We start from the raw sequence: 285,228 nt of genomic DNA, 5'->3' as shown, positions 1-285,228 counted from the left end.
CCATTTGTAAATACCTATTCCAAAAGATGTGCCAAGTAGACAAAATAACTTGGCCAGCTGACGCAGCCAGGCTTTGTCAGAGCCACTCTCCCACCCCTGCTGAATGACGCGTACCAAATATAACTACTGCCACTTCTAGATGTCTAATCTGATAGACTGAGGCTCAATTGTACTCCTTAAGGAAACCAACAGGTTACTTGGTGACCAGTTGACTGCACTGTGAAGAGGTTTGCTCTCTCAGGAACAGACACTGATTCCAGGTATAGGGATTGCCTTTCCTGCCTGCAGGACCTTAGTAGCGCTATTCTCTGGGTGCTTAATCCACAGACATGTAATCCCACATAACACAGTATCTGACCAGAAAACTCTTTCCATCACAGGAAGTAGAAGGAGGGGCCACAGATGGGGTCTGCGGGCCACATCGCTGTGTAACCTCAAAGCAGCTGGATATACATGAAATATTGGGATAGCCAGTTAGAGACACAGCAGAAGCTCCATCACGGAGGTGATACACTGCAGTGATTGATGCCAAAAGCTTAGGTGCTTGGCACACTGGTGCTGAATCACATCTCGGAGACAGAGTTTTGGGTGATGCAGAAAAGGATCGCTTTATTGCTTTGCCAGGCAAAGAGGAATTAATGCCCTCAAGAACAAGTGTCCCAACTTGGGGAAGGTAGTGACAAGTTTTCTAGCAATTGTTCACAGAGGGTATGATCAGCTGGTAGACTTTCTTCTGATAAGTTGGTGGTGAGCTAAGTAGGAGTGAGTCCATGTTGTCAACCTTCAGGTCTGACTAGTCTGAGTCTATATGCTTGTGGGCAGCATACCATCATGAATCATTAACTTCTCCCACCTGGAGGGGGTTTCAGTATTTGCAAAATAGCTTAAAGATTTTGTTGTGTGTATCCTTTGATGGGGAAATAGGACTTTGCTCCAAGGCTGCTCTTGACTGTTTGCTTCTCCCTGGTCTCCCATTCCCTTCCATCCCTAATTAACAATGGCTTGAATCTGCCCATTGGAGCTCAGGAAGCTCATGGAGGCTGACTGAAGGCTGTTTCCTATAATCAAAGAAATGGGGGCTTAAAGACCTTGTGCTCAGGAGCCCCACAGAGCTCTGCACCATATCATGATGACACCTCTCCAGGACATCAGAGCATACCGCTTCGATCAGGTAACATAGCACTGTGCTGTGTCCACCGTAGAAAGAATACTTGTATCTTTCACAATGGGTGGACGTGTGAGTGACCCCAGTTAGTATCATCCCAGTGACCCACTGGGGAGGAAGAAACTTTCTTCTCCCTTCCTAGGTTCTTCTGGTTGGTCTAATAATTAAACTGACATGAGACAAATTCATGAGAAAATTAAGCAAAGACTTATATATATATAAAACTTGGAGTAACAGGCAAGTTTGGCCTTGGCGTACAGAATGAAGCAGGGCAAAGGCTAATAGAGTTTTGCCAAGAGAATGTACTGGTCATAGCAAACACCCTCTTCCAACAACACAAAAAAGACTCTACACATGGACATCATCTGATGGTCAACACTGAAATCAGATTGATTATATTCTTTGCAGCCAAAGATGGAGAAACTCTATACAGCCAGCAAAAACAAGACTGGGAGCTGACTGTGGCTCAGACTGTGAACTCCTTATTGCCAAATTCAGACTTAAATTGAAGAAAGTAGGGAAAACCACTAGACCATTCAGGTATGACCTAAATCAAATCCCTTACATTATTATAGTAGAAGTGAGAAACAGATTTAAGGGACTAGATCTGATAGACAAGAGTGCCTGAAGAACTATGCACAGAGGTTCGTGACATTGTATAAGAGACAGGGAACAAGACCATCTCCAAGAAAAAGAAATGCAAAAAAGCAAAACGGCTGTCTGAGGAGGCCTTACAAATTGCTGTGAAAAGAAGAGAAGTGAAAAGCAAAGGAGAAAAGGAAAGATATACCCATTTGAATGCACAGTTCCAAAGAATAGCAAGGAGAGATAAGAAAGCCTTCCTCAGTTATCAATGCAAAGAAACAGAGGAAAACAATAGAATGTTTTCTTTTCTAGTTTCTAGAAGACTAGAGATCTCTTCAAGAAAATTAGAGATATCAGGAAACATTTCATGCAAAGATGGGCTCAATAAAGGACAGAAATGGTATGGAACTAACAGAAGCAGATGATATTAAGAAGAGGTGGCAAGAATACACAGAGGAACTGTACAAAAGGGATCTTCATGACCCAGATAATCACGATGGTGTGATCACTCACCTAGAGCCAGACATCCTGGAATGTGAAGTCAAGTGGGCCTTAGGAAGCATCACTACGAACAAAGCTAGTGGAGGTGATGGAATTCCAGTTGAGCTATTTCAAATCCTAAAAATGATGCTGTGAAAGTGCTGCACTCAATATGCCAGCAAATTTGGGAAACTCAGCAGTGGCCACAGGACTGGAAAAGGGCAGTTTTCATTCCAATCCCAAAGAAAGGCAACGCCAAAGAATGCTCAAACTATCACACAATTGCACTCATCTCACACGCTAGTAAAGTAATGCTCAAAATTCTCCAAGCCAGGCTTCAGCAATACGCGAACCATGAACTTTCAGATGTTCAAGCTGGTTTTAGAAAAGACAAAGGAACCAGAGACCAAATTGCCAGCATCTGCTGGATCATGGAAAAAGCAAGAGAGTTCCCGAAAAACATCTATTTCTGCTTTATTGACTATGCCAAAGCCTTTGACTGTGTGGATCACAATAAACTGTGGAAAGTTCTGAAAGAGATGGGAATACCAAACCACCTGACCTGCCTCTTGAGAAATCTGTATGCAGGTCTGGAAGCAACAGTTAGAACTGGACATGGAACAACAGACTGGTTCCAAATAGGGAAAGGAGTACGTCAAGGCTGTATATTGTCACCCAGTTTATTTAACTTCTGTGCAGAGTACATCATGAAAAATGCTCGGCTGGATGAAGCACAAGCTGGAATCAAGATTGCCGGGAGAAATATCAATAACCTCAGATATGCAAATGACACCACACTTATGGCAGAAAATGAAGAACTAAAGAGCCTCTTGATGAAAGTGAAAGAGGCAAGTGAAAAAGTTGCCTTAGGCTCAACATTCAGAAAACTAAGATCATGGCATCCAGTCCCATCACTTCATGGCAAACAGATGGGGAAACAGTGGAAACAGTGTCAGACTTTATTTCTTTGGGCTCCAAAATCACTGCAGCCATGAAATTAAAAGGTGCTTGCTCCATGGAAGAAAAGTTATGACCAACCTAGACAGCATATTAAAAAGCAGAGACATTACTTTGCCACCAAAGGTCTATCTAGTCAAAGCTATGGTTTTTCCAGTGATCATGTATGGATGTGAGAGTTGGACTATAAAGAAAGCTGAGCACCAAAGAATTGATGGTTTTGAACTGTGGTGTTGGAGAAGACTCTTGAGAGTCCCTTGGACTGCAAGGAGATCCAACCAGTCCATCCTAAAAGAGATCAGTCCTGAATGTTCATTGGAAGGACTGATGTTGAAGCTGAAACTCCAATACTTTGGCCACCTGATACGAAGAGCTGACTCATTTGAAAAGACCCTGATGCTGGGAAAGATTGAGGGCAGGAGGAGAAGGGGACAACAGAGGATGAGATGATTGGATGACATCACCCACTCAATGGACATGAGTTTGAGTAAACTCCGGGAGTTGGGGATGGACAATGAGGCCTGGTGTGCTGCAGTCCATGGGGCTGCAAAGAGTGGAACATGACCGATGGACTGAACTGAACTGACTGAACTTTTGCTTGTTTTAAGTCTTTATTGAATTTGTTATAATATAGCTTCTCTTTTTACATTTTCATTTGTTGGCTACAAGAGATATGGAATCGTAGCTTCTGGACCAGGGATTGAACCCACATCCCCTGCATTGGAAGGCAAAGTCTTAACCACTGGACCATCATGGAAGCCCCCAAGAAAATTAAGCAGTTTAATAACATGGATATGTTGGATTCAGGCTTCTCAGGTAGTGCTACTGGTAAAGGACATGCCTGCCAGTGCAAGAGACATAAGAGACTCGGATTCAATCCCTGGATTGGGAAGATCCCTTGGAGGAGGGCACAGCAACCCACTTCCAGTACTCTTGCCTGGAGAATCCCACGGACAGAGGAGCCTGCCGGGCTGCAGTCCATGGGGTCACACAGAGTGGGACACGACTGAGTGACTTAGCACGCGTGCATATGTGGACGATACCTTGAAAGAGACTTGGGAAAACTAAGTAACTCCTCCAAATAGCTGAATCCCTCACCTCAAATACCATCTTTAGCTTAAGATAAAAGAGGATGTTGAGGGTGGTGGTTTGGAACTTCAAAGGGGAGGAAGGCAATTCACATAGAAATGGAAAAACAAATATTTGGTAAATAAATGTTTGCTGGGTCACACAGAGACAAGGGGTCACAGAATGGACTCTGATCTCTAGGCCCTGTTTAGAGTTCCCCCACCAGCCACAGCCTGTATTCTTTACAGGTACCTCTGGTGATAGCCGTATTCCAGAACATACCCTCAACTGAAATTTTTTTAGGCAGTTGTGGGAAGGTCAGAGCTTCTTCCTGAGTCTTTTGGATCTTAATTATATTCAGCTGGAAATGATCCTCATACGAAGGAGATATTTTGGGGGTGTCAAGTGTGGGTCTCCTACAAACCCACTGGTCTTCCACTGTTCCTCACAAATCTGGGCTCTGCAAAATTAGAGGTCTTGGTCCCAAAAAGGGCACATTCTTGCCTGAGGATACAGCAAATGTCCCACTGGATTGCACATTATGGCTGCCCCCAGACACTTTGACCTCCTGATGGTCAGAGACCAGAAGTAAGATAAGAAACGACTGTCTTATCAGGGGTACCTTGACACGGTCAGCAGGAGGAAGTAGGGCTGCTGTTAGAAGGGGGAGGGAGGAATATGCGTGCACTCCAGAGACTTATTTGGGTGTCAGCTGGTACTTTTTGCCCAAGTGTGACTGAGAGTGGACAAGAAAAGAGCAGCAAAGTGGTCTGTGGAACGAAGGTCTGGGATACCCACCCTGGTGGACTACTGCGACTCACCTAGGGTGAGGGGAATTGGAAATGGATAGTCATCAAAAAGTCTACAAATGCTGGGCAGGGTGTGGAGAAAAGGGAACCCTCCTACACTGTTGATGGGGATGTATTGAATAAATTGGTTGCAGCTACTATGGAAAACAGTAATGGAGGTTTCTTCAGTTCAGTTCAGTTCAGTCACTCAGTCGTGTCCGACTCTTTGTGACCCCATGAATTCCAGCATGCCAGGCCTCCCTGTCTATCACCAACTCCCGGAGTTCACTCAGACTTGCGTCCATCGAGTCAGTGATGCCATCCAGCCATCTCATCCTCGGTCGTCTCCTTCTCCTTCTGCCCTCAATCCCTCCCAGCATCAAAGTCATCTCCAATGAGTCAACTCTTCGTATGAGGTGGCTAAAGTACTGGACAGCTTTAGCATCATTCCTTCCAAAGAAATCCCAGGGTTGATCTCCTTCAGAATGGACTGGTTGGATCTCCTTGTAGTCCAAGGGACTCTCAAGAGTCTTCTCCAACACCACAGTTCAAAAGCATCAATTCTTTGGCGCTCAGCCTTCTTCACAGTCCAACTCTCACATCCATACATGACTACTGGAAAAACCATAGCCTTGACTAGATGGACCTTAGTCGGCAAAGTAATGTCTCTGCTTTTGAATATACTATCTAGGTTGCTCATAACTTTTATTCCAAGGAGTAAGCGTCTTTTAATTTCATGGCTGCAATCACCATCGGCAGTGATTTTGGAGCCCCCCAAAATAAAGTCTGACACTGTTTCCACTGTTTCCCCATCTATTTCCCATGGAGTGATGGGACCAGATGCCATGATCTTTGTTTTCTGAATGTTGAGCATTAAGCCAACTTTTTCACTCTCCTCTTTCACATTCATCAAGAGGCTCTTTAGTTCCTCTTCACTTTCTGCCATAAGGGTGGTGTCATCTGCATATCTGAGGTTATTGATATTTCTCCTGGCAATCTTGATTCCAGCTTGTGTTTCTTCCAGTCCAGCATTTCTCATGATGTACTCTGCATGTAAGTTAAATAAGCAGGGTGACAATATACAGCCTCAACATACTCCTTTTCCTATTTGGAACCGGTCTGTTGTTCCATGTCCAGTTCTAACTGTTGCTTTCTGGCCTGCATACAGATTTCTCAAGAGGCAGGTTAGGTGGTCTCTTAGAAAATTAAAAATAGAACTACCATATGGTCAAACTGTTCCACTCCTGGGCATATATCTGGAAAAGATGAAAGTTCTAATTTGAAAAGATACGTGTACCCCAATGTTCTTAGCAGTACTATTTACAATAGCTAAGACACGGAAGCAACCTAAGTGTCCATCAACAAATGAATGGATAAAGTAGATGTCGTACATACAATGGAATATTAACCGTAAAAAAATGAAATAAATCTATTTGCAGCAACACAAATGGACCTAGACATTATCATACTAAGTAAGTCAGAGAAAGACAAATATTGTATAATATCACTTACATGTGATTCTAAAAAAGAGCACAAATGGTCTTACAAAACAGAAACAGACTCACATAGAAAATAAACTTACGGTTACCCATGGGGAAGGGAGGGAGGGATAAATGGAGAGTATGAGATTAACAGATATACACTACTATATATAAAATAAACAACAAGGATTTACTGCACAGCACAGGAAACTATATTTAGTATCTTGTAATAAATAACAGAATCAAAAAAGAATATAGATATATACATATGTATAACCAAATCACTTTGCTGTACACCTAAAACTAACACAATATTGTAAATCAACTATATTCAATAAAATAAGTCAAAAGAAAAAGAAATGGATAGTGGTGGAAGGAAATGATGAGGACCAGTTGCAGTTTCTACAACCAGCTGCAGAGGCAGAAGCTAGCGTGTATGCTCAGCCACTTCAGTCCTGTCTGACTCTTTGCATCCCTATGGACTGCAGCCCGCCAGGCTGCTCTGTCCATTGAATTCTCCAGGCAACAACGCTGGAGTGGGCCCAAGCCCTTTTCCAGGGGAGCTTCCCAACTCGGGATCAAACCCAGGTCTCCTGCACTACAGGCAGACTCCTTACCATCTGAGCCACCAGGGAAGCCCTTCACTTCATTAACTTCCCTCCTCTAAGTTTCTTTCCAGGAAGAGTGGCCCAGTGAGCCCTGAGGAAGCTGCTCCCTGAGTACAGGTGGAGAAACAAGAACCACATGGCGCAGAGGGTGGACATGGCATCACTCAGATTTCCCTTCAAGCCAGGACTTGCTCCGTTGCTGCAAGGAGCGTGTTTAGCTGAGGGCACCCAGCTTCCACTCTCAGGCTTCACCTCAGTGACTGAGCTGAAGTTCTGTACTTTTCCAGTGGCCCCTGCCAATGGCCATCTCGGACAGCGGTGTGAGGGCCTAGGCTATCTGCCTGAGCCTAGTCTCCTGCTCAAGCTGGACTGGCAGAGACTTGGTGAAGTCTACAATGAAGCCTGATGGCTCCCACAGACCGATCTTGGCTTCTTCCCTTGACTTTCTTTGGTGTTACCCTCCCAGCAATCTTCTGTATTCTTAACTCCGTAACAGTGTCTGCTTCTTGGAGAACCCAACCTGCGACAACACAAATTTCCTAAATCTCTGCTTTTTTCCTCTCCACAGCCCCTTACTTTTGTCTCTCAGATCTTCAAACTGAGCAGAATTTTATATCTCTATTCCCAACCACTCTCACCAAACTCTATTCTTCTCCAGTCTCCTATATACCTGTCCCAGCATTTAACCATGGATTCTCTTTTGTTTTAATGTTTGTTCATCTCTTCCCAAACATAAGGTCCTTGACTGCAGGGCTGATTTCTTAAACTTCTATATGTTCATGTTACCGAGTCCAAGCTCACTCTGCTCCTTGCATAACAGGCCAATGAATCTAAGAGACAGGTGTTGAGGCAAGGAATATGACTATATTCCGAAAGCCAGCTGAGAAGATGGCAGACTAATGTCTCAAAATAATCTTCTTCTCGGGGTCTTGATGCCAACTTCTTTTATAGAACTAGAGAGAGACGCATTGAGGAACTGAAGTCAAGAGGCAGAACAGAGGAGGAGAGGTGGTGAGGAAGTAAAGTGAAAAAAACCATCAATCTTGAAAAACATCTCTGGGAATGGAATGGCCAGCCTTTGGAAGGGATGTGTTAATCTCCTTTTTACAGGTGGGCAGGGTCAGATTATCTCTCTATCAACTGAACAAAGACACTTTAGTTTAACAGTCAGGCAGAGGGTCAGGGGCCATTGAGGCAGGCCATTATGTATGATTATAATAACAACAGCAATGAAAAGCAAGTCAAAGAATCAGTTCTAACACGGAGTTAGAATTGATTCTTCTTTGAAACATTCAGAATGACTAAGTAAAGTAAGAGCCACAGGGAAGATACTGTGGTGAATTTAACTAATTTCATATAGAAAGCTCTGTCCATATGATTATACGTGGAATCTAAAAAAAAAAGGTACAAATGATGAACTTATCTACAAAACAGAAATAGAGTTAACGATGTAGAAAACAAACTTATAGTTACCAGGGGGTAAAGGGGGGAGGGATAAATTGGAAGATTGGGATTGACATATACACACTACTGTATATAACATAGATGACTAATAAAGAACTACTGTATAGCATAGATAACTCTATTTAATACTCTGTAATGGCCTATATGGAAAAGAATCTAAAAAAGAGTGGATATATGTATAACTGATTCACTTTGGTGTACACCTGAAACTAGTTGTAAACCAACTATACTCCAATACAAACGTTAAAAAAGAGAAAAGAAAACCCAGTCTGTGGGAATATGTCAGACCACAAATCAGGCCAAGTGAATCAAAGGCAACTATAAAGTAACAGCTAGAAGGAACACAGATTTTGGCTGGTTTTCATACCGAAGTACTGTATTTCTAATACACTGGTCATCAGTCATGAATTACCAACCTGAGAGTGCCCATTCATCATTCTGAAGAATTTTTAGTTAGACTACTGAATTCTGTCATTTAAAAAAAAGCCTTATGACTTGTCTGATCAATGACGTTTCACTCAGGGGTGCTGGGAGGAAAACCTTTTTCCTATTCCAATTTGAATCCAGTCATTCAGTTCAGTTGCTCAGTCGTGTCCGGCTCTTTGCGACCCCATGAACCACAGCACGCCAGGCCTCCCTGTCCATCACCAACTCCCGGATTCCACCCAAACCCATGTCCATAGAGTTGATGATGCCATCCAACCATCTCATCTTCTGTCGTCCCCTTCCCCTCCTGCCCTCAATCTTTCCCAGCATCAGAGTCTTTCCCAATGAGTCAGCTCTTTGCATCAGGTGGCCAAAGTATTGGAGCTTCAGCCTCGACATCAGTCCTTCCAATGAACACCCAAGACTGATCTCCTTTAGGATGGACTGGTTGGATCTCCCTGCAGTCCAAAGGACTCTCAAGAGTCTTCTCCAACACCAGAGTTCAAAAGCATCAATTCTTTGGCTCTCAGCTTTCTTTATAGTCCAACACTCACATCCATACATGACCACTGGAAAAACCATAGCCTTGACTAGACGAACCTTTGTGGCAAAGTAATGTCTCTGCTTTTTAATATGCTATCTAGGTTGGTCATAACTTTCCTTCCATGGAGTAAGCGTCTTTTAATTTCATGGCTGCAGTCACCATCTGCAGTGATTTTGGAACCCCCCAAAATAAAGTCTGACACTGTTTCCACTGTTTCCCCATCTATTTCCCATGAAGTGATGGGACCGGATGCCATGATCTTAGTTTTCTGAATGTCAAGATTTAAGCCAACTTTTTGATTCTCCTCTTTCACTTTCATCAAGAGGCTTTTTAGCTCCTCTTCACTCTCTGCCATAAAGGTGGTGTCATCTGCATATCTGAGGTTATTGATATTTCTCCCTGCAATCTTGATTCCAGGTTGTGCTTCATTTAGCCTAGCATTTCTCATGACGTACTCTGCACAGAAGTTAAATAAGCAGGCTGACAATATACAGCCTTGAGGTACTCCTTTTCCTATTTGGAACCAGTTTGTTGCTCCATGTCCAGTTCTAACTGTTGCTTTCTGACCTGCATACAGATTTCTCAAGAGGCAGGTCAGGTGGTCTGGTATTCTGATCTCTTTCAGAATTTTCCACAGTTTATTGTGATCCACACAGTCAAAGGCTTTGACATAGTCAGTAAAGCAGAAATAGATGTGTTTCTGGAACTCTCTTGCTTTTTCCATGATCCAGCAGATGTTGCCAATTTGGTCTCTGGTTCCTCTGCCTTCTCTGAAACCATCTTGAACATTTGGAAGTACACGGTTCACATATTGCTGAAGCCTGGCTTGGAGAATTTTGAGGATTACTTTACTAGCATGTGAGATGAGTGCAATTATGCGGTAGTTTGAGCATTCTTTTGCATTGCCTTTCTTTGGAATTGGAATGAAAACTGACCTTTTCCAGTCCTGTGGCCACTGCTGAGTTTCCCAAATTTGCTGGCATATTGAGTGCAGCACTTTCACAGCATCATTTTTAGGATTTGAAATAGCTCAACTGGAATTCCATCACCTCCACTAGCTTTGTCCGTAGTGATGCTTCCTAAGGCCCATTTGACTTCACATTCTAGGATGTCTGGCTCTAGGTGAGTGATCACACCATCGTGATTATCTGGGTCATGAAGATCTTTTTTGTACAGTTCTTCTGTGTATTCTTGCCACCTCTTCTTAATATCTTCTGCTTCTGTTCTGTCCTTTATTGAGCCCATCTTTGTATGAAATGTTGTCTTGGTATCTCTAATTTTCTTGAAGAAATCTCTAGTCTTTTCCATTCTATTGTTTTTCTCTATTTCTTTGCATTGATCGCTGAGGAAGATTTTCTTATCCCTCCTTAATATTCTTTGGAACTGTGCATTCAAATGGGTATATCTTTCTTTTTCTCCTTTGCTTTTCGCCTCTCCTCTTTTCACAGCTATTTGTAAGGCCTCCTCAGACAGCCATTTTGCTTTTTTGCATTTCTTTTTCATGGGGATGGTCTTGATTCCTGTCTCCTGTACAATGTCATGAACCTCCATCCATAGTTTATCAGGCACTCTATCAGATCTAGTCCCCTAAATCTATTTCTCATTTCCAGTGTATAGTCATAAGGGATTTGATTTAGGTCATACCTGAATGGTCTAGTGGTTTTCTCCACTTTCTTCAACCATTGGGTTTTGCAAATTAACTGGCAGTAGACAGGTTAAAAAGAGAAAGGAAAAAAATAAAGAGAGAAAGATTTATTTAGCATTGGTGGGGGGAAGCTTCCAATAATGGAAACTTCCTAGAATTGCCTGAAATCACTTTATATATCTCAATTAACAAAAGGGTTTCTTTTTTAGAACTTCATTAGAGGGGTAAGGCAATGGTACCCGACTCCAGTACTCTTGCCTGGAAAATCCCATGGATGGAGGAGCCTGGTAGCCTGCAGTCCATGGGGTGGCTAAGAGTTGGATACGACTGAGCAACTTCAATTTCACGTCTCACTTTCATGCACTGGAGAAGGAAATGGCAACCCACTCCAGTGTTCTTGCCTGGAAAATCCCAGGGACAGAGGAGCCTGGTGGGCTGCCATCTATGGGGTCACACAGAGTCGGACAGGACTGAAGCGATGCAGCAGCAGCAGCTGCAGAGGGGTATGGAAGGTTCTATCCGGTTTTTTAATGCTAACTGCAATGGATATTCTGTCTGCAGGGCAATTGGGTTAGCAGGAAACTCCCTTGGAACGGGGTGAAAGGTAGCTGCATTTTCTGGAGGCTTTTGCTTTACTCAGACTAAGAGAAATTCAGATAAATTTATTTCTGCATCCTCTGTAGCTCAAACGTTTTCACTTTAATCTCTAAACAGTGGCTCAGATGGTGAAGACTCTGCCTGCAAATGTGGGAGACCTGGGTTCGATCCCTGGGTTGGGAAGATCTGCAAAAGAGAACCCACTCCAGTATTCTGGCCTGGAGAATTACATGGACAGACAAGCCTGGTGGACTACAGTCCATGGAGTCCCCAAGAGTCAGACAGACTGAGCAACTTTCACTTTCACTTTTTTCTTTTATACCAACTCTGCGGGCTTAAGGGAGTCCCCACCGAAGGGGAAAAGATCGTGTCCAAATATTCAAAGAGAGGATATCTAGCTTAAGTCCTGGGATCTGTCTAAGTATGCCCGACGGTGACTAATTGCTATCGGAAATTAAGCCGTGCCTGGGGCACCTCTGTTAATGGTTATAGACTGGCAAGAATGTGTCAAGAAGTGGTTCTTCAAAGAACTCAAAAAAAGGTGAAAAAGCGGGAAAGCAATAATGATTGTTCTTGGAGAAGGTCCGGTGCTGAGACAGACACTACCCAGTGGTCTGAGCCAGGCAGACCTCAATCTGGAGTCTGGGGGCCAGATTTGGGAAACCTTGGGTAGTATTCTGGCTCCAGCTGTTGGCTGTTTGCTCAGATTACTTCCTGGAGGAGAGTGAGGATAATACTATCTAACTCGTGGAGCTGTGAAGATTACTGATGCTGAAGCTGAAGCTCCAATACTCTGGCCACCTGATGTGAAGAGCTCAATCATTGGGAAAGACCCTGATGCTGAGAAAGACTGAGGGCAGGGGGAGAAAGGGGCGACAGAGGACGAGATGGTTGGATGGCATCACCGAGTCGATGGACATGAGTTTGGGCAAACTCCAGGAGATGGTGAAGGACAGGGAAGCCTGGCGGGCTGCAGTCCATGCGGTCACAGAGTCGGCCTGAGAGACTGAACAACAACAGCTAATATCGGAGGCAGGGCGCGGGGCTCAGAGCAGGCGCTCTCTTGGGTCCGTTCTTTCCGGGGATGGGTGGGGTAGAGAACAGAGGGCTCCTCAAGAGGGCTCCCAAGACTCGCGTCATTCGCCGCTTCGTCTGGCTTATAAAAGCTCTGCCGGAGCCGAGAGGTTATTTTTTTTTTTTCCCCTTTTAGTTTCTCTTCTTTCCAAAGAAGCCTCTCGGCGCCCAGCTGGGGAACCTGACCCTCCAGGAGACTGGAGACGAGGGGGCAGCCGTCCGGTGGTCTCCACGGTCGCCCACAGACAAGCCCGCACTTGTTCGCTCTCTTTGCACGAGGTAGCCGTCGCGATCGGCTTTTGATCTGACGCAGGGACCGGGGTCGGTGAGATCTGGCCTCTCGACCCGAGCTTTTCGGAAACCGAAACCGACAGGCTAGGCTAACGGGCGGCGGACAGCGCACGCTCGCTCGCTGGCCCCGGGCGCGCCCAACCCGCGCGGCGCCCGCCCCCCGCCTCAGGGACTCTAGTAAGTTTCGATTCTCCCGGCAGCCGAGTCCCGCGCGGAGGTCAGGCCAGTATAGCGCGCCATGGCGGACCCCGGGGTGTGCAGCTTCATCACCAAGATCCTGTGCGCCCACGGGGGGCGCATGGCCCTGGAAGCTCTGCTCTGCGAGATGCAGCTCTCCGAGGCGCAGCTCTGCGAGGTGCTGGAGGAGGCCGGGCCCGACCGCTTCGTGGTGTTGGAGATGGGCGGCAAGGAAGGGGTCACCCGGTCCGTGGTAGCCACCACTCGAGCCCGGGTCTGCCGTCGCAAGTACTGCAACAAACCCTGCGGGAACCTGCACCTCTGCAAGCTCAACCTGCTGGGCCGGTGCCACTATTCGCAGTCGGAGCGGTGAGTGCCGTGAGCGGGAGGGGCGGCTTCCCCGGGTCCCGGCTCTGGGAGGACGGTGGCTGCTGCTCTGGAGGGGCGCGCCCTCGCTGGGACCGCGCTCCCTATGCCTCTGCCTTGCTTCTCGCGGGGCCCGCGCTTTGTCTCTTGGAGGTTTCCTCCCCTCCAGCGTCGTCGGACCTTTCCTCCAGTATGGCTAGGGCGCTATTGCCCCGGTGAAGACTACGATGAACTCCCCACTTCCATAAGGGTCTGTCTGCAATGCGGAACACCCGGGGTCGATCCCTGGGTCGGGAAGATCCCTTGGAGGAGGGCAGAGCAACCTCCTCCAGTACTCTTGCCAGAGGAGCCTGGGGGGCTACAGTCTCTGGAGTTGCAAAGAGTCGGACACGACTGAGCAACTAACACTTTCGCTTTTCTCGTAAGAATAAATTTCTTTTGGGCATGCCAGGTTCTAGAGGGTTTGGAGGCAGGTTTGGGAACCACCGAAAATGCCTCCACCCTCTGGAAACTTAAGTCTCTCCCTCTCGGCTACCTTACCCGCTAGGGCTTTTTGTGTGGTCTTCCCAGACCCCCAGGCGCGCCTGGCCCCTGGGATCTGTCTCCATCGCGGCGCCTGCGGGGCTCTGCTTTGGCCCTCCATTCCTAGCCACCTCTCTCCCCCCTCTTATTATCCCTTTTTTGATACCTGACTCTAGACCGCTCCACCGGACCAGAATGGTCCTATTCAAGGTTACCAACGATGGGTCCGCTCACAGATCCTTCCTCGTGGTCGCTTACAGATCCTTCCTCGTGGTCGCCAAGGTGGCCTGAACATTTGGCCAACCACCCTTTGACCAAACCACTCTTGGGACCACTTTGAGACGGTGCTGCAGTGTCTCCCAGGCAGCCGCTTCTGTGTTTCCACTTGTTTTGTCTCCTGAATATAGGTGTGCCCCAACGTTTGGGTTAACCTTTTTGATGGGCCTGTCTTCCACTTCTCTCCCCAAAAGCCCTGACACCACTGGGTTCAGTTGTCACATTGACAAAGATGGCTCCCTTGTGTACTTCCGCAGGCGTTTAGTAGACTCTAGGTTCTTCATCTCCAGGTGTCTGAGAAGTATCTGCGTCTAAATATCATACCAGTCGGAGTCAAACCCATTTTCTTTCCCCCAGGGCAGGGTTTCCGACACTCCCCTCAGCCTCTTCTTCCTCCTTCACATTACCTTAACCATTAATCAGTAAGTCCTTTCATTGAGCACTCCTAAGCCTTCCCTTTCTATTTCCTACTTTTCAATCTCGCTTCTAAATGACTGTCTTGTTGAATTAGTGAATGATTTTCTCTGACCACAGTCTTTCTCCCCATCTTTCCTATCTGTATGTACTTCTGCTAAATTGTTTTTCTTCATGTAGCATTTGTCACACTTACTCCCTCCTTAAAAACTGTCAGTGGTGTCTTAGTGTCCAAAATGGTGGGTGGTCTTCAAACTTCTCAGCCTGCACATATTCAGCAAGAACTTTAGATTTCTCACTCCCAATACTTGTGTGATAAAACATACAAGACAGAGGTTGTAAATGGATGAGATTAGATGAGATTATTTTTTTTTAAATTTGTTTAGAGCAAAATTTTCAAAATATGCTCCGTTGTTATTAAAAAGAGATATTTATTGTGTTGCGAGGCAACAATTTGAAAGTCTGTTTCTGAGTTTTAGGAAGGTATGAGTTTGGAAGAAGTCATCTAAGTCAGTAACAGATGAAACCAGGAAGGAGGAAAAGAGGGTAGAGATTAAGACAAAAAAAAAAAAAAAAAAGGAAGGAACATTCTAGTGCTCTACCAAATAACAACGGGGATGAAAGGCTTTGTAGTCTTTCCTGTTTTGTTGTGAAAAATTCTTCACCAGTTAGTGCTGGCTTTTAGTTTTAAATACGTAAGCTTCTTGTCTTTACATTTTTTTTTACTATGAGTATTTTCAACATACGCTGAAGTAGAGAGGAGAGAATGATGAACCCCTATGTACCCATAGTTTCAACAGTTTTCAAAGTAAGGCCAGTCTTGGCTCATTTATTCTCTCCTTCCCATCCCCATTCCCAACACCAATGTGTTATTTTAAGCCAAATGCCAGAGTTTAGTTGCTTTGTAAAATACTCTAGTATCTCCAAGGATGAAGGACTCTATTAATATAACTGCAGTGCAATGATCACTTTTTTTACAATTATAATTTTAATATCATATAATATCCAGTTGGTTTTCAAATTTCTCTGACTGCTGTATATTTGGACTTGCATTTACAGGGAATAAAACCTGTGCAGACATAATCCATAATTGTTTTAATATGTTGCAATATATCTAATATATTTAGAAACTTAGTTTTATCACCCACACTACATTTAGAAACTTTAGTTTGTTTCTTTATAATTATTATTCTTTGTTGTTTGAAACATCAAAACTGTTTTAAGTTCATCAATTGGGTAGTTGACCTGCACTTTTCTATATTTTAAAAGTGGAATAATATGTACTATATGAATAATATGGTCTGTAGGAATAATTTAGTTTATGCAAGTTTGGGTGGATTTTCTGGAGAATTCATGAAAGTCTTTTTTCTTTTTTTTAGTTGAGTGATAAAGTCTTATTTCTTAAGTGTATTGGTCTAGTCATATTTTTAAATTGTTTATATATCACTTTTGAGTTTGAGGATTAAGAAGTTTTAATCCATTAATGTAAATCATGTCCTCATAATAAGGACCATTGGAGAATTCTTTTTCTTTTGCCTCAAAGCCTAGAAAATATATTTTTGCCCCAAGTATGTTTTAAAATATTCTCCCTTTCTTAGCAACTTATAAAACCTTATCTTCTAAAAGATGGGTTTGACGCAGGGGAGTCTAAGGGCTTTTTTTGTGGATTACAGGGTGATGGGCTCTGTTGACCAATCGATGCCCATGTTGAGATTAACCTTTAGTTCAGTAACTGTTCTCTGTTTGCGTGAGGACTGTTTGCCTTTTGCTGGCCTTATAAATTTTCCTCTGTTTTACTATTATTTATAGATTGGATTTCTCCTATAAATTCTGCAGTTCTGATCTTTTAAGTTGCTTTTAGCTAGACATTTTAGTTGATGACAGGGCTTGCTTCAGTTTCAGTTTCAGTTTAATGTGAGGAAACTCAGGCCTAGAGCTGTTTAAAATTTTACCAAAGGTCACATAACAGCTGACAAAGTTAGTGTTGAACCCAGATCTACATAACTTCTTTTTTAAAAAATATTTGTTTATTTACTTGACTGCAGTGGGTCTTAGTTGCAGATTTCAGGATCTTAGTTCCCTGACCAAGGATCAAACCCAGGCCCCCTGTACTGAGAGCACAGAGTCTTAGCCATTGGACCACCAGGGCAGTCCCCTGGAGAACTTAACTTAGCTACTGGCATTGTCAAGTAGCTATAGGAAGTGTGATCTTTCATTAATTCAGGTTCAAGACATTTTTTGTAAGCATATTTTCTGTTTAACTGTTTAAAGCAGACTGAGTGCTTTCAACTAACTTTGCGGCTTCTGCTGCTGTGGGTGTATCCTCTGGGCTCTTCCTGTTTGTGTGACTTTCCTGTTTGCGTAATTGAAACTTTGGGTGGGGGTGGGTAGATAGGAAGAGAATGAATCAATTATTCCATAAATTAAAAAAATTGCAAAGAATAGTATAACAAGCATCAAAGTCTATATATTCTGAGTATATTCCAAAAGCTACACTATATAAAACAATATATAGTATAATAAGCTTATAATTCACCTCTCAGAATAAATATTTACATTTTTCATTTTTGCTTCTTTTATTTTAAAATAAAATGAAAATCATAACATCGCTAAGGTTATTGTTTTTTTTCTTTTCATCTCATTTACCTCTTTCCCCAGAAACAACCTCAGTCATGATTTTGGTGTATATCCATGATTTTAAAATTTCCTCTCATCTATGTTTTTATTCATATACAAAATGTAGTGTTGCTTTACGTGTTTTAGAATTTTTACTCAGTGTCATGTTTTGAAAATCGATTCATGCTGTTATACAGATCTAGTTTATTCATCTTAACAGCTGTATAGCATTTCATCATATGATTTGTACCTATTCCTGCAATAATGGACTTTTAGAATATTTCTAATTTTCTGCTACAAAGAAGCATGCTGCCAAGAGGATACTTGTCTCTTGGTGCTCATGGCAAAAGCTTCTCCAAGGTATATCATTGTGCTATGCTGTGCTTAGTTGCTCAGTCGTGCCTGACTCTGCGACCCCATGGACTGTAGCCACCAGCCTCCTCTGTCCATGGGGTTCTCCAGGCAAGGATACTGGAGTGGGTAGCCATGCCCTCCTCCAGGGGATCTTCCTAACCCAGGGATTGAACCCAGGTCTCCCACATGTCTGGGGAGTTCTTTACCGTCTAAGTCACCACGGAAACTCATTAGGAAATGGAATTTCTGGGTTCAGTGTTTGCTTCACCCTTTGCAGATTCTGACAATCAATGTAATAAAAATATTTTTACCTTGAAAGTGTTAGTTGTTGGGTCATGTCTGACTCTTTGTGACCGCATGGACTGTATGTAGCCCACCAGGCTCCACCGTCCGTGAAATTTCCCAGGCAAAAATACTGGAGTGGGTTGCCATTCCCATCTTCAGGGGAATCTTTCTGACCCAGGGATTGAACCTGGGTCTTCTGCATTGCAGGTAGATTCTTTACCATCTGAACCATGGGGCCAATTGACATTTTCATGTTTGGTAGTCTCACTTTCCTGATTTTATAGACGATTAGCACTTGGTATTATCAGACTTTTTATTTTCTTTTCCTTTTAACTCTTTGACTGCACCTCGCAGCATGTGAGATCTTAATTCCCTGACCAGGGACGGAACCGCTGCCCAAACTTTGTATTTGTGCTAATCTGAAGGGTATACAATTGTATCTCATTGTTTTAATTTTAAAATTATTTTCTTATGAAAGTTTTAAATATGTGTTATTTGCTTATGACACTATATACATACAGTGAAAATCTGTGTATCCACAAATCAGCTTCAGAAACAAAATATTACCGGTTAAAAGCCCGGAATTCTCACCTTTGATCAGTTCAGTCTAGTCGCTCAGTCGTGTCCGACTCTTGGCGACCCCATGGACAGCAGCACGCCAGGCTTCTCTGTCCATCACCAACCGGAGCTTGCTCAAACTCACATCCTTCGAGTCGGTGATGCCATGAGATGGTTGGATGGCATCATCTTTCATTATCTCCCTCATTTTACAGGTGATAACTAGTGGTAAACACAACAGCTTTCAGTTTGTGCACATTTAGGATATACAATGTAGTATTTTGTCAAGGAAATGGCAACCCACTCCAGTACTCTTGCCTGAGTCCCAGGGATGGGGGAGACTGGTTGGCTTCCATCTATGGGATCGCACAGAGTTGGACACGACTGAAGCGACTTAGCAGCGGCAGCATACATTGTGTAGTGATTCCCTCTATCAAGCTGATTAACCTATTTATCACCTCATCTATTTACCCCCCATTTTAAAAAAGTTTATTTATTCATTTGGCTGTGCTGGGGTCTTAGTTGCAGCACGTGGATCTTAGATCTTCATTGTGACATGCGGACTCTGAGTTGTGGCATGAGGGATCTAGTTCCTTGACCAGGGATTAAACCAGGGCCCTGCAAGTCGGGAGTGGGAAGTCTTAGCCACTGAGGCCACCAGGGAAGTCCTATTTACCCCCATTTTTTTAAATGATGAGAACATTTAATAACAACTCTCTTAGCAAGTCTCAAGTATACGATGTTTATTATCAACTATGGTCACCAAGCTGTACCTTAGAGACCCAGAACTTCTTCTTCTTATAGGTGAGGGTTTGTACTCTCTGACCAACGTCCCTCCTCCTCCACTCAAATCCCTGGCAGCTACCATTTTATTCTCATATTTGATGTGTGTGACTTTCTTAGATTCCGTGTGCAGGTGAGATCATGCAGTTTTTGTCTTTCTGTGTCTGGCTTATTTCATCTAGCATAAGGTCTTTTAGTTTCACACATGTCAGAAATGGCAGTTTGCTTGTGTTTATGATTGAATAACGTTTCATTTTGTGCATCTAAACCACATCTTCTTTATCCATGCATCTGCGGATGCACACTCAGATTGTCTCCATGTCTTGGCTATTGTGAATAATGCAGCGATCCACTTGGGAGTGCAGATATTTCTTAAAGATACTGATTTCATTTCCTTTGGATATACACCCAGCAGTGAGATCACTGGATCATATGTTGTTCTATTTTTAATTTTTTGAGGAACTCCATTCTGTTTTCCATAATGGCCATACCAGTTTACAATCCCACAACACGGTTCTGCATTTGATATTTATTTTCCCCCACATGTTTATTATCTTTCTACACATGCATTTATTTCTAAGCAATATTTAGGATTGTTTTGCCTGTTTTCAAGGCTGTAGATTACATCAGTGATTGGGTATGCAAATATTTGCTTTATTTCATCTTGTTTGCACAACTTAATGTTTGAGACTCACTCCTGCTAACAAAGCCCTGTTTCTATACACCTTGTGGCCTGGGCAAGACAAATTTCTGCCCTGTGCCCGCTGCTGTATGGTCCTAGTTCTAGCCCAAGTCTATACCTACTCACCTTTTGAGGAGTCTGTGGAGTTAAGGAATCGTGCTCATCTGGACCCAGTGGCCTCCCTCCAGGGCCCTCCCCCTCCCCCTCATCGTTCTAGACTATGCTGTGGATTCCCAGAACCCTAGAATTCCCAAGCCCATTTGCAGGGCCTGAGTGGGCCTCTCCCCTGTGTCATCCGACATGCAGAAGGAATTTGGATGTACAGGCTGGTATGTTCATCGCCTCTGTCTGATGGCACTAGCAATGTGGGACAGAGCCTGATGGGGAGAAGAGAAGTGATGGGCTGGAGGTGGGAGCCAGGGCTGACTTTCTTCATTCTACTGTTAATATATTCTATCACAGAACTCAAAGGAGTCTGAGCGTTCTAAATTTGAACTTGGCCTTCCAGGTCATTATGAAAGTGCGTTTGTCAAGTTAGGAAGAGAGAACATATTTTATTGAACCATTTCTTAGCTTGATTAATTACTTCTAAGTGCCTAGGTACTTGAGTTCTGGATTGGAAAGATTCCCTGGAGAAGGAAATGGCAATCCACTCCAGTATTGTTACCTGGGAAATCGTGTGGACCAAGGAACCTGGCGGGCTACAGTCTGTGGGGTCACGAAAGAGTCAGACACGACTTAGCAACTAAACAACAGCAACTCGGGCCTCCAAACCCCATCATTTTAAGAGAAGGACTGCTCTAGTTCTTTCTTTTATAAACAATGCTTTCTTTTGTACAAATGTACATGATTTTTGTATCAGTTTTCTTGTTATTAAAATATAGGTTGTTTTCAGTTTTTTGTTATTATAAACTAATAATTTGGAATATCTTTCTTTGTGTATACATGGAAGAGTTACCTAGGTATCTAGTAGCAGAATTCCCATGCTTAAGTTTTAGGGGCCAATACCAAATCTCCAGGTGTGCACACCAAGTTTTAGTCCCACCAGGAAAATATGAACATTGCTTTGTTTCACATCCTTGCCAATTGATGCCATCAAATTGTGCCAGTACAAGGAATGTGAAGTTGTACCTCATTATGGTTTCAATACTTTCATATTTTATATATTGTTAGTTTATATATTGTTTATATAAATTTATTGTTTATATACTGTTAGTTTATATATTGTTACTCTCTAGCACTTTTAAGTCATACTGCTTGTTTTAAAATTTCTTTTTTAAAGGTTTTATGCAGTTTTTTAAAGTTTCTTTCCATTTAGAGTTATTACAAAATATTGACCCTGTTCCCCATTTTGCACAACATATCCTTGAGCCTGTCTTACACCTAATAGTTTGTATCTCCTACTGCTACATTTCTCCTCCCCTTACCCCCACTGGAAACCACTCATTTGTTCTCTCTGTGTCTATGAATCTGCTTCTTTTTTTTATATTCACTGTTGTATTTTTTTAGACTCATATATATGTGATATCACACAGTACTTTTCTTTCTCTGTCTGACTCATTTCAGTTAGTGTAAAGTCCTCCAAGTCCTTCTGTGTTTCTGCAAATGGCAAAATTTTGTTCTTCTTTATGGCTGAGTAGTGTTCCATTGTCAGAGAAGGCAATGGCACCCCACTCCAGTACTCTTGCCCGGAAAATCCTATGGACGACAGAGCCTGGTTGGCTATAGTCCATGGGGTCGCGAAGAGTCGGACACGACTGAGAGACTTCCCTTTCACTTTTCACTTTCATGCATTGGAGAAGGAAATGGCAACCCACTCCAGTGTTCTTGCCTGGAGAATCCCAGGGTTGGGGGGGCCCTGGTGGGCTGCCATCTATGGGGTCACACAGAGTCGGACACGATTGAAGCAACTCAGCAGCAGCAGCAGTGTTCCACTGTGGTATTCCAAAGTATACTACATTTTCTTTATCTGTCTGTCTGTTGGTGGACACTTTGGTTTCGTCCATAACTTGGCAATTGTAAATAGTGCTTCTGTGAATATCAGGTATGTATCCTTTTAACTTGGTGTTTTTGCTTTTTTCAGGCATATACCCAGTAGTGGAATTAATGGATCATGTGGTAGTTTTTATTTTTAGTTTTCTGAGAGACCTCCATCCTCTTCTCCAGAATGGTTGCACCAATTACATTCCCACCAACAGTGTATGAGGGTTCCATTTTCTCCACATCCTTGCCAACATTTGTTGTTTGTGTTCTTTTTGATGATAACCATTCTGACAGGTGTGAAGTGCTATCTCATTGTGATTGTGATTTGCCTTTCCCTGATAATTAGTGATGCTGAGAATTTTTTCATGTGTTTGTTGGCTATCTGTATTTCCTCTTTGGAAAAATGTCTATTCAGTTGTGCCCATTTTTAAATTGTTTGATTTTGTTTTGATGTTGAGTTGTATGAGCTGTTTACATATGTTGGATATTATATACATTGGCTATTCATCCCGTATTGGTCATAGTGTTTGCAAATATTCTCTCCTATTCAGTAGGTTGTCTTCTCATTTTGCCGATGGCTTCCTTTGCTGTGCAAAATCTTTTCAGTTTAATTGGGTCCCATTTGTTTCTTTTTGCATTTATTCCCTTTGCTTCAAGAGACAGATCCAAGAAAAATACTGCTATGGCCTAATGCTTGTTTTTTAAGTTTGTCTTACGTGGTGTCTGATTCTTGGCAGTTGTTTCTTATCTGCATTGTTCTTTTTCTGTCCTCTTAGCAATATATTTTTGCCTGTAATTGCTTTTATTGTATTTTGTTTTTTATTGTAAACTGTACAGTTCAACAGCAATAAGTACATTCACGATGTTGTGCAACCATCTCCACTTTCTGGTTCCAGAACATTTTCATAATCCCAAAAAGAAACCCCACACCCATCCATGGGCACACCTCATTCTTTCCTCTCCACAGCCTCTTGTAACCTCTAATCCACATTCTGTTTGCATGGATTTGGCTGTTTTGGAAATTTCCTGTAAATGGAATCATACAATATTTTTCCTGTTGTATCTGGCTTCTTTCACTTAGCACAATGTCTTCAAAGTTTGCTATTTACTTCTGCATGTTACATGTCTTTTGTGAGGGTATATACGCAGGAGGAATCTCCCTGGAAGTTCCCTTTGTTACTAATTGTGCTCTTCCCGTGGAGTCTTCCTGACATTTTAAATAAGTGATTAAAAAAGAATCTGATAACAAAATATTTTCTGCTTTTTACTTAATGTAGAGGTGACAGAATTAAACATTTAAGTATAGATTTGTTTACATAAAAAGGTTCTAATTTGATTACTGCTCCTGACCACATTTATTTCCAAACTAGTATCTGTGACCTTTGGGCTTCTCCGCTAGCTCAGACGGTAAAGAATCCACCTGCAATTTTGGAGTCCTGGGTTTGATCCCTGGGTTGGGAAGATCACCTGGGGAAGGGATGGCTATCTACTCCAGTATTTTTGCCTGGGGAATCCCATGGACAGAAGAGCCTGGCAAGCTACAGTCCATGGGGTGACAAAGAATCAGTGATCTTTACCTATAGACTACTTTAGAATTGGCAAGGTCCCAAGATGGTTTTAGAAAAGGAATAAAAGAAGAACTTCAGATCTCAAGTCCAGTGAGAAATCAATTTAACCAAATTGGGGCACAAAAGTTGGACTCAGTTTGGGAGAAGAAAGTGGAGACCTCATTCATGATTTTTGAATGCTCCCTCACTGAGAAAAAAATTTTAATATGTTTCAGACCAAGGACTTACCTAGTGGTCTAGTGTTTAGGACTCCAGGCTTCCTCTGCAAGGGGGGGCCAGTTTGATCCCGGGTTAGGGAACTAAGATCCCACATGCTACATAGTATCTCCTGCTCTTCACTGTCTTCACTTGCTATGCTTTTTCTCAGTCCTGATGTGGACTTAGGGCAATGATGCCAAACTTTTGCTGCACATTGGAATCACTTGAGGAATCTTTTAAAGATACTGGTGCCCAGGTCCTACCCCTGGACGTTCTGATTTAATTGGTATAGGGTATGACTTGGGCATTGGGGTTTTTTTTAAAGGCCATGGGTGGGGCTTCCCTGGTGGCTCCGTGGTAAAGACACTGCCTTGCCAATGCAAGGGATGGGTGTTCGATTCCCAGTCTGGGAAGATCCCACATGCCTTGGAGCAACTAAGCTTATGCACTGCAACTGTTGAGCCTGCGCCCCAGAGCCTGTGCTTTACCACAAAAGCAGCCACGGTAATGAGAAGCTCTCGCACCACAGCTAGAGAGCAGGCCCTGTTCTCTGCAGCTAGAGAAAAGCCTGCACAGCAACCAAGACCCAGCACAGCCAAAATAAATAAAGACAATTATTAATAATAATAAAAAAGGCCATGGGTGGTTCTAATGGGGAGTAGAGTTTGAGAACCTCAGGACCAGAGAAGTAGGTCAACCTGGGGAGCTTGTCTACAGTGTGTGGCACCTGTACAGTTTGCCTTACTTTTGGTACAATCAGAGATTACAGTCAGTTCCTCCGCCCCGCGCCACAAGCAGAGATTACAGTCAGTTCCTCCGCCCCGCGCCTCTCCCATTCTGGGAACCTTGGCCATCTGCACCTGCGGCTCACCACAGTCAGCGGTCAGGGGGCGCCTCATCTTTGCAGCCGGTATACTCTGGGTAACACCGTCGTGGTTAAAGCAGACCCGTTTCTTCGGCTCCACCCTTTCCCTTCCCGCACCCTGTTCCTTAGACTGCTCCTGTGTTCTCCGCTGGTCTACTCTGGTTTTCCCCCATCCGACTAGGAGTTCCAGATTTGGTGAATCATTCCTGCCTCTAGTAACTGGCAATCGAATCTCAAACATCAGAGGTATAGTCATATAGAGAATAGGAGTCTCATGACTTGGATACTTTTCAGGGTTGGTTTGACTGATGCCATTTTACTCTGTAGACTAATGTTCTCTAGATTTTTATCTTTCACAGGTCTTGGTTTCTTTCTCGCTTGGCTGGCATCGTGGTGAGCTATTTCCTGTGTTCTACACAAACTGACTAGCTCTTTGATTCTGTCCACCCTCCCCCCATGAGGTGTTGGGGAGCAGAGCAGGTGAAAGGAAGAGGTGTTTTGATACAAACAACTGTTGAAAAACAAGACTCTCTAGAGAATGGGCGTGTGGAGACAGTGGGGGAAGGAGAGAGCGGGATGGATTGAGAGAAGCACTGACATCTATGCACGACCACGTGCAAATTCGATAGCTAGTGAGAAGCTGCTGCGTAACACAGGGAGCTCAGCTCAGGGCTCTGTGATGACTTACAGGAGTGGCATGGGAGGGCGGCTCAAGAAGGATATGCGTATGGCTGATTCATGCGGCTGTACAGCAGAAACTAACGCAACATTGTAAAGCAATTGTATTCCAATTAAAAACACAAACTGGGGCTCCCCTGGTGGCTCAGTAGTAAAGAGCAGGCGATAAGGGTTTGGTCCCTGGTCTGGGCAGATCCCACATGCCTCGGAGCAGCTAAGTTCATGTGCCTCAGCTATTGAGCCTGTGCTCTAAAGCCCATGAGCTGCAACTACTGAAGTCTGGGCTCTCTGTCTGTGCTTCACAACAAGAGAAGCCACCACATTAAGAATCCCTTACAACTAGAGAGTGGCTTCTGCATACCACAACTAGAGAAAAGCGCTTGCAGTAGCGAAGACCTAGCACAGGCCAAAAAAAAAAAAAAAAAAGAGGGAGTGAGCAAGAAATTAAATTATTTTTAAAAATAAAAATAAAGTAAAACCAAGACTCTCCCTAAGGTTATCGTTTTCTCGTTGGTCTGGTTTGGGGTTGACCCTATGTTTATTGACTTGCGAAGTGCCAGAGCTCACACGTATGAATATCTAATTCAGGAACCTAGCTTCCAATTTCATCCAACAGGCCCAACCAGCAACTCCCAGCCCTGACTGCACACTGAAATCATCTGGGATCCCACCTCTTGTCAAATTAAATAACCGTCTCTGAGGGTGTGGCCAGGCTTAGGTATTTCTCAGCACTGCCCAGTTGGTTATTATGTGTAGCCAGGGATGAGAACCTCTCTGCAGGCTAGACCTCATCTGTGGTTGGCGGAGCACTTCCTGCCAGGGTTAAAATAACCTTTCATTCCATGGCTGGAAGAAAAGAATGAAAAGATCATTTGTTTTTAGGCTTTTGGCTTGAGATTCCTGAGAGACCTTCTTGCCTCTCCCAAGGCCACCTTCGCTCTTTTTAGAAAAGTTATCATTTCCTATCCCAACTCATGCTGTTTGAAGTTTATCTGCTCCAAGGGCAGGCAGCCTTCTGCAAACCCTTGTCTCCCCCTGGGCAGCTCATAAGGGCGTATGGGTGAGCTCTTTTCTGTGTTGGGAGGTGGGGAGTCCCATGGCTGTGAGTCAGCCTTTTGTTGGAGGAGGTCACCTTGAACATGCTTATCTAGGTGTGCCCTTTGGTCCAGCAGCATTAGCATCACCTAGGAGCTTGTAAGAAGTGTACACTCAGCCCTTATCCAAGACCTCCTGATCAGGAGCTCTGGGGGTGGTGTCTAGCAATCTGTGTTCTAACAAACCTTCTCAGCGATTCTGATGTGAGCTAGAAAGTTGAGACTCACTCTGTAGGTCTGGGACAGGGCCTGAGAATTTGCGTTTCTGACAGCCTCCTAGGTGATGCTGATCGGAGGACTTCACTTTGAGAACCACTGGTTTTGAGAACCTCAAGAGGCCTTGGGAGATTTTCACACTGTTTCCTGGCTAAAGCCTCGTAGCCAGTATTAGGGACCTGGAACTGAGACAGAGTGATCAGAAGAAAGTGAGAAGGAAGCGTCTGCATCTTAAACCTAAACATGACCTCCATCAAGCCCTGACCATGACAGGTTTGGCTGACGGTTGAATCAGTCAGCTGCTGAACTTGTCTCCTCAATGCCAATCATGAGAAACAGTTTCTTTTCTTTTCTAAAAAATAATTTATTAGATGTTCATATTTGCTTGATGAAGTACTAGACATAGCCTTTATGGATCTGGCAACTGCCATAGAAAATAGACTAGCATAAGTAAACGTGCTCAGTCGTGTCTGACTCTGCAACCCCATGGACTGTAGCCCACCAGGCTCCTTTGTCCATGGGATTTCTCAGGCAAGAATACTGGCGTGTGTTGCCGTTTCCTATTCCAGGGGATATTCCTGACCCAGGGAGCGAACCCTTGCCTGTTGAGTCTCCTGCATTGGCAGGAAGATTCTTTACCAAATGGCATCACCTGGGAAGCCCAAAATAGTTTCATTTTTTCTTTTGGCCTCGCTAAGATGCATGCAGGATCTTAGTTTTCCAATCAGGAATTGAAGCTGTGCCCCCTGCAGTGGAAGCATGGAGTCTTAACCACTGCACGGCCAGGGAAGTCCCAAGAAACATTTTCTATCATTTATTGTGTCCCTCCTACACCATATTCTTCCTTGGTAGCTCAGATGGTAAAGAATCTGCTTGCAATGCAAGAGACCCAGGTTCGATCCCTGGAGAAGATCTCCTGGAGAAAGAAATGGCAATCTACTCCGGTATTCTTGTCTCCCGTGGACAGAGGAGCCTGGTGGGCTACAGTCCATGGGGTTGCAAAGAACTGGACACGACTGAGCTGCCAAACAATAATAGCAACAAGGGAACAGTAACTGGGATGGTCTAGCATGGCTTTCTTTTTTTTCTTTTTGGTTTGGAAAATTTTCAGTCCTGTTTGTTTTTATTTTTCCAGATTATGTTTTTAATTTTCTTGAGTTCTGAGTTCAGTGATGAGCTTTTCCTCTTATTTGAGTCACCTTTTATTTCTCATGTTACCTAGCCTCAGTTTCCCAAAATAAAAAGTAGAATATTTCCTCATAGGTTATAAATAACAGATCCAGTACCTGTCACTTAGAAACTATGTGATGAGTGTTAGCATCCGTACTTCTGGTCTTATTTGCATGCAAATGGGCTAAGTCACTTCATTTGTGTCTGACTCTGTGGACTCTAGCCCACAGACTCCTCTGTCCATGGGATTCTCCAGGCACGAATGCTGGGGAATGTTGGGGATCTTCCCAACCCAGCCATAAAACCCGAGTCTCTTATGTCTCCGGGATTGGCAAGCAGGTTCTTTACCACTTCCCAGTGCCACCTGGGAAGTCCTTGGTCTTAGTCACTCCCCAGATAAGTGAGTGAGAACTGCCCCACTTTTTTGAAATTAGGGTGGAGATAAATCCTCTAAGAAGCTTGGAAAAGTCTAGGAAATGTGGGAAAACAGAGCAGGGCCTCCCAGGGATGGAGCTGCAGGTCAGAACCCAAGGCTAGATATGACATGCTGCTGACTGAAGCTGGGTTCAGGTGAGGATTATAGAATCTAGAGGAATGAATAGTTTGCCTGAGGATGGAGATGAGAAATGAAGAGTGATCTGGGCCCTCAGACAGGCAGCATCAAGGACACAGCCAGCACCATGTGTGCTGCCTGAGCTCCTCCTATGGGCATGAGTGTCTTAGGTGGGCTGGGAAAGCCCAGACTCTTGGGGCTCCAGGCAGAGGGCTTCTCCATAGGCTTGCCTGGTTGCCTTTAGTTATTTAGAGGAAATACTGACTTCCAGGACCTTGGAAGTGCCCCACTGCCCCTTGGCAAGGGCAGAGCAGGTGCAAGACAGGTAAGACCGAGGCTGTGTGTTGCTGGAATCTGGAGAGGGGCTGGGTCTTCAAGTATGACTGTAATCCGGCCATAGGTGAGGTACAATCGTCTTGGTACTGTGACCACAACATCTGGACTGAAGCTCAAAGGAAAGAAAGGTTCTTAATTCCTCCCACCTACCCCTGTCCGATATCTCTGAGCCAGAGGGTAGAAGCTGCCTAGCGGTGGGGTGTTTCAGTGAGCTCATTTTCTGCTCCGGACTGAGAGGGTCATTAGCGGCAATGCCCAGGGGAGTAAGAAGTCTAGAGTAGGGAGGCTCACACATGTCTGGTAAAAGCTGTACTGGAGGGGTTTCCTGCTTTGGGGTGGAGGCTGGGCCCCTTCCTGCTGTAGAATCTCTTCATAGATGGCCCCCTCCCGTGATGGTTGGGAAAGAGATAAGGTGTAGTTTTGCATAGCTGCTGAGGGCTCTGGGGAGTGGGGGCTGTGGGGGAGCAGTTATCTGAAACCACAAACCCCAAGAGCAAGCAGAGAGCTGATGTCAGCTTTATCAGGGAGTGCCAGAAACACACTAAAAGCCAGGGCTCCTGGTGAAGAAAACCAGGAGAGTGCACGCCCTAGAAAATGGCTGGGATACAGGCTGTCAATAGAGCCTGACCACCTGCCCTTGACTTTTGCATGAAGCAGGGAGTGTGGGAGGGCTGGCTGGGTTTTAAGGGCTCAGGTGGCAGCTGCCATGGTTGTTGATTCTGACTTTTCTTTGGGGGTTCCTACAGCTAGATCCAAAAGCAATGCCAGAGTGTTTCAGAAATGCCTTACACAGACAGTAGCATTTGAATAGTGACTTTCAAAGACCAATTCTTAGAGAATAACTTTTATGTAGGTGTTTACATTACAAAAATCACTGTCAATTTCAATAAGATAATTTTGCAGTCAGTTGCATTTCTGTTTACAGTGACAACGAAAAACAATAGTGACAACTGATTTATGTTTAATATTTGGGAAATGAAAGAGAACTATGAAAAGAAAGATTTTAATTCTCAGTAAGGAAAATAGCATAAGACTTGAATAAATGAAGAGATATTTTCTGTCCTAAAATCAGAAGATTTAAAATAGTAAGATGACATAATATCTAATCTAATGTATGGAGTTAAGACAAATTAGATTCCATATGATATTTTGTGGAAATTGACAAAACGATAATACAGTTTCTATAGAGAAAATAATACTTGAGCATATTAAGGAAATTTTTGAAAAGAACAGATAATAGGATAAATTATTCTGTTAATATTTAAAATGTGGTACAAAGAACATTTATATTGTATGATATCAGATGCAAAGCAGAATAGTAAATTGATAAAAACATAATAAGGATTCCCTGCATTCTAAATTTGCTAAAAAGTTAACAAACAGTAGTTCTGGACAACAAAATAGTAAGAAAGGAATCACATTCAATAGACATTACTAAGAAAAGATATAAAGCACGTCTGTCCTCTGATGCTGGTTTTCAAAATAAGCTCTAGATATTTTAAAGTTGAAAATATCTTTTTTAAAAGTGAAACAAAATGATATAGTTATCCAGCTGTGGTGGAGGAATTAAGTTTTCAAGTATTAAAACAGTGGGCTAAATTACAAGTGGTGAATTGGAAGGATCTGATTGTATAAAAATTGAGCAATAGAAAGCTTAATAAGTTCTTGATAAAAAGGGAAAAGTGCAAAACTATTTGAAATAAACAAGGCTGGTACAGATTAGTATTAAAAATATAAAGAACAATTATAAATCTATAGATAAACAGTTAAAAGATATGAACAAATAGTATAAGAGGAAATATGAGCATCAAACCTACATTTGGAATATTTCAGTCTTGCTAATAATTGAAGTGCAAATTAAAAGCATGAATCTGTTTTCTTACTTAAGTAGCAAAAGTGATAAAACTCTATATTAATGTGCTTGGAGGGAAAGAGACACACTCCCTAGATTTACTAGCATGTTTTCTGCAGAGCAGGAGATCAAAATGAAACACCAACCACTTAGGCAATACTCTCAAGAAAATAATGTGAAAGAGGAAAGGTTTATAAAGGTTGTATAGTGAAAATCTGGCCATGACCTAACCACCTGACAATTTGATAATGGTTGTACAAACTGGAAAATATTAAGATCCCATCACATTAGCAACTATTAAAACCATAAATCTGAGGATGTTGGTGTTATTATAGGGAATGTACGTATATAAGTTAAGAAGTAGAAGACATTTGTTAGGTGAACATTGCTAATTGTCAAGTTATGTTTGTCTGATGAAAACATCAGTGCTGTCAGCGTCTCAGTGCTTGGTCTAATAACTCAGTGCTTGTGGGATGTCAGTGTGATTATGATTTGGGGGTCTTGTTGAAAGGCAGATTTTGATTCACTCGAGCTGGGGTGGAGCCTAGGATATTCTAAATTTGTGATAATGGTAAAGCTACTGCTCCCTCCACATTTTTAAGAGCAAATGTTTAAATCTCTGCCATGCAGTCTTGTGGCCACTAGTCATATGAGCCTATTCAAATTTAGATTAATTGAAATGAAATGGAAAATTTAGTTTCCTAAGTCTTACTACCTATATTTCACGTGTGCGTTAGTCATGTCTGGCTTACATCTCAGAAAGCTCAGATTATAGAACAAGTCCATCATCACAGAAAGTTCTGTCAGACCTAAATCATCAGTCTTAAAGTGAAGGGGATTTTTATCACTTTCTTGGTAAAGTTGTTTGAAATATGCGATGACAAGCTTGTTGCATTCCTTTGTGGTCACAAATCACATAGGTATACATTCATAGAAGTGATAAAGCAAGGAACAGTTTCATCTAGTTTAGTTTGATCAGTGAAATTCTTTTATCCCATTGATTTTATTGTCATTAGGATGTGTTATCCTAATTATTATTTGCCTCTCAATGAGCAGTCATTTCCACTAAATTGATTTCAGTTTCTTTGCTATTTTTTCCTCATCTTACGTAATTAACGTATACTAGAGGAGATGGCATCACTGACTCGATGGACGTGAGTCTGAGTGAACTCTGGGAGTTGGTGATGGACAGGGAGGCCTGGCATGCTGCGATTCATGGGGTCGCAAAGAGTCGGACACGACTGAGTGACTGAACTGAACTGAACTGACTGAGAGGAGACGTTTAAAGAAGGATTGCAATAAATTAAAGCATAACGTGTATGTTGTCAATCAGCTATACTCCAATACAAAATAAAAAGTTTAACAAAAAGAATACATGTGTATAATTTATGAAGAGCTCCTCATATTCTCTTTTCCTATCTACGTGTTTCATCAGTTTATATTTTTAAAGTGTATTCTTGAAGCTGGACCAACCTTGTGTTAGTTACCCAAGGATGTGGGCATTGATTTTCACTTGAAAGGTTTCCTGGATGATTGCTTTTTCTTTATTTTCTGTGAAGTGGAAATGCTGACCATTGTTATTTTCTTCCAGGAATTTATGCAAATATTCTCACGAGGTTCTCTCAGAAGATAACTTCAGGGTCCTGACAAACCATGGGCTCTCTGGACTGAACCAAGAGGAATTGGCGGTGCTCCTCCTCCAAAGTGACCCTTTTTTTATGCCCGAGGTAAGTTCTGATTCCTCAGTTTGAAAAGCAAGCAGAATGCCTTTGGCAGTGTGGTGTCCTGTGTGTGTTGGAATGGGGGCAGAGAAAACCTGGACCAGGGCTCAGCAGGTGGCAGTCAGCAGGTGGCTGTTGCTAAGTGACCTGGAGATTCCAACAGTTTCCTTCTTATTTGAAGTTTAATAAGTATTTGAGTCTGGAATTCTCCTCCCCTGGGCTGCTAGGGGACCCTATGCAGCAAGTGTGATCTGAAGAACTAACAATAAGACTAATTGATGCCTTACATCCGAGGGACTTCCTGGAAGAGGTGGGCTTTGAAGCAAGATTTCGGAAGATGACAGGGTACATTGCTTGAGGCTAAGTTGTAACAAAGAGATCTCAAAATGCAGTGATTCAAGTAAAATATTACTTTGTTTCTCCATCTCTTGGTAGTGTAGATCTGAGGTCACCAAACTACTCCATGGACCACATCCCACCTGCCGCCTGTTTTTGTAGTTTAATTGGAACACAGTCACACTCATTCATTTATATATTGTCTATGACCGCTTTCTCATACAAGAGTGAGTTGAGTATTTGCAACAGAGATTGATGGCCTGCCAAGCCTAAACTATTTACTATTTGATCATTTATGCTAATAGTTTGCTGACTTTTGGTCTTGCCTAGAGGTAGGCAGGCAGGTAGTCTGATGGTCAGGCAGCTGAATTCCATGATGTCATGTAGGGACTCAGGCCAGTAGATCAGCCTTGTTATCTTATATATAATAGATCTGTTTTATTACTGGACCAGTAGATGTCTCTGTTCTCTTTTAACATGTGGCTTCTTCCCCATGGTACAAAGAGGCTCTTCTCAGTGTCATCATTTTTCTAGCCAACAGGAACATAGACAAGGAGTAAGTAAAAAACAAGCTGCTTCCTTTTTAAAAGGATGTGACTTGGATATTATATCTCATTCATTGTATGCTCCATCTCACGCGCCAGAACTTATCACATGACTGCACTTAGGGAGAAGGCAGGCTGGGAAATGTAGTTTTCTGGCTGGGTAACTATGTGCCCAGCTAAAAATTGGAAGCTTCTATTATTAGAAGAAGGATAAGAATAATCTCAGATAATTAACAGTCTCATCCACCTAGGAATATTGACTTGAAAATCAGATGCTGCTGCTTAAAGAATGGTATCTGAGAATGATCTCAGAAAAATCCTTGTGTAAGGAAGTTAGCCTCACATTGGAAGAGTGGTGCAGAAACGTAATGGAAGCCTCAAATTGAGAGGGTGGAAGGGACTGAGATAAGATAACAAGGTTGAAATTCGGTCGTGCTTTTATGTATGACAAGATAGCTATTAGGGACTTCTGGAGGATTAAACATCTTTTGACTCTAAGCTCAGTGTGTTTCCCTGAGGACTTAGGAAAACTTAGGACACGTGGGGTGATTTTGTGTTGATTACTGAACTCAGGCAAGATAGGAATGCAAGACACTCTGTAAAAATGTCTTCAGAGAGGAAGGGTGGGGGAGGGATATTTAACTATATATAACTCACTTCCCCAGGCATTCTTTCATTTATGAACTTGAGTTTCTCTCTTTTATTCTCTCTGTTTCCAGGAACCCAAGGTTCAGAGGTCTTATCTTAGGATCTCTATGGCCCTTGGCCTATGTGCCAGCCAGCCCAGTCCTTCCTGGCTACCAGTATGGGGAAAATGCCTTACACCCTAACTCGTTAAAGGTCGCATTGACCAACAGAGGCACCCTCTCCTTTCCCTTTCATGTGAAAGAATGACAACAGTTGAACGCTTGTCATGACTCTTGAGAGAGTGTTGCCCGGGGTCCAACCTAGTGTTAAACTTGAAGGGTTGGAAACGTCACTCACCAGGTCAGCTCTCTGCTTCTGTTCTCCAGAATCACCAAGGACTTGCTATATCACATCCCTGGAGAATAAGAGGAGTGGCGGCTCTTCCTTTCTCTAGGAAAGAACCTACTGGATGGTGCTGTTGCTGACTTAGCCCAGAAAAAGTCCATTGACAAAAGTGCTGGGAGGCTTCTCGTAGGAGGATGCTGACTTTAATCACACAGAAAGTCTGAAGTGTCACCTGAGGCTCCCTTACCGTACTCATGGATTTTAAGAATTCAGAACCCGTGATTAGAGGGTAGGGTGGAACAGTTTGTGCTTGAAGTTTATTTTTAGCTGATAACTTAATTGCCTTTTACCACCTATTGGGGTAGAATCACAGATTAGCAGACTGCATTGCTTCCTGGGACCAGAAGTCTGAGAAGCTGGTTCCTGTGATGGGGAATCAACTAGAGCACCGATGACATAAGTCTCTGTTTGACTGTTCTGGGCAAGAGTTGTCTCTGTAGGAGTGTTTTAACTTGGGGGAGTAAGGCGGAGTATTTTCAGGGTTTTAGCAGGGGAGGGGAGTGGTCAGCCAGAGTTCAGCTAGTTCCAAGGATAGTTGATCAAGGATGGTTCCTCCATGTCTCTAAGTTCTGCCTTTGCCACCAACTACCTATGTGATCTTGGACAAGGCATTTCATCCTTCAGGGTCTCACTTAACTGTTTGCTTTGCAGTCAATCAGCTAACACTCAGGAGTGCAAGGGTAGCACTGAGTTAAATCCTGAAGCCACTGGTGGGCAAGGCACACGCCTGCCCTCAAATACCAAACACGTTCACACTATTCCACTTTGCTTAACCTGTGAGAACATAAACGCATAAACCTGAACTTCCTGGTATATAAACATGGATAATTGAAGTACATTTATTAAAAGGGAGAAATGGGTCTCATTTGTTCTGGCAGGAGCAGTCTTTCTTAAACATCAGAATAGTACTAGGAATGTTAGCCAAAGTATCATTTGTGAAGTTGCTAATAATCCTTGTTTGACTTGAGCCCCGAGAATTCTGGCTCTCAAGCTTTAGTGTGGGTCAGAATCACCAGGAGTGTTTGTCAAACCCAGATTGCTGGGCTTCTCTGGCCATTCTGACTGTAGATACGGGGAAGGACCCAAGGGTTTGTATTTCTAGTTAGTTTTCAGTTGGAGCTGATGCTGTTGGTCCAGGGACCACACTTTGAGAACTGTTGGCCAAGAGTCTCGATTCTGGCTCCTAGACTCTATCACAATAATATGTATTTGCATCAGGTTTAGAAGTTGTTTGTATGGCTCAATCATGGTTAGTTAAATCCATGTCTTTCCCACCTGGATACACCACAGTGGCCCATGTTGATCTGGTTTGCTCAGAGTCTGTTGAAACAACTTACAAATGCTTTTGTGTTTAAGCCTCTTTGTGTAACGACTCAAACATTTGCATCACATTTTGTATTGTGCTCAAGACATTATGTATTTTATTATTTAACCTGCTCCACAACATGGTTAGGTGAAGGGAGCAAATATTTTTGTCTTTTACAGCAAGGGCAAGAGGCTGGGAGTAAGTAAGTAACTCAGATGTGAAGTCACGTATAGCTGCTTCCAGCTGCAGACTTCAACCAACATCCTCTAGTCCTGTATCACATAGTTTGGCCTCACTGATGATATACTTCTCCTGCTCTCCTTTCAGTAAGAATTACATCTCTGTAGAGCTAGATATGTAGATATACCTATTTACATATAAAAATGTTCAACTATCACTTGGTCTTTTGAGAAACTGTCACATTCTGCCCAGCTCCCAGCAGCTTGAAGGTAAGACCTCACATCCTTTCTTTTCTTTTTGACTGTACTACGTGGCATGCAGGATAACATGTGCCCCCTGCAGTGTTCTTCTATTTGAAGATGGTCTTTTAATTGAAGATGTGTTGATATCCAAAGGTGGGCCTTCCTCTTTGGGATTCCTTTATATGTAGGGGTCCCTCTGGGTCCTGTTTTGTTCTATCTATAGCTGGCCATCTTATATTGATTCTTCCAAAAGAGGTTAATAAAAGTCAAGTTTCTTTAAGTTAGTTTGTAGGCCTCTTCTTCCCCCAAATAAGTCACTGACTGAATATAACTCAACAGAGATTACAGAGTTATACACATACAATTTTTTTCCTTAGATATATCTCTGCTTCTGCTCATGTGCTCAGTCGTGTCTGACTCTTTGCGACCCCATGGACTGTAGCCCACCAGGCTCCTCTGTCCATGGGATTTCCCAGACAAGAATACTAGAGAGGGTTGCCATTTCCTTCTCCAAGGGATCTTCCTGACACAGGGATTGAACCTGCGTCTCCTACAGCTCCTGCATTACAGGAAGATTCTTTACCTGCTGAGTCATCAGGGAACTTTATATCTGTGCTTCTGTTTTTTCTTTTTCTTTCAGGAAATAAGAAAATATGCATTTTTTTTCTTACCAGGAAGTAAAAAAAATGCATTTTTATTTTTTATTTATTTAATCAATATTTATTGGTGTATAGTTGTGTTAGTTTCAGGAGTGAATCAGTTATACCTATACATAGACCCAACCTGTCCATCCTAAAGGAAATCAGTCCTGAATATTCATTGGAAGGACTGATGTGGATGCTGAAACTCCAATATTTTGGCCGCCTGATGTGAAGAACTGACTCATTTGAAGACCCTGATGCTGGGAAAGATTGGGGGCAGGAGGAGAAGGGGACGACAGAAGATGAGATGGTTGGATGGCATCACTGACTCAATGGACATGAGTTTGAGTAAACTCTGGGAGTTGGTGATGGACAGGGAGGCCTGGCGTGCTGCAGTCCCTGGGGTCGCAAAGAGTCGGACACGACTGAGCCACTGACTGAACTGATACATAGATCCACTCTTTTTTCGATTTTATTCCCATATAGATCATTATATTTACACAAACTTTCCTTAACGTGTGGCATATAGAGAAACATGTTTTCTTTCTGGTTCTTGTTTCTTTCTTCTGTAGATATGCAAGAATTATAAGGGTGAGGGTGGAAGACAGATTTGTAACCAGCAGCCCCCGTGTGAAAGACTCCACGTCTGTGAACATTTTACCCGAGGGAACTGTGGTTATGCCAACTGCTTCCGGTCCCATAACCTGATGGACAGAAGGGTGCTGGCCGTCATGAGGGAGCACGGGCTGAGCTCAAGCGTGGTCCAGAACATCCAGGACATCTGCAATAGCAGGCACCGCCGGAAGAAGCCCTCAGCGTGGAAAGGTAAGCTTGGTGGCCTTCTTAACAGGATAAACGGAAATAAACAGAAATCACAAGGAAAGGGAATCTCTACTTACCCTCACCCTACCTCATCATGTAAAACTATTTTCACTTTCAGACCTTGTCGATATGCATACACAATTTTTACATAATTATGATCATAGTATATGTGTGATTTTGCAGTTTGATTTCATGCGATTCCATGCATCCACACCACACAAACACACTTCACACTGGGGCACGTTGCCAACATATAAGGGACATGTGTCACACACCATTTGTGCAAACCTCATGTACATACACATACACCCCTCACATGTCCACCACGTAGGCATATCACACACACACATGCACACACTTCACAGAAACATATATGAACCCCACATATAAACATCACATGCAAGCACACCACACTTTTTGCACACACGAACACACGCAGGCTCATTCCCTCCCTTCTCTTTGCTTCCCGGGGCTGTGACTTAAAATGTTTCTAGAAAGAGGTCAATTTTTTTTTTTTTTTTTTTAATTTTGGATATCACTGACTTAAGCTTGGGGGCCAGATGAACAACTCTGGATAATTCCAAGCTTCAGTGAAATCAGACCTTTCCTTATTTTCTTTTTTTTTTTTGTTGTTTTAGGTATTGTGACTTCTTAGCTTAGGTATGATTGTGTCAAAATATGGGTGAACTCTTAGTGATTTGGGGGCGCTCGTCTCTGATGAGCACTAGTCTATCTCTCCATTCACCCTAGCGGTGAATGTGGACTTGAAGACTGTGGACAGCCCCACCTAAGACAGCGGGCATTTAGGAGCTGCGTCTAAGTCCCATGAGAGAAGCTGAGAAGAGCCAGAGTTGGCTCAACCTTTATCCTAGGCCAAAGGTGGTATTTTCTGCTGGGCTGGCAGGAAGGGGGGATTCTTCCACCTTGTCAAGATTTTCACACAAATTAATTTTTTTAAACTTTTTATTTGATTTTGGAGAATAGTCAGTTAACAATATTGCTATAGTTTCAGGTGCACAGCAGAGGGACTCAGCCTTATATATACAGGTATCCATTCTCCCCCAAACTCCCCTCCCGTCTAGGCTGCCATGAACACTGAGCAGAGCTCTCTGTGCTACACAGTAGGTCCTTGTTGGTTATCCACTTTAAATATAGCAGTGTGTATATGTTGATCTCAAATTCCCTAACCATCCCTTCCCGCCATCCTTCCGCCGCTGGTAGTCATAAGTTCCTTCTCTAAATCTATGAGTCCTTTTCTGTTTTGTGGATAAGTTCATTTGTATCATTTCTTTGAAGATTACCCATATAAGGCATGTCACAGCATGGTTCTCCTCTATTTGACTTCCTTCACTCTAGTGTGAAGTAGTATGACACTCTAGGCCCATCTGTATTGCTGCAAATGGCATTTTCCATTGTAGATAGGTACCGCATCTTCTTTATCCTTTCCTCTGTCAATGGACGTTTAGGTTGCCTCCATGTCATGGCTGGGCTTCCCTGGTAGCTCAGCAGGTAAAGAATCCGCCTGCAATGCAGGAGACACGGGTCCAATTTCTGGGTTGGGAAGATCCCCTGGAGGAGGAAATGGCAACCCTCTCCGGTATCCTCGCCTGGAGAATCCCTACGGAGAGCAGCCTGGTGGGCTATAGTCCATGGGGTTGCAAAGAGTCGGACACGACTGAGCGGCTAAACACAGCACGGCTCAGGTCCTGGCTGTTGCAAGCAGTGGCAGCGTTTGACTCTGCAGGATTGCCGAATGACAGTGCCAGGTTAATTCACCGCTTCTCCAGTGTGAACGTTTAGGGGTCCGAGGTGGAAGGAGTGAGATCCCTAAAAGTGGTCATGGGGAATCCCGGAAAAGATTTTTAGACCTCCAAATATACTTACCCACAAAAACATCTGAACTTCTTTTGCCTGCTGACGAGGTCCTTCCTTTTCTTCTCTCCTGCTGACACTGTTTCTGCTTTACCCGACTCTCACTTCACCCGGCCCCTCTGAGGCCGAACGGGAGGCGGGTACAGAGTTAGTGACATTAAAGCTAACTTTTGTTGTTTGGTTTTTCTTTCCCAGCTCCTCCTCCCCATCGTAGAGACCCAGCATACAGAGCGAGGAGTAGGAGCAGAGACCGGGGCAGCGAGGAATTTCTTCCAGCAGCTTCAACTCCTGCCCAGAGGTCCTGCTCAGCAAGCCCAGAGCCTGCTGGCCACCGCGGCTCTGTCCCGAGTGATGGGCCTGTCGAGGATCTTGCCCACAAATTCTCGCATCTGGGAAGTCAGGAGTGTCCCCCGCCTGCCTCCGTCCCGTCTGCAGCTGTTGTTCTCAGAGGAACCCATCAAGGGGGAGGAAGCCAGAAGCTTGCAGAGAACGGCAGCCCAAAGGATCTTTTCTATGGGAATCATAGTGATTTGACACCAGCCTTCAACTGGAAGGGCCCTGCGTCCTGGCAGAATGACCAGGACACCGGTAAAAAGAGTTGGCTTTCCTCCAGTCCAGCCTTCTCCTTCTCTCCTCCCGGTTCTCCGCAAACACCTGAAACCATCACCACCAGAAAGAGCACCGCTGTCCTTTCCTCGGACCATGTGAATGCTGAGTGCAGGAGTGGGAATCAAGACAGCCAGCATTTCCCGCTTTTTGATAATAAGGCTGATGGCATGGCCGTAGATACCACCTCCACGAGACTGGCAAATTACCAAACCCCAAGCAGTAGTCAGAGAGAAAAATCGTTACCTAGGAATCCAGACATCGGAACACCTCGGAGTCATCTGCCCACCGCTGGCAAGATAACTGGGGATGGAGCCGCGGCCTTTGTTAACGGTAATCACACAGAAGAGACCTTCTGGGCTAGTCAGTCTGTCCACAGTGCCAGTAGATGGATGGATAAAGTGATGGATAAAACTATCGATTCGATGTAGGTAAAACTGGTGCCACTGAGTTTGGCTTCATGGTGGCAGTCAGAGGAAAGAAAGATGTGTTATGCTCTGGAATTCGGGGGTTAACAAGCAGGTCCTGCCCACACGTGGGGAGCCCTCTGCCCCCGCACAAGGCAGCACTTGCTTTCCCCAAGGTCCCTTCTTTTTCTTCTGTATAAACATAATATTTTATACGAGGATGTTATAATATTATTAATAATTGATATTAATGTAAGTAAAGATACTGCAGTTACACAAAGAAATGTATAATGAACTTTTCATTTATATTCTTTAATGTTTTTCTATACCTAGTTTGTTTATAGCTTAGGTGATACTGCATAAGCAATTTTTTATGTTGCATACACTTTTTTACTGATTTATAATTTGGCACGTCTCACCTTGGTACAAGGATTCATAAACATCATTTTTACCAAGGTCCCTTCTTTTACACCTTCCTTAAGCAACAGAGCTGCAGCCTATGGGACCCATGGTCAGAACGCAGCTCAAATCCCTGTTACCCATGCCAGTGAGATGACAAGGCGGGCTCCAGGCTGGGTTCCGTGTGATCACTGAGGGACAAAGAGGGGCCCCATGTCTTGTGTTTGCGTAGAGTGGCCACGGCTGGTGGTTTCTCTTTGGATGTTCCTTAGCAGTACTAAAATGCAAAGGGTTTGGGTTGAGCAGTGGTACTGATGAGGACATAGGAAGACAGAAGGACCAACCCTAGAACTGTGTAGAGTAAGTTGCTCCATTTATTTGAGAACGGGAGTAGTTCAGCCATGGTTTAAGAAAGCAGCATGACATGAAGTAACCCTGACTTTGATGTTTGTTTTCATGTCTGGGCTCTCATGAGCAGTACATGAATCTTAGGAATTTTCTTGAACCTGGCCCCCATTTCAGATACTCTTTCCCACTGTTAGACCAAGTGTCTTGTTTTTTGGTTTAAATGTTACAGTTCGCTTACATGCATCCTCCCTGTCTTGTAGATTCTGTACCTGAGGCTGCCAGTACCATATCGTCCAGGATGAAAGAACACAGCTCAAACGAAATTTGTCTTGACCATCTGTATAAGAGTTGTCAACTTAGTGAGTAACTACCTTAAGGACTTTCTAGAAGCAGAAACATTATTAATAGCAGTATGGCTAGCATTTATTGAGTGCAGTGTGTCGAGCGCAGTGCTGAGAATCTTACATGCATCTTCTTTAACCTTCAAGTCAACTTTAGGTTCTGTTGTTAATTCATTTTACAGATGCACAAATAGAACTTGGGTTTTCACCCCAAACCACTTCACCACTGCGTGATATTATACTTTCTCCTTTTACAATTCAGTTTTAGTTGAACTCTTACACTTAATCAGGGACCCCTCTTTTTACATACTAAAACCAAACAGAAGTAGCAGTTGTTGTTCAGTCACTAAGATGTGTCTAACTCTTTGTGACCCCAGAGCCTGCAGCAGCCAGGCTTCCCTGGCATCTGTTTACTGTTCGTTCTCCCCAAGCCTCCTGTAGAACTGTTTCCCACGGGACTGCTTGGGACACAGCACTTCCCTGTCACTCCTGCACCACGCTGTTCCTTTCCTGTCTCTGCCCCAGGCCTACGCAGCATGTCTGATTCATTTGTTTGATCACTTAGTGGTCTTAGAGTCATTCGCCTTGTGTCTGAGGAGGAGATTCTGCCCTGTGTTCTCTAAATCAAAAATCTTTAACTTTAACAAAATTTATTTTTAACTAAGATAAAACACATCACATAGATTTTACCATCTTAACATTTTTAAATGTATTGCTCAGTAGGGTTGCTGTGCAACCAATCTCCAGAACTCTTTTCATCCTTTGAAACTGAAGCTCTACCTCAGTTCAGTCGCTCAGTCTTGTCCAACCCTCTGTGACCCCATGGACTGCAGCATGCCAGGCTTCCCTGTCCCTCACCAACTCTCAGAGCTTACTCAAACTCATATCCATTGCGTCGGTGATGCCATCCCACTGTCTCATCCTCTGTCGTCCCCTTCTCCTCCCGCCTTCAATCTTTCCCAGCATTAGTTCAGTTCGGTTCAGTTCAGTCACTCAGTCGTGTCCAACTCTTTGCGACCCCATGAACTGCAGCATGCCAGGCATCCCTGTCATCACCAACTCCAGGAACTTAATCAAACCCATGTCCATTGCATCAGAGATGCCATCCAACCATCTCATCCTCTGTCGTCCCCTTCTTCTGCCTTCAATCTTTCCCAGCATCAGGGTCTTTTCCAATGAGTCACTTCTTCGCATCAGGTGGCCAAAGTTTTGGAGTTTCAGCTTCAACATCAGTCCTTCCAATAGGTATTCAGGACTGATCTTTAAAACAGCAACTCTGTACCTATTAAACAACAGCTCCTCATTTCCCCCTTCTGGCAGGGAAGCCCCTGACAGCTGCCATTTTGCTTTCTGTCTACGAATATGACTCTTCTATGTCCCTCATATGAGTGATCTCACACAATATTTGTCTTTTCTGACACTGGCTTATTTCACTTAGTACAGTGTCCTCAAGGTTCACCCATATTATAGCCTTTGTGAGAGTTTCCTCCCTTATGAAGGTTGAACACTATTCGATTGTATTCTATCCCATTTTGTTTATCCACTCATCCACTGATGGGCACTTGAGTTGCTTCTACCTTTTAGCTATTGTGAATAATGCTGCTAGGAACACAGGTGTACAAATATCAGTTCTTGCTTTCAGTTCTTTTGGGTATATACCCAGAAGTGGAATTGCTGGATTATGTGGTAAATCGGTGTTTAAGGTTTTAAGAAACTGCCACACAGTTTTCTGTAGCTGCCTGTATCACTTTACATTTTTATCAGCAATGCACAAGGGCTCCAATTTCTCCATATCCTTGCCAACAATTGTAAATTTATTTTTGTTTGGTTATTTATATCAGCCATTCTAATGGGTGCGAGGAAGGTTATATTTTTCAATCAGTTAAATTCCTGGTGGTGACATTTCAAAATGATTTAAACAATGCAAATTGTGAAAAATAGAACTGTTTTCTGTTCTCCTGTATTATGAGCTTCTAACATTAATTCATTATTCAGCAAGCAGTCATTGAAAGGGCATCCTTTGCTTGCCTACTCCTCTGCCAGTGAAGCAAGCAGACATAAGCTTAACACTGACAGAGGCCTTTCTTCAGTAAGTTCATCATTAAGTGAAAGTAGCTCAGTCGTGTCTGACTCTTTGCAACTCTTTGAATTCTCCAGGCCAGAATACTGGAGTGGGTAGCCTTTCCCTTCTCCAGGGGATCTTCCCAACCCAGGGATCGAACACAGGCCTCCCGCATTGCGGGCGGATTCTTTCCCAGCTGAGCCACAAGGGAAGCCCGAGTTTAAAGGTGGGCATCAAAACATCCACAGATTTGGGAATTCCCTGGCAGTCCAGTGGTTAGTCCAGTCTGTGTGCTCTCACTCCCAAGGGCTTGGGTTCAATCCCTGGTCAAAGCACTACGATCCCACAAGCTGTGCAGTGTGGCCCAAAACAAACAGAACATCCACAAATTAGAGAACTAATACAGCACAAACTGTGTCTAGAGCACTGGTTGAGGAAACATACACAAGTCAGGTCAGAAGAGCACAAGATCAGTGGGGGAATTCTGGAAGAGATGAATTCCAGGCCAGGGCTTCCTAGAAAACACACCGGCAGTTGCCTCCAATAGAGAGCAGTTTGTCTCAATAAATGCATATAGAGGGAGGTGCAGAAAGGATAACTGGAGAAGAGAGTGGCAACCCACTCCAGTGTTCTTGCCTGGAGAATCCCAGGGATGTCACGACTGAAGCGACTTAGCAGCAGCAGCAGAAGAAAGGATAACTGTAAATTTCTAATGACCTCAGATTTCCATGTGGGTAATATGGTTCTTTTTTTGAAGGTGAGAGGAGAAGGGGACAACAGAGGATGAGATGGTTGGGTGGCATCACCAACTCAATGGACTTGAGTTTGAGCAAGCTCCGGGAGTTGATGATGGACAGGGAAGCCTGGTGTGCTGCAGTCCATGGGGTCGCAAAGACTTGGACACGACTGAGCAACTGAACTGAACTGAACATGGTTTTTGGGGGAGTGGAGAATTTTATTTTCTGACGAGTCTACATGGGTAGTAAATGAATGTGGAAATAGGGGCTTGAGATGATGCAGGTAGGGGCTGGCATGAGCACAGGTGTAGATGGAAAGTGTGCCTACAGGGCTGGTAGGGTGAGAAAGGCAGGCCTTGATGGGGAGAGTCAGCAGTGAACTTGGTCGAATTGCTCAGACCTCGTTTCTATCTTTGTAGAGAGCTGCAACAAAGTTCATTTTCACCTGCCCTACCGGTGGCAGATGTTACTTGGAAACAGCTGGGTGGACCTTCCGTTCATGGAGGATATTGAGAAGGCCTTTTGTGACCCCAAAAACTGCAGGTAAGTGGGTGGCAGGTCTAGCTTGTGAAATCTGCAAGATCATCAAAGGGGAGCCTAGTGCTGTGCTCATGGGAAGAAGAAAAAGCAGTTTTCCTTCAGAATCCCATTCAGGTTAACTCTTGAGATTAAGATGGCAAATGACTTCTGAGTTAATAAAGATAAAGGAATAGGTGGGCAGGTTTGAACTCACCCAGAGCCTGGCTAATATGAGGGACGCTGGGAATATTTGCTAACTCAGGTGAAATAAACAGGGACACAAGTATTTGTTCAGTTAATATTTGTCTGAACAACAAAATGCATAGGTTGGTTTGCAAACCTATGAGCTCAGAAGAGCCTTTGGCTTAATCTCATTGTTTGAGAAAATGATTTGAGTCATTTCATATAGTTCTAAGGAAGAATTTTGTTATACACCTCAGCATTTTATACCTGCCTCTCTATTTGCTATTTTCTCTACCCTGGAGGTTTCTAAAAGGCTACTTTATATTTATGTTGCTGTTAGGGCTGATATGGGTGATACTACGCATGACCATATTTATAAGCTGCATCCTACTTTATAAGGAAATACTTTAGGAGGGAAAATAAGGACTTGTCACCGTGTTCAAATTTAGTGAATCTCTGGTGGAGAGTGTGTTGCTGCATTGTGCCACTAGAGGGTGGTGTCAGCTATTTTGTTTCTAGGTATGTGTCTCCTACCAGGTAAATCTGAAGCAGGGTTTTTCAACCTTAGCACTGTTGACTTTGGGGCCCAAATAATTATTTGGTTTGCTGGAGTATTTTAGCATCATCCCTGGTGTCTACTCACTACATGCCAGTTGTGAGAAACAAAAATATATTTTGACATTGTCAATGTTTCCTGGGTCTAATATCACTCCTGGTTGAACATCGCTGATCTAGGAGGTATTTTGTAGAGCAGTAACTCTCAAACCTTTTGGTTTCCGGAGCCCTTAATATTCTTAAAATGTACTGAGGATCCCAGTGATTTCAGTTTATGTGGATTTATAGCTATTGATATTTCAGTTCAGTTCAGTCGCTCAGTCGTGTCCGACTCTTTGCGACCCCGTGAATCCCAGCACGCCAGGCCTCCCTGTCCATCACCATCTCCCGGAGTTCACTCAGACTCATGTCCATCGAGTCCATGATGCCATCCAGCCATCTCATCCTCTGTCGTCCCCTTCTCCTCCTGCCCCCAATCCCTCCCAGCATCAGAGTCTTTTCCAATGAGTCAACTCTTCACATGAGGTGGCCAAAGTACTGGAGCTTCAGCTTTAGCATCATTCCTTCCAAAGAAATCCCAGGGTTGATCTCCTTCAGAATGGACTGGTTGGATCTCCTTGAAGTCCAAAGGGCTCTCGAGTCTTCTCCAGCACCACAGTTCAAAAGCATCAATTCTTTGGCGCTCAGCCTTCTTCACAGTCCAACTCTCACATCCATACATGACTACTGGAAAAACCATAGACTTGACTAGACGGACCTTAGTCAGCAAAGTAATGTCTCTGCTTTTGAATATGCTATCTAGGTTGGTCATAACTTTTCTTCCAAGGAGTAAGCGTCTTTTAATTTCATGGCTACAGTCACCATCTGCAGTGATTTTGGAGCTCAAAAAAATAAAGTCTGACACTGTTTCCACTGTTTCCCCATCTATTTCCCATGAAGTGATGGGACCAGATGCCATAATCTTTGTTTTCTGAATGTTGAGCTTTAAGCCAACTTTTTCACTCTCCTCTTTCACTTTCATCAAGAGGCTTTTTAGCTCCTCTTCACTTTCTGCCATAAGGGTGGTGTCATCTGCATATCTAAGGTTATTGATATTTCTCCTGGCAATCTTGATTCCAACTTGTGTTTCTTCCAACCCAGCATTTCTCATGATGTACTCTGCATAGAAGTTAAATAAGCAGGCTGACAATATACAGCCTTGATGTACTCCTTTTCCTATTTGGAACCAGTCTGTTGTTCCATGTCCAGTTCTAACTGTTGCTTCCTGACCTGCATACAGATTTCTCAAGAGGCAGGTCAGGTGGTTTGGTATTCCCATCTCTTTCAGAATTTTCCACAGTTTATTGTGATCCACACAGTCAAAGGCTTTGGCATAGTCAATAAAGCAGAAATAGATGTTTTTCGGGAACTCTCTTGCTTTTTCCATGATCCAGCAGATGTTGGCAATTTGATCTCTGGTTCCTCTGCCTTTTCTAAAACCAGCTTGAACATCAGGGAGTTCACGGTTCATGTATTGCTGAAGGCTGGCTTGGAGAATTTTGAGCATTACTTTACTAGCATGTGAGATGAGTGCAATCATGTGGTAGTTTGAGCATTCTTTGGCATTGCCTTTCTTTGGAATTGGAATGAAAACTGACCTTTTCCAGTCCTGTGGCCACTGCTGAGTTTTCCAAATTTGCTGGCATATTGAGTGCAGCACTTTCACAGCATCATCTTTCAGGATTTGAAACAGCCCAACTGGAATTCCATCACCTCCACTAGCTTTGTTTGTAGTGATGCTTTCTAAGGCCCACTTGACTTTACATTCCAAGATGTCTGGCTCTAGATTAGTGATCACATCATCATGATTATCTGTGTCGTGAAGATCTTTTTTGTACAGTTCTTCCGTGTATTCTTGCCACCTCTTCTTAATATCTTCTGCTTCTGTTAGGTCCAGACCATTTCTGTCCTTTATCGAGCCCATCTTTGCATGAAATGTTCCCTTGGTATCTCTAGTTTTCTTGAAGAGGTCTCTAGTCTTTCCCATTATGTTGTTTTCCTCTATTTCTTTGCATTGATCGCTGAAGAAGGCTTCCTTATCTCTTCTTGCTATTCTTTGGAACTCTGCATTCAGATGCTTATATCTTTCCTTTTCTCCTTTTTTTTGCCTCTCTTCTTTTCACAGCTGTTTGTAAGGCCTCCCCAGACAGCCGTTTTGCTTTTTTGCATTTCGTTTCCATGGGGATGGTCTTGATCCCTGTCTCCTGTACAATGTCACGTACCTCATTGCATAGTTCATCAGGCACTCTATCTATCAGATCTAGACCCTTAAATCTATTTCTCACTTCCACTGTATAATCATAAGGGATTTTTCTTAGGTCATACCTGAATGGTCTTGCGGTTTTCCCTACTTTCTTCAATTTCAGTCTGAATTTGGCAATAAGGAGTTCATAATCTGAGCCACAGTCAGCTCCCGGTCTTGTTTTTGTTGACTGTATAGAGCTTCTCCATCTTTGGCTGCAAAGAATATAATCAATCTGATTTCAGTGTTGACCATCTGGTGATGTCCATGTGTAGAGTCTTCTCTTGTGTTGTTGGAAGAGGGTGTTTGCTATGACCAGTGCATTTTCTTGGCAAAACTCTATTAGTCTTTGCCCTGCTTCATTCCGCATTCCAAGGCCAAATTTGCCTGTTACTCCAGGTGTTTCTTGACTTCCTACTTTTGCATTCCAGTCCCCTATAATGAAAAGGACATCTTTTTTGGGTGTAGTTCTAAACAGTCTTGTAGGTCTTCATGAAACTGTTCAACTTCAGTTTCTTCAGCGTTACTGGTTGGGGCATAGACTTGGATAACTGTGATATTGAATGGTTTGCCTTGGAGACGAACAGAGATCATTCTGTCGTTTTTGAGATTGCATCCAAGTACTGCATTTCAGACTCTTTTGTTGACCATGATGGCTACGCCATTTCTTCTGAGGGATTCCTGCCCGCAGTAGTAGTTACCATGTTAAAAGTCACAACTGAGAAAAATTGTTTATTGATTCATTAAAAACAATGATAATAAACTCATTCGTGTTAACATAACATTTTTAGATAATTATATATAGTTACATGCATACATAAATGTATGTAAGTATAACTATAAAAATAACTTTTCCAAAACTAAAGCAAACCAAATTTACTGGGAAGAATGACATTGTTTTATATTTTTACAAATCTCTTTATGGTAAAATCAAACATTGTATAGCCTTGAAAAACTCCACTGTGTACTTGTCAGGGTATGAAAGTGAAAAAGGTGGGTAACGTCCTAATATTATTATGAAAGTAACTTTGACCTTGCTGACTCCTTGAAAAGGTCTCCAACTACGCTTTGATAATGGAATTCTCCAGGCAAGGATACTGGAGTGGGTAGCCATTCCCTTCGCCAGGGGATCTTCCTGACCCAGGGATTGAATCCCAGTCTCCTGCATTGAAAGCAATTCTTGACCATCTTTGCCACCAGGGCAGCCCAACTATTTAAATCATGTGTAATAACTGAAAAAACTGACCTACTGTGAGTTTCAGAGTTTCTGACATCGAGCCAATCAATTGATTTTTGGGGGGATATTTTTTGAGGGAAGAACACGTTCTGTGGTACCATTAGGTACGTGGCAGGTTACGTTACCTCTCTGTATTTCCGTTTTTTCTCTTGTGTGTAAGATCGTAAGCTGTATAAAGGGAATTCAGAGACCACTTTCAACTCTCAGTTTTTAATTCTGCCCTCTTATTAAGATCAGAGGAGAGAAAACAGAAGCGTTTTGCTTCAGTGAAGCATTTTATTAATGCTAAGCTTTTCCCTCTCAGCGTTTCTGTTGGCAGTTATAACATCAGTTTCCAGAAGATGATTTGTGATTTTAATCCCGTCCGACGTATCTCCACACCTTCATCCGTCACAAAGCCGGCCAGTTCTCTGTTTACCACAAAATGGATTTGGTACTGGAGGAATGGAGCTGATGAATGGGTTCCATATGGGGAGAAGGTGAGTACCATTCCTTCTTGTGGATACTCTTGTATAAACTTGACAACTTCAGAAGAATCTAGTAGTACAGTGTCTGACACCTATGTGATTACCCATGGAGCATGGATGTGGTAGAGAAAGTGGTGGTTTTTTTTATTATACTCAGCAAGCATGTATTCCAATTGCATTATAAAAAATTATAACTATTTTTAAGAAACTCCTTGATATATGAGCCAGCCAAATATCCCTCTTTCCTCATTATCGGGGACTGTGGCAGAACCTTGAGATAGCTTTCTAGGTACTAGTACATAAATGGGCAGAGACTACCCCTTTCAGCCAGAAAAGTAGGCAAGAGTGAGAAATCAAAAGACTGATATATATGCTTGCTAGAATTTAGTCAGAGTCTGGATTCAGATGAACTAGAAGGTTCAGACTTACCACACAGGGACATAGTAATAGGGGAGAGAAATTTAGATAGGCAGAGGTTCTGTCTCGTGTGCCTTCTCCCTTTAGATTCAGATGATTAAACAGAGAGGGAGGTAGCTAAAGTGGGCAATGAAATTGGAGTGATGAGAAAGAAAAGAAAAGCAAGAGATGGAAGTGGAGCCAAAGACAAAAAAGGGATGAGGATATCTCAGCATAAGTCACTGGGCCATCCATTTGGTTCTGAGCTCCCAAGCTGCCAAAGCAATCAAAGAAACACACTCTATTACAAGATCCCTGGGGCTTCCCAGATAGTTCAGTGGTAGAGAACCTGTCTGCCAATGCAGAGATGCCAGAGATGTGGGTTCGATCCCTGGGTTGGGAAGATCCCCTGGAGAAGGAAACGGCACCTGCTCCAGTAGGAGCCTGGGGGCTACAGTCCATAGGGTCACAAAGAGTCAGACACAACTGAAGCAACTTAGCACTCAGCACACAGTCAAGCTTAGTAGCGTGCCTTGAGGGGCAGGAGTGCACGACCTGAAGGAATTGCCCAAAGTGAGGGCGAGCCATAGCTCTAGAAAGCCAAAATCAAGGCTGTCATGTAGGCCCAAGGCAAAAGTAACAAGACCTGATTATTGAAACTGAGGTATAAATTCAAGTCTTGGAGAATATGTAACTGAAGGCTCTTACTCACTCATTCAGAACTGGAGTTCAGTGAGGGCAGGGCTAGAGGACGGTCCTGGAGATGGCTGGAGATTATATCTTTACATTTTGGGGGTGTTCCTTGCCCTGTCACTCTCGTTTGGACAGCAATACACCTATAGGATGGAGAAGGAAATGGCAACCCACTCCAGTATTCTTGCCTGGGAAATCCATGGACAGAGAGGAGAGTGGTGGGCTACAGTCCATGGCCAAAGAGTGGCAAAGAGTCATGACTTAGCAGCTAAATAACAAGGCACCTCTTGGAGTTTTATATGCCTTCTTTCCAGCTTTAGACTGTTCTTTCTCATTGTGTGATGAGACGATAGCTGTGATGGTCTACTTCATGACGTTTGTTAGACATCTTATATCAGGTACAAGTTGCTCTGTACACTTGGATCATATTTTATGGAATATGTAAAAGACTATTGCAAAACAGCTCTATTTTTCAGGCCTCCACCTAGGGTATCGTCAGTTTCAATAGCATCAACCCTGTACAGTGGAGACTAAAGACGGGTGTTGACTTGCCCCCACCCAGGAATCCTTGACAATCTGGTTTGGGTAGCAGGATGCATTCCTGTTCAAATCCCACGGCTGAAATAAAGTTACATAAGATATCATGATAGAAATTTCTTAAAAGCCTATCCTGAAGTTTTTACCTTTTTATTTTTATTTTTAATAGAAAGACAATGAGCACATTTCGAGCATTGACTCTTCATACCTGGAGTCTCTTTTTCTATCCTGTCGGAGGGGGGTTGTGCCGTTTCAGGCGGGTTCACGCAACTACGAGCTGAGTTTTCAAGGTAAGTGTCTGCATTTGGCAGTGGTACCTGTCTTTTCAATCTGGCCTGTGGCATCCACGGGGGAGTGGGAATAGAGCCGTGGGCATGCTGCACTCAGGACCGGTTCTTTCTAGCACGGCAGGACCAGTGGGTGGGAGCCGACGGCAGTCAGAAGGGCCGTGCTCTAAGCCTTGACTGTGACACAGAGTAGCTGGGAACAGCACCTGGCACCCTGTAAAATGGGGGGGGGGGGGGGAATTGGATTACATGGTCTCTGTGGACACTTCTGGTTCTGCCATTCTGAATTTCTTATTCTAGGTGGGCTGCTTCCCTGAGACAGATTTCAGGTGTTAGCGACTGCAGGAGAGACCTTGGGACGTGGGTCCTTCAGAATTTTAGAGCCATGCTGTTCCTTTTAGGCGTCATCATCTAGGTCAATGCTTTTATCCGTCACCTTTTCTGAAGACTTTGCTTTCTGCCATGTTTACTGGAGCCCCCATAGAAAGATTTGGTTGCCTTCTGCCTGTGGTGTTTAGTAAGAAACCAAGGCAGAAACTGGTCTCCCTCTGAATGTAGTGTCCCATCGGCTGCCTCTGTGTCCCCCTGCCCCCAAATCCCGCCCCCGCCCCCCCCCCACCCTCGCCAGCCCCATATATGGTCAGATACGTGCCCTTTCAGGACTATCCTCATAGGTGCTTTGAAAGAGATGAAAGAGACTTTTTCAGCTCCTTGACATTCCCAGGTGGTACCTGAGATTTGGGCCCTGTACCAATTACTGTGTTTTCATTCTTTTTCTTTTTTTTGCTGTGCCATGTGGGATATGGGAGCTTAGCTCCCCAGTTAGGGATTGAACTTGTGCCCCACACATTGGAAGTGCAGAGTCTTAACCACTGGACCATCAGGGAAGACCCCAAATCACATAGCTTTAAGGGAGCATTATACTAACTACTGTGGAAAGCATCCTGGCAGTACATATCAAGAGATATTAAAATATGCTTACTTTTTTATTCTCAGGAATCTTTCTAAGAAATAATTCACAAGGAAAAAAATAAGCTATAGAAATAAAGGTCTTTAGTAAAGCCTCCTTATAGTACTAAAGAATAGGAATAGCCTGTGTACCAGTAGGATTGTGACTGAACACATAAAAGTATTACATTTCAGTGGAGTATTAGGTAGTTGTTAAAAATTATGATTGTGAAAACTGTGCTATAAAAGCAAAATTTGATATTGTTAAATGAAGAAGGCCAAACCCCAAGTTTATGTTTCTGTAATTAAAACAGAAATATTTTTTTCAGGAATGAATTTTTAAAAAATTTAATGTGTGTGGTAAGTGCAACAATGTGTGCATAAGGACCAAGACTAGAAAGCAATGGACGAAAATAAAAACTCCTTCTGTTGGGTCTTCAAATTAAAAATGGACTTAGAACATTTTTTTGCAGTGGTTTTCTATTGTTCTGACTGTTTAAAAAGGTGGTGGAGAGATGAAAACCAATATATCTTGTTCCAGAATCTGGAGAAATTTTAATCCCATGTATTTGTTCCCTTGGTTCATAGAAGCCAGTCTAGAGAAGTTTTCAGGGTTCCAGACTATTTCTTTTCTATATCTAATATGCTCTTGTTCATTGAACTAGTATTTGAGCTGTGTTGCCAGGCACTAATCTGAATGCTGGCAAACCAGGCACCTTCAGAAAATAATAACAGCTACAGGAAGGATGAAGCAGTGTGATGAATCTGCCAGAGAATGGAGGGCTCGTGGGAGAGTGCCTGCTTTTATCTGGGGAGGACACTTTGGAAGGGAGTAGGCAGCCCATACATGTGGCAAGGAGGTGTGTAAGAGCTGAGAGTAGACACTGAAACTTGAATATTTTACAAGCTGGAAACGTCCAGAAGGTTTTGCGCGGAGTTATGGCAGGATCTGATTGCTCTTTTCCTTGTTGTTCGTTTTGTTGATGTGGATGTAAACCTATGGTGAGGCATAACTGCTGCCATCAGGTATATCCATTTTAAGTGTCTAGTTGGATGAGTACTGACAAATGCATCCAGCTGCTATCCTAATCAAGATCTAGAACATTCCCATCAATCCAGAAAGTTTTCTCATGCTCCTTTGTGGTCAGTCTCCCCTCTGCAGCCTATTTACTTTCTGTCACTATAATTTAGTCTGTTCTAGAACTTCAGGTAATAGAACTCTGTGGTGTGTACTCTTCAGATGGCTGACTCCTCTCAGAATACTGTTTTTCACTCATCTATATTATTGCATGAAAAGTGGTCCTTTTTTGTTGCTGAGTAATATTCCATTGCATGGATATACAATGGTTTGTTTAACAATTAACCTGTTGATGGATATTTGGATTGTTTTCACATTTTGCTTATTATAATAATGTTACTAGGCACGTTGAAATGCAAATCTTTGTGTGGATGTAATTTCTCTTGGATAAATACTAAGGAGTGGGTTTGTTGGATTGTATAGGTAGTAAATGTTTAACTTGGTAAGAAGCTTCCAAATTCTTTTCCAAAGTGGTTGTGCCATTTTATGCTTTTACTCACAATGTATGATGATTTACTTTTTAAAGAACTCAGGCTGCAGCGTAGACCCAGGTGTACAACATGTATGAATTAAAACTAACATTTCACATTTGAGGTAGGAAAATACTTTCAAAATATACCTACCATGTTCCAACCCATAATCACTGATGCCTGGTTGAGGACAGTGGTCATGGGTGATGTAATCTGGCGGCCCTAGTTCCCTTTCCCACCTGACTTTGATTGCACTTTGCCCATTTACCTCTTTGTTTTCTGGGTCTTATACTAAGGCCAGTGAAGGATATTCATTTTTATCATGAGCAGTTTCCATCTAAAAGGATTTTCTCGATTCATGCATATATAGTCGAGTAATGAATATTAGCTATGTTAGTAGTCTCTGAAGAATAAAGATAAATCATTTCCTAGGACCAATTCATGATTTGTGTTTTCTCTTTGTTTTTCTGTCTAAAGGGATGATTCAGACAAATATAGCTTCCAAGACCCAAAAGGATGTCATCAGAAGGCCAACGTTTGTGTCTTACTGGGATGTGGAGCGGGTGAAACGCAGACAAGAGTGAGTGTCCGTGCTTGCTGGCACACATTGCGATGTTTGAGTCACTCACGAATCTGGACTCTGTTTTCTGAAATGTTCGTGCTCACAGAACACTGCAATTTCCTTTTGCTTTAACTATGAGTAAGGTACTGACTAAGGAGTACAATGTGACTAAAAGCATTCTAGAGTAGGAAGTGTGTCTTTTCTTCAGATTCACGGGGGACTTTGAGCAGACCTCTTACTCTGGGTTCAGTTTCTTCAGCTGAGAATGGCTGGCTGTGCCTAGGAAAGAATCAGATGCACAGTTACTGGGTTTTTGTTCTGTTCTGGGTTCTTCTGGGTATCTTTAGTTTTGTGGGATGGATTTACAGGGGGTGGGAGTTTGAGGGAGAAATGGGGAGAAAAAAGGGATGTAGCAGCTGCCTGGTAAAGCCTTTGAGGAAATACAAAGTTGATGAAAATGGATTTTTAAAGGAAATGTTGCTAAGGGATTCAGTGTGACAGCTCTGTCTGCTCATGAAACCCAGTCAAAACTACATTGCTGGAACTTCTCTGGTGGTCCAGAGGCCAGGACTTCATGCTCCCACCGCGGGGACTTCAGTTTGATCCCTGGTCTGGGGACTAGATCCCACATGCCACAGCTAAAGATCCTGCATGCTGCGACTGTTTGATGCAGCCAAATAAATAAATATAAAATGAATTGAGAAAACTGTTTGTGGGTGTTTGTGGAAAGCAGTAGCTTGAATCCAATACTTTTGCCACCTGATGCGAAGAACTGACTCACTGGAAAAGACCGAGATGCTGGGAAAGATTGAAGGCAGAAGGAGAAGGGGACGACAGAGGATGAGATGGTTGATGGCATCACCAACTCCATGGATGTGAGTTTGAGCAAGCTTTGGGAGTTGGTGATGGACAGGGCAGCCTGGTGTGCTGCAGTCCGTGAGGTCACAAAGAATCAGACGTGACTGATTGACTGAACTGAACTGAGCTTAAATCCTGCTATCACAAACCCAGAAGAGACACATGGCTTTAGGATAGAATAAAGGCTGTGAGTGCTACTCTGAACAATCTGAAGAGAAGTGAATGATAGCATTTTTGATGAGCACCTTACAACAAACATATTAATTGAATCTATTTTGCACTATACCAGTACAGTATGAAAACCAGAGCTTAACATATAAACTGGGGCCAGCTTCTTTCTTTCCAAAAGAGTTTTCATTTTATGACAGGAGGTTTTTAAAGAGTTTTTTCCTTAAAGCATTTTTAAAAATGTAATGCTCTCATAATGGAAAATATCAAACTTAAAGAAAATTATGTGATAAACCCCTATGTACATGTTAGGGGTTCTCTATTTGAGGGTGGAGAACCCTCAAATGTATGGTTACTCTTCCTGAAATACAGTTCATACAGGAAAGGCAGGATTCTTTTCCTATACCACTAAAGTATTTAAGTATTTATCACTTGGAAGAGAAGCTGTAAGACAAACTTACGTTTTTTAATATTATTTTTTGACTATGCCTGGAGAATCCTATGGACCGAGGAGCCTGGTGGGCTACAGTCCATTGGGTCACAAAGAGTCGGACATGACTGAGTGACTAACACAACACAAGGCATATGGGATCTTAGTTCTCCCACCAGGGATCAAACTCATGTCCCCCTTGTATTGGAAGCATGGATTCCTAACCATTGGACCACCAGGGAAGTCCCCTAGCCTTACTTAATGCTAACACATTAGGACTTAGAATTTCCAGAGGAACTTCAGCTTAGTTGGAGTTAAGCACAGAAAATCACTTGGGTGTATCAAAGAGGGAGCCAGATAAATTTCTTTCTCTCTCTTGATTCTAGTCCTCAGCAGGGGCAGACCTCCTCAGAACCTTTCGTCAATATATATCTTCCCCAACCGGACGCGAGCGTCTCAGTCTCGAATAGCTTTGAGGTACTTGCTTTTTACTCTGTAGTGGGTGAATTATTTAAAGATGCAACAAAGTACTTTGCTACAAATGTGTGTAGTTGAATGAATGAATGAGTGAAGGAGTGAATGAATCACTTCTGCAAAACTCTTGAAACGAGATTCAAAGGCTAACATCCGAATGGTGACTGTGTCACATGCCACTTTCCAAAGGAGAAGGGCACCTCGTTGTTTCCAGAGTTCTGGCACACACGATCTCCTTGGGACAGATGCTCATGACAAACTTGTAAAATAGATATTTGCTTCTCTACCTTACAGGTGAGCAAACTGGAACTGACAGTAAGAGCAACTTGTTAACTCCATTAATTGGAGTTAAAAAGCAGGTTTCTATGGGACTCAAAGTGGGCCTCAGCTTACCTGGTTGGGGCGACTCTTTTCAAAAGAATTTTATTTAGTTATTTATTTTTGGGTATGCTGGGTCTTTGTTGTTAGTTTTCTCTAGTTGTGGCAAGCAGAGGCTAATCTCTAGTTGTGGTACACAAGCTTCTCATTGCAGTGGCCTTCTCTTGTTGCAGAACATGGGCTGTAGGGCATGCAGGCTTCAGTAGTTGCAGCACACGAGTTCAGTAGTTGTGGTGCCGGGCTTAGTTGCCCTGCAGCATGTGGAATCTTCCTGGACCAAGGATTGAACCCATGTCCCCTGCATTGGCAGGCAGATTGTTAACCACAGGATCACCAGGGAAGTCCAGGGGCAAGATTCTTCCTGGATCATTTAGCTACATCAGAGCCTAGCTTTGGGTGCAGGCTACTCTGCCTGGGCTCCTTGGGTACCTCCATTGGCTCTGCTCCTGCACTGGCTTTAAGCAAAGAACTCACCAGGTCACTGGACTGAATCACACACCTGGGGGTGTGGGGCGGGGAGGGGCATGTGCTCCGTTTGCCTTCAGGCTAATGCTCGGCTAGCCTTGAACAGATGGGCTCCGGGCCATCTAGTTCATCACTGGAAGGAACTATCAGATGTGGAAACCCTGAGCCAGCTTATCCTACCTGCTGTCAGAGGGCTGGCAAGGGTACTCCACGGCATAGATGGCCACACATATGGACATGTGCTGTGCTAAGTCACTGCATCGTGTCCAATTCTTTGGAACTCTGTGGACTATAGCCCTCCAGTCTCCTCTGTCCACGGGATTCTCTGGGCAAGAATACTAGAATGGGTTGCCATGCCTTCCTCCAGGGGCTCTTTCTGACCCAAGGATCGAACTCCCAGTCTCTTGGATCTCCTGCATTGGCAGGCAGGTTCTTTACCACTAGCGCCACCTGCGAAGCCCACACAGGGACATGGAGTGAAAGTGAAAGTCGCCCAGTCGTGTCCGACTCTTTGCGGCCTCGTGGACTACACAGTCCATGGAATTCTCCAGGTCAAAATACTGGAGTAGGGAGCCGTTCCCTTCCCCAGGGGATCTTCCCAACCCAGGGATCGAACCCAGGTCTCCCGCATTGCAGGTGGATTCTTTGCCAGTTGAGCCACAAGGGAAGCCCCATCATGCCTTAAGTGTTTCCTGCTTCACATTTACATATTTTTAAATTTCTTTCAGCTGCTTGAAATCCCTGACAATACTCCAGAATATGCTAAAGTAAGTGATCATTTTAAAGCTTCCATGAGAAATTTCAAGATTGAAAAGATAAAGAAGGTCCAGAACTCACAGCTCTTGAAGGCTTTTAAAAGGTGGGTGGCCACCTTATCGGGCTTCTCTTGACATAAAGTTTGAAAGGATTAGTGAAGACCTATCTTTGAAGATTTATATTCACTTTTTTATTTTGGTGGTCAACAGTTTCTTCAATCTCTAGTTGTGTTTTCATAGTGTAAGCTCAAACTTCTCTGTTTCAGTTTTAGCTTTACAATTAAATGCTTTCATGCATCTATCATTTAAAAGTTTTCATGTATTTATTTTTTTTATAGCTGTTGCCTTAACGTTAGTAGCTCCATTCTGAAAGCTGGTGGAATACAATTTTACGATAATTAGACTTTAGTTGGGATTTATGTGATTAACTGGAGTGGGTGAGGAATGTTCTCCATGTTAAGTCTTACATTTTCTGTATTAGCAAGAAAATGGAGATGAAGAGAGAAGAGCAAATCCTATTTTGTGCAGCAAGACGCAGCAACGTGGCATCTATCTGTGAGAATAATTTTGACTGGTTCTTACATGGAAGTCATGACACCAAATATGGAAAAGGTTTGTATGGAATAGAGAAGCTGAACAAGTACAGCCAACACTTGGCTCTACCATACACTCTCCTATTATGAGATATATTATTTTGTATTAACCAGTACCTGCAGGCTTTTGCATTCCTGGAGAAAAAATAAGCTCATGTTAATCTGAAATTTCCAAATTAGAGTGGGAAGTCACTGTGGAACTTGGTTCCTGCACTTTAGCCCTGCTTCCTTCCTGTCTTCTGTGCTTTATGGGAAGGGTGGGGTGTGGAGACCAGAGCACCTCGTAGATCTTGCAAAGTCTTCTCTCTTGTTGATGACTTTGTCTACCGTTGCTACTCAGTTCTGGCCATGGCTCTTGCTGACCTATGTCCATCCCTTCTCTTGCCACTGATGGATTCTAATCAAAGGAGATGAGGTCTTTTCCCATCACAGGCCATGCTGGTCACACCAAATCTTTTTGGCATTGTTTTTGTTCCTAAATTCCTTCATGCAACTCAAAAATCCAGAAACCCAACCAAACAAAAACCAAAGAATTACTCACCTTAAGGCAACAAGTAATAGTTTATCAATATCAATTAATTTTTCACAGAATATCAGATTTTGCAATATAGACTCTTTTGCTTCAATGGGCAGAAAGACATTTTCTGTTGTTCAGTTGTTAAGTCATGTCTGATTCTTTGCAACCCCATGGACCAAAGCACATCTGGCTCTTCTGTCCTCCACTATCTTCGGAAATCTGCTCACACTCATGTCTATTGAGTCAGTGATGTCATCCAACTGTCTCATCCTCTGTTGCCCGCTTCTTCCACCCTCAGTCTTTTCCAGCATCAGGGCCTTTTCCAATGAGTCAGATCTTTGCATCAGGTGGCCAAAGTATTAGAGCTTCAGCTTCAGCATCAGTCCTTTCAACGAATATTCAGGGTTAATTTCCTTTAGAATTGATTGGTTTGATCTCCTTGCAGTCCAAGGGACTCTCAAGAGTTTTCTACAGCACCACTCCAACACCACAGTTCAAAAGCATCAATTCTTCGGCGTTCAGCCTTCTTCACAGTCCAACTCTCACATCCATACATGACCACAGGAAAAACCATAGCCTTGACTAGACGGACCTCAGTCGGCAAAGTAATGTCTCTGCTTTTGAATATACTATGAAGAATTGATGCTTTTGAACTGTGGTGTTGGAGAAGACTCTTGAGAGTCCCTTGGACTGCAAGGAGATCCAACCAGTCCATTCTGAAGGAGATCAACCCTGGGATTTCTTTGGAAGGAATGATGCTAAAGCTGAAACTCCAGTACTTTGGCCACCTCATGCGAAGAGTTGACTCATTGGAAAAGACTCTGATGCTGGGAGGGATTGCGGGCAGGAGGAGAAGGGGACGACCGAGGATGAGATGGCTGGATGGCATCACGGACTCGATGGACGTGAGTCTGAGTGAACTCCGGGAGATGGTGATGGACAGGGAGGCCTGGTGTGCTGCGATTCATGGGGTCGCAAAGAGTCGGACATGACTGAGCGACTGAACTGAACTGAACTGAACAATTGGAAAGCATCAATTCTTCAATGCTCAGTCTTTCTGTGGTCCAACTCTCACATCTATACATGACTACTGGAAAAACCATAGTTTTGATTATATGGACCTTTGTTAGCAAACTGCTATCTTTGCTTTTTAGTACGCTTTCTAGGTTTGTTATAGCTTTTCTTCCAAGGAGCAAGCATCTTTTAATTTAATGGCTGCAGTCACCATCCACAGTGATTTTGGAGCCCAAGAAAATAAAATCTGTAACTGTTTCTTTTTCCCCATCTATTTCCCATGAAGTGATGGAACCAGATGCCATGATCTTAGTTTTTTGAATGTTGAGTTCTAAGCCAGCTTTTCTGCTCTCCTCTTTCACCCTTGTCAAGAGGTTATTTTGTTCCCTTGGGAATAATAAAAATAAAAATAGGAAATTTGAATTTGTCAGGAAACGGTTGTTGCTCTAGTGAGTGTGGAGATATCAGTGATTATCAGAGGTTGTCTTGTAGTTGAGGATGATAGATTGAGTGTCTGACCAGCTCTGCCAGGGTCAAGTGTTGGCTCATGTCACATCTCTCCTCTCTCCCTTTTCCTTTCCCCAGGACCTTCCCACAGTAGTAAATGATGTTTCTTCCTTAAAATGTACACAATATAAAATGGCCTTTGTTGGAGGATCTTTGGTTTATTAGTTACAACTCAACTTGCTTGCATGAACTGGATTACTGTGATATCAACAGTTGGTTATTGTACCCAGTGGCTCAACATTGTACCTGTGAATTCCATAGAGTTGCAAATGTTTCTGTTAATTGTCAGGTTATACACCGTATTCAAGTGTACTTGCATAATAAACGTTTTCCTAAGTACAAAGGAAAGTTATTAGTATCAATAAGGTATTGCTGACATATACTTGGTCAATGCCTGTCATCTGATCATGTGTAAATAATCTTATAACTACATACCTTCTTTTATAATAATTCTTAACCTTTTTCTTCTGATTATTTCTAGGAAACTACTTCACAAGAGATGCCATTAGTTCCCATAAAAATTATCCGTTTGATTCCAAAAACATCGTTATGTTTGTAGCCCGAGTCCTGGTTGGAAATTTCATTGAAGGACATATGGGTTACCAGAGTCCCCCTCCGCGGTATGACAGCTGTGTGGATACAAGATTGAATCCCTCTGTTTTTGTCATCTTTCAGAAAGATCAGATTTACCCAGAATATGTGATTGAATATACCGAACTAGAGAAATCAGAGAAAACAGAGAAACCCTGCGTGATTAGTTAGAAATGATGGCTACAGCCTCATAAAGGATGTCATAACCATTCTGTTCACTTAAAGAACCCGATCTTCCACAAAGATAATAGTTAAACTTACGTTTTCTCTCCTATAAATGCCTTGGATTAGTGGTTCCCAAACTTTGCTGCACATTTGAATCATCTAGGAAGCGCTAAACAACCCCACTGTCCAGGGGACTTCCCTAGTGTGGTTAAGGCTGCGCACTCCCAAGGTAGGGGCATGGGCTCGACCCCTGAACTAAGACCTGGCATGCTGCGCAGTGCGTGTAGCCTTAAAAACAATTTAAGATTTTTTTTTTTAGTGTCCAGATTACACACCACTCCAACTAAATCACTTTTTTGGGGTTGACCGCCAAGAAGAGGATTGAAATGTGTCATAAGTTTGGGAATCACTCATTACCTAGATGTAAATGGTAAAGACTCACTTCTAAAACTTCTGTTAATGCAGCAACCTTCTCTCCCCCAACTACTCTTAGTTGATTGCATGATTTGGTTTTGTTTTGGTTAAATTGAAAGAAAATTTATTTGGGAAATTTAAGTGAAATCTAAAAATTAAGGACATAAGACAGTACAGCCTTGGAAAATTGTGGAAAGCTGGGGGAAAATACATAGGAGTATAGTTGCGGCGGGTGGAAATGTAAGGGCAATTTAAATGCTAGCAAGACATAACTGCAGTACTGTACCTTATCTCTGTGGTGAGACTGATTTGAGGGCATGCATTTCTTTATCTCTACGTTTATTTACAGTACTTCATCCAAGTTGACGCTTTCTGAAATGCAATAAAAAGAGCTGCTAAGTATGGCTCAGAGCGCAGCAACCAACTGGAATTAACTGCCCATTTGGGCAAAGTAGACATTTATATTCTAACTAATATGATTACAGAGAAGGCTTTTTTTCAGGTCAGACATACATGAAGTGCTGGTATTTTGGGTGGACCGAGTTGCAGTAACCAGATCCACACAATCACGACTGATAAATCCGAGTGCTGTTGTAGTTGTTCGCTGTGTTAGTTGAAGCTCACCAGGCAATTAGGGCCATTCTACCGAAGCACAGGCCCCCTGAGGAGGTGAGGTTAGTTTCCTAGGGAGACAGAATCAGGACGAAGGGAACAGTGCTGCAAACAAGCCTCGCACCTGAGAGGGGCTTCTTTTTCTAAATATAAGAGATTGTGTGGAATTGTAGCACAATCAGTTTTTAGAGCAGCTGAGGTGCCTGGACCAAGAGTTCCTTTCTTATTATGGATGAGGGTTTTCCTTCCAATTTTCAACATTCCATACCAGTCGCCAACATTTCATGTTATAATTACTTCCAGCAGATATGTTATAAAAATTAATTAGCATTAGAGTTGATTTTATATTAGGTTTTAGATCGGTGCAAAGATCTCTACAACTCTGGCTTAAAAGGGCTCCACCAGGGACTTACTTCCCTGGCAGTCCAAAGGTTAAGGCTTTAAGCTTCCACTGCAGGGGGCATGGGTTCAAACCCTTGTCAGGGAACCAAGATCCCATATGCCATGTGGCCCGACCAAAAAAAGTTTAAAAATCTAAAAAAAAAAAAGAGGAAATCTACAGATTGTCGAAATGGAGAAAATAAGGAAGTACTATATTCTTGCAGGCGAGCTGTAGGTCATACACGAATGTCTAGTGAGACATTCTACATTCGTATAGGGTGCAGAGCAATTCCTTACTGTGAGCAGCTGTCCAGTGCACTGCAAGATGGTCAGCATACTTGGCTCTCACATACTAAATGCCAGTAGCGCCCTCTCCCCCACCCGCATTATGATGGCAACAACAAACCTTATCAGATCTATTCACCATTTTCAGAGCAAATAATTTGTATGATAACATCCCCTTTGCTGTCCTGAGATGATTCAGATACTACAATCTACATGAATTTTCTTCTTAAATAATCAATTTATTACCCTAACTATTATAATGGAGAAACAGAAGGCAAGAAATTTGTAATGATGATAAAATGAATATCAGTATGTAAATGCTCCAGCATGACCACGCTATACGACATCATGAAATAGATATTTACTTCTACTGATAATGAATAGGTTTGGATTTAAGAGTCGATCGGAGGCTACTTCCTATAAAGAAGTACTGGAAAGATTAGAAGTACAGGTGACACCAGAATGAAAACCAGTATTAGGGTAAGTCATAATAGACCATATATCTTTTCTGTATGTAGTTAGGGGAAGAACGAAATTATCTTAATTGAAATAAGTTTAGCAGGACAAGACCAATGACAGATTGTCTAAGAGGAAAAAAAGAATTATATCCTTTCAGGCGAGCTATGGATCCTATATAAGTGTCTAGTAGGACCTTAGAAAGTCGTATAGAGTACCGAATAAGTCTTCTTTGTATGGGACTGACCCATACACCATAGGGGCATCTCATCCCTAGCCGCTTCCACTCAATGCCAGTAAAAGCCTGCAATTATTACAAAACCAACAAGCCATCAATTTCCAAAAGACCACAGTAAGAGTCACTCAGTTAATATCTAGCATCTTTAGATTACTATCCTCCATAATGAGTCCTCCTATAGATTAAATTGGATGCTTGCCTCCTAAATCCCTGGTTTTTAAAACACTTTGCATCTTGCTTTGATCATTTTTAGCACCTGTCTGACTTAAAGTTGTCCGCTTTTCGCGTTAGAGTGTAAACTCCATGAGAGCCGAGTCAACCTGTCCTGTTCACTGTGCCACACTGCATACCCAGCTGAGTGCTTGATACACTGGATAAATTTTGTTGAATAAAGTTCAACTTCTTATAATTCAGTAGCTGAGTTGTATTTCTTCTTGTTCTCCTCCCAGCTCCATTTGAGGTTATAATACAAGAAAATAAATATTAACTTCGGCTCCACTGCTTGTATTTGCTGTTTCCAGGTATCTCCTAAAAGATAGTCACCTGCAGACACTTGTTTTTTCAGTGGGGGAGGAGGGCAGCTAAAGGATGTGAGTTGCCCCTTCCAGCTTCATCATTCCTGGACTCAGTGACCAAGGAGCCTTTAGCATGCCGCCAGGGGAAGACCAGGTGGTGGTGATGGAGAAGCCCGCAGTGGGTTGGTACATCTTCTGTTTAGGGGAGAGGGAGACAGTGGAAACTGCTGACACCCCTTAGGAGTGGGAACAGGGCCAGTGGGAGGCAGCTAAAAACGTAAATGATCAGCAGAGTTGTCCAATTAGTAACGCCTTCAAAATTCTTTCTCCACTTTTTTTTTTTTTTTTTTAGGAAGGAGTATTTTTATTCATTTTTGGTGGCACTGGGTCTTTGTTACTGCATGTGTGCCTTCTCTAGTTGCAGAAAGCGTGGGCATCTCATTATGTTGCCTTCTCTTGTTTCGGAGTATGGGCTCTAGGGCATGGGCTTAGTTGCCCCAGGGCATGTGTAACATTCCTGGACCAGGGCGCGAACCCATGTCCCCTGCATTGGCAGGCAGCTTCTAGGGCTTCCCAGGTGGCGCTAGTGGTAAAGAACCTGCCGGCCAATGCAGGAGACAAAAGAGACATGGGTTCGATCCCTGGTTTGGGAAGATCCCTTGGAGAAGGAAATGGCAACCCACTCCAGTATTCTTGCCTGGAGAATCCCGTGGACAGAGGAGCCTGGCGGGCTGCAGTCCGAGGGGTTGCAGAGAGTTGGACATGACTGAAGTGACTTGGCACTAGCACTTCTTAACTGCCAGGAAGTCCCACCCATTTGTTTTTAATCACAAAGCTTTGGATGGAGACAGAAACCATCTGTATGGCAGCATGCGCTGCTCAGCTGTGTAAGACTCTCTGTGACCCCATGGACTGTAGCCTGCCAGGCTTCTCTGTCCATGGCAGTTCTCCAGTCTAGAATACTGGAGTAGGTTGCAACTTCCTCCTCCAGGGCATCTTCCCAACTCAGGGACTGAACCCATGTCTTCTAGACTGGCAGGCTGATTCTTTACCACTGAGCCACCTGGGAAATATGGTAGCATTCAGTTCAGAGCAGTTCAGTCACTCAGTCGGGTCTGACACTTTGTGACCCCATGAACTGCAGCACGCCAGGCCTCCCTGTCCATCACCAACTCCCGGAGTTTACCCAAACTCATGTCCATAGATATGATTAAAGTGAAGGTAAAACTGCCATTTGATTTGGACCTCAATGGAAATAATATATAGCCAACCCATCACTGTCAAAGCACCCACACTCAAATATATAGAAAGTGACATCAAACCAAGCAAATGCTTTGAGGTTTTCCATTTAGTTGTATGTTCTATTTGTTTATTTGTCATAGCAGGCTCTCACATTTTTCAGAAATGTTTGATGTTGCTACTCCCCAAGGTTCGATCCTCCCACCTCTGCTTTTCTTTATTTGTGCTGAGTGAGCTTATCAACTGTCAAAGCTCCAATTGCCTTATACTCTGATGACACTCAAATCAATATTATCTTCAATCTTTCTTAAGCTCTTGACCTGTAAATTCAACAGCCCACCGAGCATCTTCCCATGGACCATCCACTGCAAACTCAACACAATAAAAATTAAGACATAATCCTTCAGCTGTTTCTCTTCTGTTTTTTCTTATTTCTGTCTTGGTTTTCTAGAAATCCATTCTTTATTATGGCCAGAGATCTTTCCAAAACATCTATCCCACATTAGAAGTGTTCAGGAAAATGACAGATACTTTTGTTAATTATGAAAATAAAGATTATGTAGGGAAATCTACCATTTTTTAAAGTCATGCCTAATGAAGTATTTAGGATTGAAGTATCTAGAAATATCTACAAATTGAAGCTTATAAATTCTCAGCCCAAACAGTCAGGCACATAAAAGAGGACAAAGTGTTAAGATTTTACAACTCGAGGAAATTGATATATATGGGTGCTTATTTCACGATCTTCTAATTTCCTGCTTGAAAAATTGTTTACTACTAATTTAAAAAAAAACAAAAACATAATAAAAAACACCTATCCTGGGACTTCCCTGGTAGTACACGGGTTAAAAAACTGCCTGCCAGTGCAAGGGACAATGGTTGGATCCCTGATCTAGGAAGATTCCACATGGCAAGAAGCAGCTAAGCCTGAGTGCCACAACTACTGGGCCTGTGTGCTCCAATTATTGAAGCCTGCACTCCGCAACAAGAGAAGCCGCTGCAGTGAGAAGTCTGCGCACTGCAATGAAGAGGAGCCCCTGCTAGCTACAACTAGAAAAAACCTTCGAGTGGCAATGAAGACCCAGCACAGCCAAAAATAAGTATTAAATAACATTTATATGTAATATTATATATAATGTTATAATAGAATATTAAATAATCATAAAAAACACTTATCCTACAATATAGCCAAGCACTGTTGTTTCTTTTTTTAAAGATTTATTTTTTAATTTATTTTTGGCTGTGCTGGGTCTTCATTGCTGCATGAAGGCCTTAGTTGCAATGTGCAGACTTCTCATTGGAGTGGTTCCTCTTGTTTTGGAGCACAAGCTCTAGGTGCATGGGTTTCAGTAGTTGCCACATGTGGGCTCAGTAGTTGTGGCTCATGGCTTAGTTGCTTCTTGGCACATGGGATCTTCCTGGACCAGGGAGAGAACCTGTGTCCCCAGCACTGGCAGGTGGATTCTTTACCACTGAGCCACGAGGGAAGCCCCTAGCCAGGCACTGTTTTTAAGTGCTGGGGATACAGCAAGGAACACAAAATTCCTGCTCTCACAAGCTTGAATTCTACAAATATATAAATAAGAAGAAAAACATGAGTGATAAGTTCCATCCAGAGACCAGGGTGCTACTTTAGAGTGGAAGTTAGGAAAGGCCTTACCAAAGAGAAGACATTTAAGCTCAGTTTTGAATGACAAAAAGATTAGTAATTCTAGAGTGCGAGGCGATGATGATGCCGAGGAGCATTCTAGCCAGGCGATGATGCCGGGGAGCATTCTAACCAGAGGGATCACTCCCCAGCTGAGATTCCTTCAGTTGCTTCCCAAAGTCTTCTGAAAGTCCAACTTTCTTAACATGGCAGAAAAGATCTTTGAGCATCTAGCCAGTGGACTTTCTCTTTAGCTTCTTCACGTGCCATTAACTTATTTAATCTTCACAACTACCTTGCAAGACAGCAACTCAATCAGGTGAGTTCCTCAATCATGTTTTATCCATCTCAGTACTCCATGGCTGCATTAAGAGTTGGCTCAAAAAATGCTCATTAAATCAGCATGGCCTTGGGCAAAAAGCTCTTTAACAAACATTTCCTGGTGGCTCAGACGGTATAGAATCTGCCTATAATGCAGGAGACCTGAGTTCAATCCCTGGTGGAGAAGATCCCCTAGAGAAGGGAATGGCAAACCACTCCAGCATTCTTGCCTGGAGAATTCCATGAACAGACTGTATTCCTGGCGGGCTACAGTCCATGGGGTTACAAAGAGACAGAGAGGAGTAAGCCACCAACATTTAACAAACCTACAGGTCTAAACCAGTGCTGTCTAACAGAAACATTAAGTGAGCTTCGTGTGTAATTTTACATTTTCTCATAGCTGCCTTAGAAGTGAAAGAAACATGAAATTATAACATTTTATTTAAATATTATCAATTTAACATCGTTAATATAAAATTTTACAGTTTCTGCATTCTAAAGCTTCCAAGTCCAGTGTATGTATATTTCACACATCCCACTTCAAACCGGTCACATTTCAAACACCCAAAAGCCACCTGTGGCTAGTGGCTAAGTTCTGAGATCGCCTCCCTAAGGCCGCCCAGCTATTCACCTTCTACCACATTACCTGTTCCATTTTTTTTGCAGCCTTTACTGCTGCTGCTCCTAAGCCGCTTCAGTCGTGTCCGACTCTGTGCGACCCCATAGACGGCAGCCCACCAGGCTCCCCCCTCCCTGGGATTCTCCAGGCAAGAACACTGGAGTGGGTTGCCATTTCCTTCTCCAACGCATGAAGGTGAAAAGAGAAAGTGAAGTCGCTCAGTCACGTCTGACTCTTAGCGACCCCATGGACTGCAGCCTACCAGGCAGCCCTTACTAGCATCTCCCAATTCCCTCCGACTATACAAGTCCCTCGAGGTGAGGACTTAACCTTGAAGGGTGCCTGACCCACAGCAGGCGCCGGATCAGGATTGTCCTCGCCTGATCTGAGCCCCTGATGGCCCAGGGCCCCAGGGCTGTTCTCTCGCACGGCCGCCCCTCGCCCGCCCTTTCCCAGGCCCTTCCCGGGAACCGGGTTTGAAGTCGTGGACGTGACTGGGAGGAGTCTGCCCGCCTCGGATTTCCGCACAGGGAGCCGGGCCGCGACCATGGCGGAGCCCACCGTGTGCTCCTTCCTCACCAAAGTGCTGTGCGCCCACGGCGGCCGCATGTTCCTGCAGGACCTGCGCGGCCACGTGGAGCTCTCCGAGGCCCGGCTGCGGGACGTGCTGCGCCAGGCCGGGCCCGACCGCTTCCTGCTGCAGGAGGTGGAGGTGCGCGAGGGCCCGTGGGACGCCGAGGCCGAGGTGGCGGCCGGCGCGGGCGGCGGCGGCGGCCCGGCGGCCTGGCGGGTGGTGGCCGTGTCCTCCGCGCGCCTCTGCGCCCGCTACCAGCGCGGCGAGTGCCAGGGCTGCGACCAGCTGCACCTCTGCCGCCGCCACATGCAGGGAAAGTGCCCGAACCGCGACTGCTGGTGAGGCTGCGGGCCGGGCGGGCCGGGCCGGGGCGGCGGGCGGGACGCGAAGCACTCCGCGCGGGGGCCGCGGGCCTGACCCGTCCAGCCGGGAGCGGGACCCAGAAGGAAAGGAGAACGGCGGTCGTCGATGCGGGCCGGACGACCTCTTCTGGAAGGGCCGAAGGGAAGCCCGCGGAAGGTGCCCCTCCGCGTCCTTCGGGCGGAGTCCTCCCCCGCGCTCCCAGCTGCGGAACGAGACGGGAGATCGTCTCAATTTGGGTTTCTCGACCACCTCTCTCCGCCTCCCCCCGCCCCAAATTTGCAGCTTCTTCCCCCTCCCCGCCCCCAAGTCCTCCACAACAGGGCCGGGATAAATCAGGATTTGAGTTCCTTTCCTCCAGGGCCCTTTTTGCAGCCATTTACGGACCCCGTGGAATTCACGGATCCTTTGTCGAAGAGGTCGGCTCTTCCCACTTAAACACAGTTTTAGCAGAAGAGGGTCTGTGCTCTGTGGGTTTAGAACGCGCAATCTAGGTCGACCCCCGCCGGGAAACGGAGGGTGGGGTGATTTGTGGGAGGTCGTTTGAGTCTGCCTCCTGACTCCATTCTTCCTTGGTCGACTCGAGCGCCCCGAAGTGGGTGGGGGAGGAGGCATGCATTCTTTTTAAGGTTGGGGGATGGTGGGCTGGGCAGCCGTTTGGGGTGGAGAAGGCCAGTGCAGACGTCTGCCGACCCCACCGGCCTGGGACCCTCCGTCAAAGCAGGTGACTGGGGGAGAGGGTCCCCTTGGCCATAAAGTGTCTTTGTTCAGCGTGAAATGGCTTTGGGAGGGGAGTTACTTTATCCCAGCTTTCTTATTATCAGAGCTTACTAGACCGTAAGGGGGTCCAGGGTTTCCCTGGTGGCTTGGACCGTAAAGAATCTGCCTGCTATGCAGAATCTGCCTGCAATGCGGGAGACGGGGATTCGATCCCAGAGTCAGGAAGATCCCCTGGAGAAGGCAATGGCAACGGGCTACAGTCCATAGCGTCGCAGAGTCGGACACGACTGAGCGACTAACACAGGATACACGCCAGACTGTAGTTGAAAGCCACCCTAGGATAGGGATTTGGCGATCTGGTTCCATCCTCATCTGGGCCTCTGATCCAGACCTTTGTGGTTCTAGGTCCACCTGCACCCTTTCTCATGATATCCACACGCCTGTCAACATCCAGGTTCTGAAAAAACAGGGACTGTTTGGTCTCAACGAGGCCCAGCTTCGGGTCCTGCTTTTACAGAATGACCCCTGCCTTCTACCAGAGGTGAGTCACCAAGAAAAGTCGGGGAAGAACATCAAATGTTTGCTTGCCCAGGACAGCCTGAGGGGAAGGGGGCAAGTGTGGTACAGTGGCGACCTTCCTGGACTCTGGTTTTATTGGGCTTTGATACACTTTGACATACAAGGAGTGATGGATCTGTGTGGGACAGAAATAATAATAATGGTTTATGGAATTTTTTTTTTTTAGTTCTTACTAAATGCTAAGTATTGATAGTTCAATTATCTTAAGCTATTAGTAACTAATGAGTGAAGTATGCCTGTCCCCATTTTATAGGTGAGGCAACTGAGGTTTGATTAAATAACTTGCCCAAGGTCACAGTAAATGGCAGATTTGAGTTTAGTTTTGTCTGATTATGAAGCCTCGGTTTTGTAAATTACCTGTTTATACTTTTGCTGGTTTTTCTATCTAGGCATTTGTCTTTTTCTGTTAATTCATAAGATATCTTTAACTACAAATCCCTTTTTGGGTCACATTTGTTACAAGTATTCACCCAGATTTATTTTCGGGGATTTTAGATATTAATTTTAATTGCTTTGCAACTCCATAATGTAGTTTCAAATGCTTAAAAAGTACTCATTATAACTGCTATAATGGCAAAATTAGCACACTTGTATCTGTTTAGCTATACACAAAGAATTTTTCAAACAAAAGAGTTGGAATCACCAAAGAAGATATTACAAGAGGTCTCCAATTAAAAGTAGAGTTTTCTAATCTAGCACAATGATTCTGTCATAGACATTTTCTATGTTGGTGACACTAGTGGTAAACAACCTGCTTGCCACTTCAGGAGACACAAGGAGACACAGGGTCCATCCCTGGGTCAGGAAGACCCCCTGGAGGAGGGCATGGCAACCCACTCCAGTACCCTTGCCTGGAGAATCCCATGGACAGAGGAGCCCGATGGGCTATAGTCCACAGGGTTGCAAAGAGTCAGACGTGACCGAAACACACACACACCTTGCCAGAAAGGGGATGGGAAGAAGGGAGGATGTTAGGAAAACAGAGTAGCTCATGATTGTGATCCCCCTTTAACTCAGAGGAATTTCAGGGTCTACAGGGAAGAAATTCAGAAGGCGGGAGGTTTGAGCTAGAATCTTTGGTAGCTCAAAAATGGGTAGAGCTCAGAAACTGGTAGCTGGTAGAGGCTGCCCTCCAGGCAGCAGTCTATACTCAGAAGTCTGGAGTCAGCCTTAGGGGCCAACAGGCTTCTACTCGGTGTCCATGTGCTTTCTGATTTCAGGTTCTGAAGCCAGGTTTGGTATGTCACGAGCCAGATTCATTCCAGCCATGTTGCCTGATGCAGTCCCAGCAGCAGCTGGAGCAGGTGCTTGGCAGGAAGGGAGAGGAGGGTGCGGCACCTACGGGACAGTGCCAGTTCTATTTACCTTTAGTGTTTATGGATTTTTTTTTTTTTTTGACTAATAGAAACGTAGCGTTTTTATATTGTTAAACGTACTGAATTTTTTTCTTTATGGCTTCTCCCTGAGTGTCCTGGATCCAGCCTCATCTTGTTGTATGTCAGTGTTCTGTGAGCGGCTGAGGGGTTGGCTGCATTTATGACAGGCGCCTGCCTTCAGGCTGATCATCTGAAGCTGGTGGTGTGTGTCTTGGGGGCTTCCCAGGTGGCGCTAGTGGTAAAGAACCCGCCTGCCAATGCAGGAGACATAATGAGACACTGGTTCGATCCCTGGGTAGGGAAGATCCTCTGGAGGAGGGCGTGGCAACCCACTCCAGTATCCTTGCCTGGAGAAGCTCATGGACAGAGGAGCCTGGTGGGCTACAGTCCATGGGGTCGCAAAGAGTTGGACACGACTGAGGCGACTTAGCACATAGCACAGTCATGTGGCGCAAAACACGGCCACTTAGACAACAGAAACCGCGGACAAGCAAGTGGGTGAGGCAGAAATGGTACCTGGCGTCTCATGTGTGAAAATACCTGACGATCCCTTTTTACCTCTCTGCCAAAGATTCAGTACACAGTGCAGGTCCAGTATTTGTAAAACATCATAAGGGGTGGGACTTCCCCAGTGGTTCAGTGGTTAGGACCCTGCACCTCCATTGCAAGGGGCTCAAGTTCCATCCCTGAATGGGGAACTAAGATCCTGCATGCCATGTGGCTCCCCCCCCAAAAAAAACAGCGGGGCCACATATCACAGTGTGTATGGACATGCTAAGTTGCTTCAGTCGTGTCTGACTCTGTACGACCCTATGGACTATGGACCAATAGGCTCCTCTGTCCATGGGATTCTCCAGGCAGGAGTACTGGAGTGTGTTGCCATGCCCTCTTCCAGGGTATCTTCCTGACCCAGGGATGGAGCCTGCATCTCTTACTTCTCCTGTATTGGCAGGCAGGTTCTTTGCCACTAGTGCCGCCTGGGAAGCCCAAATATTGTGGTATTATGATTTATAATAAGAAATATATATTTGCTTTTCATATCTGTCTCTGGCACAGAGTTCCTAAAACTTGAAATTTCCTGAATGTTGAGAGCAATAAAACATTACTTTTGTTATGTTCATGTGATGACTTTTGAAAACTTCCTAGGTGACATGGGGACTGGTTTCCCTAAGAACCAATTACATGATTAGAAGGTTGGAAGTTTTAGTCCCACCCCCAGTCCTGGGAGGGTAGCGGCCCTCGAGGTTGAGTTCAGTTACCAGTGGCCAGTGATTTAATCAAGAAAGCCTCGGTAAAACCCCAAAAGGATGGACTTTAGAGAGCTTTCAGGCTGGTGAACACGTAGAGGTCCTGGGAGAGTGGTGGCCATAGAGAGTCTGGAAACTGTACCCTTCCCCCATGCCCTTTGTGTCTCTCCCATCCAGCTGTTCCTGAGTTTCATCCGTTGATGCTTCCCCGGTGGTGCTACTGGTAAGGAACTGGCCTGCCAGTGCAGGAGGAGGTCTAAGAGACGCCAGTTCGATCCTTGGGTCAGGAAGATCCCCTGAAGAAGGGAACGGCAATTCACTCCAGTATTTTTGCTTGGGAAATCCCATGGACAGAGGAGCCTGGTAGGCTGCAGTCCACAGGGATAATAAACTGGAAATTTAGCAAGTAAAATGTGTCTTTGAGTTATGTGAGCCTTTCTAGCAAATTAATTGAACACAGGGAAGGGGTTGTGGGAACTTCTAATCTGTAGCTGAAAGATCAGAAGCACAGGTGTCAACCTGGACTTATGATTTGTATCTGAAGTGAGGGCAGGCTCGTGAGTGGTGGTTGGGTCGCTAAGTCGTGTCCTTGTGATCCAATGGACTGTAGCCTGCTAGGCTCCTCTGTCCATGGGATTTTCCAGGCAACAACACTGGAGTGGCTTGCTATTCCTTCTCCAGAGGATCTTTCCGATCCAGGGATCGAACCCGGGTCTCCTGCACTGCAGGCAGATTTTTTTTTTACCAACTGAGCTACCAGGAAAGTCCTGGGCTTGTGGGACCAAGCCCTAGCCCTTAACCTGTGTGATCTGACGCCACTCCAAGTCTGTCTCCTGGAGATCATGTCAGACTTGAGCTAAGTTTGTGGGATACCTGGTCAGTGTCCGCTGAGAATTGCTTGGTGGTGTTGGGAAACACACACATTGGAAATATGAAAATATACTTTGGTGATATATTTGAAAACTTTCATGAAATGGGCAAATCTCTAGAAAAATATTGCATGTCCATATTGATTCAAGAAGAAATAGGAAACCAGAATCATTTTTTAAAAAAATAAAAGCATTCAAATAAAAATGTAAAAAACTCACAAAAATCAGAATGTTTGGTAAGCCTTCTACAAGTGAGTATTAAGCCCTTACGGGTCTATTGCTCAACTTTAACATATCTTGAAGGAATAGATTATTCTGATATGGGGGCTAGATCTGGGATCTATTTTCTTTGATCTCCTGTACATTCTGGAACCAGTATTATACTGTTTAATGAAAGTATATTATATTTTAAGATATGATGTTATGAGTCTCTATGCCCTTAAGTCTTTTTCAAACGTTTTCCCTTTAATCGATTCTCACTTGTTTCCTTTTTTAGATAAGTTTTTACAGTCATTTAAATTCCTAAAACTGGTTTATAGGAATTCTTTGGGGGAAGTAGGAATTGCACTAAAATTGTGTGTTCATTTCAGAAAATTGGCATCACAATTGCAGGTAGGAAGCCATTTTAAAAATTTATTGATTGAGATATAATTGATGTACAGTAAGTAGTATGTTAGTTTCACATGCATAATGTTTAAATACATTATGAAATGATCACCAAATAAGTCTGATAACCATCTGTCTCCATACTATTTTTGTTGTTGTTCAGTCGCCAAGTTGTATCTGACTCTTTGTGAGCCCAAGTTTGCCCAAGTTCATGCATGTCCGGTGAATCAATGATGTGTTGGATGGCATCATTCCATACAGTATTGACCATATTTTTATGCTGTATATTATATTTGTGTGACTTCCTTCAAGATGGGAAGCTTGTACCTCTCAATTCCCTTCCGCTATTTCACCCATTGTCCACCTCTCTGTCCTTGGACAACCACCCCCTTGTTCTTTGATGTCATTTGTGGTATCAGTCCCTGGTCATCTGGTCATTTGTGTCCAGTAGAATTGCCCACATTTTAGATTTGACTAATGTGTTCCTTTAGTATCATTTAACATGTTCCTGAATTTACTGTAAATTGATTGATCTGGAGCTTTGATTGGATTTAGGCTTGAATTATGTAGCAAGAATTTTTTGTACATGTGGTTTATTGTTATGGTGACTAATGGTCCCCATTTGCCTGGGACTGAGGGGTTTCCAGCCTTGTCAGACTTTCCTGCTAAAAGGTCATATTTCCTATTGCATCTTGTCAGGAGGTACACAATGTCTGGTCCCAATGCAAATATTAATAGTGCTCCTTTTAAAATGCCCTTGTCTGGATAATAAATTATCTGATCACACTGCCTGTCCAGATTGGTTTCCCTGGAGGCAGAGGCTGACATAGGGATTGAGGTACGTGTGATGTATTGAAGAAGGGATCCTTGGGAAAAATCTGTAAGGTAAAATAGTGGGAGGGGAGAGCTACAAGCAAGATGGAATGGCCTTGACTTAATTCACACAGAGGCTTGGGTGCAAATATTACTAACTTTGAGGTTCTAGCTTTGAGGCCGGGTCCAGCCTTTTCTACCTGCACTCATTGGCTACCGGCTTTGGGAGAGGAGGGCAGGCCAACTGTGAGTCAAGGTCAGAGAGGGGCAGCTGAATGTTAGTTGCAGCTAGGAGAGATGTGGGCCTTCCCAGGTGGCTCAGTGGTAAAGAATCTGCCTGCCAGTGCTAGAGATGTGGGTTCAATCCCTGGGTCGGGATGATCCCTTCAGGTAGGAAATGGCAACCTGCTCCAGCCTGAAAAACTCCTTGGACAGAGGAGCCTGGTGGGCTGTAGTCCATGGGGTGGCAAAGAGTCAGACACGACTAAGCCACTGAGTACACACAGGAGAGATGTGAGTGGAGGAACTATTTTATACCCATCTGCCTTTCACCCTTGGGGACTTTAACAGCCATCAATGATCCGAGGGTGCCATTTAGAGATACTGTCCTTTACTGTCTTGAGATACAGTGAACGCAAACATCCTTAGTGTTGCTTCATTTCTGTACCAGGTCTGTTTGCTCTACAACAAAGGTGAAGCCCTCTATGGTTACTGCAACCTCAAGGATAAATGCACCAAGTTGCACGTGTGCAAGTCCTTCGTCAGGGGAGAGTGCAGGCTGCAGAAATGCAAGCGGTCCCATCAACTCATTCATGCTACATCCCTGGAGCTGCTGCAGGACCAAGAACTGGAGATCTCAAGTGTCGTTAATTTTCAGATCATTTCCACCTACAAGCACATGAAGCTGCACAAGATGCTAGAAAATAAAGGTGAGACTATCAGAGATGGACAAAACACTGTCCACAGTGTAGTGCTGAGCTGGAAGTGAGTCTGAGGAAAAAGCACTTTGTAGGTTGATGGCTGCTGGGTCCTTGGGAGGCTTTATCAGTCAGTGTTCTATGATATTGAACTGTGCTTCTAACCAAAGGACGGAAGGTCGGGTTCGAGTTTATTTTCAGCACTGCCCCCAAGTGTTTGGACAGTGTAGCTTCTTAGTAAGTTGGGGATCAGGAAGTAGGAAGAACAGCCTAACTTCTTTGTTAGGAAAAAAGAGGGCTTCCCTCATAGCTCAGTCAAATCTACCTGCAATGCAGGACACCTGGGTTCGATTTCTGGGTCAGGAAGATCCCCTGGAGAAGGAAATGGCAACCCACTCCAGTATTCTTGCCTGGAGAATCCCATGGACAGAGGAGCCTGGCAGGCTACAGTCAGTGGGGTCGCAAGAGTCAGACATGCCTTATCGACTAAACCACCAGGAAAAAAGAGGAGGAAGGTGGGCTAGAAACATATATAGTTATCCATACTGGAAACATAAGGGTAATGTAGAGATGGCTTTCTTTTATTCAATTGAAATAAAATTTTTTTTCTTAAATTTTTAGGAAATTTTAAGCACATTACAGAAGAATTTGGAAAATAGAGAGTAGAACCAAAAATCACATATGACTCACCCTAATCCACAATAATTGGTACCATTTAATTACAGGCCCTTGCAGTCTTATGACTAGAAAATACCAGTCCAGTGGTGGTCAGAGTCTGCAGCAGTTTATATACCTTTTGTTCTCATGTTATACAGCATCGTAAATATCATCCCATATTACTGCATGGTCTGTCCTTTTTTAAGGTCTATAAAGTGTGAGCTTCCCTGGCGGCTCAGTGGTAAAGAATCCACCTACCAATGCAGGAGACTTGGGTTCAATCCGTGGGTTGGGAAGATCCCCAGGAGAAGGAAATGGCAACCCACTCCAGTATTCTTGCCTGGGAAATCCCATGGACAGAGGAGCCTGGCGGGCTTCAGTTCATGAAGCTGAAAAAGAGTCAGACACAACTTAGTGACTAAACAACAACAAAGTGTGGTTTGGTCTTCTTTTAATTATAGTGTGAGGGTATTTATTCCATGAGATTTGCTTATAGCTGAAAATCAGAGGGTAGTAGGCTTGGAAGAATTGCTGACGGAAAAACCAGATATCCAAAATCAGAGCCTCTAAGCTTTAAGTTCCTCGTGTTGGAATAGTAGAGACTGACCTGATGAGTGGTGGTTTGAAGGTAGGGAGGACTCTGTGTGTATCAGTGTCAGAGGCTGTGTTGGTGGGTCCCTAAATGGTGGCAGGGACCTCCCAACCTATTTGATGAGTAGGGCCTGTCCCTGTCTTCATCTGGTCTTGTTTAATGGGTCTCTCGTAACTATGAATTGTGACTTTTTTCTTGCTGTCGAGTATATAAGTACATATGTAATTTTTTTTCATCCGGAAGACATGAACTCTTTAAATCCAGAGCGTTGGGAGTCTTACCAGAGATCTGACTAGCTTGGGCTGATGCTCCCAACATAAAACGAAATTTTGAGTGATAAAGGAGTATCTTAGGAAACCTCGTCTCTTTCTTCTTCTTTTTAGATAATTCAGCTTCTCCTGCTGAGCATTCCCAGGACCTTGAGAAACGAGGAGGACACGTAGCTGGGGCTGCAGAGGCTCGACCTCTGGTCTCTGGCCCTGCTGCCTCAGCCAAGAAGCCACGTGCAGGCAAACCTTAAGGGACGTCAGCAAGATAAGAAGATTGTCCAATCGGAAGGGCTAAAAACAAAGCTTCTGTTGAGATTCGATTTGTAACTGTTCATTCACTTAATCGTTTATTAATAATAGCCATAATAATACCTACCTCACAGGTTGTGGTGAGAATAAAAGAAGATGGGAAAGGAGAAAATGTCAGATTGGGAGGGTGAAATTGGGGCTGAGTGGTTGGGGGTGAGGTTGGATGTTAAACAGGCTAAGAGAGTGTAAAACCTGGAGGGAGATGAGGTCAGTTCAGTTCAGTCAGTCCTGGGCAAATCCTGCAGTTCTGGAGAGCCTTCCCAGGCTGGCTGGGCAGAGTTCTTAAAGACACAAACTCCTGCTAACCTCTTCTGGAACCCAGCCAAGTGCCTATCTATACGTCCCTATACAGAGTTTACCTTGTGGTGTTCAGAGAGTACACACACTTTATACTGCTTTTTTTTTAATAGTCCATAGCATTTCTCCATATGTGTTCACATTTATAAAGCATCATCATTTTTTATGCACAGATACACTCATATATCATCCTTTGCTTCACTAGTTCCATTATTCTGGGATATTTTGATTCTTCCAACAAATTTTGAATACAGCTCTTCTTAAAATCCACATAATATTAATTTTTAAGTTATTCTTTGCTTTTGCTTCACCTATATAGTTGCTGAACGATACTCTTGATTTTCATTTCTTTAAAAATATATGCAGGAATTCCCTGGCGGTCCAGTGGTTAGGACTCTGCATTTCCACTGCAGGGGGCACGAGTCAAAAATATATTGTCTATATATGTATGCCAGTAAATACTTTTCTGTGTGTCTTCTTTCTATATGTCTTTACTTTGTACAGTTTGTACGTGCCCTTGAATTGCTGGAGCCCTCTGTGCTGATGTGAGTTGGCCTTTCATTAGGCTCCTTAAAGTTTTTATAAAAGGATGATGACTGTATATGATATGATATCCAGCCCTTGCGGATTCACCCTCAGCCAACTCCGCAGAGAATTTAACTTTTGGGTGCTCCCCAGAGATTTCTACCTCACTCTGTCTACTCTCCATTTCTTATTAAACTTTTATCAAAGCTCAGATTCCTATAGTGTGAAGGAAGGTAAAGGTAAGTCGCTCAGTCGTGTCCAACTCTTTGCGACCCCATGGACTGTAGCCTACCAGGTTCCTCCGTCCGTGGGATTTTCCAGGCAAGAATACTGGAGCGGGTTGCCATTTCCTTCTCCAGGAGATCTTCCCAACCCAGGGATCGAACCAAGGTCTCCCACGTTGTGGGCAGTTCCTCCAAGTTGTGTCCATTCTTTCTGTGATTAAGATGAACCATCAGAAATCTAAATACCTCGCCCATTCTGTACTGACTTCCTGCTTCCTCCTTTCTCTCTGCCCCTGCCTACCCAGCTGGCTCTGTCGAGTTATACCCCAGTTTAGTTCTTTGTTTTCATCAAGGGGTACCACAGAGATCAGCTTTGTGGATTTCTTTCCTGTGTTTGTTGTAGTAATAGCCCAAATATTGGTGTGTAAAGTTGTTTTCTTTCTTTTTTTTAAAATTTAACTGTCTGGCAATAACATAACATTTGAGGAATAGGCCAAATTGGTGAGCTTTTCATCCAGCTAAATTTATTTAATTTAGAAAATTTTTAATCGTGAAAATTTTTCTTTTCCGTTGAGGGAGATGAGTAAATATGTCCCTTTTAAAGGGAGAAAGTGCTATGTTTTCTTCTGATGGACGATGAGAACCATGCAACTTAATGCTAATCCCTTCACTTTAATTGCCAACAAAAGTATTTCTGAAAACTCTTAGGTTTTGCATATCTTGTTTCTTTTTTCCTTGTTATGATTGCTCCTGGTGATAACTTTGTAAGAAAAATCTTCATATTTTATTATCACTTGCATTTTATTATTTTACTATTATATTTCTTTTGTAAGCCATGTGAAATCCTTAATGGAAACAGTGTAGCGTATAAAAGCATATTCTTTACATCTTTGGTAGATTCATACATTATTGTGTTCTTTTTGTATATCTTTTTTAAATTTTATTTTTGTATATCTTATAATTATGCCTTTATATATGAAGTTATTGACTCTCTAATCTTTGTTGCAATATTTTATTCAATTCTATAATATTCCATTTTAATCTTTGTTCCATTAGTAGTCATTCTGTATAAACATTTTATGTATTCGTACCTGTCTCTCTTATTTTAACTTGATGAGTCGGCTGTTGGAGAGTTAATCAGGTTAGGGTTTTCTTTGACAATCCATCAGGGCTTATCAGATGAAGCTGCACGTCTATAGGCTCCCTCAACTCCAAATACTCTTAATTGAATGATTGACTTTCCTTCAGACTTGTTCCTCATTTTGTTCTTAATTTTGAAGTGTCCCCACCAAATGACTTAGGTGAAAACCCTGCAAAGTGTCCTCTACTTTTCTTTTCTCCTTATTCCGTGTCAGATTGGTTACCCCATGTTGGAGAATTTTCCACCTTAAAAATCTCTCACATTTTTGCCCTTCTCTACCCCTTTCTTTGCATCCCCAACCCACTGCCTTTATGTAAGCCCTCATCACTTCTTGTATTCATTTTATAGATGGATAACTGTGGTTTTCAAGTCATGTCTTGTTAGAATTTTGTGGTAGGAGTTGGTAGCCCCATTGTAATGTGCACTTCAAGGATGGTAGTGCCCTTGTAATTTTTCATGTAGGAGGCCTTTGCTGAGGGCATTGATCTCCTTACCACCCTTCTGTCCCTTTGCTGTCTGGTTAACCTTTTGAAATGCAAACCTAATGGCATTGCCATACCTTCATTGGTCCCCATCATGGAGAGTAGAAGTCGTAAAACTCAAATCCCTACAGGGACTAAAAAGTCAAGGTAAATGGACACAGTGAGATGCATGTGAGAGGAATGGGAGGGGAGAGGAGGTGCTGTGGCATACTGTCCCATCTGAAAGGGGCACCTGCCACCTGCTTCCACATGGGAACGCGGAACCCAATTTGACATATCGTCCAGTTTCTTAAAAGAAGCCAAAAATCCAGAAATTTTTATGAGCAGTTTGCTGATTTTTAAATATTGACTTTTACTTGAGTTTTTAAAATGCAGGTCAATATTTTGTGAATTGACCTACTTGCAGTTTTTGGAATGTGCCATTTTATCTTGTGATTCTGTTTGTAAGTGATGCTTCTTCTGAGTAACGCTCTTTCCTTCCTCCTGCCTCAAAACCTGGCAAAATTAGGTTCTTTAAGATTCCAGGTTAGCCTTTCCTGACCCCAAGACAGGCAGTTCTCCTCATGTTCTCAAAGCTCTAGCACTTACTACATTACATTGCAATGCTTTGTGTTTTTATTCCCTGGCTTTGAGCAAAGACATTATTTATTCTTCTTGCAAAATTATACACTTGGTGGTTAAATATTTTTTGCCGTATAATGAATTAAATTCTTCATTTTCATCTATTGAGTCAGTATCATATTGTTCTTCATTGATTCTCTTTCTCCTCACATATTTTTAATATTAAAAAATATTTTCCCATAAGGAATGTCATATAAAGTAAACACCCTTTTGATACTTCAATTTGAATTGTCTAGGTCTAAAATGACCTCTTTATGACCTATGTTTATGATGCTAATTCCTTCCATCAAGGAATAAGTCTACATTATTGACATATTTCTTGATTTCTTTCTATATAATTTGTTCATGTTTTTGTCTAGATTTCAAATATACCTTATTGCATAAATTCTGTCCTGGCTAAATATGTCAGTATTGCTACTCTGTATGGGACTCTATCATTAGAATGCTATTGATTTTCAAAATATTTGTCTTTAGATGAATTGTCTTCATCCTCAGTATTAGATGGTTTGTATTTATCTTTTCTTATATATTTCTGTTACATCTTTGGTTAAATAAAATTGTAACAACATTTTGGGTATTTCTTCATTAAATATGAAGTTAATTCGTGGCTTTTAATAAATATTCTCTATTATAATAAGTGAAATAGCATCTTTTATTCTTGTTTATTGAAAGCTTTTGGTAGGAATTGTTATCTTTTGATATAATCGTAATTTTAATCATTAAATCACCTAATATTATTATATTAATGGTTTTCATGATATTAAGGCATCTTTAAATTCTTGAGTAAGCTCCACTTGATAATGGTATATATTCTTTTAATGTATTTTTTTATCTTATTTGGTAATTTTCAAGTATACACTTCTAAACATTCATAAATAAAGTTCATTTACATATTAAGTGTGTGTAGTAAGTTCCTTTTATTGCTATATTCTGAAAAAAATATTCTAGGTGCTGTTTTGACCTTTTGTAAATTGATGTGTAATGTTATTATAATTTTTATTAAAAGTTTTGTCCAGCTTTATTGAGATGTAACTGACATATAACATTGTGTCAGTTTAAGATGTACAAGATGATCTGATCCGTCTGTATACATGCATATATTTCAAACTGTTTACCACGATAAAGCTGGTTAGCACATCCATCCCCTCACATTCATTATTAACTTTAAAATAGTGGATTACTGTATCATTGAATTACTGTATTATTATTTAGGAATATTTTTCCCAAAGATTTTTGGGGGAGAAAAATATATCATTGTAGACGTTTTGGAGAGTACAGGAATTAAGTCGTAAGAGAGAAGTCATACGCACCCATAATACAACTGTGTAGAGACAATCACTGTTAATAATTTAGGATATTTTTTTCAATCTTTTTTCATAAACATTTTTTTAAAGTATTTGTTTGTTTGACTGCCTCAGGTCTTAGTTGTGGCACGTGGGCTCAGTAGTTGCAGCTTGCAGCCTTAGTTGCCCTGCAGCATGTGGGATCTTAGTTCCTTGATCGGGGATTGAACCTGCATCCCCTGCTTTGGAAGGTGGATTCTTAACCATTGGACCACGAGGGAAGTCCCTTATGCACATATTCTTAAACATTGAGAGTATACCATAAGTGCAACTTCATTTTATGCACTTCTGGATTGATATTATTTTGTCAGCATTCCCCCACACAATTGAAAGCACTCATATTTGATAGCTGCATTATATTTTAAGGTATTTATTTAATCATAGTTCTATGGTTGGGCATTTATTATTATATTTTAGTACACGATTTTTTTTAGAGTAGTTTTAGATTTATGAGAGGAAGGTAGAGATTTTTCATATACCCTCTGCTCCCATACATGCATAGCCTCTCCCATTATGAACATCACTTACCAGAATAGTATATTTTTTTAGCAAGAATGTACCTACTTTCTGGAGAAGGAAATGGCAACCCATTCCAGTATTCTTGCCTGGAAAACCACGTGGACTGAGGAACCTGTCAGTCTACAGTCCTTGGGGTCGCAAAGAGTTGAACACAACTTTGAACAACAACAAAATTTACTTTTACACATCATTATCATCTAAGGTCCCTAGTTTACCTTAGGGTTCACTCTTAGTGTTGTATATTCTATAGGTTTAGATAAAAGTATAATAACCTATATCCATCATTATATTAATAAAGTGTGTGTGTTCAGTCTCTTCAGTGTATAGGACTCTGTAACCCCATGGACTGTAGCCTGCCAGGCTGCTCCATCCGTGGGATTTCATAGGCAAGAATACTGGAGTGGGTTGCCATTTTCTCCAAGGGATCTTCCTGATCCAAGGATTGAGCCTGCCTCTCCTGCGGCCCCTGCATTGCAGGCGAGTTCTTTACCGCCTGAGCCACCAGAGGCCATACAGAATATTTTTACTGCCTTAAAAAGTCTCTGCACTTTGCCTATCATCTCCCTTCCCCAACTTGGCAAACACTGATCTTTTGATTGTTTTCATGGTTTTACTTTTTCCAGGATGTTATATAGTTGGAATTGTACAGTACATAGTTTTTTTAGATTGGTTTCTTTCACTGAGTACTATGCATTTAGGTTCCTCCATGTCTCTGGGGGCTCATTTCTTTATAGTGCTGTATAACATTCCATTGTCTGAATGTACCACAGTTTATCCATCCACCTATTGAAGGACATCTTGATTGCTTCCAATTTTGTAATTATGACTAAAACTGCTAAATATGTCCATGTTGAGGTTTTTGTGTGGACATACTTTTTCAACATCGTTGGGTAAATACCAAGAAGTATAATTGCTAGATCGTAGGATAAAAGAATGTTTAGTTTTATGAGAAACCACCAAACTGTCTTCCAAAGTGACAGTACCACCCTTTTCTTGCCTTACCACATTAGCAAGGACTTCAGTTCTATATTGAAAAGAAGTGTTGAAAAGGGACATTCTTGTCTTAAAACTTTGAATTTCTCACCATTTAGTATGATGTTAGCTGTAGATTTTTTGTAGACAGTCTTTATCAACTTGAGAAAGTTCCCTTCTACTCCAGTTTACTGAGAGTTTTTATCACTGAGAGTTGGATTTTGCCAAATGTTTCTTCTGCATCTATCGATATAATCATGTGATTTTTCTTTTTTAGTCTGTCAATGTGATAGATGATAGTAACTGATTTTCAAATGTTGACCCAGTCATCTTGTGTATCTGTGATAAATCCCACTTGGTCATGGTGTATAATTTTTTTTGGACGTTTTTGGATTCAACTTGTTAATATTTTGTTGAGGACTTTTGCATCTGCGTTCTCGAGGGATATTGATCTGTGTGTGCTTAGTCGCTCAGTCATGTTCGACTCTGCGACCCGCTGGACTGTAGCCCGCCAGGCTCCTCTGTCCATGGGATTCTCCAGCAAAGAATACTGGAGTGGGTCCCATTTCCTTCTCCAGGGGATCTTCCCGACCCAGGGATCGAAACTGAGTCTCCTGTGTCTCTTGCATTGCAGGCAGATCCTTTACCTAATGAGCCATTCGGGAAGCTTTCTTATAGTATCTTTATCTGGTTTTGGTACTGGGTTAGTGTTGGCTTCATAGAATAAGTTACTAATTTTTCCTCTGCTTCTATTCTCTGAAAGAGACTGTACAGAATTGGCGTAATTTTTTTCTTAAATGTTTGGTATAATTCACCGATAAACCCTTCTGGGTCTCTTGCTTTCTGTTTTGGAGGACTATTCATTATTGATTCATTTACTTTATTGTCTATATGATTTTTAAAAAATAATTACAATTATTACTTTGATAAACACAATAAAAGTTTTTTTTTTTTTTTAATGACATGAAATTGGAAAAAAAGAAACCAAACCCAGAACGATGCCAGTGGTCACAGTCTACTGAGCTTAATGAACTAGGATGTGCACAAACAGGACACAGAGATTTATTCCAGTGATTACCCTTCCACAGTTCAATAAGATCAGTCTGATATTTGACCAATTACTAGTGAAACGTCTCAGTAAGGAAAGGCTCTTGTGCAAGTAGGTGGCACAAAGAGCCAGTTCTCTGGAACTAAGTCTATTCTTAAAAGGAAAAGAGCTGAAAACGTTTTCCTTAATATTTGCCTTATTAAAATGACGCTGACTGATAAACTGTGCTTCTTGGTTCATATTCATTTAGTTAAAATATTTTATAAAGATGTTGATAGAATTAATTATGTCAATATTAAGAAGAACAATACAGTAATGATTCTACATTTGTTACTATTTTTTTAATCTCAAAGGTTGATCATGTGAACTGAAGGTTTCTAACATGGTTGATGCCCTAAATGTGAATTTACATTTTTTTAGCTTGTTTCTGAGATACAATGGATGCCCTACCAATAAAATGCAAGCACAGTTTTTTTTTTGGTAGTATCTGCTAAAACTGACAAGATCTCCTAAAATACCAGTGAAAGCATTTGAAGCAAAACCCTCAACATCAAGAGCAGTAGAAAAACACTCAAAGAATGAGGGAAAGGAGAAAATAGCCTGAGGGGAAAAAAGTTCTCTTACAAAAAGAACAATACCCAAACTAATTGTGGAAGTATTAGATTGTAAGCAGAATGTTAGATCTACTTGGGATCTCATGAAAATGCTAGAGGAAAAACAGATTAGGATGAAAAATATTTTAATGTATTTGTAAGTGCTATAAAAATTAATACTGAATTGTTTTGTGCTTAGTAGAAGTATATAACTGTATAATTAAACCTATACTATATCTAATCAGCAATGCTAAAGATTAATTAAAAATTAAATTCAAGACACAGAGGGATTGAGTAAGAAGAGTTATAGTATGACTAGCAAAATTAGGCAACAGGACACAGAAATACAATTGAAGGTTAAAAAGAATTTCTGAGCAAGTGCTAGTCTAGCTGCATAAACAACATTGTAATAGAAGAGCATTTCCTAGGACTGGAAACAGAAATAAGTTGTGCTTGAAGTTCAAAAATACACCTGGGGTCCTGTCAAGTACTATCATTTAAAATAAGAAACCTGAATAAATATTTTAACTTGCTGAACTTATAAAGAATGCTTTAAGCAACCAAGAAGGGGTAGATAACATGGAAAGAAATATCACAATACAATTATTTTGGGACTTGAAATCCAAATAAAAGGCCACAGGGACTGAAATCAGGATCTTTAAGATATGTTGAGCTAATGAGTCTCATCAGTGATGAGAAATAGTGATAATTATGGCAGCTTCCCTTCATTGTACCTTTCCTGTGTGACAGGAAAGTCCTAAGTCCCTTTTAAAACAAATTTAATTGATTTATTTTTTGGCCGCGCAGCATGTGGGATCTTAGTTCCCTGGTCAGGGAACTAAGGGTTCCCTGAACCCTTGACCAAGATCCCCTGGAGGAGGGCATGGCAACCCACTCCAGTATTTTTGCCTGGACAGAGGAGTCTGGCAGGCTGCTCGAAGAGAATCAGATACAACTAAAGTGACTTAGTGTGCTCGCATGCCCTTGTGTTCGAAGTGTGGAGTCTTAACCACTGGACTGCCTGCGAAGTTCCCTAAGTCCTTTAAATAGGCTACCTTATTTAATTATCCAAACAGAGATGAGTTAGATCAGTACTGCCCTTAGAACTGGGCAAGGGCGTCTCTGCACTGGGCCTCGACTTTAGAAGCTCCTCTCTGCTGACAATTTACATCTTTTTAGGTCCCAGGAAAATCTTTCTCTACATCTCTTACACTATGTCCTCAACACAAAAGGTGATCAAAGGACTTCCCCGGTGGTCTAGTGGTTGAGAAGCCACCTTGTAAAGCAGGGTACTTGGGTCTGATCCCTGACTGGGGAACTAAGATCCCACATGCGGTGGAACAATTGAGCCCACACGCCACAACTAGAGAATCCTTGCACTGTAACGAAAGATCCCTCGTGACCCAACAAAGTTCTGGGATGTGGCAACTAACTTGTTGCAGCCAAAACAAAGTGATTGCTTCTGAAAGCTGTGCAGGCCTGTGGGTTGTACCCCTGCCAACAGTGGAGACAGGTATGGTTTTAGGCTTTGCAAAGGATTGCACTGGTGCAAATATGCAGGTAAGCAAAAACAAACGAACTTGTCAAGTCCTGCTTGTCAGAGGGGATGCAATAGAATCTTTTGAAATAAAATAACATTTCCCAGTAGTTTGCAGTGTCCATTTCCCTTCCTCTTTGTGTTCCAATCAGCAGTTCTGCAGACACAAATTAAATAGTATTTGCTCCTAGTACACACAGAGGCTGGGGAACATTTTTCATTATTAAACATTCCATACTACTCTTCAACATTTATAAAGTAGTTTTCCAGGTAATATATGAGACAAGATATTGAGTCCTTAGGCATTACACGCACACTGAATTGGGTACTGAATAGTATGATGTTTTATTTTTATTAAAGGATCCTTAAGGTTTAACTAAATTTAACTAAAAATTGAATGGAGAGTTGCACTTCACCTCATGATGCAGAAAGTCACAAGAAAAAGCCAGATCACCTACAAAATCATAACTTTTCTCTCTTTTTAAAAGTTTTCATTTCTTTTTTGGCTGTTCCACGCAGCTTGCAGGATCTTGTTTCCCCAACCAGGAATCGAACCCGGGCCCCTGGCAGTGAAAGTGCTGAGTCTTAACCAGTGGACCACCAGGGAATCACCATAACCTTTCTTAAGCTCAGAAGAGAGCTGTGGTAACAAGTCAATCAACTTTACTGAAATCCAAAGAGTGACAAGATTCTGCAAAGAGAGACGTGACACAAAAACGAAGTCTCTTGAAAGAGCATGAGGGAAGGAATGGCCCCCATACAAATGGGTAAGATGAAATCACATAAATTTTAACAAATTCTTAAAGGCCGATTGTGGGCTAGCATGTCAATTTATAATAGGTGTAGCGGAGGAAAACACAGAAAGTTATGTAAGAACAGCCCAAACAAACAGACTGTGACGATTAATAGGTAATCTCTAACCCCAAAACTTTCAAAGATAAGATGACCTCCAGATTATAGAAATGTTTATGAATGCAGCAGAAGATAAAGAAATTATAATACCCAGTTGGACAAGGGGCCTGAAGGCTGTCACTCTTAGGCTCTGCGGGGAAAGGGTCCACTGGAAGATAAGTTGGCAAGCTCATAAAAGGTCTTAAAAATACACATGTCATTGATCAAATAATCAGAAATTTATCATGTGATAATAATAAAAAACATGTAGAGGGATTTACTTACAAAGTTGTTTGTGTTTGTTAGGGTTGTGGTGAGAAAGACATGGCACACTTAAACTGGATAAGTGGGGCGAATTTAATGAAGGGCTCTTTACAAAGACATGGGTCAGGTGAAGGGAAACCTACCAGGGTTGGTGGAGTACATGGGCTAGCGGTGATGAGGGTGCCAGCCTGAGCATGAAGGAGCAAGGCGAGGGCCTGTTACAGGAGCCCAGGGAGAGTAGCCATAGGAGAGAACCTCCCACCGGGTACCGTCAAGCTCTTTCACTCATGGACACCAACAACTACTAGCCCTTTAGGGAGGACCTGGGGAATAAATACCCTTGACTCCCTTTTCTCTGTTGTCTAATTTCTTGCTCCCATTGATTGAACAGGAGGCCAGAGAAAAAAGAAGGTCGACGATGCAGTCTGGCAAAGATCAGCTTCCTGAAGCAAACAGCATGGTGGAGAGGGAAGGATGGACGCGGGCTAATAAAACATCGAACACAGTGTCTGATGCAGCATTGCATAGAATGGTAAAATATCAGAAACCACCTACATGTCCAACATTAGGGAACTCCTGAACAACTTAGGTTCATATCTGGGAATACAATGCCACCATTAAAAATGATGTCTGCAAGTATTTACTAAGATGGGAAGATATTATAGTGTTGAATGAAACAAAATTTTATCTACAGCGTGAACCCAATTTTATATTAGTATTGTGTGTGTGTGTGCGTGTGCACATGTGCACGTGTACGTGTGCACGCATATGCATTTGTAGTGTCTGGAAGAATATTCGGTCTAATGTTAACAGTGCTTCTTTTGGAGTGGTGAGATTACAGGGCATAACTTTGCTTTTTGGTATATTCTGCCTTTTCTGCAATGTGTAACAAAAAATTAAAGTTCTTTTTTGAAAAGTGAGAAATATGCCATAATCCCAAATTAATTCTGTGAGTTAAATAGGTGCTGTTCTTAAAACTGATAAGGAAAATTCATTAAAAATTCTATTAGAAGCCAATTTCACTTTTGAACATGGTTACAACGTTCTTCAATGAAATTTTAGCAAAGAATTGAGCAACAATAATTACTATATATAATTAGATGCTGGTAACAATACCGAGTGACTTACCCAACTCTCTATATTTTTCATCCAACACTATGAAGTAGGTAGTAACATTTTCATTTTTAGGCAGAGAAACCAAGGCTCAGAAAAGTCATGCTCAAAGTCATGTGGTTATTAAATGACAAAACAGTATTCAAAGTCAGATCTGTCTTCATCTAAAATCTGTGTTTCAGGGAGCCCAGCCTGGCACTCTGTGATGACCTACAGGGGTGGGATGAGAGGAAGAGACAGAGGTTCAGGAGGGAAGGGAGATATATATATATATATATATATGTATATATATAAAATTATGACTGATTTGTATTGTTGTATAGCAGAAACCAATACAAAATCATAAAGCAATTTTCCACCAATTAAAAAATAAATAAAATCTGTGTTGTTAACCACACTATGACTAGATAGAACTTATCTCCAAGTATAAGATGAGCAGATCGCAAAGAAAACTCTGAATACATTACTTCATGTCAACAACAGAATGATTAATGAACATCAGAAGATTATAAACACCGCACAGGCATTGTATAATATTTAAAAGACTCTCCGAAGCTAAAACCAGGTAGATACTTGGCATCTATATCCTTAAAATGAGTTAAAGAGACTCACAGACTTAGAAAACTTATGGTTGCTGGGGGAGAAGGGATACTTAGGGAGTATGGGAAGGTCATTTACACACTGTTATATTCAAAATAGATAACCAACAGAGACCTACTGTATAGCACATGGGGCTCTACTCAATGTTATGTGCCAGCCTGGATGCAGGGGGGTTTGGGGAAGAATGGCGGCATGTGTATGTATGGCTGAGTCCCATACATACACATGAGTCCCTTTGCTGTTCACCTGAAACTACCACATCATTGTTAATCGGCTATACCCTAATGCAAAATAAAGAGCTTAAAATTTGAAAAAATAAAAATAAAAACAAGTTAAGATGTGTGCATCAACTATACTTCAATTAAAAAAAAGGTCAACATCGGATTAACCACAAATTAACTGGTCAATGTCATAATTATTTAGAATATTTTTAGGGATTATTGACAATAATGACATTGCTTTCAAGATGGCAAGAGTAGTTAGGAAAAAACTCAGAACATTCATAGTACGGAAATTCAATCAGTAAATATTTACTGGGAACATACTATGTGTCAGGCATTGCCCAAACAGTGTCAAAGGATAATAACAGTTGATATTAATGTAGAGCTTGTTTATATGCTAGACTAGGCTCTTTTCTGAGTGCTTTAGATACACCAACTCAGTTCTTACACAACCCCACGAGATAATGACTATTACTATTCTTCCATTTTACAGATGAGAACACTGAGGCACAGAGGGGCTAACACATCATATAGTTACTAAGTGGTGGGGCTGTGACACAAATATAGGTAACTCTGGGCTAAGAGTCTGAGCAAATAGCCATTGTGTAAAACGCCCCTCTCTAGACAAGGAGCAATGCCCTCTGTCCTCAGGAAGATTATGATTTAATGGCAAACACAGACATAAAACCCAACACAAAATTAAATATGTGGTTTCAAATAGTAAATGGTAAAAAAGGTAGAAGAGACGAACAGGAATGGCTTACTTAGATGGGGACAGGGCAGTCAGGGAAGGCTGGAGTGAGGAGAAGCCCATCAGAGGAAGGGTGGGTGAAGGACCGGGGCTAGTGGGAAAGCCTGTGAAGGGGCCCTGGGGTGGTGCCTGGAAGGATAGTCCCAGACACTGCTCATCCCTGAAGGAGTCTGTGAACATTTGCTGGTCAGGCCAAGCAACTGGTTTTATTTGAAGAGTGATGGGGAGATTTCGAAGTTTTGGTTTTTTATTTACGGAGTGTTTTTGTTCACTACAGATGCTTCATCTGCAGGTGTTTTTTATGTTTTTATTCACCTGATGGCTAAGCCATTATGTCCATGGGACTCATGCCAGCATCTTCTGCGGTCACAGGTGACAGCGGCTGAGTTCCTTTCTGGCTGAGCCTCGGGCACACAGCCCGTCACATCCAAACGTAGAATTTCAAAATGATTCTTAGAAGGTTAGAGAGGTGGTGAGGGTGGTATGAGGTAGTTCAGCTCAGTTCAGTCGCTCAGTCGTGTCCGACTCTTTGCGACCCCATGAATCGCAGCACGCCAGGCCTCCCTGTCTATCACCATCTCCCGAAGTTCACTCAAACCCACGTCCATCGAGTCGGTGATGCCATCCAGCCATCTCATCCTCTGTCGACCCCTTTTCCTCCTGCCCCCAATCCCTCCCAGCATCAGGGTCTTTCCCAATGAGTCAACTCATCGCATGTGGTGGCCAAAGTACTGGAGTTTCAGCTTTAGCATCAGTCCTTCCAATGAACACCCAGGACTGATCTCCTTCAGAATGGACTGGTTGGATCTCCTTGCAGTCCAAGGGACTCTCAAGAGTCTTCTCCAACACCACAGTTCAAAAGCGTCAATTCTTCAGCGCTCAGCTTTCTTCACAGTCCAACTCTCACATCCATACATGACCACTGGAAAAACCATAGCCTTGACTAGATGGACCTTTGTTGGCAAAGTAATGTCTCTGCTTTTGAATATGCTATCTAGGTTGGTCATAACTTTCCTTCCAAAGAGTAAACGTTTTTTAATTTCATGGCTGCAATTACCATCTGCAGTAATTTTGGAGCCCCCCAAAATAAAGTCTGACACTGTTTCCACTGTTTCCCCATCTATTTGCCATGAAGTGATGGGACCAGATGCCATGATCTTCGTTTTCTGAATGTTGAGCTTTAAGCCAACTTTTTCACTCTCCTCTTTCACTTTCATCAAGAGGCTTTTTAGTTCCTCTTCACTTTACTTTTATGATTATTCCCATTTTTCAGATGAAGAAACTAATGTACAGAAAGTGGTGTTTGCCATAAATGTCAAATACCCATCATGGACCAGTGAAAGTGAAAGTCGCTCAGTTGTGTTTGACTTTTTGTGAACCCATGGATGAATTCTCCAGGCCAGAATACTGGAGTGGGTAGCCTTTCCCTTCTCCAGGGGATCTTCCCAACCCAGGAATCGAACCCAGGTCTCCCACATTGCAGATGGATTCTTTACCAGCTGAGCCACCACAGAAGCCCAAGAATACTGGAGTGTGTGGCTTATCCCTTCTCCAGCAGATTTTCCCAACCCAGGAATCGAACCAGGGTCTTCTGCAGTGCAGGTGAATTCTTTACCAACTGAGATACCAGGGAAGACAAAAATAGTGTATATCATGTGCTGTGCTGTGCTTAGTCATGTCCAACTCTGTGTGATCCCATGGACTGTAGTCAATCAGGCTCCTCTGCCCATGGGGATTCTCCAGGCAAGAATATTGGAGTGGGTTGCCATGCCCTCCTCCACGGGGTCTTCCCAACTCAGGGATTGAGCCCAGGTCTCTGGCATTGCAGGCAGATTCTCTACCATCTGAGTTACCAGGCAAGCCCATCATGGATCAAGTCTAGGATTTATTAGCGAATCTGAATAGTGAGTTATAAGTTGGCAGTTTCTGTACTCAACTTATCACACAGCAGTCGTTGTACTTTGTCTTCATGTTGGAGCTGTTCCATCCAATATGGTGGCCACATAGATACTCAACTTTAAATTCAGTAAACTGAATTAATATTAAAAATTCAGCTCCTTAGTCACACTTTGGATGCTCATAGCAGCTACTTCACTGGACAGAACAGATTTATAGAACAGTTCCATCATCGCATGAAGTTCTTCTTGACAGCACTGGCCTAGGAATTTCTTAATTTGCTCTTTTAAATGGTGGAGGAGTTCCACACACAGCTGTTTGTGGGCGGATAATTTTATCATCCAGCTTCTCACAATTTTCACCAGAGCCTATGAAATTCAAATTTTGTAAGCATATTTCATTGTTTGGAGATTGTCATCGCCTAAAGGGCAGAGATTGTGTTCTTTCTCTTTTTCTGTGAAGAGCTTTTAAAGTCATTCACTAAATTTAACAAGCTTTTGCTGATGCCAATGACTATAGCTTCCCAGACTCTACACAAGGCCAAGCTAATGTCATGTCTGAAGTGACCTTTTCTGTTTTTTAAGCAATCACTGGTTGATGGTTCATAGTGTAGCGAAGAGGAAGCCAGCATTTCTTTCCTTTTTTAAATTTTATTTATTTTTGGTTGTGCTGGGTCTTCATTGCTGTGCACGAGCTTCCTCTAGTTGCAGCAAGTGGGGACTACCCTTTGTTGCAATACATGGGCTTCTCATTGCAATGGATTCTCTTGTTGTGAAGCACATGCTCTAGGCCCATGGGCTTCAGTAGTTGCAGCATGCAGACTTGAGCTGTGGCTCGTCTGCTCTAGAGTTTGGGCACAGTAGTTGTGCTGCATGGGCTTAGTTGCTCCGAGGCATGTGGAATCTTCCCAGACCAGGGATCAAACCTGTGTCCCCTCATTGGCAGGTGGGTTTCCATCCACTGTACCACCAGGGAAGTCCCCAGCATTTCTTGATATTCTTTGAAGTCTGAGAAATTACTCTGTCTGTATAAAGTTGGATAAGAAGATGCCCTGGTACATTTTTCTGGCTCTGGTACCCAAGCACCATGGACAAACTCATGCTCTCCTAATTAATTTATTAGGTTAATTGTTCGCAGGGGGCAGGGAAGGGTGAGCTTGGAGCTTAGTTCTTGTACATCCAAGTACTAACTGAGCCCTACAACCTGCCAAGCACTATGCTAGGCATCCAGGAATGAAAGAGGTGGAAACGAGCTGGTCTCTGCCCTTGCAGAACTAGCAGACACATGTAGATTTACTCCACGTGGTCAGTGCCCTGACCGAGGCATCCCAGGGGCTGTGGGAACATAGAGGGAGGGCAACAGATCCGGGTTGGGGAGATTAAGGACCAATGAGTGGAGAAGTGAAGGATACAGCTCAAGAGCAGAGATCTCTCCTAGGAAGGGTATCCATCTAGGTATGTGCGTGAGCAAAGAGTTTTTTTAGAAAAGCAGGGAGATTAGGACAGATCGACAGAGTGGGTTTGGCTTGCCTTACTCAGGTCATTGATTCTCACTCAGGCCCAGCTGGAAGAACAAGGAAGGGAACTGAGTGATCATCATTTTCCTTCTCTGAAGTGGAGCCAGAGTCGATGAGTTCTAGAACCCAGTCATATGTGAGTTGGAGTTAGTAGAATGCCAGAGAAAGAGGGTGATTCTAAAAACAGCTTTCACCAACTGCTGCCACGGTTCTATGGGTTTTTTTTTTTTTTTTTGCACATCTTAGGGGAGCTGCCTGTGGGTTTGGGGCTATAGTGGGAAACGGCCGAGGAGGGTGTGGGCAGAAGATTGAGCTGGTTGATCTGTGGCCATTTGTGTGCTGTGGGGAGGAGACTGGGGAAGGAGGTATGGGAAACTGCAACAGACAGGGAGGTGAGGCTGGGAAGCTTGCTTCAGGAACATTCTTATTGTCATTATGGCCAACAAATGGTGCGAGAGAGACAGAAGTCCCTGGCTCAATCCATCTGAGACCAGGATCCTGGTTTTAAACCTTGTACTCTTGGTCACCAGCACTTGGAGGATCTCTTTCTCCACTGGCTTCACTTTTGATGGGAAGGAGGTCTTTCCTAGAGACTGAGGTCAATTTAGGTAGTTGTTTGGTTTAGAACATGGCAGGTCTAAACTTTGCTTGCCACAATCTGACCATACCTATTTGTTCTCCCCAAATTCCTCTAAATAGCTCTTCCTCCAGTTAGCAAGTGTCCCATCCTGGGCCCACATTCCACTCATTTCTACCTTCTTGTCTTTAGAATTTCTACCATACCTTTCTTTGCCTTGTCTTCCTACCCTTGCTTTCTCCGCAATACCCTCTCTCCTTTTTTTTCAAAAAAACTTTTTGGCCACACTGCTCAGGCATGTGGGATCTTAGTGCCCCCACCCCCACCCCCACCAGAGATCGAACTCTCACCCCCTGCTGTGCAAGTGTGGAGTCTTAGCTGTTATTTGGGTTTTCCAAAAAAACCCCCCAAATTTATAGTCCCAAACCTGCCATGTAACACTGAGACTTAGAGTATTGGAAAGGGAGAAATCATGTTAAGGACCACCAAACCCTTCATCTGAACTCACCTTTGTCTGTCCTTTCCTCTCCTCTCTTGGAGGAAGACACTTTTCAACACTTTTTTTATTGAAAACACAAATATGACAACATCTAAAGAGAGAATGGACTTCCCTGGTGGCTCAGATCGTAGAATACTCTTAATTTCATCTTAATACAACAATTTTAAGTATCACACCATTCCTTTCCAGTCATACTCATTATTTTACACCATCTCATAAACCACTTTATATTTAGTTTTTCTCCATTTAACATCATAACCCAAACACGTCTTTAGTTTCCTCACAGTTCTTGTAGGGGAAGGATAATATTGCCTCTTGTTACTGTAATGTAATTATATCAAGCCACTCTCCTGATACTGGACAGGGGTTGCTGGCTCTTCCTTTCATTTTTTTTTTAAATCACAAATAATGCTTTTAATTATTTAGCTTCTTACAGTATTCACGTAACAGAAACTGAAAAATCTGTGTTGTTCTTTAGTCACTAAGTAGTGTCTGACTCTTTTGTGACCCCATGGACTGTAGCCCGCCAGGCTCCTCTGTCCATGGAATTTCCCAGGCCAGAATACTGGAGTGGGTGCTATTTTTGGCTCTATTTTTCAAAAGAATTACATGCTTCTCTTAATTCCATCTCCTCTGAATTTTGAGAATTTATATCAATTATCCTTCCCTTGTATTTTTTGAGGTTAATTTGTGCTTTTATTTGCCAGTATAATTTAACTACAGTGGCCTGAAAAGTTTTTGACCTAAGAGATCAATTTTACATCACAATCCAACAAACACACACACACACATATATAATGTGTATACATAAGTAATAGTGAAACAAAAGTTTTGCCAAAAATGTCTACTCTGAGTGTTAATTATTTTGAGACTTTTTAAAAAAACAGTTTTAGGTTCACAACAAAAATGACAAGAAGGTACAGAAATTCCTCATATACCCCCTCCACTGGAACACATAGCCATTATCAACCAGGTGGTACATTTAAAAAAAAAATCAAGAATGAACTGTATTGACACATCATAATCAACCAAGGCCCCCAGTTCATCTTAGGGTTCACTTTAAAGTGAGTAGTGTTATACATTCTATGGATTTGGACAAAAGTATGAAAACATATGAGCTTCCCCGGTAGCTCAGCTGGTAAAGAATCCACCTGTATTGTAGGAGACCTGGGTTTGATCCGTGCGTTGGGAAGATCCCCTGGAGAAGGGCATGGCTACCCACTCCAGTATTCTTACCTGGAGGATCTCATGAACCGAGGAGCCTGCCAGGCTACAGTCCATGGAGTCACAAAGAGTCGGACACGACTGAGCAACTAAGCACAGCACAGCACCATAAAAACATATATCCATAATTATAATGTCATTCAAAGTATTTTCCCTTGCATTTTATTTTCTCGCTGTTTTCGATACCTTCTCTTCTATCTACAGAGATGTTCAGGCTTATCTAACCTAAAACATATTTCAACCCTGCTGATACCATTCTCTGTAGCCTCCAGTGTTTTCCAATCAGTTCATTCTTTCAGTTACCCCTGTTATTACCCTCCTCCATCCCCATTTCAGCAGTCTCCTTTTAATGACCACATCATTGATACTTTTGAACTGTGGTGTTGGAGAAGACTCTTGAGAGTCCCTTGGACTCAAAGGAGATCCAACCAGTCCATTCTGAAGGAGATCAACCCTGGGATTTCTTTGGAAGGAATGATGCTAGAGCTGAAACTCCAGTACTTTGGCCACCTCATGTGAAGAGTTGACTCATTGGAAAAGACTCTGATGCTGGGAGGGACTGGGGGCAGGAGAAGAAGGGGATGACAGAAGATGAGATGGCTGGATGGCATCACTGACTCGATGGACATGAGTCTGAGTGAACTCTGGGAGTTCGTGAGGACAGGGAGGTCTGGTGTGCTGCGATTCATGGGGTCGCAAAGAGTCAGACACGACTGAGCGACTGAACTGACTGATCAAGTTCAAAAAGATCTCAATTCTTATCACGCCTGACATTGACCATGCCCTTCTGAAGCAGTCCTCCAAGCCCTTGGTGATGTCACATTTCCTTCGTTCTCCAATGGCAACCCACTCTAGTACTCTTGCCTGGAAAATCCCACGGACAGAGGAGCCTGGTAGGCTGCAGTCCAGGGGGTCACTAGGAGTTCGGCACTACTGAGCAACTTCACTTTCACTTTTCACTTTCATGCATTGAAGAAGGAAATGGCAACCCATTCCAGTGTTCTTGCCTGGAGAATCCCAGGGACCGGGGAGCCCGGTGGGCTGCCGTCTATGGGGTCGCACAGAGTCAGACACGACTGAAGCGACTTAGCAGCAGCAGCAGCCTCAGCTTTTGCTACAGTCTTTCTCTGCTTTTATCGTAACCTCCTTTTTAGTTTTTCCAAAATGAAGGTCTTTCTAAAAATCTTCAGCCCTCTTCTCTGCTTTCCGCTCTTCTCAGGAATAGTCATTTACTTTCACATCTTTAGCTAATACTTCTGTGCAAATGATTTCCATATGTGTACTTTTAACCCTACTGGCCTAATCCCCTAAACCCGAGGCTCACCTTCACCACCCACTGCTTGTGCTGACATCATTCCCTGTTAGCACTGGGTGCTAACCCAGCTCCTCGAATTTAGCTCCCAACCTCCTTCTTCCCCCACCCCAGTCTTTCTACTGGCTTCCTTTGGCTTACCCTTGCACATATGACCTCAAAACCTCTGAATCATCTTTTATTCTTTTCTTTCCTCATATTTCATCAGCTGATTTAACATCCAGAGCGGTGGTGGTGTTGTTCAGTCACTAAGTCGTGTTCAGCTCTTTGCGATCCCATGAACTGCAGCATGCCAGGCTTCCCTATCCTTTACTATCTCCCCGAGGTGTGTGTGTCTCATCTGTTTTCTAATTTCCACTCAAACACACAGAGATTTTAGTTAAAATACAAAAGCATTATGCTTGTGTTAAAAATGCAAATGATATAATATTATTATACTATTATCAGATGTATTAACATATAGAGTTACAAATGAATGCTCCTCTCTGTAAAAGTGAACATTCCTCTTCAAATATTTACTCAATCCCTTTCCAAATATTATTTCTTTTCTCAGTGGGAAAACTGGGGAAAAAATAATTTCCAATCAACACACTTTTTTCCATTGATGGGATTACACTATACTGTCTTGCTTTCTCTCCTCCCTTATGAGGTATATAGATCTCACATGGAACAGAATAGAAGGTCCAAGGTAAGACCCACATATACATTGTAATAAATTTTGAAAAGGTATAAAATTGGACTTCCCTTGTGGTCTAGTGGTTAAGAATCTACCTGCCAATGCAGGGGACGTGGGTTCCATCCTTGCTCTGGGACAATTTCAGATGCCACAGGGCAACTAACACCATGTACCACAACTACTGAAACCCATGTGCTCTCGAGCCCGTGCTCTGAAACAAAAACCAACTGCAATGAGATGCCCATACATCACAACCAGAGAGTGGCCCCCCATCACCACAACTGGAGAAAACCAGCATGCGGCAGTGAAGACTCAGGGCAGTAAAAATAAACATTAATTAACACTATAATTAATATTATTATATTAATAAAATAAAAATTTAAAAAGTATAAATAAATGGTGCTATAAAATAATGAAGGGTTAATGGCATCTTCTATCTAGCAAAATATATGGAAGTTGACTCAGATGAATTGAAGAGCTAAACATAAAAGCTAAACATTATATTTCTAAAACAAACCATAGAAAATATTTGTGACCTCGGGTTAGACAAAAATTTTCTTAGGACATAGAAAGCAAAAGCAAAAATATTTACAAATTGGACCTCATCAAAGTTAAAAATGTCTGCTTTTCAAAAGATATTGTTAAGAAAACAGAAGGACAAGTTACGGACTCAAAATATTTGCCAAAATAGTTGTCTGAAAAAGAATTTGTATCCAGGATAAATAAAGATACTTACAACTTGATAATAAGAAAACAGTGCAATTATAGAATGAGTAAAAGATTCACACAGGCACTTCATCAAAAGAGAAATATTAATGGAAAATGAACACACGGAAGGTGTTCAATAATATCATTCATCAGGAAAATGCAAATTAAAGACCATAACAAAATATCACTACATGCCTACTGTGTGCATGCTCAGTCGATCAGCTGTGCCTGACTCTTTTGCGACCCCGTAGACCATAGCCCACCAAGTTCCTCTATCCATGGAATTTTCCAAGCAAGAATACTGGAGTGGGTTGCCATTTCCTACTCCAGGGATCTTCCTGACCCAGGGATCGAACCCACATCTCCTGCACTGGCAGGTGGATTCTTTAGCACTGAGCCTCCTGGGAAGCCCCACATGCCTACTAGAATGGTACAAATTAAAATGACTGATAAAAGCAAGTGCCGACATGGACATGGAACAACTGAAACTATCATACATGGCCGGTGAGAATGTAAAATATCATATCCATTTTGGAAGACAGTTTCGTGTAAAGTTAAATATATTATTAGCCACATGACCTACCAACTCAAATCCAAGGTTTTTACCTAAGAGAAATGAAAACATTGTCACACAAAGACTTGGAAGCAAATGTTTATAGCAACTGTATTCATAACAGCCAAAACAAAACAAAACTGAAAACAAGCCAAATGTCCATCAATTGGTGAGTGGATTAACAAATTGTGGTATGGCCATTCAACGGAATACTAGTTAGCAACAGAAAGGGACAAATTGCTGATATACACAACTTGAATGAATCTCAAAGTAAGCAAAAGAAACCAGTCACAAAAGGCTACATATCATATTATTCCATTTATATATGAAATTCTGGGAGAGGCAAAGCTATAGAAACAGAAATCAGATTGGTGGTTGTTAGGGATTGGGAAAGGGGCACGGGATAGACTGTGGGCTGGCACAAGGGAACTTTGTAGGGCAGTAGAAATGCTCTGTGTCTTAAATGTGGTGGCAGTTACTTGTTTGTCAAAAATCAGTGAGCTGTAGGTATACTTTAAAGAGGTGAATTTTATCTGATTGAATTATTTGACTGAATTTACCTGTCTGAATTAAGCTTGATTTAAAAAAGGAAAAGCAATGAAGAAAAAGAAAGGAAGAAAAGGAAGAAAAAGAAGCAGGAACCAAAGCATATATATTCCCAGGTGGTTCAGATGGTAAAATGTCTGCCTGCAATGAGAGAGACCTGGGTTTGATCCCTCAGTCAGGAAGATCCCCTGGAGAAGGCAATGGCACCCCACTCCAGTACTCTTGCCTGGAAAATTCCATGGACAGAGGAGCCTGGTAGGCTATAGTCCATGGGGTCACAAAGAGTCAGACACAACTGAGTGACTTCACTTCACTTTATATATATATATATGGAATTTTCTGTACCAGATGGTGAACTGATTTTAAATTTTGATAGGTAAGGTTTAATCATCCTCCGAAATGGATATGCCAATTTACACCTCCACCACTAGAATCTGAGAGTGCCTGTTTCCCGACACTCTGGCACAGATGGATATAATCAATTTTTTAAAAAGGTCTATTTGATGGTGAAAAGCCTGTGATCTTTTATACTTCAGTCATGCACTGTGAAGATCTTGTTCTAATCAGTCTCACCACTTGCAGTCTTTTCTCTCTTCAAATCATCTTATATATTGTTAATCGAGTAATCCTTCTTGTGTTTAGTTGTAATACTATCTCAAGAAAATCATTAATGATACCCCACTTGCTTACAAAGTTAAGTCTCGACCTTTTAGCCAGGTGTTTGAGTCCTTAGACTATCCCAGCTTCTCTACTAAGTTTCTGTCTTATTTTTAGTAGAAAGTTGGACTCAAACTTCCAACTCAATGTTTCTTACCCCTTCCGGCTTTATTGAGGTGTAATTGACATATAACAAGGTATAAGTTGAAGGTACACAAAGTGACAATTTGACACTCAGATATATAGTGAAATGTTTACTACAATAAGGTTAACACAACTTTCACCTCACATAATTACTATTTTGTTGTTATGTTAAGGCTATTAAAGCTCTGTGCTCACAACTTTAAACTATTATTGATTATAATCACTTTGCCGAACATTAGATCCCTGGAACTATTCATCTTTTAACTGAAGGTCTGTATTCTCTGACCAACATCTCCCCATTTCCCTCAGTCCTTGGTAACCACCACTCTACTCTGTTTCTATGAGCTCCATGTTTTTAGATTCCACAAATAAATGAGATCATACAGTATTTGTCTTTCTTTATTGCACTTAGCATAATGCCTGTAGAAAGTGAAAGTGAAGTCACTCAGTCGTGTCCGACTCTTTGAGACCCCATAGATTGTAGCCTACCAGGCTCCTCTGTCCATGGGATTTTCCGGGCAATAATACTGGAGTGGATTGCCATTTCCTTCTTCAGGGGATCTTCCCAACCCAGGGCTCGAACCCGAGTCTCCCACATTGTAGACAGATGCTTTACCGTCTGAGCCACAACATCACCACTCTAATGCCTGTAAGATCTATCCATGTTGTTGCAAATAACAGGATTTCCTTCTTTTCCATGGCTTAATAATAGTCATGTGTGTGTGTGTGTGTGTGTGTGTGTGTGTGTGATTACTTTACCATTCACCTGTTGATGAGTGCTTAGGTGGTTTCATATTGGGTCTTAGTTTTGACACACGGGCTCTCTAGTTGTGTCTTGCAGGGTTAGCTGAGCCATTGCATGTGATGTCTTATTCTCCAACCCGGGATTGAACCCACATCCCCTGCACTGAAGGTGGATTCTTTTTAAAAAATTTTTAAAATATTTGGCTGTACTGAGTCTTCCTTGCTGATCCGGTTTTCTCTAGTTGAGGCGAGCAGGGGCTACTCTCTAGTTGTGGTGCAAGGGCTTCTCAGTGCCGTGGCTTCTCTTGTTGGATAGCATGGGCTCTAGGGCTCGAGGGCTTCAGTAGTTGTGGCTCACAAGCTCTATCTAGCTTGGTAGCCATGGCAAATGGGCTTAGTTGCTCCTTGGCATGTGGGATCTTCCCTGACTAGGGATCGAACCCGTGTCCCCAGCATTGGCAGGCGGATTCTCAACCACTGGACCAGCAGGGAAGTCCTGGAAGGTGGATTCTTAACCCCTGAATCATCAGGGAGGTCCCTGAACATTGAGTTTTATGCCTTCAAAGCTGGGAAACTATGGGACACTAGGAATCTCATTTTCCTTAGAGAGTTGGTGGCCTTGCCTCATTCCTATTGAAGTTGCAATGTCTATTTCCAATTGATGTTGATCCTTTCTTAATGGCTGGGCAAATATTTCCTTTTTCTCGAATTGACTTACAATTTGTGAGGGTACCTCCTTTCTGTCACACCCTGTCTTCTAGGGTAGGTGGAAGCCTTCTGGAGGCTGGGGCCAGATCTGAAAGGTTGAACCTCTTCACTGGGCAGGTGGACTCTCTGATTCAAATCAACAAATGGATAACAAGGGCTGACTGGTGCTATGGGCAGTGCTAAACAGGATGACATCATCTTTGAGCTTCCTATTAATTTGGCTGGAGACACGAAGCATAAATTCATAAAAGATAACATTAACAGGACAAGAACAATTTAAGAATTACCCAAGGCAGAGGTCTGTGGTCAAATGAGGTGAAATCAGAAAATGAAGATCTAGGGCTGATATCCAAGGACCAGACGTGCATGGATAGGCGGTGTCTCCATCTGAGTACTAACCTGCAGATTATGAGCTGGAAGCAAGGTTTGCAAAGCTCCTTATCTATGGAGAGTGGTGATGTTGTGGCTCAGGCGGTAAAGCGTCTGTCTACAATGTGGGAGACCCGGGTTCGAGCCCTGGGTTGGGAAGATCCCCTGAAGAAGGAAATGGCAATCCACTCCAGTATTATTGCCTGGAAAATCCCACAGACAGAGGAGCCTGGTAGGCTACAATCTATGGGGTCGCAAAGAGTCGGACATGACTGAGCGACTTCACTTTCACTTCATCTATGAAGGGACGTGATCAAGTGCTAAGAAAAAGGACTGTTTATGATAAGGAGGGATTAAAAAGTACAAAACCAAATAGGAATATCAACAAAAGTTATCTTTAACGTTTATTCTCAATTATCTTCTTCCCAATTTTTAGTATATGTGCTGCCGAAGCACTCAAGTATCTTCCTTGAAACTAACAAGTAGGTACGTATAGGTAGGTACCTCAGCCTTATTCTGAGCAAGGGCTATTGCTGATTCTCCAATACTCTCACCACCAGACAGGAAGTCTAGTTGGGCTGGAGCTGCAAGGCTGGGCCTAGCAGGGAAACTGGACTGGAGAGCAACCTGCATCCTTTGCGGGTGATTCACATTCTCCACAGTCCACTGTAGTTTCCTGGGGCAATACAACAGTGTCCCCAACTCACACCTTTTATAATCTGACTGGTGCAAGCATTCCAACAGGACGCCAAGATCCAAAACTGTCAATTCCGCGTCCCAAGACCTTTAATCCATGAGGCGTCCTCGGAGTTTAGACACTCCACTTGCACAGCAGGCACCAGACAAATGTTAACTCATATCCTCGCTATCCTGATCCTCGCAACCAGTCCGAAAAATCCTCTGGCATTCTCTTCCCTTCCCAAGACCACTCCTTTCTCTAAGAGAGCCTGGGCGTGCGTGGTTCTCTCCCCAGTCAGTTCAGTTCAGTCGCTCAGTCGTGTGCGACTCTTTGTGACCCCATGGACTGCCCTGTCCATCACCAACTCCCAGAGTTTACCATAACTCATGTCCATTGAGTCGGTGATGCCATCCAACCATCTGATCCTCTGTCGTCCCCTTCTCCTCCCGCCTTCAATCTTTCCCAGCATCAGGGTCTTTTCAAATGAGTCAGCTCTTCGCATCAGGTGGCCAAAAGTATTGGAGTTTCAGCTTCAGCATCAGTCCTTGCAATGAATATTCAGGACTGATCTCCTTCAGAATGGACTGGTTGGATCTCCTTGCAGTCGAAGGGACTTTCAAGAGTCTTCTCCAACACCACAGTTCAAAAGCATTAATTCTTCGGCGTTCTGCTTCAATTCGATTCTGTAGGCGCCTCCTGCAGGCCTACTACGTGCGCGATTTGCGGGCTTCCCGGGCGCAGAGCATCCTGTCTGTTCCTTTCTCAGTCACCTGGTCCGGAGGCAAGACCTGCAGGCGGGAGACAGGATGGGTAGGGCTGTGCGCGCGCTCTCCTCTACTGCACGTCGGACTCTTGGAAAGAGGCCGCCGATTTCTCCTTCGTTTTGTCCCTACTGCAGCCCCGAAGGCTGTCCTACCAACGCAGGAGCCCCAGTCACACCTGCTGCCCCGCACCGACTGGAGCCAGAGGAGAAGCGAGAGGCCCGCCGCGCTCGCGCTGGCCAGGTTTTCCGGCTCTGACCCCTCCTCGCGGCGCCCCCTCCCTCGGGGCTCCCCCGGGGAACTGGACGCCGGGCCACCAGGGCGGCGGGACCCGGCGTTCGGTGCGGGTCCAGGCGGCACCGGCCGCCCCCTGGTCCCAGGCCTCCCGCGTCCCGCGCGCCCCCTCCCAGGAGGCGGATCCCGGGGGCGGGCCGGGCTCGGGCCTTGCGCCGCGCAGCCCCCGCGCGCCCGCTCCCGCCGCCTGGCTGCCCCTCAGGCAGGTTCCCGGCCGGCCGGGAGGTGGTGCTCGCCTCCCCGCGCCCGGGCCCGCGCGTTGCCGGGCAGCGCCTCGGAGGCTCCGAAGGGGGCGGAGCGGCGAGGCCGGCGTGCGGCTGGCAGCCCCCGTCCGTCCGCGGTTCCGGCCCCCGGCCCGCCCCCGCCTCGCCGGCCTCTCTCCGCGCCGGTGCGCGGCGCCCCGTCCCAGCCGCCGCCGCCGCAGCGGCCGCCCCTCCCGGGCCTGAGAGTGCAGAGCCGCGAGGCCGGGCCGGGGCGCCGGCCGGGACTGCCGGGGGCGCGGCGCCGACGCCGAGGCGCGGCCATGGAGGGGAAGACCCGCGCCGGGGTCGCGCTGGTCCCGGGGCCGAGCGGCCGCGGGCCTTCCGCCCGCCGCGCCCGCCGCCGCCGCCGCCGCCGCTCGGGGCTGCTGCTCCCCGGCCTCTGGCTGCTGCTGCTGGCCCGGCCGACCTCGTGCACCCCAGGTAAGCTCCGCGGAGACCCCCCGGCGCGACCCTGCCTTTCCTTTATCGCTGCTCTTTTCAAAATCTGGCTTTCCCCGCCCATCCTCTTTTATTCTCCACCGCTCCCTCGCCCTCCTTTCTGGAGATGCTTTTCAGTTCTCGTTGGGCCCAGCAGATAAAGGCACGGAAAAAATAATACGAAAAAGCAAGCAGATTCTGGCCAATCTTGCCAAAAGTCTGCAAAGCTTATTCTGCTATACACAGAGCCTGAGGCGGGTCTGGCGGCTTCATCTCAGAATGTGTCTTTATTTTCCCCTGCAAAACGCAGGCACTGGAATTGTATTTATGCATGGCTGTATGAATTTGGTTACAGCAAATTCGGGGAAATACTTGATGGTCGGGGCTAAAGGGTACATTTGGTGTGTGTGCTTTAAAACAGTGTTGCATTACTCTGGGTGGCCCTGCGTCCCCCAGATGCACGCAGCTGGCCGTGTCCCCCAGTGCACCAGGACACAAAGAACATTCAAAGAATATCTCTTGGAAAGAGCCCTGGCCATGGATCTTTCCAGGGAAATAGCTATTGCTGTTACTTCTGCAAAGGCATTAGTACAACAGAGTACTATTGAAAATATTGTGATTCTTAAGTGTCAGGGCATGAAAGGAGTAAGGGTTGTTTATAATAGAGGCAGTTTACTGACTGTTAGCGTGGAATTAAGAGGCATGATTTATGAAGAAGCATGTGGGCGGGTTTTGTTGTTGAGGAAATGATTTAATTCATATTGCTCCTCTGAAATGTTTATTTGTCCACCCTGAGCATACATGCAGGATGGTCTGCAAACCATCTCTGAGCTGACATGATGCAAGCCGGTGATTGCCCCAGCGCGCGCTTGTGCGCGTGCACACACAGACACACACACACACACACACAAGCGCGCACACGCACGACCACTTTGGGGGCAGAAAAGGTGGAGTGAGCAGTGTGCAGAGCGGCTGCACACTGAACAAAACCAGAAAGCTGTGGAAGCAGCTCCAAACCCTCCCTTCTGGTGGGAGCAGTTCCAGGGGACCGCCAAGTGGCTCTGGGAGGAAATGGAACACGTTTGAAGGTGTCCCTGGACCTCACTGTTGGAATTATAACCAGTGCCACATAGAGGATGGGACACAAAAGCACAGGAAGGGACTTGAGGGATCACAGACGGGAACTGCTCCTCTTACTGAAGAGGAAATTGACACATAACTGACTTGCTCAAGGTCACAGGCTAGTTGGTGCAGAGTCCTCTGTTTTCCATTCGCCTCGTGGCGCTTAACCTGTGAACTTAGGCACACCTGAGACCACCTCATAGCTTTCCCATAGCTGGGTGGAACCCTGCTCAGGGAGCCATAGCAGAACCAGGGGGACAAAATGGGTCTGTTTCGGGCATTTGAAAGAGACAGCGCTGCCTGACCCAGTGCCTCAGCTCTCAATCTTGTTCCTGTGTATTTTAGCCTGTGTGTCCAGAGAAATGGAGATCCTAGGTTTTTCGTAAGAAGAGGTTATCATCAAGTGGACTCTTGGCTTTAGTCAAGCAGTAAAGCCCATCTGATACTAATGGATTCATCTGCTATGGAACATGGCAAACTGATTATTTCCATTTACTGAGTGCGTCCTGTGTGCCAGGTGCCGCATTTTATATACATGATCTGATACTCTGTGAGTTAGGCATTGTTATGCCCATTTTACAGATGAGAATACTAAGGCTCTTGATAAATTTAAAGTAAATGGAGCTGTTTGTATTGTCCCTCCATAATTTTCTCTTCTCTAGTCTTTTCCTGTTCCCTGTAACCTCCAATGCAAACATTAAACGCGGAGACTTGAAAGTCGTTTTATTTCCGCTCTAGAGCCAACATCTCGGAAGCAGAGACTTCATCCTTTCTCTGGTTGGTGTATTGGGCCCCTCTGGTTTGCACAGCTGCTTCTAGGCTGCGTCATAGGATGGGAACTGAAGAAGGGGAGGACATGGCGCCTGTCCTCAGGGATCCTGTTGGGACCCAAAGTAGCTCATAAGCAAGAGACCTCACGTGGGCTGTCCCCGAGCAAGAGAGTCAGCAAGGGAAACAGCTTCCCAGGGAAGATCTCTTAAAAGGTGGCACCGATCCTCTGGAAGGCTGAGAGAGTGATAGTGGCGGAGGGTGGCTTCCTAATGTAGGACACCTGGGCATGGTGAGTGGCATGTGACCCTGAGGAGATGCTGCGTTTCAGTTGTTTGGCCCACGTCTTGCTCTGTGCCACTAGGACCCTTGGGCTTCTCGTCCTGAGTGTTATATTTTCCCCACTGGAGTGGGGCTGGAGGAGGCTATGCCATACCCTGCTGTGCTGGTTCTCTTTCTGAAGAGTAAGTGGCACCAGAAAGTGTTGTGTCTTTCTCCTGCCTTGGGTCTCCTAGGTTAGGCACTTGTTCCTTCTGTGGCTGCCTATAGACTCTCTCCTCCTTCCACAGGTTTGTCTTTCCTTGGTAACTTTGTTAAATGGAATCCGCCCTCCAGTTATCCCCATTTATTTCAGTCTTTATGTAAATTTCTGTGTCTTATTGATTTCTTGTCTATTTCTGTTTCATTCAGTATTTTGAATGTGCCCTTTTTTTTTTTTTTTGGTTTGTTTAAACATTTATAAGTTTGGTCTTGATGGTACACTGTTGTGGAAACAAGATGTAATGCTTTGGACTTGTTTTTGAATGGAGTGCTTTAGGAATCCTACATCCACGATGTAAAAAGAAAAGATTGTATCCCATTTCTTCATTTTATTCAGGGGTAAGTCTTTCTTAAGATAATAGTTATTATGAAAGTGAAACTTTGAAAATTATTGGAAGGTACAGATAACAGGTATCCTTAATCCCACCATCTATAGCCAACTCTGTAAATAACTTTGTCTTTGCTTTGTTAACATTAAAAAAAATTGAATTTATGTATTTACTTTTTTCACTCAATATTTGACTTAAGCATTTCCCTATTCATGAAATATTGTTTGCAAACACAGTTTCCATCCTAATAATTTACTCAATTATCCTTTTATTATTTCCAGCTTTTTTTTTCCTGTTATAAATAATGCTGTGATGAATAGGTATGTAGGTAAGGCTTTGTCTAGATTTCTTTGTGTGTGGGCTCTTTTCCCCCCTTATAATACATTTCCAGAAGAGAAATTAGACTATAGTTTAGATCTAAATCCACCAGCCTGGATCTTTGCATATTTTGTTTGGTGTGCTGGGTGTCTAATATGTGTCTCAGTAGGTGGTTGTTAAAGGAATCAGCTTCTTACGTAAAACTGTAATTCTGAAATTACCCCAAGCAGTCTATGCAGTTTACTGTTTCACTTCATCACCACCAGCATTATTACTTTTAAAACTCTTGTTAAATTTGTAACACATTGCTTTAATTTTTTATTACTTTTGAGTTGAATATTTTTTGTTTATTTTGTATTTGTAGTCTGTGAATTTTCTGTTTTTGCTTTTTTATCCATGATATATATATATATAGTTTAGTCACTAAGTCATGTCTGACTCTTTTGTGACCCTGTGGACTGTAGCCAGCCAGGCTCCTCTGTCCTTGGAATTTCCCAGGCAAGAATACTGAAGTGGATTGCCATTTCTAGGGGATCTTCCCAACCCAGGAATCCAGCCCTCATTTCTGATGAGGTGGGTTCTTTATCACTGAGCCACCTGGGAAGCCCAATATATATGTATACACACATATATATGTAAATATTTTTTTAAGATGGCAACTGTTTTTTTCCCCTCCGTTTTGTTGTATTCTCCCCCTCCTAATGGATTTTCCTTTAAATTTTATATAGTCTTGAAATTTAATTATTTTAGTTAGCAAAATCTGCCATTTTGTTTTTTCATTGCGTGTATGCCTAATGGCATGTTAACTTTTTATCTTACTTAATGCACTGTTTTATTATGAACAATTTCAGTTGAATATTTGCTATACTTCTTGAGTGGTGTAGTAGCCTATAAGCGAAGACTTAGATAAATGTTCCGAAGGTGTGATCCCTAGACTGCCTGCATCATCATCATCCTTTGGGGACTTGGGGGTGCTTGTTAAGAATTTAGATTTCTACGGCTCTCCCTTCACCTACATTAGAATCTTTGGTGTTAGTAACTTGGAATCTTCCTTTTTTAACAAGTTCACAGCTTATTTTTAGGCACTTTGACTTTTGGAACTGCTGATCCAGATGCCATAAACCCCTAGTTGAAAGTTGATGGCGTATGGGCAATATTCCACTTAATATCTTGCAATTGTCTTTTCACTATTGGAACAATTGATTTAAAACCATGACGTTGAAACTGTTTGGGATTCTGTCTCGTTTGCTTGGTTGTCTCTGGGTTGAGAATCAAAGGGCACGGAGGACGTCATTTTAAATCCTCACCTCCCCAGCCCCTTGGGAACAGCTGCTGCAGTCTTTGTCAGGAAATGCCTCATTTAATCCTGAAAACAGAGCCCAGCCAGGGGTTGTGAAAAGTCACAGGGGACCTGGGAGCCACAGGTTTTTCTCTCAGTGCCCTGGGTGCTAGAGGCAGCTAATTACTGTAATTATAATTACACTAGGTTGATTTTCCCAGCTAGGAGATGCTGTTCTCACTGATCTAATTTGTTTCCAAGTTGTGACCACCCACCTTTCATCTGCGGGCTTGCAGTGACATGATTTCTCTTTCATGTGCTTAGGCAGCATGATTCGTTGGAAAGCACACCAAACTGAGTTAGCAAACCTGAGTGTGCTCTTCTCAGCCGATGACTTGCTGTGTGACTGTGGACAGGTCGCCCTGTGCTGGGTTATCTCATGGGTGTAAGAAGGGGTCACTGAGATGATGTCTCAGTACCCTTTAGCTCTTCTGTTTCAGGTCCAAGGTTGGATGCCTTGGGATGCATGTGTCATAGCAACTGTCCTGCTTCTACTGAATGTCTGTGTCACCATCTCACTGTCCTGAAGATGTTCTAGCCTAGTGACCTACTGAAGGCCATTGTGTTCAGTTCTTAAAAAAAAAAAAATACTCTTCCCTCCTGCATCCCCACCCCCAGGACACCCACTGTGTTAATTTTCTCACAAGCCCCTGCATCCTAGGTCCCTACTCCCAGCCCAGCTCATAAACCTCCTACTGAGAGTACAGGCTGTGGACTCAGACTTGGGGGATCTTGAGAAAAACAGGAGGCCCTACAGACGCAAAGAGGGCGGGAGGTGACCAGATTTGCCACTTATTGACTTCATGGGGTTGATGGAGATTTTGAAAACATATATAGACTTCATAGGTTATGTTCATAGGCATCATGGAAGAATCAGTAAAGAAGTGGTTGAAAATTTAAGAACGAGTAGAAGCACATAGAATCCCCAGTGGCTTCAGATGGTAAAGCATCTGCCTACAATGTGGGAGACCCGGGTTCGATCCTTGGGTCGGGAAGATCCCCTGGAGAAGGCAATGGCAACCCACTCCAGTACTCTTGCCTGGAAAATCCCATGGATAGAGGAGCCTGGTAGGCTGCAGTCCACAGGCTCGCAAAGAGTTGGACACGGCTGAGCACATAGAAGTAACTGAAGGATATTTCTCCAAAGTGAAGAAGTTCCTTTGGGCAGGCAGGCTTAAAATAGCTCATGTAGGAGAGAAATAATAATGGGAGAAGGAACTGGAGGGGACTGGTGGGAGTGAAGCCTGAGGCGACGGGAGATAGCGGTGGTGTTGCCAGGGCACATGTGATGGCGTTTGTCCCGTAGCATCTGACAGGCCGTGTGGGGCCAGGGGAGGGGGGCAGTTGGCTTGAGCCAGGGTGGGGAATCTTGGGCAGATGTGGTCAAGAGCCAAGGGGAGTGGGGGGATTTGTGAAGACATGGTCGGGTGGTGAGGTGCAGAGTCTGGGCTGGATGAGGAAGGAAGGGGAAGAGGAGGGGAGAAAGACTGAGAAAGGGGGTCTGGGGAGATCCCAGATAGCAGCGAGGTGGGAGGCGGGCTGGAGGGATGGCGGTTTCAGAGGTGAATCGGCACTGGTGTTGGTCTCGGTTAAGGGTGTGGGGTGTGGCTGCAGGGATCGGTTGTCGGAGTGGACCGTGAATGCAGGCTCTGGGTGGATCCTTTGTGGGTGCCAGGTTCTCCAGGAGTGAGCTGAGGGAACCGGGAGTTGGGCACTGAGTCCTCAGTGAATGAAGGGCTGTGACCACCGGGGCCGGGGAGGAAGCAGCCCTTTAGTCTCTCCACCCCTCTCTCCATCACCACTGCCCCTGTCCATGCTCCCGTCCTCTTCTCCCTCGTTCCCGCTCTGGCTCCAGCCAGTTCATCTCCCCACTTGCTCAGGTCACATCATCACTTTCTCGCTGAAACACCTGGGGGGCTCGCAGGGTTTCATGCTCCTTCAAGTCCGAGTCCACAGCCTGGGCGCTCAGGACGAGGCTTGTGACCCGGGTGGGAGCAGGGAAGTAGGAGGGGGGCGTTCACGAGAACGCGCGCACAGTGGGTGCAGGGTCTCCTGAGTGCTTGTGCCGGAAAGGGCCAGTGAGAGGGGGAGGTGACAGGATCTGACGCCTGAAGGTCTCCCTCCTCAGATCCTCCATGGTTTCAACCTCGGGATGCACTTGAGGATGACTGGCTGGCGGGGGGTGGGCAGGGGCCCCCAGTGCCGGTGAGGAGGGGCTGGGCTGGAAGGGGTGATGAGGGTGGGAGTGAAGGCTCCCGGGCTTTGGCGGGGGCGCAGCGGAGGGTGGAGGAGAGCTGGAGCTAGGTGGTGGGGGGACAGAGGTGGGCTGAGGAGCGGGTGACCATTCCTGGGGATGGCGGGCCAGGACCTCTGCTGAGAAGAAGGCGGGTATGAGAGGGGACGGCGAGTGTGAGGAAATAACGCTGGTTTGTGGCGGAAAGCCGAGAGGAGGCGAGTGGATGAATGGCCAGGCCTCAAATGGTGTGGGTGGCAGTTGGGAGGCTGTCTCGGCAGTGGGTGAGGCGGCCACCGTCCGCCTGCCTTTCCTGGTGGCCCCGGGGGCTGGACATGCACGGTGACAGCTCCCCTGGGCGGTGGGTGGCCCGTCCTGCCCGGGGGTCGGGGCCGGACGGGGGCTCCCGCTCTTGGTGCTGGGCAGGTGTTGGCCGTCCTGGGGAAGCCCTCCAGCTCCATTCTTTGCTCTCGTGTCGGGGCAGGCGGAGGGAGCCCTTCCTCACCGTGGTGCCGGGATTCACTTTGGAGCCACACAGCCTGAAGGGCCGTGTAAACACGGCCGGGAAGCCTCTGTAGAGGGATGCCTCACGCGCACACACAGCAAACGGGGAGCCCAGGAGACAGGAGTGAATTGGGGGGGGCGATGGCTAGGCGTTTGCTCCTGCAGGCTACGGGGCATGGAGTGGTCCCCAAAGCTCCCTGGGAGTGTGTGAGGAAGACCCTTGCCCAGGTCTGCTTGGATCTATGGAGTATACCATAAGTCCAAGTCCACGTTTAAGTCCAAGTGGTGCTAGTGGTAATGAACCTGCCTGCCAGTGCAGGAGATGTAAGAGTCTCAGGTTCGATCCCTGGGTCGGGAAGATCCCCTGGAGGAAGGCACGGCAACCCACTCTAGTATTCTTGCCTGGAGAATCCCGTGGACAGAGGAGCCTGGTGGGCTGTGGTCCATAGGGGTTGCAGAGAGTTGGACACGAGAGGGACTTAGCACACTCAGGTTTGAGAAGCTCTGGCCTCATCAGTGTGTCCTTGAGGATGGGTACATTTCCCAGACTTGGTTTCACCTATCAGTAAGGAGTCTTTAACTGGTAAAAATTCAGGTCTTAACTTGGTTGGGAAGCAGGGAAGGAGCAGCAGCAGGTTCAGAACTGGGCTGGTGTCTGGCAGGTCGTGTAGCTCAGAACCGCCCCTGCTCCTTGTTTCCCCTCAGCCTGGGCGTGTTTGGAGGCCTTTCGCTCCACCCTAGGTTGCCCTGCACTGATCTTGAACCACAAGGATTCCAGGAGCACCTGGAGGTGGCTGAAGGAAACAAGTGTCAAAAGCTAGGCGAAGGTGGAAGCAGCTCAGATGTCCATCAACAGACATAAACGAAGTGCGATCTGTCCACACAAGGGACTAAGTATTCCTTCTTACAAAAAAATGGAAGTTCTGACTCAGGTTGCAACATGGATGGACCTTGACATTAATGCTAAGTGAAATAAGACAGTCACAAAAAAGACAAAATACTGTGAGATTCCACTTGTATCTAGAGTTGCCAGAATTGCGGAAACTGAAAGTAGAGTGGAGCTGGCCAGGGGCAGAGGGAAGGAGGGCAGGGGGAGCTGTGCTCAGTGGGTGCCGAGTTTCACTTTTGCAGGATGAAAAGCGTTCTGGAAATGGGTTGTACAACCTTGTGAATGTACCAAACACTATGGTAAATTGTATGATACGTGGGGTTTTTTTTAATTGCAATTAAAAAAAAAACCCAGAAGTGAGGCTGAATGGGAACTAGCTGGTCAGGTAGCAGGAGTGAACAGTCTTCAGAGCTGGGATCCACGGTGGCCTAGGGCAGGGCCAGAGCACAGGACAGGTGCTGGCTGACACAGGTGACTAGCAGAGGCCAGACCTGATGGGGACAGGTCGGCAGCTGGTGGCTAGGACAGCAGTCACATTCCCTGCTCTTGGCCCTAAGGCACCATCAGGGATCTCCAGGCTTCTCAGCCTCAGGACTGATTCACCTCACCTCACGTTCCTAGGTGGCGCTAGTGGTAAAGAACCTACCCGCCCGTGTAGGAGATGTAGGAGTCACGGGTTCCATCCTTGGGTCGGGAACATCCCCTGGAGGAGGGCATGGCAAACCCACTCCAGTATTCTTGCTTGGAGAATCCCATGGACAGAGAAACCTTGTGGGCTTTGGTCTATAGGGTCGCAAAGAGTCAGACACGAATGAAATGACTAAGCGCGCACCTTCACCTTATACTTTATCTCTCATCTCACCTTTCACCTCATGTCACCTCACCTCAAAGCTTCTCACCTCATTTGTCACCTTCCACTTTCACTTCACTTTTCACCTCTCAACTCCCGCCGTTTTGTTGGAGGATAGGCTGGGGACAGGGCTGGGAAGGGGTTGAAATTTTCAGCCTGGGCCAGGATAGAGTCTTAAGAATTTATAAAACCAGATTCTTCTTCCTTGCCCTTGGCACTGGGCTTTTAAATATTTGGATGCATTTTCAGACTTACAATAGCCTTATTATTATTTTTTTTTCTATTCTGATTATACAAACAGTATGTGTTTATTGAACTAATCTGTACTTACTGTTCTCTGTGCCTGGAACATTCTTATCTCAGCTGTGATCTCCATGGTTTATGGGCTCCCCTTCCTTCAGGTCTGTGCTCAGATCTCACATCATCAGAGATGCCTTCCCTGACTCTGTTTTAAAGAAACAGCAGCCCTTCCTGAAATCCTTGAGCCTGACCCTGTCTTGGTGGTCTCCATGGCGCTTGTCACCACCTTCTACGTGTCTGCTTCTTCTGTCTCCCTCCACTAGAGAGTAAGCTAGGCTGGGCCAGCCTTGATCTGTTTTGTTCTGTGTTGTTTCTCTGTGTAGCAGATCCTTCTTGAGTGCCTACTCTGTGCAGACCTTGTACTGGGCCCTGCGGATGCCTCTGTGAGCAAAGGTGATTTCATGGCATGTTACTTGTTGGTAAATGCCAACAAGTAATGGAGCAGGTAGAGGGCTTGGGAGCGAGGGATGGAAGTGGGAGTCCAGTGGTGAGGGAGGCCTCGTTGAGCCCGTGACTGTGTTAATTGCTGGAGCTGCCATAATGAAAGGCCACAAAAATGGCAGCTTAAACAGCAGAAATTGATTGCAGCCCCATGCTGGACGCTAGAAGTCCCCTGTCTGCAGGGCTGCAGCCCTCCGAAGGCGGGGGGTGGGGAGGGTCTGTCCTGTCCTCTCTCCTGGATTGTGGTGGGCCTTGGCTTGTGGCAGTGTCCAGTCTTCACGTGGGGCTCTCACGTGTGTTCAAATTTCCCCTTTTGTAAGGACAGCCATTGGATCAAGGACCCACCCTACTCCAATATGACTTCATCTTAGCTTCTTACATCTTCAGTGACCCTGTTTCCAAATAAGATCACATCCTGAGGTACTTGGGGTTAGGACTCCAACCTGTGAATTTGGGGACAGGGGACATGGTTCAACCTGTGACAGTTGCATTTACTCTTAAGATTTGAAGGAGGCCAGGGGACCAGCCAGCTAGGTCTTTGGGGGACAGTGTTTCCTGTGGATGAAGCAATCAGTGTGCAATTGTCCGGGCAATGGGGAATGGGAAGAAAGCTAATGTGCCCAAGGCAGAGAGGGTGGAGGTGAGGAGTAGGGGGCAGGGGCTCAGGTGTGGGAGAAAGTAAGTGTTGGGTGGAGCATCGTAGGTGTCACAGGACTCATCATCACCCCCAGGTAAGGTGAGAAATAGAGGAGTGATGTGATGAGGCTTAACATGTCAGATTTATGGTATATTAAATGCATTCTTTTAGTATAAAAAGATGAAAGAAAGTGAAAACCACCCCAGATCCCTCCACTCAGAGATAACCACTGTGCCACTCTGGTGTCTCTCCATTCAGACTTTTTTTTTTAGCATGTGTAAGCCCACACACGTGAAGGAATGGTACTGTCTTCTAGTGTTGCTGGCTGACTTGCTTTTTATCACTTCACACTTGCTCATAGAATCTTCTTGTCAGGAAATACAGGTTCACATCATGACTTTACCCGATGCTGTGGATGTTCTATACTTTATTTAATCGGTTCTCTGTTGATAGATAATTACATTGCTTTCAGCTTTGGTGTGATTAAAAAACACTGCTATGAGTGTCTTTGTATGTCTATCTTTATGCACTTTTCTAATTATTTCCTTAGGATAAATTCCCAGAAATAGAACTGCGGGACTAGACAGTATTCACGTATTAAATTTTAATATATATTACCAAATTGGTCTCTCAAAAGGTTGAAGCAATCAGCATTCTCCCTAGCAGTGAACTGAGTGCCAGTTTTACTCCACCTTTTTATAATACAGGCTATTCCCAATCTTTATTATTTTTACCAAAATTGCAGGTAAAAAACATCTCCTTTAAAGTTGTACTTCCTTGTTTGTTAGTAGGCACTTAGGCCTTTTTTTGTTTTGTTTCTTAAAGACTTTTTTTTTTGATATGGACCATTTAAAAAGTCTTTATTGGCCATCTGTGGCCCCTCACCAGCCCCCTGCCTGTGTCAGATGTCCTAGCTCTGAAGGCCAGCCCAGGGCTCAGCACATATGGGAAGGTGCTCACCAAATAGTGGTTAAGAGAAATGAAGGAGGCAGGCTTTTGAAAGTTAGGATATTATGTGAAGGTGCCATTTTTTTTTAACACTAGCATATTAAAATTTTTTTAAAGTTTCAGGAAGTTAAAATTCATGTTATGAACCCATATTCCATATCCTCCAACACAGAGGATAATTATTTTCTTAATACCAAGTGACATTTTCTTATTGCATTTCCTTTTGTATCATGTCTTGGATCATATCCTTGTGGTTTTGATAATATTTCTACTTTGTTTTTGACTATACTATTTTTCTGTGGCTTGTTTCTGACAGCAGAGTGTGTGGGTTGTTATACATCCTCTTTGTTAATAAATTGGTGTATGCCACTGGTTTAAAATCAATTTCTCATTAACTTTGAAATTTTGGTGGGAGGAAGTCGAGGCCTTAAAATTAATACGTTGTTTGAAACCCAGCCTGTGCACCGAGCTGTCCTACTTCCATTGTTTTATGTGCCCCTTGAGCCTTTTTAGTTATTAATAAAACACAGTGTATTCATACCTTAAGGTATTGTCTGGATCTGGCTTTAAAGTTTAACCTTCTAAATGATTTCCAGAAATCTTAGGCCTGAAACTGTTTTACTTGTTTTTTACTGAGAGTTTTTATTGACTTTGACCATTGACATCTTTCAAGTTCCTCTTCTCCTTCTTCCAATTTAGGGTTCAGCTCCTCATGAGAACAAAGCTACATATACTTGTAGAAAATGTATTCCGTCCGTCGGGATAAACTAATTGTGCTGCAGAAACAACCCTCAAAATTCAGTGGCTTTCATTCTGTGCTTTTGACTCCACCATGCTGATTTTACCCTTTACCTCTTTCCTGCACCTTTTGACTTTTGTCTGGTTCTAGAAATTTTGCTTTCTTGGTTCCTATGTTAGTTTCCATCTTCATCTTGGGTTTTCCAGTGCATGTCTGGGGTAAACCAGATGTATGGAGGTTCCCTTTATTTTACACATGCATACGCTATTCAGCTAACTTTTTTTTTTTTTTTGCCATGCCACACCAGCTGATGGAATTTTAGTTCCTCAACCAGGAATTGAGCCCAGACACTCGGCAGTGAAAGGGTGGAGTCCTAACCATTGGACTTCCAGGGGAATTCCCTCAGCTAACATTTTTTTGGAGCACTCACGACCACTTGCTGAATGTGCTAGACGTGAGGATATTCGGATAGACATGACAGTCAGTCATGGCCCCAAGGAACTCCGTCCAGTAGGAGAGAGGGTCCTGTACATAAATGACCATCCAGCAGTGTGCTGAGTGCTATAATAGAAGACTGCAGTGGCGATACAAAGACGTCAGTAACTGGTGGTGAACGCAGGGCTGAAGAACTGTGGGATATTCTGTTTTAAGATGGGATGGACGATGCTACATGCTTGTAGTGCCGAAGGGGAGCATTGTTTCAGTTATCTCTTGTTGCATAACAGATCACCCCAACATTGAGTGGTTTAAGACAATAATGGTATTTTATTTCTAGTGATTCCTGTGGGTCAGGAGTTTGGACAGGGCTCAGATGGGCGATTTTTCTACTCCATCTGGCCTGGACTGTGGTCGCTGACTTGGCTTGTGGTTGGTACTGGAACTGGGCTGGAAGGTCCTAGAGGGTTTCCCTCACCTGTCTAGTATTTTTATGCTCTTCCACATACCCTCCTGCTCTCTTCCCATGTGGCTGTCGTGGGCTTCCTCAAAATGTAGTGGTCTCAGGATGGTAGGACATCATATTTGGCTTTCAATAGGGATAAAGCAGAAGCTGCCAGTTCACTTAAGATCTGGGGCTTGAAAGTTCCCCTGGTGCATTCACCTGGTCAGAGCAAATCAGAAGGCCAGCCAAGATTCAAGAGGCAGTAGGGAAGAGAAGCTAACCACTGGTGGATGGAATGGCATATGCTTATGAATTGATGGTGATCGTCAAGATTATCTACCACAAGCACAAATTGTTTGAGGATAAAGGAGGAAAAGGTAAAATCCCCAGGGCAGGTTCTCAGAAGAGACACAAGTAAATTATAAAAGCAATAGCAATTATAATAACTTGTTCGTCGTTCAGTCACAAAGTTGTATCTGACTCTTTGTGACCCCCGTGCAGCACGCCAGGCTTCCTGTCCCTCAGTATCTCCCAGAGTTTGCCCAAGTTCATGTCCACTGAGTCAGTGATCCTATCCAAACATCTTATCCTCTGCTGCCCTATTCTAATAGCTAACTCATGAGAAACTCTGGACTGGAAGAAGCACAAGCTGGAATTAAGATTGCTGGGAGAAATATCAATAACCTCAGATATGCAGATGATGCCACCCTTATGGCAGAAAGTGAAAAGGAGCTAACAAGCCTCTTGATGAAAGTGAAAGAGGAGAGCGAAAAAGTTGGCTTAAAGCTCCACGTTCAGAAAACTAAGATCATGGCATCTGGTCCCATCACTTCATGGGAAATAGATGTGGAAACAGTGGAAACAGTGTCAGACTTTATTTTTTTGGGCTCCAAAATCACTGCAGATGGTGACTGCAGCCATGAAATTAAAAGACACTTACTCCTTGGAATAAAAGTTATGACCAACCTAGATAGCATATTCAAAAGCAGAGACATTCCTTTGCCAACAAAGGTCCATCTAGTCAAGGCTATGGTTTTTCCAGTGGTCATGTATGGATGTGAGAGTTGGACTGTGAAGAAAGCTGAGCGCCAAAGAATTGATGCTTTTGAACTGTGGTGTTGGAGAAGACTCTTGAGAGTCCATTCTAAAGGAGATCAGCTCTGGGTGTTCTTTGGAAGGAATGATGCTAAAGCTGAAACTCCAGTACTTTGGCCACCTCATGCGAAGAGTTTACCCATTGGAAAAGACTCTGATGCTGGGAGGGATTGGGGGCAGGAGGAGAAGGGGACGACAGAAGATGAGATGGCTGGATGGCATCACCGTCTTGATGGACATGAGTCTGAGTGAACTCCGGGAGTTGGTGATGGACAGGGAGGCCTGGTGTGCTGCGATTCATGGGGTCGCAAAGAGTCGGACAAGACTGAGCGACTGAACTGAACTGAACTCACATTTAATGTGCATTTACCCTGTGCCAGGCATTCTTCTAGCCACTTGACATGGATTAATAGTATTATTTTGTCCTGGAACAACTCTATCAGCTACAACTATTAACTCCATTTTTCAGATGAGGAAACTGATACACAAGAAGATGATGTACCTCACCTTAGGTCACGCAGCTAATAACTGGGAGGGGAGGGATTCGAACTCCGGGGCACTCTTGGACAGGAAGACTAGTGCTGCTTCCACTGAGACAGATGGACTGGAAGGAGTGATGGGTACAGGTGTGGGTGGGTGCAGGTGAGGGGTGTGAGGATGATGCTGTGGAGGAACTTAGTGTTGGATTGCCTCTTTTTTTCTTTTTAATGGTAGGATGGTCATCACTTCAGTGTGATGGGGCAGGGGCAGGTTGAACTTTGTGCCAAAGGTGTTTTTTAAGTGTAGTGTCTGTGGATCACAGCAGCAGAGCAGAGCAGAAAGCTATAAGGCACGTTGTCTGTACTCTCTCCCATGCCACGGAGTTCCAGGGGTCAACTCTTCTTCTCCTGGACCTGGTAGCCCCATCAGCCTTTGACAATTGAGGTTGGGACATCACTCTAATTCCTGCTTTGATTCACCATATCCTGGATTAACTTTTGAAGCCTCTGACCAGACCAGATCTTATCCCTGTCAGGGAACTGGCAGTCTTTTCCGTCTTTGCCCTCTAGTCCTGAGCACTGACCCGGTACAACACAGCTGTGACACTGTTGAAAATTGTTAGTCCTGGAGTATTTAAAGATGGGTCACGTCGGGCTCAGAGAGACAGTTCCTACCCAGGTGCCCCGTGATCATCACATACCCTTTGACCCTGCAGTTGAGCTTTTTGGAATTTACAAAGTTATAATTCTTTGACAGTAACACTTACATAATTTTATAAAGAGATTTGTTAATGGCTTCTCTAATCAAGAAAGTTTCTAATTTAACAGAAGTTTAAGTCTTATTTTGTAAATAAGCTTTCAAGATACATTTCATGCTGAAATAATTGATAACCAACGTCAAGGTTAAAGATGGTCATAACAATGATTACATTTTTTCCGTTTAGAAAATCTGGGTTCTAACTGCAGGCTTTTTATGGGAAATGAACACAAAGACCCTGTGCAGATTGGGCCTCTCAGCCACACACCCTCACTCCCTGTTTCCCACAGTGGGATCCCTGTTAGAGTTAGTCATCTGTATTCCATAGGGCTCAGCACTAGTAAATGAATGAGGACTTATCGTCAATAGTGCTTATTTATTTATTACTTTTTTATTAATTTTTTTTTTATCATTGGTACTTTTTCTAGTTGTTTACGGTCATGATTTCTGGTAGTCTTAGTTTTGATAGGTGGCTTATTGCCCAGAGGGAATAAATGAATCTACAGCAGGTTTTTATAATACTACTTAAGGTTGTTTGGTTAAAAAATAGTGGATTAGAGGGACTTCCCTGGTGGTCCAGTGGTTGAGACTTTGTATTTCCAGCGCAGGGGGTTGCAGGTTTGATCCCTGACCGAGGAACTAAGGTCCTACACGTCCTGCAGTGTGGCCGAAAGGAAAAAGAAATATGAGTTAGAACTTGTGGCCACAGTGAAAAAACAAGTCCGTATTTCTTTAAATAGTGTCACTTGTGTGTCTGCCTGAACAGGAACGGTTTGTGAGCTCTGCTACGTTGTTTGGGTCTTATCGGACTGTTGCTGAGTGAGGCACAGTGTCTGCCGTCCATATTAGTCAGGGGCGACTAGGCAGAAGCTGGGCGCCTCCAGACCTGGAAGAGGGAGAGTAGGTAGTGAAACTGAGCCTGAGAGGGAGAAATACAAGTTTTAAAAATAATCCCAGGCAAGACGGTTGTCATGGGTAGAATATGACAGGGTGTTAAATAGTTCCGGAATCATAGAACTTTGCAGCTGGGAAGGTGTGTAAATATTCTTACGCGTGTCAATTTTTACTTCTGTGGTCCTGACAAGATGCCCCGGGGCCTGCACCTTGGGGATCCAGGCTGTAGGAGAGGGAGACCGTTCTTTAGGGCACAGCCAGTTGGGTGAATTTCAGCCTTTATGATTTTTCTGTTCAGGATTCCAGTTCTGAGGGGAGAGCCTGGGGCTTGGGCTAGGTGCCTGTCCCTTGGCCCTGAGGAAATGGGCGTCTTTAGTGACAAAGGCACCTTGATCATGGTGGAAGGAGCGTTCCCCAAAGCCATACTGCGGGAGTGGGTGCCAGGTGGGCTGAAACTGCAGATGATCACATCCCCACTCACCGTCAGCACATCTTTTCACCTGTTTCCGTACATACATGTACTCACAGATAAATATGCATGTATGTACATCCAGAGGAAGACACTCAAAAGGTGAGGAAAGACAGAAATATGTGTTAACAGACATTTTCACAAATACTACATACACAGACATGTGAGTACATAAAAAAGCATCCTGTGTACAGGTACATAGGTTAATAGTAGCACATGCAGAAATACACATGTATAGATACATGGACATACATGATTAGTTAGACAGACTGGGGAGTACGTGCCCTTGGCAGAGAGCCTGGGTGCTTGGAGAGAGAATGCATGGGGCAGGAAGGCTGAATAGTAGAGAGAGGATGAGGAAGAGAGTAGAGGGGACAGCAGAGATAAGGAGGGGACAGCAAGTGACATGCAGTGTGAAAAGGGTCCACAGTTACATGCGTTAACAGCGTAGTTGGCTGCGATTCATTAGTTGACTTTGGGCTTCTGCTTGTCTTGTTGTTCTTGGGCCTCTTGGCTCTGTTCCTAGTCAGCATGTTCGCTGAGTTCACTGGATCAGAAGGGCAGCGTGATGCCGCACATGGCAGTGTTCCTGGTCTGTTCAGTCTTCATTTTTCTTGGTCTGCCTTTGCCAGTGGAACAGCCTTTCTTCGCTTTCCTGCTTCGTTTCCTGTCCTCCACGACACCGCTCAGGCCACGTGTTCCTTCCCCATAAGGGGACTGTGTTGAGTTCTTTATGTCTCCGTGCCTTTGCACATGCTGTCTCTGTGTTGTTCCTTCTCCTGGAATGCTCTTTCTCTTCCTCATTTCCTTGATTTTCCTCCATCCTCGAAAACTCAGCCCAAATATCACCTCCTGCAGGAAGCCTTCCAGAAATCCCAGAAAGGTTTAGATGGTCTGCGTACACTCCGTGATAGCACTGACCACTCTGTGCAGGATTTGTTTTTAATTAGCTTGGAAGCTTCTTGGGGGTAGAAAAATGGTTCCTCTTCTAATTCGTGTCGTCACCACCTAGCACTGTGGCTGGCCCTCTTAGTGAATGTTTGTTGACTAATTAAACGGATGACTGAAGAGAGGAGTGATGCTGTCAGTGAGAGATTGAACAGATATGTGATTGTGCTGTGTGTGCTAAGTCACTTCAGTCATGTCTGACTCTTTGCAACCCCATGGACTATAGCCCCTCAGGCTCCTCTGTTCATGGGATTCTCCAGGCAGGAATACTGGAGTGGGTTGCCATGCCCTCCTCCAGGGGATCTTCCCAACCCAGGGATCGAACCCATGTTTCTTACATCTCCTGCATTGGCAGGTGGGTTCTTTACCACTAGTGCCACCTGGAAAGCCCCAGATGTGATTATATGAATGGTTGATTGAACCAGAATAATGATTTAGTGAATGTAACAGGTGCTTCTGAAAGCCAGACTTCCTTTTATCTTTCACTGCCACTTACCATCTTCCTCCTCCTGAATCCTAACTCAGGACTCTTTTTCATACCCTCTTTTCTTTCTTGAAGATTTTACTCAGTCTCTTGGCCCCAGGAGTCCCCTCTATACTTTTGAGCCTCAAAAGTCCTCTGGGACATCTTTGTCCCAGACCTTGTCCTTGAACTTAAACCCATGTGGATGTTAGATGTCATATTAAATTTAATCCTGTCAGTGTCTGAGTTTCCTGCATGTCATTGATTCTTTTTTTCATGGGATAAGAGAAATTTATGTTTCTGATTATAACTAATACTTAGTCACAGGAGATGCAGGTTCCATCCCTGGGTCAGGAAGATCCCCTGGAGGAGCGCATGGCAACCCACTCCAGTATTCCTGCCTGGAGAATCCCATGAACAGAGGAGCCTGATGGGCTATAGTCCATGGGGTTGCAAAGAGTCAGACATGACTGAAGCAACTTAGCACGCATAAATAATACTTATTTATATATTCTTTGGGAATATGGAAATATATTTAGATGAAAACAAGCACCTTTATTTTTACCATCTAACAATAACTATGGTATTTCATGTACAGTTTGATATGTGTCTTTCTTATCTTTTAAAAAACATGTATCAGTTCAGTTCAGTCGCTCAGTCGTGTCCGACTCTTTGCGACCCCATGAACCACAGCATGCCAGGCCTCCCTGTCCATCACCAACTCCTGGAGTCCACCCAAACCCATGTCCATTGAGTCAGTGATGCCATCCAACCATCTGATCCTCTGTCGTCCCCTTCTCCTCCTTCCCTCAATCTTTCCCAGCATCAGGGTCTTTTCCAATGAGTCAGCTCTTCGCATCAGGTAGCCAAAGTATTGGAGTGTCAGCTTTAACATCAGTCCTTCCAATGAACACTCAGGATTGAGTCCCTTTAGGATGGACTGGTTGGATCTCCTTGTAGTCCAAAAACATGTATACAGGTATATATAATTAATAGACTGTTTTGTAAAATGTGGTCATACTATCTGTATAATTTTCCTTATTGCAATTTTCATTTGCAATGAAATGCAAAATATTTTCCAGGCCATTACATATCCTTTAAAGTATTTTTGATGGTTGCATAGTATCCCTTTATAGAGCAGAATTTTTCAAGCCATTCTTAGTTTGGTGTCTACATTGATCCTCATCCTTACCATTTTATGCATTTATGCTCTCATGAACCTCTTCATACATAGATCTTTGGGCTTCTGTTTGTTTCCTTTAGGATGAGATTATAGGAGAATTACTGGGTCAAAAACCCCTCTGTGTGTGTGTGTGTGTGTGTGTGTGTGTGTAAACCAGACTCATTTCCAGAAGAACTATCCCAAAATATGCCACTTGTAGGGAATTTAGAAACACGTTTATAGTTTGTATGAATGTGAAGAAAGTGCAAGCTGTCAGTCGTGTCCTTGTCTTTGCAACCCCATGGACTATACAGTCATGGAATTCTCCAGGCCAGAGTACTGGAGTGGGTAGCCTAGCCCTTCTCCAGGGGATTTTCCCGACCCAGGAATTGAACCAGGGTCTCCTGCATTGCAGGTGGATTCTTTACCAACTGAGCTACCAGGGAAGCCCATAGTTTGTATCATTCAGCAATTTTCCAGAAAGAGAATCCCTGGCTGGGACTAATATTTCTTCCCAGCCGTGTTGCCTGATTATCTTCTCCTGCATTTCAGCGCGAACAGGTGTTTACCCATAAAGCAGTCATTACCCTGTGCACTCGTCTCGAGGTCCAGAGCCCAAGAGTCAGAGGGTATTTAGGAATCTTGGCCACACCGGGGATGTGAACAGCCATTGCCGTTACTTCCTGGGGGACGGGTGTGGGGGGTATGATCTTGCGGTGAACGGATGGGAGTGAGAGGAACACGTGCTCTTTTGGGAGCACGCTTTCTGCTCCTCTTCAGGGTTCAGCCCAGCTGTCTTCCTTTGTTGAGCACCTCTTTCCTGATCCTCCTTTGTGCCACAACTGTGTTCATTGTTTCCACTTGACTGTTCCTACTGTGTGTGTTACAGTGCTTCACTGGTTGGTTATTGTGGTAAAAATACCTAAGATTTCCTCTTTCACCATGATTAAGTGCACGGGTTTGCAGGGTGCATTGTCGTGCAGCCATCACTCATCCTTTCACAGCGAAACCCTACAGTGACTTATTTTTGGTTCTGTTTTTACTATCAGACTAGCACCAACTTAGGGACAGGGACTGTGCCTGCAGATCCCAGAAGCCTGGTGCTGTCTCTGGCACATAGTGGGGCTGGTGACTTGAGTCCTGGGTGATCTGTTGGGGGGGTATTCCCGTGCTCAGCCTCTGGGGCATTGTGCCTCAAATGCTCCATGGCTTTGCTGTCTTCTTGCCCTGGGTCGCTGGATCTGCCCTCCAGATGCCCCCTCACATCTGCGGCTTCTCTTCCCCACCTTAGTTCCCATCACGTGGTCCTGACATTGCTCAGTTTCTCCTGCACTACACGACTCTTCCTTATGGTTCTTGCTTAAAGCCACCTTTCCCTGAAACTTGAATAGCTCTGTATGATTCATTCCCTTCCTGGAGAGGCAGAAGCTTTAGTGAGCCAGCAAGGATGGCTGAAGACAACTTCTGGAGGGGAAGCCGAGGTGGAAAACTGACTCTGGCATCCTTTGGGAGTAGAAAGGCCCAGAGGCAGAGAAGTACCCTGAAAGATGTAGGAGAGGAAGCAGACCATTTTTGGCCAGTGGGCAGGCACCCTGGGGAATTTCTTTTGGCTGTTTCAGAGAGCTTGCGCCTTGGCAGGGGGTGGATGTTCAGGATGCCAGGCCAGCTTGTTTGATCAATTTTTAACTGCTTAGTCTGGCAGTTCAGGTCCTCAGGAGTCTCATCCCGTTATCCATCCCATCTCCCATTACACGTCTGAACTGCCCACCTGACCCAGGTTAATTATGCCCCAGATGGCCCCTCTGTGTTCTGTCTTTAACATCTTCCTCATGCTGTTGTCCCGAAAGGCAGCACCTGCCCAGGCTTTGCCAGTTTGCTAAATTCTTACCGTCTTCAGAGCAAAGTTCAAGACTGATTTTTACTGACAGAGTTCAATTGCTTGAATGCCCTCTGCTTCATATTCTTTTAGCAGTTTCTCTGTTAACACCCATACTACATACAGCCCCTTGTTTGGAACTAATTTTAATTATTATTCATCTAAGTTTCTCTGCATTCATCCTGTCTCCGTGACTATATTATTGGCCCCTTGCTGGCATAAAGCCTTGCCTGTAGTAATGTTATTGTCGATTACTAATATAACATTTCATTGGAACTAGGATGCCGTCGAGAGTGAGATGGACTAGTTATTTTCTGTACTCTGAGGAAGAAAAGTCATGAAGATAAAACATCGCCACTTAAATGACAGCACACCCTTGGTTGCAAATGCATCCTAATTTCTTAAAGACTGTGAAAAAAAAGATGTGTCTTTGAATGAATGAATCATAATAGATGTGAAATAAGTGTTTATTTTGTTTCATGTGTATCTGTTTTCTGTTCGGGTTGTGTGGAAGATACATGAGAAACTTTATGAAATTACAGGATAAGGTCTTAAAATTTTCTTTCTTGAAGATCTTACACTGCCATTCTCTCTCTCTTTGGGAATGGGACTCGCATAACCTCCTCTTTCAAATGGCGCACTACTACTTCTTTTCCTAACGCAGCTTTCCTCATTTTGTTCCCTCATGTTTTCTTTCATGTTCTTTTGTTTTCCCCTATAGACTTTTTTCAGATTGAGGTTTTTTTTTTTTTTGTGGGAGCAGTGCTTTCTGGAGGAAGGTGACCCTTAAAAAAAAAAAGCCTATAGGACCTTCTAGAACACTTCATCAAGGAGCCAAGAATCTTTTCAAGTGACAGAAATGATCAGAGTTAGTGTCTGTGATGCCAGATGCAAATTTCAGTGGGTGAACAATGCATTTTTGGACGAGAGTATAACTGCTTTGCTAAAGTGGCCCATTTTTACTAGTGACTGGAGAGAGCTTCAGGCCCTGGGGATTCACACCAACAACTTAGGTTCCTTCTCATTCATTCTGATTGATCTTCATGAACGTCACTTGATGTGTAGAGTCCTTAACTTATTCCTGGGAATGACATCTTTCTGATTTTACTAACCAAGGAGAGCGGAACAAACTTATTTTCCCTGAAGGTTCTTGGTTATTAAAATTCTCACTTGCCTTAGCCTGGTTCTTTTAAGCGCCTCATCTTGTTTAGACCTGGAACCATGAATTCTTCCTTTCCCAGGCCATATTATAAATGATCGTACTAAAAGCTGGCATTTCGGGGGGATAGCTTTCCATACGTTTGTTCAGTTTTTCTGGACCTTATGCACATTAGAATCATCTGCAGAGTTTCCGAATTCCAGAGTATACCCAGACAGACTGAGTCAGAACCTCTGGGGGAGGGATCAAGGCACCATATTCTGTTCAGTGCTGCAGACAATTCTGATTGGCAGCCAAGGGTCCCCTGTGCTATTTTAATCTCTCTAATCACCCTCTGGAGCATGTATTTTCCACATTTCATGTTTGGAAACACCAAGGACAGGATTGATCAACCCAACATTAGTGGAGATTCAAACCCAGTTTGTCTGATTCAAGAGACTGTTCTTTCAGTACTTATCAGTTACGTTTTGGAGCCGGACTGATTAAAACAGAGCAGTGGCATCCTGCAGTATTTACAGAGGTCACTCTGTAACATCGGTTCAGGAAGTACTTTTAAATTCCTGGTTTGTGTGCAGGCATCTATATCGTGTTCTTTTCTCCTGTACTCTGCACATCGGGACGTACAGAATTTCTGTTGGATCAGGAGTGTTTGCTGATTAGCGTTTTATTATTGATCTCTCAGAGAGTTTGTGCGCGATCCCAGGGGGATGAGTTGTTGAGTTTTGAGTACTTTATTAAAAGGCGTCCTTCTCTGGAGTCGGTTGTTCTGTGGGGAGAGCAGGTAGTAGCATCTAATGAGTGGGTTGATAGTTAAGCCCGAGCGGTTGCTCACCTGGGAGCAGCTCTCGCAGAACTGCGGAGACGGACATAAACAGTCCCCTGGGCCAGCCCCATGGGTGCAGAGCTAGCAAAGAGGACATGCACGGGGAGGAGGTCAAGGGTGCGTTCCAGGAAATGCCCAGGGAAGGGAAAGAGAAAGAGAAAGAGGGTGAGGGGCAGCAACAGGGTTAAGGAGAGGGCTTCCGGGAGAGGAAGCCTGTGCTGTTTGCAGGAGAGAGAGAAGACCCTGAGGAAAAGGGAGAGAAGTCAATTGATGGTGGGGGGTGGGGGGAGTGTCCTGCGGAGCCTGCCTTCTGCGATGCCGTGTTTGGGATTCAGCTTATTCAGAGGAGATGTGTGGTTGGGGGAAGGGAGAGGCGCACCTGACCTTGGGGATGAAGGAACGACAGGGAGGTAACTGTGGTGACGGAGCGGGTGGAGATGAGGGTGAAGGTGGCAGGGACCTCGTGTGAGATGGTGCCGATAGTTTCAGCAAAGTAGGAGAGATGATCTGATGGGAGTGTGAGCTTTCAGCCCCAGGGGAGAGCAGGAGCATGGCAGCTGCGGTGGCAATGGAGAATTTTCTTGCCTGGAGAATCCCTTGGATGGAGGAGCCTGGCGGGCTACAGTCTATAGGGTCTTAAAGAGTCGCACATGACTGAAGTGACTTAGCACACACATTCTTTATATATGTATATATTTTTTAGTTGATTGTGCCTGGTCTTAGTTGCAGCATGTGAACTCTTAGTTCTGGCATGTGGAATCTGGTTGCCTTACCAGGGATCAAACCTGGGTCCCCTGCATTGCAAATGTGAAGCCCCAGCCACTGCACCACCAGCGAAGTCCCTGGAAGTGATTCTTGTGCTGAATAGTTTTAAAATGACAAGTCCCCAAGGCATTTTGTATAGAATTTAGAGATTCCAGAGGCAATGGCAACCCGCTTCAGTACTCTTGCCTAGCAAATCCCATGGACAGAGGACCCTGGTAGGCTGCAGTCCACGGGGTCGCTAGGAGTCGGACACGACCGAGCGATTTCATTTTCACTTTTCACTTTCATGCATTGGAGAAGGAAATGGCAACCCACTCCAGTAATCTTGCCTGGAGGATCCCAGGGACGGGGGAGCCTGTTGGGCTGCCATCTATGGGGTCGCACAGAGTCGGACACGACTGTAGTGACTTAGCAGCAGCAGCAGCAGCAGAGGCAGTTTTCATAGAGCTTTTCGAGAATTCATCTCACAGCCCAAATTTAAGCTCACACAGTATATTCTCTTTTCTTGAAGCCTAGTAAGGCTAGAAAGAGGGAAGACTTGTAGCCAACCTTTCCTTTTCCAAACAGTAGTTGAGTGGCTTTAACTAAGTGAGCAGCTTAGTGTGGGTGTTTGGATCCGTTAGAAGTGTCTTAAGGATTTTTCAAGTTTCATAAAAATTGAGCTTTTGAAATTTTGTGTATTTCTCTCTCTACTTATCTGTCTATTCCTTCGCATGCATTCATAGAAAAGTGCTCTTAAGTGTTTAACCCAGTGAACTCGCAGTGTCATTGTTTAGTCTCTCAGTCGTGTCCAGCACTTTGTGACCCCCCCCCCCCCCCCATGGACTGTAGCCCGCCAGGCTCCTCTGTTCATGGGATTCTCCAGGCAAGAATACTGGACTGGGTTGCCATTCCCTTCTCCAGGGGATCTTCCAGGAATTGAATCCTTGTCTGCTGCACTGGCAGGCAGGGCCACCAGAGAAGCCCTGCACAAACGATACAGGGGTATAATAACACTGAAATCAAGAAATAGAATGCCACTCGCCCATCCGAAGCTCCGCTGTGTGTCCTCTTCTTCCAGTGTGATCCCTGCCCTGGTGTAAGAGCTGAAATGGTAAATTAGCATGTGCAGTCATGTAATACACAAACTTGTCCACAGCTTGTTGCCAGGGTTAGTGTTAGTTTTGTGCAGATCTTGAAGTAAGGTGGCCTCAGTCTTCTTCCTGAAAATGTAGTGTCAGTTAGGAGGCTTGTGGCTTGGCATGGGCAGCTGACTTCAGATCTGTTCACTGCACTCGTGGACTTGCACAGGCTGCCCTGTGCCCTGCCGGGGACTGGCTCAGATGTGTTTGCTTGATGTGTGTGACACACCCATGGGTCTCTGGGATCCTGGGCTGTTGCAGGTGGTTCTGGATCTCTCCCAGGTCCTGGGTGCCGCTGGTCCTCTGCACTCATTGCAGGGAACGCCGGCAATGCTTAGGTAGCTTTAGGGCCTCTTCATCCTGGCACAGACATCTCCTCTACTCTGACTTTGAGCTCAAACCTGATGAAGTGGTTTCATTGACTTGAAGATTATTTGTAAATGTCAGAAGAATTGCCAGCACTTAAAAATCGGGAGATTTTGCATCAAAATGTAGATGTATGTCTTTTCTTGGAATGAACTAATACTTGGCCTCACCAAGCCTGCTTTCCTCAGTTGGGACACTGTGCTGGGACTGAATCTCTGTGACCCTTTTTCCTTCACCCTGTCCCCTTTATTTTGTGAGGTTCACTCCTGAACCTCTTCTCCCCATTGCGTCTCTAGACTCTTGTGTATAAGAGTCTTCTGAGATCGCAAAAGGAAAATGAACCTTCAAAGTCTCCGAAACTTTTATATCGTTGAGGTTTTTCTTGGTTCCAGTAACTTAACTATTTTCCAGCAAGTTGCAAGGTTCACTCTTGAACTTCTTCTACCCCTTGCTTCTCTAGGCATTTATATCAAAGAGTCTCCTGAGATTGCAAATGGAGAACCTTCAGACTCTCTCACTTTTTGTATCTTTGAGGATTTTCTTAATTCCAGTAACTTAACTGTTTTCCAGCAAGTGTATTTTCTAAACCCTGGATCACAAGCTTCTAGCCAGAATGAGCAGGCATGGTATTACACTTTGTTAAAACATTTTTTTAAATTAACCTTTTATTGAGCAGGTCATATTTTCACATGGTTCATCACTTACTAATGGAGTGTGTCACCCCATCAGTTTGGAGACCACCACCTGGGCTGTCTGACCAGAGGGTCAAGTGCTCAGGGCTAGAGGCTTGCATGGAAACCCCAATTCCATGACTTCCTAGCAGCCAGCCTTTGCAGGTTCCCGACCTTTGTAGCTTCAGTTACCTCCTTTGTAAAACACCGTGTTGGGGAAATTAAACGATATAATGCCTGCAGGGTGCTTGACACATAGCAGGCAGTCAATAAATATTAGCATTGATTCTCCAAGTGAATGCACTGCTCTGGCTTTCCTGATTCTGCTGTGGGTTTTCCTACACCAGCTGGCAGTGGGGGCACCGTGGTGACTTGGGGGTTATTTTCCACCCTCCCTAGGCCTCCCCAGTGAAGATGCAGCGCACAGCAGGGGTTCTTCGCCAGGCCAGTATCGTTGCAGGGGCGGTTGTTGTCATTGTCAGGGTGGGAATGAAGACCACAGACAGTGGATTGGGAGACCACAGAACTGGGGACCTCCAGGTGCCTCTAATAGGACTGCTTTAAGGCCTGCATTTTCAATTTTTGAAAGTTCTGTATTAAGGTATTTTGCTGACTCGCTGGTAAAGAATCCACTTGCAGTGTAGGAGAAGCAGGCAATGCGGGTTTGATCCCTGGGTCAGGAAGATCCCCTAAGAGGGGATGGCAACCCACTCCAGTATTCTTGCCTGGAGGATCCCCATGGATAGAGGAGCCTGGCGGGCCACAGTCTGTGGGGTTGCAGAGAGTCAGACATGACTGACTGACTGAGCACGCACAGATGGTATCTTTGGTCTATGAGGGCCTTTTCTTTTTGCCTCTGCAGCCAAGCAGAAGAAGGAGGAATTGTATCATGACAGTGGGGTGGTTTAAAATTCTCACTGAGGATGCCCTGTGTTCCTTATTTAAATAGCATCAGCAATCAAGAGCTTTTTTCTCTTAGAGGCCCCTGATGCCTCTAGAGAAATCAACCAAGGCTTACACACAAGCAGGAGGAAAAAAAAGTTTATTTAAAAGAACAAATTGTAACCAGTATTTAAAAACAGAGAATAGAAACCTCCCTCAGTAAATGTAACAATGTGTATACTTAATTATTTGATTTCATAATCTTATGTTAATCCAGTTGAGGAAAGGGAGAAAATGGGAGGCAGATAAGAAACAGGACTGGGGAGAGGCTGGCAAAGGATGGAGAGAGACTGGGGGAGAGGTGGGCGGGTTAGTGAGCTCAGAGAGGGGGAACCAGCTTAAACATGTTCTTTGCCAAGCTTGCTATTGACCTAGACTTGTGGATACATTTTAAAACTGCCACTTAGGTTAAAATTATTGTGTTTTGAAGGAATTTTATTAATAATATGCCTAGAAGAAAACATGTTAGCGGTCTGGTTTTGAAGTGGGAATAGTCAGAAATCAGTCTTTGGATAAGACGTGTGAGTTTATGCTTTAAACATTGGTAGATAAAATGCAATCCCTTGTGGCTCAGCAGGTAAAGAATCTGCCTGCAATGCGGGAGACCTGGGTTCGATCCCTGGGTTGGGAACATCCCCTGGCGAAGGGAAAGGCTACTCACTCCAGAATTCTAGCCTAGAGAATTCCATGGACTGTACAGTCCATGGCGTCGCAAGGAGTTGGACATGACTGAGCGACTTTCACTTCACTTCACTTCATCAGTCTCAAAAACAGGATAACCACCTCTGTGGATCAGAAGTGGAACAGAACTTCAAATAGTGGGGCCGATGTCAGCTTCTGTCAGGTGTGAGGGCTTGACTTGGAAAGAGCAGCTGAGAGCTAAACACAGCAGATGCTAACAGCTCAGAGGTGGTACCCAGGCATCCACGGCCAGCAGGTGGAAAGAAGTTGATTAACACTTTTCTTTTGAGAAGCTTCAGTAACTGGCTTGCTGGCTAGAAGGACGGGGATGGGAGTCTTAGAGGTGATGCTGGGGCTCTGGGGCAGGTGTTAAACTGTGCATTCCTGCCGCCTTGGAGAGTCTTGGAGAGAGGCCTGGAAATCCACATTCTTAAAAGGTCTTCAGGTGATTCTGAGAGCAGGACCACTCTGAGAAGCATTGCACTGGTAGAATGGAAAGACAGCTTGAGAATAATGAGAGCTTACCAAGAGTAAGTTGAGGTAAGGTTTACTTTGCACCTAGGAGTTTTTGTATTCAAGCCCTGGGACTGGTTGCTTAAAAAAAAAAATTGTAAGACTTCCTTGGTGGTCCAGTGGCTAGGAATCTGCCTGCCAATGCAGAGGAGACGATTTCAATCCCTAATCTGGGAAGATTCCACATGCTGCGGAGCCACTAAAACCTGTGAGCCACAGCTACTGAGCCTGAGCTCTAGAGCCTTGCAGCCACAACTACGGAGTCCGTGCGCGGAAGGTACTAAAGCCTGTACACCCGGAGCCCGTGTTTTGAAACAAGGGAAGCCACCCAAATGAGAAGGCTGTCCTCTGCAATGAGGAGTAGCCCCCATTCACTGCAACTAGAGAAAGCCCACATGCAGCAATGAAGACCCAGCGCAACAGTAAATCAATTGTAGGAAAACACACACAGCCTGAAATTACCACTGGCGAACCTTTTGAAAGTGTGCAGTTCTGTGGCATTAAGTACATTTGCAGTGTTGTGTGTAACCACCATTCACTGTCTGGTTCTGTTGCTCCCGCCCCCAGCCCCTGGCAACCCCTAATCTGCTCTCTTGCTCACTGGGTTTGTTGATTCTGGATATTTCATGTAAATGGAATCGTACAGTATGTGTCTTGGTGGGTGTGTCCGGCTGCTTTCAACTTAGCATAACCTTTTCAAGATTCATCCGCGTTGAAGCGTGTTTGAGTACCTCGTTCTTTTTTATGGCCGGATAAAATTGCATTGTATGGATATACTACACTTTGTTTATCCAGTCACCTGTTGATGAGTGATTGAGTGGTTTTAAGGGGCTGGCTATTGTCAATAGTACAGCTGGGAACATTCCCGTACAGGGTTTTGAGCACCTGGTTTCCAATGTTTTAAAGTATTTACCTAGGGATGGTGTTACTGGGTCCTATGGTGATTTTCCGGAGAAGGCGATGCACCCCACTCCAGTACTCTTGCCTGGAAAATCCCATGGATGGAGGAGCCTGGTGGGCTGTAGTCCATGGGGTCGCGAAGAGTCGGACACGACTGAGCGACTTCACTTTCACTTTTCACTTTCATGCATTGGAGAAGGAAATGGCAACCCACACCAGTGTTCTTGCCTGGAGAATCCCAGGGTCGGGGGAGCCTGGTGGGCTGCCGTCTGTGGGGTCGCACAGAGTCGGACACGACTGAAGCCACTTAGCAGCAGCAGCAGCAGCAGCATGGTGATTCTCTGCATAACGGCAAACTCTCTACCATAGTGGATGCACCAGCAGTATATGAGCAATTACTCTACATCTTCCAGGACTTTTTTTTCTTTTTATTTCTTGTTTAAAAAAAAGTTCTGGCCATTGTAATGGGTGCGAATTGGTGTCTCGTGGTTTTGACTTGCGTTTTCCTAATGACTAATTACATGGAGCATCTTTTCTTGTGCCTTTTGGCAATGGTGTTGCTTTTAAGTAGTCACCATGTATTGAGGTGGGTGTGGTCTTATCTTAATGCAGGGTAACAGTTTTGAATGTTGTTGGTGCTGGAGGCAGACAGCCCAGGATCCTAGTCCTGACTTGCCAGGCTTTGGGCAAGCTAGAACTCTCTGAGCCTGCCTGCCTTGTTGGCGCAACAGCGATGCCAACAGTAGCTTCCTTGGAGGGCTTTGTGAACATCAGGAAGGACCTGTAAAAGCACCTGGGCACAGAGTGAGCACTCTGGACGAGGCGCTCTGTCATTGTATCGGTGCTTCTTTCTTAGTGTTGAGGATGGCAACCTGGAGGGACACACTGCAGTTGTCTGTTTACTGTGTGAGGCCCTGGGGAACCGTGTTTAGGTTGCCAGGGATAGTGATCCTCTGTATTCATTGCTTGAGTTTTCCTGCTTCCGGCCCAAACTCCAGTTTATCCGGGTTGTCAGGGGAGTAAACGTGTTACCAGCCCAAAGCCCAGGAAAGCCCATTTCCTGGAAGGCTCCCGTGGACCTAGGCAACTTTTTACCAGTTACAGAGTCCTCCTGGGGCAGCACCCTGTGCAGTCCTGATGCCGAGCTGAGCCAGGAGCCAGCTTCGTGCCTCTTTGGATTTAGTGTTGAGATGTTATTTTTACTGTATGGTTCTTTTAAATATTGTTCAATGCCTTTCAAGTTGATAGGGCTGTACTGGCATGTAAGGAACATATTGGGAAGCCATTTTTATTATATAGAATTCTTGGGGCCTCCTTGGTGGCTCAGTGATAAAGAATCCACCTGCCGATTCATGCATTTGATCCCTGATCTGGGAAGGTCCCATATGCGCGGAGCAACCAAGCCCAGGTACCACAACTATTGAGCCTGTGCTCTGGAGCCTAGGAGCCCAGCTACTGAGCCCACGAGCTGCACGCAGCTCCTGAAGCCTGCGAGCCCTAGAGCCCATGCTTCTCAGCTAAGAGAAAGCACAGCTGGAGAGGAGACCCCATTCGCCACAACTAGAGAGAAGCCCGTGCCGCGACTAAGACCCGATGTGGTCAAAAACAAATAAAAATGTAAAAATCTTAAATATATATATATAATAGAATTCTCGTTTGCTGTGTAATTATGAAGATTTTTGTGTATAGCTGTTCAAGAATGATAATCTAGAAATGTGCCTTGAAAACTTTTGAGTGCAGTTCAACACACCCTCCCCAGAGAGGTTGTGTGGTGTTGTGAGAGAGCAAGGGGCTTTGGCAGCTGATGGATGCGTGTTCAAAACCTGAACCACTTACTGACTGTGGGCCTTGACCAAGGCACTTCATCTTTTGGGTCCTCATCTCCTTCACCAGTAAAGTGAGAAGGATAATGGATCCCAGTGGCTGGCACGGAGTGGTGGTTACTGTTGAGAAGAGCCTGTAGCCCTCTCAGTTGACCATTGAAACATTTTATTTTGTTTTGCTATGGTAAAATATACATAATATAAAAGTTTCCATTTCATTGATTATTAAGTGTGCAACTCAGTAGCAGTCATTGCAACATTTTTATTGTTGCGTTATTTCTTTTCTTTGCTGCGTTTAGCCTCTTTCATCATCATACCTGGAGGTCACACCTGGCGACAGGTGCCCCTTCCGCTCGCCTCCTGCTTGCCCCAGGCTGGTGAAGTTCAGTGAGCTGGAAGTTCTCTAGCACAAGAGGGAAATGCAGGCGTCCTGGGAGGATTGGCTATTGATGGAGGCTTTCTCAGGGTCATTAAATGGTTCTTCAGGTGGTATTAACTCTCATTGCCAGTTTTGGAGGCAAGATCTCCTGCTTCTATCCACACAGGTATTATACTGTTTATTAACATCTGACTGTGGGATAGGGAAGAAAAAGATTTTAGGTTCTTTTTGGCTGTTTTCTAGAAACTCTAATTAAGAGCTTTGGGAAAAAGTAGAAATTGAAACTGTTTAACCATCATGTCTTAAGGTTATTTTGGTACTTCATTAATCTCTCCTTTGGAAAGGGACTAAAATAAATGTACTGCTTTGGGAAATATTCTGCCATTTCTATTTCCTCCTCCCTTGCTCTTTCATAATTGGCATAATTTCTAAGGTTTTCTTGATTCTTTATTCACTGTCTTTTTGGAACTTTGAACTCCAGAGAGAGAGAGAGACAGACATAGAACTTTACAGTATTACATGCACAGTCAGTCATTTATAAGTAATCTTTCTAAAGAAAAGTCTAGGGGTCAGCATCTTTGTATTGAATTCCTAATTAGGTGACTTCAGAAATGTTCTCAAACACACACAAAGATGTTATTGTTTCAAATACCAAATAAGAATTATTCTTTCTGTAATTGTATCTGTGAGTGTTAGGAATATCTTTGAGTAAGTAGGGTTCAGAAACTCAACCTTCTTAAAGAAATAGCGGATGTGAGCAGCGGCCTTCTTGACTGCTTCATTGTTTGGTGAGATGTTGATGGAGGGCTTTATGACGGATAGAGCAGGCTGTCACCACCTAAAGCCCCGGATGAATGTTGGTATTGCTCCCAGCGGGACAGCCAGGGATCAGGCACCTCCTGATGTGATGCAGTGGGCCACCTGGAAAGTATTCTTGCCAAAAACATTGCTCCTGAATTTAATAAAGCCTCTTGATGTAACCCCCAGTTTATAGAAAATTTGAGGGTTGGAAGAACATGTTAAATGACACCATGAGAATATCGTTAACTAAATATAGAACATGGGCTGTCTACAGGGACAAACGACCTTTTTCTCTAGCAAGTGAATAATGAGAGATTTAAAAAAGAAAACAGGCAGGGGAGACCTGTTAACCAAGTAAAGGAGGCTTGGGAGACACATCGCCCTAAGCAGTTGTGCACCTGTGTTCAATCCTGATTTGCAAAAAGCAATTATACAAAAATATTTTGAGGCTGTCAAGGAAAGCTAAGTGTGGGATAGATAATTAGATGATATTAGGAATTACTTTTAATTTTGTTGGCTGTGATAATGATTGTGGTTATGATTTTTAAAAGTCCTTATCAGAGACACTGAAGTAGATACTAGTGAAATAAATGGTGTCTGGGATTTGCTTTACTTTCATTTAAAAAAAAAAAGCTGTTGGGGAAGGAGATGGGAGGGGGGTTCAGGATTGGGAACACGTGTACACCCGTGGTGGATTCATGTTGATGTATGGCAAAACCAATACAATATTGTAAAGTAAAAAATCAAATCAAATAAAATCTGAAAAAACAAACGAAAAAAGCTGTGAAGAGGGGTAGATGAAGTGAGCATGGCAGAAAGGTGGTGTTCACACTGGGTAATGTGTTCAAGTCTTTTAGCTTCTATATGTCTGAAAATTTCATAATAAAAAGTTAAAAATGCTGAAATTGGTTTATTGGTGGCATTTAAACACTGGTAGGTTGCAGTCCATGGGGTCATTAAGAGTCGGACATGACTTGAGCGACTTCACTTTCACTTTTTACTTTCATGCATTTGAGAAGGAAATGGCAACCCACTCCAGTGTTCTTGCCTGGAGAATCCCAGGACGGAGGAGCCTGGTGGGCTGCTGTCTGTGGGGTCACACAGACATGACTGAAGTGACTTAGCAGCAGCAGCAGCAAACACTTCGCTTTAAATAGTGAAAACAAACACAGAACTCTCCAGGCTGGTAGAACCTCAGCTTTTGGAAAATTGCCTTTTGGCTTATCTGCATATTTGGTCTGGTTGGTTTCTTGGCAAATTAGTATTTACATTAACTTCATGCTATTCCTCATCCTGAAGTCCCCAGGAGCCCTCAAATAAACCAAGAGAAGTCATAATTACAGATACTTAGAGAGTTAACGCTATGGATAATTGCTAATCAGTAGGCTGTTCATACCAATAAACAGGCAGAAGAGGGGGTTTGGGGAAGATTGTCAGTGAATGGAAATAAATTAAGTCAGGAGGAGAATAATTTGTGTGCTTGACTGAGTTGGTTTGTAGAAGTGTGTGTAAATAGCACTCTGTTTGGTAATGATTGCTAAAGGTGGTCTCTTCCGACTGCTGTAGAATCTGGGGCTCCCCCACCATGCCTTAAATGAGCATAGCACTGTAGAGTGTGGGGTCAAACTTGTTTCTCTCTCTCTCTGCCTTTATGGAGTCATTTGACTTCAGTTTGTTACCGTCTCTCTGTAGATGATCGCCAAATCAGTATCCTTGGCCCAAATGACTCAGTTGGGCGCTAGAATCACATTTCCATCCACCTGGACTTGGTTCTCTGCCTTCCACCCAGCCTCGCCCGAGGCTCCCCATGCTGGCTGAGCACCATTCACACCAGCTGTTGGTGCTCTGCCTTGGGCACCATTCTCCCCAGCCCTGCCTGTGTCCTTAGCCGTCTTCTCAGTTTATAATGATAGTCTCCTCTTCTCCACTGTGAGGTCCCCAAGCAGGACACCTTTCTGTCTCGGTTGACACTTCACGCCCTGCACTTTGCTTCCATCATGAGTCGACATTTGTTGGATTTACGAGTGAATGATTGATGAATGAATGGACACGTCTGGCTCTGGGCTAAACCTGGGAGACAGACTGGTGAGCGATACAGTTTTTTCCTCCAAGCATCTTGGTCATCGGCTCGGGGAGGGAGATGAGTAAGCCAAACATTACAGTTTTAAGTTTTATGAGAAAGCACACAGAGGTTCTGGAAGTGATGGGAGCAAGACATCTGGGAGCATGATTGGAGTTAGGGAAAGGAGGAGGGATGGGTATTTGTAGGCGAGGAACCAGCCTTTCCAAAAGCAGGGCGGTCAGAGAAAACGTTGCATAGTGGGAGTGTGTGGGCTGGTTGTCAGGGAGGTGACACCAGCAGGACAGGATGTGACCGGAAGATGAGGGCTGTTGTGTCACAGCTGAGGACTGTGGATTTCCGAAGGCTGTTAGGAACCCTTGGAGGATCTTAAGACTGGAATGTTGTGAAAGGATTATTTCTCTTCTTGCTTTAGAGAAACCTCAGATGCACAGAAATGGAAGGATTGGATCTGTGTGTTAGAACACCTTCCAGATGGGTTGAAGGTGCTAGGAGAGGCTTCAGGAATTTAGGGTGGGTTGTGGCTGGTGGGGAGAGACCACAGCCCCGATGGATTTCCGTGGGCAGGAGCACACTTCTGATCAGGCTGAATTTCCTGACGATTACAGCATTTCTTAGCATGGCTCCTCTTGGGCCTAGAGCACTAGGGGCTGGGGCACATGGGAAGCAGGTAGTCACACAGCTCTCAGGAGGCTGTGATGAACAGGAAATTGTCACGTCGGGGGTGTTCACCCTTACTGGGCCACCACCCTTTGTACTGGTGGTGTGTGACACCGCTAGGAAGCACTTGTCACCACAGCCGCTTCTTTGCCATCAGAGGAATGTTAAAGGATCCTCTGGGTTCTCCTGGTTTCTTGAACCAAACTCAGGGTGAGCAAGGAAGCAGGTTTTGTGTCCAGGATGTCAGAACATCCCTGCCTCCTGTGCTCTCCAGGCCCTTGGAAAGCCCGTCTCCTCACAGAGGCTGATGATGATCAAGCAGTGGTTAAGGGCCCAGACTTCAGTAGTGGCAGGGATCAAAGGATTTGAGAGTGAATTACAAGATCCTGACTGTGAGAAGGACTTATTAATGTCTAAGGAGGGAGGATCAGGTTTTCCTAGGGGCCTGTTAGATATCTATTAGATACTCAGGGCTTCCCAGGTGGCTCAGTGGTAAAGAAACCGTCTGCCAATGCAGGAGACACAGGTTCGATCCCTGGGTCAGAAAGATCCCCTGGAGAAGGAAATGGCAACCCTCTCCAGTATTCTTGCCTGCGAAATCCCATGGACAGAGGAGCCTGGTGGTCTACAGTTTGTAGGGTCGCAAAGAGTCAGACATGCCTGAGCCCACATGCATTAGATAACCAGGTGGAATAGTCTGTAGTGGGCAGTTGAATCTGTGACTCAGAATTGCTCTGGATTCTCTTCTTATTTCCTGCCCCATCCATGTCATCAGTAACTAACTTTATTACTGGCGTTCTGTGCAGTCTCTCTTGTACCTTCGCTTGCATTCTCATCTGTCACACAGTCCTGTCTCCTTTCCCCATCAGCTGTGTGCCTGTGGGTGCCATTGATGTTTCGTGCTTCTCTCTGCTTTGCCAGGTTTTTTTTTTTTCTTCTGCAGGGTAATTTTGATAAGAAGCCCACTCTGCTACAAATATCCAGTGGCTCCCACATTGTTCACTGACATTCTCACGCTCCTCAGCCAACTTTCCTAGTGTTCTCTCCAACCAAGTGGAGCCACTACTGTTTGTTACGCAAACACACCCCACATTGTCCAGACGTGGAGCCTTTGTCCAAGCTGCTACTTCCAGCCAGCATGGGCCCCCACTCTCTCTCTTAGGTCTCTGGCTCCCTTGATATAAAGTCAAAACTCAGTTTAGAGGTGAATTAAGGTATTGAGCCTGTAGCATAAGCTCTTGGCTGTTGGGAGGGGAGCCACCCAGGAGGCAGATGTGTCTCCTGGTCACTTGGTATCAGGCATGTGTGTTTGTGCAGAGACCGATGGCCTCGGGCTCCCATGTTTGGGGGTGAAGTGCCTTCTCATGCTTAGTCACAGGACGTCGTGTGCCATTCCAGCTCTGAGCGTAATTGGAGATGGAAGATTATCTTGAAGCTGATGGTGTCCTTTTCCCTGTTGTTCTGGGACTGTGTTTTGAATTAAATTATTTTAGAAACAGATGGCCGACTGAGAGTTTTTTCGCCTTTGTTCTTAGTGAATTGAGTATTTAGTTGAGTTTGTTTTGGTTACTTAAAGTGCTGACAGCCTTGCTTTCCAGGTTGGTAAAAGAGGATTGCATTTTATTTAGGGAAAAAATAAAGTGCGACAGAACATCTCCCAACAAATATTCAAACATGCTTTGAATTAAACCAACATTTTAATATCCTTACCTCCTCAAATGAGAAAATCGTGCAGAGAGAGAGAGAGGCCCAGATCCCAATGGGAAGCTGTCCTGGTGTTTTAACTATGATAGTGTGCGTTGTGGAAAAGCTTCATGGACCCATTATTTCAGGATTGTATGGTTGCAGTTGTTGTTTTCTGAAGTTGCTCGTTAGTTCTCTTCTTGTTTCAGTGATGTCACTAATTGTTATCTGTATCTCCATCTCTTGAGGAAGAAGGGGAAGATGTGACTAATTACAGCAGATTTCTTCCGGGGAGCTGAGCAAGTTTGATACAGAACAGAACCCAGTTCTGTTATCTGTGGAAGGTTCTGGAGCTGTCATCTCCCTCTCTGACCAGGATTGTATTATGCCAGTGATGTGCTTTTTATTAGCTTTTATTTTTCCAGTTAAAACTGAAGCACCCACTACTGATGTAGTAGCCATTTTCCAGTTTGGGGACCACTCTTTCCCTTTCTGGGGAATCCATATTATGTCCAAGGTCCAAGGGCTGCAAGGTTGACTGGCAGTGTGGCGTGGCTGGTGGGGCACTCCTGGCTGGACTTTGAGCTTTGCAGGAGTGAGGTCATGAAGCAAAGGCCCAGAGGGTCCACTGACAGCTGTGCCAGTGGTGGTCCCGGCTGGGCGGCATCAGCTGACTCTCCTTGTAGAGACCCCAGCGAGCTCCCTCACTGTTGGCCTCACTCGTCTCTTGATTGTGTTCTGAGCCTGAGACACCTTGTTCGTTCTGTAGACCCTTGTGTGTCTTCCCACTGAATCCCCTCCTGCTTATGTGGCCAGAGCTGTTTCCACTGTGAACAACAGAGAATCCTGACTGAGTAACCCTCACAAGCAGGCAAGCAAGTATAGGGTCGCATGTCAGGCCTGGACAGGGGAAGTCCACACTTTCAGACCCATTTTCAGGAACCTTGTATCTCATGAGGAGAAGAGGGAGCCAAGACCCAGGGATGTGAGGTGAGTCGCTCAGGGTCGGCAGCCCCCGGGCCCGTGGTGGGCCAGGGCCGGGCCTCGGGCCCACAGGTTTCCTATCATCTCTGCTCCATCACAGAGCCTTTTGCTTGAGCCAGGAATGAATGGTATTGTCTTGGTCACTCGAGCCGCCCTGACAAAACGCCAGGCTGTGTGGCGTCGACAGGAACTGGCCTCCTGCTAGCCCTGAGGCTGGGCCCACGATGGAGGTGCCGGCAGGGTTGGTGTCTGTCGAGGCTCCACGCCTGTGCGCACGGATGCTGCCTCTCACTGTGTCCTCGCGTGGCCTTTCCTCCGTGCCTGGCACCTGGGGCTGGCGAGCTCTGGCTTCCCTCTTAAAAAGGGTCCTGTTCTGTCGGATCAGGAAGGACCCCACCCTCATGACTGCCTTTAACCTCCATCACCTCCCTAAAGGCCCCCATCTCCAAACACCGTCACAGGAGGGTTAGAGCTTCAGCACAGACACCTGGGCAACAGTTCCGTTCATGACTGATGGGAACTACAGTGATTCAGGAAGTTTACTGGTGTTTGTGACTTAATAAGAGTTGAGAAAAAAAGGATATCAAAGGAAGATTTCTAAAAGGAGTTTTCATGTAGTGCTGAGGTCTTAAAATACCCGGACTGGTCAGCATGCTCAGTTGCTTCAGTCATGGCTGACTCTTTGCGACCCCATGGACCGTAGCCCACCCAGGCTCTCAGTCCACGGGATTCTCCGAGTAAGAATACTGGAGTGGGTTGCTGTTTCCTCCTCCAGGGGATCTTCCTGACCCAGGGATTGAATCTGCATCTCTTATACCTCCTGCATTGGTAGGATTCTTTACCACTTGTGCCACCTGAGGTCTTTAAAATACTGAGGACTGGCCAGCAGTTACTATTTATTCACCTCGAGGTTGAGTCTTTTCTGTGCAGAGAGCTCTTTGGTGATTGTTCTTTGGCTGACCCCCAGATCTAACCGGAAACGCTGAATTGGGAACCACAGTTTCCCAAACCACATGGGACCTTTGAAGCCTGCCGTCTGGTTTCAGACTGTAGCTCCCTGACAGAGCCTGGCTATATCCTTTCATGTCTGTTTCAGCGTCCTCCACTGACCTGGTTGCTGCCGTCCCCACCCCAGGCCAGAATCCCCTTCAGTACTCTCCAGCAAGTCCGTGTATCGTGCCCTGTCTGCACTCACCCTCTCTTCCAGGTGAGGGTCAAGGGCTGCTTCCCCTCTGGACCCCATTTCCTTCTTCCTTCCCAGCCCTCTGGGCTTGGCATCTTTTACTTCCTCCTCTCTCGTAGGTTGTTCCGTCAGCGTTGTTCCTAGTCTGGTCCCCACAAAGAAGAGTCTCTGTGCTTGGCGTTAGTATTACCTACAGTGTGGTTTCCAAAACAGAGGTTCCACCACAACAGGAGCAGCAGCAAACACAGACACCCACACCGAGTCCTGAGCCCCAGGCCCAACCTGCTGAGTGAGAACCCGACTTATTTTAGCTTTTATTTGGAGAGCATCTGAGACATCAAGCAAAGTTGCGAAATTAACAGAGTTCTCATAAGCGCATTTACTCAGCATCTGCTCTTGGCCCTGGTTAACCTGCTCTTCACGCTGTAGTAGGAGGGACTTTTAGATCATTATTCTGATCATGTCATTCTTGCTTTATGCTTTTAAAGGATATCATGATGGCTTTTACTCTAGGGAAGGATTTAAGCTTTCCATCTTAAGACACAGACACACAAATCTCAAACGATTACAGAAAAGACTGATACATTTAACCACATTAAAACCGATCATTTCTGTTCATCAAAAGACCACATAAAACTCAGATGTTATGTGGTTAACATAAACCATTTAGAGTAACATAAACTGTTTATGTTGCTATATATATGCGACCTGATAAATATGTCTTTATAAGTAGTATTTCTTATCTACTAGATATTTGGTAATAAAAACAGTACCACTTGGAGGAGAGAGAAGAAGATAGGCGGTAGCTGGTAGAAGGTATTATTTACTAGACAGTTGGGGTTGGAGAAAGAAAGAGAAGAGAGACACTCTTTTCTAAACCAGGGAGAGAAAAATGAAGGGTAGGAAAAGGAGGAGGATGGTTTTAAGAACAGCACTAAAATCGATCTTAGCACAGCCTAAGGAGTAGGATAAAAGGTGCTGAAGATTTGCCACCTTGGGTATTGGTTTAATTGTCTGACTGCTTTTGTTTTTAAACACCTAGAGATTCTAGCGGGCTCTTGTTTTGTGGCGGACTTAATAGCCATGAAGTGGAGATGACTCACCCTGCTTTGCAAACTCCACAGTTCAGCAGAGAAGCAAAAGTAATGGTTCTATTTGGATGAAAGCTCTTTAGAGGTTTTTGATGTTGCCGTCCCTTGGGTTTTCCAGGCCAGCCCTCAGAGGATGTTTTGTTTTCTGAGCGCCCGTGCCTGCAGCTGTGAGCTGCCCTGCGTGGACGGTGGGGCCTCACAGCTCAAACAGTGTGCCTTGGCATAGGTTTCAGGGGCACAGAATTTAGCATGTGCTTTCAATTCATTTATAACACAACTTAGCATGTTTTTCAATGTAATTTCTTCACTAGCAGTATTAATGAAATAGGCTGATTTGCCTCAGCCTGGTGTGGTGTGAAGAGCATTCAACCAGTGAGGGCTTAGGAACCTGCCTTTCTAGGCTGTCTCTGCCCTGATGCTATTTTGAGCAAGTCAGCTTAAACCCGAAGCCTCATTTGCCATGCGAGGGGGTTGCCAAGGTCTTAAAGGATCCATTCAGCTTGAAAAGTCCACTCTGCCATGTTTGACTAGTGTATTTAGGGAAGGTTTCCAGATGGAAAAATACAACTTTCAAAAAGGATAAATACCAGATTATGCATGTGTGAATGAGACCAGCAACTTCCTAGAGACAGGCAGCTCGTGCATGAGTTTTAAAAAAGTTTTATTTTTAAAATATTATTTATTTATTTGTTTTGTTTTTTTTGGCCATACTGTGCAGCTTGTGCTATCTTAGTTGCTCAACAAGGGATTGAACCCAGGCCCTCAGCAGTGAAAGCATGAAGTCCTGACCAACTATTGGATCACCAGGGAATTCCCAAGATTTTATTTTTTTTTTAAAGAAGAGTTTTAGGTTCATTCAGATAGCAAAATTGAGAGGAAGGTAGAGAGATTTCCCATATACTCCCTGCCACCACCCACTCATTGTTAACATCCCCACCAGACGGTACATTTATTTCAGTAAATGAACCTACCCTGACACAGCACTGTCACCCAAAGGCTAGTTCACTTTGGGGTTCACCTTTGATGTGCTTTCTATGGGTTTGCATTGTGAATTTTCATCACTGTGAATCTGCATGGCACTTGGGCAGTTTCTGCTCTGTTCCATACAGTTTGGCAGGGACCTACAAAGGAGAAGGGGGTGCAAGGTATGTTGTACCGTCTATACAGGAGAAAGTGGCTCAGTACTTGTTACTTGGAATGTGGTTGGGTCTGGCCCCACCTGGGCGCCATGCAGAAGCTCAGCGGGCCCTCTCCTGCCCCGGCCCTGCCTGACAGTGCCTCTATCTTAACAAGATCCCCCATCACGCGTGTATCATCCCCATTCCTTTCTCTGTGTTGTCCAAGAGAGAACCTTGCACTCTTGTGTGAACTTGAGAGCTTGAAAATTGATCTCCAGGGCTTGAAATTAGAGTCTTGGAAGCCTTTTCTGCTGGGAGAGACTCACCTGGGTTTTCTAACCTCTTCCTGAGTTAACTATAGAAGTGATTCCCATGGCATTTCAGCGGCTGTCTCTTTAGAGCTGATTTCTTTCTCCTGGGACTTTGCCGAAAGGAGGGGGCAGAAAGCACCACAGCTTGGCTCACCTCACAGTTCTTAATAGGAAGTTTTTGTTCCTCTGTTTTACTAGCCAGGAGAATTTTTCATTCTTTTGATCACTTTGCCTTCCCTGTTCCCTGTCCTTTGTAGGCAGAATTGATTGAATTCTAAGTTGCATCAGATACTTGGGCTCATAAATTAGCCATTAAATGCTTCTCTCTTTGCTGTTTTATCTCTTGCAGCTTTCCAGTACACTTATGAGTATGTTTCTGATTCGATTAAAAAGGGATCCTGCTCTTTCTTCAGGTCTTCTATTTCAAAATAAATTATAGCAGAGTTTTCAAACACATAAAATAATTTATTCTTAGGAAAACTTTTAAATCTATGTGCTGCATAGTTGCACATATTGCTACTTATTACTTCTCAAATTTATCACATCTTAACCTTTACTATGGAGGAGAGCAGCTGCTACTTTACTGTATTTGTAGTAAGCATTATCTTTACTTTTATTCATGCTTGGAATGTGGCAGGTAAATAGTAAAAGCATATAGACCAGAAATGCTAGAGCCTAGTTGTAGCATGTGGCACCCCACTGCAGTACTCTTGCCTGGAAAATCCCATGGATGGAGGAGCCTGGTGGGCTGCAGTCCATGGGGTCACGAAGAGTCAGACATGACTGAGCGACTTCACTTTCACTTTTCACTTTCATACACTGGAGAAGGAAATGGCAACCCACTCCAGTGTTCTTGCCTGGAGAATCCCAGGGATGGGGGAGTCTGGTGGGCTGCCGTCTATGGGGTCGCACAGAGTCGGACACGACTGAAGCGACTTAGCAGCAGCAGCAACAGCAGTTGTATGGAAGACAACAGATGCCTAATAAATATTGCTATGAAACAACCTAAAATCTCTGAGAAACAGTTTTCTTCATTAATTATCTATTCATTTTTAAAAGTCATATTCCACAGAAAGTGAGCAGCTTTAAAGTAAGCAGCTTCTGTCTGGTGTAAATTTGTAACTTTCAGATGCTAACGGAACCAGCTAGAAATAGTTCATCTATGTAAATATATGATTGAATTTAATTTACAAATTTTAGTGTGTACACAGAAGATCTATTCAGTTTTGTCTAAAGGCTGCTCTTTCAACTTCTATGCCATGTAACAAGCTATTTTAATTCTATATTAGGTCTCTTGTAACCTTATAGATTAAATAATATTTTTACTGTTCATTTATAACATCAGTGCTTGTTTAGATTTAACCACATTTTATCATTCCTTTATTCTCTGTTTATTCTCAGATCTTCCCTCCAGGATAATCACCTTTTCTTTTGATGTATATCCTTGTTTAGAGAGACTCTTCTATTGGTTTTCGGTTAGTATAACCACTTTTTTAAAAAAAATCTGAAACTGTCCTTATTTTTAAAAATAGAGAGTACTGCTGGTTATTCAAGTCTAGGTGTCAGGTATTTTCTCTCAGCATGTTGAAGATGTTATTGTCTCACTGTTAGTTGGCTCCTGGTTCTGTGCAATAGTTACCTGACGGTCAATTGCCATTCCTTTTCTCTGACTATCTGCACAATTATTATTTATAAATAAATAAATAAATATATATTTTTTGGTCTTTGGTGTCCTATGATATCATCACGTGCGTCGGTATGGGTTTTTGAAAAAAAAATCCACCTGCTTTGTGATTCTTTGTCTTTCCGAATTGAAGGATTCATGTCTCTTATTGAAGAGTTTCTAGCACTCTCTCTTTTAATATTGCCTCCACCCAGTTCCCTCCATTGCTTCTTTTAAACCTTTGATCCCATGTGTGTTGTACTATCTCATTTTGCCTTCTATATGTTCTTCACTGCTTTATTTTCCTATGCCTCCTCATTTTGTTTCTCTGTGCTCCATTCTGAATAATTTCCAGGTCTGTTCCCCAGTTCACTAAATCTTCAGCTATGTCTAAGTTGCTGTTTGCTGTGTATTTTATATTGTATATTGAGTTTAAAGGGCTTCCCTGATGGCTCAGTTGGTAAAGAATCTGCCTGCAATGCAGAAGATCCAGGTTTGATTCCTGGGTCAGAAAGATCCACTGGAGAAAGGATAGGCTACCCACTCCAGTATTCTTGGGCTTCCCTTGTGGCTCAGCTGGTAAAGAATCTGCCTATTGCAGATCTGGGTTTGATCCCTGGGTTGGGAAGACCCCTGGAGAAGGGAATGGCTACCCACTCCAGTATTCTGGCCTGGAGAATTCCATGGACTGTATAGTCCATGGGGTTGCAAAGAGTCGGACACGACTGAGCGACTTTCACTTTTCACTTATTGAGCAGTTAGTGTAAGTCACTCAATGTGCTAGGCACTAGGGAGAGAGATCAATAGTTTCTGTCCTCAAAATGCTCAGAGTGTAATGAGCAGACAGTTCATTTCAGTGGGACACAATCAGGCATGTGATAGCTAGAAAGCTAGGGAGAGACACTCACCCGCCTTTGGAGCATTGAGGAGGGAGGTGGTGCCTGGCCTGCATCTGCAGGGCCGGTAGAAATAATCCAGGTAGAGAGCAGAGGGGGGCATCCCAGGCAGCGAAGGAGAGGGATGTACAGATCACTGAACCACAGAGGATCTGGGCTTGGGGAACTGCAGGTAGCTCACTGAGCCAGAGCATAGTTGGGACGGTGTGAGAGTAGAGCAGGGAAGGATGGGAGGTGAGCCTGGAGGTAGTTTGCAGCCTGGATGTGGAAGGTCCTATAACTAGGAAACTACTGAACTCTCTTCCCTGCATAGCACGTGGTGCTGTCAGAATAGTCATGTTCATTTCTCATTAGGGCCAGCTTTTCTGAAAGAATAGGAAAACAGGCTTGGGCATCAAGGCAGGCTTCTACTAAGATTCCAGCTCCACCTGCCTCTGGGTGGTCATGTAACTGATTTAGTTACCTTCTCCGAACTTCTCTTTCTCAGTGATAAATGAGAAGAGATGGGACGGCTCTGTACGTCCTCCTCTATAGTATTCTGTGGTGGTGTGATAAGACAAGGAACATATCAGTGTGTGTATATAGACAGACAGACACAACATGCTTAAGTAAAAAGTGGTGCTCAAATTTATGAATATTTGCAGGTATTATGCTGACAGTTAACTGGCAATTTCTGGCTTTCAATTGGTTGTTTAACTTTTTTTGAATCGTGGATATTCAGTGAGTGGGTATCTGTTGATGGAGAATATTTTCATATCTGAAACAAAATGTTATCAGTGTGACTTTTCATTGCCTTTCAACTAAACTTGGCTGTTATTTTCTTAGATGAGCTCCCTCTGGAACAGCACAATCTTTCTTTCTCCTCCGTGGAGCTCATGCCGAGGGAAAGTCCTGTGCCCAGCACTGCATACGTGGCCTTAACAGAAACTGCTCCAGGGTCCCCGCAAAGCAGTTCTCCCCACGTCACATCATCTCTATCCACCACGACTTTTGATACAGCCTTTTTTAACCAAGGAAAATGGACCCAAAGTACAGCAGATCCCAGCATCTTTGCGGCAAATTATGTGGCAGTGACGAGCAACGAGGTCCTAGATGACGATGAAATGGACAACTTCTTGCCAGAGACTTATTGGACCACCTCCCGTGTGGTTTCTCCGGTACGATACGTCACAGTCAGTCCGCCAGAGCCGCCCAAAGAAACTTTAGAGTCCGTGCTGACTCCATCGTTACCCATAATACCTTTACAAGATGAGGAAGTGACGTCAGCCTGGCTAAACACAGTGCAGCAACCAACCACGCGTGCTGAACTCCCCGGTCATTTCAGTGCTTTTCAGTCAGCTTTTCCCGCTTCTGAGGGCATAATTCCAATGCCCAGTAGGAATTTGGTGTTTTATCCTTCTGATGCTTGTGGACATGTGTCAAGCAGGACTTTGCCGGAGATCATGGCTTCAGGAGCAGAGGGCTCAGGAACCCTCCTTCTTAGCTCGCAGTCTTCTGAGTCCTGGCCACTGGGCGATGATGTTACTCAGCAGCCATCTCCCCCGTCAGGGCAGGTCTCACCACCTCCAGAGGATGCTCTGGCCACAGATACAGACAGATACCCTGATGTCACCACTGCTTTGGGTCAGAGTCTAGACAAAACCGTCCCTCCAGGCACACACCGTCCTGCAGCTCTGTCCCCGAGGGTCCTTGCTTTCAGCAGCAGCAGTGCCCATTGGGCTTTGTTTCCGCCTCCTCTGGCACCTGGCTCCTTTTCTGCTCAATCAGCTGGCATGTCACATAACCCCTTTCTTCCCGGCGATTCCAGTGAGGCATCAGAATGGCCCGGCCACTCAGTGGTCCCAAGTCATGCGGGTGACTCTCATGTCCGGAGCCCGGTGTCTTTGTTCAGACCGTACACATGGTGTGTGTCCTGCGCTGCGGTGTCGTCCCGGCCCGTGCTGTCAACGAGCCTCATGGAGAAGGACGTGGGATCGGGCGATGGTGCTGAGACCCTGTCCCCCACCCCCTTGGAAGCCAGCAGCATCTCTCCACTGAGCAGCATCGTCACGGACTTCTCTGAATTTGAGGAAGATTCTCAAGAGTTTAATACACTTTTCCCCTCCAGGCCAATGGTCCCTCTCTCTTCTCCATCCGGGGAAATCTCAGCCACCAGCGTCAGTGTTTCAGCCGAGGGGGAGATGAGCAGTGTTGTGGCCGTGCAGGTGTACCCTCCCCACGGCCACCCCTCGGTGTCACCTGATGCTGCTCTGGGCTCTGCCTCTGTGGCTCAAGTGATGCCGTCCAGCGTGACAGCCCTGCCGTCCTCGGTCACCCCCGGCGTCCTTCTCGACTCTTCTTTCCGCATCACAGCAAACAGAAATACACCTTCGCTCGCTGTCAGCGGCCCAGGTCTTTTTACGTCTTACAGTTCAGACCCTCCAGCAGAGTCTTCGCTTTTCCCTGACCGAGAACCTGTCAGTTTTTCCCAACTTGAAACTGCAAGTATTTGGGGTTCTGCATCCAGCTTTTTCTCTACCCCACCACTGGAATACAGCAGCGGTATCCCTCCACCTTCGGAAGTATTTGCTTCTCCATCTCTGAAGTCAAGGGATCTGTCTACCTTTGTTTCTCAGGCATTTTCCAGCTTGGTTGAGACACCTACATTGACTGACGCAATCAGTTCTCAGTCACCGCAGCCCTCTGTTCCCGGTTCCACAAACCTGGAGTTTTCTCAGCCCTGGCCAAGCTCAGACTTGCTTTTAAGCACATTCGCTCTTCTCCCTGGTTACTCTGCAATGTCACGACGCTCCAGCTTCCCCTCTGATTCTCTGAAGTTTTCTGCAGCGCCCACAGTGTCGCTGGCAGACACTGAAGCTCATTTTACCTCAGCTTTCACTGAAACTACCTCCTCTGCTGAGTCTTCACTCATGTCGCATGAATCCGCAGTCACCACCCTGGTGCCCTCCAGCTCCGAGCCCGTTTTGACTGCGGACTCTCACTTCTTGTCACTTTGGACTGCCGTTTCTACATCCCCTGTGTTAACTGAACCTTCTCTCTTTTCAACCCCGACACCTTCTGGTTATATCAGTGCTGTAAACGATCACATGTCTGTCTTACCCTCTTTCCCGGAAGTCACCCCTACCAGCACAGTGCTGGCCACTGCCGGGCACCTGCCGTCAGCATCCTCGTCTGTTCCTGATGTGACCCCCTCGCCTCTGCCTACAGAGCCTACAGGTGGTTCGCGTGGGCCGTCCTTCACACCCGTGGATTTACCAAGGAACACCTCCACTGAACCAAGCGTATCTGATGCCAGTGGTGCCCCTGAGAATTCTGGTCACACTACCCTGAACAGCAGAACTGCCAGTCAGGATCCCCATGAGGGCGGCACGGATCTCCCCGCACTGTCCCTTCATCCCGTGACCACCCCCACTCCCGAAGCATCAGTTCATACTCCAGCACTGGTCACCACCAAGTCGCCATACGTGTGTGATATTACAGTTCCTGATGCCTATTTGATCACAACTGGTAAGCCCCTGCTTCACGTCCCTTCTCTCAGTTGGGGTGATCTTCCAAAGGTGCTAATACAAAACGTGTATATGATGTGCAGCTTTGGGGCAAAGTATAAGGTCTGGGTCCAGACAACTCCTCACTGCTTTACCAGCTCCCATGAGTTCTCCGGACATTTAGCTTCTCTAAGCCTCAGTTTCCACAACTGTTAAACAGGGAGGATGGTGGCACTTACTTCTTTGGGTTGTTAATAGAGATTTCAATGCGTTAATGCATATAAAATACTTAAGCCAGTGCCTGGCCTATATAGTAAGTGCTGACAAAATGTTACAGATTAGCAGCAATGAAAACAGATTTAAATGAACCTTAGAAGAGTTTGCTAGGATCTTTGTCTTTGGAGCTCATAACCCATTGGATGCATAGATGACACAGTTAAAGTAAAACATCTTCATGTTTAGTTCAAGCAGTTAGTTGGACAAATGTGTAAGGGCCTCCACTGCAATTTCTTCTCACTTTTCCTGGAAAAGAGGGGGAGCTTTGTTTATATGAAAGTGTTAGTTACTCAGTGGGTCTGACTCTTTTGCGAACCCACAGACTAGCCCACCAGGCTCCTCTGCCCATAGAATTCTCTAGGCAAGAATACTGGAGTGGGTAGCCATTCCCTTCTCCAGGGGATCTTCCCAAGCCAGGGATCAAATCCAGGTCTCCTGCATTGCAGGCAGATTCTTTAGCGTCTGAGCCACCAGAAAAGCCAAGGAGAGCAACATGGGGTGACAGTGTCCTCTGAACTGGGTCACAGACCTTGACCTTCTCCCCAGCCTGCTGTCTGAGTTACTGGCCAACAGGCGACAGCTTCTCTTGCAGTTGCTTGGCTGTTTTAGTTGCAGGAACCCGGAGTATCCCGGATGTCATGTCTGAACAAGTCTGGCGACCATGGCCTCCCATTAGACTTTCCCACTTGTTCCTCCTGAGAAGCGGCAGGTGTGCGTCAAGCCAGCGTCCTGTTCATATGCACTGAAGTATAATGTGTGGTTGATCAACAGCCTGGTTCTCTGTGTTGGTTGGGATGGGGATAAGGGATAGAAAGGAAGAAGATGGTAGGAGAGGAGGAGCAGGCAGGGAGCCGAGTGGTCAGGGAGGGTGGAACTGGGAGGAGGGAGGAGAATGCACTGGGTCTTTTTTCTCCACGCTGAGACCAAGGGAGCCCATGGGTCCTCTGCACATTCCTAATGACACTAACCTGCCTTGCAGTGCTGGCCCGCAGAGCCGTGCAGGAGTATATCATCACATCCATCAAAGAGGTGTTGAGGACCCACTTTAACCGCGTGGTGGAGCTCAAGGTGGGTCTGCATGGTGTGGAAATCTGGACAGGGAGCTTGGGTGGATTGCACGTCACAGTGGGAGCAGGATATTTGCTATCCTCTCTCCCCCTCCCTCCTCCTGGAGAATACCTTCTCTTGCTTTGGATCACCCCTCAAATATCCAGTTCTCCAAGGAAGCCTTTCTGACCCCAGACAAGGCCAGGTTTAGTCCATCAGGGGACGTATTGGCAGAGTGGGAACAAAGGGCTCTAAGACTCGAGTCTAGGGTGATGACCTAAGGATCTTGCTTCCCTTGATTTACATGAAAGGGCTTGGATGAGAGTTTAGAGTGAGTGTGTGTGTTTCTGTGCGTTGAGTGAGATGGGTTTCTAGGTGCTTTATGCTGGATGCCTGCTAGTGCCTCCTGTCCCCTGCTGAGCTCACAAAGCCACGTTCTAGGCTGGCGCCATCCTGAACGGAGCCATGAGCCATGTGTGGCTGTTGAGCATATGGAATGCGGCTTGTCCCGAGTGAGATGTGCTGTCAATGCAAAATAAACACCAGATTTCAGAGACTCAGTACTAAAGGGAATGCACAGTATCTCATTAATCATGTTTTTGCATTGCCTACAATTGAGATGATATTTCATATATGGTTTAAGTAAAATGTTTTAAAAATTAATTTTACCTGTTTATTTTTATATTTTTAAATGTGGCTACTAGAAATTTAAAAATTACATATGTGGCTCACATATTTCTTGTGGATAGCTCTGCTTAATAGAGTCGGTGCTCCTTTTTATGTGGGTTAAATACAATAAAATACCTTGAATTTTTCTGAATTCCTTATTTGGTTCCTGTTTTGACTATTCTTTTTCACAGTCCTTGATCTTGTAATTTTGTGCTTTTGTTGAGAAAGTTGACAGATATGTGAGAGGAATAACTAAAATAAAATTTAAATTATCTCTGAAGCCATACCCCTTCATTTAAAATTATTTTTAAAACTTTATTATTTTTCTTTTTTTTTTAAATACTGGAGTGGGTAGCCTTTCCCTTCTACAGGGGACCTTCCCAACCCAGGGATCGAACCCAGGTCTCCCACATTGCGGGTGGATTCTTTACCAGCTGAGCCACAAGGGAAGCCCTAATTTTATTATTTTTCTACTCAATACAGCTTCCTTTAGTTTGAGTTATGTTACCCTCAGATTTTCTAATTAATGTCTTTTGTCTTTATTTTTATAGGTTTATGAACTATTCGCTGACTTCACTTTCCTGGTAACGTCTGGTCCCTTTGTTTACACGGCAATATCTGTCATCAATGTACTTATAAATAGTAAACTTGTACGAGACCAAACTCCTTTAATCTTGGCTGTGAAACCCTCCTTCCTTGTGCCAGAGTCCAGGTTCCAAGTTCAAACAGGTAAGAAGACTTAAGTATAGTTGTTCTGATTTGTAAATAGAATTTCATTTTATTTTTTTATGTTTTAAAATAGTTTGGGGAGGATTGTGTCAAAACTTGTTACTCAGCATTTCAAAAAACTTTATAATGATGTTGAATTTCTAGCTTATGTAAAAGTGCACAGAATAATATAATGAACCCCTAGGTACTCATTGTACGGCTTCAACAATTGGTGGCTCAGACAGTAAAGAGTCCGGTTGCAATGCAGGAGACCTGGGTTCAAGCCCTGGGTTGGGAAGCTCCCTGGGTTGTGAAGATCCCTTGGAGGAGGGCATGACAATGCGCTCTAGTATTCTTGCCTGGAGAATCCCCAGGGACAAAGGAATAGTCCACGGGGTTGCAAAGAGTCAGACACAACTGAGTGACTAACACACAACAGTTTTCAACTCCTAGCCAGTTTTGTTACATCTTTGTCCCCAGATAAACCCCCTCCTCTCATGTTATTTTGATATGGCCTCGTGTCATCTCATTCATAAATATTTCAGCCTGTGCCTCTAAAAGATAAGACTATTAGGACTTCCCTGGTGGTCCAGAGGTTAAGAATCTGCCTGCCAGTGCAGGGGACACAGGTTCGATCCCTGGTCCAGGAAGATTCCACATATCATGGGACAGTTAAGCCTGTGTGCCACAGCTACTGAGCCTGCGCTCCACAGTGAGAAGCTTGTGAACTATAACTAGAGAGTAGCCTCCACTCTCCACAACTAGAGAAAGCCCACGCTCAGCCATGAAAACCCAGCACAGCCAAAAATAAAAATATAAATTATTAAAAAAAAAGATAAGACTGTTAAACATAAAACATACACATGCATGCATACACACATCTATTTACAATATCATTGTCACACCCCCTGAAATTAACAGTAATTCCTTAATGTCATTGAAATTCTTATTATGGACATTTAAAAACATACAGAAGTAGAAAGAATACTGTAGTTAGCCCATATATGTGCATACAAACCTAAAAAATCATCAACATTTTCCCAATTTTGTTTATCTCACACAGACTTTTTTGAGGAAGCTAGAGTGTTTTAAAACAATATCAGATACCATGTCATTTCACCCATACATACTTAAGAATTCATCACTAGTTAATTTATTTATATTTCAAAAGTTTCAGTGTTGTATCTTTTGAGGCCCCAGTTATTATCTTAGATATTTTTCCATTTTAAAATGGTATAAGTCAGCTTCACATTGCTTGTAGTCCTTTGGTACAGTTGGCTTTTCACATTTCCATATGAAACATGTGAATAATACATCATGGACTCCTGTATACTGTTGGTGGGAATGTAAATTGGTGCAGCCACTATGGAAAACAGTATGGAGGTTTCTCAAAAAACTGAAAATAGAACTACCATATGACCCAGCAGTTCTACTCTTGGATGTGTATCCAAAAAAATGAAAACACTAATTCAAAAACATACATACACCTCAGTGTTCATAGCAGCATTGTTTTCAATAACCCAAGACATAGAAGCACCCAAGTGCCTGTCAACAGATGAATGGATGAAGATGTGATATGTATGTTTGTGTACATGTATATAATGGTGATGCTAAGTCATGTCAGACTCTTTGTGAACCCATGGACTGTAACCCGCCAGGCTGCTCTGTCCATGTGAACTTCCCGGCAAGAATACTGGAGTGGGTTGCCATTTATTCCGCCAGGGAGTCTTCCTGACACAGGGTTTGAACGTGTGTCTCTGCATTGGCAGGTAGATTCTTTACTGCGGGGCCACCTGGGAATCCCTATGTATTTATATACTACCCAGCATAAAAAGGAATGAAAAATTTGCCATTTGCAAGAACATGGATGGACTTAGAGGGTATTATTCTAAGTGAAATTAAGTCAGACAGAGAAAGACAAATACTGTGTCTTTGTGAATAAAACAGAAAAGAAATAGACTCATAGAGAACAAACTAGTGTTTACAAGCGGAGAGAACCAAGGGTGGGGACAATATAGATGTAAGAGATTAAGGAGTTGCGAACAACTATGTGTAAAATAAATAAGCTACAAGGGTGTATTGTATAACACAGGGAATATAGCTAGTATTTTATAACTATCAATGAAATATAACCTTTAAAAATTGTGAATCAGTGTGTTGTACACTTGAAACTTACATAATCATGTACATCAACTGTCCTTCAGTAAGCTAATAATTTTATAGAGCTTAACCGTGCACTATGGGACAGAGTTCATTGATTTAGACACTGTTTTGTCCCTCTCCTCATTTTAAATACTCAAGAAACGCCAGTTCAGGGGACTTTGTTGCTGTCCTTCTTTTCAGTACTCCAGTTTGTGCCTCAGAGTGTGGACACCGGCTTCTGCAACTTCACCCAGCGCATCGAGAAAGGCCTGATGATAGCGCTCTCAGAAGTGAGAAAACACCACCAGGGGAGGTATAACCTCACGGTGCAGGTGAGAATAGCCTTGAGTGCAGAACAAGATGCTTTATCTTTTAAAGAGGAACCCGTTTCTTAATGTTTTGTTTCAGACACACTGAACTCTTACTAATTCACTCCGGCAGAGGAGATTCGGTTCTCATGGATTAGAGAGCATCTCTTTCCATGGCATTGAGCCCACAGAGCATGAATAGGCTAAGTATATTTGAAAGATTGCAGAGTGGCACAGTAACCAGGGAGCTCAGATATGGTGAGCTGAAGAGAGATGAGCCTACGTGGGAAATGTAAGAATGTTCTAAAAAAGAACAGTATCAACTTAAATATCCAATGAGGGGAATGCCTGAATACACTGGAGTTTCATAGTATGGAATTTCATTTCATGGAATACCATGAAATGCAGTGCTTCACTGTATGAACAGAATATAGTACCTATCAAAGAACAGGCTTTGTGCTACGTAGAAACTGATGCTTTTACGTTTCTTTCATATTTATTCCTCCATATTCTTTGTTTTTTCTTTTTCGAATTCATCTTAAAAAGATCTTGGTGATCCTGGATCCCCCATGCATATTTCTTACTTTTTCCATCTCTCTCTCTCTCTTTAATATTTATTTATGTACTTTTGGCTGTGTCAGGTCTTAGTTGCAGCATGCGGGATCTTTTATTGTGGTGTACAGGCTCTTCATTGCGGTGTGAGGGCTTCTCTCTAGTTGTGGCACAGGCAGGCTCAGTAGTTGAGGCTCACAGGCTTCATTGTCCTGTGACATGTGGGATTTTAGTTCCCCGACCAGGAATCAAACCCAAGTCCCCTGCATTGGAAGGTGGATTCTTAACCACTGGACCACCAGGGAAGTCCCTCTACCTCTTTTTGAAATTCCCTACTTTTACAGATTTCTAAATCTTGTCCTCCTAGTTATTGACGTAGTCTTCAGCTGTGTTCATTACGTTTTTCATTTCCTCTATTGGATTTTCCTTTAGCTATCATTTGTTTTTCATTGTTATTTGCTCTTTGTTTCATTGCAGGCTTCCTATAATAATGCAGGCTTGTCTTGAATGATGTTGCAATATTCCCTTGAAAGTTTCTGAGGCTGTTAATTAGAATTTTTAATAAGTTGTCTTCCATGTCCTAAGTTTTCTCTGCATTCTTTGCCATTGTTCTGTGTTTATCTTGGGTCTTCACTTTCATGCTGTTAGTTTTCTGTAAACATCTGCTGGCCATTAGTGGTTGTCTTTAGGAATGAGGAAGAAGGTGGTTTTAGCACCTTGTTCATCTTTCCCCTTCGGCTGTAGAGTCTGTGTCTACATCAGCCCTCTCTCCTGATAGAGTTCCCTGGAGCCCCAGGTACCAGGCAGTATGTGGTCAGGGGCAGGCGACTATCGTATGAGATGAGGAGGTTGTATCCTGGGGATGGGGTGTGTTGATGTATTTTTCATGGCAGAACAGCTCCTTCTTTCACGCTTTTTCCTTCTTTGTCTCTTGTGTGCACTGTGGTTATTTTCACCCACCTTCCTGCTTAGAGGCTGCCCCACAACAGGTCTTGGGCCCTCTCAGACCAGGAGCTCATCTTCCTCAGGGAGCAGTTCTTCTGCTTCCTGGGGTAAAGCTGGGGCTGCCAGCCCTTCTGAGTTGGCCTGGGTGTGACGTGGGAAGGGAGAGGGGTGGGAGATACCTGAATCAGTTGTTGGCACCCAGTCTTTACCTAGTGACCCCAGTGGCTGTCCTGCAGCCCACTCTGGTCTCAGTTCCTACAGATCTCTGGGAGGAGGCCTCCTGGGGCCTCTGGAGGAGACCCTTCTCAGACCACTGTGGTCTGTGCATGTGTGTGTGTGGGGGTCTTGGTTCCCTCTGTTCTGCTTTGTATCAACATGATTCCCACCCTGTCTCCAGCTTCCAGTAATTTGACAGAATCTCTGGTTTTCTTCTTTTCTCAGTGTCTTTGTAGATTTATTCCCCTTTGTTCATCTTATTCTTATTTCAGTGGGATTTGGGATGGGAACAAAAAGGGGAGGAACTATAAATACATGTGCTAAGTTCTCTACTTAATGTAAAAAATGTTTTCAGTAAACTGAGGGTTTAAAATTATTACAAAAGGGAACCTGGTTGTGAAGCCAATTACTTTTCCTTTAAAAATATTCTTTAAAAAAAAAATTGGTAAGGGAAATTGTAAGAGAGAAATCATAGTCAGGCTTTTAGCTAGATGTTTCAATTTATCTTAGAAACTTATTCCAATTTCTTTCTTTCAGATCTTGAATATCACTGTGGGATCTTCGAGGCTGGCTCCTCACCGGGGCCCAGTGAACATCATCTTTGCTGTCAGAGGCTCTCAGGGGTTTCTGAACGGATCTGAAGTGAGTGAGCTACTCAGAAACCTGAGCGTGGTGGAGTTCAGTTTCTACCTGGGGTACCCGGTGCTGCAGATTGCCGAACGTGAGTGGTGCTCTCCTGGGGAACGTGGCTGCGAGCGCTTGCGTTGGTGGACCTCTTCAAACAGAATAGCTAGCAGAAATCCAGAATATAAATCAGATAAAACTGGAGCTTCTCAGATCATGTGGGGGTGGGCCTCCAGAGCCCTCCTCTCCCCCCAGGCTTGCTTTGTTATTCTCTTTAGAGAGCCAAGGGTGCTATCCAAGATTATACCAGTCCTGGAAGAGGTGAAACCAGAGGGACTGAGTAACAGATCTGTGGTTACCAGGGGTGAAGGATGTGACGAAAGCAGCTTGGAGTAGGGGCCGGGGGTAGTGATGAGAGTGTCTTGTATATTATGGTGGTGGTTACACACCTCTATGCACTTGTCAAAACCCATAAAACTATTAGGTTGGTGCAAAAGTAATTGCGGTTTTGCATTGTTGAACATTGCCATTTGACATCAGAATACCTTCTTAAATAAATTTGGTTATGTTATACATCATTTTAATGCCCATTTCTCGCTTTATGTTTTTTTGCTAGTGACTTGTTACTGGCTGTGTATTTTATATTTATTTTAGACTATGGAAATGATGTTAAACAAAAAGCAAATTTGAGTGATTTCCTTATTTGAGTTCAAAATGGATCGTAAAGCAGCAGAGACAACTCACAACATCAACAAAGCATTTGGCCAAAGAACTGCTAATGAATGTACAGTGCAGTGGTGGTTCAAGAAGTTTTGCAAAGGAGAGGAAAGCCTTGAAGATGAGGAACGTGGTTCGGAAGTTGACAATGGCCAGTTGAGAGCCATCAACAAAACTGATCCTTTTCCAACTACACAAGAAGTTGCTGAAGAACTCAACATCGACGATTTTACAGTCATTAGCTATTTGAAGCAAATTGGAAAGGTGGGAAAGCTCGGCAAGTGGGTGCCTTGTGAGCTGACTGAAAATAAAAAAAAAATTGTCATTTTGAAGTGTCCTCTTATTCTAGACAACAACAGTGAACCATTTCTCATCAGATTGTGTCATGGGTTGAAAAGTGGATTTTATACGACAACCAGCAGTGACTAGCTCAGTGGCTGGACCAAGAAGAAGCTCCAAAGTACTTCCCAAAGCCAGACTTGTACCAAAAAAGGTCAGTGTCACTGTTTGGTGGTCTGCTGCTGGTCTGATCCACTACAGCTTTCTGAATCCTGGCGAAACCATTCCGTCTGAGAAGTATGCTCAGCAAATTGATGAGGTACCCTGAAAACTGCAGCCCGCTTTGGTCAACAGAAAGGGCCCAGTTCTTTTCCACAAAAACACCTGACCACATGTCACACAACCAATGTTTCAAAAGTTGAATGAATTGGGCTATGAAGTTTTGCCTCATCTGCCATATTCACCTGATCTCTTGCCAACCAACTACTACTTCTTCAAGCATCTTGACAACTTTCTGCAGAGAAAATGCTTCCACAACTAGCAGGATGCAGAAAATGCTTTCCAAGAGTTCATCAGATCCTGAAGCATGAATTTTCACACTACAGGAATGAACAAACTTATTCCTCATTGGCAAAGATGTGTTGATTGTAATAGTTCCTATTTTGATTAATAAAGATGTGTTTGAACCTAGTTATAATGAATTAAAAATCATGGTCCAAAACCGCAATTATGCTTGCACCAACCTAAATATACAGCAAAAAGACCAAGGTTTACTGTGTGTACATTTAAGAAGAAAAAAGAAACAGAAATGAAAACCAACAAAACCTTCCTTCCTGGTGGAAACAGTTCAATTCACAGTACAAAGGGAGTGGAGTCGGGATAGGGGAAATATTTACTTCCAAAAAACAGTAGATTCCAGAGTTGAAGTCAAGGAAAAAAAAAAGATATCAAATTCTTTTTCAGAATGGAACAGCCAGATGGCTTAATGATTATTACTGTGTTCTGTGTTAGTCGCTCAGTCGTGTTGACTCTTTGCAACCCCATGGACTGTAGCCTGCAAGGCTCCTCTGTCCATGGGATTGTCTAGGCAAGAATACTGGAGGGGGTAGCCATGCTTTCCTTCAGGAGATTTCCCGACGCAGGGATCGAACCCAGGTCTCCCGCATTGCAGGCATATTCCTTCCCATTTGAGCTACCTGGGAAGCCCTTATCGTATTTTAGTGTAGTGTTAATTAAATGAAAAAGAATAACTTGTAAAATGCAGAAGTAGACAGGGATGAAATTGTTATTTACGAATAGCAACTTGCAGTGATACACTATGCAGGTATGGATGAACTAATAGGTATGCCAGACATTGGGTCACTTTGCCCTGGCTGAGTCATTGCTGGGAATTTCCAGGGCTCTGAGGAGTGAAAGCTGGTTGCTCTGGAACTGTGACATTTCAAGGGGAACTTATGGGTGAGCTCTGTGAAACAGTGTCCCATGATGTCGCCCTTTCTTTCCTTTTCACCCTCTTTCTCCTAGAGGCTGACATGCTCAGGACCCTGTCACTGTCTCTGCCTTCACCCCAGCGTGGCACCCTAGCCTTGCTCCCACAGACAGAGCTGATTAGTGAAGGAGAGATGGCATATTGTGACTTTATCCCTTGCTCCCTAGAACACTCACCTTTCTGACTGTTGCAAACATGTTTTTTTTTTTAACAGATCTTTCTCCTTTTCTAACTCTTTCCTTCTTATAGCCTTCCAGTACCCGCAGCTCAACTTATCTCAGCTGTTGAAGTCCTCCTGGGTAAGAACAGGTATGTTTAACTTACATAATGTTTTGAGAAACTGTAAGAGGAAGAAGCCTGTACTGGTGTATTGAGAGGGACATCGCCTTTCCTGTTTCTGAGTCCTAAATTCAGGGCAACATGTACCTTAGATTCTTGGCAAAGAATGAATGAGAAAAGGGATTCAGATTCTACCGTGAGAATATGTCCCACTGAGTTATGGCACAGAAAGGGTTGGCTTTCTTTAAAATTCATACGTCAAGTCCAGGACAAAGTCTAAGAAGAATTGACAGTCTTCTGACCAGAGCAGGACAAGGTTCCAAAGCAAGGATCTCTTCTTTTCCCCTAAAAGCCTCATATTTCTGGTTTGACAAGGACAAATAAGGTAACTTGGTGAGCAGTTAAGAAGCATGTTTTAAAGTCTTGTAGGCCTGGGTCAGATATTCATAGCCATGGAATTGCAGATAAAGGGTTTCTAACTTGGGACACAAAAGAGTAAAAGACGCCCAGCCTGTGACAGTGTGGGAGCAGCCTGGTACGTCACTGGTCGTGGGAGGAAGCTTGCAAAGTGGGGATCATCACTATGGACAGGTTCCTGGGCCCTGCAAGTTCTCATTGCTCACGTACAACATAATGCCTGATAAAGGCCCCACCTCTTTGCATGGTACAGTGGCCTTATTTTTGAAATAATTTTCCTAGCGGTTAAGTGACTTGCACATGGTCCTATCTCAAAGGGAATTTGAGCCAGTTTTGGCTGAAAAACTCAGACTTTTTTCTTCTATATCATGCTGAGAAGCCATTGTCTGTTTAGATAATCCAGATGTCTGAACACAGGCTTCCTTATCTCAAATCAGTTAATGAGTCTGAATCTTGAGTCAAGATAGAATATGAGCTCAGACCATTTACAGAAATTTTGAAATCAGTGCAGACAAAACATTTGATCTTGTGTAGGAACTCTCAGCTCCAAAGCTCCTGCATTGCTCAACTCCTGGGACTTCTGGCTACCAGTCTTTGTGAACTTTAGAGATAAGACCCGTGACCTACCCTCCTGAGGCTCTCCCGCACCCCATTCGTCTTCCCTCTTTCCCCTTTTAATGTCTCCTTCCTAGGGATTGGCATTTTATAGTAAGCCTGTGTTAATTTCCTTTACACACACTCTTTCCTCTCCACTGTTAACTTGTTTGGGGGCCTGTGTGTGTTTCGCCTTAAATGTAGTCCTCCTGGGTGTTGTTGAGAAGCAACTCCAGAATGAAGTGTTTCAAGCTGAGATGGAGCGCAAGCTGGCTCAGCTGCTCAGTGAAGTTTCCACCAGAAGGCGGATGTGGAGAAGGGCCACCATCGCTGCTGGGAACAACATGGTGCAGGTAAGGAGAAGGCCAGAGGAGGAGGGAGGGGAAGGAGAGAGGAGCCGTCTAAAAATGGGCCATGTTTTCACGCAAATGGAAAATGCCAGGAGAAAAGTCTTGATAAATAGACTGATTGCTGTCTTAAGCAGCAGTGAATGTGTCAGCATTTCGGTTCCGCTAGAGTCTGGACAGATACTTCCCGAGTCCTTAATAACTGGTCAGTGCAGCAAATGGCCTTGTGGGGACCACAAAGAATGTATAAGTGGATTGCCGCTGGATGACCTGATTTTATGGAATGGTGCACATTATTGATAGCATTGTAGAGATAAATCATTCAGCTGTGAGAGGCCTTGCGAGACGGGAAAGAGGAAATGTACTGTCCTCTATCCCAGCACTCTGTCTTCCCCACCTCCCGCCAGCCCTGGTTGTCTCTTGTTACCCAAATTGTCTTCACTACATAAACTGGCAGAAAGGTTGCAATGACAGATCCATTTGAATCGAAACGTGACCCATTTAAAAATGCACATGCTCAAGAGTTGAGGGTTGGGGCTGTAATTAATTCCCATCTTGATATGAATTATGTTATTTTGGATTTTCATCTTTACCAAATGCTGACTTTTAAAGCTAGGGAAATGGGATATTTAGAGCTATGTCATTTCAGAGACAAGAAGCCAGGGTGAAACCCCAGCGTGCAGAGACGTGGAGGCTGGTGGTTTAGAGGCTTTAGAGAGGAAGATATGAAGCTGACACTTGGGTGGGGAGCTGGCCATTTTGCTGAGAACTGGCATCACCATCATCCCTCAGCTCTTTTACCAAGTTTTCCCCTGGAAATGTTGCTCTTTATTTTCCCTCCCAGAAAGGTGGTTGTTAGGTTTCTAAACTAGTTTCTTTGCCAGATGCTATAGAATATGGAGAAATTGAAAAACTAAAAAAAAAAAAAAAGCAATATTAAACAAATAACTGTAATACTAAGAATAAAAATGAACATACAAAGCCTTGCCTTATTTAGCAGCCTTGGCTTCATAGAGCTCAAGGTCTGGGTGAAGGTTAATTTATGCACATAAAATAGCTATAGAGGACCATAAAATTCCATAATGATATGCTTAATTAGTTGTGCAAGTTCCCTAAGATAGAAATGTGGAATATGGGAAAGTTAACCAAGTCATCCTAGGCTAATGGTGCCATCTAATGAATTGCTTAGAAAACATACCCTACATGTCTTCCGCTTTAGAGTGACCAAACATGGAGACGTAGGCAAGGATTTATGTACAACCAGGACTCTTCATCAAAACATAATGCTATGGCTGATTCATGTTGATGTTTGGCAGAAACCAATGCAATATTATAAATCTAATAAATAAATTTAATTAAAAAAAAAAGAAAAAAGACCATAATGTGTAAAGACCCTATTGTATAGCACGCGGAACTCTCCTCAGTGTTATCTGCCAGCCTGGATGGGAGGGGAGTTTGGGAGAGAATGGGTTCATGTTTTATATGTATGGTTTAGTGCCTTTGCTGTTCACCTGAAACTGTCACAATGTTGTTAATCTGCTATACCTCAACACAAAGTATTTTTGGTGTTAAAATAAAAAAAAACCATAATGTGTAAAAGTGAAAGTATTAAACTCAAAGTCCAGCAATTAGAGAATGGGCAAATAAACTGTAGTGAAATCTTTATGTTAGAATGTCCCATTATCATTTTTTTTTTAATTAGAGAATATAGAAAAAAGCTCAAGTAGAAAGAGGCTGCAAATGAATATATGCAATGTAATCCAAATATTAATGTACATGTTATTAAAAAAGTGATGGGGAGAATATGCCAAAATAATTGCAATGATTTTCTTTGGTTGATTGAGTTTCAGGTGATTTTTGTTATATTCTTTATCCTTATTTTTCTGTTCTTCAAAATTTCTCCAATGAGCATATAATTTGTATAGTTGAATATGTGATTTTGATCAGAAAATATTTAAAAAAAATAAAATAGAAAATGTTGCCCCAAATGATGACTGTCACAGCCTGGTTTTATGGATTTCAGATATTAATATGATAAGTCATCTAGAAAGGATATTGGGATTAGATTTTACAGACTGTTACTTTCAGATTGGAGAAGCATGTAGCATTTTTAATCAAGGTAGATGTCACTGGATATTTAGGTGTATGGTTTCTGCAAGAAGAAGCATTTCTAAAACTTATCTGAGCTTTACAATGGAATAAGTAGGCACATAGGTAGACAGGCAGGTGGATCTAATCTGTTGTGTTTCAGTAGCCCTTTATAGTATTCCATCCTAAGGCTAATGAAAATCAGCTACTACAGCACAGTTCTGAGGGAGGAGGTAGGTGGTTAGGGGGCAGAAGTGGTCAAGGAACTAGCCTAGAAGCAGCAAATGAAGGGCTGAACAGGTGAGCCGTTCCTAAGATGTAGAGGCATAAAGAATAGATTCTCCAGGGACAAGAATTTGGACCTATGTAAAGGATCATTACACATGATATGGAAGTAGGCGTTCACAATGAAATCATGAAATAGTGGCCCAAAGTTTGCCAAAAGTTTCCAGTGGTGAAGAAAGAGGCCAACAGCCATGTCCAGAGCACAGGGCACTATTACAGTTCTGTGTTGTGGCTAGAAAAGTAGCAGCTACATTTTGCCAGTGGCAAATGTAGAGACCAGACATTCAAATTACATGTCTAAAATAGAGGGCTTGGGGTTACCGTTGATCATTCTCTCAGAATGTCAGCCCACTATTTTGCTAGAGTCTAAAGGGGCCGTAAAGTTGTTGCATATTACTAAGAGAAATAGAAACAAAATAGAAAGCTATGTTTATGCAAAACTGTGATATATCAAGTGTCCTAGATTCTGAAGTACTGATGTAAAAGGATTCCCTGTTAACACCAGAGAGATACAAATTTTGGGACAAATTAAAGTATTGTGTGACCCAGCAGATAATGAATTTATGAGATTTTTTCCCAACTTGATTATGAAGTAATTGACATACAACATTGTGTAAGTTTAAAGTGTACAGTGTGATGATATGCTTTATGTATGTTGTTTAGTTGCTAAGTCACGTCCAACTCTTTTGTGACCTCATGGACTGTAGGGGTCTCCTTTATCCATGGGATTTCTCAGGCAAGAATACTGGAGTGGGTTGCCATCTCCTTCTCCATTGATTTATATATACATTGTGAAACAGTTACTAATACAAGATTAGTTAGCACATCCATGGCTCACATATTTACTTTTTTTGTGTGTGTGGTGAAAACTTTAGGGTCTGTTCTCTTAGCAAGTATGCAGTACAATATTATTAACTGTAGTCACCATGCTATACATTAGATCCCTAGAACTGGTTGACTGGAAGTGTACCCGCTTTGACCACCATCTCCCCATTTCTCTTCCCCTCCACCCTCGCAGTCACCAAGCTACTCCTTCCATGAGTCTGACTTTTTTAGATTCCACACATGTGAGATCATACAGTATCTGTCTTTGTCGGACTTACTTCACTTAGCGTAATACATTCAAGGTTCATCCCACATAGTTGCAAATGATGGGATTTTCTTCTTTTGGATGAATAATATTCCAGTGTGTGTGTACATGCATGTGTATGTGTCATACCACATTTTCTTAATCCATTTGTCCATAGACAGACACTTAGGTTACTTCCGTGTCCTGCCTGTTGAATATAGTGAACTTGGGGTGCAGATATCTTTTCAAAGACAGTGATTTCATTTACTTTGGATATGTACTCCAAAGTGGAGCTCCTGGACCATATACTGGTTCTAGTTTTAAATTTTTGTGGAACCTCCACACTATTTTCCATGGTGGCTGTACCAACTTACATTCCCACCAGTAGTGCACAAAGGTTCCCTTTTCTCTACATCCTCACTAGTATTTATCTCCTATGCTTTTGATAATAGTCATTCTAATAAATGTGAGGTGATATCTCAATGTGGTTTTGATTTGCATTTCCATGATAATTAGTGATATTGAGTTCCTTTTCATGTACCCATTGGCCATTTGTGTATCTTCGGAAATATGTCTGTTCAGATCCTATGCCCATTTGTTTCCAAGGGAGATACCAAGGTAACATTTCATGCAATGATGGGCACAATAAAGGACAGAAACGATATGGACCTAACAGAAGCAGAAGTTATTAAGAAGAGGTGGCAAGAATACACAGGACTATACAAAAAAGATCTTATGACCCAGATAACCATGATGGTGTGATCACTCAACCTAGAGCTAGATATCCTGGAGTGTGAAGTCAAATGGGCCTTAGGAAGCATCACTATGAACAAAACTAGTGCAGGTGATGGAATTCCACTGGAGCTATTTCAAATCCTGAAGGATGATGCTGTGAAAGTGCTGTGTTCAATATGCTAGCAAATTTGGAAGACTCAACAGTGGCCACAGGACTGGAAAAGGTCAGTTTTCATTCCAATCTCAAAGAAAGGCAATGCCAAAGAATGCTCAAACTACCTCACAGTTGGACTCATCTCACATGCTAGTAAAGTAATGTTCAAAATTCTCCAAGCCAGGCTTCAACAGTACATGAACCATGAACTTCCAGATGTTCAAGCTGGATTTAGAAAAGGCAGAGGAACCAGAGATCAAATTGCCAACATCTGTTGGATCATCGCAAAAGCAAGAGAATTCCAGAAAAGTATCTACTTCTGCTTCATTGACTTTTCTAAACCCTTTGTGTGGATCACAGCAAGTTGTGGAAAATTCTTCAAGAGATGGAAATACCAGACCACCTTATCTGCTTCCTGAGAAATCTGTATGCAGGTCAAGAAGCAACCAGACATGGAACAACAGACTGGTTCCAAATTGGGAAAGGAATGTGTCAAGGCTGTGTATTGTCACCTTGCTTATTTAACTTATATGCAAAGTACATCATGCAAAATGCCAGATTGGATGAAGCACAAGCTGGAATCAAGATTGCTGGGAGAAATATCAATAACCTCAGATATGCAGATGACAGCACCCTTATGGCAGAAAGCAAAGAGAAACTAAAGAGCCTCATGATGAAAGTGAAAGAGGAGAGTCAAAGAGGTGGCATAAAACTCAACACTCAAAAAATTAAGATCATGGCATCCAGTCCTATCACTTCATGGCAAATAGATGGAGAAACAGTGGAAACAGTGACAGACTTTATTTTCTTGGGCTCTAAAATCACTGCAGATGGTGACTGCAGCCATGAAATTAGAAGGCACTTGCTCCTTGGAAGAAAAGGTATGACCAACCTAGACAGCATATTATAAAGCAGAGACATTACTTTGCCAACAAAGGTCCATCTAGTCAAAGCTATGGTTTTTCCAGTGGTCATGTATGGATGTGAGAATTGGAGCATAAAGAAAGCTGAGCACCAAAGAATTGATGCTTTAGAACTGTGGTGTTGAAGACTCTTTAAGAGTCCCTTGGACTGCAAGGAGGTCAAGCCAGTCAATCCTAGATGAAATCAACCCTGAATATTCAATGGAAAAACTGATGCTGAAGCTGAAGCTCTAATACTTTGGCCACCTGATGTGAAGAACTGATTCACTGGAAAAGACCCTGATGCTAGACAGTGTGTTAAAAAGCAGAGACATCACTTTGCTGACAAAGGTCTGTGTAGTCAAAGCTATGTTTTTTTGTTTTTTTAAAGAAAGCTGAGTGCCAAAGAATTGATGCTTTTGAACTGTGGTGTTGGAGAAGATTCTTGAGTGCCTTGTACTGCAAGGAGATCAAACCATTCAATCCTAAAGGAAATCAGCCCTGAATATTCATTGGAAGGATTGATGCCGATGCTGAAGCTGAAGCTCTAATACTTTGGCCACCTGATGTGAAGAACTGACTCATTGGAAAAGACCCCGATGCTAGGAAAGAGTGAAGGCAGGAGGAGAAGGGGGCAACAGAGGATGAGATAGTGGGATGACATCTCTGACTCGATGGACATAAGTTTGAGCAAGCTCCATGAGTTGGCGATGGAGAGGGAAGCCTGGCGTGCTGCAGTCCATGGGGTCGCAAAGAGTCGGAAACGACTGAGTGAACTGAACTGAACTGATGCTCGTTTGTTAATCAGATTTTTTTTTTTTTTGCTATTGAGTTTTATCGGTTCCTTAATATATTTTGAATATTAGCCCCTTATTGAATACATGATTTGCAAATATTTTATCCCATTTCATAGATTGCCGCTTCATCTTGTTGAGTATTTTGCTGTATAGAGGCTTTTTTGTTAACATGTAGTCCCATTTGTTTATGTTTGCTCTGTTGCCTGTGCTTTGGATGTCTTATCCAAAACCCATTGCCAAGACCAATGACAGAGCTTTTGCCATATGTTTTCAGGTAGGAGTTTCGTGGTTTCAGGTGTTTCCATTTAGAGTTAATTTTTGCGTGTGAGATGGTGTCCAGTTTCATCCTTTCCGATGTGAATATCCAGTTTTCCCAACTCCGTTTATTGAAAAGACTTTATTTTCCCCATTGAGTATTCTTGGCTTTTTTGTCACTAGGGTCTTTTGTGGTTCCATATGAATTTTAGGATTGTTGTTTTATTTCTGTAAAAATGCCATTGGAATTTTGGTAAGGACTGCATTGACTCTATAGATATCTTTGGATAGTATGGCCATCTTAACAGTATTCTTTTGATCCATGAATATGGGATATATTTCCATTTATTTGTGTGTTCTTTGGTTTCTTTCATCAGTGTCTTATAGATTTCAGTATACAGATCTTTACCTCCTTGGTTAAATTTATTCCTAAATAGTTGATTATTTTTGATGCTAATTTGATTAGGACTGTTTCTTTTTCAGGTATTTTGTTATTAGTGTATAGAAATACAACTGATTTTTATATGTTTATTTTATATCTTGCAACTTTACTGAATTTACTTAGTCATTCCACTAGGATTTTTTTCTTTTTCTTTTTTTTTGGCAGAGTCTTTAGGGTTTTCTATATATAATATCAGGTCATCTACAGACAAAGACAGTTTTATTTCTTCCTTTTCAACTTGAATGCCTTTTATTTACTTTTCTTGCCTGATTGTTCCAGCTAGGATTTCTAGTATTATGTTGAATAGGGGTAGTGAGAGTGGAGAATCTCATCTTATTCCTGATCATAAAAGAAAAGCTTTCAACCTTTCACCATTGAGCACAGTGTTAGCTGTGGATTTGTCATATATGATTTTTTCTATATAGAGATATGTTTCTTCTGTATTCAATTTGTTGAGAGTTTTTATCATAAACGGATGTTGAGTTTTGTCAGATGCTTTTTTTTTGCATCTGTTGATATGATTGTATGATTTTTTGTTGAATTTGGTGTGCTAAGACTGTTGAAAATTTTTGCATTTGTGTTTCTTAAAGATACTGGTCTGTAGTTTTCTTTTCTTGTAGTGTCTATACCTGGCTTTGGTATTAAGATAATGTTAGTCTTATACAATCAATTTGAGAATGCTTCCTCCTCAATTTTTTGGAAAATTTTGAGGTTTGGCATTAATTTTTCTTTAAATATTTGATAGAATTCATCAGTAAAATCATCTAATTCTGGGCTTTTTTTTTTTTGGCTGGGAAGTTTGTGATTACTGATTTAATTTCCTTACTCATTATTGGTCTGAATAGATTTTCTGTTTCATCATGATCCTGTCTTAGTAGCTTGTATGTTTCTAGGAGCTTATCCATTTCTTCTAGGTTGTCAAATCTGTAGGCATGTAATTGTTCACAGTAGTCTCTTTTGATCCTTTATGTTTCTGTGGTATTAATGTAATGTCTTCTCTTTCACTTATAGTTTTTGAGTCCTGTCTCTTTTTATTGGTTCAGTTCAGTTCAGTCGCTCAGTCGTGTCTGACTCTTTGCAACCCCATGAATCGCAGCACCCCAGGCCTCCCTGTCTATCACCAGCTCCCGGAGTTCACTCAGACTCACATCCATCGAGTCACTGATGCCATCCAGCCATCTCATCTTCTGTTGTCCCCTTCTCCTCCTGCCCCCAATCCCTCCCAGCATCAGAGTCTTTTCCAATGAGTCAACTCTTCGCATGAGGTGGCCAAAGTACTGAAGTTCAGTTCAATTCAGTCATTCAGTCATGTCCAACTCTTTGCAACCCCTTGGACTGCAGCATGCCAAGCTTCCCTGTCCATCACCAACTCCCGGAGCTTGCTTAAACTCATGTCTGCCTTGAGACTTGTTTTATGGCCTAACATATGATCTGCACTAGAAAATGTTCCGTGTGGACTTGAGAAGAATGTATATTGTGTTGCTGTTGGATGGAACGTTCTGTGTCTGTTTGTCAGGTTCATTTGGTCTGCAGTATTGTTCAAATCTGCTGTTGATTGATTCCTGTCTGGATGATGTATCTCTTGTTGAGAGTGGGATATTAAAAAATTAATGAGATTTATTATCTCAAGAGCAGTGGTTCTCAACAGGGGATGATTTTGCCCCTCTTCCCCCCAGGGTACATTTGGCAATGTTTGGAAACTTTTGGTTTTCACAGCTAGTGAGGAAGGACATGGCTATTGCTACCGGCCTTTAGTGAGTTGAGGGCAGAGATGCTGCTAAACATCCTATGATACTTGGGGTAGTCCCACATCAAAGAATTATGTGGCTCAAAAATGGCAGTTGTGCCAAGGTTGAGAAACTCTGCCCTAGAAGAACAGGGAGAAAATGCTAATAGATTTGAGAAAGGATTGGCTTGAACCACTAATAGTTTCAGAGAACCAGGGGTGTTGGGAGGACAACGGCACTCTCTTGTGACCTGTTGGAGCTGGTTGATAGCAGTTCTAGACTGGACTTGGTATATTCTATGTACATTCTTTGCTCTTTTGTCTCAAAGAAGACTTTGAACAAAACAAAGCACACTTGTTATTCTGCAGAGAGGAGCTTTCATTTTAACTGTTTTTCTTCTCATCAAGAGAGCATCTTGGGGATTCTGGGATCTGGAGTGGTGTAATGACTTTATTAGGAAGATAGGAATAAATCCTGGGTAACACAGTCAAGGTTGAGTGCTCCCAAGAAAGGGCATCTGGAAATGTGAGCTTCTAAAATGCTAATGGTTTCTCTTATCTTTCAGGTGGTAAATGTGTCAAGGCTCGAGGGAGATGACAATCCTGTGCAGCTCATCTACTTTGTGGAGGATCAAGATGGAGAGAGACTCAGTGCAGTCAAGTCTTCAGATCTGATTAACAAGATAGACATCCAGAGAGCAGCCATCATCTTGGGTTACCGAATTCAAGGCGCTGTTGCCCAACGTGAGTGTGTGAGGCTCGGCCCCTCATATTCATCTGTGCTGAGCTGGGGTCAAAAGCCAGTCTTTTTCTGATGATAATCTCTGAATTTAAAACTTTCTTATGTGTGCATAGTAGATTTATGTCTTATATCTTTATTATTAGGTGTCATTTATAAAAGAGGTCAGTCATTAAAATTAATTTGCCGGGACCTTCTTTATTTCAGTTGCATGTAGTTGTAGCATTCTCTGTTCTTTTTCTTACCCAGCATTTTATATTCATAGTGTTATAGTGAGTTTTAGTAGCTTAAGTTAACTTTAATATTTTTCCCTTCTTCCTGTACCAAAAAAAAAATTTATCCTAGGTAAAATAATGTGTTTTCCCTGTATTTACTCCAAAATCTTATATGTCATATTTTGAATGTTGGTGTGGGGACAGTGAGTCAAACAGGAAGCTGGGAAGTACCTTCTGAATTTATTGGCTTCCTCCTGAGTCTTCTAAGACAAAGAATCCCTTGATCTTTACCCTTCTCAATCCTGTTTCTCTCTCACCCTGTCCTTAACACAACTCATAATTTAGGGGTGTTTTGATACTCTTTATTATTGCTGGAAGAGTCTAGGCTCCTGCCCCCACTCACGATGGCTATTCTCAATGCCTTTTTTTCCCCCAACTCACAGATTTTGGTTATTTAAAAGTAAGAAAAGGAGACATGAAAGAGTATGTTTTTCTAAATATGGCTTTCTGAATCAGACTACTATTTTAATGTGGGTGTTTTTCCTTTATGTTCCTAGGAGCAATCCTTGGATATTTTGCCCAGAGATATTTCCTCCCAACAGTAAAGGGATTACTAAATGTTTAGAAGGAATTTAGCATCAGAGAGTGTTGAAAATCTCCCCCCAGATTTCAGCGATGAAGGCAGTCCTTAAAAAACGACAGCTTTGAAATGATCCTCAATAATGGAATGTTCTTTGTAAGAGCTGTTCTTGGAAACTAACGAAGATGAGGGCCAGTGGGCACACTTGCTCCATTCTATAGGTGATCATGGGAGAGTTGAAGCAATTAACCACTGGTGGTTTGTGTTTGTATATTTGAGAGATGATTGTATACTGGTGTGTTCTGTTTCAAAGCAGCCAGAAAAAATAATGAAACACTTACTTGCAATTCTTCATAGACAGTATTTCTACCTGTTGGATGAGTGCCCCATTCCAGCTGAGCACTCACTTTTTTAGAAAAGATGCATTGCAGTAGGCTCTGGGCACTTTTCAAGGCTACTTCCATCTGCTCTTGCACCTCTCTTTGGCTCATTTTTGTGCTGAAGACCACAGGGGTAGCAGTCCTGGGATTGGAAGCCTCAGCCAAGACTAGAACCAGCCCCCAAAACAGCTGTGGACCCCATGTCAGGCCCTCATTCTGATGAGCCACAGGGTTTTACTAGGTTAGGACTAAGAAGAGTCTCTAGTTGTCCCAGCCCCTCAGTTTGGTTGTGTAACTCCAGTACTGTCAGTTGTTTTCACGCAAAATAAACTGCATATACAAACTATATTCACGGCAAACTGAAAGATGCAAAGTATTAACACCCTGTCACTTTCCCCGTTTCCTGCAGAGTCTTTGCTTTGCAATTTGTGCTTCTTTCAGAGTGCACGTGCTTTAAAGGGCTTCTCCCCTCCCTGGTCACTCAGGGGCCTAAACTCAGACTTAAACCAGCACTAAGCATCTTTTTTTATTGTTATACCTTCGAGTGAAAACATTCTGATCCCGTAGCACGTGTTAGCCATTACAGGATATGAAAAAAGTAGAAAACTTAGTCCTTGCCCAGGAGGACTGAGGTTGTGTTTGAACAAAGCACAGTCATGACCATATTAATGAGCGAAGTGGTATTGTATATCAAGACGATATATTTATGTAATAACATGCATTTTGAAAGAATAGCACAGTACTGTTTATAAGACAGAGATATCCAAGGACAAAAGAACTTAGACAAGGGGAATCCACCGTTGTCATGGAGAGGTTGTTGTGAAGTGACCGTAATGGATGAGGGAGCTGGGCAGAGGGGAGGGGGTGTTTTGGTTTCCAGAGCCTGGTAATTGGAACCTGAGCTTTAAAAGGACCGAAAAGAGTTGAGCTTTTAAGAAGAGCTGAATCTTGCAAGAGGAGGAATACAAAATGAAGAGCATGAGGGCCCAGTACTGGGGGCTGGGTTAGGGAGAGGAGCCCGCGAAGGAAGTTGAGGACAAAGTAATGGCAGCGTAATCGCCCCAGGCCATGGAAGATGGGGGGCGGTGGGAGGTAGGGGGGCGGAGGGTGAAGGATTCAGAATGTTAGTTGAGGGGACTTCCTTGACAGCCCAGTGGTTAAGACTTTACTTTCCAGTGCAGAGAGTGTGAGTTTGATCCCTGGTTGAGGACCTAAGATCCCACATGCCAACAAGCCAAAACATAAAACAGAAGCAATATTGTAACAAATTCAATAATGACTTTAAAGATGATCCACATCCAAAAAAAAAAAATCTTAAATATTTTAGTGTAATTGTAAAATTGACAACTGTACCTTAAATAAAGCAGTTTCAATACAAAGTCCTATTTCAAGGGCTTAGAGAGAGACCCAGATGAGGAATGAAGACAGTGCTCACAGACCCCTTACTGGGATTTCTGATTTTTGGTGAGGATTAGAAATCTTCCTGCAGCGAGAATTTAGGGAGGGACCTGGTAGAATAAGCTGGACGTCAGGAGAATAAACTGGACGTCAGAAGACCTGGAATCAACCTCACTTGGCCGTTGAATTAGCGATGTTCCTTTAGACATGTCATGTATGTCGCTGTGATCCTTGCTGTGTTGTAGCTGGAACATCCTGGGTTGTGTTTACTGCTTTTTTGTCTTCAGGGGGTCATCATCTCTCCCCGTTGTCTTGAGATGAAATGACGTGGGAGGGTTTCTGCTAGTAGGCGGGGCATTCACTGTCCAGTAAAGGAGTGCAGAGGACTCACTGGGAGACCTTTCTTTCTCGTGTGCAGCTGTGGACAGGGTGAAGAGGCCGTCCCCCGAGTCCCAGAGCAGCAACCTCTGGGTCATCGTGGGCGTGGTCGTGCCGGCACTGGTAGTGCTGGTGATTGTCATCATCCTCTACTGGAAGCTCTGCCGCACGGACAAGCTGGACTTTCAGCCTGACACCGTGGCCAACGTTCAGCAGCGTCAGAAGGTAAGGGGCGGCCCTCCACCCCCACGTTCATATGAGCGTTTCGTGGGCTGGGATGGGGCGAGTTCAGATTCCTGGTATTGAAGGATGGGGAGAGGAGCTAGTCAGGAAATCTTCCAGCCCTAGTGGTGGTGTCCCTTTACTTCCACGTTTGTTTGCTGAAACCCAGGTCTTCTGTAGTGTTCCATAGCTGCCCAGAAAAAGCAGCTGTGTAAAGGCTTAGCAATGCTGCAGGCTCTGAGTTCCACTGTGATCTTATTTTTGAGATATTCAGTTACAAAATCATATCCATTCTGTGCATGAATTCTGATCTATTTTAACCCTGGACGCGTTCAGAGAGCAAGAACTAAGGAAGGTTTTCTTTGATCTACAGCCTTGCTGGGCAGCTCCTTTATTTTCTGTCTACATTATTGCAAGCCTGCTTACCCACCTTGATCAAGAGCACTTAATCACTAAAAAGTGGTATTATCTGCCTTTTTCATTTTGACTTTATATGTATATATATATATATAAATATATGTATGTATGTACGTAATTTTTTGGACAATCTTCAAAAAAAATTGGAATGCTAGTCAACCAAAAGAAATTCTGTGTGGTCTTTCTTGTTAACAACACACAAAATGCATCAGCTGCAGTTTCCAGATTGGGATACTTTAGGGAAGAACGAAACAACCTGAGTACAAAATTTTCTATTTTTTTTCCCATGTCCCCACTACCCAACCCTACTCTGCAATCTTTTAGAGTTAATTAACTTACACCTAATTTGATAGCAGTTTGTTTCTTTCTTTATTAGCAGCTCCTTTGCCATGTCTTTCCAAGGCATTCCTTGGAAATCTGTAATAGCAGTTTTTAGTTTTTATAATAGCAGTTCCCTTCTCATACTTATGTTTCAACAGTGTCTGCAATATTTGTCACATGTAAGTTTCAGAGCGAAGACACAGCATCTTGGTCAGTATCTGGCTCCTCTGGTGAAGTATGAACATGCCAAGTAAGAGAAGAGCTGGTTAGGTGCAAGCTCTGAGCTCAGCACACCTGTCAGCCTCACCCAGGGCATGAGAAGTGGTGGTTGCCGGCTCTGATAACATGTATCCACTATGGGTCACACATTTAGAGGACTCAATGGACTCTAGGAGTTTGGTGAGAAAAAGCAAGCAAGAGGCAGAGGAACAGGAAATAAAGGATCACCCTATTAACCTTCTAATTTTACTCTGATTTTCTGGGTATAAAAAAATCCTGTACGTAATAAACCTAGACCTGATGGATGAAAAAAGTGAAAGTGAAAGTCACGTCCAACTCTTTGCAACCCCATGGACTATACAGTCTAGGCCAGAATACTGGAGTGGGTAGTCTTTCCTTCTTCCAGGGGATCTTCCCAATGCAGGGATCGAACCCAGGTCTCCTGCATTGCAGATGGATTCTTTACCAGCTGAGCCCCCAGGGAAGCCCAAATTAATTCAGCACTATTTAAAGTCATTTTTGGGGTTGTTTCTTTGGCCACACTGTGCAGCATATGGGATCTTAATTCCCAGACCAGGGATCGAACCCACATTCCGTGCATCCAAAGTGTGGAATCTTAATCACTAGACCTCCAGGGAAGTTCTGATGGATGAAAAAAAGTATTTTAAATTTATTTTGCTTGTAAAAGTAGATGAAGAGCATTCTTCTTCTTATGATTTAACTAAGAAATGCAAACTCTTGATTAAATTGCAAGCTTATGGTTATCCAGCATTTTGGAAGCAGTTTATACATTAAGGTCATATTTATTACCCATCTTCATTTATTATTGACATAGTCTGCTAAGGTTGTTTTGTTGTTAGACTGGTGAATAGTGCGGAAAAAACCCGGGGGGTAAAGTCCTTGACGACTCGTTGTGTGATTTTCACCGTGACGACATCAGCAGGCGGTTTGGAGATGTTTTGGGTTCTGGTGAAAGAGCACTGTTACAGAGAGATGTAGCAGTGTAGACGGTTCTGTATCTGGGTTTGTACTGCGCTGTGCTTCCTCACATAAACACTCCTGTGGATACCTATCCATTGTCTCTCACTTCAGTAAACTGTCATGAGAACCACATCCCTGAAGTTCACAGCGGACTGTTCTGGAACATGCTAACCACTGATGCTGCTATACCGCAAATGAACAGTTGCCAATAGAACTTTCCGCCTCTGGAGTTGTGTTTTTCTGCACATGCTGCATGGATTGGCGTATTCACTTTTACACCATCTTTTCAGGAAGGGTTTTTTGTACCAAGGATTCCCCAAGAGAACAGGTGTCCTTGACTTGGTTAGGAGCATAGCAGGGTCTTTGTTTGGCTGGCATAAGAGCCCATCGTTTGGATCTTGTCATGTTTTTTTAATAAGAAAATGATGATATGCATTTAGTTTAAAAACAAGCATCTCTGCTTCATAAGTGTTTCTTCTAAGATTATCTGACAATAGTAAAGTGCCTCTAGCCTATTCTTCAGGGCACTTTGCAAAGATGCTGTCTTCCCTGTGACTCAAAAGAGCAGAGGCCCTTTTTCCTTCTAGTGTGGCTCTGTTTTCCCTCTCTGCTCTACTCACCCCACCCCTTGATGCTGTTTCACTGCTGTTCTCTGAAATCTTTTAGCAAATCCCAGAGCTGCAAACATCTGGAAACAATAAATCTGCTGACCCCAAATCCACACCCCTTTCTTCTTGTAACCAGAAGGAAACCTCTTCCTATTGTCTGGGAGTAGATTAGTTTCGAAATATGATAAGAGAGAGAAGCCATCCTATTTTGAGGCAGAGTCTTAAAATTTTGAGTGATAAAAAAACAAAAACAAAAACCCTAACACATGTCTTTCTTTTTATCTGTATTCTCTTTAATCTGTAGCCCAAAGGCATCACTTTTTACTGCTACCAGTAAAATTACAGCTTGGACCCGCCTCGCCCTGTTGAGGTTCTATTTAAAGACATGAACAGCATTGGCTTAGATGTTGCCTGCTCCGTGAAAACTTGTTCCTTCTGATGGGGACAGTCCACACCCCGTGGTTGGCCTGGGACCTGGTTCCCGGCTCGCGGGCACCGTGGGCGGCTGGATGGGGCTGCCTCAGATGCCGCGTGTTCATTCACCAAATGCTGAGCCTTTGCTCTCAGCCAAGCAGGGTCGGGCTGCGTGACAAGCACAGATAACATGTGGTCCCTGCCTTCGAGGGGCTTCCCTCGTAGCTCAGTCGGTAAGGAATCTACCTGCAATGCAGGAGACCTGGGTTCGATTCCTGGGTTAGGAAGATCCCCTGGAGAAGGAAATGGCAATCCACTCCAGTATCCTTGCCTGGAAAATCCCATGGACAGAGGAGCCTGGTGGGCTACAGTCCACAGGGTCGCAAGAGTCGGACATGACTTAACGACTAAACCACCTAAACCAATCTGCCTTCGAGGGCTTTCGTGAGGGAGGAAGTGGCTCAAAGCTGACACACAGCAGCATGTCTGTCCAGGACTCTGTGGCAGCTCAGATACAGGGTTGAAGCTTGGAGGTTGAGGAGGGGAAGCCAGAGGAAGTGGGCCCAGGCGGTGGGGGAGGGCAGGTGTGGACGGCAGGAAGGATGGGGAGAAGGTGAGTGGAACGAAGGGCACAGCCAACACCGAGGTGACAAGTGTAGGCAGGAGCCAGGCTTGGAGGGTTTATGGGACGTGTCAAGGGGTGGAGGTGATACTGTCGGCTTGAGGGAGCACTGAGGGGTTCTCAGTGGGGAGAGTAGGTTGGGCATAGTGATTTGTTTTTAAATTTAGTTGCATTGGGTCTTTTGGTGTGTGCGTGGGCTCTTTGCTGTGGCTCCCAGGCTTTCTCTGGTTCCAGCTGGAGCTTCTCCTGCTGTGGCGCCCAGGCTGTCTCTGGTTCCGGCGGGAGCTCCTCCTGCTGTGGCTCCCAGGCTGTCTCTGGTTCCGGCGGGAGCTCCTCCTGCTGTGGCTCCCAGGCTGTCTCTGGTTCCGGCGGGAGCTCCTCCTGCTGTGGTGCCCAGGCTGTCTCTGGTTCCAGCGGGAGCTTCTCCTGCTGTGGTGCCCAGGTTCTGGTTCCGGCGGGAGCTTCTCCTGCTGTGGTGCCCAAGCTGTCTCTGGTTCAGCGGGAGCTCCTCCTGCTGTGGTGCCCAGGCTCTGGAGCTTATGGGCTCAGTAGTTACAGTGCTGTGTGGGTTGTCACCCCGAGCATAGGGGATCTTAATTCCCCGACCAAGGATCGAACCTGTGTCCCCTGCATTGGAAGGCAGATTCCTAACCATGGGGCCACCAGGGAATCCCCTGGACACACTGATGTTTGAAACAGTCCCTAAAGAGGGCAGTGTGATCAACGGGTTGAAGTGAAGCTGGAAGAGTTTCTTCCATCTGAGCAGAGTTCGTCTCATCCTTTCTCTGCAAGGATCGTGCTAACACCTAAAGTGTTGGTGGTTCCAGGGTGCCCTCGGTCAGCTGACCAGGACTTCCTGGGGCCTGGGGTTGGAGGATCTTGGAGAACTGCTTGCCCACCTCCTAGACCTCGGGGTGAGCTGTGGCCCCACACTGGGCTGCAGTGGAGACCTGGGGTGGCAGTAGGCTCGCCTTGTCTTCACTTCTTCAATGGAAACAGCACGGTGGCCATGGTGGCTTTTCACCAACCACGTCTATCAAATAGCAAGCGCTTAAACGATGGCGCTCTTTTGGAGGTGGTGCGTTTTTGTTCAGCCACTTTGGGGATCAGCTCTGCGGTTTCCATTGTCATCTCAACTGCTCCTTCCTAAGGGGGCTCAGGCTAACCCGAGTCCCGGGGACTTCACTCTGCGTTGTTCCATCTGGGTCACATTATATTTATGGCTCACACATTTTAAAATTACTCTGGCGTCTCTCCTGTTACTTGGCTGACCTGCCGTACCAGCCCACCCCAACTTGTCAGCGATGTATTCCAGTGAGACACAGACAGTGGGGTTGTCTCCTCTGTGATACATTAAAGAAGGAACAAAAGAGCTGTCTTTCCTCAGAAAAACTGGGTCCTAATAGGAATATTGAAAGTGCTCATGAATCTTGGCTCTTTTATAAAATGCTGATTGATGCTTATTTCTGCATGTGAAGGCTGGAAGCACAATACACCAGACCTAACTCTATAGATTTTTTTAAGACATGGAAAAACTAGAAAAAGTGTTCCGGGAAACAGGGATGAAACAAAGGGAGTTAATAGTTCCATAAGTGAGGGGAACAGTGTTTTCTCTAATTTTTTCCTTCTGTGTGGAGATGGCCTTTGTTTTGTGTATAAGCACAGACTGGTTGCCAAATCTCTTGTCATAGGAGGAGACGACTCACCCAGCCTGAGAGAAGTCAGGGATCTAATGAACGTATTTAAAGATGCTAGTTGGAATGAACCAAAGCCAACAGGACTTCAAAGCTGTAACGGATGTGTATTTCATTTATGATGTCTGCAATATCATATATGATGATACCCTTTTCTTGGTTCCCCACAAAATCCAGTAAGTTTGGTGACCCTTTTAAAATTTGTTCAGTCATCAGATAGTTATTGGGGTCTACCACGGGTCACGTTGCTGCATTAAAACATTCTGTATCTAAATTTATATCTATAGCTTTATCTGGTCTCAGAACTCTCAACTGACTATTCATATCAACTGCGTGATCTTTCATCGACCAACAGCAAAAACATCGCTGTCAGTCTCATTTGTATGGTGCCTTTGCATGTGTGAAGCATTTTGACGTTGTCGGGGAGGAAGGAATTTTCTAGGTTCTCTTGGCTGGTCTACAGATTAAATTGACCTGAGACAGATTGACAGGAGGAAATCACAGAAAGGTTCAATAGTGCAGGTTCATAGGAGAAACCCACGTATGGAACTAAGCAACACACCGCAACGGCCAGAGTGCTCACCTTAAATACACCAGCAGCTGAAGACAAGAGAGGGTGTCAGAGGCAGTGGGTTGAGACTGTAGAGGGGAGGAAGGCAGTTTGCAGGGAGATGGAAAAGCAAAGGTTTGGTAAATAAGTCTTGCTGAGTCTTGCAGAGACAGGGGCCCAGGGAGGAAAGGTGATAGCTCTCTTTCTGGAATAAGTCCTCTGTCTGTATTTTTAAGGCAGTTAGATGAGCGGGGGAGGGGTGAATATCAGAGTTTTTCCTGAGTCTTTTGGGCCTTGCTTGTTTTCATCTTCGCATTGATCGCTGAGGAAGGCTTTCTTATCTCTTCTTGCTATTCTTTGGAACTCTGCATTTAGATGCTTGTATCTTTCCTTTTCTCTTTTGCTTTTCGCTTCTCTTCTTTTCACAGCTATTTGTAAGGCCTCCTCAGACAGCCACTTGGCTTTTTTGCATTTCTTTTCCATGGGGATGGTCTTGATCCCTGTCTCCTGTACAGTGTCACGAACCTCTGTCCATAGTTCATCAGGCACTCTATCTATCAGATCTAGGCCCTTAAATCTATTTCTCACTTCCACTGTATAATCATAAGGGATTTGATTTAGGTCATACCTGAATGGTCTAGCGGTTTTCCCTGCTTTCTTCAATTTAAGTCTGAATTTGGCAATAAGGAGTTCATGATCTGAGCCACAGTCAACTCCTGGTCTTGTTTTTTTTGACTGTAGAGAGCTTCTCCATCTTTGGCTGCAAAGAATATAATCAATCTGATTTCAGTGTTGACCATCTGGTGATGTCCATGTGTAGAGTCTTCTCTTGTGTTGTTGGAAGAGGGTGTTTGCTATGACCAGTGCATTTTCTTGGCAAAACTCTTGTAGTCTTTGCCCTGCTTCATTCCGCATTCCAAGGTCAAATTTGCCTGTTACTCCAGGTGTTTCTTGACTTCCTACTTTTTCATTCCAGTCCCCTATAATGAAAAGAACATGCAAAGAAATAGAGGAAAACAACAGAATGGGAAAGACTAGAGATCTCTTCAAGAAAATTAGAGATACCAAGGGAAAATTTCATGCAAAGATGGGCTCGATAAAGGACAGAAATGGTATGGACCTAACAGAAGCAGAGATATTAAGAAGAGATAGCAAGAATACACAGAAGAACTGTACAAAAAAGATTGTCACAACCCAGATAATCACGATGGTGTGATCACTCACCTAGAGCCAGAAATCCTGGAATGTGAAGTCAAGTGGGCCTTAGAAAGCATCACGACGAACAAAGCTAGTGGAGGTGATGGAATTCCAGTTGAGCTATTTCAAATCCTGAAAGATGATGCTGTGAAAGTGCTGCACTCAATATGCCAGCAAATTTGGAAAACTCAGCAGTGGCCACAGGACTGGAAAAGGGCAGTTTTCATTCCAATCCCAAAGAAAGGCAATGCCAAAGAATGCTCAAACTACCGCACAATTGCACTCATCTCACATGCTAGTAAAGTAATGCTCAAAATTCTCCAAGCCAGTCTTTGGCAATACATGAACCGAGAACTTCCTGACGTTCAAGCTGGTTTTAGAAAAGGCTGAGAAACCAGAGATCATATTGCCAACATCTGTTGGATCATGGAAAAAGCAAGAGAGTTCCAGAAAAACATCTATTTCTGCTTTATTGACTATGCCAAAGCCTTTGACTGTGTGGCTCACAATCAACTGTGGATAATTCTGAAAGAGATGGAAATACCAGACCACCTGACCTGCCTCTTGAGAAACCTATATGCAGGTCAGGAAGCAACAGTTAGTTTTAGAACTGGACATGGAACAACAGACTGGTTCCAAATAGGAAAAGGAGTATGTCAAGGCTGTATTTTGTCACCCTGCTTATTTAACTTATATGCAGAGTACATCACGAGAAGCGCTGGGCTGGAAGAAGCACAAGCTGGAATCAAGATTGCCGGGAGAAATATCAATAACCTCAGATATGCAGATGACACCACCCTTATGGCAGAAAGTGAAGAGGAACTAAAAAGCCTCTTGATGAAAGTGAAAGAAAAGAGTGAAAAAGTTGGCTTAAAGCTCAACATTCAGAAAACAAAGATATTGGCATCTGGTCCCATCACTCCATGGGAAATAGATGGGGAAACAGTGGAAACAGTGTCAGACTTTATTTTGGGGGGCTCCAAAATCACTGCAGATGGTGATTGCAGCCATGAAATTAAAAGATGCTTGCTCCTTGGAAGAAATGTTATGACCAACCTAGATAGTATATTGAAAAGCAGAGACATTACTTTGCCAACAAAGGTCCATCTAGTCAAGGCTATGGTTTTTCTAGTGGTCATGTATGGATTTGAGAGTGGGACTGTGAAGAAAGCTGAGCGCTGAAGAATTGATGCTTTTGAAGTGTGGTGTTGGAGAAGACTCTTGAGAGTCCCTTGGACTGCAAGGAGATGCAACCAGTCCATTCTGAAGGAGATCAGCCCTGGGACTTCTTTGGAGGGAATGATGCTGAAGCTGAAACTCCAGTACTTTGCCAGCTCATGCGAAGAGCTGACTCACTGGAAAAGACTCTGATGCTGGGAGGGATTGAGGGCAGGAGGAGAAGGGGACGACAGAGGATGAGATGGCTGGATGGTATCACGGACTCGATAGACATGAGTCTGAGTATACTCCAGGTGTTGGTGATGGACAGGGAGGCCTGGTGTTCTGCAGTTCATGGGGTCGCAGAGTTGGACACGACTGAGCGACTGAACTGAACTGTTTTCATCTTCAAATAATGCACCTGCCAAAGAGACATTTTTGTTCAGTCGCTCAGTAGGGTCCGACGCTTTGTGCCACCCTCCCCCCCGCCCCCCCACCCATGGACTGCAGCACGCCCGGCTTCCCTGTCCTTCACTATCTCCTGGAGCTTGCTCAGACTCATGTCCATTGAGTCCATGATGCCATCCATCTTGTCCTTTATTACCCACTTCTCCTCCTGCCCTCATTCGTTCCCAGCATCAGGGTCTTCGCATCAGGTGGCCAAAGTATTGGAGCTTCCGCATCAGTCCTTCCGATGAATATTCAGGATTGATTTCCTTCAGGATTGACTGGTTGGATCTCCTTGCTGTCCAGGGGACTCTCAAGAGACATTTGGGGATAGCAAATTTTGTTCCCCTATGATGTACATATATGTTTCATTTTTTCTTGCCAAGGTTTTCATCTTCTTTTTTTCAGTTTTTTGCTTTACAGTATTGTGTTGGTTTACAACAATGTGAATCAGCTGTAAGTATCCTCTTGAGCCTCCCACCCACCTCTCTAGGTCAGCACAGAGCACCGAGCTGAGCTTCCTGTACTGTATAGCTGCTTCCCACTTATGTATGTTTCTTATATAAACCTAAGAGTATATCAGGGCAGGTGTTTAGTTCCTAGACCTGGCTACACAGACTGTACCAAGGAGGCGATGCTGTGTATATTTTTTCGCTTATTCACTTTAGAGACCTTTGCTTAGAGGAGGCAATCTGTGGTTCTTCCTTCAATTTTGATAAAAGCAAATCATCCTAACTTTCAAAAGAGGAGATTTTGGGTTATGATTAGATGACTATTGATGATATCTGTTACTCTCTCATTTAGAGGAAACTTAAATGGAGCTAAAATGAGGTGTAGCTAGGGTAAAAGCAGCCCCATGGATGAGAGATGTGCCTTTCCTGTAAAGCAGGAGAAGGATTCTTGAGAAAGGAGGAACCAGAAGTTAATCTACAGAGGTTGTCTGTTTGGAGTTTGATTGCTTTAAAAGGAACACACGCCCCCAGAAAGGTGTATGTGTATGCATGTTCAGTTGTGCCTGACTGTTTTCGACCCCATGGACTGTAGCCCATCAAGCTCCTCTGTCCACGCAATTTTCCAGGTAGGAATATTGGAGCGGGTTGCCATTTCCTCCTCCAGGGGATCTTCCCGACCCAGGGAGTGAACCTGTCTCCTGTGTCTCCTGCATTGGCAGGCAGATTCTTTACCACTCGCTCCACCTGGGAAGCCCACAGTCCCAGAGATTTACGGAGCCCCAGTGACGATGACTGGGAGGTAGGGGGAGTCATGGAGATGCAGGTTTGGGCTCATTGTTTGGGAAACAACATTTTTGAGCCAAGAAATGTGCACCACGCACAATCTGCTTGTGTGTGGTGAAGCTGACTGCTGGTAACAAGATGTTATTAATTTAGAAAATATAGGCATGCCAGTCTTTGCCTTTTGTTTCCAAGCAGCGTTTTTGTAAGCATGATTTATATCAAGTGCTGTCCCCCTCTGCTGGCGTAAGTCGGTATTGCAGACTGCTTTCCTTCTACCCATCCAGCCTAGCTTTTTAGTGCTGAAAGACCTTAGAGATCACAGATAGAAGCCACTGATGTTGTCACTCACCTGTGTGTCAAGTTAGTGCAAATCAGCAAAACCTTTCACTTCCACATGCAGTATATTGTCTAGAACAGCTCCTTAGATGGGTTGGACTTTGTCTTCTGACTGATGGCACTCTCTGTGGGTGTAGTATTCAGCCTGATGGAATTGCATGGGGGATTCCTGCCAAAGAGACCCTTGGGACCACTACTAATATGTGGCTTATTTTCCTCTACTTTGCAAGCCGAGTAAAGGAAACAGTTAATACCCACCCCTGGGTATTACAGTCTGGCCTTCTCTCATTTGCCTCTGTCCTGACCCTTCTAGTGCAGCTAATGTGATCTTTTACCAGATCTCAAGTCTTCTCTGGCCCCTGACGCAATTGAGGACATTCTCTGAGTAGCCACCTCTTTTATTGCTATGTTTGGTCTGTCTTCCAAGTCCTGGCACAAGTCCCTGTTCTCTGAGAAGAGTCTTGCCCCATGCCACTACCCGGGCTTGGGTCACTGCTGTGACAGTGGTCAGGCATTGTCTTGTGATGTCTTGTGTCGTGGTCTGACTTTTTAATCTTTGTATTTTAATCTGTAGCAAGTATCTGTCTTTTCTGCAAACTCAAGGTATAATTCTTGCACGGGTCAGTGTTCTAAAGATGCATGTTGAATTTGATGGGTAAGATTGCAAGCACACTTTTGGGTCAGAAGCTGGCACTCACCATCAGCTTGACTGTCTCACTTGTACGTGTGTGTGTGTGTTTCAGTTGCAGATCCCTAGTGTGAAGGGCTTCGATTTCGCTAAGCAGCACCTGGGGCAGCACAATAAGGATGACATACTGATCATTCACGAGCCAGCACCACTGCCGGGACCCGTGAAGGACCACACCACGCCCTCTGAGAACGGAGATGTGCCGAGCCCCAAGGCCAAGATCCCTTCCAAGAACATCCGTCACAGAGGAAGGTTCTTACTGGGCTTTCTGTATTGTTCTCTATCGTGACCTGTGGTTCTATTTTCCGTTTGTTAGTTTCCAGTAGCAGAAGGGCTGACGGTGAATGTTGCCCAAGTCTGCAGCCTGGAAGACTGATGAGATTGGCCCCCAAAATCAGCACACCTAAGGGCCCTTGATCCACTCTAATGGACTCCCAGAGGAGGCCCATGTGCTTTCTTTCCCCAAAGTGGGTAAGGTTATGAATCACCGACCCATATGGTTTGATGGTTCCCCTGGAACTTCATTAGGGATTGACCAGCTCGAGGGTATATATTCTGGGGTGACCACGCTAGGCCCTATGGAGGTGATGTTAGGAATAATGGACAAAAATGTATAAAAACTGCATGGCTTATGATACACACTTGGCCAGCATTGGCTCTGCCCTTGACTGTCATGCCAGCGGCTGGAGCTGTGGCTTCCTCGCTCAGTCTGCAGGTGACCTTCGTCACACCCTACTTTCTTTGCTTGGCTTTTCTCCATCTGCCACTCTTGTCACCCTTCTTGGCATGTGTGCATGGATTCTTCATCGCCCTGCTCCCCACTCCCCTGCCCAGCTCCCCTTTCCCAGTTAATTCCCATTCCTCTTACCAACATTAAGTACACGGGGTACTGCTGTTAACAGTACATGGGGTGGACCGTGCTGTTAACAGACTACTTACTGTGACCCTATGACCCTGTGAGATGGGCTGCCCTTCTCTAAAGAAGACAGTGTTCAGGGTCAGATTTTATTAACTTGGCTTTAGTTCAAAGCGTGATGAGGCTTTGGTATTGAAGCCTCAAATTATCAGCCTTATTTTGAGCTTTGGAACACCAAATTCTGGTTTTCTGTTGAGAGGGGAAACGTGTGTGATCATACCAACATTCAAAATGACATTGTAATTTCTGATTTATCAGAAAACATACCCCAGGCGTTCTGGCCTAGTTTTAAGAATTTAATGAATGTTAGAACATGATCTTTACAAAAGAAGATGAATAATGTAGAGAGAGATCATTTGCTTAATTATTTTGCAGAGTGAGAATAAATCAAATCATTAAAGATTATTGAATATGCTAGTACAATTTAATAAAGTCTTTTTTTCTCCTCTGGAAGCCTCAGCCTAGACACTTAGTCACAACATCTCAATGGTCTGCATGGTTAATATCAGAGTTTAGCATCCCTCAAGGGCACTAGAATGTCTGGGCATTTCAGAAAGTTCAAAGAGAAGGGGTGTTAACTGATTAAGGCTTTTCAGTGAATCCTGGAGCAACTTGGGTTCTGTGACACACTTGCTTTTTATATATAGAATCAATTAACAGCGATAATCATTGCCTTTGTGTTAGAAGTGTAGGCTTCCTCCAAAGATTTGGAATTATATGGGGTGACTACAGAATGACCCTGGCTTCCTAGAGATTCTGCAGGCCCAGCTAACCCCTAACCGAACTTGAATCCCAGATCCTCTGATTCAACCCACAGCAGTCCCAGATTGCCAGGTTTCCCCTGGGAGCTGGGGGGGACTGTCCTCCAGCAAGTACTTTGTTTTCTAGCATTTGTTGAAATGAGTCTGCTGAGCCATTTAGTAAGGCATCTCATGATGTCCTCAAAAGGTGACCGTGCTGTCACTGCGGTCCTTGAAGTTGCTGCGCCTCGAAACAGGGTTTTGGACTCTTTGACTTCTCTCAGTTTTGCCCAGAAGCCTGACTTCCACATCCAGATAAATGTGACCTTTCTGCCTGCTTTCTTTCTTTTTCCTAACATCTGCATTTGTTTTGTATCTGCAGAGTTTCTCCCTCGGATGCTGACTCCACAGTAAGTGAAGAGTCCAGTGAGAGGGAAGTGGGGGACAAGACTCCAGGAGCTGTGACCGATGGCAAGTCCCACAGAGCCCCACAGAGTGGTCTGTGACCCTTCTTGTTCTCCACTTTAAAAGTAGTAATTAGGAGGGACTTCCCTGACAGTCCAGTGGTTTGGACTCTGCCGTTTCATTGCAGAGGGTGTGGGTTTGATCCTTGGTCAGGAAACTAAGATCCCACAAGCCCTGCAGTGTGGTGGGAAAAAAAAAAAAAGTCAGTATGAGGTTCCAGTAGGCTAGGCTCTTATACTACTTCAAATGCAGAATGTAAAAAAGCCCTGTGCATTAGAATATTCGTCATTCATACAGTGGATTTTTCAGATTAATTGTCACCATCTAACACTATATCAGTGTCTGCTTTGAGCTGGTGGGCCAGGCTAGAAGTTAAGAGATTCACTGATGTGTGTTTTGAGGTAACTGGTCATGTTTGAATCTAGTTTGGGGTCCTCACAATTTTCCTCTTCAAAGGATAAGGAGGAATCCAACTAAAACTGCATCCAGGATTCAGTGAGCTTCTTAGGATCCCGTTTAAGTATTTCACAGCTGTCACTGTCAGAAGGCTGATTATTTATTCTAGGTCCAAGGGCATTGTGTTTGGTCCGTGTCCTAGGTCTATCTTCCAGTAGATAGTTGAGTGTGGTCAGATGGTTGTGTGTGTTGTCAGATGCTGTCGCTTCTTAGGCCAGGTTTGAAATGTACTTCACTCCCCTTCTAAACAGTATTGTCTTAAAACTCATATGTCTTGCAGTAGAACTTAGCTCATCGGTCTTACTAGACTTGGAACCTTTTTTGGCCTGATGACAGGGTAACTTTGGTGTTAGTTTAATAGATTCTGTTAAATAAATGCTCTTGTACTTGCTGGAGCTTTATTTATATTTCAGGGTTGTGTTTTAGTAGTGCAAAGAAAATGGAAGTGTCTCTGGATATCATTTTATAATTTTTTTATTTGGTTGTATCACGCCTCTTTTGGGATCTTAGCTCCCAACTAGGGATTGAACCCAAGCCCTTGGTAGTGAAACTGCAGAGTCCTAACCACTGGACGTCCAGGGAATTACCAGGATATAATTTTTAATAGTAATTTGTATACTTAACATTTTCCATTACAAATATCTCTGTATAAAATTGTAGTACAGACTGAACCATATTCTATAAGTGAATAGATTATGGGCAGAAGCTGGAGGGCCTGTTTCATCCACTGTCATGTTTGTGACCTCGTGTGTTCCTTAGTTGTGGGAACTCCCCTGGGACTAAACTAGCTGATTTTTGAGATGCCTTCCAGTTGTTTCTTTTTTGATGTTAAAAACAAAAGCAAAAAAGGAAAACCTTAGAATAAGGGAAGAATTTTTTTCTTTAGATCTAATGATCTAATTTCATAGAATCTTAGAAATTAGTTAGCACCATGGTAACAGGGGTACTGTTTCAGATAGACAGGATTAAAATCTAATTTTTATCCTGGGAAAGAAATACTTTGGGAAAAAAAAATCAGCTCTGGAGCTTCTTAATTTCTGTTAATTGTATGTCTAAGAAAACCTTCCTCTTTAGCTCCTGCTTTTAACTCCTTCTGTGCTTAGTCGCTCAGTTGTGTCTGACTCTGTGACCCTTTGGACTGCAGCCCACCAGGCTTCTCTGTCCATGAGATTTTCTAGGCAAGAATACTGGAGTGGGTTGTGATTTCCTCCTCCAGGGGATCTTCCCAACCCAGGGATCAAACCATCGTCTTCTGTGTCTCCTGCATTGCAGGCAGTTTCTTTACCCACTGAGCCTTTGGGAAAGCCGTTTAACAATCCTTGCTAATAGTATTAGAACCAGTATATTATACATGGCTAACAAAAATCAAATATCACTCTCAACATATATTCAAAATCCAGGTAATAATAAGCATGTCAGTGTTGGGGCTCAGAGTTGACTATGGAAGGAGACAAGTGGCCTAGATGTTCTTGGGGGTCCTAGAAGGCTCACATGCTGCTATTTTGGTTTAAAGATGTACTTACTTATTGATAATGGAATTAATATTCCTTTATAAATGTTCTGTTGCTTTGGTATTGCAGTAATTCAGGTTGCCCTTTCCGGTGTCATTCTGTTCTGTGGACATCATCTTACACTATAATTTCTATCCTGACTTTTTTTGTTGTTTGTTTTATAATTTTTTAAGAGAAAAGATGTTAATACCTGCTTGCCTTAAGTAAGCAGTATTCATGCAGCATTGATCTATGTAGCCCTTGTACTTTCCATTGTCATTATTATCCAGGTAGTTTTTTAAAAAATTGTGCGGTGGATAGCAAACAATAAAAATATGTATTATTATATATAAAATAATATATGTGTACTAATCCAGTTTGTTTATATATATAGGTGTATGGAAGTACATATATGTCTGTTTAAGGTATAAATATGGCAAACAACATATTGCACTTTTCAGCCTTTTGGAAGGGCTGAGTTCCAGGCAGTCTGGAAGTTGAGGGTTTTTTGTGCATCTCCTGCTTCTCCTATTGCAGCTGGTGAATTATAGAGCGAGGATCCGATTGAGGGGTGGGAAGGGGCAGGGCAGGAGTCAGTACTAGGCCTGCAGCCCCAGGGACCCCAGGCAGGCAGGTGGCACGAGCAGACGGGCCTTTCTTCCTGTCACCTTTGCACCCTGGTTTTTTTTTTTTACCATCCTGGAGGAGGCCGCCTCTGCCTTCAGTATCAGTGACTTAATGGGACACCCTTTGTGACATTTGCCGTTGGTTTAAAAGTTTGGCTTAGTAAGGCTGCCCTTATCTGATAGAGCTAATTATCTCCTACTAGGCTTCATGCCTGTAATTTGAGTAGCTCCCTGGTGAATGGTGCGGTCTGGCTGTGTTTGCATTATACAAAGGGTCAGGCTCCCTCCAGGCAGTGAAAGAGAGCCCAGGAACAGCCTGAATGCAGACAAGTGTGCCTCCTCGCTAAGAGACACCTTCATTCACAGAGTTAAGAATGTAATTTCTAATTACTTGGAATGAGTATTACTGAACATAAATGAATATAATTCAAATTGAGAGGAAATAGATTTGTGTCCCACTGCTGTGCATTCCTTCTATAAAATATCAGCTACTACTCCTTACTGCTTTGCTCAACACTTTTTTACACTGAGGGGGAAACCTCTATATTTTTCACTTATGATTGAGGTTTCAAAACTCAGGCTTTTGTTTAGAAACAGTTTCTACATGCCCTCACTCCTTCTCTTGGCCTGTGTGTGTCTGCTCAGTCATGTCCGAATCTTTTGCAACCCCTTGGACTGTAGCCCACCAGACTTCTCTGCCCATGGAATTTTCCAGGCAAGAATACTGGAGTGGGTAGCCATTTCCTTCTCCAGGGGATCTTCCAGATCCAGGGATGGAACCCATGTCTCTTGCATCTCCTGCATTGGCAGATGGATTCTTAACCACTAGTGCCACCCGGGAAGCCCCTCTTTTGGTGTTTGGCCATTTATTTTCGAGCAATGTTAGAGTAGCCCAGACATGACTGTGGCTTAGAGGAAGGGCATCAGGGATCTTAGTGCATGTGACTGGAGAGTTCTTTTCATCTATTCGGCCCTTCTTAACCTCTCTCTTTGCCTTTTAAAAATAAAAGTTTATTGAGATTATTTCTATTATAAAAGTAATACTGACTAGAGAAAATCCTCATTATAGAAAATACAAAAAAGTGGAGAAAATGACCCATTACACCAAGATCCAGTCTCTATTAACATTGTAACGTGTTTTTCTTTTTTCTATACATTTAAATGTCTTTCTTCTTTGCCGTTCTGATTACTTAAAAAAAATTCATTGTGGTGAAATATATATAGCCATACAACTTACCCTTTTAACCATTTTTCAAGTGTTATCTGCATCTCTTTGTGAAGAGGGAACTAATTCCTTGCAGCAGCAGCTTTTTCTTCTCCTGACTTTTCAAATTCATTTTTTGCTGCATTCGAACCGAAAAGCCAGCAGCATTCACCATTAACCAGTACTTGCTAGCAGGTCCACAGTCCCCTTGGTCTTTTGTTTTCTTGACGGTAAGTTGCCTTGGCAACTAAATTTATATCACTCTCACTCCAGATGAGCATGGACATTCAGAGCTGTTAGAAATGTCCTCCACGTTCTGTAAATCACTCCTGGCTGGCCAACCTCAGGCTCCTCTTACCCTTTACCCTGTCTTACTGAAGACTTTGAAACACCTTTAGACTAAACAGGACCATCTGGGGCACAAAGTGTCATAATGATTTTCTTATCTTCCCTACAGATATTTGTAATTATTACTGAGGTTGAAGGAGACACTATTTAACCCAGACAGTTTAGGCTCAAAGAGTGACATTTCAAATATTCTGCCATGGAGTTGTGGATGTGTTTTTGGTCTGGTACCCATCTAAGGCTCCTTTAGGAAATAATCCATAATTGTGACAGTTTGCTCTTTTCTTAGGGTGGTGGTGTTTATTAATTCTGCTCTTCCCTCTCTTCCAGGGGCAGCACCCAGCTCAGGGAACGAGCAGCATTCATCAGCTTCCATCTTCGAGCACGTGGACAGGATCTCCCGCTCCTCGGAGGCCAGTCGGCGGGTCCCCAGTAAGATCCAGCTGATTGCCATGCAGCCCATCCCAGCTCCTCCGGCTCCACACCCCATCCTGGCTGACCGTGTGGCAGAAACCAACAAAATTAACAAAGAGGTATTTGGTTTTATGGAAAAGTATAGTATTAAAAAAAAAAAAACCCTTAGATTCTGATTTGGTCACTGCTTAAAAATGAGTGAAAGTTAGTGTCAAAAGGTTGCTAATGATATGAGCTGCTCACGTGCATGCATGCTAAGTTGCTTCAGTCGTGTCCAGCTCTTTGGGACCCTATGGACTGTAGCCCACCAGGCTCCTCTGTCCATGGGATTCTCCAGGCAAGAATAATGGAGTGGACTGCCGTGCCCTCCTCCAGGGGATCTACCTGACTCAGGATCGAGTCTCTTATGTCTCCTTCATTAAGTGAATTCTTTACCACTAGTGCCACCTGGGAAGTCCCATGAGCTGCTCACAACTGTTCTTAACTTTAAATCTGCTACTCAGTATTTTTAGGTCAGATACTGATCGTGGACACTAGGGGGGGCACATTTGGAGATATGCAGGTTGAAGACCAGGGCCGGCTAGCCTTAGAAAGTCTGCCTTAGCCCGTGGCTGGGGTTTGGGAATTAGATTTTGGAAAGATCCCCACCATTCCCAGAATGGAGTGGCTCACTGTACCTAAACTATTTTTGTACAAACAACATGATTTATGCTGAACACCTCTTCCTGGAGTCTGAAATTTTGGTACATGCTAGGCAGAGGGTGCCTATGTGAGCAGTCTCCAGTAAAGACCCTGTGAGCATTGAGTATTTAATAAACTTCCCTCATAGACGTTTCACGTGCATTGTTACAGGTCATTGCTGGAAGAATTCAGCACATCCCACATAACTTTACTGGGAAAGGACTCCTGGAAGTTTGTGCCTGGGTCTTCCAGACCTCACCCTATGTGCCATTCCCCTATGCTGGTTTTGCTTTCTAGCCTTTTGCTGTAATAAATTGGACTGAATGCTGAGTCCTGAGGGTTCTCCCAGTGAATCACTGAACGCTGAATAATCTTGGGACCACAGATTCTGTGAACTCTGATAGAGCTGCTCTGGCCCCAAGATCTAAATCATGATTGGTAAAATACCCTGTTCTAGTGACTCCTGGAAGAGTGAGTTAGATCTGCTTTCCTCCTGAGATTCTGGAATCAGGAGGCCAGCTCACGTCACTGTTAAGTTGAACTTGGGAAGTTTGACCTGGGCTGGACCATGAGTGCAGGGAATAGTATTGAGGGCTACATGCATGACAGCATCGTGCCTGTCAGTTTCCTGCCTCTAAGAAATACCTGCTGCTCTTGTGAGTTCTGCTAGGTGAAGTAATAATTAGTACAACTGAATCCTTAAAGTGGATTATCTTACAGAAGTCTTATCAAGAGTTACACTTTCTCTTCACCATTGGCTCCTTGCCAGGGACGTGACCACAAGAACGTGCGTCATGGGTTCAAGGTGGCATGTGCTGTCCCTTCTCACCAGTGCTTGGGAGCCCTGGGGTTGCTCACATGACCCCCGTCCTAGCCTAGACCTGTTTCCATCAGTCCAGTGCTGCAGGTGCCTCACACCAGCCATGAGTAAGCACTCTCGAGTGGCTTCTCTGTGTGATCGAAAGAAGAGAAGAGAAGGAGTTCACCAGTCTGTGGCCTCCCCACTGGAAAGCGTTCATCTCCACTTTGTTCTTTTACTATCTTTTTAAAATGTATTTGATGGATACATATGGTATAGGAAACATATATACCGATTATGAAGCATAAAATGAAAAACCAACTTAGGAACAAGAGCGTTATCCGTTCTGGTGGACCTACCTGTATGGTAGGTACGGACATCTCAGTGGAAATGTTTTCTTCATAGGAGATTCTGGCACAGATTCCTAGCAGATCGTAGTCCTCCTGTGAGACCTCATGCATTTTAAGAAACAGATCCTGAAAGAGTTAGAGGGGCTTCCTGAGTTCTCCTGCTGGGAAGTTTGTCGAGACTCTCATCTAGCTGACCCTCCTTCTCAAACAGTCTCAAGGAGGACATGGCTTCTGGTCTGCTGTGGTATGGCGGACCATGTCCGGTCTTGGACAGCGTCCTGTTGTCTCTTTCCAGTTGGAGTCTCATCTTGGTTTCCCTTTTTTCCCTCTGTCTCCCTCCATCTCACTTGCTGTTAAGTTCTCTGAAGCAGCTAAGGGCTTAGAAAATGAGGTGATGTGCGTTGATGAAGGCAGGCATTCCCCGTCTGTTCTCCACCACCACCTGACAGACTGGCTGCTCCCAGAGTCATGGCGTCCTTCCCCTAGACCTGCATCTGCATTCCTGTTTCTGGCCCTCGCCCTCTGCCCACTACCCTTCCTCTCCGACTCTTCCAGACCTAGTTCACGCCCCATGGAGCCAGGAGGATGTGTTTCCATACCTGTTGATTTTCTTCATTGAGGAGGGGGGTCTCCTGTCAGGGGGCTTGTTTCGTAACACTGAAACGTCATTATTAAATGGCTATTTTGTTGTATAGTGCAAATATCATCTTTGAACTGTCTTAATTTAAAAACTTATTAAGTAATGATACTATTGGGTATGGAAAATATTTACTCTTTGCTTAGGAAGAATTACATCTACGAATCACTGCCCCTCAGCATCTTCAAAGTTGCCACTGGACAATTTCCTGGATTTGAGTACTTTTGGCCTTCCCAGGTCGCACAGTGGTACAGAATCCACCTGTCAGTGCAGGAGATGCAAGAGGCATGGGTTCGATCCCCGGGTCGGAAAAATTCCGTGGAGGAGGAACTAGCAACCCACTCCAGTATTCTTGGCTGAAAAAAATCCCATGGACAGAGGAGCCTGGCGAGCTGCAGTCCATGGGGTTGAAAAGAGTCAAGTATGACTGAGCGCACAGGCACGCATGTTTCGGGGCCAGTACCGAGGCTTCTCCCCTCACATGCACCGCGTGGAGGCTGGGGAGGCAGCTCGGGGACGGTGGCAGGCTCTCTGCACCCGGTGTGGGTGTGTCTGCCCCTGTCACCCCTTTGGTGCCTCTTGGGAGCCTAGGACAGCTTTGGGGGGCTCGGAGAGAGGGCAGGGGAGAGACACAGGATGCCTCCGGACTACTTTGTGTGCGGGTTCCTGGAACCGTGCAAACGGTCGGGCCGTCTTGCTCCCCAGATCCAGACGGCGCTGCGGCACAAGTCTGAGATCGAGCACCATCGCAACAAGATCCGGCTGCGCGCCAAGCGCCGCGGGCACTACGAGTTCCCGGTGCTGGACGAGCTGTCGTCGGGCGACACGCGGGAGCGGCACCGCGTGTACCGCAGGGCGCAGATGCAGATCGACAAGATCCTGGACCCCACGGCCAGCGTACCCTCTGTGTTCATCGAGCCCAGGAAGAGGTGGGCGTGCTGCCGGGGGAAGCCTTTGGAAGACTCCGGGCTGCCGGGAGGGGGCGACCCCGCCTGGCGATCACCTGTGTTACCCCAGGAGTCGCCATTCCCGGTTTTCTTGTCTCCTGGAATTCAGCTCTCTGAAATGGGAGCCCCTTCCTTCTCAGACGCTGAGCCCTGGCTCCCCCTCCCCCCTGTCCTCGTCCTGCCTTCACCCCAGTGTCGTCACCGCCTCCTGTGCTTGGTGGATGCTCATTTCTTTTCCCGCTGCTGCCCTCAGCCTCTTTGTCTCTCAGACCCCTGCCCCTTAAGGGAGAGGCGTTTTCTGAAGGTCAGCTCTCATTTGTGTCTCGCTTGGCTCACCCCTGTGCTGGCTCGCTCCTGTACCTGGTGGGGCCCCGAGTCTCCACCCAGCTGCTCCCCACCGAGGGGCTTGCCGCCCTACTAGGCGATAGCCTCATTGCCCTCCAGACATTGATCTACGTTCCCATTTCTGGCTCTGGGCAAGATCCCAGCTGCACCTCACACTCCCTCCACCTCTCTCCTGATTTATTATTTTTGTTGGATAAATTGGGCATATCCAAAGCTTTTCCTCCCTCTTCAAGACCTAGGTCAGGTCCCAGTAGCCAGCGATGATGTTATTCTGCATTGTTCTGTGTGTTTAGTATTGTCTGCCCAGGTGGACTGTGCCTTTCTTAGAGCAGAGACTGTGTCTTACACGTTGTTTATATCTGGTGGGGTGTTTCATACAGTGGCCGGGAGGTCCTAGGTACCCAAAAAATCCTTAGCCTTTAGTTCATGAGCCAGGGCAGGAAAGTGATTTCCTATGAAGATAATGTCTTTTTCTCCTGGCAGCTCCAGGATAAAACGTTCCCCTAAGCCACGCCGGAAACACCAGGTCAACGGCTGCCCTGGAGATGCTGAGAAGGACAGACTTATCACCACAGACAGCGACGGCACTTACAAAAGGCCGCCTGGTGTCCACAACTCTGCCTATATTGGTTGCCCGGTGCGTAACGCTGACCCTTGCGTCTGGTGGCCATCGGGAGATGAATGAGCAGTGCCAGCTGCGGCCACGTGTGGTGTTGATGCTCCGGGGCCAGCTGGGTCGTGGGGCGCATGTGGGTGCAGGCAGGGATGGGCCGCTCATTTGTGGAGAAATTGGAGTCCTGGAGACCAGGGGCCTGCTGGGGGTGCCCTCTGGAAACATGCTCAGTGTTTTTCTTTCCTCTGTGCAAGCCCTGTCCTCTCGGGTTTCAGATAGGGCACTTTTGGGGATTCACTGGAAAACAGAAATGTCCAGAAGGTTTTTTTTTCCCCTTCCCCTGGTTGAGGGAACTGTTTGGATTTCTTGGTGGTAAGAGGGATATTTAGGGTTTTGTGCCCCCTTCTGCTCTTGGAGTGCTAAGATGTTCCCTCTGTATGTGTGTATTTGTGTGTGTGTGTGTGCATATATATATATGTATGTATGTATGGCTTCCCAGGGGTTCAGCTGTAAAGAATCCACCTGCAGTGCAGGAGATACAGGTTCAATCCCTGGACTGGGAATATGCCTTGGAGAAAGGAAGTGGCGTCCCACTCCAGTACTCGTGCTGGAAAATCGCAGTCCATGGGGTCGCAAATGAGTTGGACACGACTGAGTGACTAAACAGCAATGTGTGTGTATATATATATATTTCTAATTTTAATGGAAGAAAGAGCTTCATGGAAATTAAGAAATAGGGGCTTAATTTTATTGGAAGGAAAAGGACGTGTTAAAGCAGATTGTTGACAACATTAAAACACATACAGACCCCACTAAGTAGGGAGGAAAGGGCTAGCCTCCCCAACGGACCATGAGAAATACAGATATAAAAATACTCCAAGATGGAGGGCAGCCCCAGATACCCAGGTATCTTCTTGTTAATCCAGTTTTGTCTACTGTGTCCAGCAGCACTGGGACACACAGTGGATGTCTGTGACCCTGTGCCAAGGTGCAGCCCTGACAGAGCTATCTTTGTTAAAGAAATGAGTGAAAAACACACCCTCGGAGAAAGAGTTTGCGATGTACGTGATCACTTCAGATAAAGCTTATGTAACCAGTGTTTCATTTGAGTTTTGTATTTTATCCCTCAAATTGCGCAAAGATCTAACGCTGAGAGGCACTAAGCATAGTTACACATATGTACCAAAGGCCATGCTGACGTTGGGACTAAATATAATTGCATCATGGTCGTCTGAGAGGTGATCCCAGGCTTCTTTCCCCAGGCTTTTCCTTGGAATCTTACTGTGATTCTGGTGTCCTAAGACTGCCTGTCCCTTCCTAACTGGCTTGTGAGGGTTGATGTGATTCCCGAAGGAATCACAAGTTAGCAGTCTACAAATGAGGCTCCTTTGCTCCTCAGCAGGATGAATGAATGAGTCCTTTCTTAAGGCTGTGAATAAATGCCTCTGGTTGGGGAACCAGCATTGGCAGTTCTCACAGTAGATGGCGATCTTGAGCTACCGCTGAGTTTTTGGACTGGTGTCTGGGCGTCTGTGGTGACTGGCTTAATCCCGGAAGGGATGTATCCTTGGCTCTCCAGGATGGTCCCTTGGAGCTTTTGATTTTGTCTAATCCGGGATCTCAGAGACCGTGTTGTATGAAACTAAAGAATAGATTAGTTTTCTGGGAGAAATATCAATAACCTCAGATATGCAGATGACACCACCCTTATGGCAGAAAGCAAAGAAGAACTAAAGAGCCTCTTGATGCAAGTGAAAGAAGAGAGTGAAAAAGTTGGCTTAAAGCTCAACATTCAGAAAACTAAGATCGTGGCATCTGGTCCCATCACTTCATGGCAAATAGATGGGGAAACAGTGGAAACAGTGTCAGACTTTATTTTTGGGGGCTCCAAGATCACTGCAGATGGTTAATGCAGCCATGAAATTAAAAGACTCCTGCTTCTTGAAAGAAAAGTTATGATCAACCTAGACAGCTTATCAAAAAGCAGAAACATTACTTTGCCAACAAAAGTCCATCTAGTCAAAACTATGGCTTTTCTAGTAGTCATGTATGGATGTGAGAGTTGAACTATAAAGAAAGCTGAGGACCAAAGAATTGATGCTTTTGAACTGTGGTGTTGGAGACTCTTGAGAGTCTCTTGGACTATAAGAAGATCCGACCAGTCCATCCTAAAGGAAATCAGTCCTGAATATTCATTGGAAGGACTGATGCTGAAGCTGAAACTCCAGCACTTTGGCCACCTGATGTGAAGAACTGACTCATTGGAAAAGACCCTGATGCTAGGAAAGATTGAAGGCAGGAGGAGAAGGGGATGACAGAGGATGAGATGGTTGGATGGCATCACCGACTCAATGGACATGAGTTTGAGTAAACTCCAGGAGTTGGTGGTGGACAGGGAGGCCTGGCGTGCTGCAGTTCATGGGGTCGCAAAGAGTCGGACATGTCTGAGTGACTGAACTGAACTGAACCTGTCCTCCCCTTCCTGTCTTAATCCTAAGTCAGGCTCCTTTCATGGTGGCCCAGGCCATCCTTCTCTTCGCTTTTTTTCTTAGCAGAAAGTGCAGAGTTTCCTCCCTCAGCTGGAGGGAAGAAGCTCTTCCCTGGTGAGTACCACCTCAATCAGCTGCTTCATCCCAAGTGGCTCCAATTTGCAGACGAACCCTAAGAAGACATTCTTCCTTTATGTGGACTTTTTACTTTCTCCTTAAAATTCTGAAATGTGTACTTTCTTTTTTATTTTAATACTTATATTGTATGATTTTGTTTTTATTTTATATTGGAGTGTAGTTGATTTTGGGATTCCCAGGTGGCGTCGTGGTAAAGAATCCGCCTGCCAGGGTAGGAAATGCAGATTCAGTCCCTGGGTCAGGAAGATGCCCTGTAAAAGGAAATGGTTACCCACTCCAGTATTCCTGCCTGGAGAAGCCCATGGACAGAGGAGCTTGGAGGGCTACAGACCATGGGGTCGTAAAGGAGTGGGACCAAGCTGAGCACACACACGCAGCTGATTTACAGCGCCGTGTTTCAGGTGTATAGTAAAGTGATTCAGTTAGACATAATATCTTTTCTTTTTCAGATTCCTTTCCAATATAGGTTATTACAGAATACTGAGTAGAGTTCCCTGTACTTGTTGATTATGTGATTTATACGTGTGTGTGCTCAGTTGCCTCTGACTCTTTGAGACCCCATGTACTATATAGCCCACCAGGCTCCTCTGACCACAGAATTTTCCAGGCAAGAGTACTGGAGTGGGTTGCCATTTCCTACTCTATGGACTTTTCCATGCTGAGGGTTCAAACCCTATCTCTTGTGTCTCCTGTGTTGGCAGGTAGATTCTTTACCACTGAGTCACCTGGGAAGCCCATGGTATATATAGTAGGGTGTATATGTTAATCCCAACCTCCTAATTTATCCCTCCCCCAGCCTACCTTTCTCCTTTGATGAAGCCATAAATTTGTTTTCTAAGTCTGTGAGTCTGATGAAATGTATACTTTCAAAGATAATGCCTTTTTGAGCACTCACCTTTTTATAGGTAGTATTTCATCTTGAAGGTTATCCTATGCATACCTGCTTTTGAACTGTCTTGAATTTTGTGCTTTCCCCTCAAAATATCTTCTTGAGAGCTTTCTTCTCCTGAAGTAAAAGAAATATTCCTGGATTTCTCATAAACAGGGTTACCATTATAAATCAGGATTCAGCAAACTATGACCCTCAGACCAAATCCAGCCTACCGCTGGCTTTTGTAAAGAAAGTTTTATTGGAACAGAGCCACACCCATCATTTTTGTGTTATCTATGACTGCTTTTGCTAAGGTGGCAGAGCTGAGTAGTTATATGGCTCACAAAGCCTAGGATATTTACTCTCTGGCCCTTTATGGAAGTTTGTCAACCCCAATATAATTTATTTTCCAAGTCACACCCTTGTGATGGTGACAGTAGATGGGATTAATTATCCTAGGATAACGAGCATGAACCGAGATTGTCCTGAACCAATCATAGGACATGATCACTCTCATAATATGAAGGATTGCAGAGAGGCACCAGAATACATCATAAAAATAACATACCCCCCCTTTTTTTTTTTAACTGAAGGTAAAAAAGTTCTCATATATTTCTGGGGAGTGATAGGTGAACATGTATTTGTGCCAAGGAAACGAACAAAATGTCAAAGTCATCAAACTTGGATTCAAGAGAATGGAATTCAAATTCCAACTCCTGGGTATCCTAGGTAGATCGCAACTTCTGTTGATCATAGTACCATCTGTTAAGTTCCATCTACACATGAAACACTGTGCTGGATGTTGGGACACAGGAATAAATAAAATGAATAAAATGTCCTCTTGGCCTGCAGGTTGCTGAGAGTCTAGTCTGTGAATTTGGGGGGTGGGGGCAGCAGGAAGGCCAGAGAGCAGGAAGCTCTCACATCATAGCTCTATGGCTCTTTGCCTTCATGGCAGGATTCGTGGGACCAATGAGACTCCAAGGGAACCTAACTTCACACCTTTGCAACAGGTCTCTCTTGCTATAGAAGTTATACCTTCTTTAAAGTTACACCCACTGATGCTGAGATTGGCAGTGGCTGTAGCTTTTGGGGACTCTCCTCAAATGTCTATAGGGTTTGTCCCCCATCTGAATCTCAGTTTGCACTGTAGCCACAGTGCTCTCTTCCTTGCGGTGCAGTTATTGAAAGCCACCACCAGGAACATTGCTCCTGGTTTTAGAGAGACCCTCTTAATTACCAGTAGGACGTTTCTACAGATATACTTTTCTTTTTCGCCATGAGGTGTTGGATTGGTGGCCCTCTACTCACCACATTCTTCCTGATCTGCTCCTCAAGAAAAGCAAAAGCAGGAGAAGGCATGAGTGTGGGCCATTTTTGTACCTGTAAGGAGCGGATCACAGAGTCTTTCCAGAGTTATGTCATAAGCCGGACACCTTTGGAGCTCCACATCCTTCCTCGATGATGAAGTCACTTAGTGGAACTTTACTAGAGTACTGTAATTTTGGAGAAGCAGTCTTTCAGGACCCAGTGTGTATGGTAGGGAGTGAGACCACCCACTTGCAGTTGTGAAAGACAGCGCACCGGCCTATCTCAGGAGCAGTCTCTGCCCAACAACACTTGTTTCTGTGCAGGACGAGGGCCCAGTGGTGCCACAGCTTCCGAGTCTGCCAAGAGAATCCAAAAATCTGAGTTTTCGTAGGAGATTTTCAGATTTTTAAAATATTGACTGTTTTTTAAATACTGCGTAGGCCAAGCAAAATAGGTTTGTGAACTGTTGGTGGGTTTGCCAGTTCGTGTGTTTTTCTCTCTGTTTGGAATTACATAGCTGCTGCTCTTGAGTGTTTGATGCTGGTGTGAATAATAACTGATCCTTGGTGGACAGACCATAGTCATTAGGAAGTGTTTCAGACAGTTGACTGAAAGTAAGGATGTGACTCTGGAATACAGATTTTCTTTGTAAGAGATTCACTGATCCAAACAAATATGGGAATTCCTTTGGCCCTTCTGTGGGATGATCCAACCAGTGAAGCTGAAACTATGGACCTGTAGGGTAAGCAGAGCATTCCAGGAGAAGGTACCCACCCAAAAAGTGGTAACAGAAGCAGAGTTTATTTTCTTGGACTCCAAAATTACTGTGAACTCTGACTACAGCTATGAAATTAAAAGACACTTGCTCCTTGGAAGAAAAGCTTTGACAAATGTAGACAGTGTATTAAAAAGCAGAGACGTCACTTTGCTGACAAAGGTGCATATAATCAAAGCTATGGTTTTTCTAGTAGTCATGTATGGATGTGAGATTAAGAAGGCTGGGTACTGAAGAATTGATGCTTTCGAATTGTGGCACTGGAGAAGACTCTTGAGAGTCCCTTGAACTTCAAGGATATCCAACCAGTCAATCCTAAAAGATTGAAGAATTCTAAGGAATATTAATTAGAAGGACTGATGCTGAAGCTGAAGCTCTAATAATTTGGCCACCTGCTGTAAAGAGCCGACTCACTGGAAAAGACCTTGATGCTGGGAAAGATTGAAGGCAGGAGTAGAAGGCAGAGGATGAGATGGTTGGATGGCATCACTGACACAGTGGACATGATTTTGAGCAAGCTCCATGAGATAGTGAAGGACAAGAAGGCCCAGCATGCTGCAGTACACGGGGTTGGAAAGAGTTGGACACGACTGAGCAATTGAACAACAACTTTTTCTTTGAGGACATGGGGCCACCAGCCCACTGAGTAGAACCTCTTCTCTTTTCAGTGTGTCAGTCGAAGTAATTGTAATTTAAAAATTTTAATTATTACTTATGTCCCTGCCTTTTAGACAGTGGGTATAGAAGTTAAACTTTTCTTGTCGGCTCATGTTATCCAGGGACACCTCCATTTTAAGAAAGTAGTTTCTGAACAAATAATTGATACTATTTACTGTTTATAAAGAGTTGCTGCAATAAGTATTAAAATGGTTTATACATGCATAGTTGTAATATGGTGGTGACTTTGAATTCTTTAGGGTTGTATAGGGCTGTTCTATTATTAGTCAATAGACTGCTTTAGTTGGGGGGGGGGGCGCGGTTTCTGTATCTATGGAACGTCAGCTAGGTATTTTAGTATGTAAACTCTGACACATCATTTTTGGTTGTTGGGGGCTCTCAGGAAAACTATGAACTTCCAGGTACTGAGATACCTTTCAGGGAGTTGATTGAGTTTTGCCTGACAAATGGTTGTTGAATATTTTTACTTTTTTTTTCCTGATTTCAAACTTTTTGCCCCAATGAAAGGTAACACACATTCCTCGGCTGTGATTTGAAAAATTTTTATGGTAAACCCATTCCTCAATGGCAGTGAAAACGGTTAACAATTCTGTCTTGGTCCTAGAATTTTGTTTTCCACAGAAGCTCGTGTCTGATTCTCTCTCTCTCTTTTTTTAATGTAATTGCTTTACAATGTTGGGTTTGTCTCTGCTGTTCAGTGGAGTGAATCAGCAGTGTGTATACATGTATCCCCTCCCTCTTGGATCTTTGTCCCGCCCCTCTTGGTCGTCACAGGGCACCGAGCTCCCTGTGCTCTATAGCAGCTTCCCACCAACTGTCTGTGTTACACACGATAGTGTGTAAGTGTCAGTGGTGCTCTCCCAGTTCATCCCACCCTCCCCACCTCCGCGTATCCCTGCCCTGCAAATGGCTTCATCTGTACCATTTTCTAGATTCCACTTATATGCATTAGTACGCAATATTTGTTTTTCTCCTTCTGACTGACTTCCCTCTGTGTGACAGACTCTAGGTCCTCCCACATCTCCACACATGACCCAGTCTCGCTCCTCTTTATGGCTGAGTGATGTGATTCTCCACTTTGCTGTTTCCCCTGCTGTAGTCTGATCCTGACCTCCCGGCTGACGTGCCCACGCCATCGTCGGCTGAGCTGGGGAGGTATCCAGGCCTGCCCTTCCCGGCCTCCCAGTACATCCCGCCCCAGCCGTCCATCGAGGAGGCGCGCCAGACCATGCACTCCCTCCTAGATGATGCTTTTGCCCTGGTGGCCCCCAGCAGCCAGCCCCCCAACGCTGTGGCTGCAGGCCCCGGGGTCCCAGCCGGCCTGCCCGTGAACAGCACCCCTTCCCGGGAAGAGAGACGAGCCACCCAGTGGGGGTCCTTCTACAGCCCGGCTCAGACGGCCAACAACCCGTGCAGTGTAAGTGTGGACCTTCTGGAATTCTCTCATGGGCAAGATGATGTCTGACTGCCTCATTTTCAGGATCCCTGCAGTACCCTGATTGGATTCGACTGGAATCAAAGTTTGGATGAGTCTTAGTTTTATTATCTTCTAAGTTAATTCACAATATTGAAAACATTCTTTTGTGCAGCTTGGATGTTTCATGGAGGTACCTTCCTGAATTTGCCTCCATAAAAGGTATAAAATTCATTGTCATAAAATATATGTGGAGTAACTGTCAAAATATATTCTTGTTTTTTTGTTTGTTTAGTTGTTCAGCCCTGTCTGACTCTTTTGTGACCCCATGGACTGTAGCCCACCAGGCTCCTCTGTCCCTTGGATTTTCCAGACAAGAATACTGGAGTGGATTGCCATTTTCTACTCCAGGCGATCTTCCCAACCCAGCGATCAAACTCATATCTCCTCCAGCTCCTGCATTGGCAGGCAGATTCTTTACCATGGGGAAGACGTGGCTCAGTGGTAAAGAATCCACCTGCCGGTGCTGGAGACATGAGTTCGATCCCTGGTTTGGGAATGTCTCTTGGAGCAGGAAATGGCAACCCACTCCAGTATCCTTGCCTGGGAAATCCCATGGACAGAGGATCCTGGTGGGCTACAATCCGTGGGGTCGAGGAAGAATCAGACAGGACTTAGAGACTAAAAACAACAACTGGAAAATGTTCATTGATGTCTCCATAAAAGATACGGTGAAGAATGCCCAGAGTCATTCAGCTTCTTTTTGTAGGCCGCCTGGGACTGAACAGGCTAGGGGAGGCCCTGGGAGGGGAGGGGCTGAAGAGGGGAGGGGAGGCCCGGGGAGGGGAGGGGCTGATGAGGGGAGGGGAGGCTTCTAGTCCACCAGGAGCCAAGCACAGTTGTCTTCAAACACCAGGTTTCCATCTCAGGAGCTGACATTTCCCTGCTTCATCTGTTTTTATTATCCTTTATCTTTTTTCCATATTTGGTCAGTGCTTTTAAAGGTGCTTTCTCAAGTCATGGATAAGAAGTAAAACTCAGGGATATAATATTAAAAATCATCTTTTACTAATTTCAGATGATCAAACTGAAACATTTGACTCTGGAAAGATATTAACAGATTACAGTTTAAATTTCTTCTTCAAGGAGTGTTTATCCAGGGTTCCTGTAGTTTTGTTAACTATATTAAGGTTCAATTGGGTGATCATAACATATGTTAACAGAATTTTCAGCTCTGGAGATTTCCCTGGTTGTCTGGTGGTTAAGACTCCATCCTCTCAATTCAGGGGGCCCAAGTTTGATTCCCTGGTCAGGGAACTCGATCCCACATGCTGCAACTAAGACCTGGCACAGATAAATCCGTCATCTTTTTTTTTTTTTTTTAAAGAAGAATTTTCATCTCTGAAATTGGTTTGGATTTTCAAAGTCGGCTCTTAGATAGTTTTTTTCAAGGCATAGTGAGCATGTATCTGAGGTATAGATCACAGCCACCACGCAGGAGAAAAACACTATCTAACCTAGTCATTGTTGGTTTACATATTAAAATATAGATTGTTTCGAAAATAAATGTTAAACCATTTCATAATCATAGGTGGTACGTAATTATAAACTAGTAGTTTATAATCTTTAAGGAAATGGATGATATAGAACAAAACTCAGCAATGAAAATGAATTTGACCATATCTGCTGTCTGTTTACTTTAAGCTTATCTCACTTGTTTATTCATTCAAATGTATTTCTGAAGCACCTGCTTTGTGCTGAGTGCTCTGCGAGGTGTTGGGCTATAGAAGTGCATAAGGTACAGCTCCAGCTCCTGCATCGCAGTGGGGGTATGTGGGCAATGGAAACAGTAACTCGGTTCAGCATAGGTGGGTGTGGCGCAGGAGGAGAGTATGTGGGAGGAGCCCCTGACCGGAAGTGTGGGGAAGGAGTTTCTAGACAGAATGACAGTTAAAGAAGAATATTCCAGGTAGTGGGGAAGCTAGCGGAGACCCAGAAACAACAGTATCTGGTTCAAACTCCCTCTTCTGGACAAAATGGAGGACAGGCTCAGGATTTATCTTGCCTCCAGAAACAAGTAAAATAACTGAACAAAATGTGTGGGTTTTCACCACATTGGACTTGAGGCAACGAAAAAGAGGGATCAATGAGAGATGAGTGGAAGCCTACAGTCACCCCAGCTTCCCGTCTTGAGAGCGTTTCTAGCTGTGGTGCAGGGAGGAATACTCCAGGGAGAACTCCGTGGTCTCCCTGGGTTGAGAGAATCGCGTGGGAGCGTGGGAAGGAGAAGAGAGCTGGAGTTCAGTATGGGAAAGCAGAGAGAAGCACGCAGAGATGCTTCCAGAGGTTGCAGGGAATCTTCGTTTGAGTTTTGATCAGTTTTAAGGTGTGAGGAAACTACTCGAGACGAGGGAAAGGACTGCCCCATGAGATTAAAGGGAACAGTCCTTAGAGCTCACATAAGCATGGGAAAATGTTCCTGCTGTGGATTGAATTGTATTCTCCCAAAATTTGTATGTTGAAGCATAAGCCCACATGCACACGTGTTGGAGACTGAGTCTTGAAGGAGGAAGTAAAGGTTAAATGAGGTCATACGGTTGCATCCCTGATCGGATAGAACTGGTACCCTTATAAAAAGAGGACGAGACACTGGGGCCCGCTATCCACCATGTGAAGACACAGCAAGTAGGCAGCTGTCCACAAGCCAGGAGGGAAGCTCCTGGCAACAACTGAACCCTGCTGGAAACTTGACTGTGGTTTTTCCACCTCCAGAACTGTGAAAAAGTAAATTTCTGTTTTTTAAGCCACCCAATCGGTGGTATTTTGTGATGGCAGCCTGAGAGGACTAGTGGTTTGTTTGTTTGTTTGTTTTTGGTACACTGTAGAAGACCTCGTAATTCATGGAGCATCACTTAGTGTACTCAGAAGAGTTTTGCCTCGGTAGTGGGGCAAATAGCCCCAGGTTAAAGCTGCTCTCATTCTGCCTAACACAGAAAAAAGTAAGACCTGAAACTGAGCAAAGCTCAGGAATATTTATATAGAAAACCAAAAATATACAGCATCCAGCAAGGTAAACTGAATACAATCAAAACTAACCAGACAAGCAGAGAAGCAAGAAAATGGTACAGATTATAGCATTAGTAGACAGACATATTAAAAGAATTATTATAATGGAGTTTTGTATGTTTAGGAACCTAGAGGAAAGATTGAACACATTAATTAGAAGCATTGAAAATTTTAAAGGATACAGATCAAGTTCAACCATTTAAAAATATTAGTGTATTGATATTTATTTGGCTGCTCTGGGTCTTTTAAATAGTTCTGGCATGCAGGATCTGGGATCTTCGATGTTCATTGCAGCATGTGGAATCTTTAGTTATGATAAGACTCTGAATTGCGGCATGTGGGATCCTGTTCCCTGACCAAGGATTGAACCCAGTCTCCCTGCATTGGTTTATGTTCTCACAGTAGAGAAAGCAGAGTCATCTCTTGAGAATGAGAGAAGTGTAGCAAGGCAAGAGGGTTGAGGGAGAGTAGAACATGAAATACTTATGGAGGAGAGTGAGAGAGAACAGGAGGCCACTGTTGAGACTGACGATCATGAAATTATAGTGGCACAAATTCAAGTTTTGTAGTTCACCAGCATTCAGATACCCAGGTGTAGACAAGGAGAGAACAGGCAATCGGATTGATCCAGGACTGGGGCTTTATCAGGCATGTGGGATGATAAGACAGCTGGGAAGAGATGTGCAGCTCAGAGGGTACAGTTGAAGTGATGGCAGATCAGCACTGAAAGGGGAAGTAGAGGAAGTGGAGCTTGATTAAGTGTGCTAGAGCTTTGGAGACCCTTCCTCTCAAATCTATCCACTGTATTACACTGGTGGAGTCATCATCATCTCTCACCAAGATTATTGAAAGATTTCCTTACCACCTTTCTGCCTCTGGTTTTGAAAGTAGGATGTCAGGGGGGTGGCTGACAAGTAAAATGCTGTTTATTGGTTTTGAGGAGCTGAGAGGCTAACACAGTAGGTAGATCTATGGGGGGACAGGAGGACTTGAGTGAAGAGGGAGACCTTCCAGGAGCCTCTTGGGTTAGTCCTGTGTTTTCTAAAAGGAGGATTCTCATCTCACTTCCCAACCTACACTTGTTGGCTGCTGGCATCTACATGTTGCTGCTTTCTGCTCCTTGAGTTGTTCAGTGCAGAAACCTGTGGCCTTCATTGCTCCCTACCTGATAGAAGATGTACATGTCCTGTCCTCTGGGAAGCATAAATAGTTCTTGGCATTCAACCAATTTTTCGGTATCATTTTCCCCCCTGAATAAGCAGTGTCCATTTAATCTTCATATTCAGTTCTTTCATTCATGTCAGGGAAACTTCCTTTCATTTCTGAAGCAGTTTTCTTTGTTGAATTGAAGATAACCATTATTTTTGTATTGGCTCATCTTTGTCCCTTTTCTGTATCTATCGGTTTATCTGCAGCTTTAGCTACTTTGTTCTTTTTTCTCTGCCTTCAGTTATGATTGAAGGCATTGATTTGATTGTAAGTCATATCTATTGTTTTCCCTACTAGTTGATTATCCTTAGTGTTTTGATGGGAGTGGTAGCAATTTAATCTAGCGGAAAACCAGATTACTGGTTGTATTTGGGCATATCTAACATAACTTAAACATGCTTAGAAATTGGTTGTAAAGTTATTGTTTGTTGCCAGGAAGAACCTGATCACCTTTTATTTGCTCCTTCTGACTATAGTAAAAACCGCTGAAATGTGAATTTCAGAATGGTTTCAGTGAATGTTTATAGACCATCTGATGACACTTTTATCCCTTTCTTGCCAGTGTAAAAGTGTTAGTTATGCATTGGTGAGTCAGGCCACTTGAGAGGTGGTATTTCTGCTTTCCTAGGTAAAGTTAACCTCCTTGGATTTGTCCTCCAAGTGGCAGGTGTGAATACCTGAGATTTTACAAGCGTTCCTTGCCATCTGGTTGCTTTACCTCAGGCCTCTCCCAGACTCCACCCATCACTTGCCTTTCTTGCTTTGTTGGCTTGTTTTATATGGAATAGAAAGAATGCATTAAAATGGGGTTTTTATTCATCTAGATGATTGCAACCTTAAAATTCTGTTTGTCCTCCAGACTTTTTTTTTTAACAAGTGTGACCCATGTAAAGGAGATGCCTGCCATCGTTGGGGGCATGTAGTCTCTAGAAAAATAATACCCTTTTTCTGACTACAGTAGAGTAGAAATGCCTGGCACTGCAGTAATAGATCAGGTAAAGAGTGGTCAGCTACTTTGCATTGTTTTTCTTTTTAGTTTTTCACTTATTAGACCTTGTGAAATCCTGACAGATAAACTGTAAAGTCTTGGCCTTTTAAAAAAATATTATTTTTAAATTGAATATGAATATGTTCATAAGAATTGAATATGAATATGTTTTTTAAAAAAGCCAAACTGTGCTGAAAGCGCAGGGGCCATTTTATTCTGTAGAGAATAATCTTGATCCAGTCTCAGCTTTCTGTTTAATTATTTGGAAAATAAATTGACTCTCCTTTTCATCCTGTTCCTCTCTTCTTCCATAATCCACTTTGGCTTATTTTACCTCCGTTGTGGAACTCTGAGGGGTTCTGAATTTCTCTCCCTTTGCCAAGGGAAGGAAAGCAGTGAGGGTCAGAGGTGAAGTAATTTGAGTACAGTTTCAAGTCTAGTAATCCCTTTGGGACTCTATGAGGTGCAGAGATTGTTTCTAAGGAAATAGACCAAGGGAAATAAGAGTGCTTTGGTCAGTGTGTCTGACACCAAAGCTGCTACTCCCTATCTGCCCCCCTGCCTCCCACAAGTAGAGATTTATTTAAGAGGGAAAGTCTGGTTTTAGAAATCATGGGTGGTGCAGCCCAGTGATTAAAAGCATAGTCTTTGGAGTCAGAAAGATAGATTAGGAGGACATTGTTTAATTTCTTTGTGTTTTGGTTTCATCTGTAAACAGTAGGTAGTGAACACTTTTTAACATTGCTGTGGACCTGAATCAGTGTTCATATAGTGCATAGCAAAATACTAATTCAGTAAATGGCAGCTTAAAAAAAAATCTCATATGAGAGCAAGTCCAGAAGCAAGGCTGATGTAGTAACTTAATATGGAACTCCTACCCTGGAGCCAGTTAATTTAAACTGAGTGAAGTTGGGTATGATGCTGTCCAGAGTTACTGTCCTACTAAAATATCTGACTCCAACATCATGATTCATAGTTGTCGAAAAGAAGTGTTAAAAGCCTGAGTCCCGACTGTGCTAGGGTTAGGATATATTGATTTCATGAGGAATGTAACATGAGTCTAGATTTCTTTAAATCTGGTGCCATCTTGCTTTAGTCAAAGAGCACTTGGTTAGTGCAGATTAGTTCAAATAAGAAGAGTGGATTGAAGGATACATGGACGTACATGGAATTTAAGGGCAGGGAGTATGGCTGGACCTCCTTGGTATTAGTCATAACATTAGGAATGTGTTTACTTCATCTTTTAGGGTCTCTCTCAAATTACGGTTCTTCTTATAGTCTTTCTCTTTTTATAGCATTGTACAACATGGAACAACTTTTGCATTGTTTAGTTTCTTGAGTGTATTTGAATTGCTAATAGGCACCCACTACATCTGGAGACCATTGTGGTCCATGTTGATAGAGTCATTTACACTAAATATGGCAATGAAGGCCCATCTGGTTAGCAGAAGATACAGGTTTGTGGAGGATAAGCCTGCAGGGAAGGACAGGTGCAGGAACCCTGTCTCTTGTTAATATTTTTACAAAAGAAAGATCTGGAAGCTAGTTGCATATTAGCCCAGTTCCCCAAACTGAAGCTTCTAGCATTACATGGTGGCGGAATGCCATGAAAGCATGCTAACTTTTTATGAGAAAATAAATCTCTTGGAAGCTGATCCTGCAAATCTAAATTTGTAAGTTTGCTGTTGTCACTTCATAATAAGGATTGAATGTTCATCTTCATCTTCTTTTGAATTTCTTCCAGAGATATGAAGACTATGGAATGACACCCCCATCAGGCCCGTTACCAAGGTAAGGTTTTTTAGGAGAAAATGTGTCAGGATTTTTTCACATAGGCTCTTTCTTAAATTTTGAAGCTCTGTTTCTTTTAGCTAATATGAACAGAAATGAAACTCTGAGTTGCATGTTATCTTAATGCAACCAGAAGAGGAGGGAAAAAAGTTCAAATTTAAGTCCTGCTTCTAGTAATGACAGACTAGATAATTTGCTCATGATAACTGGAAAAGCTGGACAAGATTTAAGAACAAAAACAAAACACCAGGTAGCCATCAGGGCAGTGAAACAGAATGGAGCCAAGATCTAGCAAATCCAGAGAAGTGAGCCCTGCTTTTGGGTCCACTTTCTCCCACGGATACTGCTGATTCCAGACAAGGTGGCTGAGAAGCTGAGCAAAACTTTTGATAAGACTCATGCGATTTGGAGTCCTGAAAATGTACTGTATCAGAAGTTTTGGGGGGACTTCCCTGGTGGTCAAGTGGTTAAGGCTTCGCCTTCCAATGTAGGGGGTGCAGATTCATCCCCTGATAAGGGAGCAAAGATCCCCTGTGCCTCATGGCCAAAAAACCAGGTCATAGACAACAGAAGCAATAGCGTAGCAAGTGCAATAAAGACTTTTAAAATGGTCCACATGAAAAAAAGTCTTAAAACCTAGGGAAGCAGAGGAAGGAAATAATAAAAATAAGAATAGAATCAATGAAGTAGAAAACAAATGCCATACTAGAGACGATCAGCAAAGCAGAAAGGTAGTTCTTTGAAAAACTCCTAGAAAGAGAAGACCTGAATAGTCCTATAACTATTAAAGAGATTAAAATCATTATTAAAATTCTTTCTACAAAGAAAACTTCAGGGCCCGGTGGCTTCAACAGTAAATTCTACCAAACACTGAAGGAAGAAAAGATACCAGTATCATACAAACTCTCCTAAAGAACAGAAAAAAAGAAAACACTCCCTAACTCATTTTGTGAGACCAGCATAACCTTGATAACCAAAAACAGACAGGACAAGGACATTGCAAGACAGGAAACATGAAGGGCCAGTTTCATTTGTGAACATAGATGCCAAAAATTTGAAACTGTATATTAGCAAGTGTATCCAGCAATATAATACAGTAGGCTCTCACATCATAATCAAATTGGATTTTTTCCCAGCAGTACAAAGTAATGTAATATTTTAAAAAATCATTGTAATTCACCACTTTGAAGTGAATAAAGGAGGAAAATCTTCTCATTTCAATAGATACAACATTTGATAAAGTTCAACATCCGTTCATAGTAAAAATCTTTGTGAACACAGGATAGAAGCAGACAGATAGGAATCTGATAAAAATATCTTGGCAAATACTGGTTAATGGTGAAATGTTAAAAACTTCCCCTTTGAGAGCAAAAGCAAGACAAAGTTGCCTGCTTGTATTACTTCTATTCAGCATTGCCCTGGCCATCTTGCTGCTGCTGCTGCTGCTGCTGCGTAGCTTCAGTCGTGTCCAACTCTGTGTGACCCCATAGATGGCAGCCCACCAGGCTCCCCAGTCCCTGGGATTCTCCAGGATAATAACACAAGAAAAAGTAACAGAAAGATTAAGGAATTCAAATAGAGAATTAATAGTGTTATTATTAACACATGATATACTTTTGCAGTAGAAAAATCCTAAAATGTCAACATATGAATTGTTAGAATTAAGGAACTTTAGCAAGATGGCTAAATAGCAAGATCTTAATAATTAAATTACAAAGTAGTTGGATACCAAGATGAACAAGATCAGTATACATTATAAGACCAGTATACAAAAATCTCTTCTGTGCATGAGCAATGACAGAAAATAAAAAAATTTAAAGGTACTATGTAAAATAGCATTCAGAAATAGGAAATACCTCAGGATAAATCTAACTGAAGATATTCAAGCCTTCTAAAGAAAGATATTCATGGATTGTGCAACTCAATATTTTAAAAATGTCAAATCTCCCCAAATGGTCTATAGATTCATTGCAGTCCCATTCAAAATCCCAATAGTTTGTTGCATTTTTTATTTATTTTAAAAATTAATTCATTTATTATAATTGGAGGGTAATTACTTTACCATATTGTGGTGGTTCTGGCCATACACTGACATGAATCAGCCACGGGTGCGCATGTGTTCCCCTGTCCTGAACCCCCCGCCCCCAGCCCATCCCTCTGGGCTGTCCCAGTGCACCGGCTTTGAGTGCCCTGTTTGATGCATCGAACTTGGACTGGTCATCTGTTTCACATATGGTAATATACATGTTTCAGTGCTGTTCTCTCAAATCATCCCACCCTCGCCTTCCCCCACAGAGTCCAAAAGTCTGTTCTTTATCTCTGTGTCTCTTTTGCTGTCTCTGTTGCATTTTTTAATATGTGGAAATTGATGAACTCACTCTAAAATATATGTGGATATGCAAGGGGCCAAGAGTAGCCAAGACACTTTAAGAGAGAAGAATAAGATGTTAGGACTATATTCTAAATGTTGCAAATTACTGTCAAGGAACGAGGAGTGTGGTGTTGCTATAAAGCAAGACAAGTAGACCAATAGAACAGAAGAGAGCATTCATAATCAGACCCACATGTGAATAGACAGTTGATTTATTACAGTGAAGGAATTGTGATAAAGACTTAGTCTCAGAAATCACATTCAACTGTCCCTTGAATGATTCAGCTATCCCTCTAGTCACACAGAAGTAGGGGTGTTATCTGCTTTCTCCTTACTTTCTCTTTATTTGCCCTCATTTTCAGAAGATTTTGTTTTATTTTTCCCCAGCCCTTCTCCCCTTCTCCAGGCACTGCTTTGTAGTCCAAAAGCAACAAAGTAGAGGGAACAGGTGGAGATTAGATGATCCAGGGCAAAAGCTAATGCTAGGGGGACCACATGATCTGGTTTTGCCTGGTTCAGTCCTAATTTACTCCTGTTGTTCAGCATAATTGTAAATTCCACTCTCAACAGTGTTCTGGTTTGGATGCTAAATTTTATGGTCACCCAAGGTAAATTCGAGTATTTGGATCACACAGAACTCTCTGAGTATACAATTTAGGATGAAAGGGGTGTAGATATAGGCAGAAGGGTGCTAATTGACTGGATAAAGCAGAAATCATTAATCAAAAGGCAAGCTCTTGTTCCTAGGTTAATGGTCCAGAGATTATAAGTAATTTAGCTGAGCTCTAGTTTACAGGGCTGGAAGGAGGAGTGTGTATTGGTTAAGCTCTTAGATCTGTAAGGTCAGAGATGTCAGATACCTCTTTCCTAGGTCAGTCAGAAATAGCAGCAGTTATTTAAAGAGAGTAATACAGGTTGCCTGGGTTTCAGTTTATGGACTGTACTCCAGAAATGACAGTGTAGAATCAGAGCAAGTTGGTGTACTTTCTAATCAAACTGATTTAATCTATTAGTCAGTTCAGTTGCTCAGTCATGTCCGACTCTTTGCGACCCCATGGACTGCAGCATGCCAGGCTTCCCTGTCCATCACCACCTCCTGGAGCTTGCTCAAACTCATGTGCATCGAGTCGGTGATGCCATCCAACCATCTCATCCTCTGTCATCCCCTTCTCCTCCTGCCTTCAGTCTTTCCCAGCATCAGGGTCTTTTCCAGTGAGTCAGTTCTTCGCATCAGGTGGCCAAAGTATTGGAGCTTCAGCTTCAGCATCAGTTCTTCCAAGGGATATTCAGGACTGATTTCCTTTAGGATGGACTGGTTGGATCTCCATGCAGTCCAAGTTTTAATCTATTAATTACTGGTTAACTGTCATTTGCAAGGAATTATAACTAAACTATCATTCTTTTTTAAATTTTTGAGTATCTTTAAAAGAGTGGTTCTCAGGGTGAGATTCTCAGATCCCTAGAGGGTCCTTGAGGCCCGTTGAGGGAGGTCTGTGAGGTCAAAGCTATTTTTATAATAACACAAAGATGTCATCTGACTTTTCTCATTGCTTTGACCTTTGTACTGAGGTATGAAAGCAGTGGTGGGTGAAGCTGTGGTGCCTTGACTTGAATCCAGACAGTGACACCTAGCTGTTCAAGGACTCATTCCAGTCTTCTTCACTGCTGGGCAATCACAGATTTTTTTATTTTTATTTTTTACAGCATTTTTTTAAATGCCAGTTTTATGTTAGTATATCATTGAAGCAGTAAAAATAAATTTTAAAGACTCATTTGTTTTGGCTGTGGTGAGTCTTAACTGCTGTGCAGGCTTTCTCTGGTCGTGGAGAGCAGGGGCTACTCTCCGTTGCGGTGTGGAGGCTCCTCGTGGCAGTAGCTTCTCCTGCTGTGGAGCACGGGCTCTAGAGTGTGCTAGCTTCCGTAGCTGTGGCCTGTGGGCTCTAGAGACAAGGGCTCAGTAATTGTGCTGCACGGGCTTAGTTGCTGCATGGCCGGTGGGATCTTCCCAGACCAGGGATCAAACCTGTGTCCCCTGCATGGGCAGGCGGATTCTTAACCACTGGACCGCCAGGGAAGCCCCCAAATTAATTTTATTAAACCTAGACCCTAGAGTCTCTTGACGGTCTGGATGACAGGAGAGGAGATGCATATAAAGCACTTCTGCTGATTATGGCCTTGCAGTTGAGAACTGATCTAACTGTTGCCGTGTTTTTGCTTGAACAAACAGCCTGTGGACTTGAGTGTTTGGCTTTGAAAATGAGCAGTGGGCAGGAAAACAACTGACAGCAGTTATTGCCAGTGATCAGATTGAGTTTTCAATTGGAAATGAAAATTTTACAAACTTGTCTGCCATGGTGAAATGGACGGTTTCCTAGTACTTAAAGCCTTTTCTGATGAGCTTGATGGTGATATTAATGAGTGTGATTTTGGGTTACTGTAAAATAAAATGTGTCAATATCAAGAAAGGCTGCATAATGCAGTGAACCATTATTTTCCAAATGAGCAATGTCATCCAGTCATGCATGAGTCTATTCAAAGTGCAAGGAAGACCAGTAGTTTTAACATAACAGAAGATGAAAAGTTCAGATAGTTTCAGAGTCAATATTGCCACTAACCTTCATAGGAAATATTGTTGAGTTTTGGTGTGGTTTCAGAGAAGAATATTTAACAGAAATACTATTTGAATATTATTTGGTAGGCTATTAAAATCTTCCTCCTTTTTCCAACTACATATTTATACTTTTCTTCGTAAAATAACTGATGGAAACTGATTGAATACAAAGTGTAAGAGAATCTAGATATCTTCTATTAAGGAAAAAATTTTAAAAACGTAGAACACTTCTCATTAAATTGCGGGAGGTGGGGCATGTAGGAAAATATGAACTTCTCTGGTGGCTCAGATGGTAAAGAATCCACCTGCAATGCAAGAGACCCAGATTTGATCCCTGTGTCGGGAAGATTCCATGGAGAAGGGAATGGCTACCCACTCTAGTATTAGTTAATTCTGTGAAAAATGTTGATATGTAATAGGTTTAATATTGTTATTTTTAAATGAATTTTTCATTTGCTCTGTTTTAATTTTGAACATGATATTTATCTATAGATATGCTCCACATAAACAAGAACTCTTGAAAGCATTACTCAGTTGTGTCTGACTCTTTGTGACCCCGTGGACCGTAGCCTGCCAAGTTCCTCTGTCCATGGAATTCTCCAGGCAAGAATACTGGAATGAGTTGCCATACCCTCCTTCAGGGGATCTTCCGGAGCCAGGGACTGAACCCCAGTCTCCTGCATTGCAGGTGGATTCTTTACCATCTGAGCCACCAGGGAAGCCAAATAAACAAAAGGTCTTGTGAATCCTTCCCTCTTAGCTCAGTTGGTAAAGAATCCGCCTGCAATGCAGGAGACCCCGGTTCAATTACTGGATCAGGACGATCCACTGGAGAAGGGATAGGCTACCCACTCCAGTATTCTTGAGCTTCCCTTGTGGCTCAGCTGATAAAGGATCCGCCTGCAATTCAGGAGACCTGTGTTTGATCCCTGAGTTGGGAAGATCCCCTGGAAAAGGGAAGGGCTACCCACTCCAGTATTCTGGCCTGGAGAATTCCATAGAATAGCCCATGGGGTCGCAAAGAGTCGGACACTACTGAGTGACTTTCACTTTCACTTGTGAGTCCTTATTTTCATGAATGCAAGTACGTCCTGAGACTAAATGGTTTGAGAACCACTGCTTTAGAACACTAGTTTTCAGCCTAGATAAAACTCAGGGACATCAGTGGAGCTTTAAAAACTACCATGGTGTGGGTCCTATGTCTAAAGATTCTATTTTGGGGAGGTCTGGGGTGTGGTGTGGGTTCCCCAGGTAACCCTAATATACAGCCAGGGTTGAGATCCACTCCTTTAGTCGACTGCTGGAGATGAACGGGCCCTGGAGATTGAGATGCACCCTTTTTGGGTCTGTAAACTAGAGCATTTTTTTCTCCGGTCATCCGGCAGATTTGTCAAGCATCAGCTGTGTTCCAGCATGTGTACTGGATGGTATATATACAGTTTGTAGCACAGGAGATTTGTCAGGGAGCGAATAGAGTCCCTGTCCTCAGGGAGCCCATGTTCTGGGAGAGGCAATGGCTAATAAGCCAACGGACACAGAAGTCTTACATTGCTTCAGGGCTGAGGGTGGACCTAATAAAATACCAGAACCAGGCAAGTGTGGTCCTAATGTTTGGATGTGCTTCGCCTTCAGACCCGGTTTCGGACCTGGTTTGCTGCAGTCTTCGGAGCTGGTGCCTCCCGAGCCCCCACAGCCCCAAGCATCGTCTGAAGCCACCTCATTTGCTGCCCGAGGGATCTACTCTGAGGAGGGGCCGTCAGTGGCTCGGCCTCGGCCTGTTGGGGGCACCACAGGTACACGTGGGCATTTCTTTCTGGCTGAATTGTGCAGAGAGCACTTTAGACTTCAGGGTGTCAGAATCCCAGCCCTGGCCTCTTCTGGCTGTAAGAGCTGTGTTCCTTTGGGTCCTCTGGGAGATGCATGGCTGGGAGGTGGGAAAGGACAGAGTGGCTGAGATCCCAAGACGTGGGGCCTCCGATTTGTTTCTGAGTCAGAGTCTCGAAAACAGTCCCTTTGTGTGAAATTCCCAGCACATGACTTCCAGGGAAAACGTTTCTGAAAACTTAGAGTGAACAGAAACACCTATTTCTGAGTGCTTACGGTGGCATGAAAACAAGCGTTTATTTTAAAGAAGGCAGTTTCTAAAGTTGATCCACAGGGGCTACAGGGAGATGTGTATTTTATTTGGTCGCTTCTGGGAGGGTACAACCACGGTTTTGTCCTCGAGCCTTACCTCCCTCATTCTTCCCCTGCTACCTTTATCTTCTTCTCTTTTCTGAAACGTCCTTGTCATTTCCTCATGCCTCTAAGCCTGTCCCTTCTCTGCAGTCACTCCTGGGCAGAGTCGGCAGTGGAAGGTCAGGGGAAGCTGGTGGCAACGTGAAACGGTTCTAGGTCTTTTCTATCTGCTCTTTCAAATCCTCATTAGAAGAACAGTCTTAGAAGATAACAGATATAAAGTGCTTAAAATAGTGCTTGGAATATCATAAATTGTAATACATATTAGCTGCCATTATTATTATTACTACTCTTATTTCTGGTGATGGTGTAAATCATTAAATTTTTGGAAAGCAGCTTGGCAATATAACTTTATAAGCCTTTGATTTGGTAATTTGGGAATATGGGCTCTTCCCTGTCCCCTGAAGAGATCCAAAATATTGGAGAAAAACTACATGTGCAAGGATGTTTATTGAAGCATTATTCAGAATAGCAAACAACTGTGAGCTCCCTCAATACCGAGTTATACGGGCATCAGCGAGTAAACTTGTACAGCCATCTAAAATGAAGAGCTCAGAGCCAGAAAAAGGGAATTTAAGATTTCCTGATTGCCTCCTATGCATTTGGTACTTGACCTATTTTATCTCTTTTAATCCTTGAAATAGCACTGTGAGATAGATTTTTAAAAAAAATCTCCATTTGAAAAGTGAGGCATTGAGTCTCAGCTGGAGTGATTACTGGGTGTCCAAGGTCACAGGCTTGTCAGTGGTTAAGCTGGAATGCAAACCCCTGCCTGCTGGGGGGTGATGGGTGACTTGAATCATGAGGGAGCCTGTGCTGTCTCGTTAAGTGAACAAAGCAAAATACAGAATTGTGTCTCAACTATGATTTCAACTGCTGTTGCAAGTCTAACACAAAGGTATGCTTTTCTCCCTGTGCGGTTGTCTGAGCCTTCACAAGTGATGACGGGCACTGCGCTGCATTTCCGTCCTTTGCAAGATTTGCTCAAACAATGTCTCTTGGGCAATGTCCATTGTCTGATAGTTCTAATAATTTTAATAGTGTTAGGAATCTTCAGTAGCAAATGCTTCAGGACAAGTACTCCTGTAGAGTACATTTTTAAAAAAGGTATTTGATTAACAGAGGCTGTTAATTAGGTAACTAGAGTAGGAACAGCCTTGAAGATGGAGAGGTTTTACCTCTGGAAAACCCTGAACCTTTGTGGGACTAGCCTGAGCATCCCAGATGAATGAGACAATCCTAGGTGCATTTGGGAATCAATGTTTTATTTCACAGCATTTAAAGATCTGTTTTTTTTCTCCCTCGATCTGTTGAATAGGGTTATTTCCATATGCCAAAGTTGATGGGAGATTAAAATATGTTATTTAAAGGCTAGCTTTCACAGCCACACAAGGCTATGGCGTGCCTAAGTGTAGAATGAGCGCTAGAGATCATCTGTCTTTGCTTCAGTGTACCTCGATGAAGAGGTTGAGTGGGTGGCTTTGTTGACTGAAAAAGAGGCACAACTTGAGAGGTGAGTTTTATTTGGGGCAAAATGAGGACTATAGCCTGGGAGAGAGCACCTCAGATGGCTCTGAGAGACTGCTCCAAAGAGGCAGTGGGGGAAGGTCAATATATGATTTTGGTGAAAGGGGAGTTCAGTGCAACCAGGCACTTACTTTACAAGAGGTTTTCTGCTAGTCCCCAGGAGCTGATGTCATCATGAAGGGATTTAGTGCTTTTCTAGATATGAGGAGATGCAAAGATTGGGATCATGAAATCAGTTCCTAAAAATACCTAACTATCTAAAGACTTGCTCCACCAGATTCCCTGGAGCACAGAGTGCCTCACTCCACCCTGAACTCCCTTGGGGTGTTGAAGGTCAGCAGCCGCAGCAGCACAGGGTTCGGTCTCCGCAGAGGCAGGTGACGTGCCCGTGCTGCTCGGTCGCTGGCACATGCTCTTGGCAAGTGCCCGTTGGTCATGGATAGTTTTAAATTTTTAATTATGATATGACTAGATTATGAAAACAATGTGAGTATAACAAAAATGTACTTTAACATTTTGAACTCAAATGCACACTCTGCCTGTTTTTTTTTTAAAGGCATATTGCACTTTCATTTCCTTATGAGTCTGAAAATCATAAGCAAGTAAGAACCAAGTTTCAGTTTCTTTATGGCTCCAAAACTTTTCACTCCTTTTTTTCTGAATGAATAAGGTCCCCATTATCTGTAGCCTCTACAGAAATGAATGGAAGGGCCCTCCATTATCCCCTTTATTCCCCGTCCTTTGATGTCTGACCAGGAAAATAGGAACATCACTAATAGCCACTGTATTGAGAGAAAGTAAAAGCCCACAAGCCCAGAAGCTCAGGTCGGGTTTTCTTAGGAAGTGTCTTTTCTGGGGGTAGAATTGGTGCCACATTTGAACAATGCTCGTGTCCCCAGGGCGTGCCAAGGTCAGAACCAGAGTATCTCACTTGAGCAGCCTTCAGCTCTCCTGCTGATGTTCACTGGGCCCCTCCCTGTGTTCCTCCAGGCTCTCAGATCCAGCACCTGACGCAGGTGGGAATCGCCAGCAGAATCGGAGCTCAGCCAGTGGAAATCCCACCGAGCAGAGGCGGCCAGTATGGGGGGCCAGGCTGGCCTGCCTACGGGGAGGACGAAGCTGGCCGGAGAGAGGCTGTGAGTATCTCGTGTTGGGATCGTCGTTGAGAATTCAGACACGATGGATATGGATTTCAGTTTTATAAGATGTAAAGAGCTATGGGGACGAATGATGTGAAGGCTGCATGATAGTGTGAATGTATTTAAGACCACTTAAGCATGGTTCAAATGGTAAATGGTAAAGCTGCTGCTGCTTCTGCATGGGAGATCTCGATTTAAAACCTGCATGAAGTTTTAACCTCCGTCACTTTTTTTCTCCTTGAGTGTATTTTTCTTTTCACACAGTTGTGCATGCATGCTGTTGCTTCAGTTGTGTCTGACTCTTTGTGACCCTATGGACTGTAGCCCGCCAGGCTCCACTGTTCATGGGATTCTCCAAGCAAGAATACTGGAGTGGGTTACCACGCCCTCCTCCAGGGGATCTTCCCCACCTAGGGATCAAACCCGGCTCTCTTTTTTCTGCTGCATTAGCAGGCAGGTTCTTTACCACTAGCGCCACCTGGGAAGTCATTCTTACAGCCTGTAGATGGCAAATTCCCTCTGACCAGACTGGAAGACTATTGGCATTGAAATCTGGAAACGTATACTGTTTTTTTCCAGGTAGATTTCAGGCTTGAAGTAATGAGGTTTCTAAAATAACTTAAAAATAACAAAAGCAGTATTCATTATGGAATATCTGCATAGAGACCTAAGTAACAGTTACCCCCCCCCCATTTTTTTTCAATTATGGTAAAATGCATAGAACGTAAAATTTACTATTCGAACCATGCTTAAGTGGTTTTAGATACATTCCATACTATTATGCAGCCTTCACATCATTCGTCCCCATAGCTGTTTTCATCTTATAAAACTGAAATCCATACCCGTGAAACATGAATTCCCCATTCTCCCTCCCCCCAGCTCCAGGCACTACCTGTAATTTTGACTTTTAAGTCGTGAGTTTGAAGCTATAAAAGCTGGACTTGATCTTTGAAGTGATAACTATATAAATATTCCTGATCTTATGTACCTCCTTGCTCAGCATTTGAGTTTTATTGTGGGTTTGTTAATGTCATTTCCATTATGACCACCATGTATGCGTGTTGAGTCACTTTAGTCCATGTCTGACTCTTTTGTGACCCTGTGAACTGTAGCCCACCAGGCTCCTCTGTCCATGGGATTCTCCAGGCAAGAATACTGGAGTGGGGTGCCATTTCCTCCTCCAGGGGATCTTCCCGACTCAGGGGTTGAACTTGGTTCAACTTGGTTAAACTTGGATCCACGTGAATTTGATCCCTGGGTCAGGAAGATTCCCTGGAGAAGGAAATGGCGCCCCACTCCAATATTCTTGCCTGGAGAATCCCATGGACAGAGGAGCCTGGTGGGCTACAGTTCATGGGGTCACAGAGAGTTGGACATGACTGAAGAGACTTCGCATGGATGCATTACAGCCTCAGGTCTGCACTTTACCTTTGCTGACATTTTGCTTTTTCTGTGCCTGGCTTAGTTTCCTGCATTGTTTTGGGTTTTCCCATCATATCCAATGTGCACTTTTTGAGGGCCTCTTGGTCACAGTTTGCAGAAGTGAAATGTGGAAGTTATTCCAGGGCTCAAATGTCCTGTTTACCAGGCTATCAAGTTGCTCTTACCACAAGGGAAGTCACAGATGTAGTATGTGCATGTGTGTATAAAGAGATTTTTTTCACTGAAAAAATATGAAAAAAAAAATCACTGAAAAGTATAATTCTTATCAAAGGAATGCCCAGTTAATCCATATTTTGCCAGTGTCAGCAAAGCTAGTGTATGCTTTTGTGCAGATAGCTTAGAAAAAAACAAAGCTGTGCGGAGCACTGACACATAGACACACAGACAGACAGATGAGGTAGAAGATGACTTTGTGATCTTGTTGCGGTTCCACGGGCCCCATATGTGTTCTCGTCACCCCTTCCTTGGGTTCCAGACTCAGAGCAAAGGCAGTTGCTCTTCCCGTCAGTCCGTCTGCCAGTTTCTGCTTATCCCTCTGAGCAGACATCCGCATCAGACCTTGCCCTCTCTGGGATGCTCCAGCCTTCCTCCCTGTCCAGCTCTGCAGGGCCCTTCCTGGTTCCCCAGTGGCCCACTCTCCTTGCACACGTGGCAGCCCAGGGATTAGCCAGTGGGGCCAACTGCACGTTCATTCTTTCTGTCTTTAATGAAGTGTGTATAGGCCCTTGTTAAATTAAGTTCAGGGGCTTCTTTATTGGACTACTTTCCCTTGCACAATTTCTCTGCAGTTATATCTTTGCATTCTGGTGGTGGGAGGCTGAGTTGTTGGTTGGGAGGTGGATGGAGAGCATCAGATGCCAGTTTGCCTCTGATCTTCCCTCCTGTTTTCCTGTGTTTGCCGTGGTTTTTCAGACACATGTGCTCGGACATCAGGAGTATTCATCACCGCTGTTCCAGGTGCCAAGGACTTCAGGCCGGGAGCCCTCAGCTCCTCCCGGGAACCTCCCTCACAGGGGGCTGCCGGGTGCTGGATTGGCCTACCCCACCAGTTCCACAGAAGACCTCCAGCCCAGCCACTCCTCAGCCTCTCTCATCAAAGCAATCCGCGAGGAGCTCCTCCGGCTCTCGCAAAAGCAGACCGCCGTGCAGAACTTCCACAGCTGATCAGCCTCGCCTTGCACATTTGCCAAGTATCCGCTTCCTGTGGAAGCAAGACTAAAAGGAAGTCAACTGAGCAGGTGTTTTAAGAGGAGGAGCATCTCTGGGGTGAGGGGCCCAACTAAGGGAACAGGTTGCAATTTTAGAAGATGCCCCAAGTCACGTGACAGCCCGTGATGCTTTTCATACGTTGGCAGTTTTGTGACCACCTGGATTCAGTTGAAATTTATGTACTTTTGGCCAAAAGCCAGCAGCACTTCACAAAAGACCAACCACAATTCTAAGCTAATGAAATTCCTAAGTTAGTCTCTTTTTTTTTTTTAAGGTGAAAGATGAAAATGTGTAGATGGTGTAGGGATTAAAGGAGCCTAGTATTTCCGTGGGAAGAAGTGACTCAGACTGGTTTGTACGATGAACCTGCTGCTTTGTTTTCTGAGAAAAAGAGTTTTGAAGACATTTTATTAACTGCTTGATTTTCACCGTCTTTTTCCTCCTTAGGAACTTCTTTTAATAGTAATATTAACAACAGGAATACTAAGACTGTTTGGGAATTTAAAAAGCTACTAGTGAGAAACCAAATGATAGATTGTAGAGCCTGATGATTCAAAAAGAAGCCATCAACTGCATTTTCCTTCTTCTGGTGCTACAGCTCCAAGAGCCCCTTCACCTTGTCCATGAAATGCAACTTTGGCTTTCTCAATGGAAGAACATGTGGAAGGTTTCATCTTGTTCTAGAAAGAGGGGGGAAAAAGCCTCTCCACATAGGAAAAGCTTAATAGTTATTTGGTTATTCAAAATACATATCAAAGTTTAGATTTACACTCTTTAATTGTATTTGCCATTTGTTGATTGGCAGAGGTAACTGCCTATTGCATTTCATCTGAGTACATATCTTCGTCAAGGCCAGTCCTATAGAATGAGGCTTTGAGGAGGTCCCGACGAATCCTGGCACTTTGCTGATACGTTGCTCCCAACTTTGAATGAGGAATCTTACATAAGCAAAAATGCTTTGTCACAGTTCCTAGGACCACCGAATGGTTAGTTATTTGTGAATGCATCGGTGGTAATCGCGTTCCCTGTGTTCGAGACCTGGAAATGAGTTCTTTTGAGCCTCTTTGTAATGAGCCAAGAAAGGAAAGAGGAGCTTTGAGACCATGGGGGAGAAAGAGTTACTCCTAATTTCTGATTTTATTGTGTATAACTGTGCTGAGTGACTGTTAACACCACCTTTGGGCCTGACGGAGGGGTCCTCTCACTTGAGATTGCCTCCTGAAGGGACTGTTTCTCCACTTCCCGAAGTGGAGTGAGGACTAGAGGAACAAGGGCTGTTCTGTTTTCTGGGACCTGAGTGAAACGAAGAAGAGCAGATGCAGATAACACTTCGCCATGAATCCTTTTTTATTAGCTCAATTAATATCTTTAATTAAACAACAGATAACACAGGCAGAATCTGGAGCTCTGACTAATCAAAATCTCTGTATCTGTGTCAAATTTTAAGAATCCCGAAGCAGCTAAAATAGGCCCCCAAAGTGTAACCACTGGGCTCTAGTGTTATGTTTCTGCCCTTCCTGCATTAAGTCTGTTATGTAGACTCGTCTCACAATCCAGGGAGAGTCAGTTCTGGGAAATTAAAATGGGGGCATTCTTTATCTTTATGCCTCTGAAACAGGAGAGGTGCAGAAGGGTGTCTGTTGAGAATATGAAATAAAGTAATGGGAGCTCCTTTTCAGGTACCCTTTCTGGGCTCCAAAGAGCAAGGGAGAGAGGCCCCTCATGTGGGCTTGATCTCTTACCTGTCAGTCTTGATTTAATACCAGACTTGCCCAGAGTGGAGGGGTCTCTTTGCCTGTCGTTCAGAAATACCAGGATCCTGAATGGGTAAGGAAGAATTTCAGAGATTCATGCAAATTTTTATTTCGGACACCTTTTGGTGAATTCAGCTGATAGCCCCACCCCTCCCATCCTGCTCAGTGTCCTAAGTGTTCACACTTGGAGTGTACAAATGTGGTTACCTCCTTAGCACGTGGCAGAAATGGACCTCTGTTTTAAATGGGGCTGTGACAGCAGTTTTGATGCCTTTCAAACTAGCATAAGGGGATTCTGTCTCTATTTTTCTTCTTAGAAGGGATACACTTTTAAACCAACGTCAAGACCAAAGATGACGTGTAATAGACAAACGGTGGTATGTGGTGGGTGTGAGCAGACCAGTGAGATCCCCAGCACTCTTGCGTTGGTTGTAAAGCACACTCAGTTTGCACTCAGTTTTACCGTCAACTGACCCAGAACATACCAGCTGTCGTGGGAACACCACCCCGAGTGGGGCTTCAGACACTCAGTGAATGGAATCTACTTAAATGAGAGGTCCTCATGGCAGTTTTGTGGCTTTGGAGTTCCATTTATTGAAACACTGCAAAATGAAAACTGAAATTTTATGTCTGTTCTTTTTTTTCTGATTTTAAAAGTTTTCATGGTAATAGCAAGAGCTATCTGTTTGAGTCAGAGTTTTAGAGGAGACTGTTTGGAGAAATGATCATTTTCAGATTCTGCGCAGTCACTACGTGGCTGTGTCAGGTCGCTTGTCTGAGCCTCATTCTCCCCATCAGCCACGTGAGAATGGGCCTCCCCGGCCCTGGATTTCTCATTGCAAGGATCAGGTGTGGTTATGTGGGCAGACATCCCTTGAGGAGGGAGCACAACACAGTGAGAACGTGGGCTGTCTGTGTGATGGTGCTGGGATGGATGTCTGATCTGCTGTGACCTCCCAGTGAGGGAGTTCACGTGGAGGAAACCAGAGCAACGCCAGAGGCCCCGTGGGACTCCCTCCCTCCCGATTTGCTTTCAATTCACTTCCTTCACCATTAACTTTCAGTTCTCATGCATTGTTCAGATTTTCTGCTGTTTCTGGCACCAAACACAAGCTCTGCCTTCTGAGATCTTAGGATCTGAATCAGACAACACCCTCGGGTGTAAAAGATGGAAGAGATGGAAAAACAACATGGTTTAAACATCAGTAAAATGCAGCGAAGTACACAAGTACATTGGAAGGAGGAATGGAACTTACACGTTTGGAAACAGTGGGATCTTGGGGAGAACTCAACATCAGAAGCCACGGAAGACAAGAGCTTCCCAGGCACATGGTGAGATGGTGTGGAAAGAGCTGAGAGTGGGCCTGGGGAAGGATGGAGAAAGTGGTGAAGCTGCTGTTGAAAATAACCTTGAACCTGGTCTCCAATATGGAGACCGAATCCCTAACTGCACCTTCGAAGGAGTTTTGTAAAGAGGAAGAAGTGATGCTCTGAGGAAATGTCTGCAGGAACCCAACAAGAAAATGACCAGGCCTGGGAGGAAGGTCTGTGGAGGAACACGTCTGTTCTGGAGGGGACGGGAGAGTCCCAGAACTGCCAGAGGGCCAGTGTCAAGTGTGAAAGACGTCCGCCGAGGTCTGCTAAGAGCAGATCTCAAGGGTCCGTCATTCAGCCACATTTAATCCTTTGTGGAGCATAGTGGGTTATAAGTAAATATATTTGACTTTACAGCTACCTACACCTTTTCCTCCAAATTGTATTTAATTTCAGAGTGTCTTTTCATTTTGGTCGTATGTGGCTTTTGAGCTGCAGACTAAGCCAGTTTCTGCCAACCACAGTTTTTCAGGGCATGAGGCCTGCGATGCAGGGCACAGGTGAAGGGACGCCTGGAGGCTGCGGGCTGAAACAGGTAATTCTGTGCTTTACGAGCCTCCCATTGAACTGTGTACAGGGTCAGTGTTCACTGCGTTTGCACAACTTAGTGCTCCAGTGACCAAACCAATCACTCGGACGCAGATTGGCATTTGTAGTTAATTCAGGAGTTAATCATTAAATACATCTCTCTCTCTGGCTTTCATATGAGATTCCTAGACATGAATGAATTTGCTGATTGGAAGGAGAGCTGGTGAAAGGTTCTGGGTGGGTGGGGAGGGGTACCACACACGCTTTAGCTGTAGATGTTTTAGCCATTTCATTTCTACCTCCAGAGCAGGTCCCCAAAGCCAGACTCTAGAGCCCACCTAACCCACCTTTGTTCCAGGCAGGAGCGTGAGGAAGTCCAGTTCTGCACCTGCAAGTAGGCCATTTGAACACAAAGCACGTTTTTATGGGATGGTAACCTGAACTTCATTTTTACATTTAATCCAACACCGTCACGGATATTCTTACAACAGGTGAGAGAGGTTTCCATCAACAGCTGCTGTAACATACTCATACACTGTATTAGGCTTACACTTGTTACCTAGTGAACAGGGAGTGTGTGCATATCAGGTTTCTTTTGATACCCTTGGAGGTGATTTGCGGTGTTTAAGACTCCTTTCTCTAATTTTATGAAAAAGACTTGAAAACCGAATCCTCACGGTAGGATCCTAATTCCATGCTGTGCGTGTAACAGTACCCTTGAAAATTTATCTTAACACGCCAGCAGCGTTGACATTTAGCAAAAGAGTATCAAATGCTTGGAAACATGAAACAAAGTTGGGAACCAGCAAGCAAGTGAAAGAAGGACGGAATGTCACCCTCTGAGACACCCTTCTCGAAATTGCTTTCCCACAGGGTAGGTCATCATGCGGACTCTTTGCTTTTCCTTCTTTCTCCGGGTTTTTCTGCTCTGGGGCCACTTCACATTTAAAGAAAGAGTGGATAAGTAGAAGGGACAGAGAGAGAAATTGAAGTGATTTGGGTCTCACGGTCCCTGATTCCACGGAATCTTTCTGGACAACTTGGAACATCATGAATGCCCCTTCTCATGTCCACCAGGTTTCCAGCGTTCATCACTTGACTCCTTGAGTGTGCAAGGTCGGAGTAGTGCCGGGTCAGCTTCTAGCCAGGCTCCCCGTACTGTTCCTTCTGCAAATGTGGGGAAGGAGGGGCGGGCCCTAGGGGAACAGAGGCAAACCAGTGGGCTCAGTTGCTCTAAGCAGCAGAGGGTTAATTTCAGAAAAGGGGAGTAGAAACTCTCCACTTTGCCCTCCTCCAGGGCATGGTCTAGGGAGTGTGAGGGTGGGGTGAATTGCACCCTTCCAGGAAAGGCTGTCAAACCGAGCGCTCTGAGGTGCCCACTGGCCACTTCCGACTTTGTCAAGGTCCATGTTTTTCTGAGTTCCTGCACTCTCATTCCTAGATTATGAGTGTTAATGTACGAAAAAATGCAGAGTGAATTGAGGCCACTCCTGGCATCAATCCTGCAACTTTGAACTTGACAATCATGGTTTGCTGGTCTCAAACGGGCCCTTAAATTTCAGTATGGGTAAATGATTTAGTAATCAAGCTCTCTCTTCTCTTTGCTGGTTGTTTCTTCCCTTCAATTAGCTGCACTGTTTTCTAATGTGCTGTAGAGTTTTTGAAATAATTTATGCAAGTGTTTGGTTTCCATGTTTACAATTTATACAGCTTTCCTAGCATTTTAAATGGAAATGTCAATAAATGCTCTGAATTGGTGTCAAGTGATATTTTCTGTTTATTTCCTTCGCAACATGATAGTTCTCTCATGTGCAAAATGTGAAAGTTGAATGCAGTGTTTTTTGTTTCTGATTTTTGTGTCCGTCGTGAGAACACCCGATGCTTTCATTTTCCAAGGAATTAAGTTGAAAGTAGTCTATTCAGCGCATGGAATTTGGAGAGTTGTCACGCAAGGTGGTTGGCGCCACTCCTTTCAACTCACTGTTTTGCTTTACAGGCTCTCCACTAATCAAATTGATGCTTCCACTAAGAGCAGATTCATTTTGAAATTAAAAGATTAGGACTATAATCTAGAAAGATAACTGAGAAGATCCTCTTCTATGCAAACTTGTAATAGGATAAACCTGGAGTTGTTTACGAAACTCAAGAAAACAAAAACCCCTTGAAACTGAGAAAAGCAAGAGGAATTGCAAAACACAGGAACTCAACAAAGGAATGGAATGTGGAAACCTGGATAGGATTCTGGACAACAGAAAAGGTTATCGGTGGGAAAAGGATGAAATCTAAGTACAGCCTACAGTGCAGTTAGCAGTATTCTACAGAGGTTCCTTTATTGATTTTGCTAATTTTAGTATTAGGGGAAGCTATGGAAAAGGTATACAGAAACACTGTTTTTGCAGTTTTCCTCTAAAGTTAATTGAAATTTTAAAAACTAATCTGGTACAGATAAAGCCCAAAGGTCCTCACAGAGACTATTAAGAGCCTGCCCTGGGCATCGATGACCCAGAACTTGCCTCGCTTCTCAAGGCAGTCAGCTCCTGGTGAAGTGGAAACCACAGTTAATGATTCCAAGTCTTGGCAGAAAATAAGGCTTCATGACGGAGAGTTCACAGGATCAACCAAAAGGAGAATTTGAGCCTAAAAATTGGAGGGAGTAGTCCACTATGAAGAAAGTTTACAGAGCTTAAAAAAAAACTAGTAAACAGAAAGACAGGATATCAGGAAAGTTTAAGCACACTGACAAAACTGAAAATCCATGAAAGAAAAAGAGATTAAAAAAAATATATACACACTGGTAAGATATGCCAATATTTTAGACATACCTGAAGAAATAAATGTGATAGTTTTAAGATACTTTTATATTCTCTTTTAATCAATATTGAATTGGATTGAAAGTTTCTCAGTCGTGTCCGCCTCTTTGCAACCCCATGGACTATATACAGTCGATGGAATTCTCCAGGCCAGAATACTGGAATGGGTAGCCTATCCCTTCTCCAGCAGATCTTCCTGACCCAGGAATTGAATCGGGGTCTCCTGCTGTGCAGGTGGATTCTTTACCAACTGAGCTATCAGGAAAGCCCTGATATTCTTCAGATTAAAACCAGGGGACTGCCTAGCACACGCTGTTCCCCTAAGAGATTTCACATGCTCTGATTGTAAAAAGGTTCAAAATAGTAGAACAGGGAATTAGGAGAAGCAGCTAAGACTTAGGAGAAAGGTCAGGCTGGTCTCATGCCCAGACCCTGACCACTAGGTTGACATAAATGTGGATTTAAACCAAATTGGCATTTTTTCTCCCTCTTTCTCCTCTTCCGTGTTGCGCCTGCCAAGCTCAGCTTCAGGTAAGAAGAAAACAAGAAGCAAAAACAAATAAGAGATCCTTGGGCCAGGGCCTGGGTGTGGTGATTAATGAAATATTTTTATTGTTGAGTTGCATACTATTTATCTAGTAACTTTCTTCCTCTAAAGATCTCCCTCTCCTTCCTTGCTGGAGCTTCCTGGGGGAGTAATTGGAGGTGGTATGTGTTTGATCTCTCTGGTGTTGGGAGACTGGAACAATTATAGTCACAAATCTCAGTAGCCCACATTCATGTAGTTAAACTACTGTTTGTCATACTTGTGCCAAAGGATAGAATTACAGAAGTGTGGAACACAGAACATATTTGGACAACTCCTATTGTAAAGTTGTTTTAGAGTAACTGGTTCATAGGTGGTTACATCAGTACCCTGAAAATACTCATCAGTTTACGTATTTAGATTTTGATTTTGTGATGTGATAATATCCCTGAAATCAGTTTGGTTTCTTTCATTTCAGTTCAGTCGCTCAGTTGTGTCTGACTCTTTGCGACCGTATGGATTGCAGCACACCAGGCCTCCCTGTCCATCGCCAACTCCCAGAGTTTACTCAAACCCATGTCCATTGAGTTGGTGATGCCATCTAACCATCTCATCCTCTGTCGTCCCCTTGTCCTCCTGCCTTCAATCTTTGCCAGCATCAGGGGCTTTTCCAATGAGTCAATTCTTTGCATCAGGTAAGTATTGGAGTTTCAACTTCAGCATCAGTCCTGCCAATGAATATTCAGGACTGATTTCCTTTAGGAAGGACTGGTTGGATCTCTTTGCAGTCCAAGGGGCTCTCAAGATCTTCTCCAACACCACAGTTTAAAAGCATCAATTCTTTGGCACTCAGCTCTTTTTATAGTCCAACTCTCACATCCATACATGACCACTGGAAAAACCATAGCCTTGACTAGATGGACCTTTGTTGGCAAAGTAACATCTCTGCTTTTTAATATGCTGTCTAGGTTGGTCATAACTTTTCTTCAGAGAAGCAAGTGTCTTTTAATTTCATGGCTGCAGTCACCATCTACAGTGATTTTGGAGCCCCCCAAAATAAAGTCTATCACTGTTTGCATTGTTTCCCCATCTATTTCCCATGTAGTGATGGGACCAGATGCCATGATCTTAGTTTTCTGAATGTTGAGCTTTAAGCCAACTTTTTCACTCTCCTCTTTCACTTGTATCAAGAGGCTCTTTAGTTCTTCGCTTTCTGCCATAAGGGTGGTGTCATCTGCATATTTGAGGTTATTGATATTTCACCTGGCAGTCTTGATTCCAGCTTGTGCTTCATGCAGCCCAGCATTTCTCATGATGTTTCTTTCATTTAGCATTTTACAATTCTGAGATTTTTCTAAAGAAAACATCAGTACGAAGAGTTTTTTGTTTGTTTTGTTTAAGAATGACTTAAAAGCTCAAATGGAGTTGCTGCATTTTAGTACAAATGTTGGTCTTTTTCCCCTAAAGTAGTTCTGCACTGTCCCTGTTTTTGAAGAACAGTAGATATGTTCTGCTTTTAGAAGAAGTGAGAAGTAGCTATTCCCTTTAGAAATTCCTAAAGCTGTGTGTGTGGGGATCGGTGGTTGGGGTTGGGGGTGGGCTGTGGTGGGGGAGCCAGGGAAAGGAAGAAATCACGGCCTGGATTTGAAGTCAAGAACCAGCAGGTGTTTTGAATGTTGTTTTACTTTTATATTTCCCTGATACTGTTCTTTCTGGATTCTTTGCAAGACAGATATGATACACAAGTTACAAGTAAAGTTCTTAAAAAAAAAAAAAGATGTAATTAATCAAATTTAAATCAGAACATCATATTACTGCAGGTAGCCCATTAACCCCAATCTTTTTCATTTTATCTTTTCTGGACAGAATGCAGGTTAGCAAAAAAGGAAATAGAAACCAATATAACTTCACCATTAGAGATACTGCAGTCAAAAAAATTTTTTTAAATTTTAATAAATCTCAGTCAATTTAATCTTGTTTGGCGATTGGGACTGATCAGGGTGATTTGCTTTCTAATTGATCTTCTAATAAGCTATTGATTTGGTTTCCAAAGTATGCAAGGGCTGGAGGAGGATCAGGAAGAGGGCAGAAGCATTAGAATTGGTGCAGGGTATAAACTGAAAAGAAGGGTGGGATGTGTGCCTGGGGACCTTCCACTGCTGGAGGAAAATGGCACCATCACCTTGAGAACCTCATCCCTTGTGGCTAATTCTGCGGCTGCCTCTAGGGAGCACTGCCTGATTGACCTGACACATTTCGTGGAATTTTGCAGGAACTTCAGTGCTTGTAGCTGAGATAGAGGACCTCATGGACAGGGAGGCCTGTTCAGAAAGCAATATCCCATTTCTCGCCTTGGCTTTAAGGTAACTCAAAAACTCTGCCTTCTGCACATAAACTGCTTTGGGGGGACTCTGGTGAAAAGTGTCTGCCTCAGTGTCTTTCTCTTCACTGGCTAACTGGGCACAGACATCAACTTTCCATAACACATTTCCTCCCAGACTGCCTACCTCTCTCCCCCCAACCCACTGATGGATGAACCAAGAGTAACATGTCTAGTATTTCTGTAGGATCAAAAATTGCTTTAGCCTATGACAGAGTCCTCCGTGTCTCAACCCCTTTCTGGATAATTAAGGTTTCTGTCTTCTGAGGTTACTGGCCCCTGGACCTCAGAAGTTGAAGAGTTTATATGCACTTTCCATCCATGGGTTCAGAGTGACTTACTGAATTTGAGATGCCTCAACATGTAGAAGGATGGTATTGTGACAAATGGCAAGCAGAATTACAATTGAAGTTGACAGGCTAAAAAACAGGAAAAGAATGTTAACAGAATTTCATTTATTCCTATAAAATTTAAAGTTCTACTCCCAGGTTTAAAAAATCTATAATATGCATATATGATAAAGGGAATATGGTCTAACAGGATTTTATGGGAAAAGATTTGAGGATGTTAACTGACATTCTAGGGAGCATTAGGGGCACTGGAGATGTTTGGGGAGCAACCCTGACTTAGACATTATAAACAGTAACATGTTGCCCTGTAAGAATTTCTATCTCCCGGGTTGGCTACATGAAGAATTCAGGCACCCTATTTTGAAAGAAATGCTCATGAATTGGATGGAAAGACTAGGAGAAAGGGAGCCAGAATGTAAGGACTGGAAACCACCTCCTTTGAGAAAGAAACCGAGAAGCTAAATGTTTGCCCTGAGGAGTGAAGGCCTGTAGGAGACAAAGCTATCTTCACATGTTCAAAGTGGCATCATGAGAAAGAGAATTGGCTTGCTTTACATATTTGATTGTATTCTGGAAGACATAACTATCAACCCAAGAAAGTCGGTCTTGGCCCAGTTAAAAGAAAGAACTTAGCAATGATTTCAGTAGGTCAGCACAGAAAATCCATCTCTAGAATTTCTTCCCATTGGCCTTTCGTGAGGACCTTCTTCCATGGCACTAAGCCTGTCGCCTCATGGCCTCCAGCAGAAGAACTGTACCTCTGGGCATTGAGTCCTCCCTTCTCACTCAGTTGTTTTCCAAGATGCTCATGGGGCAGCGAGGAAGAAGGGGAGGCTCTGGACAGCTGGAACGAAGATGATGCTATGGATAGGACTCAACAGAAGCAGCTCCGGCTCTCCCCAGAGTCAGTACGGCCAGGGGACGCCCATCTCCCTGCTTCATTGTGCTTAGTTATGCCATAAAATGAAGGAAGGGCAAGATGTTGTTTAGTATGTCTTGAAAACGTAGCTGTGAATAAAGTTGAATGGCTTAAAGAGTTGCTTCTATAGTTAGAATATGGTGTGTTATGTGTATATGAAAGTGAACAATTTCAACTCCAGCATTGAGAATCTCATGGAACAGCAAATAAATTTGCTGAAAACTGACCCGTCTGATAATACTGTAGCTACCTGAGTGCACTCATTAAATAAACATTGATCGAGTACCAGCTCTGTGATAGGTACTGTTATAAGCACCAGGAACTTGGAATACACTGGGGAATAAGACCAATTTCATGCTCCAGTAAACAGCATGGAGGCCATCAGTCTCTGGAGTGCTGGTGAAAGAAGTTAGCTTGGACACAGAGTGAAATAGGACTAGGAGGGGGAATGGAGAGAAGGGAGAATTCAGACAGCTCTTTTCAGGCACTTTGCTGAGAAGGGAAGAAAAGGAACGGGATGGTAACTGGAAGATAGGGCTGTAGGGTGAGTGATGTAAAGTTGCCAAATACAGGGAATCCGATTAAGTTGAATTTCAGACAAATAGGAAGGCTTTGTTCTCAGTTTTTAGTATGTCAAATATTGCATGACGCTGCAGTCCATGGGGTCGCAAAGAGTTGGACACAACTGAGTGACTCAACTGAAATATTCCATGAGACACACACACTAATAATGTTACTTGTTTACCTGACACTGAAATTTACCTAGGTATCTGTGTTTTTACTTGCTAAACATGGCAACCTTAAAATTAATGGATACTAGACGTGTTGTGAGCTAATGGGGGGGAGTCTTCTCTTGAAGACAAGAGAATAAAGTGAGCAGGCTGAGATTTAGTGGATAATGGGGGAGTAGGAATATTATGGGGGAGTACGAATATTATTCTGCAAGAGGGGAAACAGAACACAGCCCAGATTCAGGTCAGTCTGTAGAGATGCAAAAACTGACAACCTTTTTGCTTCGGAGAAAAAATCGATTTCAAATGAGTAGGTTACCATTTCTTTAGATTTATTAGCTTAGGATTTTTTAATAGGCAGCAAAAATATTATTTCACAGTCAGAGAAGTCAAGTTGCTCAGTTGTGTGCGACTCTGCGAATTTTCCAGGCAAGAGGACTGGAGTGGATTGCCGTTTCCTTCTCCAGGGGATCTCCCTGACCTGGGGATTGAACCCAGGTTTCCTGCATTGAAGGCAGATGTTTTATCCTCTGTGCCACCAGAGAAGCCCAAAGATTGTCTAATTTTGTGCTTTTTATAAGATGAGCTCTGCTTCATTTTCCATGGCTTGAAAGATACATTCAAATTAATAGTGTTTGTTACTTGGGGTATCATGGGCTCCCCATGTGGCCCAGTGGTAAAGAATCCAACTGCCAGCAGACACGCAAGAGAAATGGGTTCAATCCCTGGGTTGGGAAGATCCCCTGGAGTAGGAAACGGCAACCCACTCCAGTATTCTTGTCTGGGAAATCCCTTGGACAGAGAAGCCTGGAGGTCTACAGCCCAGCGGTTTGCAAAGAGTCAGACACAACTACGGACACGTACAATGGCTGCGTGGCCGGGAGCTATTTCTTTTAAATTTTTTATGGCCCAGAATATAGTCCATCTTGGTGAATATTCTGTGAGTTTGAGGAGAATGTGTAATCTGTTGTGGTTGGGTGAAGTAGTCTATGAATGTCAATTACATTCAGTTGATTGATGGGGCTCTTCTGTTCAACTATGTCCTTACTGATATTTTCTGCCTGCTGGGTTTGTCAGTTGCTGATAGAAGGGTATCGAACTCTCTAGCCATAATAGTGGATTTATCTGTTTCTCTCTGCAGTTCTATCAGTTTTTGCCTCATGTATTTTGTTGCTCTGTTGTTAGGAGTATGCACAGTAAGAATTGTTATATCTTCTTGGAAAATTGGCCTCTTTATCTTTTTGTAGTGCTTCTCTTTATCCCTGATAAATTTCTTTCTCTGAATTCTGCTCTGAAATTAACATAACTGTACCAACTTTCTTTTTATTAGTGTTGGCATTGCATATCTTTCTCCATCCCTTCACATTTAATCTATGTGTTTATATTTAAAGTGGGTTTCTTATAGACAACATGTAGTTCAGTCTTTTTTTTTCTGTGCATTCTGATATTCTTTTAATTGGTTTTTTTAGACCACTCACATTTAAAGTGATTATGACATGTTTACTATTTTCATTCATTGACTTGTTCATTTCTGTTTTTTTTTTGTCTTCTGCTCTTTTAATACCTTCTTTGCTTTTATGAGCATTTAGGGCTTCCCTTGTGGCTCAGTTGGTAAAGAATCTGCCGGCAATGCGGGAGACCTGGGTTCGATCCCTGGGTTGGGAAGATCCCCTGGAGAAGGGAAAGGCTCCCCACTCCAGTATTCTGGCCTGGAGAATTCCATGGACTGTATAGTCTATGGGGTCGCAAAAAGTCATACACGACTGAGTGACTTTCCCTCACTCACTCACTCACTATATCATTCCATTTCTCTCCTCTCTTAACATTTCAGTTTTACTTCTATTTTTACTTTCTTAAGCAATTGCCGTAGAGTTTGCTATACACATTTATGACTAGCCCAGGTCCACTTGCAGATACTATACTGCTTCACAGGTGATACAAATACCTTGTAACAGAGTTTCAAGTTAACAGAGTTTCACCTTTACATGTTGCATTGCTTGATGGTCAATTAAATACATACACATGTGTTCCCCAGACATACATGTTCTCCTGTATAGTGTTGCCCAAGGTTACTGTGGGGGCTTCCCAGGTGGCACAGTGGTAAAGAATCTGTCTGCCAATGCAGGAGACACAAGAGATTCGGGTTTGATCTCTGGATCGAGAAGATCCTTTAGAGAAGGAAATGACAACCCACTGTAGTGTTCTTGCCTGGAAAATTCGATGGACAGAGGAGCCTGGCGAGCTACAGTGCACGGAGTCAGATATGACTCAGAATCAGCTATGACTGGGCCCATATGCTTGGGTGCATGGGCGTGTGCCCATGCACGCACACACAGACACACACACAGACACACACACACACACACACACACACACACACACACACACACACACACAGAGGCTTGCCTGCAGCCTATTCAAATGGCTCTCAGTTTTGGATGAAATTCCTTCCGGGCTTTTCCCTATGCTTCTTACTTTACATAGCTGAGGGACATAGCATATGTATAGCATATAATATCCATCCTGTTTTCTTTTTCAGCATTGTCATAAACAGTATCTCATGTCACTAAAGACCTGTGTTTAGACCTGTCTAAATAGATATATTTTTTCCAGCTTCTTTATAATTCATTATCTTATAGCTTGCCTGTATCTGAGTTAACTTCTTCACTAAAAACATTTTTCCTTTAGTAACTTGATTACATTTTTCTCTTTGTAAACTTTTGTGGTTTGCACTCCTGTTTCCTTTAACACTTCAAGGAAGGAATTCCTGGTTCCTTCACCATTCTTGCCCAAGTCTGAAAAGTGTGATTAGTTCTGGAGGTGTAACTTGGAGATCAGGGTATCAGCATCGTGGGGTGAGGCACCCCTTCTGGGTTGCTGACCTCTCACTGTGCCCTCACATGGTGAAAGGGGCACTGAGTTCTTCTGCATGACACTCCTGTCTGCGATCTACCATAATTTTAACCATGTCCCCAGTGGTTAACATTTGGTTGTTTCTAATGTTTTGCTCTTGTGAAAAATGCTGTGATAAATGTCTTTGTGTATAAATTGTTTAATTTTCATATTCTTTCCTTAGAATAAATTCCTAGAGGTGAAATTACTGAGGTGAATAATCTGAATAGATTTAAAGAGTCGTATTCCATATCATCAATTATTTTTTAGAATTCCTGGGCCAATTTATATCCTCCAGGTCCACCTTGAGAATACATCTCATTGTATCCTCACCAGCACTGAGTAATAAAGTATTTTTTTGTATACTTAATATTTTATAATTTGACCAATAAAAGAGTTTCCACATACTTTTCATAGTTATCATTTTATATCTATATAATATCCCATAGTTGTATTACCTTTCCTTGACCTTTTTCTTTGCTATTTAGTGTTCTTTTCTGAATAGGTTACATTATCTTCAATAGTGAATACTGGAAACAACTATTACTTTTCCAGATTATTTCCTAAGGGTTTTTCCCTTTGAATTAATTTGCTTTCAATATACATGGAATTTAAGGGACTCTTTCATAGTGTGATGAACATAATTTTCTGGAAGTCGTCAAACAGACCAGTCATCTTTCTCAAGGTGTAATTAAATGTGTGTGATGGGGATGGGGGTGGGGGGAGGGGCAGGGATGGGCAGAGAAGGAGATGGAATCTCTTGGCTTCTAAGTTCCCTTCCAGTTCTGTGACTCACTACATTGTCCCCGCATCCCAGGCGGTCTTGCTGATGAAGATTTAAAGCAAAGAATTCCAAGCCTGGAGGGGATCAGATTTATTATTATTATTTTTGACCACGCCACACAGCATGTGGGATCTTAGTTTTCTGACTAAAGATTTAACTCACACCCCATGCATTGGAAGTGCCAAGTCTTAACCATGGACCTCTGGGGAGGTCCCTAGATTTATGAATATTTTTAACCCAAGCTGAGCTGCTTAGACTGATATGACTTGGGTCAACTCACATTATCTCCCTGGATTTCACTGAAATCCCTCAGATGCCTGTAAAAGTAATGTATGTAGATAACATTGAATGTTAAACTAAACATCTCTGGGCAAAAAAATTTAAAATATTACCATGTTGTATACCTTAAATATATAAAATTTTTGTCAATTATAATGGACAGAAGCCTGGCGGGCTACAGTCCATGGGGTCACAAAGAGTTGGACATGACTGAGTGATTAACACTTTCACTCATAAAACTGAAAAAAGCAAAAAATGTTCTCATCCTCAGACTGTTGTGGAAGTCTGATTTGCTCTACATGCAAATTGCTCCCATCACACAGGTCTTATCCACCAGACTCCCTGCCACCTCCCACCCCACCTCCAGCCGCACTCCTGGGGTTCTTCAAAGGGGATTGCCCTTGGAAAGCTGGAGGTAAGAAGTGTGGTTCTATTGAGTTGGCAGCCTTCCACGTGACTTCATCCAGAGATGGGCTGAAAGGCTGACATCTCTGAATGCAAACTGGAGATGTTATGTACTCTGGAAGGTTCTTTTTACCCCCTGTAACATTTAACTCTGCAGTGGTGTATCATCTGTGGAATTATTTTAAAATATTAAAAAATAATTCTTAAAATTATGAAAACCCCCTGCCTCCCTGACATTTCCATTGAAGTGTTCTATAGAATCTGAAATATCCTTGGTATAAGCCCTGTAGGTTACTATGTCCGAGGTTTTCTCATTATCTTAGCATGGAACACAGCTGTCATCCAGCCTCGTGGCCCACTCTGTTGTTTCTTCTCACTGCTGGGATGGACTTTCAGAACTGACCAGTAGAAGCTGCATTTTGATTCCTTTCTGGGGAAAACACTGAGATATCATCATAGTTCCAAAAAGATCCATCAGGGTTGCTCTCTTAATAAGACAGCTTCTCTGCATTTCCTCAAACCTGGCACAACCCTGGTGTATCTGAAGGTGAGAAATCTGCCCTGGAGCCAGGAATAATCAGGCAGAAATTTTTATTTTTCAATTCAGCTAAAAATGCACACTTGCCCCAAATTTCATTTATAGTGTGTGTGCTCAGTTGTGTCTGATTCTTTTGTGACCCATGGACTGTAGCCTGCTAGGCTCCTCTGTCCATGGAATTCTCCAGACATGAATACTGGAGTGGGTTGCCATGCCTGTTCCAGGGGATCTTCATGACCCAGGGATCAAACCCACGTCCCCTGCAGTGGCAGGCAGATACTTCACCCCTGAGCCATCTGGGAAGCCAGAATTTCACTTATAGATAACCTTAAAAAAATCACATTGAAAAGAAAAATGCTGATGGAAATCAATAGCAATGCTGTCTTCAGATTCAAGATAAAATTGAATTGAATAAATTGAATTCAGCATGTAACAATGGGAATGTTATGTGTATTATTCTTGAGTGAGGCGTGGAAATGATGGATGTCTATTCTGAAACAGGGAGATAGATAGAAAGAAACAATGAAAAGTCAATTTCAGTTTCTGGGACAACTGAATGAAATAACTGTATGCTGATTAAAAAGCAAGTTATCCTGTATTACTTTAATTAAAAGTGTGTTTCTCCTGTGACACAGCGTTACTGTAGCTGGCAGTATTTGCCCAGGGAAATACATTCACAAACCCATAAAGGGAACTTTTGAGGATTTCGGTGGCAGTGTGGTGCGGAGCTGGGCTCTGGAGGCAGTCTAAGGGTCCATTCTGGGAATGCGGAAGTGAGCCGAGATTGCTCATTGATAGAACCCTGTGTAGCAGCAAGACGCTCTGGTCTTACTGACATAGAAGAGCACATAGGTCTTAAAACAATCACCAGTGTGTGAACAAAGTAAGAGGCAGGATGAGATCTAGCTTATTCAAAGTACCTACACTTATAATAGTACTTTATATTTTACGGGAGCCCGTATAGGCGCTATAGGGTTGCCTTCAGTTCAGTTCAGTTCAGTTGCTCAGTCGTGTCTGACTTTTTGTGACCCCATGAATCACAGCACGCCAGCCTCCCTGTCCATCATCATCTCCCAGAGTTCACTCAAACTCACGTCCATCGAGTCGGTGATGCCATCCAGCCATCTCATCCTCTGTCCTCCCCTTTTCCTCCTGCCCCCAGTCCCTCCCAGCATCAGGGTCTTGAAACAGGAGAATAAGAGACAGATGGGGGTAAAAGTGAATACAGGGTAAAATGAAGACAGGCTGGACTGACCATTGACTGTGTATCATACATTTCCCCCCAATTAAATAAGTGAGTACAGTTCTCTTAAGAGAAAACAAACACTTAACAATTTTGATTTATTCAGTGATCCTAAGAATGGACGTGATAAACTAATTTAGGCATTGAAGTTTGGTGCTAGTGCATAAGACACAGAAGTTACCTTCCTCTAAGTAGCTTTCTGTTCAAGATTGTACATTCAAGGATATTTAATTTGATGCATAAAAAACCACCCTTCTCTGGAGTGAGTACTAAGATTCTCCCAGATACTTGTAAATCTGCTTTTAAAAATAGACTTGCTTTTTGGACCTTTAGGTTTGGAGCCAACCTGAGTTGAAGGTACAGAGATCTCCCATAGATCCCTGCCTCCACAACACAGCGCTTCCCTGGCTCTCAGCATCTCCCACCAGAGTGATACATTTGTGACAGAGCCTACATTGACACAGCATTATCACCTGAAGTCCACGGTTTATATTAGCATTCACTCCTGGTGTACATTCTACGGTTTTAGACAACTGTATAATGACATGTATCCTCCGTTGTTGCCTCATACAGAATAGTTTTACTGCCCTAAAAATCCCCCGTGAGCAGCCCCTTCATCCCTTCCCATCTCCAACCACTGGTCTTTTTTAATTTTACTGTCTCTATAGTTTTGCCTTTTCCAGAATGTCACATAGTTGTAATCATTTAGTATGTAGCCTTTTCAGACTGAATTCCTTCACTTGCTAATGTGCATTTAAGTTTCCTCTATGTCTTTGCATGACTTGATAGCTTGTCAGTTTTTAAAAGAATATTTGGGAACTCATGTACACCTGTGGCGGATTCATGTCAATGTATGGCAAAACCAATACAGTATTGTAAAGTAAAAAAATAAAATTTAAATAAAGATAAAAAAAGAATATTTGATTTCATCATCTCCAAAGTATAATTATTCCCTATATTGCATATATTGCTTATAACCATACAAAATTTGAGAAAGAAGCTAATTGCTCAACCAGTGAAACCAGAAATATTTGTTTACTCTTCCAGAATCAGTTTAGCTCTTGTTCCTTCTTGGTAGGAATGACCATGTCACAGAAGAAATGTGATGAATGCATTTGTGGGCCTGTCTGCTTTACGCGGGGAGGAAGAATGGCTCCTTTGACTGTGGAAACTGCGTAGCTGCATGTTTATAGTCCACCAGACAGTGTCGCCATCTGTGCGGTGGCTGTTTTCATCACTGGCTCTGTATCAGTCTGGCCAAAAAAAAAAAAAAAAAAAAAATCAAGTTTTTCTTCTTTTTTTTTTTTTAACTTTAGCCTTTTCAATAGTTTGTGTTGTTTTGTTTCTTTTGCCATGCTGGGTGGCACGCAGAGTCTTAGTTCTCCAACCAGGAATTGAACCCACGGCCCCTGCAGTGGAAGTTCAAAGTCCTAACCACTAGACTCCCAGGAAATTCCCATTTCAATACAGTTCAAAGAATGCATTTCCAAATATGCTATAAAGCAAGGGTGTTTTGTAGCCAGACAAGCATGTAATTGAAGCCAAGTATTACATCTTATGTGTCATTTCTTTTTTCTCAGGTTTCAGCATAGAGGTTTAGAACACCTCTACAAATTTTCAGTTCAGTTCAGTTCAGTTCAGTCGCTCAGTCGTGTCCAACTCTTTGCAACCCCATGAACTGCACCACGCCAGGCTTCCCTGTCCGTCACCAACTCCCGGAGTTCACTCAGACTCGCGTCCATCGAGTCCATGATGCCATCCAGCCATCTCATCCTCTGTCGTCCCCTTCTCCTCCTGCCCCCAATCCCTCCCAGCATCAGAGTCTTTTCCAGTGAGTCAGCTCTTCACATGAGGTGACCAAAGCACTGGAGCTTCAGCTTTAGCATCATTCCTTCCAAAGAACACCCAGGCCTGATCGCCTTTAGAATGGACTGGTTGGGTCTCCTTGCAGTCCATGGGACTCTCAAGAGTCTTCTGCAACACCACAGTTCAAAAGTATCAATTCTTCAGCGCTCAGCCTTCTTCACAGTCCAACTCTCACATCCATACATGACTACTAGAAAAAACATAGCCTTGACTAGATGGACCTTTGTTGGCAAAGTAATGTCTCTGCTTTTGAATATGCTGTCTAGGTTGGTCATAACTTTCCTTCCAAGGAGTAAGCGTCTTTTAATTTCATGACTGCAATCACCATTTGCAGTGATTTTGGAGCCCCCCAAAATAAAGTCTGACAGTTTTTACTTTTTCCCCATCTATTTCCCATGAAGTGATGGAACCAGATGCCATGATCTTCGTTTTCTGAATGTTGAGCTTTAAGCCAACTTTTTCACTCTCCTCTTTTACCTTCATCAAGAGGCTTTTTAGTTCCTTTTCACTTTCTGCCATAAGGGTGGTGTCATCTGCATATCTGAGGTTATTGATATTTCTCCCGGCAATCTTGATTCCAGCTTGTGCTTCTTCCAGCCCAGCATTTCTCATGATGTACTCTGCATATAAGTTAAATAAGCAGGGTGACAATATACAGCCTTGATGAACTCCTTTTCCTATTTGGAACCAGTCTGTTGTTCCATGTCCAGTTCTAACTGTTGCTTCCTGACCTGCATATAGGTTTCTTGAGGCAGTTTAGGTGGTCTGGTATTCCCATCTCTTTCAGAATTTTCCACAGTTTATTGTGATCCATACAGTCAAAGGCTTTGGCATAGTCAATAAAGCAGAAATAGATGTTTTTCTGGAACTCTCTTGCTTTTTCCATGATCCAGCAGATGTTGGCAATTTGATCTCTGGTTCTTCTGCCTTTTCTAAAACCAGCTTGAACATCAGGGAGTTCACGGTTCACGTATTGCTGAAGCCTGGCTTGGAGAATTTTGAGCATGACTTTACTAGCATGTGAGATGAGTACAATCATGTGGTAGTTTGAGCATTCTTTTGCATTGCCTTTCTTTGGGATTGGAATGAAAACTGCATTTTTCATTGCAATGAAAAATGCAAATTTTAAAAGGTGCCTATTCCTCAAGGAAACCTGGGTAAGTGGATGTGAATAATCTGAACTACGCTGAAAGAGCTTTCTAGATCCCAGCGGGCAGCAGCTTCCGCCCCATACTCGCTCTCATGCTCATGCGCACTCCAGGCCCCAGGCACCCTGCCTTGGGTTCCCAAACATTCTGTGTTCCTCTCCCTAGGACCATTCAGAGTCAGGTGGGGAGGGGGAGGACCTCGCGTGGCAGTGTCAGGCAATAGGTAGGGAGTGGACCAGTGAGGGAAGTGGGCTCAAGAACAAGGCAACACTGTGTGTGTGCTCTCCTGAGTGTGTGCACAGCCTTGTGTGCAGTGTGGGTGTATTAGAGGGGCTTTCTAGAAGAGGGCCTCCTGCCACCCCAGGACTGACATGAGAGCCCTGAAGTCCTGCATTCCCCACCCCTGGCTTCCCCCAGCTCTCAAACAGTAAATCTGGCTGCAATGGTGCTTTCATGCTGTGCACCGTTTGTGTGTGACCCTGGGGCTGGTATCTCTCACTTCCAGGTGTCGCATCTTCCGAGGCAGCATCTCCAGCCTCTTGACCTGTTCTTGGACAGGTAGTGTGTGGTGTGGAGAGGAGAGCCATCCTGGGCCGTGAAGAGGTGCAGAAAGGCGGCCAGGGCCTTCCTTATTCCTTCTTTAGGTTCACTGCAAAATTGTCACCGCGGGTGACTCACTCCATGTGCCCACGGCTTGAAGTGCCGTAGGAAACCATCCTACCTAATCTGTTCGCATTCAGTGCTTCATTGCAAACCGTGGGCACCAGACTCCCCTTGATTTCAAGTTGAAGCTGCTCTTTTTCAAAGAGCCATACTCTTTGTATTAGTTTGCTGTGGTTGCTCTAAGAAAGTACTGCAGACTGGGTGGCTGAGACCAAGAGGGATGCACGGCCTCACTGTTCTGGAGGCTGAACACCTGAGAGTAAGGTGGTCGTTCCTTCTGAGGGGCGTGGAGGGCCTCTTCCCACCCCTCCCCCTGCCTCTGGCAGTTGCTGATGACCTTTAGAAATTCTTGGCTTGTGAATACATCACCCTGACCTCTGCCTTCATTACATGCATCCTCCCGGTGTGTGGTGTGTGTGTGTATTGAAAATCTCCTTTTTACATAAGGACACATCAAATTAGAGACCCAGTTGAAGTCTGTTCCAGGGTAGCCTTATCTTAATTCGTTACAATTGCAATGACCCTATTTCCGAATAAGTTCACATTCCAAAGTCCTGGGGGTTACAATTCCAACATGAGTTTTGGGGGACACATGGAATACTCAGCCCATAATAATCTCTCTCAATAGCTTGCTTCATTTTGACCTGGTAATAGGAATCTCCCAGATAAAAAGATCTTCGAGATGCAAAGAACAAGACAAATATTTCAACAAAGAGGTCAATAAATCATCACTGTGGAAATAAACAAAGACCACCCAACTAAGAACAAGAAGATACTATTTATTCTGGGAGTCAGCCACCATCATTTATGTTTGGTAGAGACTCAGATGCGGGTAGGGGCGTGGGAAGGCTTGATGGTGAAAGGAGGGAGGCTTCAGATATTCAGGTGTGCTCCCCCAGAGGCTGTAGGCCTGCGATGACTGCTGATGGACTGAGGAGGAGTGGGGCATTCTGTATGACTGGTCAGGGGGCAGATATTTGGCTTTCTGTGCTTGATCCTAAACTATCTGAAGCTGTCCATTATTAACCAAACCCTGACTGTCTGAGCCAGTTGCTGTGGAGGTGGTTTGATTTCCTGGATTAGTTGCTGAGGCTGGTGGGTTGGCTTCCTGGACTGGTTACTGTAGATTGTAGGGTTGAAGTTCTGTTTTTATATATGATCTGGCCCTTGGCCATTTGTATGTTGAATCTCTTATCACAGAATCGGCTTTTGGGGTAGGTCTGCCAGGTACTTGTTTCCACAAATGACTTAATTATGTATAGTTATAAACTTATGAAAACAGTAATTTAAAATTTTTCCGACCTTGAAACCTCAAATTTCCCCAAGAGCCTCTTTCTTTGCCTTCATAGCTCTCTCGCTTCACTGTGGTGGTTTGCACAGGCCACGCTTCTGGGTCTCCTCTGATGCACTAACTCATCAGATGTTTATGGAGTTTTTGCTGTGCACCTGGCTCTGGGCCAGTGGAAGGAATCAGAGGTGAAAGACAGTTTCTGCCTTCAGAGAGACCAGTGAGAGAGGCAGGCAGGTAGATACTATCATCCACAGTGCTCAGTTGTCCAAGATAAATAGAGCCAGACATTAAGGGGGTGAAGACAGATTTTAATAAGAACTACTGCAACAGAGAAGAGAGTCTAGGATAAAACTGTACAGATGTGACTGGGAGTTTTATGGGGAAATGAGGGAGCAGGGGTGGGTGAGGGGGGTCAGTAGAGTCAGGGAATTGAGAAATTATAGAGTTGGTGAGTGTGAATGCTGATCAGGTCAGCTCTGCTTGCTCTCTGGCATCATTGAAGCCAGGGTTCTGTCCCCCCCACAGAGACCAGGGAGGCGGGGGACAGAGGCCCTATCCTTCGTGATGATTAAATTTTAAAGGAATGGCTTTCAGGTTTTGAAGTGTAGGAGATACAGATGGATGGATGGATAGACAGCATCAATATAGAGACATCTCGATAGAGACATTGATCTAGATAGAGACATCTAGAAGGGACAGAGGAAGAATTCACAACTAAGCCCTTTTCAATAAATGCTCTAAGTATGGTCAAGGCCTCTTGTCAGGCACTGCCTGGAAGAAACAGCAGGTTCTCTGGCAGCCTTGAGCTTTCTCAGACAGGCACTTTAAAGGGGGCTATGCATTGGAGAAGGAAATGGCAACCCGCTCCAGTGTTCTCGGCTGGAGAATCCAGGGACGGTGGAGCCTCATGGGCTGCCGTCTATGGGGTCACATAGAGTCGGACACGACTGAAGTGGCTTAGCAGCAGCAGCAGCAGGGCCATCCTAGGGATGCAATCTTGAGCTGTTAGAAACTAGGTTAGTGTTTGATCAAGTCTTTAATATGGGGGGATGCGTTGGATAAAGTTATTTATGTCGAGAGTCTGTAGTTTGTATAGACCAAGTTGAGGCCTAGTTGAGAAGAAGGCTCAGAGAAGTTTGGTCAAGGGGAGAGAGAGTGTGTGTGTGTGTTTAATTTTTATTTTGACCATGCTGGGTCTTCGTTGCTGTATTCAGGTTTTGTCTAATTGCAGAAAGCTACTCTTCATTGCAGTGCATGGGCTGTTAATTGCAGTGGTTTCTTTTGTTGCAGAGCCCAGGCTTTGGAGTGTGCGTGAGCTCAGTAGTTGCAGTTCGAAGGCTTAGTTGCCCCGAGTCATGTGGAATCTTACTGGAGCAGGCATCGAACCTATGTCCCCTGCACTGGCAGGTGGATTCTTTTTATATATGTATAATTTATTTATTTTTAATTGGAGGATATTTCCTTTACATTCTTGTGCTGGTTTCCACTATACATCAACATGAATCAGCCATAGGTATACATATGTCCCCTCCCTCTTGAACCTCCATCCCACACCTCTAGGTTGTCACAGAGCACCAGATTGAGCTCCCTGCATCATACAGCGAGTCCCCACTGGCTATCTGTTTTACATATTGTAGCGTATATGTTTCAATGCTGCTCTCTCAATTTGTCCGACATCCCCAGTGTCTCTGCAAGTCTGTTCTCCATGTCTTTTTGTCTCTCTATTGCCGCCCTACAAATAGATTAACCAGTACCATTTTCCTAGATTCCATATATATGCATTAATATATGATATTTGTTTTTCTCTTTGTGACTCGACTTTCTGTATGACGGACTCTAAGTTCATTCCCCTCACTAGAGTTGACTCAAATTTGTTCCTTTTTATGGCTGAGTAATATTCCATTGTATATGTGTATCACAGCTTCTTTATTCATTCAGCTGTTGATGGACATCTAGGTTGCTTCCATGTCCTGGCTATTGTAAATAGTGCTGTGGTGAACACTGGGTTATATGTGTCTTTTAAAATTGTGGTTTTCTCAGGGTATGTGCCCAGTAATGGGATTGCTGTGTCATATGGCAGTTTTATTACTAGTTTTTAAAGAAATCTCCATACTGTTCTTCATAGTGGCTGTACCAATTTACATTCCCACCAAGTGTGGGAAGGTTCCCTTTTCTCCCTTAAGGGGAGAGAAAGTCTTTGTCACAGTGCTACCCTGGAGGTGAGCACAGGCCACTGAGGGAGGTTATACATGTGTGCATGTATATGTGTGTGTATATGTGTGTGTGTTGAGAGAGGAGAGGATAACTTGATTTGGAAGACCAATCCCGATAAACCCAATGAATCCAATCAGCAGAGGGAGAAGGGAGGGAAGAGCAAGAGCAGGTACCGGTTTATGAGACCTGAAATGTACATAATTAGAGTGCCCTCATCACAGCAGATGGTGATGCAGCCATGAAATTAAAAGACACTTACTCCTTGAAAGGAAAGTTATGACCAACCTAGATAGCATATTCAAAAGCAGAGATATTACTTTGCCAACTAAGGTCTGTCTAGTCAAAGCTATGGTTTTTCCTGTGGTCATGTATAGATGTGAGAGTTGGACTGTGAAGAAGGCTGAGCGCCGAAGAATTGATGCTTTTGAACTGTGGTGTTGCAGAAGACTCTTGAGAGTCCCATGGACTGCAAGGAGATCCAGCCAGTCCATTCTGAAGGAGATCAACCCTGGGATTTCTTTGGAAGGAATGATGCTAAAGCTGAAGCTCCAGTACTTTGGCCACCTCATGTGAAGAGTTGACTCATTGGAAAAGACTCTGATGCTGGGAGGGATTGGGGGCAGGAGGAAAAGGGACGACAGAGGATGAGATGGCTGGATGGCATCACTGACTTGATGGACATAAGTCTGAGTGAACTCCGGGAGTTGGTGATGGACAGGGAGGCCTGGCGTGCTGCAATTCATGGGGTCGCAAAGAGTTGGACACGACTGAGCGACTGAACTGAACTTCTAAAAAAAGATACAAAATAAGAAATACAAAACTAGATAGATGGTCTTGGAGAGGGGCAAACAAGAAAGAGGACCAGAAATTAAAGCTTTTGTTGTTGTTCAATTGCTAAGTTGTGTTCAACTCTTTGTGACCCCGTGAACTGCAGCACACCAGCCTTTCCTGTCCTTCACTATCTCCTGCAGTTTGCTCAAACTCATGCTCATTGAGTCAGTGATGCCATCCAACCATCTCATCCTCTGCCGCCCCCTTCTCCTCTTGCCCTCCATCTTTCCCAGCATCAGAGTCTTTTCCAATGAGTCGGCTCTTCACATCAGGTGGCCAAAATATTGGAGTTTCAGCTTCAGCAGTTTGATTTCCTTTAAAATTGACTGGTTTGATCTTCTTGCTGTCCAAGGGACTCTCAAAAGTCTTCTCTAGCACCATAGTTCAAAAGCATCAGTTCTTTGGTGCTCAGCCTCCATAATGGTCCAACTTTCACATCTACCCATGACTACTGGAAAAACCATAGCTTTAACTAGACGGACCTTTGTCAGCGAAATGATATCTCTGCTTTTTAATAGGCTGTCTAGGCTTGTCATAGTTTTTCTTCCAAGGAGCAAGCATCTTTTAATTTTGTGGCTGTAGTCACTGTCCACAGTGATTTTGGAGCCCAAGAAAAGAAAAAAAGTGTCACTGTTTGCACTTTTCCCCCATCTATTTGCCATGAAGTGATGGGACCAGATGCCATGTTCTTAATTTTTTGAATGTTGAGTCTTAAGCCAGCTTTTTCACTCTCCTCTTTCACTCTCATCAAGAGGCTCTTTAGTTCCTCTCTGCTTTCTGCCATTAGAGCAGTGTTATCTGCATATCTGAGGTTGTTGATATTTCTCCTGGCCACCTTGATTACAGCCTGGCATTTCATATAATGCACTCTACATATGAGTTAAATCAGCAGGGTGACAAAGCTTCTCTTGGTTCATGGCAAATCTGCCTCTTGGGAAGGGTATGTTTCAGACTGTGTGAACAAGAGTGAAGGCTTGCAGGATAGAGAGAGAGCTGAAATAATTCATAACTGGGTGTGTGTGAAGGATACAGAAGAGAAAAAGCTAGAGAAGATCCTATGGGTCAGGTAGAAATGTGGTGTGGGTAGTCACTGGAGGATTTTAGGCAGATGAGTGACTCAATTCCTTATTCATGGATTAGACAGATCACTCTGGAAAGAAGTACAGAGGATGGACTGCGTCAGGTAAGGTTGGTTGTAGACCCAGGGAGAGGTTGTCTGCACGGCCCTCCTGACATACACTGACGAAGACCCAGGAATGTCAGTGTATGTCCATATGTGACTTCAACACGGAAGTCAGGACTCTGACAGAAAGATGCATTCTTCATCAAAAACATTTTTAGACTGTTATTTAAGTTTAAAAATATGCTTTCATATATTTTTGTGGAAAAGAGGCCTAAGTTACCCTAAGACTTGTTTTTTATTAATCTTGCATGGCATAGTGTTTCATTTTAAATAGAAAAATCATATATTTGGTTTATTTATCTTTGGGTATCATGCATCTAAAAAGGAATAGATTTAAAAAGTCAGATAATTGTGCACACCTTAATGTTTAAAGATTCTATTTTTGCATAGGATATTGATATAGAAATGCCCCAAACTGGATATGCCCTGTGTTACACAGTCTGTAGTGGTGCTGAGGACCACACTGATCCCTAAGGACAAAGTTTTTTAAATGAAAAGTACATCTACTGTGAGGCAGGTCCTGCTGGTTGTCACAGGAAATTCTTAGATGGACATCAATCCCTGGTTTTCCCTCTCAGGTGTTCCTTTAAAATTTCCTGACAAGTCTTTGCTTTTCTAGAATAAAGACACTCCATGTTGAAGGTAGATCTGAGAGTTAGCATCTGGGTCACATAACCGCCAGATGATATAACCATCTTTCTTTCCAGTCTCAAAGAAAAGAGTGATTGTTTGGATCTGATCTAGCCTTCCTTCCTGGAGAAGGAAATGGCAATCCACTCCAGTACTATTGCCTGGAAAATCCCATGGACAGAGGAGCCTGGTAGGCTACAGTCCATGGGGTCGCAAAGAGTCGGACACGACTGAGCGACTTCACTTTAGCCTTCCTTTTGTGAAAGAAAAGCAAGTCACAGAATGCCTGCATTTCACTGAGACAGTGGCAGCAACTACATGTCATTCTTTTCAGTGTAGGCTAAGCGTCTACTCGTCTCAGACGCCAACTGGTGCTCTGACTCTCCCCTCTTTGAAGCAGCAAATGCAGTCTGGCCACTGAGGTCCACACGTGCATGAAAGAGATGAGAGCCCCGCTGCTCTGGTTGCAAGGAAGAGCCTCCCACCCACCCACTTACACGCAGAACCTCAAATAGCTTCCTGAGCTTTTGTAATCCGGTTTGCATATACATGTTTGGTCCAGTTCTTACATTCTCCAATTAGAAGGTTGATCCTCAGCAAGGCAGCGTGAGTCAATTCTGTTCATGTTTGCCAGAAATAAATCTTAATCTCCCTTCTTTCTTTTTTCTTTTTGAGACAGTGCTCTTTCATTATTGCACACTGATTTATTTTAAAAATATTTGCAGATATGAAAGCAAAGTTAGTTTCACACTGAATCTTTTCATCTTGAAAGAATTAAACCATCATGTATGGTGGAGACTCCTTGAATTTCTAAAAAAGTGAAGCACCACCCATGTGTACGTCCATGATGTAGCTCGGGCATTTATAGATACTTGTGTCCATATGATCAACACTCTGAAATAATAAATCCATCCTGTTTCACTGATTAAACAACTAAGATTCTGATACGATCTGGATCTTCAGAAGAGAGCAAACTGTGCTGGGCAATCCCTTCAGTTCGAGGAAATTTATTCAGACTTTCTGAAAGAGGAGTAGGGTGGCTTTGAATCATTTGAAAATATTTCTTCCCATTTCAGAGGCCTCTCACTTTTCCTTTTTGTATTATGATTATTTAGAGTTTATCCAATCTAAACACATATTTGCTGTCGAAGGGCAAATGTGTTTTATTAAAGAGTCACTTTCTTTCTTCTGATGACCCCACCCATCTCTCCTCCTGACTCCCACTGAAAGAGTTCACAGTGATGCTGACATCTGGGCCCTAAGTGATTGTCCCTAAGCTGGCCAGAGCCAAATGGCTCCTCCAGAGGTCAGTTTGGTCAACCAGCTCCAGAAAAATGGAGGTTCTGGATGCAGAGCGACGATCAGAAAATTTATTTAGGCCAGAAACTCATTTGTTTATTCATTCATTCATTCATTCATTGGACAAACATTAAGAAGAGCTTTTTATACCCCTGGAGCATGAGGAAGTACAAGCTGATTGTGAAGAGGCCTGCTGTTCACAGTGACTGTGCTCAGGGCACCACACAAGTGCCCGAAGACCACCAGCTCCTGGTCCCCAGAAGACAAGCCTAGAAGCTTGAAGGCAGAGCAAGCACTGGAGCTGCACTTTGAGGAATGGCCTTCGTTCTGGGGGTGGAGGTGGAAGACAGCCACCCCTGCAGAGGGAAGGGCAGCAAAGAAGTGGAAGATGTTGGGATGAGGGGAGGGACAAGCTAGGGGGTGGGAGGCAGATCCTGAAGGCAGTGAGAACAAACTGAAGTATTCCTGACGTGGTGGTGGGATGGGGTAATGAGGGCCAGACCTAGGGTGCTGGCAAGGAGAATGGACAGGCTCGACATGAGGACGTGGTGGGCAGGCTCGACATGAGGACATGCCAAAGGAAGAACAAGAGCCCAGGAAGCATTGGACGTGGGGCTAAGGAAGCTGCCAAGGTGGTTCTCACATTTTGAAATGGCAGTGATGCCCTTGACTGAAATAAGGGATAAAACACAACCACTTGTTTTTGGTGAGAAGGTTCTGAGTTTTGTTTTGAATGGGGTGACTATAAGACTGAAGTTTATGTTTCTTGTGTATCACATACCTGGAACGCAGAAGAAAACCATGGTCAAAATACAAGCAATTCCCCTCTCCCCACACAAAAATACAAGCAGAGGAGTCAATCAGGGAGATGTCAGATTATAAAGGACCCAAGTACATTTTGAAATTGGGTGTGTTGGCAGCACTGGTCTTGTCTTACTTGGATCCCTGTCTCCTTTCCTTTAAAAGTAACTGAAGGTTATGAGGGTAACAAGGCTTTGGGACTTCCCCAAAAGCCTTGTTGTCAGTGGTTAGGATGCCGAGCTTTCACTGCCAAGGCCCGGGCTTGATCCCTGGTCAGGGAACTAAGATTCCACCAGCCACCCAGTATGGCCAAAAAACAAAACAAAAAAACTCCAAACAAACAAAAAGGGGTGAACGGACTTTGAAATATTGGAAACCACATCAGCGCTCTCCCCTCCTGCTCTTACCCACAACTTGGTGATTGACATTCTTGGGCCTAGGATTCTAAGTCTCAGGCTTGCAAGTCCTTGGGCTCATCTGGAGTGAGCTTCATCAGTTTGTCCACACAGAGCAGGATGAGGGTGAGAAACAAGAGACTCCACCCAACAGCCGCCGCGATCCAGCCGTATTCATCTACTCCCGTGTGGCAACACCGGGCTGCTTGTGGGCAGAAGTCAGCGTCTGGCGGGGAAGAGAGGGCAAGAAGGACAGTGTCACCCCAGCCTCCCTTCCCCCCAGGCTATTCTCTGATATTCATAACATTAAGAGCAGTAATAACAGGATAGCACCATTTACTAAGGCACGCCCTGCACTGTGCTAAGAGCTCTACACACGTTCCCTTTATTCCTCACGAAGCAGATAGGCACAGTTATTCCTCCTGTTTGACATGCAGGAACTGCAGCTATCACCTGCCCAGGGGCACGAGATGGCAGAACTAGAACGCAAACCCACGTTTGTAGGAGTCCAAAGCCATGTTTGTAGCCTCTACATATTGCTGCCTGTTACTCTCCTTTGTTAGTGCCCAGAAGTAAGCACATGTGGTCATTCAATGGGGGCAGAATCAAGGAGCCAAACTTAGAATAAAGCAAACTTCCTATTAATTAGACACGCACCACAGTGGTTGTTTTATGAAGCACTAGGCTCCTTACCACTACAAGTCTTCAAGTGAAAGACGAACAGAAAAATGCGACAGGTACCAGAATGAAGCTCCTGCATTGGGCAGGAATTGGAATGGCTCATGTTTAGGATGTTTCCACTCCCAAACTTCTATAAGCATTCGAAGTCAGGGGGTGACTGCTGCTGTCCTGAGGATGGGCCATTAAAGCCAACTGCACCAAAGAGTGTGAGCTTACATGGGGACCATGGCCAAGACAGCTTTGTAGACGTGCCCTGCAGATGGTTCTGGGGCCGTGAACAAACCACACTGGGGTGCGAGAGGGCCAGGCAGGCGCTCAGCCACTCAATGCCAATGAACAGAAAGCAGGAGGCTTAAGTGTCCCTCCCTGATGAGCCCTGGGCTAGGGCAATTGCCAGGAGAAGCTTACTGGGGCACTGCTCCAGGGTCTCAAGATTCTCTGGATGGTGGACGGTCAAGGTTGAGTTGCTGCCGCTGCTTGCTTCTGAAAGAAAGGACAAATGACAATCTCAGGCAGTAGGAAAAGCCATTCTCAGGCATGGAGTTGGCAGTTTTTGTTGTGAATCAGTAGTGAGTATTATGACAGTATTATAGAAGTTCCAGTAGAGGTATGTTGAGATTTCATGCAGCAAAGTTCTGTTATAGCCTGAACTATGTCCCCCAAATGCGGTAGTGCTTTGTTATGGAAATAGGGCTTTAAAAGAGGCAATTAAGGTGAAATGGTTAAGTCAGTCCAGTGTGACTGGTGTCCTTGTGAGAGGAGGAAGAGGGACCGGGGATGGGAACTCATAGGGAAAAGACGATATGAAGACCCAGTGCAGAGTGGGGCAATCTGCAAGCAGAGGAGAGAGGCCTCGGGAGTAAACACAGCTGGTGACACAGATCTGGAGCCTCCAGATCTGTGAGAAAAGAGGCTTTGGTGGTTTCAGCCACCCAGGCTGTGGTATTTTGTTGGGCAGCAAACTCACACACTCCCCTTTTCCAACCACTTCCTATTCCCATTGAGATGCTTTTATCTTTATATCTCATCACCCTTCTGTCACCAAGGGCCTCTGTTTAAGCTGCTTTCTATGCAGATAAGTACATCTAAGAAGCGTTTTTTTTTTTCCCTAGCATATACTAACACAGTCACTTAAAAATCTGCCATGTTTTTTCATAACTAGCTTCAGTTTCCTTCAAAAACTTGAGCTAAACAACATCGAAGTCTGACCTTGATTCTTTATTTCTAATGATTATGATGTTAGTATTCGGAAAAAGCGTGTGAAAAACTAAACACCCAACAAGCAAGTTGAGAGGTTTCTAGCGTATACAGCACTTAGAATTATACAGCCCTTGATTAATAAACAAGGCACACAATGATAAAAAGGCACTTTAGCAGAAAATATCAGAGTCTGGGGAGTGGGGAGGGATTACAGAGATGAACATAAGGATCCCCAAGGGAGAGAAACCATGGGCTGTGTTCCCTCCCATCACTGAGAATAAGAAGATAGGCAATCTGGGTCCACTGTGTCCAATATGGTGGCCACAAACCAGAGTGGCTGTTTAAGTTTATTAAAATGAAATTAAATGAAAACTTCAGCTACTTGGTCATACTGCTGCTGGTGCTAAGTCGCTTCAGTTGTGTCCGACTCTGTGCGACCCCATAGATGGCAGCCCACCACGCTCCCCTGTCCCTGGGATTCTCCAGGCCAGAACACTGGAGTGGGTTGCCATTTCCTTCTCCAATGCATGAAAGTGAAAAGTGGAAGTGAAAGTGAATTCGCTCAGTTGTGTCTGACTCTTAGTGACCTCATGGACTGTAGCCCACCAGGCTCCTCCATCCATGGGGTTTTCCAGGCAAGAGTACAGGAGTGGGGTGCCATTGCCTTCTCCATACTAGCCGCTTGCAAAGTGCTCAATCATGTGGCTGGTGGCTGCCATGTTAGAAAGATAGCACAGACATGGAACCTTTCCACAATCAAAAAAGTTCTGTTAGAAACAAACTCACAGACTCAGAGAACAAACTCATGGTTTCTAGGGGGCAAGGATGTGGGGGAAGGGATAGTTAGGGAGTTGGGGATCTACACGTACACACTGCTATATTTAAAATGGATGGCCAATAAGGACCTACTGTGTAGCATAGGGAACTCTGCTCAGTGTCCTGTGGCAGCCTGGATGGAAGGGGAGTTTGGGGCAGGATGGATACATGTACACATATGGCCTAGTTTCTTTGCTATCCCCCTGAAACTATTACAACATTATTAATCAGCTATACTCCAATATAAAATAAAAAGTTAAAAAAAAGTTCTGTTAGACAGTGCTGATCTAGGTAGAGCAAGACCAAGAGAGCATTTGAAAGAATCTTTCTGGAAATTGTATGGCTGCTCAATCTGCTTCTTTGGCAATGACAGAAAAAAGTTTGGAAAATCTCCAGGCCCCACTGACTCTAGGTTAGCATGTCCTTCAAAGGTATTTGCTGTCACATAGCAAAATAACTTGGGAGGAGACTTCTTGATTAGCCAAAGCCATGAAATTTCTGCTCAGACTAATTTTACACTACCCCCTCCCCAGCCGCTCCAGTGTCCTGCTAAAATATAGTAACTAGCTTGATGCAATCTGATTGCTACTGTAAATTATTTACAGCTAAATGCCTCAGAGCTTGGTTTTTATTTGCTTTGGAAAAATTGATTCCTCCATGTTTTAATTTCCCTTGTTACCTGAATAACTTCCTTGACCCTGACTTTCATCTCCCCTCTACCTTAGTAGGGAAGTGGTCCTGGTCTAGAACTGGTATGTGGAAAAAAATCAAGTTATTGAAACACCAGTGGTAGGTTAACCCGTATAAAATCGCCATTTCTATAGGTCCAGAATTATTCAATATCAGACATTTTATATGGTTCAAATCAAATAACCTAGTATAAATTCTGAAGAACAGAAACATCACCCACCTCCCTCATAAGCAAAGCCAGCCAGGGACGTTTCCATTTGGAGTCACTTCCAAAGTAAAGGCTGCTGGAAGGATCTAGCTGTTCAGTGCAGTGAAATGGGTCAAGTGTTTGAGGCCTTCTCATAAGCAAGGCACCTCCAGGATAAACAGAAAACACTCTTACTCGGAGAGGGGTGATATTGGAAAAAGTAAAAGGAGCATGCTAACCTTTGTTGAGTGTTTGAAATGAAGTGAAAGTGTTAGTCATTCAGTCAGGTCTGACTCTTTTTGACCCCGTGGACTGTAGCCCACCAGGCTTCTCTGTCTGTGGAATTCTCCAGGCAAGAATACTGGAGTGGGTTGCCATTCCCTCCTCCAGGGGATCTTCCCGAACCAGGGACTGAACCTGGGTCTCCTGCATTGCAGGCGAATTCTTTACTGTCTGATCCACCAGGGAATCCCCGTTGGAGTGTTTACCACATGCTATTTTATTCAAAGGTCTTTTTGTGCAGTTACCCTATTTCATCTTTACAACAACTCTATATATAAGCACTATGATTATCTCCACATTAGATATGAGTGAACTGAAGCACAGGGAGGGTAAAGAATTTGCTTGAAATCACACAACTAGTCAGTTGTGGAAGCTAAAGTAGAGATGAGGCTCAGAGGCTTGAGAGCCCACCCTCTAAACCTCCCGAGGAGAGACTGTGAGGAGAGAGATGGATGCTGCCTGGCATGGGGGACCGTGAGGGTTGGCTTTGAGAGAGGGAGAATCTGCCAGGGAGCAGGGCAGGCTGTCCTGAGGAACCAGGTCAAAGCCAAAGGCAAAAGCCAAAGGCAAAAGCCAGGAGCATGAGAATGGGAGCGAGGTCCCTGATGTGCAGAGCCCAGCCTGGGAGGGCGCTTCCTAACACCCCCCTCGGCCTCCCTGAGAAAGTGGGGGTGATAATCCAACATCTCCTGAGCCGGGTGAGATGGGGGAAGTTTTAACAGCATACGGCAGCCTTGTGTGTTGAGGTTTGGTGAAAGTTGCAAAGGATGCCCGGGGTTAAGGGATGGACGGATGTCCTTAGGTGAGAGGAGGGCATGCAAAGGGAGGATGATAGCCACAAAATACAGAATTGCAACACAATTACCCTGGGCAGGTGCCACTGAGAAACAGCAGCCCAAAGATGCTGTTTTAGGTGCACCTTCCGTCTCTGATGGGAGGGACTCGTGCTAGCTCCCATCTTGGATTACTCTGGTCTTAGGTAAACCCGCATCCCACCCTACCCTCTCCAGCCTAATCCTTCAGATGAGAAAGCCCTGCTTCCTCTTTCCTTTGAGCAGGACCAACCCGAGCCAAGGAATCCTCCTCCTGCCTCCTTCTCTCCCCCACCCTCCCTCACTCTTCCCAGTGTGGCAAGAATAAAGCTCACGGTTCTACCTGCCAAGTAAACCGGATGGAAGGAGAGGAAGGCCAGGCCGAGGACCAGGGAGGCCCAGGGTGCCAGGTGGAGGCGCTTCATGCTGAGGAGAGAGGCTTCTGTGTGCACTGCCCCTGCAGAGGTGAGCTGAGGGCTGCCTGCCATGCACCCCGTGTGTGTCTCGTCCTGCGGGAGCTTGGAAGCAACGCTGGCAGAGGTGAATTTCTGCTCTGTGTTAGGGGGAGAGAGAGGGGGTGGAGCAAAGGGAGCTTGGGCTGTCACACCTGGCTTTCACCTCTCCAAGAGGGAAGCTGAGCTGTGTTGGCTGGGGGAGGAAGAGAGGGTAAATTTTGTGGTTCTTACTTAGCTTTCATTTTGTCCCTGCTGAGAAAAAAGAGGACAGGGGAGGCAATCTGGGCCCTGCTGGTTCCTTGAGGATGAGTTTGCTGTCTCTTTCACTTGCAAGCTTACGTCCTACATTCCCTAGTCCATCCTGTCCAATATTTTCTGAGCCCCTACCCTCTTGCTAGGGGCTTCCCTGGTGGCTCAGATGGTAAAAAATCTGCCTGCAATGCAGGAGACCAGGGTTTGATCCCTGGGTCGGGAAGATCCCCCGGAGAAGGGAATGGCAACCCACTCCAGTATTCATGCCTGGAGAATCCATGGGGTCACAAAGGGTCGGACACGACTGAGCAACTATAACACACACACACACACACTCCCTTGCTAAAGTCTAGAAATGCATGTCCTCAAAGTGCCTTTTTACAAATATGCATCATTAAAGTACAGAGCAGTAGTTTAGAAAGGACCTGAGAAAGACAAAGCACTTTGCTTCTCAGCAGCCGTGGGCATCACCTGCTGCTGCATAAGGAAGATAACATTTGGGTTGGGTCTTGATGGACGACTAGGGTTTTGACAGGCAAAGAGGAGAAGGGGGCATCATAGGCAAAAGGGATGGGCAAGCAAAGCCCCAAGGGTAAGAGATGCTCAGAAGTCCACTGTGGCCAAGAGGCTGAGTGTCCCATGTGTCAGGCTCAGGGGCTGAATTGTCAAGAGACGAAAGGCAAGTTTTGTGAAGATATTGAACTGAGTAGTCATTTGACTGAGGGGGCTTCCCAGGTGGTGCTAGTGGTAAAGAACCTGTCTGCCAGTGCAAGAGAGACAGAAGAGATCTGGGTTCTCAGAATTGAGATATGTGTAACCCAGTGTTCATCACAGCACTGTTTACAATAGCTAGGACATGGAAGAGACCTAGATGTCCATTGGCTGATGAATGGATAAGAAAGCTGTGGTACATATACACAATGGAGTATTACTCATCCATTAAAAAGAATACATTTGAATCAGTTCTAATGAAGTAGATGAAACTGGAGCCTATTATACAGAGTGAGGTAAGTCAGAAAGAAAAACACCAGTACAGTATATTAACGCATATATATGGAATTTAGAAAGATGGTAATGATGACCCTATATGCAAGACAGTGAAAGAGACACAGATGTAAAGAACAGACTTTCGGACTCTGGGAGAAGGTGAAGGTGGGATGATTTGAAAGAATAGCATTGGAACATGTATATTACCATATGTGAAATAGATCGCCAGTCCAGGTTCAATGCATGAGACAGGGCGCTCAGGGCTGGTGCACTGGGATGACCCTGAGGGATGGGATGGGGAGGGAGGTGGGAGAGGGGTTCAGGATGGGGAACACATGTACACCCATGGCTGATTCATGTAAATGTATGGCAAAACCACTACAATATTGTAAAGTAGTTAGCCTCCAATTAAAGTAAACTAATTAATTAAAAAACAAAAAACAAAAAGAGATCTGGGTTCTGTCCCTGGGTCAGGAAGATCCCCTGGAGGAGGGCATGGCAGCCCACTCCAGTATTCTTGCCTGGAGAATCCCAAGGATAGAGAAGCCTGGTGGGTTAGAGGAGCCTAGTTGGCTATGGTCCGTAGGGTTGCAAAGAGCTGGACATGACTGAAACGACTTAGAAGGCACACACATGCAGTTGTTTGATTGAAGCACCACCTTCAGTCCAAGGCATTCATTGAAGGCCCACCATATATTTGAAAGGCATGATCCAAGGCATTTGAGACCCAAAGATGATTAAGATTCAATCCCTCCTCTTGATGCCTACTCACAGTGCAGCCATGAGGGCAGGCCGGAAGGAAAGAACTGGGAGGCTATGTGACAGGTCTCATTGCGGGTATCGTCCTGGGTGATGCGGATATAAGAGGGAGCAGGAAGTCTGCCTGAGAGGAGCAGGGAGAGAGTCACAGAGGAACTGACCTTTGGGCTGGGTATTGAAGTTCGCATGTGCAGGTGAGAGTAGATGGACCTCAAGTGAAAGGAATGACACCTACGTGGGAGAACTGTCTGTGTGTGCTGGCTGGCCGCCATGGTCTTGATATGGGCATTATGTTTCTATGCAAGCTTGGGTCTGGTTGAGAGAGTGAGGGATGAAATGCAGCTCGTTCCAAGCTCTGTGGCAGCATTACAAGAAAGAGGACCCCTCCCAGGGCTCTAGAGTGGGCTCTTGTCTAACACTCAGAAATGAATTGTTTGAGGAGACGCAAGTCTTGACAAAGCAAGACACTTTATTGGAGAGGGGTGCCCAGGCAGAGAGCAGCAAGGTAAGGGAAACCCAGGAGAATGGCTTTGCCACGTGGTTCACAGTCTCGGGTTTTATGGTGATGGGGTTAGTTTCAGGGCTGACTCTGGCCAGTCATTGTGCTTGGCCTGTAGTTGACTCTGGGTCCTTCCTGGGGGCTCAAGCAACTCTCAACCAAGATGGATTCCAGTGCTAGGGCTTCTGGGAGGTTGGCAGGGCACATCCTCTCCTCCCTCCTCCTTTTGCCTTCCCTCACTCCCGAATTCTCCCAGTTGGTTTCAGCACCTGCCTCATGTTCCTTATGAGACCTCCTGTTGTGAGATAACCATGCAAATCGTTATCATTGTGCCTGGCCAGGGCGGCTGGTTTTAATCAATGGCTCCCTACCAGGAGGACTTGTAAGCCATGGGCAAGCCCAGAATAAGGATGTCTAATTGTTATATATTGGGCTTCCCTGGTAGCTCAGCTGGTAAAGAATCCACCTGCAATGCAGGAGACTCTGGTTAGATTCCTGGGTCAGGAAGATCCCCTGGGGAAGGGATAGGCTACCCACTCCCGTGTTCTTGGGCTTCCCTGGTGGCTCAGATGGTAAAGAATCTGCCTGCAGTGCAGAGACCTGAGTTCAGTTCCTGGGTTGAGAAGATCCCCTGGAGAAGGGCACGGCACCCACTCCAGTGTTCTTGCCTGGAGAATCCCCACAGACAGAGGAGCCTGGTGGGCTCCATGAGGTCCCAAAGAGTTGGATACAACTGAGTGACTAAGCGCAGCACATTGTTATACATGAGACTGGAAGAGACACTTTTTTTCTAATCTACTCAAAGGTACAAATTAATGGTGGCCCTCTACTCTTGGGTTTGGGAGCAGGGAGCAGAAGTGCCTTAGGAATGTTTATCTTCAGGCAGTGTACCAAAGTCCAGTTTAGACCTACCACTCATTTGACTATTCAGCAATTACCAAGCAGCTGCTGTATCCAGGCCCTTGGGAGTGGGGATTAGCGGGTGGGGGTCTGATGTGGGTAAGGCCACATAGCCCCTGTCCTCAAGAAGCTCAGGGTCCAATGAGGAAGATGGATGAACAGTGACAACACAATGAAATAAGTGTAGTGAGGAGGGTTGGGGCCTTGAGGATTCAGAAAACATTTTACAAGGGAAGTGGCACTTTGACCTGAAACTTAAGAGATGTGTGGTTTGCCAGGCACAGGAGAAGGGACCAGTGTGTGCTTGGCCTCTGAGGCATGACTGTGTGCCTCTTGTTTGGGGAGTAATTATTGTCCTCGGGGTATGGGCTGGGTCACTGTGTATCTGGTTAGACTGAGAACAGATTGTAAGCAGGCCTACATGCCAGACTGAGGAAATTGTCTATCATATATTCGGGGCACCTATAAGGAACTTGTAGACAGGGCCACCTTTGTATTTCAGAAAAAATACAGGATAAAGGGCGGGTCTGGGTTCAGAGAGATTATCCAAGAAGCTGTTGCAGAAATCCCAGACAGACAGCAAAAGACACAGACACACACACATATACATGTGTTTGTATATCCCCTTTATGAATAACAGGCTTGTCGTGGTGAAGGGACTTGTATAACTCAATGAAGCTATGAGCCATGCCGTACAGGGCCACCCAAGAGGGACTGGTCACAGTGCAGAGTTCTGACAAAATGTGGTTCACTGGAGGAGGGAATGGCAAGTCACTCCAGTATTCTTGCCACGAGAACCCCATGAACAGTATGAAATGGCAAAAAGATGGCACTACAAGATGAGCCCCCCAGGGAAGAGCAGAGGGCAATTACAAATAGTGCCAAAAAGAACGAAGTGGCTGGGCCAAAGCAGAAATGATGCTCAGTTGTGGATGTGTCTGGTGGTGAAAGGAATGTCTGATGCTGTAAAGAACAGTATTGCATAGGAACCTGGAATAGTAGGTCCATGAATCAAGGTAAGTTGGATGTGGTCAAGCAGGAGATGGCAAGGGTGAACATCAACATTTTAGGAATCAGTGAACTAAAATGGACAGGAATGGGTGAATTTAACTCAGATGACCATTCTATATACTACTGTGGGCAAGAATCCCTTAGAAAAAGTGGAGTAGCTAGCATTGTCAACAAAATAGTCTGAAATTCAGTACTTGGGTACAATCTCAAACCAACAGAATGATCTCAGTTCATTTCCGGGGCAAACCATTCAATATCATAATAATACAAGTCTATGCCCCAACCACTAATGCTGAAGCAGCTGAAGTTGACCAGTTCTATGAAGACCTACAAGACCTTCTAGAACTAACACCAGAAAAAAGGGGTCCTTTTCATCATAGGGGGCTGGAATGCAAAGTACTCAAAAGATACCTGGAGTAACAGCTAAGTTTGGCCTTGAAATACAAAATGAAACAGAGCAAAGGCTAATAGAGTTTTTTTCAAGAGAATGCTCTTCCAACAACACAAGAGATGTCTCTACACACAGACGTCAACAAATGGTCAGTATCAAAATCAGATTGATTATATTCTTTGCAGCCGAAGAAGAAGCTCTATACAGTCAGCAAAAACAAGACTTGGAGCCAACTGTGGCTAAGATCATGAAATCCTCATTGCAAAATTCAGACTTAAATTGAAGAAAGTAGAGAAAAACCACTAGACCATTCAGGTATGACCTAAATAAAATCCCTTATGATTATACAGTGGAAGTGACAAACAGATTCAATGGATTAGATCTGATAGAAAGAGTGCCTGAAGAACTATGGATGGAGGTTCATGACATTGTACAGGAGGCAGTGATCAAGACCATCCCCAAGAAAAAGAAATGAAAAAGGGCAAAATGGTTATCTGAGGAGGCCTCACAAATAGCTGAGAAAAGAAGAGAAGCTAAAGGCAAAAGCAAAAGGGAAAGATATATCCAACTGAATGCAGAGTTCCAGAGAATAGCTAGGAGAGATAAGAAAGCCTTCTTAAGTGATCAGTACAACAAATTAGAGGAAAACACTTGAATGGGAAAGACTAGAGATCTCTTCAAGAAAATTGGAGCTATCAAGGGAACATTTCATGCAAAGATGGGCATGATAAAGAACAGAAACAGCAAGGAGCTAACAGAGGCAGAAGAGATTAAGAAGAGGTGGCAAGAATACACAGAACTGTACAAAAAATGTCTTCAAGACCCAGATAACCTCGATGGTGTGGTCACACACCTAGAGCCAGACATCCTGGAGTGTGAAGTCAAGTGGGCCTTAGGTAGCATTACTACCAACAAAGTTAGTGGAGGTGATGGAATTCCCCTGAGCTATTTCAAATTGTAAAAGATGATGGTGTTAAAGTGCTGCACTCAACATGCCAGCAAATTTGGAAAACCCAGCAGTGGCTTCAGAACTGGGAAAGGTCAGTTTTCATTTCCAGTCCCAAAGAAGGGCAATGCCAAAGAATGTTCAAACTACCACACAATTGCAATCATTTCACATGCTAGCAAGATTATGCTCCAAATCCTTCAAGTTAGGCTTCACATGGCAGTATGTGAACCGAGAACTTCCAGATGTACAAACTGGGTTTAGAAAAGGCAAAGGAACCAGAGAGATGCTCTTGATACCGTTTTCCCCTTGGGTCCCCACAGAGATGACATCACTTAAGAGATTGAGCACTTTCTTAGATTTTTTTTTCCTCTCATCTTTTGATCTCTGTTCTCGACACTTCTCTCCAGTACACCCTGCTGTGAGTTTCACAGATTAGAGCTGGTTTATTTAACAGGCACTGAAGATGACAGCAATATGTGGGGACTATGGGATTCTCAAGGGTCCTGAAAATGTTTGAGACCTGAAAAAATGTTCTCTGATCCAAAATATGAACAACAGCAGCAACAACCAAATCTTTTCCAGCAAAAACATTTATTTCAGGAATTCCTGGTGATCAGTGGTTAGGACTCGGGGCTTCCACTGCAGGGGGCAGCTAAGATCCCGAGTGCTGTGGCAAGTCCAAAAAAAAAGAAAAAAAATTATTTCAAAAGCAAAGTTATATAATTTATTTCAAACATTTAAATGGAAATAGTTTAATGTAGGATGTTGTGTGCATTCTAATATGTTTGATATGAGCAGAACATGTCCATCCAAAATGGTCAGAGCCTGGGACATAGATTTAAATCAGCCCTGGATGGGACTGTTGTGATGAGAGTTTGAAAAGCACACACCCATCAACTTAGATGCATCATATTAGATGCATTAACTTAGACAGCATCATATCAAGTCATACAACAGAAACTAATTAAATAAAGGGGATGGCAATGACCCCCCCTTTTTTTAAACACATTTTTAGTTTATTTGGGCCTGTCTTAGAACAGGTGTTTGCAAGTCAATTTTAAAATCAAACATTCTCTTATCAATAGATGAAAGGATTTTATTATCCTAAAATAGGATGGACTTGACTGGTCTCTGATAGCTCATTATTTCCCCAAAGAAGGGCTGTGTGGTCACTGTTTTATAAGGGTCACCATTATTAGCTGTCTTTCATTTTAACACGTCTATAAATAGTAAATCCATGCAGTAGGTTACCTTGCCTCATCTTTCATTTTACATCAGGTTTGCTTTGGAAACTATACCAGGAAGTTGCATTGCTCAAAGCTAGACATTCTGCAGGAAGTTTCTCAAGACTTTTTTTTTTTCTCCCGTGGTTGAGATGGGTGTTTGGTTACACGAACTTTAAAGTCCAGGCTAACGTACTTGTGACCAAGCTCCAAGTTGGGGTTGGGGTGACCTAGAGGATTGGGTTCCAGGACCCTTGCTGCCTCCAATTTTATCTGTTTTCCTTGATACAATTTCATTTGAAAAAGAGAAGAAGGGGAAAAATGTTTCCTGTACTAAATGATTAAAACAGGATTCTCTGGCCTGGAATGGTCTCTGTGTTTGGGAAGGATATTTTATGTTGAGAGAACTTCCTTTGTGATTATATACATACATACATATATATATATGTGTATATATATATATATATAATTTATTTTATTGAAGTATAGTTCATTTCTGCTATACAGCAAAATGATTCAGTTGTACATATATACATTCTTTTTCTTATTCTTTCTTACTATGGTTTATCACAGGATATTGAATATAGTTCCCTGTGCTGTATGGTAGGGCTTTGTTTGTATATTTTATATATAACAGTTTGCCTTTGCTAATCCCAAACTCCAAATCCATCCCTCCCTAGGCCCCCTTGTGATTCTGATTGGCCCCTCTAACTGCCCCTCCATCTCTGGCAAGAGACCACTGACTTTGAACTTGGGGCTTTCATTTCTGCTTCATCCACTCTGAGAATCATGGTCCTACCAACACTTGTGTCTGCTGTCTCCTAAAGTATGGATGTGAGAGTTGGACTGTGAAGAAAGCTGAGCACTGAAGAATTGATGCTTTTGAACTGTGGTGTTGGAGAAGACTTGTGAGAGTCCCTTGGACTGCAAAGAGATCCAACCAGTCCATTCTGAAGGACATCAGCCCTGGGATTTCTTTGGAAGGAATGATGCTAAAGCTGAAACTCCAGTGCTTTGGCCACTTCATGTGAAGAGTTGACTCATTGGAAAAGACTCTGATGCTGGGACGGATTGGGGGCAGGAGGAGAAGGGGATGACAGAGGATGAGATGGCTGGATGGCATCACTGACTCGATGGATGTGAATCTGAGTGAACTCTGGGAGTTGGTGATGGACAGGGAGGCCTGATGTGCTGCAATTCATGGGGTCGCAAAGAGTTGGATATGACTGAGCAACTGAACTGAACTGAACTGAACTTCTCAGCAGAGATGAGGTCTTTGACTCTTCTTATGTGTGGCTTTGTCAGCATCCCTTTTCATAAAACAATGTCGGTTGCTAGTTGCTTATGGAACTAGAACACCTAGACCTTCCCCTGAGCAGCACATGGTTTGCGGAGGAGCTTCAGTTCAGTTCAGTTCAGTCACTCAGTTGTGTCTGACTCTTTGTGACCCCATGGATTGCAGCATGCCAGGCTTCCCTGTCCATGACCAACTCTGGAGCCTGCTCAAACTCACGTCCATGGAGTCAGTGATGCCATCCAACCATCTCATTCTCTGTTGTCCCCTTCTCCTGTCTTCAGTCTTTCTCAGCATCACAGTCTTTTCCAATGAGTCAGTTCTTCGCATCAGATGGCCATGGTATTGGAACTTCGGCTTCAGCGTCAGTCCTTCCAATGAATATTCAAGACTGATTTCCTTTAGGATGGACTGGTTTGATCTCCTGGCAGCCCAAGGGACTCTTAAGTGTCTTCTCCTACACCACAGTTCAAAAGCATCAGTTCTCCAGCGCTCAGCTTTCCTTATGGTCCAATTCTCACATCCATACATGACTACTGGAAAAACCATAGCCTTGGCTAGAAGGACCTTTGTTGGCAAAGTAATGTCTGCTTTTAATATGCTGTTTAGGTGGAGGAGCTTAAGTTCACCCAATGTCATTCAGTTACGGTGTAAGGTTTGGAGAGAATGAGGAGTACCCTAATAAGAAAAATGGAGGACTACACTGAGTCCAATTTGAGATCATACCATAGAGCTGATAAAAGGAACAAAGTGACCAAGGTCTGGAGTCTGCTATTTGGAACATTTCCAAGCAGTTCCTGGGGTGACCCATTCAGCTTGCTCATACTCCACAGTTGCACTAGAGGTTGGTGATACCGTGGCCAGGACAGAGGTGGGTTTAACAAAAAAGAATGTGACTTCTGCTTGGCAAAGCCCATTTTCCTCCTCAGCCCTGGATTTCATCATTTCCCATCTTCTCAGAGTATATTTCTGAATTTTCAACCATATGGAAGTTTTCCAGTTATCATTTTGTTTTTGATTTCTAGCTTAATTCAATGTAATCTGCGAACATACTTGGATGACTTTTTTATATTTGTTAAGAACCTTCATATGGCCATGGAGAAGGAAATGGCAACGCACTCCAGTATTCTTGCCTGGAGAATCCCATGGACAGAGGAGCCTGGCGGGCTACAGTCCACGGGGTTGCAAGAGTCAGACATGACTTAGCGAGTAAACCAACCACCATCATATGGCCAACTTTTATGAATGTTTGATGCTACTTGAAAAGTCTGTTTTGTGTAGTTGTGGGGGTTTCAGGATTCTGCCTTAAGTTAGATTAAGAATGCTAATGAAAAAAAAAAGAGTGCTAATTATGAATAGCTCACATCTTCTATTTTAAATATAGTGGTGTGTCCATGTCAGTCTCAAACTGCTCATCTATCCCTTCCCTACCCTGTAATGGTACGTTCTTTCTCTAAGTTGGTGAATCTGTTTCTGTTTTGTAAATTTGTCCAAAGTCACTGCAGATGGTGACTGCAGCCATGAAATTAAAAGACACTTACTCCTTGGAAGGAAAGTTATGACCAACCTAGATAGCATATTCAAAAGCAGAGACATTACTTTGCCAGCAAAGGTCCGTCTAGTCAAGGCTGTGGTTTTCTCAGTGGTCATGTATGGATGTGAGGGTTGGACTGTGAAGAAAGCTGAGCGCTGAAGAATTGATGCTTTTGAACTGTGGTATTGGAGAAGACTCTTGAGCATCCCTTGGACTGCAAGGAGATCCAACCAGTCCATTCCAAAGGAGATCAGCCCTGGGTATTCTTTGGAAGGAATGATGCTGAAGCTGAACCTCCAGTACTTTGGCCACCTCATGTGAAGAGCTGACTCATTGGAAAAGACTCTGATTCTGGGAGGGATTGGGGGCAGGAGGAGAAGGGGATGACCAAGGATGAGATGGCTGGATGGCGTCACTGACTCGATGGATGTGAGTCTGAGTGAACTCTGGGAGTTGGTAATGGACAGGGAGGCCTGGCATGCTGCGATTCATGGGGTTGCAAAGAGTCAGAAGCAACTGAGCGACTGAACTGAACTGAACTGAAATAAGTTCATCTGTGTCACTTTTTTTAGATCACACACATAAGCCGTATCATATGACATTTGTCTTAGAGTGAGTGTAATTAAAAAAAAAATCTGTCTCAGACAACTTCAGTATCTGCCCACTCTCATTGGTGTGTTTCTACTGTCTATTATTTCTGCTTGTTTTCATTCGTGTTGTTGTGTTTCCTCGTGTATTTTTTATTGTATGAAAAATTGTAATTGCATATGATTGTTTGTAGAAATAACGTGAGACCTGGGATGACCCAGGATGACACATGATTTTTTTTTATTTTTCTGGTTGCTTTAATCAGGTGCTTGTGGTTACAACAATATGCCCTTACATCAGTCCTTGCTTTGGAATTGAGATGATTTATACCTGACTTGTAGACATCGTTTCAGTTCAGTTCAGTCGCTCAGTCGTGTCCAACTCTTTGTGACCCCATGAATTGCCGCACGCCAGGCCTCCCTGTCCATCACCAACTCCTGGAGTTCACTCAGACTCACGTCCATCGAGTCGGTGATGCCATCCAGCCACCTCATCCTCTGTCGTCCCTTTCTCCTCCTGCCCCCAATCTGTCCCAGCATCAGAGTCTTTTCCAATGAGTCAACTCTTCGCATGAGGTGGCCAAAGTATTGGAGTTTCAGCTTTAGCATCATTCCTTCCAAAGAAATCCCAGGGCTGATCTCCTTTAGAATGGACTGGTTGGATCTCCTTGCAGTCTTTAGTTCAGCTTATTTTGGTCACCTTTCCTTCAATGGGGCAGGTCTTTATAAATTTTTTTCCTAAAGTATATAGAGGTGAGTATACACACATGTGCACAAAATATATGTCCAAGATTCTCCATCTCAACATTACAATATTTATGAAGATAAAAGCTTAGAAGTGGCTTATAATGGAATAAAATGTTAAACACTTTTAAATTAAGATGATATCTTTGAATAACATTTATTATTTGGGAAAACACTTGCTGTATAATACAAAGCAGAAGAAGCAGGATATAAAACTGTATATTCCAGTAACACTCCAGTTTTGTAAGACTTACATATACAAAGAAAAAAGTTTGAAAAGTACCCTACCAAGATGTTAGCAGTGAAGTGAAAGTTGCTCGATCATGTCTGACTCTTTTTGACCCCATGGACTATACAGTTTATGAAATTCTCCAGGCCAGAATGCAGGAGTGGATAGCCGTTCCCTTCTCCAGGGGATCTTCCCAACCCAGGGATTGAACCCAGGTCTCCTGCTTTGCAGGCGGATTCTTTACCAGCTGAGCCACCAGGAAAGCCCAAGGTGTTAGCAGTAGTCCTATCTAAAATTAAAAGAAAATTTTTATTTTCTTATTCACATTTTTTTATGACTTTCAAATCCTCTATAAGGAATGTGTATCACTCTTAAATCAGGAAGTAAAATCAAGTTATTACATTAAAAAAAATAGTTCACAGGAAAGCAATGCTGTCAGAATGGAGTAGATAGACCATAGTTTGCAACATCTGTCTGATTGCCTGGGGAAAATTTCAAGGTCAGGAAATCTTTCCCATTTAAAAAATAACCTTATTGAAGTTTCAAGTTGCATATGCTACAGAGAACTGCTTATTGGACAGCCTTTGTGCTTGAGGTGCCCAAGATACATAACAAAAGTGCGGACAGACCCAAGAAGAAGACTGGAAATAAGACTCAGAAAAGAACACCAGTAACAACATAGAATCTCGGTGTTGGAAAGGCACTTACAGGCTGCCTGGCCCAATCCTTCACCCATAAGAATTCTCTCCTACAAAAAAGTAGTAGGTTACAGTTTGGTATTGCAGTGTTTGACCTCTCAAGGTTATTACTTGGACTTTGCTAAAATGTGTCAAGTGACAGGTTCATTACTAACTTTGAAGGCAGCCATTTCCAAGGTGGGGTAGCTCCAGCTGGAAGAAAGTTAGTGAGTTACTAGCCTGGAGCCCAGAAGGGCGTACTAAGGTGAGGTTAATCAGCAATGGAGGGAGAGCCTGTTGACTCCCAGCCTCCCTGATTGGCAGTCTCTGGCTCCCTTCAGTTTCCAGTCTGACCATTTGTGCAAAACGCTTCTGTTGGCAAAACAGAGCTTGTGGTTGGCTTCATCCTTTGTTTGATAAACAGATGTGTGTTCCCAAAAAGTAATTTTAAGCTAAGGTTTTTGGGAAATAAGCTGCATGTTTGTAATAAACAGCCAATTTTTTTTTTCCAGTTTTGTCTACATGCAACTAAAAAGGACCAGGTAGTATTCAGCTAAGTGAGAGGTTGTTGGCCCTCCCATTTCCAACATCTGACTTCTCTCCTCCATGGCCTTGCAGCCTCTTCTGTGATGTTCCATTGCTCTCTTTCTCTCTCATTTTCTCATCTCTCCTGCCCAGGGTGCCCAGAACCTCTTAGGGTCAGCAAAACTAACCCTGACTCAGGATTCCTGGATTCCAGTTTTCATGTTGTCACTTCCTGTGGGACCCTGGGGGAGTCACATCACCTTGCTGATGATGTTACCCGAGAGAGATAGTGGGTGTGGGTGTCCCTCTGGGAGGGAAATCCATGGAAATGGAAAATTCAAGCATGGGGGAAAGTTCAAGGAAATGCTGCCTTCAATCCAATGTGGGAAGACCTTTGTCTGGGGTCCCCAGGACTCACCAGAGGGGACAGAGGGATTTTGCTCCATATGGTGCCTACACAAAGGGATATAGAAACAAACTGTGAGAAACAAATTGGGAAGTTGTGGGGCTGAAGGGAAAACCTTGTGTCAGGAGCCCTGGCCTCTCTACCCAACTGTGTCCCTGAGTAGCTCTGTGACCTTAAGCAAATCCCTCACCTCCCTGGGCTTGTTTGCTTACCTTTAAAGTAAAGGGATTGGATTCGATCTCTAAGTTTTCTTCCAGAAGCGAGATTCCATGACTCTGTTCAATATTGCACATTAAATGGAAAAAGAGAAATGAGCTGGTAAGGTGTTTTTTTTTTTTTTTTCAAGAAAGTAGAAGTAGAAATTATGCTGGGAAGAAGCTCCCTCAGAGAATTTATTTGTAAAAAAAGATTTTTCTTAAAAAAAAAAACTTTTTATTTTTAATTGGAGGATCATTGCTTTACAATATTGTGTCAGTTTCCACCATACAGCAACATGAATCAGCCATAGATATACGTATGTCATCTCTCTCAATACTTATTTTTGGCTGCACAAGGAAGACCCATCTCCTTGCTGCATGCAGGCTTTCTCTAGCTACAGTGAGCAAAGGCTACACTTCATCGTGCTTCAAGGGATTCTCATCGTGGTGGCTTCTCTTGTTGCGGTTCTTGGGATTTGGAGCGCAGGCTCAGTAGCTGTGGTGCATGGATTTGGCTGCTCCATGGCATGTGGGATCTTCTCAGACCAGGGATTGAACCCATGTCCCCTGCACTGGCAGATGGATTCTTAACCACTAGACCACCAGGGAAACCCCCTACTAGAATTTAGAGTAAATATTATTACAGAAAAGGTGAGTCATCGGGGAAATGCTCCCCAGTGAAAAATCTAGAGATGCAACAGGTAAAGTCTGTCCATGACAAACCTAGGGGCAGTATGTTCTTTGTGATGAAATTTTATTTTCCTAAATCTTACTCCCAGTCAGACTGTGACTTCAAGTGAAGAATGAAAGGGATGTAGAGTAGCTCTGCTCTGGAGAGAAGGGAAGCAGAGTCAAGACTAAGGCATCCTGAGGTGGAGAAAAGGGGACCCAGAGGGCGCCATGATGGAGGGTCTTCTTGGGAACAAGGTGGTCGTGGGCTGAGGGTGGGAAAGGCGGTGAGATGGGATGGAGGGGAAAGAAAAACGTTGCTGTCCCTGAGAGAACTGGGAAGGCTCTTACTCAGGGCATGATCTAGAGGATGGAAAGCTATAGAACAACAGTGAGGGCCCAGTGGATACTGGATGGCACCAATACATCCTGAGACCCATCACTGGAGCAGGTCCAAGGCCTAGTGGGAGGGGACGGTCCTGGCTCCAGCCAGCATATGTAATATGGTTATTGGTGTGCTGATAACCTGGACTCATAAATGTTGCTGTCAACAGACTGTACATGTTGTTATGTGTGTGGAGCTGAATGTCATTTCCTCTCTTTTGAACAACTTCAAATCATTCTCTTTCCATCTCCAGCACGTCGTCTGTTAGAGCCTGTTGCGAAGGCTCCTGGCTTGTGGGCTCAGTGCCTGGCCTGAGGCGGACGAGTGCTAGGTAAGTGGATGGTAAAATCAGTTCTTTGAAGGAAGGTGATCAGGCTAGGTTTCAGTTCAGAGAGATCCGATATTGTTTTAGAAAAATCAGGTTGCTACTGTTGCAGCTTGCCTATTTTTGGCATTTCTGGCATAAATTTCTTGCAGGCATTTTAGCTTTTCTCCACTTAACCCCTTTTCATTTTTTTAAAGATGTGATTAGCATTAAAAAAATTATTTATTTTTAATTAAGGGATAATTGCTTTGGTTTCTGCCATACATCAACACTCTTTTCATTTTTTAAATTATGATATCCTGAAAATTGATCTAGTAGAGCTGAACATGTGGTTGTGCCCAGTGTCATCATCCTAATCCCAGGTCCAGGGCTATGAGAACAAAGGAGGCCCTTTGTTTTAGGTCTGCCTTGAAGGTGTATAAGGTGAATGCTTCCCACTTCAGCTTCTCAGGAGCCATTTTAGAGACAGTCTGTAGGGCATGAAAGTGTCTTGCTAGAAGCCTGCATGGACAAGTATGTAGTGGCTGCAGCTGGCATTGTGCCCCAGACTTTCTATAGAGGACAGTGGTATTAAACACCCCATGTCAGAAACAATGTTCATTTGGATAATGTAGGGGATTATTTGCTCTAAGTGGTAAAAGATCTACCTGCCAATGCAGGAAACACAAGAGATGTGGGTTTGACTTCTGGGTCAGGAAGATCCCCTCATAGGAAATGGCAACCCACTCCAGTATTCTTGTCTGGTAAATCCCATGCACAGAAGAGCATGGGGGGCAAGAGTCCATGCAGTCACAAGGAGTTGGACACGACTGAGCACTCACTCCTTTGCCCTTAATAAGATGCAGTTCAGTTCAGTTCAGTCACTCAGTCGTGTCCGACTCTTTGCGACCCCATGGAGTTTACTCAACTCCTGGAGTTTACTCAAACTCATGTCCACTGAGTCAGTGATGCCATCCAACCATCTCATCCTCTGTCTTCCCCTTCTCCTCCTGCCCTCAATCTTTCCCGTCATCATGGTCTTTTCCAATGAGTCAGTTCTTGGCATCAGGTGGCCAAAGTACTGGAGTTTCAGCTTCAGCACCAGGAAGTAACTACTTAATAAGGTAGTTTCAAGATCTAATCCCAAATTTAACTGTTATTTGGGATTTTAAATATATATATTTAAAATATTAAACTTCTTTTTTTCTTTTTTCTTATTTATTTTTATTGTAGTATAATTGATTTACAATATTGTTAATTCCTGTTGTATGGCAAAGTGATTCAGTTATTTTCTTTTCCATAATAGTTTATCATAGGAATTTTTAAAATTGGAGGATAAGTGCTTTACAATGTTTGTTGTCTTGGTTTCTGCTGTACAAAAACGTGAATCAGCTGTCAGCATATATATATATTTTTCTTCCCTCTTGAACCTCCCGTCTCATGCCAACTCCCAGCCCTTTATACTCTTAAAAATTACTGAGAACCCCAAGGAGATTTGACTTATGTGGATTCTACCCACTTGATACTTATCACACTAGAAATTAAAACTGAGAAATTAAGTATATTAAATTTGAGTATATTAATTTAATATACTTTAAAAGTATATTAAGTCATCTGAAATAATATTAACCTGTTATATGTTGATATAAATATATATTTTAAGGAAAATAACTATATTTTCCAAAGCAAACAATTTATGGAGAAGAGAGGCGTTGTTTTATTTTTGCAAATTTCTTTAAGGCCTGATGATAGAAGACACTTTTTGTCTTTTGCATCTGTTTTTTTCATTCAATCTGTTGCTGTTTGTTATTTTTGAGTATATTAAGAAAGTCTGGCCTAACTTAGATTTTGTAGTTTTAAAAGGGAGGGAAATGTTTTACCAGCTTTTTCAGAGAGCTGTGGATATTTTTCTTTGATACTACACCAAAACTTAACAAGTAGAAATTTTTAAAAGCTTAGTTGCAATGTGGGATCTGAAACCAAATCAGTGACTTTTTCATTAAAACCTACTAGCTAATCATTCACTTTCGATGAATCGTTTGCCTGCACATGATTTTATAACATCATCCTTTAGTCATTTGGAAAATATTGGTACATTCAGTTATGAAGATCTTCCAATGTTGTCACATTTCATGATATGATACACCAAGAGAAGATCATGTTTATTAATATCCTCACAGAAATAGCCCCATCAGAAAAGTTTTTAGTCTTAGGAAGCTGTCAAGTCTTGGTGGCAGCTAAAAGTTTTCTAAAATTGTATCTTTATTATTGGCAACAAATGCTGTCAGTTGTTTTCCTTTGAAGTGACAGAATCATTTGGATCCTTTTTTGGGAAAATGCCTGCCAAATGCCAAAATCTGTCAGCTGCTCTTTCAAGTAAAAAATTGCTGTTCAGTGAAAATAGCAGCTAATTCAGCCTGCAAGTCAAATAATTGCTTTTCTTCTTTATGCCATAGAAGTGTTTTATGTCTACTTTCCATTCTGTCACACAGGATATTGAAAATCAAAAAACATTTTCTCTTTGGCCTGGACCACTGTTCCAGTCTCATAACTGTTCCACCTAATGCTATTTTTTCCTCCTCTTCAATCCACCCTGTCCTTAGAAATATATTTTCAAAGCTTCACACCTATCTAGGCCTTCTTGTTGCTTTCGGGACAAAGACACCACCTGTTTTAAAATTATTATTTATTTATTTGGCTGCACCAGGATCTTTGTTCTTCATTGCAGCATGTGGGATCTAGTTCCCTGACCAGGGATCAAACCTGGGCCGTGGCACTGGGAGTCTTAGCCCCTGGGCTACCAGGGAAGTGCCAAAGACACCGTCTTTAACACGGATCCTGAATTTCCTTGTCCTTCCCACTTCCCCAGCCTCATCTCACAGGCCTCCCTCTTTCTCTCTACACTGTTTATTCTGCCTTCTCTCCCCAAGAATGCCTTCCTTGAGCTGAGGCTGGGTCTGGTTATGCAGCTCAGACCGTGTGTACCCTCCTTCAGGGTGTTCATCCCAGTATATTCCATGTTGGTCCCTGTAGTTATTAGATGATTTGATGACTGAGGTGAGAGTGTCTCAGATCTGGAGCCATCGTCTGGTTCAAGTCCTTTCTTTACCATTTACTAGCTGAGTGACCTTGAATAGATCCCCTCTCTCTGCCTCAGTTTCTGAATCTGTAGAACAAACAATCAAGAAACCGGGATCCTAATCTTACCTATTTCTTAGGGTTCTGTCTAAAATTAGCCCACAGGAAGCAACATCTGTGTGTTAGCCATTGACATTAATTAGGATTGTTGTGTCCGACTCTGCCGGACTCCACAGAAGCAGAACTGTTTTGCCTGCTTTATTCTAAGCACCCAGTACCTTCCCTGGCACATTTTCTTTTATTGCCATTAAAACTTTGATTTTAATTGTTTAACTGTCTTCATATTAGTAAATGGATGCGAATTTTAAAAATCAAATAATAGGAAGGATTTATTTAAAAAAATGCTAAAGTCTCCCGGTACTCCATCTACAGTTTGTTCTATAGGAACGACTTCTTTTTTAAAGATTTTTTTTTTTTAATGTGGACCATTTTAAAAGTCTTTATCAAATTTGTAACACTATTGCTTCTGCTTTATGTTTTGGTTTTTTGACTGAGAGTCATGTGGGATCTTCCTTGACCAGGGATCAAACCCACACCTCCTACATTGGAAGGTGGAATCTTAACCACTGGACCAGCTGGGAAGTCACTCTAAGAGCTACTTTTGACTTCTTTCTTCTTGTGTTTACCTTCAAAATGTTCGAATAATATGCTCACGTTGCTATTCTTGATTTATCTGTGTTAGACATCATCTATTGACTTGTATACAGTTGTCCCTCTTAATCTCAGGTTTCACTTTCTGTGGTTTCAGTTGCCCTCAGTCAACTGTGATTTGAAAAAAATAACTAGTCCCTAGGTTTTCAGTTGTGCACTGTTCTGAGTCATGTCATAAAATCTTGTGCCATCCTGCCTTCATCCTTCTAGCATATGAATCTTTCCTTTGCCCAGCCTGTCACTTAGTAGCCCACTTGGTGGGTTATCAGATTGGCTGTCAGGGTATCAGAGTGCTTACATTCTCGAAACCCTTATTTTACTGAGTCATGGCCACAAAGCACAAGAGTAGCGATCCTGGCAAGTTCCTCCTTAGTGAGTGGTTATAGAAGAGGAAACAGTATTTGTGAGGAATTGACAGGACAAAGATTTGGGGTGTCCAACTAGTGAAGACTCTAAACAGCGTTTGGGCTTGGGGCAGTAAATTAAAGAAGTCACAAGGTTTGTTCACATGAGCTTCCTGAGTTCCCTGTCTTTGGTGATAAAGGTGTCCTCCAGAGGCAGGGAGAGAGAGTATCTTTCACATAAGAGATTTATTTCCTGCTTGCAGGGAGACTGGCTGAAGGTGTGTGTCAGAGTGCCCCACTTGAGCTGACTTTCTTAAGTGACTTTAATTCAACAGAGTGCTAGTCATGTTCGACTCTTTTAGACCCTGAGGACTGTAGTCTGCCAGGCTCCCCTGTCCATGGAATTCTCCAGGCAAGAATACTGGAGTGGGTTGCCATGCCCTTCTCCAGGGGATCTTCCTGACCCAAGAATTGAACCCAGGTCTCCTGTGTTACAGGTGGGTTCTTTACTGTCTGAACCACCAACATGCTATTGGGCACAACGTGGGGTGACCTACCCTGGGCCCCAGCTGCACCCTGGCTGGGAGGAGCAGAAGTGCTTGGCTAATCAGGTGACCTCCACATCCCAGTGGAGGGTGGCTTCATTCCCAATTGGCAGAGGTGAACGTTCTGATTGTCTCCTCTGACAGTACCCCCACACAAGTTAACGAGGAATGCCCTGTTACTACAGGTGGGCGGGGAGTCCAGGTGCCCCACTTAGCCTTCTCTGACACTACCCTGGGGGTGTTGTTTTGGTGTAACTGCATGAGGGAAGAAGTCTAGGCATGGTGGCCTGCGGCCACATTTTTTTTCTGGGATGTTTGGCTGTGTTAGAGTGATCCTATCTGAAAGTCTTTCTGGCTAGCCTGCCCCCTTTCTGTTCCTTTGGCTAGAGAGAGCAGGCTTTGGAAATTTTTTCTTTTTTTGTCTGCATATCTTGCTGGATTCTGCAGCACTTCATCTAGGATATATGAAGCAGAAGAAAACCCAGAGGACACAGCCCGGCCTTGTTCCTCAGACCAGGAGGTCCTTAGTCTATCTTCTCTGTACCTTTTGGAGCCTTCTAATATTTATTGTATATATAATGTTTAGGGTTTTACTTTTTCTTCTTGATAAGTAAAACTATTTCTACTCTATCCTTCCAGAAGCAGAAGTCAAAGTAATATTTTAAAACTGTTAATCTAGGAATTTCCCTGGAGGTCCAGTGGTTAAGACTCCTCACTCTTAATGCGGAGGATACAGGTTCGATCCCTGGTTGGGGATCTAAGTTGCCACATGCCACATGGCAAGGCCAAAAAGTAAAAAATAAAAAAGTGAATCAAGTAATGTCACTCCCCTGCTTCAAATTTCCCAAAGGGCTTCCCAGTGTGTTTAGAATAAAATCCAACTTTCTTATTGGCCCATCAGCTCTCACATGGCTTGGCCCTTGCCTCCACCTGACACACCTCGTATGACCTCTCCCCACTCCTCCCGTGTTCCAGCCACACTGGCCTCCTTTCTGTTCTGGAATACGTTGAGCCTTTTTAGACCATAAGACAACATCATGCAGTGGTTGTAAACACAACCACTGTGTCAAATGACCTGTTATGAGTGACTGTGTGACCTTGGGCAAATGACTTAATTTCTTTGTGCCTCTATTTCCTCATGCGTAATATGAGAATAAGAACACTGCCGTAGGGTTACTAAGAAAATTAAATGGGCTAATACAGGTAAAGTATCTAATTGTGTTCTACAGTCATGAAAACAATGGCAAGAACTCAATAGATACACTAACTATTGTGATGATGTCGCTCCCCAATGTCACACCCCTGCTCTCATATCCAGGTTCCTGCTGCCTAGAATACCCTTCCAGCAGCTTCTTTTTGCAAAACCAGCCCATTAAAAAATCTTTCACACCTCAGCTCAAATGCTGCTGCTGCTACTGCTGCTAAGTCGCTTCAGTCGTGTCCGACTCTGTGCGACCCCATAGATGGCAGCCGACCAGGCTCCCCCATCCCTGGGATTCTCCAGGCAAGAACACTGAAGTGGGTTGCCATTTCCTTCTCCAATGCATGAAACTGAAAAGTCAAAGTGAAGTCGCTCAGTCATGTCCGACTCTTAGTGACCTCATGGACTGCAGCCTACCAGGCTCCTCTGTCCATGGGATTTTCCAGGCAAGAGTACTGGAGTGGGGTGCCATTGCCTTCTCCGCAGCTCAGATGCTATCTCTTCTCAAATGAGAGAGGTCTTCCCTGACCATCTATCTAAAATAATCTCTCTTCATTTCTGTAAAGTCTAGCTTTCTATAATTGCACTCTTTGTAATCTGCAATATCTTGCTAACTTATTACTTGTTTACTGTTTGTGTCCTTACATCTGGACATAAGCTTCATGAGGGCAGGGCCTTGCCTCTCATCTACTGCCCTATCCTTGAGCCCAGAACAGGAGGGCACATAATCCATTCTGTTCTGTCGCTCAGTCATGTCTGACTCTTTGCAAACCCATGGACGGCAGCATTCCAGGCTTCCCTGTCCATCACCAACTTCTGAAGCCTGCTCAAATTCATGTCCATTGAGTTGGCGATGCCATCCAACCATCTCATCTTCTGTTGGCCCCTTCTCCTGCCTTCAGTCTTTCTCAGCATCAGGGTCTTTTCCAGTGAGTCACTTCTTCACATCAGGTGGCCTAAGTATTGGAGTTTCAGCTGCAGCATCAGCCCTTCCAGTGACTATTCAGGACTGATTTCCTTTAGGATAGACTGGTTGGATCTCCTTGCAGTCTTAAGGGATTTTCAAGAGTCTTCTTCAACACCACAGTTTAAAAGCATCCATTCTTCAGCACTCAGCTTTCTTTATGGTCCAACTCTCACATCCGTAATTGACTACTGGAAAAACCACAGCTTTGACTAGACGGACCTTTGTCAGCACATAATCAGTTCAGTTCAGTTCAGTCTCTCAGTCGTGTCTGACTCTTTGCGACCCCATGAATCGCAGCACGCCAGGCCTCCCTGTCCATCACCAACTCCCGGAGTTCACTCAGACTCACGTCCATCGAGTTGGTGATGCCATCCAGCCATCTCATCCTCTGTCGTTCCCTTCTCCTCCTGCCCCCAATCCCTCCCAGCATCAGAGTCTTTTCCAATGAGTCAACTCTTCACATGAGGTGGCCAAAGTACTGGAGTTTCAGCTTTAGCATCATTCCTTCCAAAGAAACCCCTAGACCCTCAAAAAATACTTACTGAGTGGATGAAAGAATTTGGGTCTTTTACAAGTATGAACTTACTACAAACAATGCTACAATAGACATGATTGTAATTAAATTTTGATTTGTATCCTTCAATTATTTTTTAGGATGATCTTCTGAGAGTTCTGAGATTATTTGGTCAAAGGACAAGCATACTCCCATTCGGACAGATTGCGCCAATTCAGAGTCCTGCTAATGTCATACAGGCATGCTGGCCTTCTGCACCTTTGATTTGGGGCTCTAGGAGAAAAAAATAGCAAACCTGAAAATGACCTCTCCTGCCTGTACTTCCACACGCTAAATAAATATCTAAGATCCTATTTTATTTTATAGATTAGGACACTGAGAGTGAAGTGAAAGTGATAGTCATTCAGTCGTGTCTGACTCTTTGTGACCTGATGGGCTGTAACTCGCCAGGCTCCTCTGTCTAAGGGCTTCTCCAGACAAGAATACTGGAGTGGGTTGCCATGCCCTCCTCCAGGGGATTTTCCCTACCCATGGATCAGAATTCATGTTTCTTATGTCTCCTGCGTAGGCAGGTGGGTTCTTTACCACCAGTGCCACCTAGGACACTGGGACCCTGGGATTAAATAGCTTCCCCAAGGTCACATGTGGTCAAAGGCAGAGATGGGGTCCTGACCCAGGCAGTTTGGAGCTCAACTCTGCTCTTAACCATCAAGATGTACTTTTTTCTGTGTTTGCTTCTCTGATTCCTGAGCACCAGGACCTTTGAGAGCTACTGTTCCACTGACCAAAAGACGCAGCACTCAGAGTTGGGGCAAAGAGCAGAATGGAAGTGGGGAGGAGAGGGGAGAAAGAAGAGGGAGGCACCGACTGGGGCAGGGGCTTCTCTCACCTTGGCCTGGAGCTTATCTGATGGCAGAAGCAGAGTCAACACTGGTGATGTCTTTGTTAGTTTTCAGTTCTGAGCTTCCTGCTTTGGTTTGCCAATCCTGAATTCAGCCTTGAAAGCTAGCTTTGCCCAGGTGAGTCTGGACTCTTGAATGGCTCTACTGGGTTGAGATGGGTGGGTGTAGCCAAGCTCTGCTTCTTAAGAAGCCCAAGCATTACCTTTCCTCCAGGGCTCTCAGAGGCCCTGACTCCACTGCCCTAGGTGCAAAACAGCTGCTTCTTAGCTGATTGTTTGCAAATTGCATTCACACTTCTTCTCTGTTTCCTCCCAACGAAAGCTAGATTTTCACCCGTATTCTCAAAGGTAATGGTTCTTATTTGGTCATACACAAAAATCATCTGAGGGGCTTACTAAAAAGGCAAATTTCGGACAATCTTGGAAATTGAACACTGATTGGATATTTGATATTAAGAAATTATTACTGAAGTTTTACATGTGACCACAGTATTGTGCGTGTGTGTATGTGTGTATAACATATACAGAGAAGAATCTTTATCTTTTGAATATTTTGATATTCACATATTTTGAAAGAAAAATATGATGTATACAATTAGCTTCAAAATAGCCCAGAGTGGGTAGGAGAAATGGGTGGGGATTAGAGGATACAAAATTCAGCAACTGTTGCTGCTGAGTGGTGAGTACATGGGGTGGGGGTGGGGGTTCTTTATACTATTCTCTTTATTTGTGAAGATGCTATAATTTTTCCATAATGAAGTGTAAAAACACCAAAAGGTACCCTCCTTATTCCAGGGTACATTTTACAGGCACCCAGCATGGCTGTGGGGGGATCTACTCACTCCACCTAGAGAAAAGGCTCTACAAAGGGAACTCAGGTGGCCCCTGTAGAAGAACAACCTCATTGACTCACCCCTCACGCCTCTGCCAGATAAACGGGAAAGAGCAGTCCTCCGTGAGGAAAGGGTGCATCGCTCAGCTAGCCTGTGTCAACTCACCTGGGCTGCAATAAGGCTGAATTTTAGCTGTAGTGTATGTATATTTAGGTGGCTTTGTATAGTCTCCTTTTGAAGTATTTTGTAAATTAATTGTTGGTAGGATAGTGAGTGTGGTGTGTTTTTTCTTTTTTCCCCTTTGGTTTTCCAAAACTATTTTTAAAAATGTGATCTCATTTCTCCAGCGATAAGAAGTGTTTTAATACCGTGTAATAGATACTCGGAGAAGGGAATGGCACCCCACTCCAGTACTCTTGCCTGGAAAAATCTCATGGACGGAGGAGTCTGGTAGGCTGCAGTCCGTGGGGTCGCGAAGAGTCGGACACGACTGAGCGACTTCCCTTTCACTTTCATGCATTGGAGAAGGAAATGGCAACCCACTTCAGTGTTCTTGCCTGGAGAATCCCAGGGACGGGGGAGACTGGTGGGCTGCCGTCTGTGGGGTCGCACAGAGTTGGACACGACTGAAGCGACTTAGCAGCAGCAGCAATAGATATTTGGCTCAGCTGATAA

The 285,228-nt window shown here is 43.8% G+C and overlaps 4 protein-coding genes across 4 annotated transcripts; 3 read left to right on the top strand and 1 right to left on the bottom strand.

Moving 5' to 3' along the window:
* The first annotated feature begins 13,411 nt into the window (after positions 1-13,411).
* ZC3HAV1 (zinc finger CCCH-type containing, antiviral 1) lies at positions 13,412-61,450 on the top strand. The gene is made up of 13 exons (XM_052639022.1): positions 13,412-13,719; positions 32,311-32,446; positions 37,295-37,547; positions 39,612-40,355; positions 41,437-41,535; positions 44,736-44,859; positions 49,396-49,570; positions 51,354-51,474; positions 54,445-54,547; positions 56,372-56,462; positions 58,031-58,161; positions 58,539-58,669; positions 61,170-61,450. The coding sequence occupies exons 1-13, from the start codon at positions 13,412-13,414 to the stop codon at positions 61,448-61,450; spliced, it is 2,697 nt and encodes an 898-aa protein (XP_052494982.1).
* Positions 61,451-68,719: 7,269 nt separating this feature from the next.
* ZC3HAV1L (zinc finger CCCH-type containing, antiviral 1 like) lies at positions 68,720-78,002 on the top strand. Its single transcript, XM_052639242.1, has 4 exons — positions 68,720-69,084; positions 70,232-70,367; positions 75,987-76,245; positions 77,866-78,002. The coding sequence occupies exons 1-4, from the start codon at positions 68,720-68,722 to the stop codon at positions 78,000-78,002; spliced, it is 897 nt and encodes a 298-aa protein (XP_052495202.1).
* Positions 78,003-105,588: 27,586 nt separating this feature from the next.
* KIAA1549 (KIAA1549 ortholog) lies at positions 105,589-225,935 on the top strand. Its single transcript, XM_052638985.1, has 20 exons — positions 105,589-105,748; positions 150,164-152,845; positions 154,079-154,167; positions 155,367-155,544; positions 157,867-157,997; positions 160,224-160,407; positions 163,045-163,104; positions 164,290-164,438; positions 173,452-173,629; positions 176,616-176,800; positions 187,740-187,936; positions 189,723-189,838; positions 194,257-194,459; positions 197,513-197,736; positions 198,583-198,736; positions 206,074-206,391; positions 213,396-213,442; positions 220,057-220,217; positions 223,180-223,325; positions 225,684-225,935. Exons 1-20 carry the CDS (start codon positions 105,589-105,591, stop codon positions 225,933-225,935), a joined length of 5,814 nt encoding a protein of 1,937 aa, XP_052494945.1.
* A 29,935-nt stretch (positions 225,936-255,870) lies between these two features.
* Positions 255,871-260,970, bottom strand: TMEM213 (transmembrane protein 213). Its single transcript, XM_052639243.1, has 3 exons — positions 260,826-260,970; positions 256,904-256,978; positions 255,871-256,040 (listed from the first exon to the last, which is right to left on the bottom strand). The coding sequence occupies exons 1-3, from the start codon at positions 260,968-260,970 to the stop codon at positions 255,871-255,873; spliced, it is 390 nt and encodes a 129-aa protein (XP_052495203.1).
* Positions 260,971-285,228: the final 24,258 nt, after the last annotated feature.

Source organism: Budorcas taxicolor, chromosome 4, assembly GCF_023091745.1.
Source record: "Budorcas taxicolor isolate Tak-1 chromosome 4, Takin1.1, whole genome shotgun sequence".
In the NCBI taxonomy this organism is placed as follows: Eukaryota; Metazoa; Chordata; class Mammalia; order Artiodactyla; family Bovidae; genus Budorcas; species Budorcas taxicolor.
The sequence above is the reverse complement of the archived record's forward strand: the minus strand, read 5'-3'. Positions and strand labels throughout refer to the sequence as shown.

Coding starts and splice junctions, on each gene's coding strand:
- ZC3HAV1 (XM_052639022.1), top strand. CDS start 13,412: ATGGCGGACCCCGGGGTGTGCAGCTTCATCACCAAGATCCTGTGCGCC. Junction 13,720..32,310: donor CACTATTCGCAGTCGGAGCG/GTGAGTGCCGTG, acceptor ATTTTCTTCCAG/GAATTTATGCAAATATTCTC. Junction 49,571..51,353: donor GGGTTCCATATGGGGAGAAG/GTGAGTACCATT, acceptor TATTTTTAATAG/AAAGACAATGAGCACATTTC.
- ZC3HAV1L (XM_052639242.1), top strand. CDS start 68,720: ATGGCGGAGCCCACCGTGTGCTCCTTCCTCACCAAAGTGCTGTGCGCC. Junction 69,085..70,231: donor TGCCCGAACCGCGACTGCTG/GTGAGGCTGCGG, acceptor TTGTGGTTCTAG/GTCCACCTGCACCCTTTCTC. Junction 70,368..75,986: donor ACCCCTGCCTTCTACCAGAG/GTGAGTCACCAA, acceptor TTTCTGTACCAG/GTCTGTTTGCTCTACAACAA.
- KIAA1549 (XM_052638985.1), top strand. CDS start 105,589: ATGGAGGGGAAGACCCGCGCCGGGGTCGCGCTGGTCCCGGGGCCGAGC. Junction 176,801..187,739: donor ACGTTCAGCAGCGTCAGAAG/GTAAGGGGCGGC, acceptor TGTGTGTTTCAG/TTGCAGATCCCTAGTGTGAA. Junction 213,443..220,056: donor CCATCAGGCCCGTTACCAAG/GTAAGGTTTTTT, acceptor CTTCGCCTTCAG/ACCCGGTTTCGGACCTGGTT.
- TMEM213 (XM_052639243.1), bottom strand. CDS start 260,970: ATGGCAGGCAGCCCTCAGCTCACCTCTGCAGGGGCAGTGCACACAGAA. Junction 256,979..260,825: donor CCATCCGGTTTACTTGGCAG/GTAGAACCGTGA, acceptor CCTTTCTTTCAG/AAGCAAGCAGCGGCAGCAAC. Junction 256,041..256,903: donor GACCCTGGAGCAGTGCCCCA/GTAAGCTTCTCC, acceptor CTTCCCCGCCAG/ACGCTGACTTCTGCCCACAA.